The sequence below is a fragment of the Poeciliopsis prolifica genome, unplaced genomic scaffold (genome assembly GCF_027474105.1).
Source record: "Poeciliopsis prolifica strain line A6 unplaced genomic scaffold, Auburn_PproV2 SCAFFOLD066, whole genome shotgun sequence".
NCBI classification, from domain to species: domain Eukaryota; kingdom Metazoa; phylum Chordata; class Actinopteri; order Cyprinodontiformes; family Poeciliidae; genus Poeciliopsis; species Poeciliopsis prolifica.
In genome coordinates, this window is record NW_026562441.1 from 1,494,758 (window position 1) to 1,758,193 (window position 263,436).

General features: G+C 37.2%; 18 protein-coding genes, 7 long non-coding RNA genes, 4 other non-coding genes and 5 pseudogenes across 33 annotated transcripts; 21 read left to right on the forward strand and 13 right to left on the reverse strand.

The window, feature by feature from the left end:
* Positions 1-221: 221 nt before the first annotated feature.
* Positions 222-2,012, reverse strand: LOC129351408 (microfibril-associated glycoprotein 4-like; annotated as a pseudogene).
* A 443-nt stretch (positions 2,013-2,455) lies between these two features.
* LOC129351409 (uncharacterized) lies at positions 2,456-3,556 on the reverse strand. Its single transcript, XR_008604730.1, has 3 exons — positions 3,309-3,556; positions 3,154-3,234; positions 2,456-2,544 (listed from the first exon to the last, which is right to left on the reverse strand). It is a non-coding gene; the product is annotated as an uncharacterized LOC129351409 (long non-coding RNA).
* A 6,720-nt stretch (positions 3,557-10,276) lies between these two features.
* On the reverse strand, positions 10,277-15,178 carry LOC129351383 (microfibril-associated glycoprotein 4-like; annotated as a pseudogene).
* Positions 15,179-18,591: 3,413 nt separating this feature from the next.
* On the reverse strand, positions 18,592-21,224 carry LOC129351403 (type-2 ice-structuring protein-like). Its single transcript, XM_055020267.1, has 9 exons — positions 21,147-21,224; positions 20,942-21,030; positions 20,258-20,296; positions 19,942-19,986; positions 19,768-19,797; positions 19,574-19,677; positions 19,074-19,211; positions 18,907-18,991; positions 18,592-18,777 (listed from the first exon to the last, which is right to left on the reverse strand). Exons 2-9 carry the CDS (start codon positions 21,000-21,002, stop codon positions 18,701-18,703), a joined length of 579 nt encoding a protein of 192 aa, XP_054876242.1. The 5' UTR covers positions 21,003-21,030; positions 21,147-21,224; the 3' UTR covers positions 18,592-18,700.
* Positions 21,225-24,704: 3,480 nt separating this feature from the next.
* Positions 24,705-26,505, reverse strand: LOC129351265 (uncharacterized). Its single transcript, XR_008604717.1, has 4 exons — positions 26,470-26,505; positions 26,167-26,348; positions 25,134-25,172; positions 24,705-24,993 (listed from the first exon to the last, which is right to left on the reverse strand). It is a non-coding gene; the product is annotated as an uncharacterized LOC129351265 (long non-coding RNA).
* Positions 25,894-29,829, forward strand: LOC129351264 (uncharacterized). Its single transcript, XR_008604716.1, has 3 exons — positions 25,894-26,046; positions 26,155-26,486; positions 29,190-29,829. It is a non-coding gene; the product is annotated as an uncharacterized LOC129351264 (long non-coding RNA).
* A 2,581-nt stretch (positions 29,830-32,410) lies between these two features.
* LOC129351401 (uncharacterized) lies at positions 32,411-35,253 on the reverse strand. Of its 3 annotated transcripts, none has more exons than XR_008604727.1 (9): positions 35,122-35,253; positions 34,917-35,021; positions 34,232-34,270; positions 33,916-33,960; positions 33,740-33,769; positions 33,547-33,649; positions 33,047-33,184; positions 32,880-32,964; positions 32,411-32,750 (listed from the first exon to the last, which is right to left on the reverse strand). It is a non-coding gene; the product is annotated as an uncharacterized LOC129351401 (long non-coding RNA). The 3 variants fall into 3 exon arrangements; XR_008604728.1 differs by having other exon boundaries at positions 34,917-35,000; positions 35,122-35,248; XR_008604729.1 differs by having other exon boundaries at positions 34,917-35,005; positions 35,122-35,248.
* A 2,990-nt stretch (positions 35,254-38,243) lies between these two features.
* On the reverse strand, positions 38,244-40,993 carry LOC129351390 (type-2 ice-structuring protein-like). Its single transcript, XM_055020259.1, has 9 exons — positions 40,917-40,993; positions 40,712-40,800; positions 40,024-40,062; positions 39,707-39,751; positions 39,532-39,561; positions 39,338-39,441; positions 38,838-38,975; positions 38,671-38,755; positions 38,244-38,541 (listed from the first exon to the last, which is right to left on the reverse strand). The coding sequence occupies exons 2-9, from the start codon at positions 40,770-40,772 to the stop codon at positions 38,465-38,467; spliced, it is 579 nt and encodes a 192-aa protein (XP_054876234.1). The 5' UTR covers positions 40,773-40,800; positions 40,917-40,993; the 3' UTR covers positions 38,244-38,464.
* A 6,504-nt stretch (positions 40,994-47,497) lies between these two features.
* LOC129351263 (uncharacterized) lies at positions 47,498-49,515 on the forward strand. The gene is made up of 2 exons (XM_055020160.1): positions 47,498-48,597; positions 48,955-49,515. Exons 1-2 carry the CDS (start codon positions 47,965-47,967, stop codon positions 49,069-49,071), a joined length of 750 nt encoding a protein of 249 aa, XP_054876135.1. The 5' UTR covers positions 47,498-47,964; the 3' UTR covers positions 49,072-49,515.
* A 4,349-nt stretch (positions 49,516-53,864) lies between these two features.
* On the forward strand, positions 53,865-56,157 carry LOC129351418 (uncharacterized). The gene is made up of 3 exons (XR_008604731.1): positions 53,865-53,970; positions 54,079-54,409; positions 55,774-56,157. It is a non-coding gene; the product is annotated as an uncharacterized LOC129351418 (long non-coding RNA).
* Positions 56,158-59,312: 3,155 nt separating this feature from the next.
* LOC129351412 (type-2 ice-structuring protein-like) lies at positions 59,313-61,898 on the reverse strand. Its single transcript, XM_055020274.1, has 8 exons — positions 61,766-61,898; positions 61,083-61,121; positions 60,766-60,810; positions 60,590-60,619; positions 60,396-60,499; positions 59,897-60,034; positions 59,730-59,814; positions 59,313-59,602 (listed from the first exon to the last, which is right to left on the reverse strand). The coding sequence occupies exons 1-8, from the start codon at positions 61,824-61,826 to the stop codon at positions 59,526-59,528; spliced, it is 579 nt and encodes a 192-aa protein (XP_054876249.1). The 5' UTR covers positions 61,827-61,898; the 3' UTR covers positions 59,313-59,525.
* A 3,846-nt stretch (positions 61,899-65,744) lies between these two features.
* LOC129351423 (golgin subfamily A member 6-like protein 22) lies at positions 65,745-72,120 on the forward strand. Of its 2 annotated transcripts, none has more exons than XM_055020282.1 (14): positions 65,745-65,833; positions 66,898-66,946; positions 67,417-67,554; positions 67,678-67,727; positions 68,403-68,480; positions 68,861-68,941; positions 69,152-69,250; positions 69,361-69,432; positions 69,517-69,624; positions 69,862-69,966; positions 70,712-70,801; positions 71,222-71,317; positions 71,396-71,513; positions 71,589-72,120. In XM_055020282.1, exons 2-14 carry the CDS (start codon positions 66,904-66,906, stop codon positions 71,654-71,656), a joined length of 1,146 nt encoding a protein of 381 aa, XP_054876257.1. In that variant the 5' UTR covers positions 65,745-65,833; positions 66,898-66,903; the 3' UTR covers positions 71,657-72,120. The 2 variants fall into 2 exon arrangements, with proteins under 2 accessions (XP_054876257.1, XP_054876258.1); XM_055020283.1 differs by having other exon boundaries at positions 70,715-70,801.
* Positions 72,121-72,569: 449 nt separating this feature from the next.
* LOC129351343 (uncharacterized) lies at positions 72,570-78,069 on the reverse strand. Its single transcript, XM_055020219.1, has 10 exons — positions 78,001-78,069; positions 77,362-77,472; positions 77,141-77,233; positions 76,887-76,917; positions 74,852-75,096; positions 74,476-74,724; positions 73,825-73,935; positions 73,627-73,692; positions 73,342-73,451; positions 72,570-72,848 (listed from the first exon to the last, which is right to left on the reverse strand). Exons 1-10 carry the CDS (start codon positions 78,053-78,055, stop codon positions 72,570-72,572), a joined length of 1,350 nt encoding a protein of 449 aa, XP_054876194.1. The 5' UTR covers positions 78,056-78,069.
* An 11,730-nt stretch (positions 78,070-89,799) lies between these two features.
* Positions 89,800-90,753, forward strand: LOC129351433 (uncharacterized). Its single transcript, XR_008604733.1, has 4 exons — positions 89,800-89,873; positions 89,973-90,038; positions 90,182-90,256; positions 90,485-90,753. It is a non-coding gene; the product is annotated as an uncharacterized LOC129351433 (long non-coding RNA).
* A 984-nt stretch (positions 90,754-91,737) lies between these two features.
* LOC129351416 (uncharacterized) lies at positions 91,738-94,139 on the forward strand. The gene is made up of 6 exons (XM_055020278.1): positions 91,738-91,813; positions 92,009-92,088; positions 92,174-92,334; positions 92,494-92,611; positions 92,693-92,803; positions 93,613-94,139. The coding sequence occupies exons 2-6, from the start codon at positions 92,031-92,033 to the stop codon at positions 93,840-93,842; spliced, it is 678 nt and encodes a 225-aa protein (XP_054876253.1). The 5' UTR covers positions 91,738-91,813; positions 92,009-92,030; the 3' UTR covers positions 93,843-94,139.
* Positions 94,140-101,117: 6,978 nt separating this feature from the next.
* LOC129351426 (uncharacterized) lies at positions 101,118-103,615 on the forward strand. Its single transcript, XM_055020286.1, has 4 exons — positions 101,118-101,193; positions 101,565-101,720; positions 102,252-102,350; positions 102,619-103,615. The coding sequence occupies exons 2-4, from the start codon at positions 101,573-101,575 to the stop codon at positions 102,969-102,971; spliced, it is 600 nt and encodes a 199-aa protein (XP_054876261.1). The 5' UTR covers positions 101,118-101,193; positions 101,565-101,572; the 3' UTR covers positions 102,972-103,615.
* A 642-nt stretch (positions 103,616-104,257) lies between these two features.
* On the forward strand, positions 104,258-107,512 carry LOC129351394 (butyrophilin subfamily 2 member A2-like). Its single transcript, XM_055020261.1, has 6 exons — positions 104,258-104,483; positions 104,887-104,975; positions 105,358-105,699; positions 106,010-106,297; positions 106,377-106,496; positions 106,615-107,512. Exons 1-6 carry the CDS (start codon positions 104,470-104,472, stop codon positions 107,106-107,108), a joined length of 1,347 nt encoding a protein of 448 aa, XP_054876236.1. The 5' UTR covers positions 104,258-104,469; the 3' UTR covers positions 107,109-107,512.
* Positions 107,513-112,164: 4,652 nt separating this feature from the next.
* LOC129351344 (uncharacterized) lies at positions 112,165-139,388 on the forward strand. The gene is made up of 21 exons (XM_055020220.1): positions 112,165-112,254; positions 112,535-112,661; positions 114,219-114,302; positions 114,785-114,931; positions 115,205-115,330; positions 121,311-121,457; positions 121,988-122,071; positions 122,557-122,703; positions 123,020-123,145; positions 123,403-123,549; positions 124,178-124,509; positions 128,277-128,280; positions 129,452-129,604; positions 130,461-130,748; positions 134,555-134,653; positions 134,719-134,795; positions 136,350-136,566; positions 136,762-137,103; positions 137,877-138,164; positions 138,243-138,362; positions 138,542-139,388. The coding sequence occupies exons 2-21, from the start codon at positions 112,562-112,564 to the stop codon at positions 139,054-139,056; spliced, it is 3,543 nt and encodes a 1,180-aa protein (XP_054876195.1). The 5' UTR covers positions 112,165-112,254; positions 112,535-112,561; the 3' UTR covers positions 139,057-139,388.
* Positions 129,154-131,785, forward strand: LOC129351452 (butyrophilin subfamily 2 member A1-like). The gene is made up of 5 exons (XM_055020306.1): positions 129,154-129,237; positions 129,452-129,784; positions 130,461-130,748; positions 130,828-130,947; positions 131,127-131,785. The coding sequence occupies exons 1-5, from the start codon at positions 129,168-129,170 to the stop codon at positions 131,606-131,608; spliced, it is 1,293 nt and encodes a 430-aa protein (XP_054876281.1). The 5' UTR covers positions 129,154-129,167; the 3' UTR covers positions 131,609-131,785.
* A 4,979-nt stretch (positions 139,389-144,367) lies between the features above and the next one.
* Positions 144,368-147,822, reverse strand: LOC129351421 (L-amino-acid oxidase-like; annotated as a pseudogene).
* Positions 147,823-154,801: 6,979 nt separating this feature from the next.
* LOC129351402 (L-amino-acid oxidase-like) lies at positions 154,802-159,825 on the forward strand. The gene is given in 9 exon segments (XM_055020266.1): positions 154,802-154,916; positions 155,400-155,452; positions 155,829-156,064; positions 156,212-156,324; positions 156,549-156,750; positions 157,792-157,860; positions 158,233-158,369; positions 158,990-159,008; positions 159,010-159,825. Coding segments are annotated over 8 exon segments (1,587 nt in total). The 5' UTR covers positions 154,802-154,916; positions 155,400-155,421; the 3' UTR covers positions 159,790-159,825.
* Positions 159,826-162,554: 2,729 nt separating this feature from the next.
* LOC129351400 (L-amino-acid oxidase-like) lies at positions 162,555-166,426 on the forward strand (annotated as a pseudogene).
* Positions 166,427-206,523: 40,097 nt separating this feature from the next.
* Positions 206,524-218,043, reverse strand: LOC129351434 (tripartite motif-containing protein 2-like). 2 transcript variants are annotated; one of them, XM_055020294.1, is made up of 14 exons: positions 217,850-218,043; positions 212,182-212,726; positions 211,211-211,359; positions 210,231-210,411; positions 209,865-210,124; positions 209,656-209,794; positions 209,236-209,415; positions 208,931-209,126; positions 208,639-208,742; positions 208,374-208,541; positions 208,111-208,279; positions 207,815-207,885; positions 207,589-207,729; positions 206,524-207,505 (listed from the first exon to the last, which is right to left on the reverse strand). In XM_055020294.1, exons 2-14 carry the CDS (start codon positions 212,278-212,280, stop codon positions 207,353-207,355), a joined length of 2,010 nt encoding a protein of 669 aa, XP_054876269.1. In that variant the 5' UTR covers positions 212,281-212,726; positions 217,850-218,043; the 3' UTR covers positions 206,524-207,352. The 2 variants fall into 2 exon arrangements, with proteins under 2 accessions (XP_054876269.1, XP_054876268.1); XM_055020293.1 differs by having other exon boundaries at positions 209,230-209,415.
* An 834-nt stretch (positions 218,044-218,877) lies between these two features.
* Positions 218,878-221,994, forward strand: LOC129351391 (uncharacterized). The gene is made up of 7 exons (XR_008604726.1): positions 218,878-218,923; positions 219,543-219,589; positions 219,789-219,892; positions 220,653-220,722; positions 220,924-220,970; positions 221,658-221,719; positions 221,916-221,994. It is a non-coding gene; the product is annotated as an uncharacterized LOC129351391 (long non-coding RNA).
* LOC129351464 (small nucleolar RNA SNORD14) lies at positions 219,630-219,721 on the forward strand. The gene has a single exon (XR_008604739.1). It is a non-coding gene; the product is annotated as a small nucleolar RNA SNORD14 (small nucleolar RNA).
* LOC129351463 (small nucleolar RNA SNORD14) lies at positions 220,759-220,851 on the forward strand. Its single transcript, XR_008604738.1, has one exon. It is a non-coding gene; the product is annotated as a small nucleolar RNA SNORD14 (small nucleolar RNA).
* On the forward strand, positions 221,040-221,132 carry LOC129351462 (small nucleolar RNA SNORD14). The gene has a single exon (XR_008604737.1). It is a non-coding gene; the product is annotated as a small nucleolar RNA SNORD14 (small nucleolar RNA).
* On the forward strand, positions 221,753-221,845 carry LOC129351461 (small nucleolar RNA SNORD14). The gene has a single exon (XR_008604736.1). It is a non-coding gene; the product is annotated as a small nucleolar RNA SNORD14 (small nucleolar RNA).
* Positions 221,995-222,632: 638 nt separating the features above from the next.
* Positions 222,633-227,491, forward strand: LOC129351361 (RING finger protein 175-like). The gene is given in 10 exon segments (XM_055020237.1): positions 222,633-222,722; positions 223,054-223,091; positions 223,173-223,314; positions 224,035-224,123; positions 224,125-224,187; positions 224,747-224,854; positions 225,688-225,808; positions 226,084-226,217; positions 226,341-226,442; positions 226,730-227,491. Coding segments are annotated over 10 exon segments (939 nt in total). The 5' UTR covers positions 222,633-222,701; the 3' UTR covers positions 226,851-227,491.
* Positions 227,492-228,344: 853 nt separating this feature from the next.
* Positions 228,345-232,757, forward strand: LOC129351392 (serine protease FAM111A-like). Its single transcript, XM_055020260.1, is given in 6 exon segments — positions 228,345-228,536; positions 229,257-229,334; positions 229,465-229,518; positions 230,527-230,580; positions 230,667-231,177; positions 231,180-232,757. Coding segments are annotated over 5 exon segments (1,887 nt in total). The 5' UTR covers positions 228,345-228,536; positions 229,257-229,265; the 3' UTR covers positions 232,379-232,757.
* Positions 232,758-236,558: 3,801 nt separating this feature from the next.
* LOC129351261 (serine protease FAM111A-like) lies at positions 236,559-242,193 on the forward strand. The gene is made up of 6 exons (XM_055020158.1): positions 236,559-236,634; positions 238,050-238,146; positions 238,284-238,477; positions 238,586-238,645; positions 238,936-238,986; positions 239,091-242,193. Exons 3-6 carry the CDS (start codon positions 238,409-238,411, stop codon positions 240,996-240,998), a joined length of 2,088 nt encoding a protein of 695 aa, XP_054876133.1. The 5' UTR covers positions 236,559-236,634; positions 238,050-238,146; positions 238,284-238,408; the 3' UTR covers positions 240,999-242,193.
* A 1,650-nt stretch (positions 242,194-243,843) lies between these two features.
* LOC129351425 (serine protease FAM111A-like) lies at positions 243,844-248,146 on the forward strand. The gene is made up of 6 exons (XM_055020285.1): positions 243,844-243,946; positions 245,006-245,077; positions 245,161-245,232; positions 245,354-245,404; positions 246,531-246,582; positions 246,658-248,146. The coding sequence occupies exons 3-6, from the start codon at positions 245,161-245,163 to the stop codon at positions 247,821-247,823; spliced, it is 1,341 nt and encodes a 446-aa protein (XP_054876260.1). The 5' UTR covers positions 243,844-243,946; positions 245,006-245,077; the 3' UTR covers positions 247,824-248,146.
* A 1,283-nt stretch (positions 248,147-249,429) lies between these two features.
* LOC129351429 (toll-like receptor 2 type-2) lies at positions 249,430-255,210 on the reverse strand. The gene is made up of 12 exons (XM_055020289.1): positions 255,179-255,210; positions 253,849-254,110; positions 253,621-253,777; positions 253,232-253,381; positions 252,763-252,966; positions 252,547-252,669; positions 251,980-252,130; positions 251,566-251,730; positions 251,305-251,484; positions 251,095-251,235; positions 250,516-251,024; positions 249,430-249,823 (listed from the first exon to the last, which is right to left on the reverse strand). The coding sequence occupies exons 2-12, from the start codon at positions 254,105-254,107 to the stop codon at positions 249,430-249,432; spliced, it is 2,433 nt and encodes an 810-aa protein (XP_054876264.1). The 5' UTR covers positions 254,108-254,110; positions 255,179-255,210.
* Positions 255,211-255,664: 454 nt separating this feature from the next.
* Positions 255,665-262,480, reverse strand: LOC129351430 (toll-like receptor 2; annotated as a pseudogene).
* Between the last annotated feature and the right edge of the window lie 956 nt (positions 262,481-263,436).

Here is a 263,436-nt window from a genome sequence, read left to right on the forward strand (position 1 = left end):
GATATACTTTAATCCAATCAAGGTCTATTTCTCTTAATCCTGATTTGTCTAACTACAGTAAATTAGCTTTATTTAATTATTATTATTATTATTATTATTATTATTATTATTATTATTATTATTATTATTATACCAGGAGTGTATTGTAATACACTCCTGGTGTATTATTATACACCAGGAGTGTGTAATAATACACTCCTGGTGTATATTACACACCAGGATCCATGCTCAGTGCCTTGCTCTACATTTCCAGACTCACTGCACGACTTTCAGACCCAGCACAAGTTGAATTATTTATTTTAAAAAGACATAATTAGTGATGGGCATCATTCCATCCATCCATAAATTCATCCTGACTAGTAAAGTTAGAATGTGTTTTTTCTCATGACTCACCAGCGCCCCTTTTTTGTTGAAACCACTCACATGCAGAAGGTAACCATCAAGCTCATCATATATGTAAAATGAAGAGTAACGGCAAAGGCTTTTTTTCCATCAAAGTCCTCCATATCGACCATCAGCTCACAGTCTTTATACCATGTCAACTTATGGATGTTATCAAGACCTGCACAGACATGAAAACTATTAAAGTTGGATTTTTACTGAGATTTTTGCACACACATTACTGTCCAGATCACTGCATTAATGCACCGTGGCATGGAGTCGATCACTCTGTGGTGTTCAGGTGATATGAGAACCCACATGGCTCTGACCAACATCTGCAGCTCTTGTTGGGTCTTGACTGTCGCGTCTTCCTCTTCACAATAAGACAGATTTTCTACGACGTTTAGGTTCTTCTTCAAGATCAGCATCAGCATCAGTTCGACACAAGGAAAGCAACAGCTGAAATCTATGTTGCATATATCTGTGTGTGGTGGCTCTTCAAGCACTGACTCCATCTGCAGCCGACTCTACATTTCTAAATGGTTTTGTTTCATAATCCCCTCCAGGTGCAGTTATCCTGATTGCTTGTCCAATTTTTTCCACTACATCTTTTCTTCCGCCTCACTTCTCTATGAATGTGTGTGAAAACAGCTCTGTGCACAGCCAGCTTCTTTAGCTGTGATGTTTCTGTCTTGCCCTCTTGTGCAAGGGGTCATAGGTCATCTTTTGAACAACTGTCAGGTCAGCAGTCATTCCCATGATTGAATAACCTACAGACCTGGACTCAGCGACCATTTGGAAGCATTTACAGGTGTTTTGACTTAAACTGATTAGTGTGTAGCACCAGAGCTCTGCAATATTGAACTTTTTCACAATATTAAAATTTTCTGAAATACTGAATTTGTAGTTTTCATGAGTTGTCAGAAACAAATATCAACACTAAAAGAAGTAAACATTTGAAATATATCAAGCTGTATGAAATGAATTAATATGACATACAATGTTACTTTTTGAATTAATTACTGATTGAAATAAACTTTTCCATAATATTCACAGTTTTTGACCTGCACCTGCACACCATCACTTAGTAACACAATAGTAAAATAGAAAGTCGAGACAATAAACAGGTGTTGAAAAATGTGGCAATAACTATGTTATAAATATCGTAATAAATAAACCAACCATTCATTGACTAACTGTTTAGGTCGGTGTCTCACCCAGCCAGTACTCTCCAGCAGCGTTTCCAAAGCCTCTTGTACTCCGCCCAGGGTCTGTAGAAGTTTACAGAGCCATCCATCCTCCTCTGGAAAACCTGGAACAACAAAGGAATCTGATCAAGAAGTGAACAACGTTCTCACTGACACACTCAGGGTGAAAAGGAAGTGGCTTGTACCAACTCTGAATTGGTATCAATAATCAATATTTAACATGACAAAACTGATCAAATCTTATCTCAGGCAGGTGAAAATGGAAGGACAATAAAGACTCTTCTTTCAAAGAACTTGATGTTTGTTGGATGAAAACCCCCAAGAATCCTGAGATAAACCAAGTTGAAGTGTAAACAGAGAGAGTTCATGTAGAGATGGACTCACCGTCCAGCGTCCTCCCTCTGAGTCCATGTCGCAGTAAGCCTTCACACAAACACATTCATGACTTGATACAGTTTTTATTATGTAATGCAATGTCACACTTTATGTGGAAAAATAAATACTATCATTGCCTCACTAATAAGTGAACGTATAATTAAATAAAATTTCTTCTCCATGAATAACTGATTTGGTTATAGGAAGAAAAAACTGGAGCTTTTTCCAGTTTTCCAGTTTCCAGTGTTTTCAAGATACTAACCATCAAGAAAGTTCAGTTTCAAAGAGTCAGTTTATGTAATGTGTATGAAGATTAAGTAAAAACATCCTCAGCATTGTTAACAGATAAACCTCCAGTCTTGGTCCTGCACAGAACTTTAATCTGGATCTTCATTTTTATGAACAAACCAAACATAAAGTTCACCTTAACAGCAGATGAATATCCATGGATAGATGATGTAAACTCCACTGGGAAGTTTCTTGTTGTATTGTAGATGTCATTGCAATCACGTGGCAGTTGGTCCTCAGCCGCTTCACAGCTGATCAGCAGTGGAGCCAGGAGGAAGAGAAGTGATAACAGCTGGAAGACAGAACATGACACCTTCTGAACATCATCAGAGAAACTCTGATTAACGTTCATTTAGTCAGATTAAACCTGATCCCTGATCTTGTCCTGCATGTGGCCTGTAAGCTGTGCTGCCAGATTTTCAGTCAGAATTATGCTGAATTCTGCCTTAACAAAGGTTTCTGGTTGGTTTGATCCTCCATTTTTTAACAACTCATTTCATCAGTCCTGTTAACAAATGTTATTTCCAGAGCCAAAACTATGTACAGTGTTTACATGCATTGAGTGTTTGGATAAATTTAAACACTCAAATTTACTCAACATTTCAGTGACTGAACAAAATATCAAACATTTTAAATAATTAACAAACTCACTAGAAGTTGTTTAATTTTTACATTTTTTGACTACATAGTGAAATATCTTGTTGTTGTTTGTGTTCATATTCTAATCATTATTGATGTTTCATAATTTGTACATTTTACGTACAATGTCTCTGCGCTGATTTTTATTTTGGTCATTTGTTGTTAACAAGATTTTAAACATTAAAAATACCTTTCCTTGTTAAAATAAATAAAGATAGATGAATTATTTTTTATTTTTTTACAGTGCAAGTTACAGGCTTACCTTCATCTTTACTGTTGATCTGGATAAATTGATCAAACTTGATGAAAATCTGGAGTTTGACTTGCAGCACAATGAAATTCCCTGTTAATGTAAAACATAGAGAAACTTTAGTGGACAAACTCAGTTGTAAATGAATTCATGTGTTCATCTCTCACCTGCAGCTGGAATGAACTTGATTCCAAACTTCTGCTTCTCCTCTGTGTCTCCGACGTTCAGACTCCGTTATTTATACCTGCTGATGTGTCACCTCACCTTGATGATCAGGAATCTAAATCAAACATCACCTGATGAAAAACATGAGCTTGGTTTCTTCATTTTACATTTTACTTCTTTCTGAACTTTGGATAATGAGTCTCAATTGCACAAATAATGCAAAATAAAATGTAACATTAATATAACTGGAGATGCGGCTTGCATGGATTTTGCGGTTGAATTGATGGATGAGAGCCACCTCAAATTCATCTGTAGCAAAATTATTTCAATCATGTTTTGCAACCACTTACTGTTTTCTGAGAGTTTTAGTAGAAATTTCCAAAAATGTTCTCCTGCTCTTCCATCAACTTTGCTGAAATAATTTGCCCTTCTGGCTTAAAAAAGGACTTAATATTTGAGGGATTTTAAGAAAGTACATAAAATCTGAAATGGTCGATGATCTGAATGCAAAGGCTCTTCTTGATTGGTTTTTGTGAATATACAGTAAAATATGTTGTTAACTATAGTTCATTATAATAATATAATAATTCAATATATAACATAATTATGAAACCCAATTGTATTACATTATTACATAATGCAGTGTAACAAGCTCAAAGAAACATCAGAACATTCAGAGTCATTGAAGATCACCTTCAAAAACACAAACAGTCTCAACTCAATAAAAGTCGTTGAAGTTAGATCAAATCTTTTTACCAAAGCAGAATCAAAATTACCTTTTTTCCTTCACTTCAGCATCAGACAAGCTTCAGCTCTTCTGTCTGGAGGTCCTGGAAACAGCTGCTCTTATACACAGTCACTGACAGACCTGTCAATAATACACTAGTGACTCTATAATGTTTCAGTGAAATCAAAGCAAAGATGTGATTTTTACTTTATGACTTCAGCATCAGGGATTATTTTCACTGATGACATTTTTTGGAAAAAGGATTTAGCTTGTACTTCCTGTCCTTGTTAATTCATTTCCTGTTTTTGTGTTCTGAGTTGTGATGTTTTGAATCCTTTGTGATGTTTCAGTGAAAAGTCCCAGGATACATATTAATCTGACGAAATTAGGATTTTATTCCTAACAAGCCCAAGTTACAAATAGATCCATACAAAGCAGGAAGTAACAACAGGAACAAAATGTTATTTTTCAACTTTCTTGACAAAGTTAAAAAAATGCCCCGTTTTCATATTTCCTAGTGTGTGCTCACTAGCACACACACTATGCTAGTTTATGAATACAAGCCTGAAAATTCACATGTCCAAATTTTCCATTCACTTGGCTGCAGAGGGAAAAGCAATTTTCTCCTCTTTGCATAAATGAACAGGTTGATGTTGCCTCTTGTGTGTCGAGACCAAAAGAATCTAATTCTGTAAATGATCTTGAAAGATCTCTGTAGGATAGCCTGACATGTTTAGCTCTGTTACATTTTAACAAATATGTTAAGATGTAACATATTTGTTACAACTTAACATCTAATGTCAAAAAGTAACAGAGATGTTAAGATGTAACATCTTTGTTACATCTTAACTGAGATGTAACTGAATCATCAACATTGATTCAGTTGTTGCAATTGACTGCAGCCGTTTGTTGATGTAGAATAATTAAGATTGCCATAAAAACTCTCATCTTATATCAGGCATGTTGTGGGACCACATTGTCTCAGCTGTGCTGTGTTTCCTGTGAGCTCTGAGAAAACAGAACGTTAGCTTTGGTTCCTCTAGGCAGTGGCCTCAGTCTGCATTCCTCCAGGACCCGAGTCCTGCAAGTTTCAGATGTGTCCCTTGACCTAAAGACTTTAATTTAACTGTCTCACTGGCATGCAGTGAGGCTCTGCAGAGCTCTGTTGATGAGCTGCTATTGGAGCCAGGTGTGCTGAAGTATCTAAAAGTTGCAGGACACCAGGAAGACTTCCTGCCCCAACAATCAGGAATCAAAGGAAGGATTGGTGACCAGGACTGGTTAGTCAGGAGGTTCTTCTGTCATAGGGAAAAACACAAAAAGTGAATTTAATTGTTCAAAGAAACATAAATATCAAGACAATTTAGTTTAAATTGCTTTATTAAATTCGAACAAAGAAAATGTTTATTTGTTTAATTTATTTTGAGTGCGACACACTGAGTGCCTGCACCTTCGCCATGTTACTCTGGAGACAGAGTAGTCAGGTTGTTCATTAATACCTGCAGCTGATTATTGATACCTGAGTTTCCAAAGAATCTCAGGAAATGTTAACGCGAACAGGGTTATTCTACGGTCGCATGGAAGGAAAATCTTTGCACTTTTTATATTTAGGTCAATGAAAGAAAACAAGAAAACACAGGAAATGAGTAAAATAATAAACTACAGATCATATGGATTTGTTCTGGCATAAAACTGTCTTTAGATTCTGTTTAAATATTCAGAAATAAAATGATCAATGTGAAAAGAAAACGAATGAAATATAAATATGTATTATGCCATGTTTGAAGATTTTCAAGTGTTTCCTGAACTGCATATGCAGGTTGTGCTTTAATCTGTTGCTGTGGGCTGTAAATGTTTATGACTCCAGAGATGTTTTCAGGTCAATGTCATTAACCCTCGGGCGTTCCTAATTTTCTATTTATGCCCCTTCTCCTATACTTCATTTGTTTTCATTATGTCTCAGTGTTTTTTGTTGTGCTGAGGAGCTTGGTGTGAGGGGTTGGCAGCAGATTGAGAAGGCAGGTGCAGGTCAAATGCAAGTTCAATTTGTGCATCAATCCAGTTTCTTTAATGTGTGTGTGTGGGGGGTCGGAGGCAGGTGTGTGTGTATGTGTGCGTATGTATTGGAGAGAGTTTGTGTGTGGCTTTGAACTCTTTTTCTGGAGTTCAAATGGTTGTCAGAGCAGTCAGGTTGTTCATTAATACCTGCAGCTGATTATTGATACCTGAGTTTCAGAGAATCTCAGTAAATGTTAACATGAACAGGGTTATTCTGCGGTTCCATGGAAGGAAAATATTTATACTTATTATGTTTAGGTCCATGAAACAAAATGAGGAAAAGTTAGGAAATGAATAAAATAATAAGCTACAGCTCACATTGATGGTTTCTGGAATAAAGCTGGTCTTTAGATTCGGTTTAAATATTCATGCAAATCCAGATATAAAGCAATGTTTTAAAAAAAGATTCCTCAGAATAAATTAATATCAGAATGATCAATGTAAAAAGAAAATTGATGAAATATAAATGTGTAGTATGTCATCTATGAAGGTTTTCATGAGTTTCCTGAGCTGCATATGCAGGTTGTGCTTTAATATGTTGCTGTGGGCTGTAAATGTTTATGACTGCAGAGACGTTTTCAGGTCAAGGTCATGAACTAAGAAGCTCTGAGGATAAAATCTGTTTGTTTATCATTCAGGTTTATCATATTTCACTGAAGGTCATGCTGAACGGTTGAATTTTAATGGTGACATATATATGATCTACAGAAAAACAATCTGCAGAACATTTACACTTTTTGTTTTTTCTTACTAAAAACTTGTAAAAAGTTAAAAAGGTTCCCATCCAACAGCAGGAAAAGTGTATGTCTGATATTGACAGGTAGGTTTTAAAAACATTGAGACATTTTAATATTGCTAAGATGTGTCTGTTATTACTTATCACATGTTTGCGCAAAGATTTCTGCACATAAACTGCAGAAAATCAGACAAATTCAATCTTTAGAAACTGGGGAATGAAAAATGTTCAAGTGAAATCTGTTAGAGGTATTTTTTGTATGAAGCTTATGGCTTCACTCAATACATAACATTTAACTTAAGTCTTTAAAATGTAGTTTAAACTTTGCAGCTTTACATAATGAATTAATTGACGCAATTATAATTCAGCATTTGGTGTGATTTAATAATAAATAAGGAGGTGAAAACAAATGCACTGATTTTGACCACAAACAATGAGAGAAAAAAAGAAAGAAAGAAAGAAAGAAAGAAAGAAAGAAAGAAAGAAAGAAAGAAAGAAAGAAAGAAAGAAAGAAAGAAAGAAAGAAAGAAAGAAAGAAGGAAAAAAGGAAGAAAGATTGCTGTCATCCGTTTTATAACCACTAGTGTACTGTTTGATTTTCTGTCAGATGTTTGGAACATTTTTCTAATCTGCAGAATAATGGGACAGGATGTAGATGAAGTCTAATAAAAAGCTCTCACAATCTCAGAGAAATTCTGCAATGTTTTAGTAATATCAATCTAATTAAATGAAATATAATTTCATCAATCACTATTAAGTTAAGGATGAACTCATAAAGACTGAATTGATCACATAGTGAACATATTGAATGGAATGAGAGGAAGATATCTTTAAAACAGAATAACAACAATCACTGGGAAATTAATTAGTATAACTTGTATGTTATCTTAAAGAATTAATGCTTACACTAATACTAATCACATTGTAAGGCTACCTCTACCTTGAGTTTATTTAAAACCTTTTTGAATTAGCCTTTTCTTAATTTTTAACTTCTACTCGTTTACTGTTTAAAATTTACTTTCTCTATTTTTACTCCGCTTGATCGTTTACTAAAATTATTATTATTATTATTATTATTATTATTTTGTGACTATCTTCTTGCTGAATGTTGTTTTTTACTTTCTTGTACAAGCACTTTGAATAGTCTTTGGCTGAAAGGAGATGAATAAATAAAGTTGTCTTGCTTTGCCCAAATGGTTGCAGAACCTCAGTTGCCTCCTTGGCCTTTACCTCGCCTTCAGATGGAAGCACAGGAGAGGAAGCTAGTACATAAAGCAGAGTTGATTTCAAATTTCGAGTCCATAAATTGGGAACTGATGCTGAGTAAGAGGTCAAATTGAAACAGCATGACTTGAAGATTTGCGACTTTCACTAAGCAAGTCACCGCTTGGTGAATCTGCTCATTCAATTCTTTTTTCCAATGTCAGTTACGAGGTGTCAAGTTTCCTAGATAATGGTTGTAATATATATATCAGTCATATATATTCAATATATATGGTTGCAGGCTTTAAAACTGTTCCTATTGTTTTATCTTAAATATTCAGATATACAACATTTATGCTGCAAAAACTTTCCAGTTGCAATGAAAGTTGAAGAACATTTAAAGTTTATATTTGCACTGAAAGGTAAAAAATTCTTCCAGACCTTTGCAGCTTCATTGTGAAATATTACACAAAAAATGAACATAAACTGGAGATTTGGTTCAATTATATGTTTAAAAGGCTAATTATACCAATATATCCCATACTTTTTAATTGTTTATAAGACTGTTGAAAAAATGCAGGGTTTTCAATTAGTATTAATGCACTACATTAATGCACTACATGTTGCGTTTGCAAATCAAACCATAAAATAAATTGTATTGGCACATATAAGCTTGGAAAAAATACAAATTCGGGTTTGAGGCCCAGCTGGTTCATTCATATGGATCCATATGCAACTTCCCAAGTTATTAAAATGCATGAATAGCTTCTGAAAGAATGACCCATGCCCAGTTTTTAGAAAAATTGTCTAAGTTCATTTACTTATGAGTTTATTTGAAAGGTATGTTTTTATATTATTATTCTGTGTGTTGTTTACTTGACTCCTTTCTTTTGTGGTACAATATTAACTGTTTTTTCAGAAGTTTGCTTGGGGGTTGGAAATGTTTATACATGCTTGTGATACCAGCTGCTTTGATCATTAGCTGTCTGTGTTAACAGCTACCTGTTGTTATTATTATTATTATTATTATTATTATTATTATTATTATTATTATTATTATTGTTGTTGTTGTTGTTATTATTATAATAATACACAGGTAATAACACAGGTAGCTGTGCCAACAGCTACCTGCTAACACAGGTATAACGGTCAGCCTTGTGTCCAGGTAAGGGCATGTTCACAGAAGGTCCCAAAACACCTTGTGGTTAAGGTTATTGATCAATTGTTTGTGTGACTGTGTGAAAAAGCCCAACCTTTTTTCTTGTAAACATAATAAAAGGCAGTTGAGAGCCGGTGGAGGAGACACAACACGGTGTTTGACGGTGGTAGAAAAGTAATTTGTGTCTTTGGTTGGGAACCAAAATAGACCCAACACCAGTTTCTTGATAATCAGAAACTTAAAAGTCATTTAACAAAATTACTTTTTTCTTTTCAGATTAACACCTGGAGTTTCCATTAACATTCAAACTACTCATTTCATTACTTTGGATATAGTAGTCCACCAATAAATATCAATTTTAAGTTGAAGCACAATGCATTTGTTGGAGCTCTGCAGCATTTTCTGCTTTTAATTTCTATAATTTGCAAAAGTAAAAATAGAATTTGAATATTATTACAGGCATTTCCCCAAACATCTGCACTATGTATCAGAAAAGGAACAATCAGTGAATTGTATAATATCCTCTACGCCTGAGCATTCAGTGAGTCTTTCACTTCATATAATAACAAAACTTTCTTCAACCTGATCAAATCAATCAACACATCTCCAGAGTCTAAAAATCATGTAATTTGTTTTTTCAACACATTGACGCACATCATATGGTCATTATAAATGGTCAAACTATAAATATTTTATTGTTCTCCTGATATTATTAGATCAAGTTCTTGTGCTTTTTTTTTACATTTTATTGCAAGAAAAAACAAATTGATGACTTTCTGCTGTTCTTGTTTCGCTTCCTGATTGTTTTCTGATAAAAATCAAATTACACTCCATTTCTTTGTCTTAGCTAACACCAGATATACTTTATTTTCTCTGGGAGTGACATAAACAGATCATTAAATAGACATAGATGTTGACATTGACACAGTTGAGCATAAAATTTAGAATTATGGAAGACCTGGTTGTTTTTCAATTAATTGCATTTAACCAAGAGGTTTGATTCTAAAAATGTTTCCATTTGGCCCAATTTGTGTTTTAAAACTGGCTTATTTTAATTCTTACATATAAAAAAATACAGACACACAAATATTGCTGCTGGCATCTTATTTATTATCAGAGATGAATTGATTACAGGTAGCAAACTCTCACCAATGATTTAATCAACTGGATTATATTTATTAGTAATCAAGTGAACTTTTGACTCATGTTTGAAGCTAAAAGTTGATGGTTGATTATAAGAAAAAGCAACTCATTATTTTTTGCTGGATGTTTGACCTGCAGATTTAAATGAGAGGACGGATCTTCATGCTGATGCTCTTCAGGGAGTAATTAACTCCCTTCCATGTACCCCATTCCACTCCAATAGCATAGAGTGTGTTGTCAGCCCCCCAGCGATAAACCCCGTTAGGGTTTGTATAGTGACACTTATTGTACCAGAAAGCACCGAGATATTTTATGGCACAGTTGCCGCTCAACTCATCCTGGTCTTTGTCAAAAGTGGTAAATTTCTGATGGTGGTGATAGGAAAGGCTGTCTCCTGCAGAAATAATAATAGGATACAAAAACTATATGAATAAAACAGACATTCAGTTGAAAGCTTAAATAGTGAAAAAAAAATATAAATTCTGCGTGATCCAACATCAATAAAATTGTAATTTCAATATTTAACAAAAATGCTGACTTTGTGAAAAGTTGATAATGTTTTGTGAAATAAATTATGAGTTATGTTAATTTCTTACTGGGATATTATCAATGAGATCAATTAAATTTACTTTGTGCTGTTAACTACCAACATCAATCTTCCTGCTTCAGAACCATAAGAACAAACTCTGGATTTAGATATAACTGACACAACACATTTAATCCAATCAAGGTCTATTTCTCTTAATCCTGATTTGTCTAACTACAGTAAATTAGCTTTATTAATTATCATTATTATTATTATTATTATTATTATTATTATTATATTATTATTATTATTATTATTATTATTATTATTATTATTATTATTATATACACCAGGAGTGTATAATAATATCTTATAATACCAGGAGTGTATAATAATACACTCGTGGTGTATTATTATACACGAGGAGTGTGTAATAATACACTCCTGGTGTATATTACACACCAGGATCCATGCTCAGTGCCTTGCTCTACATTTCCAGACTCACTGCACGACTTTCAGACCCAGCACAAGTTGAATTATTTATTTTAAAAAGACATAATTAGTGATGGGCCTCATTCCATCCATCCATAAATTCATCCTGACTAGTAAAGTTAGAATGTGTTTTTTCTCATGACTCACCAGCTCCCCCTTTTTTGTTGAAACCACTCACATGCAGAAGGTAACCATCAAGCTCATCATCGATGTAAAATGAAGAGTAACGGGCAAAGGCTTTTTTTCCATCAAAGTCCTCCATATCGACCATCAGCTCACAGTCTTGAAACCTGTCAACTTATGGATGTTATCAAGACCTGCACAGACATGAAAACTATTAAAGTTGGATTTTTACTGAGATTTTTGCACACACATTACTGTCCAGATCACTGCATTAATGCACCGTGGCATGGAGTCGATCACTCTGTGGTGTTGCTCAGGTGATATGAGAACCCACATGGCTCTGACCAACATCTGCAGCTCTTGTTGGGTCTTGACTGTCGCGTCTTCCTCTTCACAATAAGACAGATTTTCTACGACGTTTAGGTTCTTCTTCAAGATCAGCATCAGCATCAGTTCGACACAAGGAAAGCAACAGCTGAAATCTATGTTGCATATATCTGTGTGTGGTGGCTCTTCAAGCACTGACTCCATCTGCAGCCGACTCTACATTTCTAAATGGTTTTGTTTCATAATCCCCTCCAGGTGCAGTTATCCTGATTGCTTGTCCAATTCTTTTCCACTACATCTTTTCTTCCGCCTCACTTCTCTATGAATGTGTGTGAAAACAGCTCTGTGCACAGCCAGCTTCTTTAGCTGTGATGTTTCTGTCTTGCCCTCTTGTGCAAGGGGTCAAAGGTCATCTTTTGAACAACTGTCAGGTCAGCAGTCATTCCCATGATTGAATAACCTACAGACCTGGACTCAGCGACCATTTGGAAGCATTTGCAGGTGTTTTGACTTAAACTGATTAGTGTGTAGCACCAGAGCTCTGCAATATTGAACTTTTTCACAATATTCAAATTTTCTGAAATACTGAATTTGTAGTTTTCATGAGTTGTCAGAAACAAATATCACTAAAAGAAGTAAACATTTAAATATATCAAGCTGTATGAAATGAATTAATATGACATACAAATGTTACTTTTTGAATTAATTACTGATTGAAATAAACTTTTCCATAATATTCACAGTTTTTGACCTGCACCTGCACACCATCACTTAGTAACACAATAGTAAAATAGAAAGTCGAGACAATAAACAGGTGTTGAAAAATGTGGCTATAACTATGTTATAAATATCTTAAGTAAATAAACCAACCATACATTGACTAACTGTTTAGGTCGGTGTCTCACCCAGCCAGTACTCTCCAGCAGCGTTTCCAAAGCCTCCCTTGTACTCCACCCAGGGTCTGTAGAAGTTTACAGAGCCATCCATCCTCCTCTGGAAAACCTGGAACAACAAAGGAATCTGATCAAGAAGTGAACAACGTTCTCACTGACACACTCAGGGTGAAAAGGAAGTGGGTTGTACCAACTCTGAATTGGTATCAATAATCAATATTTAACATGACAAAACTGATCAAATCTTATCTCAGGCAGGTGAAAATGGAAGGACAAAAAAGACTCTTCTTTCAACAGAACTTGATGTTTGTTGGATGAAAACCCCCAAGAATCCTGAGATAAACCAAGTTGAAGTGTAAACAGAGAGAGTTCATGTAGATATGGACTCACCGTCCAGCGTCCTCCCTCTGAGTCCATGTCGCAGTAAGCCTTCACACAAACACATTCATGACTTGATACAGTTTTTATTATGTAATGCAATGTCACACTTTATGTGGAAAAATAAATACTATCATTGCCTCACTAATAAGTGAACGTATAATTAAATAAAATTTCTTCTCCATGAATAACTGATTTGGTTATAGGAAGAAAAAACTGGAGCTTGAACTGAAACAAGATACTAAACATCAAGAAAGTTCAGTTTCAAATAGTTTATGTAATGTGTATGAAGATTAAGTAAAAACATCCTCAGCATTGTTAACAGATAAACCTCCAGTCTTGGTCCTGCACAGAACTTTAATCTGGATCTTCATTTTTATGAACAAACCAAACATAAAGTTCACCTTAACAGCATATGAATATCCACTTGGATAGATGATGTAAACTCCACTGGGAAGTTTCTTGTTAGTATTGTAGATGTCATTGCAATCACGTGGCAGTTGGTCCTCAGCCGCTTCACAGCTGATCAGCAGTGGAGCCAGGAGGAAGAGAAGTGATAACAGCTGGAAGACAGAACATGACACCTTCTGAACATCATCAGAGAAACTCTGATTAATGTTCATTTAGTCAGATTAAACCTGATCCCTGATCTTGTCCTGCATGTGGCCTGTAAGCTGTGCTGCCAGATTTTCAGTCAGAATTATGCTGAATTCTGCCTTAACAAAGGTTTCTGGTTGGTTTGATCCTCCATTTTTTAACAACTCATTTCATCAGTCCTGTTAACAAATGTTATTTCCAGAGCCAAAACTATGTACAGTGTTTACATGCATTGAGTGTTTGGATAAATTTAAACACTCAAATTTACTCAACATTTCAGTGACTGAACAAAATATCAAACATTTTAAATAATTAACAAACTCACTAGAAGTTGTTTAATTTTTAAATTTTTTGACTACATAGTGAAATATCTTGTTGTTGTTTGTGTTCATATTCTAATCATTATTGATGTTTCATAATTTGTACATTTTGTACAATGTCTCTGCGCTGATTTTTATTTTGGTCATTTGTTGTTAACAAGATTTTAAACATTAAAAATACCTTTCCTTGTTAAAATAAATAAAAATAGATGAATTATTTTTTATTTTTTTACAGTGCAAGTTACAGGCTTACCTTCATCTTTACTGTTGATCTGGATAAATTGATCAAACTTGATGAAAATCTGGAGTTTGACTTGCAGCACAATGAAATTCCCTGTTAATGTAAAACATAGAGAAACTTTAGTGGACAAACTCAGTTGTAAATGAATTCATGTGTTCATCTCTCACCTGCAGCTGGAATGAACTTGATTCCAAACTTCTGCTTCTCCTCTGTGTCTCCGACGTTCAGACTCCGTTATTTATACCTGCTGATGTGTCACCTCACCTTGATGATCAGGAATCTAAATCAAACATCACCTGATGAAAAACATGAGCTTGGTTTCTTCATTTTACATTTTACTTCTTTCTGAACTTTGGATAATGAGTCTCAATTGCACAAATAATGCAAAATAAAATGTAACATTAATATAACTGGAGATGCGGCTTGCATGGATTTTGCGGTTGAATTGATGGATGAGAGCCACCTCAAATTCATCTGTAGCAAAATTATTTCAATCATGTTTTGCAACCATTTACTGTTTTCTGAGAGTTTTAGTAGAAATTTCCAAAAATGTTCTCCTGCTCTTCCATCACTTTGTTGAAATAATTTGCCCTTCTGGCTTAAAAAAGGACTTAATATTTGAGGGATTTTAAGAAAGTACATAAAATCTGAAATGGTCGATGATCTGAATGCAAAGGCTCTTCTTGATTAGTTTTTGTGAATATACAGTGAAATGTGTTGTTTATAGTTCATTATAATAATATAATAATTCAATATATAACATAATTATGAAACCCAATTGTATTACATTATTACATAATGCAGTGTAACAAGCTCAAAGAAACATCAGAACATTCAGAGTCATTGAAGATCACCTTCAAAAACACAAACAGTCTCAACTCAATAAAAAGTTAGATCAAATCTTTTTACCAAAGCAGAATCAAAATTACCTTTTTTCCTTCACTTCAGCATCAGACAAGCTTCAGCTCTTCTGTCTGGAGGTCCTGGAAACAGCTGCTCTTATACACAGTCACTGACAGACCTGTCAATAATACACTAGTGACTCTATAATGTTTCAGTGAAATCAAAGCAAAGATGTGATTTTTACTTTATGACTTCAGCATCAGGGATTATTTTCACTGATGACATTTTTTGGAAAAAGGATTTAGCTTGTACTTCCTGTCCTTGTTAATTCATTTCCTGTTTTTGTGTTCTGAGTTGTGATTTTTGAATCCTTTGTGATGTTTCAGTGAAAAGTCCCAGGATACATATTAATCTGACGAAATTAGGATTTTATTCCTAACAAGCCCAAGTTACAAATAGATCCATACAAAGCAGGAAGTAACAACAGGAACAAAATGTTATTTTTCAACTTTCTTGACAAAGTTAAAAAATGCCACTTTTTCAACTTTGTAGTTTATGAATACAAGCCTGAAAATTCACATCAGTGGCGGAGCCAGAGGGTGGCCGGGTGGCACTTGCCTCCCCCAACAGAGCCCTGGCCACCCCTACTGCCACCCCACTGGAAATGGTCATTTTAAAATATAATACTTATGAGATCGGCAAAGATTTGCCAGGAAAACTGTAATTTCCGACTGTCCCTGAAGGCAGCTCGATGCCCGATGCTGTTCATTGGTTAAACTGACATGTGGTTCCTGCTTGATCCAAAACACATCCGTGGCTTTAGAGTTACACCTTCAGGAGTTTTGCAGGTATTTACAACATTTTACCGCTCAGCAGTAACCGCTGTTACCTTCCTAATGAGAGGCGGCACTTTTCATACATTTCTAAAAAGAATAAAAATGGTTGTGCACCGCTGCGTAGTGCCTCGTTTATTATATTAGCCTTGCTAGTGCTGGTAGGTCGTGTTTTAGACAGATTCTTTTAACATAATGTTTAGTGCAAATGCTGCCCTGTAATGTTTTATATCTCCCAGCTCTTGCTTGAAATTCGCCGATAGAGCCGCAGCGCTGACCACCATCTGTCGGTGGGGATGAATTAGAATCACGTTGCAACATGGATTATAACCGGTTGTTTCTCTTAATGAACTGAACAGAGAGATTACATATTTTTGCTTGAGGAAAAAATTTTAAAGAATATGTGAAACACCATTAAGTTTTATAATGACTGAAATGTAAGTCAGCTATGTCATATGAAAGCTTGAATTATAACCTCACTACTTATATTAATTAATTTTGAACGAAAGGAAACAGATATTTTTTTTCTTTCGTTCCATGGAACGGTCCATTTGTATATGGACCCCTCTGACCCCTAAAGCCTTGCTCACTCTTTGGCCACCCCTTGAAAAAAAGTCTAGCTCCGCCACTGATTCACATGTCCAAATTTTCCATTCATTGGCTGCAGAGGGACAAACAATTTTCTCCTCTTTGCATAAATGAACAGGTTGATGTTGCCTCTTGTGTGTCGAGACCAAAAGAATCTAATTCTGTAAATAATCTTGAAAGATCTCTGTAGGATAGCCTGACATGTTTAGCTCTGTTACATTTAACAAATATGTTAAGATTTAACATATTTGTTGCAACTTAACATCTCTGTCAAAAAGTAACAGAGATGTTAAGATGTAACATATTTGTTACATCTTGACTGAGATGTAACTGAATCACCAACTTTGATTCAGTTGTTGCAATTGACTGCAGCCGTGTGTTGATGTAGAATAATTAAGATTGCCATAAAAACTCTCATCTTATATCAGGCATGTTGTGGGACCACATGTCTCAGCTGTGCTGTGTTTCCTGTGAGCTCTGAGAAACAGAACGTTAGCTTTGGTTCCTCTAGGCAGTGGCCTCAGTCTGCATTCCTCCAGTCCTGCAAATGTTAACATGAACAGGGTTATTCTGCGGTTGCATGGAATAAAAATCCTTGTAGTTATTATGTTTAGGTCAATGAAAGAAAATGAGGAAAAGTTAGGAAATGAATAAAATAATAAGCTACAGCTCACATTGATGGTTTCTGGAATAAAGCTGGTCTTTAGATTCGGTTTAAATATTCATGCAAATCCAGATATAAAGTAATGTTATAAAAAATATTCCTCAGAATAAATTAATATCATTGATCAATGTAAAAAAGAAAAGTGATTAAATATAAATGTGTAGTATGTCATCTATGAAGGTTTTCATGAGTTTCCTCATCTTATATCTGCATATGCAGGTTGTGCTTTAATATGTTGCTGTGGGCTGTAAATGTTTATGACTGCAGAGACGTTTTCAGGTCAAGGTCATGAACTAAGAAGCTCTGAGATAAAGCTGTTTGCTTATCATTCAGGTTTATCATATTTCACTGGAGGTCATGCTGAACGGTTGAATTTTAATGGTGACATATATATGATCTACAGAAAAACAATCTGCAGAACATTTACACTTTTTGTTTTTTCTTACTAAAAACTTGTAAAAGTTAAAAGGTTCCCAAGAAAGAAAGAAGAAGGTGAATCAGGTCCAGTGTAACTGAGCTGTCAGTCTGTTTGCTCTGAAAACATCTCCACCTTTGAATTTCAGGAAAACTAAATATTGGTTTAATGTGCAGCGTGTGAAGTTATGTTTGTTCTCTTTCACAACCTGCAGTTTGTTGATACAATATTTTTCAAGCTTATGAACTGATAACATTTGTCAGTTGCATGTGACAACAGGAAAAAAACCACTATTGTCACCTTTTTCTTGTCCAAGGAAAACTGTTTATACAGAGAGGCGTAAAGCAGGATTGTCCTCATATTTAACAGAAAGATTTCCGATGTGAATATTGTTTCTGGATTCTTGTGTACATTGATACAGTTCTTTGATAAAAATGCTCAAAGTTTGATTACACAGCTGAGCATGAAAAGTCAAAAACCTAAAATAATTTTGAGGACACATAAATCCAAATCCAACTTCGGCCCCCCACTGGGTTTCTCTGTCGGGAGAAACGTGGAGTGTGGTGACCTCAGATGGCATCAGAGAGACTAACACTGCACAAACAGAAAGGAGCGGGTCAAAGGTCACAGACACTCCTCACAGAGAGATAGGAGTGAGGTGTTTAATTAGAGATAGAGTTGTTTTAATAAGGCAAACTTTAGGAAGATGTCAAAATGTGACGACAGTAATCGCTCTGACACGTACTAAAGTTACCATCTGCAAGAATAAAATCTAATTTAAAGGCATGTTAGATGTTTTTTTAAACATGTAAATTTAAGCAGTACAGATTATGTAACTGTATTCAATGAAACAGAAACTCTAAGAAAATGGAAGGGAGAAAAATGTGTTGCTTTAATACACACACACACACACACACACACACACACTTTTTTTTATCATTGCTAAAGATTTTATTTGGAAAGTTGTCAGAAGGGACAGGTTGCTTTCTCCTGCATTACAAGCAGCAGGTGTCTGTGCCTTTGGTCAGTTTTGTTATATTAAAGCAACAGAGCAGAAACATTTTAGGAAATGTAGGAAATGAGAGGCTGGTGTCCATGCTAACTTGTATGGACACCATGCAAGTTCATCTAGTAGAGGAGGATTGCACAGACAGACGGGAGCTCAGCGTCACATTTGGTGGCATCCAGGCATCCAGAGCCATGATCTGCAAACAGGACAAACACAATATTCAGTTCTGTGATCCACAGTACAAACCACTTATATGCATATTTTGTTAATGAGAATATGTATGAGTTCAAAGTGAAATGAAAAAAGTTTAAGTTTGATTTCCCACCAAAAGAGATCTGCAGACAGTCGTTCTCATGGTGTGAACTTTGCTCATTGCAAAACTTAGCAAAGGCAGGGAAAGAGGGATCGACCTACAGGACAAAAATCAAACCAACTCAACTTCAGATTGAAGACAAAACCTGGTTTTGAACTGTGTAAGGATGATTTATCTACCTGGGATGTTCTGCTGCCTCCAACCCACACTTGTCCGCCATGATGCCCAGCTCTTTCCATCTCATTGTAAATCTCATCAGCTTGAATGTCACTAGACACAGCAGCAAGTGAACCGTCACCTTTGGATGCACAGTTTTTCTAAAGACAAGACAGAAATTACACACAGTTGAAAACCAAATGGAGAACAATATCACTGTTGTGTCTAAACTTGCTATAGAATCAGCAGGTGAGTCTTCAGTGAGTGGCAGGACAGAAATGTTCAGCCCGGGAAACGGCCCGTATTCCTTTAAAGCTCTATCAAGTCCAAATGACCCAAATGCTAAATAATCAAAAGTTGCTTTGCATTGGGACTGTGAACTGTAAAAACACAAAGGTGCTAAACTATGAACATGAATTTAGCAGCATGAATAGAGAAGCTTGAACAGTTAATTGGAGCCAATATTCAATTAATAATATAATATTTTTTACCATTTTGATGTGAAATGTCTTTTCTCGGTTACCTTTGCCTCATTCCAGGTCAGATTCTGGGGAACAAAGAGGAGGCACTGCGTGCTGTGCATCGACCATCCATCAGGGCAAGAGAAGTCCCAGTGAGAGTCTCCATCTTTAAATAGTTACAGGTATATTAGATTTATTAATGCTGACAAGTTAGAGAATATGATTCTGAATACGTTAAAAATGGGGGGAAACTGACCAGTTCCTTCCATCCAGTCATGACCGTAATCTAAAGAAAAACACTTTATTTATATTCACATTTACAATTTAAAGTTTATAAATGTATTTATGATTATATTCATCTTCTTTCTTTGTCAAATGACATGATGCAAACAGAATGATGTAAATAAAACTAATAATAAAAAAGACTTACCTTGGGTTGGTGGATGATGAGGATAGAAATCATCGAATGGAGCGTCTGCAGACAGAGCATCGTTCAGAAGAGTCTTCAATTAAATAACTTTACTTTTACATTCATGTTATATTTCAAAGACAATATAACATTGTCTATCAAATGCTATATTTAATTCACTCCTGATTCTTTAAGCATCAAAACAACTTTATGAAAAGTGAGGTTTACACACACAGTATCGATTCTACAGAGCTTGCTGTGAAACATCGTCATGTTTCCCTTATTGACAGGAAACACAAAGAATAGTTGATGAAAGAAAAAACTGAAGAACATTTACCTCCTGTTGGACCAGCATCATCGTCTGTGACTGGAATGGCTGCCGACAGGTTGAAAATATATGAATAAATGAAATAATCATAAATCAAAAATGCAAATATTGTTTAAATCAGTAAATTTTATGAGACTTTTCAACTTTATTTTCCACAATTATACATGAATCCAGAGACACTTTTCATGCCATTCTTTTCAAAACATGTTTTTGTTCCTAAGTAATGGGGCTCTCTTATGTTGCACCTGTTTTAAAATTTCTATTTAATCCAGTTCATTTAGAACAAATTATATTGTTCAGGTTTAGGAAACTGCAGGTTTACAAACAGTCAAAAACAGTTTTGTGAGACACAAAATGAGGTTTGCACACAAACGGGCTCCATGCACAAGAGCTGGCAGCAGACAGAGCTTATTGTGAAATTTTAACCCAGGATAGATAACTAAGGTCAAGTGAAGGTCATGGCAATAAAATGCAGAGACGCAGACACAAAACAAATGCAAAATAAATAAAGATTTCCAGAACTGCAGCTGCAAAAGATCTGATAGCCGACCAGGCTCTCTGTAATTGCAACCATTTTATTCTCAAAAGAAAATGTAATTAATGTTTTTAGGTTTTCTACAGAGTAGTTACTCTATATTTCAAAAAAATAAAAGAAACAAAATACCAGCACATACTGCTGCAGTAAATACTCACCGACTGCCTGGACTAAAGTCAACACGGTGAATCCAAACCAAGACAAACTCAGGATCTTCATGATGGAGACGACTGGGATGCAACCTGCGCTGATAAATTTATTTTCTACAGACAGAAAACTAATGCATAATGAATTGCAACACAAACATCATGTGAAAATGACAAGACAACCATCATCATCATCAAAGTTGTGTTGAAGAATTACCTTCTCGTCTCTATGTGGTGAGTTTCAGCCTGCAGCTTCAGTGTTGTTCTGAACAGACTGACGCCTCCCGGCCTTAATAAGCGAACAGGATCAGACACCCAGACTCAAACAACAAACACTTCTTGTTTCCAGGAATCAGAGCACCGAACAAACACACCCTTCATAAATATCAAGTTGCATTCATATATTTACTCAGCACACAACATGAGGTCAGAGGTCAGATAAAACAAACTGTGAGGTCAAAAAATGTCAAATAAAAGGGCACAGTTCAATCCCACATAGCAAATATTTAATCTTATCAACATGTTTTGGTGGATTTTGAGTAATATGTCTGAAATTGAGCCAGAGTGGCAACTTGGTAGAGAATCTGTGGAGGGAGATGAAGATTAGGGTGATGGAACAGAGGCCTTCCAACCTCTGAGCTCATTTATCAAATGATCTTCTGCTCTGTCACTAGTCTGCACTTCAACCCGTGCACCACCAGGTGTCGCTGTTGGACCCGGACTCGACGTGTCTAATGTCTAAAAAGGTTTAGTCAGATTACGGCCAATATGCGTTAAATATATCAATCTAATTAAATAAAACAAATTCAAACAATATAAGGATGAACTCTCTTGTCATGGTTCCTAAATTAAATATTTAATGTAAATAAATATGACATTAAATATTTATTTCTTAGATATTTTTCATCTCAGAAAAATAGCTTCTGGTATTTTATTCTTTATTTTGTTTTTATATATTTTATGCTCTTATTTTGCTTTGACTGACTGATTTCTTTGCTGCTCGAGTGGGGCAATATTTCTAAATCCTCTGATCAATAATCCAGTTTTTTCATTCAGAAATTTTTATAATGGTTGTTTTATTGAGAGCTATTTCATTCAAAATTGAGTAAAAAAATACTGTTATTAACTATTAATAAATGATACATCAAATAAATAAATTTACCCATGAAATAAAAACAGAGTAATTGTAAAAGTATTGATTTGTTCATTGTTTTTTTATTTCACGATAATGTTTTGCCTTGTGACACTTATATTTTTTAAACATCTTTAATACATTTTATTTAGATTTTATTCATGTTCTGTCAGGTCAAAATTCAGCAATCAGAAAATATGTTTTTTTTTATTAATTATTGAAACGACTGTGAAAATGTTTGTTTCAAATATATGAACATTTGTTTTTAATCTAAGGAATGAGAAAACTGTAAAAAAAATGATGCAAATATGAGCAAAAATAATTCCAGCTGCCTCCTTTATTTAAATAAAATTATGATCTGACCCAAAACTTTAATACTCACCAATTTCCACATGGTGGCGCCAGTAAACCATACTTTTTCTGACACAATAATGAGTTTCAGGAACTGATAGATAAGTGTAAAAGATTATGTTTTTTAATAATATTTCTCAAAGTTTGATGTAAAAACAGAGAATCTGAGAGGATTTCCTGTCTGTGGATGTGAGACTTTAATCAGGAAACTAAAGAAGGTCACTTGAGAAATGTTGAAATCAGGTGGTGTTACGTTTCACAAATTGGGAAAAAAAGAGATAATTCCTAATTTAACAGTGAAAGAGTTAAGGTCAGAGGTAAGTGGACCAGTTAGGTCCAGTTAGGTTGGTAAAAACTTTTTCGACAGCTGAATGTAATGCACGGGCCGCCGCACGCCATCCGCAGCCCCCTCGTCCGCAGCCCCCTCGTCAGAGGAGGTGAAAACAGATGCACTGAATATGACCACAAACAATGAGAGAAAGGATGAAAGACAGAAAGAACAAAACAAAGAATGAAAGAAAGAAACATTTTAACAGATATGTTAAGATTTAACATCTTTGTTGCAACTTAACATCTCTGTCAAAAAGTAACAGAGATGTTAAAATGTAACATCTTTGTTACATCTTGACTGAGATGTAATTGAATCACCAACTTTGATTCAGTTGTTGCAATTGACTGCAGCCGTGTGTTGATGTAGAATAATTAAGATTGCCATAAAAACTCTCATCTTATATCAGGCATGTTGTGGGACCACATTGTCTCAGCTGTGCTGTGTTTCCTGTGAGCTCTGAGAAAACAGAACGTTAGCTTTGGTTCCTCTAGGCAGTGGCCTCAGTCTGCATTCCTCCAGTCCTGCAAATGTTAACATGAACAGGGTTATTCTGCGGTTGCATGGAATATAAATCCTTGTAGTTATTATGTTTAGGTCAATGAAAGAAAATAAGGAAAAGTTAGGAAATGAATAAAATAAGCTATAGCTCACACATTGATGGTTTCTGGAATAAAGCTGGTCTTTAGATTCGGTTTAAATATTCATGCAAATCCAGATATAAAGTAATGTTATAAAAAATATTCCTCAGAATAAATCAATATCAGATTGATCAATGTAAAAAAGAAAATTGATGAAATATAAATGTGTAGTATGTCATCTATGAAGGTTTTCATGAGTTTCCTCATCTTATATCTGCATATGCAGGTTGTGCTTTAATATGTTGCTGTGGCTGTAAATGTTTATGACTGCAGAGACGTTTCAGGTCAAGGTCATGAACTAAGAAGCTCTGAGGATAAAAGCTGTTTGCTTATCATTCAGGTTTATCATATTTCACTGGAGGTTATGCTGAACGGTTGAATTTTAATGGTGCCATATATATGATCTACAAAAAACAATCTGCAGAACATTTACACTTTTTGTTTTTTCTTACTAAAAACTTGTAAAAGTTAAAAAGGTTCCCAAGAAAGAAAGAAAGAAGGTGAATCAGGTCCAGTGTAACTGAGCTGTCAGTCTGTTTGCTCTGAAAACATCTCCACCTTTGAATTTCAGGAAAACTAAATATTGGTTTAATGTGCAGCGTGTGAAGTTATGTTTGTTCTCTTTCACAACCTGCAGTTTGTTGATACAATATTTTTCAAGCTTATGAACTGATAACATTTTTGTCAGTTGCATGTGACAACAGGAAAAAAACCACTATTGTCACCTTTTCTTGTCCAAGGAAAACTGTTTATACAGAGAGGCGTAAAGCAGGATTGTCCTCATATTTAACAGAAAGATTTCCGATGTGAATATTGTGTTTCTGGATTCTTGTGTACATTGATACAGTTCTTTGATAAAAATGCTCAAAGTTTGATTACACAGCTGAGCATGAAAAGTCAAAAACCTAAAATAATTTTGAGGACACATAAATCCAAATCCAACTTTGGCCCCCCACTGGGTTTCTCTGTCGGGAGAAAACGTGGAGCTGTGGTGACCTCAGATGGCATCAGAGAGACTAACGCTGCACAAACAGAAAGGGGCGGGTCAAAGGTCACAGACACTCCTCACAGAGAGATAGGAGTGAGGTGTTTAATTAGAGATAGAGTTGTTTTAATAAGGCAAACTTTAGGAAGATGTCAAAATGTGACGACAGTAATCGCTCTGACACGTACTAAAGTTACCATCTGCAAGAATAAATCTAATTTAAAGGCATGTTAGATGTTTTTTTAAACATGTAAATTTAAGCAGTACAGATTATGTAACTGTATTCAATGAAACAGAAACTCTAAGAAAATGGAAGGGAGAAAAATGTGTTGCTTAATATACACACACACACACACTTTTTTTTATCATTGCTAAAGATTTTATTTGGAAAGTTGTCAGAAGGGACAGGTTGCTTTCTCCTGCATTACAAGCAGCAGGTGTCTGTGCCTTTGGTCAGTTTTTGTTATATTAAAGCAACAGAGCAGAAACATTTTAGGAAATGTAGGAAATGAGAGGCTGGTGTCCATGCTAACTTGTATGGACACCATGCAAGTTCATCTAGTAGAGGAGGATTGCACAGACAGACGGGAGCTCAGCGTCACATTTGGTGGCATCCAGAGCCATGATCTGCAAACAGGACAAACACAATATTCAGTTCTGTGATCCACAGTACAAACCACTTTTCTGCATATTTGGTTAATGAGAATATGTGTTAGTTCAATGTGAAATGAATAAAATAATAAGTCAAAAAACTGAAGAACATTTACCTGCTGTTGGACCAGCATCATCGTCCGTGACTGGAATGGCTGCCGACAGGTTGAAAATATATGAATAAATGAAAAAATCATAAATCAAAAATGCAAATATTGTTTAAATCAGTAAATTTTATGAGACTTTTCAACTTTATTTTCCACAATTATACATGAATCCAGAGACACTTTTCATGCCATTTCTTTTCAAAACATGTTTTTGTTCCTAAGTAATGGGGCTCTCTTATGTTGCACCTGTTTTAAAATTTCTATTTAATCCAATTCATTTAGAACAAATTATATTGTTCAGGTTTAGGAAACTGCAGGTTTACAAACAGTCAAAAACAGTTTCGTGAGACACAAAATGAGGTTTGCACACAAACGGGCTCCATGCACAAGAGCTGGCAGCAGACAGAGCTTATTGTGAAATTTTAACCCAGGATAGATAACTAAGGTCAAGTGAAGGTCATGGCAATAAAATGCAGAGACGCAGGCACAAAACAAGTGCAAAATAAATAAAGATTTTCCAGAACTGCAGCTGCAAAGATATCTGATAGCCGACCAGGCTCTCTGTAATTGCAACCATTTTATTCTCAAAAGAAAATGTAATTAATGTTTTTAGGTTTTCTACAGAGTAGTTACTCTATATTTCAAAGAAATAAAGAAACAAAATACCAGCACATACTGCTGCAGTAAATATTCACCGACTGCATGGACTAAAGTCAATGTGATGTTATGTCAGTTGACATTCTACAAGTTATAAGATTTAAGCGTTCAATGTCGCCATCTAGTGGTGAAATTTATGTACATCACTTTAAGAGTCGAGCGTTAATGATGTCATTAGAAAGCAGACAGGTCAGAACAACGCAACGCATGGGTTTTCGCAGTAACACGGCTACTGTTATACAATTGGTCCTAGAAAGCACTGTCGGTACGTATAAGATTTATGTTAATATTTGTTGTGGCGACCGAGTGTACTTGTGAGTGCTGTATTGGCCGCTGCTGTGTATTATTCAAAGTTTGTATATTTATTTCATAGTTTTACACCTACTCCAACCGGCTTCATTAAAGACTCAACGCAAGCGCTCCAGTCTGTGTGATTCCTTTGGAGAGGAGTTTAGCTGAGTGTCGACTCCGGCAAGGCGTTGGAGGTTGAGGACATGACGGTCAACACGGTGAATCCAAACCAAGACAAACTCAGAATCTTCATGATGGAGACGACTGGGATGCAACCTGCGCTGATAAATTTATTTTCTACAGACAGAAAACTAATGCATAATGAATTGCAACACAAACATCATGTGAAAATGACAAGACAACCATTATCATCATCAAAGTTGTGTTGAAGAATTACCTTCTCGTCTCTGTGTGGTGAGTTTCTACGGAAGAGGATTAGGGCCACTGGAAAAAAAAAAAAAATGTCCGAAATTTTTTTTTTTCAGTGGTTCAGAAAAGGTTAAAAAAGAAGAAAAAATTTTTCTGTGGCCCAGAAAAAAAAAAAAAATTGTGCCGCAGAAAAAAAAAAACAGTGAGAGAAAAAAACAAAAAAATTGTGGGCCAGAAAAAAAAAAAATCAGTGACAGAAAAATAAAAAATTGTGGGCCAGAAAAAAAAAAAAAAAAAATTGTGGGCCAGAAAAAACAAACAATAACAAAAAAAAAGTCAGAATTCGGACTGATGGGCGCCAGCAGCAGCCACACAGACGCAGGTTGAGTTACGCCGGACAGCCAATGTTCTGGAGAAAATGTCTGATTTAAGCGACTTTTTACGTGCCAGAAGAGTACCAGAAGCGTCCATTGCACTAATGGAAGAACAAAAGGTGAGAAATCAAATGGGATAGTTCAGTGTCTAAAGCCGAACGGTTATAGCTAGCTGTTAGCATGTTTGTTAGCTTACGCGGTTAAAGGAATAAGCTGATTTACAATGTTAGATCACACGGATGAATAAAGGATATAACAGCTGTTAATTGCTGGAATTGTCTATAAAGTGTTTGGTATGTTTATTTTATTGTTCTTCTGTTTAAATGTTTTACAATTAAACTAAGGTTAGCTGTATATGTCAGCCACCTATATAAGATGTCTGCTGTGTTAAACTGCAACTTTTAGTTCAGTAGAGGACAGAAACTATAGTACAAAGTGACAGACGTCTATATATGCATATATTTAAAAGGAAAATATCATACAACTACCGATATATTATATTTACCAACATCAACTAATGCGCCTATCTGTGCTATTTTATTTATGTATATTATATGTTTGTGTTACGACGTTGGAAAAAGTGACATTATGAGATTCACTAAATCATTTGTCATGTGTCAGCTCAGGACTGAAATTGCATGTCAATCCCTGAACTAAACTATCAGCACATATATCGCTCGGGTGCAGAAACGATAGGCTTCATTTGACTAAATCAAAGTTAATGTGATATTTAACTTTTGTAATAAAAAGAAGTTGTTAATATTTCCTTGTGTGTTTTTATGCCTGATACTTTTTATCTTAAGTAGACTGTATATTTATGAATCTGTGTTTATATGAGCATATAAACACAGCTAATCAATCCAGTCCTTCCTCTTTTTCAGTAAAATAGAGGACTGAACATTTACTGCTGCTATTATTGTAATTCTCCCCAAACAATAAATGGCTTTAAGCAGGAAAGTAAGGATACAATCTTAAAGGTAACTTTGACGTTGATTTGCAGACTAAGTAATTGTCCTTTCTCATCTTTTTCTGTGCAGATTGACTGTGATGCCGCAGCAAAGCTGAAAAATCACGGCGATGGATTTGCTGTTTTAAACTTCTACTAAATCAACAAACTGTCCAAGAGGAAAAAAGGCCTTCTGTTTAAGACTGTTCCCTTCTTAAAGTGAAAGAAGCTCGAAAATGTCAGATTTGGATGATATCATTAGGCTTTACTTCAGACTCTCTTTAAATAACAAAGAAATCCTTCAAATTTTAGCGCACAGTCATCATACTATATTAAGTAATCGTACTCTAAAAAGAATTTGCAGAAGACTTGGGCTGTTTCGAAGAAAGAATTAGTCCGACCTTGAAGAAGTGCTAGCCTTTGTCCAACAACAAATAATGACTAATGGACAAATGCAAGGTTATCAGTGGCTACATCTTCGTGCGATTCAACATGGATTTGTGGTGTCACAAGACACTGTGAGACAATTAATCAAATTGTTTGACCCAGAAGGTGTGGAACTGAGACGAGCACGACGGTTGAGAAGACGTCAGTACAATTGCAGAGGACCAAATGCGCTCTGGCATATGGATGGCTACGATAAACTAAAACCTTATGGCATTGCTATCAGTGGCTGTATAGATGGTTTTAGCCGACATGTTTTATGGATGGAGGCTTATACCACGAACAATGACCCAAAACTGATTGCAAGTTATTTTTTGAAAACCGTTTCATGTGTCAAAGGATGTCCTGAGAGGATACGTGCCGACAGAGGCACAGAAAACATTTGTGTTGAACAAATGCAGATATTTCTGAGGCGAAACCACACAGACAGTTTTGCAGGGGACAAAAGTTTCCTTTACAGAAGAAGTACATCCAACCAGCGCATTGAAGGATGGTGGTCCACCCTCCGTAAACAGAGCGCACAGTTTTGGATGAACTTATTTCAAACCTTTCTGGATGATGGTCACTTCACAGGAGATTTTTTGGATAAAAGCCTTATCCAATTCTGCTTTCTTAATCTTATTCAGGTAAAAGTGTATACTGGTACACTGTAATGTTTTTTTTTCAAAAAAGGTATTAAAAGCATATCTTCTGGTATGTTTACTAAAAATAAAAATGGTTTAAATTTCTTGGGAATGTGTTCTCCTAAACTCCTTTGGTGTAGTTTTAAAAATAAGTTTTATCCATAAATTACTAAGTTTTACCATACGTTGGGGAATCATTTTATGTGCAGAATAAAATGTTTTGGAATTGCAATTTTGTTCTTGCTGCTTGGTTTTGATTAGAGGTCACTTTCTATGTATGCTGATTAATATATGCCTCATCTTTAGCAAAAGCTACAGTTACATTTTTAGTTTTAAACATTTATGGTTTGTTTTTATGCAGGATGACCTTGATGATGATGTGAACACATGGAACTCACAAAATCCGGGCAAGTGGGGGTGCAGTATCGGGCCGACCTGTGGTGATGTACTCAATTCCAGAGCTGCACAGGGGCTCTGATGGAGGATTTTTCCAGTGGCCCTAATCCTCTTCCGTAGAGTTTCAGCCTGCAGCTTCAGTGTTGTTCTGAACAGACTGACGCCTCCCGGCCCTAATAAGCGAACAGGATCAGACACCCAGACTCAAACAACAAACACTTCTTGTTTCCAGGAATCAGAGCACCGAACAAACAACACCCTTCATAAATATCAAGTTGCATTCATATATTTACTCAGCACACAACATGAGGTCAGAGGTCAGATAAAACAAACTGTGAGCTCAAAAAATGTCAAATAAAAGGGCACAGTTCAATCCCACATAGCAAATATTTAATCTTATCAACATGTTTTGGTGGATTTTGAGTAATATGTCTGAAATTGAGCCAGAGTGGCAACTTGGTAGAGAATCTGTGGAGGGAGATGAAGATTAGGGTGATGGAACAGAGGCCTTCCAACCTCTGAGCTCATTTATCAAATGATCTTCTGCTCTGTCACTAGTCTGCACTTCAACCCGTGCACCACCAGGTGTCGCTGTTGGACCCGGACGCGACGTGTCTAATTCTAAAAAGGTTTAGTCAGATTACGGCCAATATGCGTTAAATATATCAATCTAATTAAATAAAAAACAAATTCAAACAATATAAGGATGAACTCTCTTGTCATGGTTCCTAAATTAAATATTTAATGTAAATAAATATGACATTAAATATTTATTTCTTAGATATTTTTCATCTCAGAAAAATAGCTTCTGGTATTTTATTCTTTATTTTGTTTTTATATATTTTATGCTCTTATTTTGCTTTGACTGACTGATTTCTTTGCTGCTCGATGTGGGGCAATATTTCTAAATCCTCTGATCAATAATCCAGTTTTTTCATTCAGAAATTTTTATAATGGTTGTTTTATTGAGAGCTATTTCATTCAAAATTGAGTAAATAAATACTGTTATTAACTATTAATAAATGATACATCAAATAAATAAATTTACCCATGAAATAAAAACAGAATAATTGTAAAAGTATTGATTTGTTCATTGTTTTTTTTATTTCACGATAATATTTTGCCTTGTGACACTTATATTTTTTAAACATCTTTTATACATTTTATTTAGATTTTTATTCATGTTCTGTCAGGTCAAAATTCAGATCAGAAAATATGTTTTTTTTTATTAATTATTGAAACGACTGTGAAAATGTTTGTTTCAAATATATGAACATTTGTTTTTAATCTAAGGAATGAGAGAAAACTGTAAAAAAAATGATGCAAATATGAGCAAAAATAATTCCAGCTGCCTCCTTTATTTAAATAAAATTATGATCTGACCCAAAACTTTAATACTCACCAATTTCCACATGGTGGCGCCAGTAAACCATACTTTTTCTGACACAATAATGAGTTTCAGGAACTGATAGATAAGTGTAAAAGATTATGTTTTTTAATAATATTTCTCAAAGTTTGATGTAAAACAGAGAATCTGAGAGGATTTCCTGTCTGTGGATGTGAGACTTTAATCAGGAAACTAAAGAAGGTCTTCACTTGAGAAATGTTGAAATCAGGTGGTGTTACGTTTCACAAATTGGGAAAAAAAAGAGATAATTCCTAATTTAACAGTGAAAGAGTTAAGGTCAGAGGTAAGTGGACCAGTTAGGTCCAGTTAGGTTGGTAAAAACTTTTTCGACAGCTGAATGTAATGCACGGGCCGCCGCACGCCATCCGCAACCCCCTCGTCCGCAGCCCCTCGTCAGAGGAGGTGAAAACAGATGCACTGAATATGACCACAAACAATGAGAGAAAGGATGAAAGACAGAAAGAACAAAACAAAGAATGAAAGAAAGAAACATTTTAACAGATATGTTAAGATTTAACATCTTTGTTGCAACTTAACATCTCTGTCAAAAAGTAACAGAGATGTTAAGATGTAACATATTTGTTACATCTTGACTGAGATGTAATTGAATCACCAACTTTGATTCAGTTGTTGCAATTGACTGCAGCCGTGTGTTGATGTAGAATAATTAAGATTGCCATAAAAACTCTCATCTTATATCAGGCATGTTGTGGGACCACATTGTCTCAGCTGTGCTGTGTTTCCTGTGAGCTCTGAGAAAACAGAACGTTAGCTTTGGTTCCTCTAGGCAGTGGCCTCAGTCTGCATTCCTCCAGTCCTGCAAATGTTAACATGAACAGGGTTATTCTGCGGTTGCATGGAATAAAAATCCTTGTAGTTATTATGTTTAGGTCAATGAAAGAAAATAAGGAAAAGTTAGGAAATGAATAAAATAATAAGCTACAGCTCACATTGATGGTTTCTGGAATAAAGCTGGTCTTTAGATTCGGTTTAAATATTCATGCAAATCCAGATATAAAGTAATGTTATAAAAAATATTCCTCAGAATAAATTAATATCAGATTGATCAATGTAAAAAAAAAATTGATGAAATATAAATGTGTAGTATGTCATCTATGAAGGTTTTCATGAGTTTCCTCATCTTATATCTGCATATGCAGGTTGTGCTTTAATATGTTGCTGTGGGCTGTAAATGTTTATGACTGCAGAGACGTTTTCAGGTCAAGGTCATGAACTAAGAAGCTCTGAGGATAAAAGCTGTTTGCTTATCATTCAGGTTTATCATATTTCACTGGAGGTCATGCTGAACGGTTGAATTTTAATGGTGCCATATATATGATCTACAGAAAAACAATCTGCAGAACATTTACACTTTTTGTTTTTTCTTACTAAAAACTTGTAAAAAGTTAAAAGGTTCCCAAGAAAGAAAGAAAGAAGGTGAATCAGGTCCAGTGTAACTGAGCTGTCAGTCTGTTTGCTCTGAAAACATCTCCACCTTTGAATTTCAGGAAAACTAAATATTGGTTTAATGTGCAGCGTGTGAAGTTATGTTTGTTCTCTTTCACAACCTTTAATTAGAGATAGAGTTGTTTTAATAAGGCAAACTTTAGGAAGATGTCAAAATGTGACGACAGTAATCGCTCTGACACGTACTAAAGTTACCATCTGCAAGAATAAAATCTAATTTAAAGGCATGTTAGATGTTTTTTTAAACATGTAAATTTAAGCAGTACAGATTATGTAACTGTATTCAATGAAACAGAAACTCTAAGAAAATGGAAGGGAGAAAAATGTGTTGCTTTAATACACACACACACACACACACACACACACACACACTTTTTTTTATCATTGCTAAAGATTTTATTTGGAAAGTTGTCAGAAGGGACAGGTTGCTTTCTCCTGCATTACAAGCAGCAGGTGTCTGTGCCTTTGGTCAGTTTTTGTTATATTAAAGCAACAGAGCAGAAACATTTTAGGAAATGTAGGAAATGAGAGGCTGGTGTCCATGCTAACTTGTATGGACACCATGCAAGTTCATCTAGTAGAGGAGGATTGCACAGACAGACGGGAGCTCAGCGTCACATTTGGTGGCATCCAGGCATCCAGAGCCATGATCTGCAAACAGGACAAACACAATATTCAGTTCTGTGATCCACAGTACAAACCACTTATATGCATATTTTGTTAATGAGAATATGTATGAGTTCAAAGTGAAATGAAAAAAGTTTAAGTTTGATTTCCCACCAAAAGAGATCTGCAGACAGTCGTTCTCATGGTGTGAACTTTGCTCATTGCAAAACTTAGCAAAGGCAGGGAAAGAGGGATCGACCTACAGGACAAAAATCAAACCAACTCAACTTCAGATTGAAGACAAAACCTGGTTTTGAACTGTGTAAGGATGATTTATCTACCTGGGATGTTCTGCTGCCTCCAACCCACACTTGTCCGCCATGATGCCCAGCTCTTTCCATCTCATTGTAAATCTCATCAGCTTGAATGTCACTAGACACAGCAGCAAGTGAACCGTCACCTTTGGATGCACAGTTTTTCTAAAGACAAGACAGAAATTACACACAGTTGAAAACCAAATGGAGAACAATATCACTGTTGTGTCTAAACTTGCTATAGAATCAGCAGGTGAGTCTTCAGTGAGTGGCAGGACAGAAATGTTCAGCCCGGGAAACGGCCCGTATTCCTTTAAAGCTCTATCAAGTCCAAATGACCCAAATGCTAAATAATCAAAAGTTGCTTTGCATTGGGACTGTGAACTGTAAAAACACAAAGGTGCTAAACTATGAACATGAATTTAGCAGCATGAATAGAGAAGCTTGAACAGTTAATTGGAGCCAATATTCAATTAATAATATAATATTTTTTACCATTTTGATGTGAAATGTCTTTTCTCGGTTACCTTTGCCTCATTCCAGGTCAGATTCTGGGAACAAAGAGGAGGCACTGCGTGCTGTGCATCGACCATCCATCAGGGCAAGAGAAGTCCCAGTGAGAGTCTCCATCTTTAAATAGTTACAGGTATATTAGATTTATTAATGCTGACAAGTTAGAGAATATGATTCTGAATACGTTAACAATGGGGGGAAACTGACCAGTTCCTTCCATCCAGTCATGACCGTAATCTAAAGAAAAACACTTTATTTATATTCACATTTACAATTTAAAGTTTTATAAATGTATTTATGATTATATTCATCTTCTTTCTTTGTCAAAATGACATGATGCAAACAGAATAATGTAAATAAAACTAATAATAAAAAAGACTTACCTTGGGTTGGTGGATGATGAGGATAGAAATCATCGAATGGAGCGTCTGCAGACAGAGCATCGTTCAGAAGAGTCTTCAATTAAATAACTTTACTTTTACATTCATGTTATATTTCAAAGACAATATAACATTGTCTATCAAATGCTATATTTAATTCACTCCTGATTCTTTAAGCAATCAAAACAACTTTATGAAAAGTGAGGTTTACACACACAGTATCGATTCTACAGAGCTTATTGTGAAACATCGTCATGTTTCCCTTATTGACAGGAAACACAAAGAATAGTTGATGAAAGAAAAACTGAAGAACATTTACCTCCTGTTGGACCAGCATCATCGTCTGTGACTGGAATGGCTGCCGACAGGTTGAAAATATATGAATAAATGAAAAATCATAAATCAAAAATGCAAATATTGTTTAAATCAGTAAATTTTATGAGACTTTTCAACTTTATTTTCCACAATTATACATGAATCCAGAGACACTTTTCATGCCATTTCTTTTCAAAACATGTTTTTGTTCCTAAGTAATGGGGCTCTCTTATGTTGCACCTGTTTTAAAATTTCTATTTAATCCAGTTCATTTAGAACAAATTATATTGTTCAGGTTTAGGAAACTGCAGGTTTACAAACAGTCAAAAACAGTTTTGTGAGACACAAAATGAGGTTTGCACACAAACGGGCTCCATGCACAAGAGCTGGCAGCAGACAGAGCTTATTGTGAAATTTTAACCCAGGATAGATAACTAAGGTCAAGTGAAGGTCATGGCAATAAAATGCAGAGACGCAGACACAAAACAAGTGCAAAATAATAAAGATTTTCCAGAACTGCAGCTGCAAAGATATCTGACAGCCGACCAGGCTCTCTGTAATTGCAACCATTTTATTCTCAAAAGAAAATGTAATTAATGTTTTTAGGTTTTCTACAGAGTAGTTACTCTATATTTCAAAAAAATAAAAGAAACAAAATACCAGCACATACTGCTGCAGTAAATACTCACCGACTGCCTGGACTAAAGTCAACACGGTGAATCCAAACCAAGACAAACTCAGGATCTTCATGATGGAGACGACTGGGATGCAACCTGCGCTGATAAATTTATTTTCTACAGACAGAAAACTAATGCATAATGAATTGCAACACAAACATCATGTGAAAATGACAAGACAACCATCATCATCATCAAAGTTGTGTTGAAGAATTACCTTCTCGTCTCTATGTGGTGAGTTTCAGCCTGCAGCTTCAGTGTTGTTCTGAACAGACTGACGCCTCCCGGCCCTAATAAGCGAACAGGATCAGACACCCAGACTCAAACAACAAACACTTCTTGTTTCCAGGAATCAGAGCACCGAACAAACAACACCCTTCATAAATATCAAGTTGCATTCATATATTTACTCAGCACACAACATGAGGTCAGAGGTCAGATAAAACAAACTGTGAGGTCAAAAAATGTCAAATAAAAGGGCACAGTTCAATCCCACATAGCAAATATTTAATCTTATCAACATGTTTGGTGGATTTTGAGTAATATGTCTGAAATTGAGCCAGAGTGGCAACTTGGTAGAGAATCTGTGGAGGGAGATGAAGATTAGGGTGATGGAACAGAGGCCTTCCAACCTCTGAGCTCATTTATCAAATGATCTTCTGCTCTGTCACTAGTCTGCACTTCAACCCGTGCACCACCAGGTGTCGCTGTTGGACCCGGACTCGACGTGTCTAATGTCTAAAAATGTTTAGTCAGATTACGGCCAATATGCGTTAAATATATCAATCTAATTAAATAAAACAAATTCAAACAATATAAGGATGAACTCTCTTGTCATGGTTCCTAAATTAAATATTTAATGTAAATAAATATGACATTAAATATTTATTTCTTAGATATTTTTCATCTCGGAAAAATAGCTTCTGGTATTTTATTCTTTATTTTGTTTTATATATTTTATGCTCTTATTTTGCTTTGACTGACTGATTTCTTTGCTGCTCGATGTGGGGCAATATTTCTAAATCCTCTGATCAATAATCCAGTTTTTTCATTCAGAAATTTTTATAATGGTTGTTTTATTGAGAGCTATTTCATTCAAAATTGAGTAAATAAATACTGTTATTAACTATTAATAATGATACATCAAATAAATAAATTTACCCATGAAATAAAAACAGAGTAATTGTAAAAGTATTGATTTGTTCATTGTTTTTTTATTTCACGATAATATTTTGCCTTGTGACACTTATATTTTTTAAACATCTTTTATACATTTTATTTAGATTTTTATTCATGTTCTGTCAGGTCAAAATTCAGCAATCAGAAAATATGTTTTTTTTTATTAATTATTGAAACGACTGTGAAAATGTTTGTTTCAAATATATGAACATTTGTTTTTAATCTAAGGAATGAGAGAAAACTGTAAAAAAAATGATGCAAATATGAGCAAAAATAATTCCAGCTGCCTCCTTTATTTAAATAAAATTATGATCTGACCCAAAACTTTAATACTCACCAATTTCCACATGGTGGCGCCAGTAAACCATACTTTTTCTGACACAATAATGAGTTTCAGGAACTGATAGATAAGTGTAAAAGATTATGTTTTTTAATAATATTTCTCAAAGTTTGATGTAAAAACAGAGAATCTGAGAGGATTTCCTGTCTGTGGATGTGAGACTTTAATCAGGAAACTAAAGAAGGTCTTCACTTGAGAAATGTTGAAATCAGGTGGTGTTACGTTTCACAAATTGGGAAAAAAAAGAGATAATTCCTAATTTAACAGTGAAAGAGTTAAGGTCAGAGGTAAGTGGACCAGTTAGGTCCAGTTAGGTTGGTAAAAACTTTTTCGACAGCTGAATGTAATGCACGGGCCGCCGCACGCCATCCGCAGCCCCCTCGTCCGCAGCCCCCTCGTCAGAGGAGGTGAAAACAGATGCACTGAATATGACCACAAACAATGAGAGAAAGGATGAAAGACAGAAAGAACAAAACAAAGAATGAAAGAAAGAAACATTTTAACAGATATGTTAAGATTTAACATCTTTGTTGCAACTTAACATCTCTGTCAAAAAGTAACAGAGATGTTAAGATGTAACATATTTGTTACATCTTGACTGAGATGTAATTGAATCACCAACTTTGATTCAGTTGTTGCAATTGACTGCAGCCGTGTGTTGATGTAGAATAATTAAGATTGCCATAAAAACTCTCATCTTATATCAGGCATGTTGTGGGACCACATTGTCTCAGCTGTGCTGTGTTTCCTGTGAGCTCTGAGAAAACAGAACGTTAGCTTTGGTTCCTCTAGGCAGTGGCCTCAGTCTGCATTCCTCCAGTCCTGCAAATGTTAACATGAACAGGGTTATTCTGCGGTTGCATGGAATAAAAATCCTTGTAGTTATTATGTTTAGGTCAATGAAAGAAAATAAGGAAAAGTTAGGAAATGAATAAAATAATAAGCTACAGCTCACATTGATGGTTTCTGGAATAAAGCTGGTCTTTAGATTCGGTTTAAATATTCATGCAAATCCAGATATAAAGTAATGTTATAAAAAATATTCCTCAGAATAAATTAATATCAGATTGATCAATGTAAAAAAGAAAATTGATGAAATATAAATGTGTAGTATGTCATCTATGAAGGTTTTCATGAGTTTCCTCATCTTATATCTGCATATGCAGGTTGTGCTTTAATATGTTGCTGTGGGCTGTAAATGTTTATGACTGCAGAGACGTTTTCAGGTCAAGGTCATGAACTAAGAAGCTCTGAGGATAAAAGCTGTTTGCTTATCATTCAGGTTTATCATATTTCACTGGAGGTCATGCTGAACGGTTGAATTTTAATGGTGCCATATATGATCTACAGAAAAACAATCTGCAGAACATTTACACTTTTTGTTTTTTCTTACTAAAAACTTGTAAAAAGTTAAAAGGTTCCCAAGAAAGAAAGAAAGAAGGTGAATCAGGTCCAGTGTAACTGAGCTGTCAGTCTGTTTGCTCTGAAAACATCTCCACCTTTGAATTTCAGGAAAACTAAATATTGGTTTAATGTGCAGCGTGTGAAGTTATGTTTGTTCTCTTTCACAACCTTTAATTAGAGATAGAGTTGTTTTAATAAGGCAAACTTTAGGAAGATGTCAAAATGTGACGACAGTAATCGCTCTGACACGTACTAAAGTTACCATCTGCAAGAATAAAATCTAATTTAAAGGCATGTTAGATGTTTTTTTAAACATGTAAATTTAAGCAGTACAGATTATGTAACTGTATTCAATGAAACAGAAACTCTAAGAAAATGGAAGGGAGAAAAATGTGTTGCTTTAATACACACACACACACACACACACACACACACTTTTTTTTATCATTGCTAAAGATTTTATTTGGAAAGTTGTCAGAAGGGACAGGTTGCTTTCTCCTGCATTACAAGCAGCAGGTGTCTGTGCCTTTGGTCAGTTTTTGTTATATTAAAGCAACAGAGCAGAAACATTTTAGGAAATGTAGGAAATGAGAGGCTGGTGTCCATGCTAACTTGTATGGACACCATGCAAGTTCATCTAGTAGAGGAGGATTGCACAGACAGACGGGAGCTCAGCGTCACATTTGGTGGCATCCAGGCATCCAGAGCCATGATCTGCAAACAGGACAAACACAATATTCAGTTCTGTGATCCACAGTACAAACCACTTATATGCATATTTTGTTAATGAGAATATGTATGAGTTCAAAGTGAAATGAAAAAAGTTTAAGTTTGATTTCCCACCAAAAGAGATCTGCAGACAGTCGTTCTCATGGTGTGAACTTTGCTCATTGCAAAACTTAGCAAAGGCAGGGAAAGAGGGATCGACCTACAGGACAAAAATCAAACCAACTCAACTTCAGATTGAAGACAAAACCTGGTTTTGAACTGTGTAAGGATGATTTATCTACCTGGGATGTTCTGCTGCCTCCAACCCACACTTGTCCGCCATGATGCCCAGCTCTTTCCATCTCATTGTAAATCTCATCAGCTTGAATGTCACTAGACACAGCAGCAAGTGAACCGTCACCTTTGGATGCACAGTTTTTCTAAAGACAAGACAGAAATTACACACAGTTGAAAACCAAATGGAGAACAATATCACTGTTGTGTCTAAACTTGCTATAGAATCAGCAGGTGAGTCTTCAGTGAGTGGCAGGACAGAAATGTTCAGCCCGGGAAACGGCCCGTATTCCTTTAAAGCTCTATCAAGTCCAAATGACCCAAATGCTAAATAATCAAAAGTTGCTTTGCATTGGGACTGTGAACTGTAAAAACACAAAGGTGCTAAACTATGAACATGAATTTAGCAGCATGAATAGAGAAGCTTGAACAGTTAATTGGAGCCAATATTCAATTAATAATATAATATTTTTTACCATTTTGATGTGAAATGTCTTTTCTCGGTTACCTTTGCCTCATTCCAGGTCAGATTCTGGGGAACAAAGAGGAGGCACTGCGTGCTGTGCATCGACCATCCATCAGGGCAAGAGAAGTCCCAGTGAGAGTCTCCATCTTTAAATAGTTACAGGTATATTAGATTTATTAATGCTGACAAGTTAGAGAATATGATTCTGAATACGTTAACAATGGGGGGAAACTGACCAGTTCCTTCCATCCAGTCATGACCGTAATCTAAAGAAAAACACTTTATTTATATTCACATTTACAATTTAAAGTTTTATAAATGTATTTATGATTATATTCATCTTCTTTCTTTGTCAAAATGACATGATGCAAACAGAATAATGTAAATAAAACTAATAATAAAAAGACTTACCTTGGGTTGGTGGATGATGAGGATAGAAATCATCGAATGGAGCGTCTGCAGACAGAGCATCGTTCAGAAGAGTCTTCAATTAAATAACTTTACTTTTACATTCATGTTATATTTCAAAGACAATATAACATTGTCTATCAAATGCTATATTTAATTCACTCCTGATTCTTTAAGCAATCAAAACAACTTTATGAAAAGTGAGGTTTACACACACAGTATCGATTCTACAGAGCTTATTGTGAAACATCGTCATGTTTCCCTTATTGACAGGAAACACAAAGAATAGTTGATGAAAGAAAAAACTGAAGAACATTTACCTCCTGTTGGACCAGCATCATCGTCTGTGACTGGAATGGCTGCCGACAGGTTGAAAATATATGAATAAATGAAAATAATCATAAATCAAAAATGCAAATATTGTTTAAATCAGTAAATTTTATGAGACTTTTCAACTTTATTTTCCACAATTATACATGAATCCAGAGACACTTTTCATGCCATTTCTTTTCAAAACATGTTTTTGTTCCTAAGTAATGGGGCTCTCTTATGTTGCACCTGTTTTAAAATTTCTATTTAATCCAGTTCATTTAGAACAAATTATATTGTTCAGGTTTAGGAAACTGCAGGTTTACAAACAGTCAAAAACAGTTTTGTGAGACACAAAATGAGGTTTGCACACAAACGGGCTCCATGCACAAGAGCTGGCAGCAGACAGAGCTTATTGTGAAATTTTAACCCAGGATAGATAACTAAGGTCAAGTGAAGGTCATGGCAATAAAATGCAGAGACGCAGACACAAAACAAGTGCAAAATAAATAAAGATTTTCCAGAACTGCAGCTGCAAAGATATCTGACAGCCGACCAGGCTCTCTGTAATTGCAACCATTTTATTCTCAAAAGAAAATGTAATTAATGTTTTTAGGTTTTCTACAGAGTAGTTACTCTATATTTCAAAAAAATAAAAGAAACAAAATACCAGCACATACTGCTGCAGTAAATACTCACCGACTGCCTGGACTAAAGTCAACACGGTGAATCCAAACCAAGACAAACTCAGGATCTTCATGATGGAGACGACTGGGATGCAACCTGCGCTGATAAATTTATTTTCTACAGACAGAAAACTAATGCATAATGAATTGCAACACAAACATCATGTGAAAATGACAAGACAACCATCATCATCATCAAAGTTGTGTTGAAGAATTACCTTCTCGTCTCTATGTGGTGAGTTTCAGCCTGCAGCTTCAGTGTTGTTCTGAACAGACTGACGCCTCCCGGCCTTAATAAGCGAACAGGATCAGACACCCAGACTCAAACAACAAACACTTCTTGTTTCCAGGAATCAGAGCACCGAACAAACAACACCCTTCATAAATATCAAGTTGCATTCATATATTTACTCAGCACACAACATGAGGTCAGAGGTCAGATAAAACAAACTGTGAGGTCAAAAAATGTCAAATAAAAGGGCACAGTTCAATCCCACATAGCAAATATTTAATCTTATCAACATGTTTTGGTGGATTTTGAGTAATATGTCTGAAATTGAGCCAGAGTGGCAACTTGGTAGAGAATCTGTGGAGGGAGATGAAGATTAGGGTGATGGAACAGAGGCCTTCCAACCTCTGAGCTCATTTATCAAATGATCTTCTGCTCTGTCACTAGTCTGCACTTCAACCCGTGCACCACCAGGTGTCGCTGTTGGACCCGGACTCGACGTGTCTAATGTCTAAAAAGGTTTAGTCAGATTACGGCCAATATGCGTTAAAGATATCAATCTAATTAAATAAAACAAATTCAAACAATATAAGGATGAACTCTCTTGTCATGGTTCCTAAATTAAATATTTAATGTAAATAAATATGACATTAAATATTTATTTCTTAGATATTTTTCATCTCAGAAAAATAGCTTCTGGTATTTTATTCTTTATTTTGTTTTTATATATTTTATGCTCTTATTTTGCTTTGACTGACTGATTTCTTTGCTGCTCGATGTGGGGCAATATTTCTAAATCCTCTGATCAATAATCCAGTTTTTTCATTCAGAAATTTTTATAATGGTTGTTTTATTGAGAGCTATTTCATTCAAAATTGAGTAAATAAATACTGTTATTAACTATTAATAAATGATACATCAAATAAATAAATTTACCCATGAAATAAAAACAGAGTAATTGTAAAAGTATTGATTTGTTCATTGTTTTTTTATTTCACGATAATGTTTTGCCTTGTGACACTTATATTTTTTAAACATCTTTAATACATTTATTTAGATTTTTATTCATGTTCTGTCAGGTCAAAATTCAGCAATCAGAAAATATGTTTTTTTTTATTAATTATTGAAACGACTGTGAAAATGTTTGTTTCAAATATATGAACATTTGTTTTTAATCTAAGGAATGAGAGAAAACTGTAAAAAAAAATGATGCAAATATGAGCAAAAATAATTCCAGCTGCCTCCTTTATTTAAATAAAATTATGATCTGACCCAAAACTTTAATACTCACCAATTTCCACATGGTGGCGCCAGTAAACCATACTTTTTCTGACACAATAATGAGTTTCAGGAACTGATAGATAAGTGTAAAAGATTATGTTTTTTAATAATATTTCTCAAAGTTTGATGTAAAAACAGAGAATCTGAGAGGATTTCCTGTCTGTGGATGTGAGACTTTAATCAGGAAACTAAAGAAGGTCTTCACTTGAGAAATGTTGAAATCAGGTGGTGTTACGTTTCACAAATTGGGGAAAAAAAGAGATAATTCCTAATTTAACAGTGAAAGAGTTAAGGTCAGAGGTAAGTGGACCAGTTAGGTCCAGTTAGGTTGGTAAAAACTTTTTCGACAGCTGAATGTAATGCACGGGCCGCCGCACGCCATCCGCAGCCCCCTCGTCAGAGGAGGTGAAAACAGATGCACTGAATATGACCACAAACAATGAGAGAAAGGATGAAAGACAGAAAGAACAAAACAAAGAATGAAAGAAAGAAACATTTTAACAGATATGTTAAGATTTAACATCTTTGTTGCAACTTAACATCTCTGTCAAAAAGTAACAGAGATGTTAAAATGTAACATCTTTGTTACATCTTGACTGAGATGTAATTGAATCACCAACTTTGATTCAGTTGTTGCAATTGACTGCAGCCGTGTGTTGATGTAGAATAATTAAGATTGCCATAAAAACTCTCATCTTATATCAGGCATGTTGTGGGACCACATTGTCTCAGCTGTGCTGTGTTTCCTGTGAGCTCTGAGAAAACAGAACGTTAGCTTTGGTTCCTCTAGGCAGTGGCCTCAGTCTGCATTCCTCCAGTCCTGCAAATGTTAACATGAACAGGGTTATTCTGCGGTTGCATGGAATAAAATCCTTGTAGTTATTATGTTTAGGTCAATGAAAGAAAATAAGGAAAAGTTAGGAAATGAATAAAATAATAAGCTACAGCTCACATTGATGGTTTCTGGAATAAAGCTGGACTTTAGATTCGGTTTAAATATTCATGCAAATCCAGATATAAAGTAATGTTATAAAAAATATTCCTCAGAATAAATTAATATCAGATTGATCAATGTAAAAAAGAAAATTGATGAAATATAAATGTGTAGTATGTCATCTATGAAGGTTTTCATGAGTTTCCTCATCTTATATCTGCATATGCAGGTTGTGCTTTAATATGTTGCTGTGGGCTGTAAATGTTTATGACTGCAGAGACGTTTTCAGGTCAAGGTCATGAACTAAGAAGCTCTGAGGATAAAAGCTGTTTGCTTATCATTCAGGTTTATCATATTTCACTGGAGGTCATGCTGAACGGTTGAATTTTAATGGTGACATATATATGATCTACAGAAAAACAATCTGCAGAACATTTACACTTTTTGTTTTTTCTTACTAAAAACTTGTAAAAAGTTAAAAAGGTTCCCAAGAAAGAAAGAAAGAAGGTGAATCAGGTCCAGTGTAACTGAGCTGTCAGTCTGTTTGCTCTGAAAACATCTCCACCTTTGAATTTCAGGAAAACTAAATATTGGTTTAATGTGCAGCGTGTGAAGTTATGTTTGTTCTCTTTCACAACCTGCAGTTTGTTGATACAATATTTTTCAAGCTTATGAACTGATAACATTTTTGTCAGTTGCATGTGACAACAGGAAAAAAACCCACTATTGTCACCTTTTCTTGTCCAAGGAAAACTGTTTATACAGAGAGGCGTAAAGCAGGATTGTCCTCATATTTAACAGAAAGATTTCCGATGTGAATATTGTGTTTCTGGATTCTTGTGTACATTGATACAGTTCTTTGATAAAAATGCTCAAAGTTTGATTACACAGCTGAGCATGAAAAGTCAAAAACCTAAATAATTTTGAGGACACATAAATCCAAATCCAACTTTGGCCCCCCACTGGGTTTCTCTGTCCGGAGAAACGTGGAGCTGTGGTGACCTCAGATGGCATCAGAGAGACTAACGCTGCACAAACAGAAAGGGGCGGTCAAAGGTCACAGACACTCCTCACAGAGAGATAGGAGTGAGGTGTTTAATTAGAGATAGAGTTGTTTTAATAAGGCAAACTTTAGGAAGATGTCAAAATGTGACGACAGTAATCGCTCTGACACGTACTAAAGTTACCATCTGCAAGAATAAAATCTAATTTAAAGGCATGTTAGATGTTTTTTTAAACATGTAAATTTAAGCAGTTCAGATTATGTAACTGTATTCAATGAAAGAAACTCTAAGAAAATGGAAGGGAGAAAAATGTGTTGCTTTAATATACACACACACACACACACTTTTTTTTTATCATTGCTAAAGATTTTATTTGGAAAGTTGTCAGAAGGGACAGGTTGCTTTCTCCTGCATTACAAGCAGCAGGTGTCTGTGCCTTTGGTCAGTTTTTGTTATATTAAAGCAACAGAGCAGAAACATTTTAGGAAATGTAGGAAATGAGAGGCTGGTGTCCATGCTAACTTGTATGGACACCATGCAAGTTCATCTAGTAGAGGAGGATTGCACAGACAGACGGGAGCTCAGCGTCACATTTGGTGGCATCCAGGCATCCAGAGCCATGATCTGCAAACAGGACAAACACAATATTCAGTTCTGTGATCCACAGTACAAACCACTTTTCTGCATATTTGGTTAATGAGAATATGTGTTAGTTCAATGTGAAATGAATAAAATAATAAGTCAAAAACTGAAGAACATTTACCTCCTGTTGGACCAGCATCATCGTCTGTGACTGGAATGGCTGCCGACAGGTTGAAAATATATGAATAAATGAAAATAATCATAAATCAAAAATGCAAATATTGTTTAAATCAGTAAATTTTATGAGACTTTTCAACTTTATTTTCCACAATTATACATGAATCCAGAGACACTTTTCATGCCATTTCTTTTCAAAACATGTTTTTGTTCCTAAGTAATGGGGCTCTCTTATGTTGCACCTGTTTTAAAATTTCTATTTAATCCAATTCATTTAGAACAAATTATATTGTTCAGGTTTAGGAAACTGCAGGTTTACAAACAGTCAAAAACAGTTTCGTGAGACACAAAATGAGGTTTGCACACAAACGGGCTCCATGCACAAGAGCTGGCAGCAGACAGAGCTTATTGTGAAATTTTAACCCAGGATAGATAACTAAGGTCAAGTGAAGGTCATGGCAATAAAATGCAGAGACGCAGGCACAAAACAAGTGCAAAATAAATAAAGATTTTCCAGAACTGCAGCTGCAAAGATATCTGACAGCCGACCAGGCAATCTGTAATTGCAACCATTTTATTCTCAAAAGAAAATGTAATTAATGTTTTTAGGTTTTCTACAGAGTAGTTACTCTATATTTCAAAGAAATAAAAGAAACAAAATACCAGCACATACTGCTGCAGTAAATATTCACCGACTGCATGGACTAAAGTCAATGTGATGTTATGTCAGTTGACATTCTACAAGTTATAAGATTTAAGCGTTCAATGTCGCCATCTAGTGGTGAAATTTATGTACATCACTTTAAGAGTCGAGCGTTAATGATGTCATTAGAAAGCAGACAGGTCAGAACAACGCAACGCATGGGTTTTCGCAGTAACACGGCTACTGTTATACAATTGGTCCTAGAAAGCACTGTCGGTACGTATAAGATTTATGTTAATATTCGTTGTGGCGACCTAGTGTACTTGTGAGTGCTGTATTGGCCGCTGCTGTGTATTATTCAAAGTTTGTATATTTATTTCATAGTTTTACACCTACTCCAACCGGCTTCATTAAAGACTCAACGCAAGCGCTCCAGTCTGTGTGATTCCTTTGGAGAGGAGTTTAGCTGAGTGTCGACTCCGGCAAGGCGTTGGAGGTTGAGGACATGACGGTCAACACGGTGAATCCAAACCAAGACAAACTCAGAATCTTCATGATGGAGACGACTGGGATGCAACCTGCGCTGATAAATTTATTTTCTACAGACAGAAAACTAATGCATAATGAATTGCAACACAAACATCATGTGAAAATGACAAGACAACCATCATCATCATCAAAGTTGTGTTGAAGAATTACCTTCTCGTCTCTGTGTGGTGAGTTTCTACGGAAGAGGATTAGGGCCACTGGAAAAAAAAAAAAAAATGTCCGAATTTTTTTTTTTTCAGTGGTTCAGAAAAGGTTAAAAAAGAAGAAAAAAATTTTTTGTGGCCCAGAAAAAAAAAAAAATTGTGCCGCAGAAAAAAAAATCAGTGAGAGAAAAAAACAAAAAATTGTGGCCAGAAAAAAAAAAAATCAGTGACAGAAAATAAAAAAAATTTGTGGGCCAGAAAAAAAAAAAAATTGTGGGCCAGAAAAAAACAAACAATAACAAAAGAAAAAGTCAGAATTCGGACTGATGGGCGCCAGCAGCAGCCACACAGACGCAGGTTGAGTTACGCCGGACAGCCAATGTTCTGGAGAAAATGTCTGATTTAAGCGACTTTTTACGTGCCAGAAGAGTACCAGAAGCGTCCATTGCACTAATGGAAGAACAAAAGGTGAGAAATCAAATGGGATAGTTCAGTGTCTAAAGCCGAACGGTTATAGCTAGCTGTTAGCATGTTTGTTAGCTTACGCGGTTAAAGGAATAAGCTGATTTACAATGTTAGATCACACGGATGAATAAAGGATATAACAGCTGTTAATTGCTGGAATTGTCTATAAAGTGTTTGGTATGTTTATTTTATTGTTCTTCTGTTTAAATGTTTTACAATTAAACTAAGGTTAGCTGTATATGTCAGCCACCTAAATAAGATGTCTGCTGTGTTAAACTGCAACTTTTAGTTCAGTAGAGGACAGAAACTATAGTACAAAGTGACAAACGTTTATATATGCATACATTTAAAAGGAAAATATCATACAACTACCGATATATTTACCAACACCAACTAATGCGCCTATCTGTGCTATTTTATTTATGTATATTATATGTTTGTGTTACGACGTTGGAAAAAGTGACATTATGAGATTCACTAAATCATTTGTCATGTGTCAGCTCAGGACTGAAATTGCATGTCAATCCCTGAACTAAACTATCAGCACATATATCGCTCGGGTGCAGAAACGATAGGCTTCATTTGACTAAATCAAAGTTAATGTGATATTTAACTTTTGTAATAAAAAGAAGTTGTTAATATTTCCTTGTGTGTTTTTATGCCTGATACTTTTTATCTTAAGTAGACTGTATATTTATGAATCTGTGTTTATATGAGCATATAAACACAGCTAATCAATCCAGTCCTTCCTCTTTTTCAGTAAAAGAGGACTGAACATTTACTGCTGCTATTATTGTAATTCTCCCCAAACAATAAATGGCTTTAAGCAGGAAAGTAAGGATACAATCTTAAAGGTAACTTTGACGTTGATTTGCAGACTAAGTAATTGTCCTTTCTCATCTTTTTCTGTGCAGATTGACTGTGATGCCGCAGCAAAGCTGAAAAATCACGGCGATGGATTTGCTGTTTTAAACTTCTACTAAATCAACAAACTGTCCAAGAGGAAAAAAGGCCTTCTGTTTAAGACTGTTCCTTCTTAAAGTGAAAGAAGCTCGAAAATGTCAGATTTGGATGATATCATTAGGCTTTACTTCAGACTCTCTTTAAATAACAAAGAAATCCTTCAAATTTTAGCGCACAGTCATCATACTATATTAAGTAATCGTACTCTAAAAAGAATTTGCAGAAGACTTGGGCTGTTTCGAAGAAAGAATTAGTCCGACCTTGAAGAAGTGCTAGCCTTTGTCCAACAACAAATAATGACTAATGGACAAATGCAAGGTTATCAGTGGCTACATCTTCGTGCGATTCAACATGGATTTGTGGTGTCACAAGACACTGTGAGACAATTAATCAAATTGTTTGACCCAGAAGGTGTGGAACTGAGACGAGCACGACGGTTGAGAAGACGTCAGTACAATTGCAGAGGACCAAATGCGCTCTGGCATATGGATGGCTACGATAAACTAAAACCTTATGGCATTGCTATCAGTGGCTGTATAGATGGTTTTAGCCGACATGTTTTATGGATGGAGGCTTATACCACGAACAATGACCCAAAACTGATTGCAAGTTATTTTTTGAAAACCGTTTCATGTGTCAAAGGATGTCCTGAGAGGATACGTGCCGACAGAGGCACAGAAAACATTTGTGTTGAACAAATGCAGATATTTCTGAGGCGAAACCACACAGACAGTTTTGCAGGGGACAAAAGTTTCCTTTACAGAAGAAGTACATCCAACCAGCGCATTGAAGGATGGTGGTCCACCCTCCGTAAACAGAGCGCACAGTTTTGGATGAACTTATTTCAAACCTTTCTGGATGATGGTCACTTCACAGGAGATTTTTTGGATAAAAGCCTTATCCAATTCTGCTTTCTTAATCTTATTCAGGTAAAAGTGTATACTGGTACACTGTAATGTTTTTTTTTCAAAAAAGGTATTAAAAGCATATCTTCTGGTATGTTTACTAAAAATAAAAATGGTTTAAATTTCTTGGGAATGTGTTCTCCTAAACTCCTTTGGTGTAGTTTTAAAAATAAGTTTTATCCATAAATTACTAAGTTTTACCATACGTTGGGGAATCATTTTATGTGCAGATAAAATGTTTTGGAATTGCAATTTTGTTCTTGCTGCTTGGTTTTGATTAGAGGTCACTTTCTATGTATGCTGATTAATATATGCCTCATCTTTAGCAAAAGCTACAGTTACATTTTTAGTTTTAAACATTTATGGTTTGTTTTTATGCAGGATGACCTTGATGATGATGTGAACACATGGAACTCACAAAATTCGGGCAAGTGGGGGTGCAGTATCGGGCCGACCTGTGGTGATGTACTCATTTCCAGAGCTGCACAGGGGCTCTGATGGAGGATTTTTCCAGTGGCCCTAATCCTCTTCCGTAGAGTTTCAGCCTGCAGCTTCAGTGTTGTTCTGAACAGACTGACGCCTCCCGGCCCTAATAAGCGAACAGGATCAGACACCCAGACTCAAACAACAAACACTTCTTGTTTCCAGGAATCAGAGCACCGAACAAACAACACCCTTCATAAATATCAAGTTGCATTCATATATTTACTCAGCACACAACATGAGGTCAGAGGTCAGATAAAACAAACTGTGAGCTCAAAAAATGTCAAATAAAAGGGCACAGTTCAATCCCACATAGCAAATATTTAATCTTATCAACATGTTTTGGTGGATTTTGAGTAATATGTCTGAAATTGAGCCAGAGTGGCAACTTGGTAGAGAATCTGTGGAGGGAGATGAAGATTAGGGTGATGGAACAGAGGCCTTCCAACCTCTGAGCTCATTTATCAAATGATCTTCTGCTCTGTCACTAGTCTGCACTTCAACCCGTGCACCATCAGGTGTCGCTGTTGGACCGGACTCGACGTGTCTAATGTCTAAAAAGGTTTAGTCAGATTACGGCCAATATGCGTTAAAGATATCAATCTAATTAAATAAAACAAATTCAAACAATATAAGGATGAACTCTCTTGTCATGGTTCCTAAATTAAATATTTAATGTAAATGAATATGACATTAAATATTTATTTCTTAGATATTTTTCATCTCAGAAAAATAGCTTCTGGTATTTTATTCTTTATTTTGTTTTTATATATTTTATGCTCTTATTTTGCTTTGACTGACTGATTTCTTTGCTGCTCGATGTGGGGCAATATTTCTAAATCCTCTGATCAATAATCCAGTTTTTTCATTCAGAAATTTTTATAATGGTTGTTTTATTGAGAGCTATTTCATTCAAAATTGAGTAAATAAATACTGTTATTAACAATTAATAAATGATACATCAAATAAATAAATTTACCCATGAAATAAAAACAGAATAATTGTAAAAGTATTGATTTGTTCATTGTTTTTTTATTTCACGATAATGTTTTACCTTGTGACACTTATATTTTTTAAACATCTTTAATACATTTTATTTAGATTTTTATTCATGTTCTGTCAGGTCAAAATTCAGCAATCAGAAAATATGTTTTTTTTATTGAAACGACTGTGAAAATGTTTGTTTCAAATATATGAACATTTGTTTTTAATCTAAGGAATGAGAGAAAACTGTAAAAAAAAATGATGCAAATATGAGCAAAAATAATTCCAGCTGCCTCCTTTATTTAAATAAAATTATGATCTGACCCAAAACTTTAATACTCATCAATTTCCACATGGTGGCGCCAGTAAACCATACTTTTTCTGACACAATAATGAGTTTCAGGAACTGATAGATAAGTGTAAAAGATTATATTTTTTAATAATATTTCTCAAAGTTTGATGTGAAAACAGAGAATCTGAGAGGATTTCCTGTCTGTGGATGTGAGACTTTAATCAGGAAACTAAAGAAGGTCTTCACTTGAGAAATGTTGAAATCAGGTGGTGTTACGTTTCACAAATTGGGGAAAAAAAGAGATAATTCCTAATTTAACAGTGAAAGAGTTAAGGTCAGAGGTAAGTGGACCAGTTAGGTCCAGTTAGGTTGGTAAAAACTTTTTCGACAGCTGAATGTAATGCACGGGCCGCCGCACGCCATCCGCAGCCCCCTCGTCAGAGGAGGTGAAAACAGATGCACTGAATATGACCACAAACAATGAGAGAAAGGATGAAAGACAGAAAGAACAAAACAAAGAATGAAAAGAAAGAAACATTTTAACAGATATGTTAAGATTTAACATCTTTGTTGCAACTTAACATCTCTGTCAAAAAGTAACAGAGATGTTAAGATGTAACATATTTGTTACATCTTGACTGAGATGTAATTGAATCACCAACTTTGATTCAGTTGTTGCAATTGACTGCAGCCGTGTGTTGATGTAGAATAATTAAGATTGCCATAAAAACTCTCATCTTATATCAGGCATGTTGTGGACCACATTGTCTCAGCTGTGCTGTGTTTCCTGTGAGCTCTGAGAAAACAGAACGTTAGCTTTGGTTCCTCTAGGCAGTGGCCTCAGTCTGCATTCCTCCAGTCCTGCAAATGTTAACATGAACAGGTTATTCTGCGGTTGCATGGAATAAAAATCCTTGTAGTTATTATGTTTAGGTCAATGAAAGAAAATGAGGAAAAGTTAGGAAATGAATAAAATAATAAGCTACAGCTCACATTGATGGTTTCTGGAATAAAGCTGGTCTTTAGATTCGGTTTAAATATCATGCAAATCCAGATATAAAGTAATGTTATAAAAAATATTCCTCAGAATAAATCAATATCAGATTGATCAATGTAAAAAGAAAAGTGATTAAATATAAATGTGTAGTATGTCATCTATGAAGGTTTTCATGAGTTTCCTCATCTTATATCTGCATATGCAGGTTGTGCTTTAATATGTTGCTGTGGGCTGTAAATGTTTATGACTGCAGAGACGTTTTCAGGTCAAGGTCATGAACTAAGAAGCTCTGAGGATAAAAGCTGTTTGCTTATCATTCAGCTTTATCATATTTCACTGGAGGTTATGCTGAACGGTTGAATTTTAATGGTGACATATATATGATCTACAAAAAACAATCTGCAGAACATTTACACTTTTTGTTTTTTCTTACTAAAAACTTGTAAAAAGTTAAAAGGTTCCCAAGAAAGAAAGAAAGAAGGTGAATCAGGTCCAGTGTAACTGAGCTGTCAGTCTGTTTGCTCTGAAAACATCTCCACCTTTGAATTTCAGGAAAACTAAATATTGGTTTAATGTGCAGCGTGTGAAGTTATGTTTGTTCTCTTTCACAACCTGCAGTTTGTTGATACAATATTTTTCAAGCTTATGAACTGATAACATTTTTGTCAGTTGCATGTGACAACAGGAAAAAAACCCACTATTGTCACCTTTTCTTGTCCAAGGAAAACTGTTTATACAGAGAGGCGTAAGCAGGATTGTCCTCATATTTAACAGAAAGATTTCCGATGTGAATATTGTGTTTCTGGATTCTTGTGTACATTGATACAGTTCTTTGATAAAAATGCTCAAAGTTTAATTACACAGCTGAGCATGAAAAGTCAAAAACCTAAAATAATTTTGAGGACACATAAATCCAAATCCAACTTCGGCCCCCCACTGGGTTTCTCTGTCGGGAGAAACGTGGAGCTGTGGTGACCTCAGATGGCATCAGAGAGACTAACTCTGCACAAACAGAAAGGGGCGGTCAAAGGTCACAGACACTCCTCACAGAGAGATAGGAGTGAGGTGTTTAATTAGAGATAGAGTTGTTTTAATAAGGCAAACTTTAGGAAGATGTCAAAATGTGACGACAGTAATCGCTCTGACACGTACTAAAGTTACCATCTGCAAGAATAAAATCTAATTTAAAGGCATGTTAGATGTTTTTTTAAACATGTAAATTTAAGCAGTTCAGATTATGTAACTGTATTCAATGAAACAGAAACTCTAAGAAAATGGAAGGGAGAAAAATGTGTTGCTTTAATATACACACACACACACACTTTTTTTTTATCATTGCTAAAGATTTTATTTGGAAAGTTGTCAGAAGGGACAGGTTGCTTTCTCCTGCATTACAAGCAGCAGGTGTCTGTGCCTTTGGTCAGTTTTTGTTATATTAAAGCAACAGAGCAGAAACATTTTAGGAAATGTAGGAAATGAGAGGCTGGTGTCCATGCTAACTTGTATGGACACCATGCAAGTTCATCTAGTAGAGAGGATTGCACAGACAGACGGGAGCTCAGCGTCACATTTGGTGGCATCCAGGCATCCAGAGCCATGATCTGCAAACAGGACAAACACAATATTCAGTTCTGTGATCCACAGTACAAACCACTTTTCTGCATATTGGTTAATGAGAATATGTGTTAGTTCAATGTGAAATGAATAAATAATAAGTCAAAAACTGAAGAACATTTACCTGCTGTTGGACCAGCATCATCGTCTGTGACTGGAATGGCTGCCGACAGGTTGAAAATATATGAATAAATGAAAATAATCATAAATCAAAAATGCAAATATTGTTTAAATCAGTAAATTTTATGAGACTTTTCAACTTTATTTTCCACAATTACATGAATCCAGAGACACTTTCATGCCATTTCTTTTCAAAACATTTTTTGTTCCTAAGTAATGGGGCTCTCTTATGTTGCACCTGTTTTAAAATTTCTATTTAATCCAATTCATTTAGAACAAATTATTGTTCAGGTTTAGGAAACTGCAGGTTTACAAACAGTCAAAAACAGTTTCGTGAGACACAAAATGAGGTTTGCACACAAACGGGCTCCATGCACAAGAGCTGGCAGCAGACAGAGCTTTTGTGAAATTTTAACCAGGATAGATAACTAAGGTCAAGTGAAGGTCATGGCAATAAAATGCAGAGACGCAGGCACAAAACAAGTGCAAAATAAATAAAGATTTTCCAGAACTGCAGCTGCAAAGATATCTGACAGCCGACCAGGCAATCTGTAATTGCAACATTTTATTCTCAAAAGAAAATGTAATTAATGTTTTAGGTTTTCTACAGAGTAGTTACTATATTTCAAAGAAATAAAAGAAACAAAATACCAGCACATACTGCTGCAGTAAATATTCACCGACTGCATGGACTAAAGTCAATGTGATGTTATGTCAGTTGACATTCTACAAGTTATAAGATTTAAGCGTTCAATGTCGCCATCTAGTGGTGAAATTTATGTACATCACTTTAAGAGTCGAGCGTTAATGATGTCATTAGAAAGCAGACAGGTCAGAACAACGCAACGCATGGGTTTTCGCAGTAACACGGCTACTGTTATACAATTGGTCCTAGAAAGCACTGTCGGTACGTATAAGATTTATGTTAATATTCGTTGTGGCGACCTAGTGTACTTGTGAGTGCTGTATTGGCCGCTGCTGTGTATTATTCAAAGTTTGTATATTTATTTCATAGTTTTACACCTACTCCAACCGGCTTCATTAAAGACTCAACGCAAGCGCTCCAGTCTGTGTGATTCCTTTGGAGAGGAGTTTAGCTGAGTGTCGACTCCGGCAAGGCGTTGGAGGTTGAGGACATGACGGTCAACACGGTGAATCCAAACCAAGACAACTCAGAATCTTCATGATGGAGACGACTGGGATGCAACCTGCGCTGATAAATTTATTTTCTACAGACAGAAAACTAATGCATAATGAATTGCAACACAAACATCATGTGAAAATGACAAGACAACCATCATCATCATCAAAGTTGTGTTGAAGAATTACCTTCTCGTCTCTGTGTGGTGAGTTTCTACGGAAGAGGATTAGGGCCACTGGAAAAAAAAAAAAAAAAAGTCCGAAAATTTTTTTTTCAGTGGTCAGAAAAGGTTTAAAAAAGAAGAAATTTTTTTTTTGCGGCCAGAAAAAAAAAAAAAAAAAAAATTGTGCGCAGAAAAAAAAAATCAGTGAGAGAAAAAAACAAAAAATTGTGGGCCAGAAAAAAAAAAAAATCAGTGACAGAAAAATAAAAAAAATTTGTGGGCCAGAAAAAAAAAAAAAATTGTGGGCCAGAAAAAAACAAACAATAACAAAAAAAAAGTCAGAATTCGGACTGATGGGCGCCAGCAGCAGCCACACAGACGCAGGTTGAGTTACGGCGGACAGCCAATGTTCTGGAGAAAATGTCTGATTTAAGCGACTTTTACGTGCCAGAAGAGTACCAGAAGCGTCCATTGCACTAATGGAAGAACAAAAGGTGAGAAATCAAATGGGATAGTTCAGTGTCTAAAGCCGAACGGTTATAGCTAGCTGTTAGCATGTTTGTTAGCTTACGCGGTTAAAGGAATAAGCTGATTACAATGTTAGATCACACGGATGAATAAAGGATATAACAGCTGTTAATTGCTGGAATTGTCTATAAAGTGTTTGGTATGTTTATTTTATTGTTCTTCTGTTTAAATGTTTTACAATTAAACTAAGGTTAGCTGTATATGTCAGCCACCTAAATAAGATGTCTGCTGTGTTAAACTGCAACTTTTAGTTCAGTAGAGGACAGAAACTATAGTACAAAGTGACAAACGTTTATATATGCATACATTTAAAAGGAAAATATCATACAACTACCGATATATTTACCAACACCAACTAATGCGCCTATCTGTGCTATTTTATTTATGTATATTATATGTTTGTGTTACGACGTTGGAAAAAGTGACATTATGAGATTCACTAAATCATTTGTCATGTGTCAGCTCAGACTGAAATTGCATGTCAATCCCTGAACTAAAACTATCAGCACATATATCGCTTGGGTGCAGAAACGATAGGCTTCATTTGACTAAATCAAAGTTAATGTGATATTTAACTTTTGTAATAAAAAGAAGTTGTTAATATTTCCTTGTGTGTTTTTATGCCTGATACTTTTTATCTTAAGTAGACTGTATATTTATGAATCTGTGTTTATATGAGCATATAAACACAGCTAATCAATCCAGTCCTTCCTCTTTTTCAGTAAAATAGAGGACTGAACATTTACTGCTGCTATTATTGTAATTCTCCCCAAACAATAAATGGCTTTAAGCAGGAAAGTAAGGATACAATCTTAAAGGTAACTTTGACGTTGATTTGCAGACTAAGTAATTGTCCTTTCTCATCTTTTTCTGTGCAGATTGACTGTGATGCCGCAGCAAAGCTGAAAAATCACGGCGATGGATTTGCTGTTTTAAACTTCTACTAAATCAACAAACTGTCCAAGAGGAAAAAAGGCCTTCTGTTTAAGACTGTTCCCTTCTTAAAGTGAAAGAAGCTCGAAAATGTCAGATTTGGATGATATCATTAGGCTTTACTTCAGACTCTCTTTAAATAACAAAGAAATCCTTCAAATTTTAGCGCACAGTCATCATACTATATTAAGTAATCGTACTCTAAAAAGAATTTGCAGAAGACTTGGGCTGTTTCGAAGAAAGAATTAGTCCGACCTTGAAGAAGTGCTAGCCTTTGTCCAACAACAAATAATGACTAATGGACAAATGCAAGGTTATCAGTGGCTACATCTTCGTGCGATTCAACATGGATTGTGGTGTCACAAGACACTGTGAGACAATTAATCAAATTGTTTGACCCAGAAGGTGTGGAACTGAGACGAGCACGACGGTTGAGAAGACGTCAGTACAATTGCAGAGGACCAAATGCGCTCTGGCATATGGATGGCTACGATAAACTAAAACCTTATGGCATTGCTATCAGTGGCTGTATAGATGGTTTTAGCCGACATGTTTTATGGATGGAGGCTTATACCACGAACAATGACCCAAAACTGATTGCAAGATTTTTTGAAAACCGTTTCATGTGTCAAAGGATGTCTGAGAGGATACGTGCCGACAGAGGCACAGAAAACATTTGTGTTGAACAAATGCAGATATTTCTGAGGCGAAACCACAGACAGTTTTGCAGGGACAAAAGTTTCCTTTACAGAAGAAGTACATCCAACCAGCGCATTGAAGGATGGTGGTCCACCCTCCGTAAACAGAGCGCACAGTTTTGGATGAACTTATTTCAAACCTTTCTGGATGATGGTCACTTCACAGGAGATTTTTTGGATAAAAGCCTTATCCAATTCTGCTTCTTAATCTTATTCAGGTAAAAGTGTATACTGGTACACTGCAATGTTTTTTTTCAAAAAGGTATTAAAAGCATATCTTATGTTTACTAAAAATAAAAATGGTTTAAATTACTGGGAATGTGTTCTCCTAAACTCCTTTGGTAGTTTTAAAAATAAGTTTTATCCATAAATTACTAAGTTTTACCATACGTTGGGAATCATTTATGTGCAGAATAAAATGTTTTGGAATTGCAATTTTGTTCTTGCTGCTTGGTTTGATTAGAGGTCACTTTCTATGTATGCTGATATATCTCATCATTAGCAAAAGCTACAGACATTTTTAGTTTAAAACATTTATGGTTTGTTTTTATGCAGGATGACCTTGATGATGATGTGAACACATGGAACTCACAAAATCCGGGCAAGGGGGTGCAGTATCGGGCCGACCTGTGGTGATGTACTCAATTCCAGAGCTGCACAGGGGCTCTGATGAGGATTTTTCCAGTGGCCCTAATCCTCTTCCGTAGAGTTTCAGCCTGCAGCTTCAGTGTTGTTCTGAACAGACTGACGCCTCCCGGCCCTAATAAGCGAACAGGATCAGACACCCAGACTCAAAAACAAAACACTTCTTGTTTCCAGGAATCAGAGCACTGAACAAAACACCCTTCAATAAATATCAAGTTGCATTCATATATTTACTCAGCACACAACATGAGGTCAGAGGTCAGATAAAACAAACTGTGAGCTCAAAAAATGTCAAATAAAAGGGCACAGTTCAATCCCACTAGCAAATATTTAATCTTATCAACATGTTTTGGTGGATTTTGAGAAATATGTCTGAAATTGAGCCAGAGTGGCAACTTGGTAGAGAATCTGTGGAGGGAGATGAAGATTAGGGTGATGGAACAGAGGCCTTCCAACCTCTGAGCTCATTTATCAAATGATCTTCTGCTCACTAGTCACTACTTCAACCCGTGCACCCACCAGGTGTCGCTGTTGGACCCGGACGCGACGTGTCTAATGTCTAAAAAGGTTTAGTCAGATTACGGCCAATATGCGTTAAAGATATCTAATTAAATAAAACAATTCAAACAATATAAGGATGAACTCTCTTGTCATGGTTCCTAAATTAAATATTTAATGTAAATAAATATGACATTAAATATTTATTTCTTAGATATTTTTCATCTCAGAAAAATAGCTTCTGGTATTTTATTCTTTATTTTGTTTTTATATATTTTATGCTCTTATTTTGCTTTGACTGACTGATCTCTTTGCTGCTCGATGTGGGGCAATATTTCTAAATCCTCTGATCAATAATCCAGTTTTTTCATTCAGAAATTTTTATAATGGTTGTTTTATTGAGAGCTATTTCATTCAAAATTGAGTAAATAAATACTGTTATTAACTATTAATAAATGATACATCAAAATAAATAAATTTACCCATGAAATAAAAACAGAGTAATTGTAAAAGTATTGATTTGTTCATTTTTTTTTATTTCACGATAATGTTTTGCCTTGTGACACTTATATTTTTTAAACATCTTTTATACATTTTATTTAGATTTTTATTCATGTTCTGTCAGGTCAAAATTCAGCAATCAGAAAATATGTTTTTTTTATTAATTATTGAAACGACTGTGAAAATGTGTGTTTCAAATATATGAACATTTGTTTTTAATCTAAGGAATGAGAGAAAACTGTAAAAAAAATGATGCAAATATGAGCAAAAATAATTCCAGCTGCCTCCTTTATTTAAATAAAATTATGATCTGACCCAAAACTTTAATACTCACCAATTTCCACATGGTGGCGCCAGTAAACCTTTGAATTTCAGGAAAACTAAATATTGGTTAATGTGCAGCGTGTGAAGTTATGTTTGTTCTCTTTCACAACCTGCAGTTTGTTGATACAATATTTTTCAAGCTTATGAACTGATAACATTTTTGTCAGTTGCATGTGACAACAGGAAAAAAACCCCCCACTATTGTCACCTTTTCTTGTCCAAGGAAAACTGTTTATACAGAGAGGCGTAAAGCAGGATTGTCCTCATATTTAATAGAAAGATTTCCGATGTGAATATTGTGTTTCTGGATTCTTGTGTACATTGATACAGTTCTTTGATAAAAATGCTCAAAGTTTGATTACACAGCTGAGCATGAAAAGTCAAAAACCTAAAATAATTTTGAGGACACATAAATCCAAATCCAACTTCGGCCCCCCACTGGGTTTCTCTGTCGGGAGAAACGTGGAGCTGTGGTGACCTCAGATGGCATCAGAGAGACTAACACTGCACAAACAGAAAGGAGCGGGTCAAAGGTCACAGACACTCCTCACAGAGAGATAGGAGTGAGGTGTTTAATTAGAGATAGAGTTGTTTTAATAAGGCAAACTTTAGGAAGATGTCAAAATGTGACGACAGTAATCGCTCTGACACGTACTAAAGTTACCATCTGCAAGAATAAAATCTAATTTAAAGGCATGTTAGATTTTTTTAAACATGTAAATTTAAGCAGTACAGATTATGTAACTGTATTCAATGAAACAGAAACTCTAAAAAATGGAAGGGAGAAAAATGTGTTGCTTTAATACACACACACACACACACACACATTTCTTTTTTTATCATTGCTAAAGATTTTATTTGGAAAGTTGTCAGAAGGGACAGGTTGCTTTCTCCTGCATTACAAGCAGCAGGTGTCTGTGCCTTTGGTCAGTTTTTGTTATATTAAAGCAACAGAGCAGAAACATTTTAGGAAATGTAGGAAATGAGAGGCTGGTGTCCATGCTAATTGTATGGACACCATGCAAGTTCATCTAGTAGAGGAGGATTGCACAGACAGACGGGAGCTCAGCGTCACATTTGGTGGCATCCAGGCATCCAGAGCCATGATCTGCAAACAGGACAAACACAATATTCAGTTCTGTGATCCACAGTACAAACCACTTTTCTGCATATTTGGTTAATGAGAATATGTGTTAGTTCAATGTGAAATGAAATGTTTAAGTTTGATTTCCCACCAAAAGAGATCTGCAGACAGTCGTTCTCATGGTGTGAACTTTGCTCATTGCAAAACTTAGCAAAGGCAGGGAAAGAGGGATCGACCTACAGGACAAAAATCAAACCAACTCAACTTCAGATTGAAGACAAAACCTGGTTTTGAACTGTGTAAGGATGATTTATCTACCTGGGATGTTCTGCTGCCTCCAACCCACACTTGTCCGCCATGATGCCCAGCTCTTTCCATCTCATTGTAAATCTCATCAGCTTGAATGTCACTAGACACAGCAGCAAGTGAACCGTCACCTTTGGATGCACAGTTTTTCTAAAGACAAGACAGAAATTACACACAGTTGAAAACCAAATGGAGAACAATATCACTGTTGTGTCTAAACTTGCTATAGAATCAGCAGGTGAGTCTTCAGTGAGTGGCAGGACAGAAATGTTCAGCCCGGGAAACGGCCCGTATTCCTTTAAAGCTCTATCAAGTCCAAATGACCCAAATGCTAAATAATCAAAAGTTGCTTTGCATTGGGACTGTGAACTGTAAAAACACAAAGGTGCTAAACTATGAACATGAATTTAGCAGCATGAATAGAGAAGCTTGAACAGTTAATTGGAGCCAATATTCAATTAATAATATAATATTTTTACCATTTTGATGTGAAATGTCTTTTCTCGGTTACCTTTGCCTCATTCCAGGTCAGATTCTGGGGAACAAAGAGGAGGCACTGCGTGCTGTGCATCGACCATCCATCAGGGCAAGAGAAGTCCCAGTGAGAGTCTCCATCTTTAAATAGTTACAGGTATATTAGATTTATTAATGCTGACAAGTTAGAGAATATGATTCTGAATACGTTAAAAATGGGGGGAAACTGACCAGTTCCTTCCATCCAGTCATGACCGTAATCTAAAGAAAAACACTTTATTTATATTCACATTTACAATTTAAAGTTTTATAAATGTATTTATGATTATATTCATCTTCTTTCTTTGTCAAAATGACATGATGCAAACAGAATAATGTAAATAAAACTAATAATAAAAAAGACTTACCTTGGGTTGGTGGATGATGAGGATAGAAATCATCGAATGGAGCGTCTGCAGACAGAGCATCGTTCAGAAGAGTCTTCAATTAAATAACTTTACTTTTACATTCATGTTATATTTCAAAGACAATATAACATTGTCTATCAAATGCTATATTTAATTCACTCCTGATTCTTTAAGCAATCAAAACAACTTTATGAAAAGTGAGGTTTACACACACAGTATCGATTCTACAGAGCTTGTTGTGAAACATCGTCATGTTTCCCTTATTGACAGGAAACACAAAGAATAGTTGATGAAAGAAAAAACTGAAGAACATTTACCTCCTGTTGGACCAGCATCATCGTCTGTGACTGGAATGGCTGCCGACAGGTTGAAAAATATGAATAAATGAAAATAATCATAAATCAAAATGCAAATATTGTTTAAATCAGTAAATTTATGAGACTTTTCAACTTTATTTTCCACAATTATACATGAATCCAGAGACACTTTTCATGCCATTTCTTTTCAAAACATGTTTTTGTTCCTAAGTAATGGGGCTCTCTTATGTTGCACCTGTTTTAAAATTTCTATTTAATCCAATTCATTTAGAAAATTATATTGTTCAGGTTTAGGAAACTGCAGGTTTACAAACAGTCAAAAACAGTTTTGTGAGACACAAAATTGAGGTTTGCACACAAACGGGCTCCATGCACAAGAGCTGGCAGCAGACAGAGCTTATTGTGAAATTTTAACCCAGGATAGATAACTAAGGTCAAGTGAAGGTCATGGCAATAAAATGCAGAGACGCAGACACAAAACAAGTGCAAAATAAATAAAGATTTTCCAGAACTGCAGCTGCAAAGATATCTGACAGCCGACCAGGCTCTCTGTAATTGCAACCATTTATTCTCAAAAGAAAATGTAATTAATGTTTTTAGGTTTTCTACAGAGTAGTCACTCTATATTTCAAAGAAATAAAAGAAACAAAATACCAGCACATACTGCTGCAGTAAATACTCACCGACTGCCTGGACTAAAGTCAACACGGTGAATCCAAACCAAGACAAACTCAGGATCTTCATGATGGAGACGACTGGGATGCAACCTGCGCTGATAAATTTATTTTCTACAGACAGAAAACTAATGCATAATGAATTGCAACACAAACATCATGTGAAAATGACAAGACAACCATCATCATCATCAAAGTTGTGTTGAAGAATTACCTTCTCGTCTCTGTGTGGTGAGTTTCAGCCTGCAGCTTCAGTGTTGTTCTGAACAGACTGACGCCTCCCGGCCCTAATAAGCGAACAGGATCAGACACCCAGACTCAAACAACAAACACTGAGCAGATCCTGTCTGCATTGTGATTCAATGGAACTTTCACTGGAAAGAGCTTCTTGTTTCCCAGGAATCAGAGCACCGAACAAACAACACCCTTCATAAATATCAAGTTGCATTCATATATTTACTCAGCACACAACATGAGGTCAGATAAAACAAACTGTGAGCTCAAAAAATGTCAAATAAAAGGGCACAGTTCAATCCCACATAGCAAATATTTAATCTTAACATGTTTTGGTGGATTTTGAGTAATATGTCTGAAATTGAGCCAGAGTGGCAACTTGGTAGAGAATCTGTGGAGGGAGATGAAGATTAGGGTGATGGAACAGAGGCCTTCCAACCTCTGAGCTCATTTATCAAATGATCTTCTGCTCTGTCACTAGTCTGCACTTCAACCCGTGCACCACCAGGTGTCGCTGTTGGACCCGGACTCGACGTGTCTAATGTCTAAAAATGTTTAGTCAGATTACGGCCAATATGCGTTAAAGATATCAATCTAATTAAATAAAACAAATTCAAACAATATAAGGATGAACTCTCTTGTCATGGTTCCTAAATTAAATATTTAATGTAAATGAATATGACATTAAATATTTATTTCTTAGATATTTTTCATCTCAGAAAAATAGCTTCTGGTATTTTATTCTTTATTTTGTTTTTATATATTTTATGCTCTTATTTTGCTTTGACTGACTGATTTCTTTGCTGCTCGATGTGGGGCAATATTTCTAAATCCTCTGATCAATAATCCAGTTTTTTCATTCAGAAATTTTTATAATGGTTGTTTTATTGAGAGCTATTTCATTCAAAATTGAGTAAATAAATACTGTTATTAACAATTAATAAATGATACATCAAATAAATAAATTTACCCATGAAATAAAAACAGAATAATTGTAAAAGTATTGATTTGTTCATTGTTTTTTTATTTCACGATAATGTTTTACCTTGTGACACTTATTTTTTAAACATCTTTAATACATTTTATTTAGATTTTTATTCATGTTCTGTCAGGTCAAAGTTCAGCAATCAGAAAATATGTTTTTTTTTATTTATTATTGAAACAACTGTGAAAATGTTTGTTTCAAATATATGAACATTTGGTTTTAATCTAAGGAATGAGAGAAAACTGTAAAAAAAAAAAATGATGCAAATATGAGCAAAAATAATTCCAGCTGCCTCCTTTATTTAAATAAAATTATGATCTGACCCAAAACTTTAATACTCACCAATTTCCACATGGTGGCGCCAGTAAACCATACTTTTTCTGACACAATAATGAGTTTCAGGAACTGATAGATGAGTGTAAAAGATTATTTTTTTAATAATATTTCTCAAAGTTTGATGTGAAAACAGAGAATCTGAGAGGATTTCCTGTCTGTGGATGTGAGACTTTAATCAGGAAACTAAAGAAGGTCTTCACTTGAGAAATGTTGAAATCAGGTGGTGTTACGTTTCACAAATTGGGAAAAAAAAGAGATAATTCCTAATTTAACAGTGAAAGAGTTAAGGTCAGAGGTAAGTGGACCAGTTAGGTCCAGTTAGGTTGATAAAAACTTTTTCGACAGCTGAATGTAATGCACGGGCCGCACGCCATCCGCAACCCCCTCGTCCTCTGGTCGTGCCCAAGGAGATGAGAAAGCTTTCACTTGACTGTCTTAAAATCCCATCTAACCCAAAGAAAACCTGATGAAGTCTAAGCTGACTAATTTTATTCCTAACAGTAAAATTAATTAAATAAGTAGATAACTTTATAAATGAAGTAGCAATATGGAATAAAACTGAAAACAGAAATTACTGAATGAATCTATCTAATAATTGAGAAATAAGCTAAGGTAAGGTTCATGTTCAAACTAAAAAGATATGAAGTAAAGTTATGTCAATTAAAATAACAAAGACTCCAATTGTGAAACTACAATCCTGAAAGTTGCAAAAAAGCAATCATCCTACAATCTGAGGAAACTTAGGTGTGCTCTCCAAGGTGGTTAGCATTAGGGAAGGACTTGTGGAAAGGTCATGAAAGGTCAAAGTGGCAATGGTTAGGTTTAGCCAAGAAGCCAGTGAGGGTGTAGGAAATGTAGGACGAGGTTAGTCAAAGTAAATCTTCTAGAATTTTATCCTAAACTGGATTGAAGCTAAGTTGGAGTAGAAAACGAAGTGGAGGGATGACCTGAAAGTTTGTTTTTCTCAATATTCTTCCTGGTTTATGGGTTCAAGAAATCCAACAAGACACCAATCAAAAACTGGAGTGAAATCAAGCAGTAGTGGAACATTAAGTGGAAGGACGAACTAAAAGTCTGAATTTCTATTATTCTCTCTTTTCGGGTTGAAGTAGCTCCACAAGATATAGACCATCAGCTGGAATGAATCTAAGTTGGAGTGAAAAATGACAGTCTGGTTTACTCACTATTCCTCCTTTCAGGGTGGGATCAGTCATATGAGAGATCCCCATAAGGAAATTGGATGAAGCGTTAGGTAGAAGACTATCTTAACGTTTGATAGAACATAAAGACGGTCGAGAAAAGACAGAGCGCAGGGGAAACCGTCTGTACGTACTGCGAATGCCCCCGCCGGACCGGGCTGCTCAGGGTTCGGGTTGGGGTTAGGGTTGGGGTTAGGGTTGGGGTTAGGGTTGGGGTTAGGGTTGGGGTTAGGGTTGGGGTTAGGGTTAGGCCTGATGGAGCCCATCATGATTTCTGCTGTTCTCAGACCACAGACCTTGTTTTTCCTGTTGTAGAGATGATGTCATGCTTGTTCTATGGAGTCAAGATAAGTTTTCATTTCTTTCTGTTGACATTCTCCAGAAGAGTAAAAATGAAAGACAGCAGGATGGGATTACCTGTTTGTTTCACTGAAACAAGAAACTGATTTAATCTGTAGATGATGGAATGAAGTGGGAGGAGTTTTAAAGAGAAAATGCTGAAAGATGCCTCACATTATTTCCTCTGAACTGCACGTCTGTCTTCAGTCCAGCTGGTCAGACCCGTTCCACACAGACATGACAGCTGATGGGTTTCACAGCATTTCTGCAGGCTGCGGTTAATACAGAAAATGATAGCAATAGTAATTAAAACCTGACTACAGAGTCAATGAACAAACATGATATATTGCTGCTGGCTTCAAACTTAAGCATTAATTTTAGATATAGAAAAAGTCTTTTTTCTTCTGAAAATGGAAGTTTGAGTTTAAAAGAAGCATCTGGTATAAAGATTTACACACAAAAAAAACTCTTAAAAACCACATACAAAAAAAAGACTAACAATAACAACACGAATAGACATAAAAATTTAATTTGCAAGACTATTGGGGAAAATGCTGAGCATTTAGAAATGGGAATATCTGACTTTTATTTCGTTCTATGCACAGGTAACATTCATAAAGTGTCAGGAAGTGATGTAACTGCCTGCTTCCTGTCTTACTTTGATCTTTTTAATGCTTGTGCCATTACATTTATTAGATTAATTAGCTTAATAATGTGTTTTATCATCTTTGCCGGGTGTGATCCGAAGTAAAGACATTTCCTCATAGCAGAGACGGGAGCAACAACTGTCCAACCAGTTTCTCTGATGTCTGAGGTTCATCCATATGATGTCGAAGCAAAACAACTTCCTTCAGCAGAATCTGCTTCAGTTCTGAGGAAACCGGGCCGCTGTTGCCAGGAGGAACATTGTTTTCTTTTCATCTGCTGTATAAAAGCTGGAGAGTCAAAGTCTCAACCCGGAGATGAATCATTCACACGCCGGAGGTGAGTTGTGTTATTTTCAATAACCGCATGGTGATAATACTGAAAACAAAAAAATCAAAATTAATGTTCACAAAAATACATTTGCTGAAGAAACTAATCAGTGCTGATATCTTGTTTTTGAAACTAATGTTGGATTCTTTAGTTGATGTTTCATAGTATCTGAGTTTCTACCTGCAGGTCGTCCAGAGAATAAAGAGCAAAGATAAAGAAAAACAGAAAAAAACAATTTTTATTTTCTTTAAGACTAATAAATGGGTTGATATCTCTGACCTCATATGAACTGTTCGGTTCATTTGGTTCATAATATTTATTCTATTTTTCAGAAAAAATGTGTTGGTTTTAAAGAGGAATGAATCTAATATAATTTAATTTACTTTGGTAAGAACTGGACTGTTTCAGACACGTTTGAGAACAAATGTAATCTGTGTAATTGCTTATTTATTTCACTTGTTGATTTTATTATTTAGTCAGTGTATTGGAATATTAATTTAGTGACTTTACAGCCTCCACCAGCATATTTACAGATTTTAGCTAATTGCTAAATCTGACATCACAACAAACACCAAAAAATAATAATAATACAAGCAGATTAGAAAATGGTGTTTTTTTAAAGCTACTTTCTAAAGTCACCTTATCAAATTATTTATTTTTAAATAACAGTATATGGTAATATTCATATGTGAAACAACGTGCATTACTTTCATCAAAAGAAGTGATTCTAATATCACAAAGTTTCAAGTATCAGGTTGAATTTCATTTTATAAATAACATTTTGTTTTTCCCAAGAAAATAAGTTTTTGAAAATGAGAATTTAAATGTGTGTTAACATTCCTGACCTTATAATTTAATGATCTGTAAACATCACAGCAGCAATTTTTTTCAGATGTTAAATCATAGATATTAGAAATCGAGATATAACAAGCATCAAGTTGAAATTTCCTGAAACTCAGTTAAAAAATAAACCAAATCAAATACTTAAGGTTCTGCACCAGCCATTACTTTATCTTGTGAAGCCTGCAGCATTTATGAAGATAATAAAAATTGTCTCTTTTCTTTGTTCACAGATAAATATGAGTTTAAAAGTTGTCATCCAAATCCTACCTGAGTGGACAGGTAAATGTCTGCAGTTGTGGTCTGTCAGGTTCAGTTTGAGCTAAACATTCATTTTTACCTGTTTATTTAAAGTTTCATTCATGATTACGTCCCAAAACCTTTTCGACCTGGTTCACATTTCTACTGATTAGTTTACACTCTTTCTTTTAACTCAAAAACGTTTAACTTCTCAAATTCTGAATTTTTTACTTTAAAAAAATTCTCCATCTTTTGCAACTATGCAGAACTCAAAAGTTCCTCCTGCTGGTGCAACTCAGTATTTGTGCACAATTTCTCCTCCAGCTTCCTTTCCTGGCACCATTAGCATCAATAAAGCTATTTATGTCAAGGCTAAAGCAGCTAATGTTCATTTTTACGCAAATTATTTCTGAGAATATGATGATGATTTTAAGTTAAATGTCATCATCTCACCTGAAACATGAAGAGTGATTTGCTAACTTTAGTTTTTTCTCTGTTTTTCTCGTTTCTAGATTATTTTGTGGAGGAAATTCTTCCCGTTCTCCAGAGTTTGTTTCCCTACGTGAGAGCAGCTGCTCTGAATGTGACCTTTCTCGCACTCGTCTTTGTGGCATATAAATGGAAACAAAACCCAAACAGCAGTTCCTCCGGTAACTGCAAGATGCTGTAGGAAAACATAATAAATGTGATGTTTCTGTCCAAACAGGAGGACAATGATGCACAATCCAGGCAGTTCTGGCTAAATGCACTGACATGAAATGTGTTTTTGACAGAAGTTGATGGATCCTCCACTGTGGGAGGTGAAGAGGCAGAGAGGACTCCTGTAAGTGGAAACAGCTTGTATATCAGAAAATGTCCTAAAGCAATTATTTTAGAAGAAATTCAACTTTGATCTGCAGAAACATGAACGTCTGGATCAGCCTGTAACTGTTCTGTTGTTGTTTGCTTTTTATTGCTAAATATAAACTCAGCAAGATGAAAAAAACAAATCAATTAACACAGAATGTACAGGGAATCAGACCATATTAATAAAATAATAATAAAGGAGTATAATTAAGAGAATGAAGTTGCAATATTATGGCTTTATTCTTTATTCTGATCATTTTTATTTTAATTTTCTCTGCATCTTCAATTACTAACTTGAAATAATCTTGCATTAAGACAGTTTGTTTGATAATCACAATGTTAAAATGCTTGTGCAAATTGCAGATTTAGCTGAATAAAGTGGAAATTGAGCCCTCAATAAAAACAAACAAACAATAAAAACAGTTTATAAAGCGAAGGACCTTCTGCAGAACGGCTGGTTTACTTTTACCCACCATCACCAAATGCAACTGGAGTCCATTTGGTTGCATTTTTAAGCTACAGTTGAATGGAGTGCAGATGAATTGAAGCTGCTGTCTTTTTTTTAATGATTCATTTTCTAACCAGCAGATCAATGAACTGAACTGTCTAAAGCTGTCAGTTTTAAACTTCTCTTCTCTGATTTTTGCCGAAGGTAAAAACGGCGAATCAGAGAAGCCAGAACTTCCTCAATCAACTGAAGAGCATCGTCACGAAGACATGGATAAACAAAGTAAACACACTAAAACACATCACTGCTGTAGTTCCCTCTGTGACATTCACACTGTTTGAATTACAAACAATAGAGAAGAATAGCCAGCTTTTTGGCTTTAACTCATTTTAATCAATCAAACTTTACACATTTTTAGTCACTTAAAAGCACATTTCTTGTCGTTTCATATCAAAATGGTTTGGTTTTTGATAAACAAAAAAAACAAAACAGGATTGTTTCATTAAATGCTGCAAAACCTGCAGCCAGAAATAACTTTGTGAAAATTGGTTGTGGATTATTTAAGTAGGAGGGTCAATAAGTTTTGGATGTCAAACAAAAGCTAAGCTTTCTTCTGTATTTCCATGAGTGATATAATAAATTTTCTCTTTTCGTGTTGTCAGCTGGAAGAACGTTTGAAACAAAGTTACATCCTTGAAAAGCAGCTGGAGAATGAGCTGGAAACGGCCAGAAGAGACCTGGAGGTAAGAGAGAAGATTCTGTCCCGAGTTTCCTCCATTTCATGATGAAGCAATGATGTGAAACAGTTTAACCAAAGAGCCAAAACAAAATCAATCTTAAAAGGGACATTTATCTTTTTAAAGTAGCAGAAGTATAGTTTGTTTGGTTTGGATATATGTTTTTGTGCGAACACAGCCTAACAACTCAACATCTTCTCTTTCTGTTTGCCTCAGTTGACTGACAGGAACGTTTGGCAGAAAGATGAGGAAGTGAATGAGATCACTCAGAAACTGAAGGAAATGACTGAGGACTACGACAAGCAGCAGAGCTTGGTTGGTACTTTTCCTTCTGTTGTTCTTTGTCTAAATGGCTCTTAAAATGCCCCATACAGCATGAAATTAAGCTTTAATTATAAGGATCCAACATCCTGTTTCCGGTGCAGCTACAAGAATCCAAGCGTGAAGCCGAGTTGGAGGAAAAGCCGACTGAAGCTGAGAAAGAAGACGTGAAGCAGGTAAAAGTCACATTGTTCACTTCACTGATTCTGATCAGTGCAAAGACTGACAGAAAGTGAACATCTGTTGTTTCCGTTCTGCAGTCAGAGGCTGAAGTCCTGCAGCAGCTGAAGACTGAACAGATGAAGAGAGAGGAGGCTGAAAAACACCTGCAGGAGCTGAAAGCAGAGCTGGACACCAAAACACAAAAGGTTTATCTGTTTTCACCAAACTCAAGGATATTTTGTGAGTGTTTGAAAACTTCAGTCTGTGTTTCCAATTGGTGGAGAAAAAGAAATCTATGTTAGGAGTCCCGGTTAAAGGCATCGAGTTGTTGCAGACAAGCAAAGTTTGTAATCTAGAGATTCAGCTGCTAATGGGAGGAATTTGTGAACGTCTAAGTTGGATGTTTTCTGAAAGTATCTTACCTCCATTTTTTGTTCTCTTAGCTGGAGAGCTTTTCAAAAAAGGTTGAAATTCTCCATGAGACGATGAAGAAGACAGAAGAATCCCAGCAGGTGTTGATGAAGGAGCTGGAAAACCATAAAGACCAGGTGCAACCTCTATTTATAGCTTCTAGAATAAACATTCATAATCTCTACGTGCCTGAAACTCAAAATGAAAATGATCTTTATCAGAGCTGCATGAGTCCAGTTTCAGATTTATTGATAAAGTGTTAAAGTGTTTTATTTCCACAGTGAAGGTAAAAAACTTTTTGCTACATCATGTTTCAGTTATAAGAGCATATTTATATGGCACCAAATTCACAATAAAACTTGTCACTTCCATCGACTGGTCTAAACAGTCAACATGAGTTTGATATTCACATAATGTCTTACATGATGTAACACAGCAGGTTGGATGGAGTCATTATTCTAGATGAGCAACAGCAGGCAATAATTAGTTTTGCTGCAAAGCCTGATATTGAGCATGCATGTGGCGAGAGTGGAGAGGAAAAAACTCTCATTGACCTCCTGCAGAAGAAAAGACAAAAGTTAATTGCTGCAGTTTCTCCTGTCTAGGAGAGAAACATATTTAAAGAGAACAGTTCAGAGTCAGTGTTTAAGTCTAAAGAATAAAAGAGATAAAGTTTTATTAAAATGAGAAACAGAGTCAAGATTCATGGGCAGGAAACTTCAGCCAGGCACAGGGAACAAAACTAAAATAAATAACTCTTTTCCTGGTTTATAATTATATAAAAATGTTGCTTTTGAGGTATCAATTTGTGAAATTCTATTAGGAAAAGTTATTTTTGTGCTGAAATCCTGATTCAACATCCATTTCTTTGTCTGATCGCAGCAGAAAACACAGAATCCTGAACAATCTGCAGCCGTTGAGGAGCCAGAACTGGAGAACTTGACGTCAGAGATCACGGAGCTCCGCAAAGAGGCAAAACATGTTTACGTCTTTATATTCTGTTGACAATACATGTTTCATATTTAATTCAATCTCCACTAAGATCCTAACAAATTATGAGCTTCAGCATTTCATCACATTTAACGTTGTTTTTATTTCAAAGGCACATTTTCTCCCAAAGAAATATATGAGCCAAAAAGTATTTATTCACCAGCTAATCAAGAAATGCCTGGTAATTGTTGCCTTAAAGAAGGAATAATACTTTTTTCATAAAGTTTTTATCTCACTCAGCATGACATGTCCAGTGTGGCCGCTAGAGGGAGCTATTCTTATTACCATTGTCAATGACTCAAAAAACTGATTTATTCTGATAAGTGATATTGAAAAGAGATTCTGTGACTTGCATTAATATTTTTCCATTCTTGTTTTGTGTTTTTATGTTTTGCTGTGCAGCTGCGAGACGCTCAGGCCCAGTCTGAGGTTCTGACCGAACAGAACCAGCAGCTGCAGGCTCAGCTGGATGAGCTGAAGGAGACATACAAACACGAGGTCAGACATGAATCCTGCACACACCTGGGCTTTATGCTTTCATCAGGATCATCAGTGAAATGTCTCACTTCATTACAGTTTGAAAAAATAATCGCGGAGGAGCAGAAGTGGACGGAGGAGCTTCAAAGAGACGTGAAGGTTCTGAGGAACGAATATGTGAACCAGATCTGTTCCTGCATTAGGACAATTCTCTCAGGTTTGTTCAACCTTTACACTAGATTGAGTTGTAAATGACCAAGTCAGTGAATCAACATCATTTTTCCTTCTGCAGAATCTAAAACCTCTGAGGAAGTTTCAGCACCGGCAGAGGAAGAAGAAATCCATGAAGAAGATTCATAAAACTACATATTTATTTTAGATGAACTGAACTTCACCAGTTAGCTAATGACAACCCTGAAACTGCTATTTATAATGATATATTGAGTTTCTTTGGTTGTATACATTTAAGCCAAACAAAGTTATCAGAAACAGACTAAATGTAATTATTTTGCACAATATTTGGTTTCTTATGTTATCTGAAAGACACAAAACTTGTTTGGATTACTTTACTTAAGCTTAATTGAAAATGTTTTGTTGTGTTTCATGCCACAACGAGATTAATTTATTTTCAAATAAAAATGTATTCCAGCTTCATCTGACATTTGAAACAATGCAATGCAGAATTTAACAAGCAACCAATCAAAGACCTGCATTTATTTTCCTCAGTGTTGACTGGCTGAACCTGCAAAGGCAGAAATAAAGAGCCTGCAAAGATGGTCTCCACTGCACTTATTTACAAGTATTACAGTAAATTTGTTGTGCAAACTAATAGATGGTTATGCAAGATTTTAGAGTGGTGCTAGAATGCTCTTGGATTTTCACGGCTGTGGTCCTGAAGCTTCGCTAACGGTGAGTCTGCGGCATTTTCTGTTTATCAGTGCAGAACATCAAACTGTTTGTTTCTTCCAACCTCGAAAGAAAGACGATTCTACAGAACATCCTGTTGGTCTGAGCAACCACAGAACCAGTCACATCAGAAGTGATGAACAGAAGAGAAAACATTTCACTCTTTTTTTAATCTTTAATGTATTCACATCTTTCTGCAGCACAAAGTGTTAGCTTTACATATGCAATTAGAATGGGTTAATCAGGAAATAAATAAGATAATGACGGCTGTGTTTGCAGAATAATGTCATGGCCGGAACACCTTGGTGGTTCCTCAACAGCCTGAGTCACTAAAAAAAATGAAGCACTTATGATGACAACAGGAAGTTCAGTGTTTCCAGACTGCTGACTCAGCGTCCTGCATCAGATCATCACAGGTGAGAAACAACTCTGCAAAAAAAAACAATGTGGTGACCACTGGTGACCACTGGTGACCACTGGTGTCCACTGGTGACCACTGGTGTCCACTGGTGACCACTGGTGTCCACTGGTGACCACTGGTGACCACTGGTGACCACTGGTGTCCTCTGGTGACCACTGGTGTCCACTGGTGACCACTGATGTCCACTGGTGACCTCTGGTGACCACTGGTGACCTCTGGTGACCACTGGGGACCACTGGTTCTGATTCAATATTTCCTACCTGGCAGCTATTACTGCATGAATACAGACATTAACGAGTCAATAATTAAGGAAACTTTCAGGTCAGCTAAGCAGCACAAAGAACTAGATAGAAGATGGATTATGACCATAGCGGATTGTGCTGTGAATTCATATTTATGTTGATATAGTTGTGTTATTTAGCCCAGAACAGAAACTCAGTTTCACAATAAAAACATACAATATTTACAACTTTTCAATAAAAATATTGATCTCTAGATTAAGGATGTTATTGATTCAGTTGACAGTTTCTTGTACATATAAACAAACATGGTAGTTATTCCACCAAAAGTGTCCAAACTTGAAACAAACGGCTAATAACTTTAAACTTTTGTATTAATTATAGTCGTTGGCAGGTGAGAGAGTCGCACTTTTATTATGTAAAGATGAAAATATTTGCTGTTTCTTCCTGTATTCTCTGTAGGCTTTATAAGTCCAAACTCTGGCCGGTTTCAGGGCCGGTTTCAGGGCCGGTTTCAGGGCCGGTCCGTGGGCCGGTCTGTACACGACCACAGTGACCAGTGCAGAGTGGCGCCCCCTCTGGAGATCATCTGAAACAACACTCATTTTTAACATTTTGTTTCATTTTCTTGTGTAAATGTAGCTTTGACTTTAGATCGACTCAAAAACATCTTATTTTCTTTAAACTATTTGGGTTTTGAATAAAAATCTGAAAGAGCAAAACAAAAACAAAGTCCCTCACATTCTGAGTGTGTTCAAGTTTACCTGTTGCTCTCTGTGTTTGTCTGTTGATTTCTCCACTATAAATCACAACAGAAGAGTCATAATTGTCTGTATAACAGAACAAATTAGATTTTAACCATATTTAGTTCCAGCTTGAAATGTAATGAGTAATTTAATGATGTTGCATCCAGCCTGACATTGATAATATTCATGTTTCAGTAAAAGTAAGTCGTGTCTGACCGGGATGGTTTCTCCATAGACAGAGCAACATCACTAGAAATAATGAAACTCCAGTGACCATCACAAGAAGTGCAATGTTTCCAGGTAGTGACGGCGGCGATTCAGGAAATCCTGCGTAAGAGCAGACAACCACAGGTTAGCAATAAAGTAGAACAGCAAAGTTTCTGCGACAACAGTCAACACTTTCAGTGAGAAATAACAGTGAGTGACAACAATAACTGGGCAATTTGAAGCATGGAGAATTAACTTGCTTTAAGCTGCCTGCCATTGTTCATTGACCAGCGTTATGTGTTACTCATTATAGAGCAAAAATAAACTGAAATTCAACAATCTGGACCAAAGTGGAACGATTTTATATACAGAAACTTAAATTCTTTAAATCTGATGATCGGGAGCTGCAGACTTTAACTCTCTGCACTGGAAACATCTGGATGACAGATGTTAATATCTCCTTCACTGACCTGCTGAAGCATCTTAAGGTCAAACTGGAAGAACCATTTATTATCTAGAATCAGTTCAAAGGTAGAAAGTTCATGTCAACCTTTTCATGTTTCTTCCTGGTTGGGTATAATATTATCATCCTCAACATTTTCTTCTTAATATGTTGCTGTGGTCAATAGATTATTTCCATTCCTCAGCTCAGTCACTAACCTCTGACAGTCAGAAAACTGTCTGGTGATTCTCCAACTCCAGATACGTGGCACTTGTAGAGTCCTTGGTCGGATTTAGAAACCCTCTGTAGAGTTATGCTTCCTCTCACGCTTTCCCCAATGAGAAGCTCGTCTTTATAAAACGCAGATGAAATATTTCCAGATAATGTTCCCCTCGTTCTACATCGCAGAACCACATCGTCTCCTTCCATCACTGGAAGAGCTGGGATCTCCAGGAGGATCTCACCGTCTAAATAAAAAAAACTCTCATTTGTGGATTCCTCTACAAGAATCGGAGGTGAAACATTTCTTCTCCCAAACTGATCCAAATATTTATCAACAACAAGACAATAAAGAGTGTTTAGTTAATATTTTACCAGTAACAGTGATGTTGATGGTGTTGCTGATCTTCCCAGCCTCTGATTCACACCAGTACACTCCAGAGTCCATTTCATAAAGCTCAGTTAAAAGGCATGCAGAGTCGTTCCTTCCAGCAGTGTATGCAGGACAAAGTGAATTGATTTGTTTGGACGTGTTCCTTTTTATTGTCCATGCAGCAGCGTCTTCCTGCAGGTCGCAGCTCAGGCTGAAGGCGGCAGATTCGTACCGGAAGAACTGCGATCTGTTGGGAAGGACCTGAAAGAAACTGCAAAAAGAAACAGCCTGTGAATGAAGGGCTGGGAAGAAATTCCCTCAACAACTAATATGTAACTAGAATTTACTTCTATGCACCACAAGTCAAGATCCTTTTCACAAAAACTGTTTAACTTACCAAAAATAGTGCAGAGTGTTGTGACCTCCATGCTGACTGAACGGTGGTCTGAGTACTGACTGCACCAATGTTGTCACTGCAACCACAACTTCCTGTTTCAGTGTTAGCAATATGTAGCCCCACTTCTCCCATCACATGGTCACATCTACTCAGTCTGAAAGCAAAAGCTGAATTAAGTCAACCTGCTCTGATGGACCACATCAAAACTCTGAAGTCTGTATTATATCTGTGCTGTGAGCTTTAAACATGGTCCACAGAGATGCTGTCGTTCTCAGGACCACTGGGGCGCAGAAAGGCTGCGTCAAGCTGCAGGCCTTTCTGCTCAATTCTGATGTTTTGTGACGTCAGATTATTATTATTATCTCTTTTTTTTGCGTCGTTCATGTTTCCAAATATGTACGACTTGATGCATCTCCTGAATGGACCAAAAGATGAGACTAGTTTGTTTGGAGTTGTATTTATTATAATAAACATTTTCTGCTTGCTTCTGCATCTGAGAGTCACATTAAGCTACGAGAGCCGCAGCACAAACCAATCACCTTTTACAGACTTTATTTTGAAAATAAGGTCAATTTGACTGGAGGAGCTGATATATTACAGCCGTCCTGAATATGAAAACATTATAGAAAAGGTTTATCACAATTAAATATGAATTTTGATGCATGTGCCATATAAAATTTTTTCAAATGGATTTCAGCTACAATTTTCAACAGTATTAGTACATAATTTATTGAGATAAATACTATTTAAAATTATATTTTTAATAGAAATATATACATGGAAATATAAATGACAATAAATATAAACCAAATTAATGAAGAAATATACTATTTATGAACAATTACAAGAAGATGATCAAATATTTACAGAAACAAAGCAAGCATCGTTCATAAGTATAATATTTTTATATCATACATTTATTTAACCACTAAATGTCATTCAACATAATTGTCTCAACTAAATAAATCTCTCAAAGATTACAGTTCACCAAAACACATTTAGTTCTTGCAGTGAAGAATATTTAACAGCCCAACTGACCTAACAAACAAATAACACAGGAGAATATAATGGCTGCTCAAATGCCAACTAGAGAAGAAACAAAACAACAAAAATAATGATAAAAGGATCTTAAACAAAGTCCAAAACCACTTAAACAAAGGTGAAGTCCAACAAGCTTTTCCTGCATTCAGATATTTTAAGCCTCTTTTGTTTGGATGAGCTTCCAGGATGCATTGGATTAGTGATATGTTCCAATAAAAAGAGAAGTATTGAGTTCAAATACATGTTAGGTAAATGTGTCTGAATGAATGAAAAACTAAATATTACATCTAGGAACCATATCCAGACATGGCATCAGGTCATGACCCAGAAACACCAGGAGCTTCATCATCCAACACAGTCTCTCTAAAATCTGAAAACATTTGAACAAAACAATGTGGGCAGTCCATAATGCTGTGACACAAGATATGTACATTAAAATACTCCCTAAGTTTTATTTTGGCTGGCTGGGTGCAGCAGACCGGCTCCCTGGAGAAACTCAAAGCGTCGCGTCACAATCCAGCATCGCGTCACAATCCAGCGGCGCACAGTTGACTGCTTCTGCTATTTCAAGGCATAATTGACAGCAGCTACAAAAACACTGAAAAAATGTTGCCCAAGAATTACTGAGACCTGAAAAATAAACGAACATGCATTATCAAAAAATAATGTTCTTTCAAAAACATTCATCTTTCTTAAAGTTTCTTTTCTAAAACATTTATTCTGGTCTTTAAATGAGGTTTAGCTTGAATTCAGTATTAACTTGCTATGTTGTCCCTTTTTTCCTCTATTGGATATAGTTAATATTTTACCAGTAAAAAATACATGTATGTTGTTTTTTGGATTTCAGACATACCTGCCATAACAGCACAAGAAACGGTGACTATGAGCGCAGCAACAACGACGCCGACAACGATGCCGATCAGTTGCCCACGAGAAATGTTTGATCCTGAGAAAAGAGGAAAAATTCACATAAACACAAAACTGAATTTGTTATGCATTCAACTTAAGTGTAGCACAGAACACGTGTAGCGTGATTATTATAACATCATCTGGAACAAAAACCGTGAGCATCACCTGTTGTGGTGTTACGGGAAGTCAGCATGGCGTCTGACTGCGTTTCATTTTCTTGTCTTTGAGCGTCTTTATAATGTTGGCTGAAATATTCTTGAGCTGGTGCAGATTGAACTGGAGCAGAAAAAATGATTTTTTTACATGCAGACTTTAGCTTAGCTTATGCATCAGATTGTTTTATCAATGAAGAAAAGGAAGCTGTAAGTATGGGAACGTTTCTTTTGTTGTACAATTTTGAAACACAGTTTGGTGATTGTCCTGAGAATTATAGAAATCCATGTTCTCTGTGATGATGAGTGATGGAAATGCAGACAGGATGTGCAGCAGCAGAAACCAGAGTTTCTGTCTGGGATCCAGACAGGAACGTTGCCTCTTGTTGGGCGGCTCGCCTCACTTCCTCTGTCTGAGGTTCCCCATCAAAACGTTTCATGCCTGCTCGTTTTTGCTACGATTATTGTTAAAAGTCTCTAAAACTTGTTCTTATCTGAAATTATCTGGAAACTAAAACTACAAGCCCATTTTAGTCAGTGGTTGTTTAGAACTGGGTCTATTATTGTTGCTCAGAGATTTGCTCACTCTGACATAAGTGAAAGCTAAACTATTATCTTTAAACTCAACTGTTTTAGAATCATAAAGATTTACCTGTTGAGGCTGCAAGACCAAGAAATGCAACAAAGATTCCCACTGAGGTTTCCATTGCAATCGGATCAAATTCAGTGAAAGGAGCAAAAGCTGCTTCTTTTTGCTCTTCTGTCAGATTTAAATAAACCAGCGTTTTCTTTTTCTTTCAGTTTCTATCAGGGATGAGTCGTTGCAATTGGCAGTTGAGGATACAGATAGAAAGACAGATAAGGTTTAACTCAACCCACAATGTTTGTTTTAGTTTGCTAAATTTCTCATTGATATTCTTTCTTTTTCTCTTTTTTCTCTTTCTTTTTCTCTTTTGCTCTGCTAAAATCATCAATCAGCCCAATTTTGTTGATTAAAATGTCATACAGCCATTAACAATATAATTATGATGCTTGTATAATATATATTTTGTTTGTATAATATAAATATAACATGATTCCACTCAAAAATATATTTACCTCTGTAACAGTAAAACTGGAACATTCTTTCCAACTTTGACTTTAAAAAGTGATAACAGTTTATTTTCAGTTTATGTTTTGATAAATTGGCCGCACACATTATTTTGACCCGGCTGTTGCGGGTTCGACTCCGACTCACATATGATGCATCTTGAAGTAACTGAATAAGACATTTTTATTACATAAGAAATTTCAGTTTTAAAACTTTATCAGTTTGCTTATTATCTAAGTTGCGTTCTGGGATACCTGCACAGCGAATGAGAAAGAGGATAAGAGAAACTCCCAGTGAAGCTGCACTGAGAGCAAATTTGAGGTCAGACCTCGGAAAAACACAGGATGAAAGAAACATTATTTAATAAACCACAAGAAAAATTAATATTGGTTTGTATATCACACACATTTGGTGACTTTATAATAAACTTGGTACAATATGACTTCTCATTTCATGTGTGATTTGTCTTAACTTCCACTGACCAAAGTTAGTTTCTTCGTCAAAATTAAAAGGAAAAACCTTCTGCAATCTTTGCTAGAATTTGTCGACTTTATTTGTTTCTTATCTGAAACTCATAGGTTTTCTAATAAAGGCGAACAAAAGTTCACTTTTCAGTTTCTGTCAGTGTTTTAGTTTCACTGTTACAGTTCAAAGTTCCTGATTCTTTTTGAAAACTTAACAGTTTCTTCCTCAAGAGAGAAATTAAAAGCATTGAATAAGAATAGAGATGCAAGACTCTGATTTGTCACAATCAGATGGGAATCTATCATATAGGTTTTGTCACTAGGTTCTCTGTTTCTGCTTAAAGTTAATAAGTATCATGTGAATTTGACAGGTTTTCATAACAAATACATTTGCACTAACATTTGGTCACTGTTGTATGTGAACTAACCAGTTTGTATTAAAAGTTGTGTATCTTTCTTTCCCTCAGTCAATAGATTTCCTAAATAATCTGTTTTCACACGCCGGGAGATTTTCCCTTCACACAATTTTTAATTGATACTTTTTCTCAGTGTTCAGTCTGTTGGCTATTTACATACATATACATACTGTTGATTTTTCATTTACTTCCTCTTAAGATAATATATTTTTGTGCAAACATCCTTGACCAATACAGCCAAACAAAGATCTTTGTCGCTCATGTGGGCAGGAAGGAGGAGAATCCTGCAGAAACTTTCGTTTTCTCAGTCCAGCGTCTTTCATCCCATCTAGTGGCCGTTAGTGAGTACTGCAGCACAGGGGCCTCCAGCATTATACAATGTTTGAGGCTAATTAGCCTCAACATTAGCCACATGTGGCTAATGTGGAGCTCATGACAAATTTTTATATTCAATAGGATTTTTCCCCCTTTAAATCATAACACTATAGCATCAACTTTAAATACAACAAAAACAATAAAAACTGATAATTCATCTCTGATTTAATTCACAGAAAATAATCTGTTGTTTCCACGGCCACTAATAAGGCAAGATGTTGCCAAAAAATGGAGTTGCATTTCTGTAGTAAGGGGAGTTTTTGGATGTTATAACAAAGATGGACATTTAGGATAATATGTGATAAAATATTGTCAGCATATGACTTTTTGACATTGAAAATGTCTCTGACAAGCTTCACTCATCAAAAAGACACTTGTGTTCAAAGTTGTGTAAGAAATTATTTCACTAAAACTGAATTTTACTGTTGCCAAGTCACAACAAACATCACCTCAAAACTATTTCAGGCAGAAAATGTAACTGATTCTATATAAGACGACACAACAAAATTAAGTTGAATTTTTGTGTCAACTGGCAGAAATCATTTATTTAAGGAACCACAAATTGCATTAAACTGGAGGTTCTGCTGTCAGGCTGTCAACTTACAGCCCAGTGTCATATATTCTGGTCTTTTGAAACACACCTAAAGTCCTTCTCAGGTAAGTCTGGAGAGAGGAGCCTGCAGTGGTTCAATGATGGATCATTAAAGGTCAAGAAGTGTCAGTAAATCCCACTTTAGACACATGTAAGCTAAGAATACCTGAGCTGCTTTAATGCACAGACCATCACTGTGATGCACACACTGATTTTTGAAAATATTCCTTTGCTCTTATGAAAACACAAACAGATGCATAAAAACTACAACAGAATAAAAATACACAATGACTACACATGAACAGATGACATGAACTCCACATTTCATTTGATCTATAATGATATTCGTACTGTTAAAGTTTTCAGTGTCATATTTATCATCACTTTGTCAATTTCAACCAGTTAGTGACTGAAGCTTTCAGCTTTGCTTAACGGGACAGAAACAGACTTTGCTGACGTATCATGACTAATTTAACTCTCTCTTTTCAGGGCGATGGACGAATAGACCGACTCCTGCTCTGATGAACGCTGGGCAGCGGTCGCTCTGGAAACCTTTGACCCTGATGGACGAAAAAAATAACAATCATTTGAAAACCACAGTCAGTTTAAGTTTCAATTTTTCTGCAGCTGTTAGCACCAGTTATTTCAGACTCCATGCAGTTAAAGCTGTCAGTGTGTTTTTAGGAGATGTTTTTGTGAAGGCGTGGATGCAGAATTAGATCAGTGTTTTATTTCCGTGTGATTTCTATTGTTGTGTAAAGGAGCGAGCTGAGGGGCCCCTCGCTGCGCCCGGTGGTTTCACTACGTGTTTCTTAACTGACAGATACGTCTGCCTGTCTGAAAATAGTTGGAGTGTAAAACTGAGCTAATGTCACGGAGTCTGCGCCACAGAGGACAGATGAGTCATCATGGTAATAATACCTTTCTTCTTTATCTCAACGGCGGCGTACGTGACATCATCCGGTTTATTTGTAGAGTCACCTGGTGAAAAACATCAAGCACTAAAAATGACTTCTGCTGTTTTCAACAATAATGTGTGACAGAAACAAACATCTACCTTTCCTCTTCCCAGGCTTGTTCACCAAAGCATATGTTGAATCATTTGGATCTGAGACAATTTCATTTCTCAAGGCTGCAAAAATGAAACAGAAAAAAAAATGTAATCCACTGCAGATGATTGGTCTGTCTGGATGTTGGTCATTTGAGAGTCGACAGCAACTTTTACATTCGTTTCTGTGAAAGTTCTGGTAAATGACCAGAAATGTTCTGATAAATGACCAGTAAAGTTCTGGTAATTTATCAGAACTTTAAAGTTCTGACCAGTTTACTGGTCAGAACTTTAACTGACCAGTAAAGTTCTGGTCAGTTAAATGACTGAATCACTTCCTCAGTTCAGTTCTCAGAGTCGCATTAATGATCCGTTTACTGGAGTCTGGTGAAGCGAAGCCAGAGTTGGGAATTTACACAGTTACATTAATTGAGTAACTTTTTTAGAAATGTATTTTTACTAAACTGTACTTTATTTTACTTGAGTCGTATCTTTTCACTTACTTGAGGAAAATTTATTGATTTTCTTCCCACTGAATGAAAAAACAAACATGTTTCAACTCAAAATTCACCAGACACAGAAACACACCTGCAGTTTTTGTTAAAGTTTATATTGAAAGAAACTGATTTTGAAAATATTTATTTTGCCTGATTTTTTAATTTTCTTGGTAACTTGCATGAATTACCATAATTTTGGTCCTTAATATACCAAAATTCCCACTTACTCTAACATTTTATTCAGTATGATTATGTAATTTTAAATATTTAATTAGATTTAATCAGTTAAAACTTGAGTAGACTTTTTACTAAATACCTTTTTTTACTTAAGTAAGTTTTTAGATGTCTATATTTTAAAGTATTGCTACTTTTATCTGAGCAAAGTTTTGTTTACTCTGCCTCGCTCTGGGTGAATTTAATATTTATATATATCAGATTTGGTTTGATTTGATGATACCTGCTGTACAGTTGTTGTTTTATTAATATTGTTAGAAAAAAAGAAAAATATTTACCTAAATTATGCAAAAAGTTGTTTAGGTGCTTGCAGAGACTTTTGACCAAATATGTATATATTTGAGTCTGTAGATATAATTTCAGATATAATTTTCAAAATATAATTAGAATTTTCCACTAAAAAGCCCTAAAAGAATCAGGTTGAATTTTTGACATCTCCCGGTTTAGGGTTAGGGTTTTTTCCTCAACTAAAACAAAGATAAATGATCAAACTCATGTTGCACATGTTGCAGAGAGAACATTTAAAGGAGTTAACGGTACCTCTGTGTTTCTTGTAGAGAATCAGTCCAATGACCCAGAAGAGCAGAGCAAAAACCACGGACAACAAAATGATGATGATAATCAGCATGTTAGTCAAAGGCTGCGTCTTTTCATTAGATCCTGAAAATGAGACGTAAAACTCAGTGGACAGTGAGAGACATGCAGACACCCAAACGTTTCAGTTTCCATGCTCTGCAGGTTTGCACAAGGCTGAACTTTGAAACCTATTTTTCTGCTCTAAACTTTTCAAAGATTCTCTGAGAAAATAAATCTGCATCTGAGCTTAGACTTTATAAACCTTTTGCTTTTAGACCAAATCTCCTCAATTCGTATCCTAAAGATTAATAGAATATTTTCTTCTATTTGAAGAATTATTTTAACTTTGGTATCAAACGTACCTCCTATTGGACTGACAACAGCCAGCCAGCTTTCAGCAGACTCTCCTGAGTTGGAAATGGTGCATTTATAGAGTCCTTCGTCTGACTTGGTGACCTTGTTGAAGGTCAGATCGGTTTCATAGTGAGTTCCAATATGGACGCCATCTTTGTAGAAATCACTGAAGTGTGTTTTTTCTGAATCCTTCATAATGCACTGAAGAGTCACAGCAGATCCTTCCTTCACAGGTTGAGCAGAAACATTCAGGATGACGGATCCGCCTGAGCGACAGGAGAAGAAGTTTCAAATGTTACGCGACGATTTCTGCTGGATTTATAACAAATTCAAAATCTACATGTTTATTTTCAGTAGATATGAAAAGTTACAACATTTTAAAATGCCTGGTTTGCATGACATAAAAAACAAATATGACTCTTGTACATCCATATTTACTTATTTTATATTTTTTCAGTTTTATCAGATTTTACTTAGTTTATTATTCACTTATAAAGATTCAAGGGGGGAAATATTCTGAAAGGATTTATCTTGATATAATTTTGTTCTGTAAATTAACCTTAGAATTTTACATTTGCATATTTTCTAAAAGACATTATTTTAGTTAATTTAAAGAAAAACTTTTTAATACGTCATTGTGAGTTCAGACCTGTAACAGAGATGTTGAGAGCCCGGCTCTTTTCCCCTTCATGGTTTTCACACCAGTATTCTCCGCTGTGTCTCTCAAAAGCGAACTGAATGCTGCAGGATGCAGCTGCGACGCTGCAGGCGCCAGAATGATCTGCTGAACTCATTTTGTGAAGTTTTCTCCTCACTTTCTCGTCTTCCTCACAGCTTACAAAGACAGACTCGTACTCAAAGAACTGAAGTCTGTCTGGAGAGACAACAGGAAAAGCTGCAAAGATAAAAAACAGAAATGAATTGATCAACTTCAATATAAATCCATGGAAAATAACAATGAAAACTTATTTTTATTAACTTGTGATAATTTTAGATTGCTGCTGGATTTGTTTGTAAACAGATTAAAAATAATTAGAATTAAATCTAATAAAAAAAAAAAACAATTCTAACTAAATAAATGCATGTAACAAAATAGTTTCCGACTCACCAGGTTTCTGATCCGTGAAACTCAGATCAGTTTGTATCAACAGAAAGACAAAAACGTTCATGACTGTAGAAACATGAGGAGAAGCTTTAGATTAAAAACTCAAAGTATAGATAATATGTAGACTGTATCTGTACTCACAGATCTGTGAGCAGAGAGCTGTGACCTCCATGACTGATGCTTGATGCTGACTGAACGTGTCTCACATGTGAACCCAGATCATGTGCAGCAGAACTTCCTCTTCCTGTTTGGATTGTTACTCAGTGCAGCAAAGCAGCAGGTAGAAATAATGACATATTAATGTACAATTAACTTTAATTTAATATTTAATTAATACACACAGATACTCAGGTTCTGTTATGGTTCTGCAAAAGAACTTAATATTTGTGTGAACAAACTATGAACAGTTTATTACATGGTCGTCTACAGTCTTCCTGTCTGTTTATAACCTCAGTCTTCATCTTGTAACAGCTTGGATTATTTTATTTTTTTACACAGTGCTCTAACTGTATGAAAGTCTGTTAATTGGACTCTCAAAGATTCTTTATTTAGAACTTATGCAACAGTTAACTGGACCTTTACTAATTATCTGACTACGAGAAGCCGGTGTTTTTTCGCCCCTACTGGCTGAACATGAAATATTGATCCTACTAAATATTAGCAGTATATTTACTGTCGCTGGCTTCTTATGGTGCAGTTTTTCTGCCATCTAGTGGTCATCAGCCAACATTGCATCACCGCAGGCCTGTTAATTTATATTCACTGCTGCAGCAAAACTCTTTTGTGTCATTTAATCTGTGGCTGATTCTAATAGAGATTAAATATCATCCAGAAAGCAACAGATGATTCATTCGCAGGCTGGATGCAGCAAGCGGGCCTTGACTTATGTGATGTATGAACTTTCTCTCTATATATATATTGTATTCTAATGTTTTTCAAAACCAGTAAGCATAATGGTTTCATTTAAAACCTTCTGCAAACTTGAATCGCTGATTTTCTGAAAGCTTTTATCTTTCAATTAACCAGTATGGAGATTGAACCCGCAACCTTGGCATCATTAGCACCACGTTCTGACCAGGTGAGCTAACTGTCCACACATCATGCTGAGTTCACATTAATTTAAGAAAAACTCAGTTTATGATCTGAAGACTTTAGGAACGTTTTTCAGAATCAACATGTACATTTTTCAGTTGTTTTTTATTTTATTTTGAAATGTTGATTTTATTTTTGAGCCATTTTTATTTTGAAGTGTTTATTGTGTGAAAGACTTTAGATTTCATTTGGTCAGTATGGGGATTGAACCCATGACCTCGTCATGTTGCCCATTAGCACAAAATCAGAGATTTTTGTAGCCATGACAACAGCATTGGAAGAAAAACATAATTTATTGTTGGTTTGAGTTTGTAAAAATTTACTGAATAATTTCTCCTGAAGTACAAATATGAATTTCAGTGTGTGGATGCAGCATTTGGTGTTTGGACAGCAGGTGGCGCTAGTTTAACACCATTAGATTGGATTAGCTCAGCTGTTTTTCATTCATTCTCTGACTGCAGACAGCAGACTGACCTCAGTCTGACTCAGAATGAATACATGAACCGCTGGAGATATTAATATTTCTATAAAGTGACGATCATCACAGTGAGTTTATTTATAAAGCAGTCGCTGCTCTTCTGAAAACCAGACAGATGTGACAACAAAGGAAACAAGAACATCATAAAACTAGAAAATACAACAAGCAAAAGTCTGAAAGAGAAAGAGGATGAGTCCTAAAAACATTTTTTAAATTTCTATAAGCAACATAAATGTATATTAAATTGTTCTGTTTATTCTTGCTTTGTTGTTTTTGTCCATTTGAACTTGAGATAAAAATGTCAGTGACTCTTCTAGCATGAACTCAAAAAGCCAAACAGTCAATAAAAAAAGTCATTTAAGTTTTCAGGGCGACTGAAGCGTAGTAGACTGACTCCTGCTCTGGTGAACGTCTGTCGGTGGCAGCTGAGGTAACCTTTGACCCTGATGAACAAAAAACAGAAAATTTACTAGAAAACTGCAACCAGTTGAAGATTTTAGTGAAGCTTTCTTTTCTAAAGTTTAGCAGCTTTTGGCATCAATTATTTCTGATCCTATTGAGTCGAAGCTTTTTGTTTTTGTTGTTAGTATTTGTGCAGAAATGATGCAGCAGTTGGAGACAGTTTTCTGTTTAATGTCAGGTTGAATCTATGCTTGTCTGTTTGCTACATGTGGAGCTGCAGCCTGTGGTTTGATGGTGAGATAAAATTACTCCCATCGATACATCTGTCTGAAAATAATCCTTCTCAGAGTTAGCGTGTAAAACTGAACTACTGTCACGGTTTCTGCGCCACAGGCAATACAAATACCTTTCTTTTATCTCTATGGCAGCGTACGTGATATTGTCTGGTTTGTTCGCAGCGTCTGCATCTGTTCAAAAAAAAAAAAAAAAAAGACAATGAACGTCATGTCTTTTATAAACCTAAACAAAAAACACTCACCTTTCCTCGTCCCGGGTTTCTTAACAAAGGCATAAGTTGTAGCCTTCGGATCTGAGACAATTTCATTTTTTGAGTCTGCAATTAAAGAAAGAGAGAAAAAAAACTTTATAATTTAGAAAAATGATTATATTGTCAGTTTTAAGAAAGGTTAATAATGAAACTGATAGTCTGTCCTCTGTAATTAAAATGCAGAGAATCGAGGAGGTGAGTTAGCGGACCTGAGCGTTTCCTGTAGAGAATCAGTCCAACCACACAGAGCAACACAGTGAAAATGGTGGACAACAAAATGATGATTATAAGCGGGAGATTTTTCACGAGGTTCGTCTTTTTGTTAGATCCTGAAAGGTAGATTTAAGATATCATGTCAGTGAATTCAGACACATTTAGGCTTTAAAATCAGATGCACATAAACTGAAGACGTGTTGGATGCCTGTGATTTTTATAACTTGATTCATTTAGTGAACAAAAACACAGTTCACTGCTTTAGCTGCCATAAATATACCGTCTTCTTCTTCTTGTTGTTCTGTTGAAGTGACAGCCAGCCAGCTTTCAGCAGACTCTCCGGCTCGGGAAATGGTGCATTTATAAAATCCTTCGTCTGACTTGGAGACGTTTCTGAGGGTCATGTCGGTTTCATAGTGGGTGGTGAGATGGACGCCATCTTTGTAAAAATCACTTATGTGTGTCTTCTTTGTGTTCTGTGAAACAACGGAGAGTCACATCAGATCCTTCCTTTGCGGCCGAGCAGAAATATTCAGGATCACTGGACCGACTGGTGGAAGAGAAAAGTTTCAACATGTTGCTGTTTCTGTGCCAAAATATATTTTTATATAGTTTAAAAATGTTCATGAAAGATCACTCAACCTTTTTAAATTACTAGGTTTTCATGCCTGCAACTTGTAAAACTTAATAGTAAAATTACATTTATAGAGAAAAGCAACAATTATTTTAAAAGGAATTACTGCATTAATATGGACGTCATCACAGAACATCACATCAGGCAAGTAGTGACTTTGAAATGCCTGAGATCTTCATGAAGCATCAAGCAAACAACCCAAAATTAATTAAGGAACATTTTCACCAGAATAAAATAAAAATAGTAAATAAGACCAGATCTGAGTATATCTGACCAAGGCACCACAAAAAGACAAATTTAAAGAGTTTTTGCAAAACAATGGCTTGTTTTGTAATTTAAAACATTCAATTGAATAAAAACAAACAGGAGGATTATTAGTGTATCGGTTTAAAACCTGTGCAAACACATTTTTACTCGTCTTCATTCTGATCTGAGCTGCAATGTGCAGGTTAAAGGTCACATGAAAGGTAGAAACATCTTTTGTTCACATAAACAAACTCTTTGCATTTTAACAAAGCTTTTCTCATTAGGTAAAAAAACACCAGAACAAGATTTTTGGAAATTTTAGAAGCTTCTTGAGACCAGTGAACATTCAGACCTGTAATAGAGATGTTGAGAGCCCGGCTCTTTTCCCCTTCATGGTTTTCACACCAGTATTCTCCGCTGTGTCTCTCAAAAGTGAACTGAATGCTGCAGGATGCAGCTGCGACGCTGCAGGCGCCAGAATGATCTGCTGAACTCATTTTGTGAAGTTTTCTCCTCACTTTCTTGTCTTCCTCACAGCTTACAAAGACAGACTCATACTCAAAGAACTGAAGTCTGTCTGGAGAGACAACAGGAAAAGCTGAAAAGATAAAATACAGAAATAAATTGATCAACTTTAATATAAATCCATGGAAAATAACAATGAAAACTTATTTTTATTAACTTGTGATAATTTTAGATTGCTGCTGGATTTGTTTGTAAACAAATTAAAAATAACTAGAATTAAATCTGATAAAATAAAAATACTTTTCACAAAATAAATGCATGAAACAAAATAGTTTCCGACTCACCAGGTTTCTGATCCGTGAAACTCAGATCAGTTTGTATCAACAGAAAGACAAAAACGTTCATGACTGTAGAAACATGAGAAGAAGCTTTAGATTAAAAACTCAATATATAGACTGTATCTGTACTCACAGATCTGTGAGCAGAGAGCTGTGACCTCCATGACTGATGCTTGATGCTGACTGAACGTGTCTCACATGTGAACCCTGATCATGTGCAGCAGAACTTCCTCTTCCTGTTTGGATTGTTACTCAGTGCAGCAAAGCAGCAGGTAGAAATAATGGCATATTAATGTACAATTAACTTTAATTTAATATTTAATTAATACACACAGATACTCAGGTTCTATAGATTTAAATATTATCTGCTCTTCAAGCTTCACTTTGTCGTTTTCCATGTTGCTACACACAATGTTCATAACGGGATTCAATTATTGTTTCTTTTTTCTGTGACTGAACTTTGATTCTTTGTTTGTGATCATTGAACAGTTGTGATCATTGAACAGTTCTTGATCATAATGGCTGCAGGTTTCAGCAGCTCCACACTGCCCCCTGCTGTCTGTACACCTGGAACAGGAGAACTGGTTTATCAAAGCTTTTATTGCCAGCAGGAAGTTTCAGGTCAAAAGAAACGTCGAAGGTGATAATAAATGTTTGGTTAATATACTATCATTTTTAAAAAAGTGTTGGAAAGCAGTAACAGGGCTAATAAATGATACATTAAAGAACATTGACATCATGTATGAAACACTGAACAGAACAAAGTGACTTTTTTATCTTATCTTTATCTTGTAGCAGGACTTTGACTGGATTACGTCGCACATTGAAACCGACTTCATCCTGAACGCAGCTGGTATGTTCTCCCAATGTTCGATTTTCTTTTGGAAATTAACTCAAAAGGCATTAATATTGTTTAAATTATTAATTACTAAGGTAATTATCGTTGTTATCACTGGTTAATCTTTCCCTTTCCTTTCGCTTTAGATTGTGATGTGATCTCTCTATGTTTCCACAGAATAGTTTCTCATCACCATGTCTTATTATTTTAGATTCAACTTTTTCTGAGGTTTAGTTTTTATTATTTTTGCAATAAATTAATACACATTAGATTAAAACTGTTTCTGCTTGTTTAAGATTGTAACTATTAAGATTTTGACCAGTTATTTTGTATTTATTCTCTCAGTTTTTGATAAAAATATTGATTTTAGTTTGATATTTGCCCTTGGTTTGATTTCTCTTCAGGAACAATGGCCGCTCAGACGGAGAGGACTGGATTCATTTCAGCTTTCTGGCCTTGGAATAAAGTTACTGCAGTTTATAATAATCTGGTTCTTTCTGTCTTCCAGTGGAAAAGTAGGGGTAAGTTATCACAACTTATCATCTGTATTTCTCACAGCTAACCATTAAAAAACAGTGACTTGTTTTATACTGTGATTTTCTCTTTTCTGACTGTAACAGCTGAAAAGTTCTTGTTGTTCATAAAAACGACTCCTGGTCGAGTTTTCCATCGATGTAAATCCAAAGGTGAGTTATGACTACTAACAACATGTACATGACTTTCCATCCATTTCATTGACCTTTAAGATTATTGCTCTATAAGTTAAATATTGAAACTGTGTCTTGTTTCACGTCGTTTCCTTTAACCCAGTTGTTTCTTCTCTCTGTAGCTACAGAAGTCGTAAGTTTCTGGTTTGACGTGATGATGACTCCAGTTCACGTTGTTCTTCGACTGATAGAGAAATGTACGTTATGGTGATGAAGTTTGTCTGTATATTCTCCATTCAGACACTGGAAATGAAAACAAAGTGTGAAACAGACTGTCAGAGGCTCCTGTTACTGCCTGATAGCACTTTGCTTTTTCAGATCTTTAGCATGGTTATATTTGAGTTCTTTGATTTTCTCTTTGTGGTTAGTCTAGGAATTGCAAACTGCTTCATTATGTTAATATATTTTTTCCTTTTCACTTCCAGTTATGATGAAAAATCCCCTGAAGGAGGTGAAACAGGAACTGGAGAAGCAGAAACATCAACTGATGGCAGAATTAAATCAAATTGAGGCTGAAAGGAAGAACAACAGAAAATATCTTCAGTCTGTAGAGGAATTAATGTCCCAGAGAAACGATTCTGATCATGAGATGTTGTTAATGAACAAAGAAAAGCTTTTACAGTCTCAGTGGAAACTGGATGAACAGAAGAAACTATGTGAAAAACAAATATTAAACATAGAAAAGAGCCTGGAACCCATATGAGATCATGAACACAAATCAAAACAGTGATGGAAATTAAAATAATGTGGTTTCTCAGTAAGTTTTCAGTTTTTATCATAATATTTTGAAATCTGTAATTTATAGAAAAGAGTAAGAATTTTATTCTAACAGCTGTCTTTTTTTTTAAGTCAGATTTTTAATTATAGTTGTCACATTTTTAAAATGACTCTAATCTGAATCCAACATACTGTGTATAAAGGACCACATTGTTTTTTTCTAATGCATAAATATATTTTTACAATCATTCATCAACTCTAAGTCAAGTCAGCAACAGTTCTCTACATGGATTTGGGAATAAAATGCTCCTTATGTTCATGTTTTTCTGTTGGAACTTAATTTTTATTTTTTCTCTGCAAAACCAAAAAGTCTGACCTCCTTCCTTCTGTCAATTCAGATTCATTTAACAGCTATTTTTTCAAAACTTTTTCCTCTATTCGTACTATTTAGTAAAAACATTGGTCGGTGTGATCAGGCTGGAAAATATAATAAAAATGATCAAAACTGTATTTTTGGTTGACTTTTTGTTCTTGTCTTTTGTCCTTTTTTAATTGAATGACCTAAAAATCAATATATTAGTAAATCTCCTGGGACTCACAGATTATTGAAACTTTATCCCCAGATCATCTGACCTTAAAAAGTTCAAAACTAGAATAAAAATCTGACAGCAGGAACTGTTGAGTCCATCATAATCCATATTTTTCATTATAAAATCAAATGTTGGAAAACAGGAAGCAGCATCAAAACAGCTAAACAATCATGCCTAATATAAACATATTAATATATTTCAGTGTAATTTATGTGAAAAGTACAAATTTATTGCAAGTTAAAATCCAATATCTGGAAAAAGAAATGTGCACTGCATGCATTCCTGTAGGTCTGAGCTACATTATGTATTTCATTACATAACTGAAAGCTACACAAGCCACTCATACATCCAGTTTATTACACATGATGGGAGTAAAGTCCAGATGGCAGCACTTTGATCAGCTGGGTGAGGTTATCGGCTCAAAGCTTCAATAACGACGTAACAGAGGTGAGTGTTGCAGGCTTTTATGAGTTATGTTGCTTGGTAAAATATTGTAGTTTATTACAGTATTTTCACGGAACATGATATTTCTTGTCAACATTCAGTCATTCTATAACTATATAATTGTTTTAACTTTAGCTGTTTTCCTGATATGAAGTGTTTGACCATCAGATCGATTTCTGTGCTTTAACTATGCCGCAGGTTTCTGGCTCCTGTAATTATCATGGCTTATAAAATGGTTTCGTTTGTCGCGTCTGTTTTGGCTTTTTCCTCTTGGACCTGTAAGTGATTCTTCCTTATGATCCAGCAGCTTTCTGTCTGTTTTGCTTTTTAATGCTGTCGTGTTTTTGTCCTTTTCAATATTAGATTATTTTCCAGGTGATAAACCAGCACATCCAGGGATGGTTCATTTTCCACTGGAAATGCAGTCAATGAAAAAGGTGGAAGAACAGGGAAGGAAATTAAAAGAGCAGCAGATGAATGTAGTTTTAAAACAGAAAGAAGACTTTAAAACAGAACCTGTAATAGTAAGTTATCAGTATCAACCCATTTATTGATGTAGTTATCGATGCATTTATGGTAAAGTCAGTTTCAGTTTCATTTTGACTACGTTTGTTACAGGATGTGACACTGATAACTCAGGGTGTGACAAACACTTTGGAAAACTAAAGAGTTTATTCTTTCAGGACGTGACTCCGATTCATCGCTCAGAAGAACTGTTCTTCACGTCTGCAGTCTCCACTTTGAGTGGATCTCTCTCTCTGGACACAGTGGTCACCATTCTTCTGATGCACATGTGTGGAGGTAATCTGTGCCTCTCCACTGAAAGCAGCTGTTTTTCTAGATCACTGTCAGTAATCAAATGCTGTTGTGTTGTAACTGCAGCTGATCTGGTGGCAGCCATGTCTGCAGGGATTCTCCATCTCTTCTCCTTCAGTGTCTTCATGGACTTGGTGTTTGGGATGATCACTCTTAATTACATCAACAAGATCAAGAGTAAGTCTCTGTTATTTGTCAATTTTTGTTAATAGTCAAAGTAACTACAAACTCAGTAGTAGGAAGAGCAAAACATACATTTTTGTGATGTAAATAAACATTTTTTGTCTTGGTTTTACCATTTGTCTTCTAAGTGAGTAATTTCATAAATGCTGGTCCAGAAATGAGTTTGGAATGGGACGAACTGAGACAGAATGTAAGAATCCATCTGGAGAGAATTGGTCTGAAAGTTGCTTTTGTAAAGAAAACTACTTCAGCTGGATGAGTGGGAGACGCTGCTGTTGACATGGATGAGCATCAGAGCAACAATTCAAACATAAAATAGTAAGAGCAGAAATCCATCCAGCTGCTCAACTTCCAGAACCAGAGAAACTGTAGTAAAGACAAGCAATATGTCACCCAAAAATGTTAGAAAAGAACAAATGAGAGCTGACATGTCTGAGCTGCTGCAACAGCTATATACTCCTTTTATAATGAACCGTCAAGCTTTAAATGTTTTCTGAACTCTCAAGCATTTCAGCTGACACATTAATTAAACTGGTTTGTTCATCCAGAAAGCTTTAAATCATTGATTTAAAATAATTAATCTTCATGTCTCTTATTTTTTCTGTTTATATTCTCTTGTTAAAATTAAATTGACACCTTAATGAACCTAAATGCATTTTGAAAAGCTCAGGTTCATGTAAAGCTGTAAATGTGTTGGATTGTCTTAAAAATCAAACGTCAGAAGATCGAATAAAGATTTTTTTCCAGACAGATCTTTGCAGGGTTTTTGTTTTGCTAATTTCTTGTTTATGTTTTAACTTCAGGTGAGAGAGAAGAATTACGGAAAACAAACTGTGAGCTTCAGAGGAAGCTCCAGCTGACGGAGCAGGACTGCAGAGATGAAGCTGCAACGCTGCAGGAAGTGAAGAACAAACTGAAGACCTGGATGCATCACATCAGAGTCACAGCGAAGGACATGGAGGCTGAGACTGAAGAAACCAAGCAGAAGCTTCTGGCCCGGGAGAAAAAAGCAAAAACTTTCAGCCAATCTTAGTATCTGCTGGTAGAGAATGGAAATATAATGCAGGTGGAAACTGGACAAGCCTGAGAAAAGATGATAGAAACATTAAAAATGAGAGTTTCTTATATACAGAGGGAGGATAATTGATTGAAATAATCAACACAGAACAGATTCATATTTTTATTGTAAAAGTTACAGAATGAAAAACCATAAAGGTTTAAAAATGAGGTTTAAGTTCAGATAGAAAATGTAAATAAATGCTAATTTATGAACCTGGTTACTGACTGATGGTCTATAGTTCTGTATTTATTTTTTTCTTTTTGATGACTGAAGGTAAATTTTGCAGCTATTTTGTTGACTTTTTTTTTTTTACCAGTATTATAGGAGTAATGCAATAATACTTATGAACATTGTGTCATATTTAGTGTTATTAGATGGTATTTATGGTTTTCACCTGCATTTTTACATCAATTATAAATGTATCAAGAGTTTAACAACAAAAAAAACTTGATTTCTGTTTCCGACCAGAAATCTAAACAAAACAATATAATCAGTAATTGTTTTCTATTAGCAGACATTTTGTATTGAAATTTGGTCTCAACAGTAACAACATGGGAGTCATTAAAATGTGACATCACCTCGTTACATTATTTATACATATTTTATTATTTATTGACTCATTGTTGCACTGACAGACCTTTAATCCAACATTAATAAAATCAATAATCAATAATCAAATGTTTATTGGTTGTATTCTGTTTTCACTTTCTCTCTGTAAATGACAAAGATAACCCTCTGAAGTTCATCTAATCATCATCTAAAGTTGATTTCAGCTGATTTTGTTCCTCAAATAAAAGCTTTTCAATGTGAATCAGGTGTTAAAACAGTAGGGGGCAGTGTGGAGCAGCCCAGATGTGCACTGATTATGATGCACCTGTTTTATTCCACACTAGTTCAGGTCAAGGTCAATCAAATGACGAGAAGTGACAGAAAGGTTTAATCAATTATTTTTAGATCTGTGCTTGTTTATTATTCCAGCAGATGGCGCTATGGTAACAGCTGCTTCAGTATTAAAGTAGCAACTCTAATCATCAGGTTACTCAACAAGCAAGGAATAAAATAAGTATAAAAACATATTTTGTAAAAGATTAATTTTGCCCACATCCAGTAAAACTTAGATTGTCACAAGCAGGTAGATCACATCATTTATTCATCAAAATTATTTATTTAAACAAATAAAAAAAATGTTTTACAATGTCATGTTCAAAACACAAATAAAAAGATTTGATACGTGATTAATAAACTGAAGTTTCCACCAACTTTTACAAAGTGGACAATCATCATGCAGCTGTTTAAAGTTACAGACTGAAGCTGCTAATCACACTGTTGACCACCAGATGTCACTAAAGAAAAGCTTCGAGTGATGAATTCATCAGGAAACATCACGTGGTTTTCACCTGAGAGGGCAGATGTGTGTGTGTGTGTGTGTGTGTGTGTGTGTGTGTGTGTGTGGGGGGGGGGGGGGGGTGGGGGGGGGGTGGTGTGTGTGTGTGTGGTGTGTGTGTGTGTGTGTGTGTGTGTGTGTGTGTGTGTGTGTGTGTGTGTGTGTGTATGAGATCTTTGCCTCCTTTAATTCAGACAGTTAGAGAAATGGCAGCTTAATAAAATGACGTCAGTCTCGGTTTCAGAGTAAACTTTGTTCTCGCTCACATTGAAAAATAGTTTCACAGTAATTGAAATCTTTAAATCTTTTCTTTCTGTAAACATTCAGCTTTCTGCCATAGTTAAAAGTAACAAAACAAAAGGTGCATCTTTACAGCAATAGTTTAAAATGAATCCTAATAGTTTAAACTGGCAGCTTTCTCACACATAAAGGATCAAACTGATGTCAGCATTTAGCTGGAAATGACAGAGCAGTGAATGAGAAACTCTGAGAGAAAAAGGAGAAGTCCTAAAAATGAGCCCTGAGGTTCACCTTTCCAGATTGGCTTCATATGATCTGAGAACAGATTCATAATGCAAAAAGAAAATCTATTATGACAGTAGTCTGCCTAATTTTCACACTTAGACATTTTTTTAAAAATTCAAATATTGCTATATATATATAAATCTTGTATATTCTGCAGTAATTCTGTTAAAATTGTGCTTTTGCCAATATTGTCTTAATTAATTGTAATATCTGGCGGATCTCATGACTGTGGGCTCATGTCTTGAAACCACAACAATGAAAATCTCCATCATCACAGGAAGTGGAACAAGAATGAAATAGTGGAAAACTTTTTAAAAAAAGAACTGAAACAGATTTTCATCTGGTGAACGATTCTTTGCAGGTCAGTATAAGAGTAAAACATCCTGCATCTCAAAATCCTGCCTTGCATTCGTGGAAACAAAAGAGTTTCACTTCAATTTAGTGGAACCACTTCTTTATGAAGAAGAAAAACCATAGAAGAAGAAAAAAAAAAACACCTGCTGAAACCTTGAGTTATATACTTGTTGTAATTAAACTTTTCTTTGAATTGACATGAAAATCAAAACTCTAAACTTTCCCACTTCTTATCAAACTTGATGACATAATAAACTGATTTTCTGTCTTTTTTAAATGAGATTGAAAAAAACGTGTTCAGCAGATCTTAAAAGAAGCTTCAATTGAGAGAAATACAAACTTTGGATGTTCCACTGAATCCTGCATGAGGTTGTATTGGGAAACCAACATTTAGAAATGACTGTCTTCATTATTGTCAGTCATTATTTCTGGAGCTAATTATTATTTTAAAAAGACACAGATTATTTACTAACAACAGAATAGATTGGTTCCTATTCTGGTGAATATTGTCTGATGGGAGCTGTACGAACTTCCTGCCCTGAAAAGAAAGGAAAGTAAATTAATGAGAAAAGTTTTGGTTTGTAAATATTTGTGACTTAAGATTTTTGTTGTGTAACTTGGTGCAATTTAATCAGAAAATATGCATAAGTTAAGTTATGTCACATTGAGCTGCAGAAACATCTTTATTTTTCTGGTATGTTTCCTTTCAGTTGTTTTGGTTTAGATGAGGAACCTGAAGGGCTGATCGTTTCAACCTGGGCTTTTATTTTGTAGCTTTAACTGACAAGTTAAATTTACTTTCTCTGTGCTTTAGCTCACACATCAGAAAATGAACATGAGCTGCTGTGCTAAATCGAGCAGAGTGCCTGAGTGACGTCACGGTGGTTCACCACAGAGCTGGTTAAAAAAGACGTTACGATAGAAAGTACCTGTCAGCCTGATATCGATGCACGAATACGTGACTTGATGGTCTGTTCTGGTTTCTCCACCTGCGAATTTAAAGACGCAGGAACTGAAACTGTGACAGAGATGTGAGCAACTGCAAACGGAAAAAAATAGAAATAAAAATAAAAATACTGACCGTTTGTCCTCCTTGGTTTGTTGACTACAGCATAAGTAGCTCTGGTTGGATCTGTGACGGTCTCAGGCTTCAAGGCTGCAGAGGAATGTAGAAGAAAGAAAAGCTAAAAGCTTACAGCATTTCTCTGTGCTGCTGGAAGAGTTCAGTTCTAGGAACAGAAACCATCAAGATCCAAACCTCAGGTTCAGAGGAGAAACAGGTCAAACTGGTATCAAATGTTTTTCTTTGCACAGAGCTGCTTCATGAGATCAGAGTCATTTTATAACCAGGGTTGGTTTTGCATCATTGTCATGTTGAATAAAACTCATCATCATGGCTGAATGTGAATTTTTCACTAGATCTTTTTCTTCAGCCAATCAGACGGGGTAATAAACTCAATGTGTAAAAACTCAGAATACATATTTCATTCAGCAGTACCTTTATGTCGCTTGAAGAAAATCAGTCCAACCACCAGGAAGAATAAAGAAGCCAGGCTGCACAACAAGATGGTGACCACCGGCGCCTGATGCTGCACAGGCTCCGTCTCCACATCAGGCTCCGTCTCCACATCAGAATCTAACAAACATGCAGTAATTACACCATAATGCAACAGCGAAAAGTTATAAAGGTGTTTAAAATACTTCAGTTTGTAGAGTACACTGGCATAGTGACACACACTGTATGTGTAAACATTTATATGTCAGCCTATAAACTACAGGCTGAAATCCATCAGAAGATCAATGTCTTCCAGGAATCAACCAGATTTGAGCAGCTGCTCGATTCTCTTCCTGATTTCTGTTGACCTTCCTCTTCATGTCAAACAAGAAAGTTTCAAATGGGACCTTAAAATTCATCCACTTCTTAAAATTAACTCAAAATATGTTATTTAACCGATCAGAATATTGTGGAGGGAAACTCCAAAGGTTTAACACAAGTTACACATTTTAAAACACATACATGCTACATGCTACATGCTAACCCTGTATGCAAACTTCTGAATTTAAAAAAGTTTTCTGTCACTTATGTCTTTTTATTAAATGTCCGTAAATATCTGGTTTCAACAGTATGTTTGGTTATTTGTTTCATATTTATATTTATATATATCTATAAATGTAAACAGATTCTATTTGGTGTGTTAAAATAAACAAATGCTCCAAAGAACAAAAATAAACCCATCATAAACCAGTAACATCTACTTACCGTTTCCTGGTTTGATGACAGACAGCCAGCTTTCTGCAGATTCTCCAACTCCAGAAATGCTGCATTTGTAAAATCCTTCATCAGACTTGGAGACGCCCTGAAGTGTCAGATCATTCCTCTTATCATAGGTGGTTTCAAAGCTCTGGCCGTCTTTGAAGAAGTCACATGTTTGCGGTTTCTCATCATTTTTGTTTTTACAATGAAGAATCACATCAGATCCTTCCTTCACAGGTTGGGCCGTAAATTTGAGGATCACTGGACCATCTGAGAAATATGAAGAGGACAGTAAAATGTTCTGTCATCTATTTGAAGAAACTCCAATGTATTTATTAGAATATGTTTAAAATACAACATTTCCTTTTAACCATTGTAAGTAAACCTTCAATAGAGATGTTGAGAGCAAGGCTTCGTTCGCCCTCATCATTTTCACACCAGTATTCTCCAGTGTATTTTTCAAAGGTTGGATCGATTGTGCAGGACGGAGCTGGGATGCTGCAGACATTCGACTCATTTGCTGGACTCAACTTTTGAAGCTTTTTCATGACGTGTTTGTCCCTGGGACAGTGCACAGAGACAGAGCGGTACTCAAAGAACTGAAGTTGATCAGGAATGATAATAGGAAAACCTGTGATGGAAGAGGAAGAAGGAAATGAATGATTTACAACATAAAAGCAGCAAATATCTTAAAAAACAAAGCAGCTTGTGAGAGTTAACTTAGTTTATTGATTTGATTGATTTGTAGCCATTTGAAACAAACAACTGTAAAATAAAAGCATTTTAAAACAGTTTGCAGCTCACCAGAGAAGCTCTGAGCAGACGTTGTGGACAGCAGAGCGAAAACGTTCATCCCTGCAGAGACAAAACAAACTGATGAACCCAAACTTACAATGCACCAGCATAAAAAGTCACAAAAACACTTACAGATTTGGATGCAGAGAGCTGTGACCTCCATGATGCTCGATGCTGAATGACGAGACTCTCACATTCACACCGAGTCAACATGCAGCTCACAACTTCCTCTTCCTGTCTGGATGGTCACTGATGCTGACAGAGGAAGATAGAAAAGTTCAGCAGGGACTGAAATATCACTGACTTGCCTTCTGTTTTATGATAATCCAGATACATGTAGCCGGAGTTTTGCATTTTCCTGTCATGAAATCCATGTTGTTAATGAAGTGAAGTGAGAGGATCTCTCTGAAAACAGCTCCATGCTGCCCTCTAGTGCTTTTCTTGAGAAGCATCAGTGTGACGTGAAACATCTAGATGTCCAAAACTAATGGAGCTATAACAGTTCCAATTGTTGCTCCAGTATAAAAACAGAAAGACTGAATATAATTTTACTGATTGTTCTCTGGTTATCTTTCTTTGACCTTGACCTGTGGCTGACCCCGGACTGCTTTTGGACCACACAAAATTTCATGGTGGATGCAATAATCTCAGTTTTCACTGAACATCCCTGAAGCCCTGAAGGATTTGGTGAATCCTCTGTTCCTGCTAAATCTCCATTTTGTTTCCCCTTGCTATCATTCAGTGATGACACTCATCTCTGCAGACCCACCAGTGCAACCAGATCTAAATAGGAACATTTTAATACCATCTTATTGTGATTTCTAATAAATATTTTTGAAACTTCTCCCTTTTCTTGGGTGTGTTCTGGTTTCAGCTCTTAAACTTAAATGTTGTTTTGAAAGTAAGGATTTGATGGGACACACCTCACATGTGAATAAGATTTTCAATAAGTTGATCAAATGTATGGTTATATGACATATATTCATAATTTACATTCATAGTTCTTGCACCCATCTATCAGCCAATCAGAGGAGACGGCTGCGTCTTGCTCAGGTGTTGGAGCGATGAATCTCTGATCTACTCGGGAGCGGATATGTCTGCGGCATTTTGGGTAAATTGTAGTTGTTGATTTTACAGAAGAGCTTTTGGGTTCAACATGTTGGAAAGACACAACGTTTTATGAACTGTGTTGCTTTGAGCAAACTGCATATTGTCCAAAAACACCAAAAGCACCAAAAACAAACCTGGTGTTGTTTTCTTTGTAGTTTCTGCCGGCGGCCTCTGGCTGTTGATCACATGATGCAAAGTTTTGCAGTTTTGCGATTTACACCTGTTTAAAATGGAAAACCTCATCCTAGCTCAAAATTTTTTTAAAATGAGTTTTTTTTTAAATTGTCATATTTCAATTAGGCAAATTTATGTTTGTAATTTTAATTTGTGCAGTTTTATAATTAATGGAAATGCAGCTAATGACCCACAGGAACCAACAGATGGATGCAGAGATGGACTTTATGGTGCAGGAGAGACACAGGACATCAACCAGGGACAGGAAGGCAGAGGACATTTTGCACCAGAGTAAGAAGGTCATTCAGGACAGATGACCCGCCAAAGCCACTGCTTTACAATCAGAATAATAGTTGTAGTTTTAGAGAACAGATCAAAAGTTTAATTGCTGTTATAAACTTTATCCTAGTCAGGCTCAGATAAGGTGATTCTGAACTTTGGATTCAACAAGAAAGCATTTCTTTGTTCTTTGTTTTACCTGCAGGACTAAAAAATCACTTTAGATGCATGAAAAAAGTAATGTATAATCTTGCAGTTCATAATTATTTTCAGAACAAAAATAATAACCTGCAGTCCAAGTTTGGACTGCAGATTTACAGCATCAAAAAAGAAAAAAATGTGTGATATTGGCACATTTTGACCCTTGAAGTAAAAGCGATTCATTCATAGCAGAACTTTGACCCTTCAGTGTTCAGTCTGAGGTGAACCATCAAACACGCATCCTCCCGGTGAGTTTATCTAACGTAAAATGTTCTTTTCAAACATTATTCAGACGCTTATTTAGTCTGTTTGCAAAATAATTTACTTTGACTTTATGAAAAATGTTATGTATTTAAATAAAAACATTTTTTTATTTGCTAGATTATGGGAATAATGTGTTGCATTTATATGAACGTAAAGTGGTTTCTTTCTGCAAATGTTTAAGATATATTTTTAAGTTTTATGCAGTTACAGAATAACGGTAGATATTCCAGTTTTTCCAAAAGCTCTTGAACTCAAACCAACGTCAGTATAAATTGACTTGACTAGTGCTCATCAGGAAACAATAGATTCTTTGAGCAGGTTTTGATGATGCAGTTTGTGATTTTTTGTTTTTCAGGTAATAATATGACAGTCCAAATGTCTTTCAGTTGGGCTGCAGCCTCACGTTTCCTGGATTCTTCCTGGTTTATTTCTATCAAATCAAAACATTGTGCTGTGATCTGCTTTTCTGGACTGGCTGTTTCTGCTGCTGCTCTCTACTGGAGAAAGAGATGTAAGTTATTGTCATTTATTAGTAATAACGGCAAATACTGTTAACAACAAAGTGTGAAAGAGTAGGATGTTATTTAAGTCTCTGAGACCTAACTATGAGTTTCAAATCCAGTTGATACATTATGAGACATTTATTAAAAAAAAAACTTATTTGTAGCAGAATAAATATTTATAGTGATAATAATTACATATTTTATTTAAAAGCTGCTTCCAGGGCATTTCACAAAATTAAAAATAATATGTTTTAAATAAAATAGAAAAAACTTGCAATTCCAGCCGAATTCAGAGGCAGAAAAGAAAATCATTGCTCATCAGCATCTGAACATCGAGAAGTTATTGAAGAATAAAGAAAATCAAATACTACAGGAGAAAATCCCTCAGCAGCTTTTATCGGATTAAACTGTAGCGTATTGTTGTGCAAAATGCAGTTTAATGCTGAAGCAGAGGAAAAGCAAACGGCTGCTGGATGTATGAATGATTTAATAACTTGTTTATGTGGTATTAAAATATGTAACAACCTTTTTGCCAACAGGTGAGAATGCTGAGAAGAAAAATGATCAATTACAACATGACAATAAGCAGTTAAATACAGAAAATATTGATCTGAAGGAGCAACTGAAGGAAATACAAGGTGAAGTCAAATAACAACTTGCACATTAAAAGGATTATGTTTACAACATTTAGATGTTTCTGGAGTTAAAGTTAGAAACAATTAAAAATCTGAACTTATGAAAAATATGTTGTAGTTATATTGTTATCTTGTTACATTTTAGCCTAACTTAATTTAATTTACATTTCATCATTAACTATAAAGTTTAATAGTGAAGGAGAGATCAAAGAAAAAATAAATCATATTATTGTATGTTTTGTATCACAGTTTGCATGTTTTTTGCCAACAGGTGAAAATGCTGAGCTAAAGAAGAAAAATGATAAACTACAAACTACAATGAATAACGTGAAAGGAGAACTGGAGAACCAGAAACATCAACATGTAGAAAAACTTAAAGAAGTTGAGAATGAAAGGAGGAAAAATAAAAAAGAGCTTCAGTCAGAGGAAACTAAAATTACAGATGAAGGAAATACTGAGGACAAAGAGTCGTTTTTAAGGAGGAAGGAGGATCTCCTGACGTCTCAGTGGAAACTGGATGAGAACAAGAAACTTTGTGAAAGGCAGATATTAAACACAGAGAAAGTCCTGGAACCGATAGAGATGCTGCTGTCAACCCAAACAGGTACAAAGGAGGATGTTTAAAACAGCATCTAAAGAAGATCATAATGTAACTATAATAAACTACAATAAACTATTTAATTTACTATGATTGTTATTTTACTTTCTGGGTTTTACTGGAATTAAAATTGTTTTTGAAAAAATCATGAATCCAGTTCAGACAAGATAAACAAATAAGATTTAATGAACTTTAATTAAGTGTTGATTTATAACAAATAAAATCAACAATTCAAAATAAAAAAAAAATGGCTGGAAAATATATCTTTACGCATATTGATTTTGAAAAACATTAGAATATTAAAACTCATCAATTCTTGATTTTGGTAAAAATAAGTAATTTTTTTAATTTGATAAAAACTCATCATTATGTAGGATAGTTTAGCTCAGCTGGTCAGAGGTGGAGGAGTGTTGTTGTTGTTGTTGTTGTTGTTGTTGTTGTTGTTGTTGTTAGCAGCTGCTGAATGTAACTAAAGAAGTTACTTTTAATGTAACTTAGTTACTTTCCAAATCAAATAATCAGTAATCTAAGTTACTTTTTCAAGGAGTAATCAGTAATCTGATTAATGTTTCTTTTTCAGTGTAACTATGCCATCATTGTTGTTTGTTTTTAGATTTGATGTGTTTTTTATTTTTGCTCTATTATTTTCATTATTCATCATTTAGGTCTGTCAGTGTCAGTTGATTTATTTGGTTTATGTTTCTTAGCTAGTTCTTGAAATTAACTGTCATGTTTTTTTATGTTCTTTGTAATAAAAACATAAACAAACAAACATACTCCATGTTGGGAATTGTGTGTATTTTTTTAAAGTAGATGAAGAAAATGTGCATCAGAAAATGTCAAAAAGGTGTTTGCTTTACTAAAAACTGAGTAACAGTTTTAAGTTATTAGAAATAATATAATTAGAAAGATAAAAATATATTGTGTGTAATTTCTTGTATTTTTAAATGAAATGTGATTTAGTGTGATAAGGTGTGGTAAGGTGTGGTAAGGTGTGGTGGGTCAGACTTTAGTCTTTCCTCTTGAAGAGATTAAACATTAACTACAGAATTATGAGCTGCTACAAAATGTCGGCATTAATTTCAGCTTTTTTTCCAAACTTAAACTTGAAAACATTTCTTACTGTGTAGAGAATGAAAACATTACATTAATATATTTTTAATACCATCATGTCCACATTGCTGTTAAAGTTTCAGTAAATGTGATAAATATACATAAAGTTCCGTTTTTCATGTTCAGATGTTGTGATTAAATATTAACCAGGTTTTGCTCTGTTCACAGTAATAAAACAATATCCAGGCTATGAATCCTGCTGTGAATCTGCACTATATTCTCCGGAGGATTTGGTTTCACATCGCTAGAGATAATTATGAGTGTTAGCATGGTTTCTATTTGACTTAAAAAATATTTAAAACATTTTGTATTAGTTCATTGAGCATCAACTAATGTATGAGAATAATCTTTATTGAAACATCGTCATTCTGAGGACTTTGACCACAAAACGCAGCGAAAAGAGGAACTAGAATGTCACTAAAAAGGTATTTTCATTCATTTTATTCTCTCATTTCTTATTGTTTCCCATAACTTCCTATTTGTTTACATACACTGTTAATAGTACAATGTGAAGCTTGTTTTTATGATAATAGAAAAATGTACGTTTCTGGAGCTGGCAATAAAATCACGGCAGCTTGAAGGACAAACTTTTGCTTCAGCAAGTCGAAGCAAAACGTCAACATGTTCAAGTCTGATAGTCATGCAGACATTTTCTGTGTAGAATAAAATTTCTCAAAGAAATTGTGGCAGTACATTTAACTCATATGCAGCTTTGTAAAGTTTTTAAATTTAGTCAAATCCATGAAAAACAATAAATCAATAAACAGATTGTCATTGTTTGTTAGTAAATATATTTCCAAGCTTTAAGTTTCTGTCTGTGTGTTTCAGTTTTCGAGTCTCCAGGATGATTCACAACCGAGATGGATTCATTTCTGGTCTCTTTATCAGCATATTTATCTTGATTCACCTCAGTGAAGGTAACATCTTTACAGGAATGAAGTTTCAGGTCTCAGACATGAACTTGGGGACAAATTTAGTTTCATAAAGAAAAACTTCAGACTTTATTTAGACATGCAAGTCTAATTAAGCTTGGTGTGTAAGTTTCAGCTCTGACAAGTGATGAGTTTCTGCAGAACACAGATAAAAAACAATCAAACTTTATCTTAAACACAATGCAGCTGGTATTGATATTTTGTTAGTAATGTAGCAGATTTTTCATGTAGAAACTTGTATTTTTTCTCAGGCTTGTAGGCTCAGACAAAATAAGGTTTCAAATATACAGAATATGCAGAAAAAGTATTTGTTTTTGAGAATTTGTCACCAGTATCATCCTGAAATCGTAAATGTTGTGATTCTCAGGTCAGTCGCAGGAGCCGGTTTTGCCTCTGACAATCAGAGCGATGCCGGGGGACGACGTCGTCCTGCCGCATCGTGTGGACCCTCCTCTGGACCCGACTCAGTTCACAGTGGAGTGGGGCAGGCCAGACCTAAAACCCAGATTTGTGCATGTTTGGCACAACCAGAAGGAATATTTAGCCGACCAAAACAAACTGTTCAAGGGAAGAACGTCGCTGTTCAATGACAAACTGAAGGACGGAAACTTTTCTCTGAAGCTGTCTGATGTGAGACACTCTGACAACGGAAGATACAGATGTTACATCCCAAAAGAGAAAACAGAATATTTTATCAATCTTATTGTTGGTGAGTGAACCAAACAATAAACAGCCAGTCCTACATTTATCTTACCAGGACTGGTTACAGTCTTATTAAAACCAAACTGGTTCACATTGAGACACATGAAGTAGAAAGAAATTATGCTAGAAGTAAATGACAAATGAAGAAGAAGAAGAACGCTATTCAGTCAAATGAATGTACAACGTGGCACAAAACAAACAGTAAAAGCATTTAACTATCAATCAATATTAAGATCAAAATGCTGAATTTGATGTGACTCTAAAACCTTGCAGGACATATTTTTACTGCATAATCTTCCCTGTCCTGTGATCACCAGGCTCCGTCTCCTCACCTGCTGTCAGTTTATCTGGACTGGATGTGAGCAGCAGTGGAGTGATGCTGGACTGCAGCGCTGCAGGCTGGTATCCAGAACCTGAGCTGCTCTGGCTGGACGCAGACGGAAACATCATGTCTGCTGGACCTGCAGAGAAAAGCTCCGATCCTGATGGCGTTTACACCGTTAGCAGCAGAGTGACTGTAGAGAAGAGAAACTACAACAACTTTACCTGCAGAGTCCAGCAGAGAGACATCAACCAGAGCAGAGAGACACACATTCATGTTCCAGGTAGAAAATAAAACATTTAACCATTAATAGTCCAGTTATTTCAGTAACAGTTCTGTTTCTGTGTTTGGTCACGTTTCAGATGATTTCTTCATTTATGAGTCCAGCTGCTCCGTTTCTATCAGCTTCAATGTCATTTTGGTCATCATGTTGGTTCTTGGAGTCGCTTTTATGATTTGGATGAAGAAACAAAACAAAAAGAGTGAGTATGATTTATATATGTGGAGAAACCTAAAACTTTTACAATCTTAAAGGAAAACTGTTTTTATTCTTTGTGTAGGATCTGCACTAACAATCTGTATCACATCTTGTTTCTACAGAAAACAAGAAGTTAAAGAAAGTCGCACAGAAAGTCAGTGAAGATCAACAGAACCTCATCACAGCAGCAAAACTAGAGGAGGAGATAAAAAAGAGCAACAAGGAACAGAAAGTCATTGATCAGCAGATTGAAGCATTAATGAAGATGTCAGAGGAACTAAAGGAGCAGAAAAAACAACTTGATGATCAAACATTGGAGGCAACAAAAACGATGGAGGAGGATGAGAAGAAGTTTAAGGTTATTGATGATGAAATAAACCAGACAGGAAACATGATGGAAAAAAAAGCAAAAGGATATTTAGAGCTGAAGACAATTATAATGGAGAGCAAAGAGAAAATGATGAAGATAAAGCAAAACCATCAAGAAGTTGGATTTATGACAGATAAACTAATAAAGAAAACAAACGATGAAATTAAGAAACTGACGGAGAGAAAACAGGAGATAGAAAATCATAAAAATGAAATAAAAAAACAACTTGGTCAAAAAGTGACATAAGAGTAAATCTGATGTCATGAGAGAAATAAATGAACTTTTCATTTGTTCTGCAACATTTTGATGAAAGAAACATTTCATCAAGTTCAAACTCAGCAGATTTACTGCAAACATTGAGACTTTCTGTCACTAAAGTTTAGATGTGGATTCAGTGAAAAAACTGCAGCAAACTGAGAGGACAAAATACTAACAGCACCAAAAATATGACAATTTATGACAATCAACTTTATGAACTTTGTATTTACTAAATTAAATGAAAAAACTCATGAAATGTATCTCAAAATAAATCAATGACAATTGTGTAATTTGATTTATACTGAATAAACTCACTGCTGGAAGGTTGTTTAAATAATGTTGATTTTTTTCAATGTATCTTCTTAGTTATAAATAAATCATATTTTGTTTTCCACTGAGTGGTTGTCCTCTCATTGATGAGAAACTCAGAAATAAAACATGTAAAATGTTGCAGTTATTACACATAAAAATAAACAAAACATTCTGAAATTTTTATCATTTTTTAAATAAACCTAACATCACATCCTGAGATTTTTTAAAATTAATATTTAAATTTGAATGTTTTTTACCATGAATAACATCATAAAGCCTCCTCAGACTTTTCTGTTTTACTTCATCAGTTTCACATCAATGTAGAATAATTTTAGCTTTTCTTTCAGTTTAGTAAAAATGATAAGCTGTCAATTGGAGGTTAATATTGAATGTTGTTTTCTAAAGTCATGCAGAAAGAGGAAAACAGTTATGGAGGTTAAACCTGACAGGTTTTATGATGATATGAACATTTCTAGTTATAAATAAGTCAGTTCTTGAAACTCTGGTGTTGCTGTTAACAACCAGCTGTAATAAATCAGCAGCTGCTTCTTCACTTTGATCAGCTCAGATAAAATCAAATTTAACTGAAATAAACTCCTGATTGGTCTTAAATTACCAGTAATTAATAAAAATATTCATAAAAATGTCTGTTAAAGATTCTGAAGTCAAACTGTGTATTTTATTGCTGATAATAGAGAAACTTTACTAATTAGTTGCTAAACCATTTATTTAAAATGTTGTTTACTAGCTTTTCAAAGTCATAGATTTTAATTTCAGTTTTATCTTAATATTAAAAGCTAATTTGACTTTTTTATTTGATATGCAAGTAGATTCAGAAACCGGTTTAATCTAATTTGAATCAAAGTGTTTTTCTCAGCAGGTTCAGAGTGAACCAATGAAAACATTTGATCCTCTGGTTTAATGACAGGAAATAAAGCAACACTGCAGATATAAAAGGTGTGGTGTCCACCTTTGTAAAGCAGGACAGTTAAACCATTTCTTTATTACAGGACTTTGGCCTCGATAGGAACTAAGAGGATTTGGCTTCACGCTGAACACAACCGGTAAGATTTACTAACGTTTAATGTCTTAATTTGACTCAAAAGTTTGTCTCATTAACTATTAAAGTTAGGAATCCACTTTGTCTAGTTAGATTTTTTTTTAGAAACCATATATTTGTATATAATCATGTCAAGTTTTATTAAGATGAAATCAAAATAATGTTTCCTTCATATAGTACAGCTTGTTCTGTTTTATTAGAAAAAGTAACTAAATAATCTACTTTAGTTTCATAAAAGTTAAAATGTTGAGGATTAATCTTGTTTTTACTTTTCTGTTAAACAAAATACTTGGAGATTAACAGAAGAGTATGTATAAAGTTTTGCTTTAAACAGCCGTGTGTGTGGGGGGGGGGGAGGGGGAGAGGGTGTGCGTGTGTGTGTGTGTGTGTGTGTGTGTGTGTGTGTGTGTGTGTGTGTGTGTGTGTGTGTGTGCGTGTGTGTGTGTGTGTGTGTGTAGGTGTGTGTGTGTGTGTGTGTGTGTGTGTGTGTGTGTGTGTGTGTGTGTGTGTGTGTGTGTGTGTGTGTGTGTGTGTGTGTGTGTGTGTGTGTGTGTGTGTGTGTGTGTGTGTGTAGGTGTGTGTGGGTTTAGGTTAAGAATTTTTATGGTCTATTCACTGACGTGAATAAAACCAACAGTTTTATTTAGATTGAGGCGCCGGACGCCGTTTTCTAGTCTCAGTCTGAGGAACTGGAAATTTAACTGTTTGAAACTTTACTGGTCAAATTAGTTATTATGTTGCTGTAGTGAGAAAATTAAACTTTTATAATGTATTATTATGAATAAAATACATCTCATGTATATGTTACACAATGTTACTATAGTGCAAAATAATGGTAAATAAACCATAAACTGTCGTGGACACGCCTTGGTTCGTCACAGAGCACAGAGGTTAAAGTTCAAATCAGAGCACTTTGATCCACTGCTTCATGTTGGAGTTTATTCAACAACTTTCCTTTGCAGAGCAGGTATGAATGTCTCTTAATTTGCTATGCAGTTCTTATTTATATATTTATTATTTAAATTACAGGATTTTACAATGAAATTGAAAATTTTCTAACAGTAAGTTTTTGTCAAATGCAGTGATTCTCATAAATATTTAAAAACTTAAGAAATATACATTTTACAGACGATTATCAGATTTCAGACACATTTTAGAAACTTTAAATACTTTTATTGTTTTGAAGTTGTAACAGTTTTTACCATCGCAGGTCTCCTGATCGTCATGTTTTATAAAACTATTTATGTTGCTGCGTCTGTCCTGGCTGTGACCACATTCACATGTAAGTCTTATATATGGATATAAATATATACATAAATGTAAATAAATGTTGAAATGATCTCAGTATGGATTGTATTGGATTTTTACTCTGATTAGTTTTAGATTTCAGATTTTTTTTTTTTCATTGTTTTTCTTAGACTTAGACTTTTATCCAAAAGATGTTTTGGTAAAAAACTATAAACTCAGCCGAATGTCACCATCACAACAGGAGGTTTTGGAAAAGGTGACACAAGAACCAGAACCTGAGAAGGTATGTAAATATAACACTTTCAAATCTCTTGTTTGAAATTTGTTTGAAATTTGAATGGAGTTTTTCCTTTTTTATCTGAATATATGACCTAAATTGAAAAAGATGAACTCATCTCATCTTATCCAGTTATATTCTTCAGTGAATATTTCTCCCTCCTTGTTCTCATCGTTCTCCTCATTCACATTATTTCTCAGGTAAACCAGGAAGAGCTCAGCCTTATGTCACCATCAGCAGAGGATCAGCAGGAGGTTCTGGACAAGATGAAGCAAGAACCTGAACCTGAACCAGAAACTGAACCAGAACCTGAACCAGAAACTGAACCAGAAACTGAACCTGAACCTGAACCTGAACCAGAAACTGAACCTGAACCAGAAACTGAACCTGAACCTGAACCTGAACCTGAAACTGAACCAGAACCTGATGTGGTATATAAAGATAACATTTTCAAATCTCTCAACTCATTTGAAATTTGAACTGAATTTTTTGTTTTTTAAAAGGTTCAGGTTATGCACCAAGTTGAAGAAGATGAAATAAATCCCAACATATTTAGTTGTGTTGTTAATTGCACCTGTCCCTCCTCCTGTTGTCATCCTTCTCCTCATCCACTCATATGTAAGTGACCTTTGCCCTCAGGGTGAATAATCTGCTTAACCTTTAATCAGAGAGGATTTCTTGTTCTTAATGAAATTAGACTTAATTTATTCTGGGCATTTTTTAAAGTAAATAACATTGTGTTGTTATTTTAGTTTGCATAGTGGCATTTTCTTCCTCTGTCACCATTGGGATCATCCTTATTTTTAAAGGTAAGTTAAGTCCCAATATTCATATTTACCTTAACAGTATTTTGTCATTGATTCATATTTATCAAAATAAGTGAAATAATTTGTTTTATTATTAGATTGTTTTTATCTAAATGTTATTTTGAATATTATGTAGAAACTAATCAGTTAAAAATCAACTGTCTCTATAATTTCTCTTGGTCCAAAATAATTTCCAAAACTTTTCACCTCTCCTTTAACTCAACACATAGCTTGAAGCAAAATATGATCAATGGTTTCGTCTGTATTCAGCCCCTTTACTACAATCCCCCAAAATAAAGTAAACTTTTCATTACCTTCAGATTGGCTATAAATATGCAGGTGAGGCAGAAGGAACTGATAGGGGGCAGTACTGAGCCCCATGGGGTATAAAGGGCAACAGGTTTCCTTCTTCTATGAATTGAAAAGATAAAATAGACAATCAATTCAGCATGACTCTGATCAATGTACAGACAGGAAAACTATTGATATGTATTTGTTCTACAATCAGGATTTAGTTGAAGAGCTGCAGACAGAAATATGGAATAAATAAATGTCAAACCTGCTATTCCAGAAATGCAGTAGCAGGTGATCTGGTGACAACACTTAATGTTTTCAGTTACACAGAAAACCCAAATTAAATCACACATTACTCTATAAACTCCATCTCAATGGAAAACATGATGGTGGGAAAAACAAGCAGTAGGTTTGCATTTTCAGAAACAAATGAGCTGCTCAGGGTTTATAATGGATGGAGCAAAACATCCAAACATACAACCAGGTATGTGTCACAACGGCCTAGTCAAAGCTCAAACATAAACTTAGTGCTCACAGATCCTTTTCATTGACTCTCCATTGGACCATGAAACCTAAATAGTTAAATAGTTACAACAATTTATCAGTCCAAACATGATAAAATAACTAATGCTGAGATTTGATGATGATTTTCAGACTGAAGGTTTGAACATGATCTGATTCTCTCCATATCACAGTTTTCACATCTAAAACCAGATCCAGACTGATTCACATTATTAATACACTTTAATATTTCTATTTTGTGAAAACTCAGCAACATTCAGGTTTAGAGCTTCTTTGACATTTTAAACAAATAATAAAGTGACTAAGATAAAAACTTAAGCCTAGAGCCAAACCTGCAACCACAAATCTTTTAAATGAATTATATTTGGTAAATTCTCCTCCACAGTAACATATCTTCATTTACACTCGGTTTTAATTATAATTTGAACATTTGATTATAAGATATTGTTTCTGCTAAACTGAAGTTTGTATGTTTTGTTTCCCAAACAGACAAAATCAATAAACTGACCGAACAAATGAAAGAACAAGAAGAGAAAGAGAATCAGTTAAAGACCAGAGTTGGTGAACGAGAAGATGAACTGAAAACAAGCAAAGAAGAACTGGAAAAGGCAAAAGGTAAACTCAGACAAAAAGTTTAAATATTTAGTTATGGATGAATTAGTTACAAAATACAGAATCTGAGATTGTAACAGTTTATTGATGATTCAGCGAAAGAACAAAATTTGTTCTGCCTCATTTTTAGACTGGATGAATAATAATAATAATTATAATAATAATAATATTAGTGATATCATCATCATCATCATCATCATCATCACCATGAACAAATGACTGTAGATATTCTTGTAATCAAAGAATTGAGGTTGGAAGTTTGTATCTTTTGTTTCCCAAACAGACGAGATCAATAAACTGACCGAAACAAATGAAAGAACAAGAACAGAGAGAGAATCAGTTAAAGACCAGAGTTGGTGAACGAGAAGATGAACTGAAAACATGCAAAGAAGAACTGGAAAAGGCAAAAGGTAAACTCAGACAAAATGTTTAAATATTTAGTTATGGATGAATTAGTTACAAAATACAGAATCTGGGATTGTACCAGTTTATTAATGATTTGCAGGTTTTCCTCAGTGTATCATAAGCCTGGCGGGCCACCAGGTGGGGCTTTACCTTTTCCCGCCAGGCTTATTTTATTTAAGATTTTTTAAATGTTTGCATTTCTAACACTTTATAGTTGATGTTCAAGTGTTTATCTTCTAATCTTTCAATAAAACATAATTATCAAGTGATATTTCTAATTTCTTGTCAACATTAAATATTTTCATCAGGAATAAAAATATTGAGGTAATTCAGTTTGATTTGACCAAATGTAAAAGGATTAGAGGAAAATAACAAAGTTGTGGTGGAGTTTAGGGTTTAAATTTATATTTCATTATAAATTTTCACTCCTCCAAACTCAGGTTATGGTTATTTTCTGAACATTAGATAACAATATTTTATTTCTGTTTTATTTTTACGTTTGTATCTTTTGTTTCCAACACAGTAAAGAATTTTAGCCTGACAGAGAAAATAGAAGAACAAGAAAAGAAAGAGAAAGATTTCATCTCCAGACTGAGAAATGAAAGAGGTAAACTCAAAGGAAACAAAATCAAACTGGAAATCTGAGATAAACATTAAAATATTGGACACAGAGCTCCATGAAATCAGAATATTTTAGGTTGCAAACTAATTTGTGACAGACATTGAACTGATGTCCAGGACATTTAATGGACAATAAAATAGAAAATGATGAATATTATGTAGAATTTAGGTTTTCCTCCAGACTAACTTGTCTTTATTTACATTCTGGTTTAATAATATTTTGAACATTAATTATAAAATATTGCTTCTGCTAAACGTAATTCATGTTTGTTTCCCAAACAGACGAGATCAATAAACTGACCGAACAAATGAAAGAAAAAGAACAGAAAGAGAATCAGTTAAAGTTCACACTTGGTGAAAGAGAGAAAGAAATCAATAAGTGGAAAAAGGAACATGCAGAATGCAAAGAAGAACTGGAAAAGGCAAAAGGTAACCTTAGACAAAAAGTTTAAATATTTAGTTATGGATGAATTAGTTACAAAATACAGAATCTGGGATTGTAACAGTTTATTAATGATTTGCAGGTTTTCCTCAGTGTATCATAAGCCTGGCGGGCCACCAGGTGGGGCTTTACCTTTTCCCCCGCCAGGCTTATTTTATTTAAGATTTTTTAAATGTTTGCATTTCTAACACTTTATAGTTGATGTTCAGGTGTTTATCTTCTAATCTTTCTGTAAAACATAATTATCAAGTGATATTTTCTAATTTCTTGTCAATGTTAAATATTTTCATCAGGAATAAAAATACTGATGTCATTCAGTTTGATTTGACCAAATGTAAAAGGATTAGAGGAAAAGAACAAAGTTGTGGTGGAGTTTAGGGTTTAAATTTATATTTCACTTCAAACTTTCACTCCTCCAAACTCAGGTTATGGTTATTTTCTGAACATTGATGACAATTTCTGTTGTATTTTTGCATTTGTATCTTTGTTTCCAACACAGAAAACAATTTTAGCCTGACAGAGAAAATAGAAGAACAAGAAAAGAAAGAGAAAGATTTCATCTCCACACTGAGAAATGAAAGAGGTAAACTCAAAGGAAACAAAATAAAACTGGAAATCTGAGATAAACATTAAAATATTGGACACAGAGCTCCATGAAATCAGAATATTTTGAATGTTTATTAGAGAACCTTTCAACCAATATAGAGGACATTTAATGCACAATGAAAGAATTTAGGCTAAGAAAGAAAATCATCAGAAAACAGCAACTGAACAAAAACAAACGACTGCAGTTTGAAGATATTCAGATTATCAGAGTTACGAACAGAAGAGACAATTTAACTTGATGTTACTCAGAACAAAAGTATTAAATTGAGAATAAAACAAATCAATGATAAAAGAGATCAGTTATAACATTGATTGGGTCTAAATATAGATTTATTTTACTATTTCATTTTCCTCCAAGTTAACACGTCTTTATTGACACTCTGTTTTCATACTTTGAACATTAATTATAAAATATTGCTTCTGCTAAACGTAATTCATTATGTTTTGTTTCCCAAACAGACGAGATCAATAAACTGATCGAACAAATAAAACAACAAGAACAGAAAGAGAATCAGTTAAAGTTCACACTTGGTGAAATAGAAAAGAAAATCAATAAGTGGAAAAAGAAACTTAAAAAATGCAAAGTAGAACTGGAAAAGGAAAAAGGTAAACTCAGACAAAAAGTTTAAATATTTAGTTATGGATGTATGAGTTACAAAATACAGAATCTGAGATTGTAACAGTTTATTGATGATTCAGCAAAAGAACAAAACTTGTTGTGCCTCATTTTAGACTGGATGACTAATAATAATAATAATAATAATAATAATAATTGTAATATTATTATCATTATCATCATCACCATGAACAAATGACTGTAGATATTCTTGTAATCAAAGAATTGAGGTTGGAAGTTTGTATGTTTTGTTTCCCAAACAGACGAGATCAATAAACTGACCGAACAAATGAAAGAACAAGAACAGAGAGAGAATCAGTTAAAGACCAGAGTTGGTGAACGAGAAGATGAACTGAAAACATGCAAAGAAGAACTGGAAAAGGCAAAAGGTAAACTCAGACAAAATGTTTAAATATTGTAAGGAAGGTCGCACCGCGAGATTTGTTGTTTTAAGTCTGTTTATTCTGTTCTTGACAGCTGGGGTTGCCTTAGCAACCAGTTCTAACAGCTGATCCGTTATGTTTTGACTGTTGTTGGATATGGCGCTCACCGCTGCTGCCCGGACATCGCTGAACGCTGTCCGTGCCAGAGCTAGAGGCCAGAAGCCGCACAGTTCATTGTGGCAACAGCTCAGTTTTTGTTGTAATTCCTCCGTGTGCTGAAGGATAAAGTTTCTGCAAGACACCCTTCGTTTTTTGTCGTGTATCTTCAAGTACCGACACGCCTCCTTAACAACGGAAATCAAAAAGCACGACAACTGGTGTCAGAAGTGGGATCATCTACAAGACTTTTGTGAGTGAATCCAATCGTAAAGAAAATATCCAAGCCATCCTGAACTAATTACAACTTAAAGACAAGCTACAACTAGAGCAGGAAAAGAAATCAATAGAAAACAATAGCGACCTGAACTAATTACAACTTAAAGACAAGCTACAACTAGAGCAGGAAAAGAAATCGCGCTGAGACAGTAATAAACTGCAGTCAAATGGAACCACAACCTCAGATTACCAACTACAAGGCAGACAGGTTGGCTGCACTAAGAAGAAGGGTGAGAGCCTGCAAATTCTACTGACCCTAAATGGCATCCCAACGCAGGCCGTAGATACTGGAGCTCAGACAACTGTAATATCAGAGGAGCTTTATCAGAAAATCCTGAATGGTAATTCTGCACCCGCAGACCTTCACCATACCTACCTACTAAATGCAGGAGTCGGAGATGGCATGAAAGCTAAAACATGGACTCACATTGACCTTCCAGATTGGGTCCAAATCCATAGACTGGGAAGTACATGTAGCCCCTATAAGAGACTCTGTCCTCCTCGGATTGGATCTGATGAAGGCCCATGATGTTGTCATTTATACCAAGGCAAAGTGTTCATTGGGGATGAAGTGATCCCCTCAAAACTTGTGCGAGAGGATGGATCAGACTCCTGTGTGGCTAGAGTAACTCTGGAAAGAACCTCAATCATCCCAGCCAAATCTGAATGTGTTGTGTGGGGTGAAGTGGAGGACCCACAGCCAGGGGTTACAGCATTATTGGAACCCTTGAACATTGCAAACAATGTATCCTCTGGAAGTGTTGTCACCATGAAGCCAAAGGTACCAATCAGAGTGTGCAATTTTTCAACCAAGAGAGTGGCTCTACAGAGAGGAGTGTGTCTTGGACTCTTAGTTGAAGTTTATCCTCTGCCCCATTTGCACCAAAACCAGATGCAATGCCTGCACCATCACTGGTGGTTGGGAGAGTAGCAACAATCTCTGACATTCCTGAGCACCTTCAAAGTTTGGTGGCTACCATAAGTGAGACCCTCAGTGAGGAACAGCAACAGCGATTCATTCAGCTACTCCTCAAATACCAATCCATCTTTGCTAAAAGTGACTCTGACCATGGCTACTTGTCTGCTGTTACACACAAAATTGACACTGGGTCTGCCAGACCTGTGCGTCAACCTGTGAGAAGAACCCCTCTTGGATTTCAGGGCGAGGAGGAAGCAATCTAAAAAAAATGCTGGCGGAGGGCATAATCACTCCTCAGCATCTGAGTGGGCTTCTCCAGTGGTCCTAGTTCGAAAAAAGGATGGAGGAGTAAGATGGTGCGTAGATTACCGCTGTCTGAACAAACCTAACAATCAAGGATGCTTATCCATTACCCCAGATTGAAGAATGTTGATGTTGTGGGTGGAGCCATCATGTTCTTACTCTTGACCTTCAATCCGGCTATTGGCAGATTGCAGTGGCGATAGTAAAGATCGAGAAAAGACAGCATTTATCACCAAATGGGGCCTTTATGAATACACTCGAATGCCATTGGACTATGTAACGCTCCAAGTACATTTCAGAGAGCATTGGACTCGTTCTCGGGGGCCTTCAGTGGGAAACTCTTCTCTACCTGGATGATGTCATTGTCATCGGAAATGGAGTAGATCAAAGTTTAGATCGGCTCGAGCAGGTTTTTCAGAGGTTCCAAAGCTATGGATTAAAACTAAAACCATCAAAATGTCACCTGCTGCAAGAAGAAGTTCTCTTCTTGGGTCATGTTGTGAGTGGCAAAGGAATCAGTCCAAATCCAGCCCTCATAAAGAATGTTCAGCAGTGGAACTCCCCGATAACTTACAGGAGCTACAAACCTTTTGGACTGTGTAACTATTACCGGAAGTTTGTTCCCAATTTTGCAGAGCTGGCAAGCCCTCCATACTCTGCTCAAAAAAGGGACAGTGTTTCTATGGACTGATGAGCAGCAGTCTGCATTTATGAGGCTCAAAGAGAGACTGACCACTGCACCAGTGTTGGGGTATCCCCAAGCTGAAGGGAAGTTCATTCTGGATACGGATGCCTCAAACAAGTGTTGGTGCAGTTGTCACAAGTACAATGGGGAGAGGAACGAGTTCTGAGCTATGCTAGTAGCCGCCTTTCACCGGCCCAGCAGAGGTATTGTGTCACTCGTCGTGAATTACTTGCTGTTGTTCGTTTCACACGGCAATTTCGGCATTACCTACTAGGTAGAAAGTTTCTACTTAGGAACCATGGCAGTCTGACCTGGCTTTTTAGGTTCAAATGTCCTGAAGGACAACTAGCCCGTTGGCTTGAAGAATTAAGCCAGTATGACTTTCAGATTGAACATCGAGCTGGCAAACAACATGGTAATGCAGATGCCATGTCAAGGATGCCAGGAGAAAAGGTGGATAATTGTGATGTTACCAGGCAGGGATTAACCTGTCAGACCTGCCATGTAAAGGGTGCAGGTACTGCCAAAAAATTCACATCCAGTGGGCCAAGTTTGAAGATGACGTGGATGATGTTGTGCCTTTAGCCGTAAGGTGCATCCAGCCCAGAAGCAGCACCATTAATGAATCGCACACATTAGGGGATCAGACATGTGTCCCTACCAGAGGGCCGGAAGTCAATTGGCTTGAATCCCTTAGTCCTGAGCAACTGTCAACACTCCAGAAAGCAGATCCTGTTCTCGCTGTTCTTCACAAATGGAAAGAAACAGGGACACTCCCTACAAAGATGAAGTGGCGCTGGAGAGCCCTGCAGTGAGGAAGTTCTGGCTCTGTTGGCCTCAAGTCACACTGAGGCAAGGAGTGCTCTATTACTCCTGGGAGAGAATTGGAGATCAGCGTCCAAACTTGCTGTTATTTGTTCCCTCGTCCATGCAGAAGGAAGTCTTGGAATCATGCCATAACCCTATACTCTGGCCATCTAGGAGAAGCCAAAACCCTGGAGCGTGTGCGTCAGAGCTACCATTGGTTTGGCATGGGTGGAGATGTTCACCTGTTTGTCAAGAGATGCCCACATTGTAGTGCATGCAAGGTCACAGGTCCGGCAAAGAGAGCAAAACTGCAAAGCTACCAAGTTGGAGCACCACTGGACCGCCTACATCTTGATATCTTGGGCCATTCCCCATGTTCAGCACTGGGAACAAAATACATTCTTGTTATTATTGACCAGTTCACAAGATGGGTTGAAGCTTTTTCTGTTCCTGATCAAAGTGCTGAAACAACTGCAAGGAAGCTAGTCTACGACTTCATTGCCAGGTTTGGAGCTCCACTCGAGCTACACACAGATCAAGGTCGTAATTTTGATAGCTGTCTGTTTCAGAATGTCTGCAAGCTCCTGCAAATCACTAAGACCAGAACTACCCCTTACCACCCTCCTCCAATGGACAAGTAGAACGTTTCAACAGGACCTTATTACAGATGCTTCGATGTTATGTGAATCAGGACCAAAAGAACTGGGACGAACAACTGCCACTACTCACAGCAGCTTATCGCAGCTCACGACACACAGTGACAGGGTTCACACCCAATAGGCTTATGCTTGGCAGGGAAGTCCACCAACCACAAGACATCCAGTCTGGCACTGCAAAACTCAAGGTTGATGCACTACAAGCTGGAGATTTCCTCTACAACCTGGAAGAAAGCTTAAAAGAAGCACAAGACCTGGCAAGAGTCCATCTTCGTACTGCACAAGAGCGGCAGAAAAGGGTGCATGACCTGCGGGCCAAAGAACACTTCTACAGTGTAGGAGACCTGGTGTTTGTCAAAGATGATGCAAAGAAGAAAGGGTTAAGCCCTAAACTTCAGAAACAATGGAAAGGCCCATTAATTATTGCAGCTTGCCGTGGTCCTGTGCTGTATGAAATACAGGGCCCCAAACGCAGCACAGTGATGCACCATGATCGGCTCAAGCCATATGACAGTGATGTGATACCAGTCTGGGTTTTACGCCAAAGAAACAGGCTGCTGCAAAATTGCCAAGACCAAGAATTCCAACCAAAAGAAGAGGATGTCCCCCTGGTTCCTCTGCTACCGCTGTCAGATGATCAGGATGAAGACCTCCATCCCAAGGACCCAGGATGCCATCCAGATGGACGACTGGGGGATTCACACGCGTCTGAAAAGACTGTTAAAACAGCCAGTGGTCGTTTAGTCAAAAGACCACAGAGATTTAGGCACTAGTTAATTTAGAGAGTTAATTGAATGTTACAATTAGATAATTTAAATAACTTAGTTCTGTTTTCTTGCCCTTATGGCACACATGTTTCAGTAGTTAAGTTCTTATAACTACTACTTTTTTCTAAATTTTGGCTGTATAAGCTGTACTGAAGGGACTCAGTATTCCTAAAGGGGGGATATTGTAAGGAAGGTCGCACCGCGAGATTTGTTGTTTTAAGTCTGTTTATTCTGTTCTTGACAGCTGGGGTTGCCTTAGCAACCAGTTCTAACAGCTGATCCGTTATGTTTTGACTGTTGTTGGATATGGCGCTCACCGCTCGCTGCCCGGACATCGCTGAACGCTGTCCGTGCCAGAGCTAGAGGCCAGAAGCCACACAGTTCATTGTGGCAACAGCTCAGTTTTTGTTGTAATTCCTCCGTGTGCTGAAGGATAAAGTTTCTGCAAGAGACTCTTCGTTTTTTGTCGTGTATCTTCAAGTGCCGACACGCCTCCTTAACAAAGGAAATCAAAAAGCACGACAATATTTAGTTATGGATGAATGAGTTACAAAATACAGAATCTGGGATTGTAACAGTTTATTAATGATTTGCAGGTTTTCCTCAGTGTATCATAAGCCTGGCAGGCCACCAGGTGGGGCTTTACCTTTTCCCCCGCCAGGCTTATTTTATTTAAGATTTTTTAAATGTTTGCATTTCTAACACTTTATAGTTGATGTTCAGGTGTTTATCTTCTAATCTTTCTGTAAAACATAATTATCAAGTGATATTTTCTAATTTCTTGTCAACATTAAATATTTTCATCAGGAATAAAAATACTGATGTAATTCAGTTTGATTTGACCAAATGTAAAAGGATTAGAGGAAAATAACAAAGTTGTGGTGGAGTTTAGGGTTTAAATTTATATTTCATTATAAATTTTCACTCCTCGAAACTCAGGTTATGATAAATTTCTGAACATTTGATAACAATATTTTATTTAAATTGTATTTTTACGTTTGTATCTTTTGTTTCCAACACAGAAAACAATTTTACCATTTTAGCCTGACAGAGAAAATAGAAGAACAAGAAAAGAAAGAGAAAGATTTCATCTCCAGACTGAGAAATGAAAGAGTTAAACTCAAAGGAAACAAAATCAAACTGGAAATCTGAGATGAACATTAAAATATTGGACACAGAGCTCCATGAAATCAGAATATTTTAGGTTGGAAACTAATTTGTGACAGACATTGAACTGATGTCCAGGACATTTAATGGACAATAAAATAGAAAATGATGAATATTATGTAGAATTTAGGTTTTCCTCCAGACTAACATGTCTTTATTTACACTCAGTTTTAATAATATTTTGAACATTAATTATAAAATATTGCTTCTGCTAAACGTAATTCATTATGTTTTGTTTCCCAAACAGACGAGATCAATAAACTGACCGAACAAATGAAACAACAAGAACAGAAAGAGAATCAGTTAAAGTTCACACTTGGTGAAATAGAAAAGAAAATCAATAAGTGGAAAAAGGATCTTGAAGAATGGAAAGATGAACTGGAAAAGGAAAAAGGTAAACTCAGACAAAAAGTTTAAATATTGAGTTATGGATGAATTAGTTACAAAATACAGAATCTGGGATTTTAACAGTTTATTAATGATTTGCAGGTTTTTCTCAGTGTATCATAAGCCTGGCGGGCCACCAGGTGGGGCTTTACCTTTCCCCCTGCAAGGCTTATTATTGATTATTTTATTTAAGATTTTTTAAATGTTTGCATTGCTAACACTTTATAGTTGATGTTCAAGTGTTTATCTTCTAATCTTTCAATAAAACATAATTATCATGTGATATTTTCTAATTTCTTGTCAATGTTAAATATTTTAATCCAGAATAAAATCAGTTTGATTTGACCAAAAATCAGTTTGATTTGACCAAATGTATAAGGAAGGATTATACATTCTTCCTTATACATTTAGAGAACAGTATAAGGAATTCTTTCTTATACTCCTCCAATCTCAGCATATGATTATTTTCTGAAACTTAGATCACAATATTTTATTTAAATTGTATTTTTGCATTTGTATCTTTTGTTTCCAACACAGTAAAGAATTTTAGCCTGACAGAGAAAATAGAAGAACAAGAAAAGAAAGAGAAAGATTTCATCTCCACACTGAGAAATGAAAGAGGTAAACTCAAAGGAAACAAAATAAAACTGGAAATCTGAGATAAACATTAAAATATTGGACACAGAGCTCCATGAAATCAGTTACATTTTGAATGTTTATTAGAGAACCTTTCAACCAATATAGAGGACATTTAATGCACAATGAAAGAATTTAGGCTAAGAAAGAAAATCATCAGAAAACAGCAACTGAACAAAAACAAACGACTGGAGTTTGAAGATATTCAGATTATCAGAGTTACGAACAGAAGAGACAATTTAACTTGATGTTACTCAGAACAAAAGTATTAAATTGAGAATAAAACAAATCAATGATAAAAGAGATCAGTTATAACATTTGTTTGGGTCTAAATATAGATTTTATTTTACAATTTCATTTTCCTCCAAGCTAACACGTCTTTATTGACACTCTGTTTTCATACTTTGAACATTAATTATAAAATATTGCTTCTGCTAAACGTAATTCATTATGTTTTGTTTCCCAAACAGACGAGATCAATAAACTGACCGAACAAATGAAACAACAAGAACAGAAAGAGAATCAGTTAAAGTTCACACTTGGTGAAAGAGAGAAAGAAATCAATAAGTGGAAAAAGGAACATGAAGAATGCAAAGAAGAACTGGAAAAGGCAAAAGGTAACCTCAGAGAAAAAGTTTAAATATTTAGTTATGGATGTATGAGTTACAAAATACAGAATCTGAGATTGTAACAGTTTATTGATGATTCAGCGAAAGGACAAAATTTGTTCTGCCTCATTTTTAGACTGGATGAATAATAATAATAATAATAATAATAATAATAATAATAATTATAATAATAATAATATTAGTAATATCATCATCATCATCATCATCATCATCATCATCATCATCACCATGAACAAATGACTGTAGATATTCTTGTAATCAAAGAATTGAGGTTGGAAGTTTGTATGTTTTGTTTCCCAAACAGACAAAATCAATAAACTGACCGAACAAATGAAAGAACAAGAAGAGAAAGAGAATCAGTTAAAGACCAGAGTTGGTGAACGAGAAGATGAACTGAAAACAAGCAAAGAAGAACTGGAAAAGGCAAAAGGTAACCTTAGACAAAAAGTTTAAATATTTAGTTATGGATGAATTAGTTACAAAATACAGAATCTGGGATTGTAACAGTTTATTGATGATTCAGCGAAAGGACAAAATTTGTTCTGCCTCATTTTTAGACTGGATGAATAATAATAATAATAATAATAATAATAATAATAATAATAATCACCATGAACAAATGACTGTATATATTCTAGTAATCAAAAAATTGAGGTTGGAAGTTTGTATGTTTTGTTTCCCAAACAGACGAGATCAATAAACTGATCGAACAAATGAAAGAACAAGAACAGAGAGAGAATCAGTTAAAGTTCACACTTTGTGAAATATACAAGGAAATCAATAAGTGGAAAAAGGATCTTGAAGAATGCAAAGAAGAACTGGAAAAGGAAAAAGGTAAAGTATTATAAGCCTGGCGGGCCACCAGGTGGGGCTTTACCTGTTCCCCCGCCAGGCTTATTATTGATTATTTTATTTAAGATTTTTAATGTTTGCTTTTCTAACACTTTATAGTTGATGTTCATGTGTTTATCTTCTAATCTTTCAATAACATAATTATGAAGTGATATTTTCCATTTTCTTGTCAACGTTAAATATTTTCATCCTGAATAAAAATATTGATGTAATTCAGTTTGATTTGACCAAATGTATAAAGATTGGAGGAAAAGAACAAAGTCGAGGTGGAGTTTAGTGTTTAAATTTATATTTCATTATAAATTTTCATTTTCTTCTAATCTCAGGTTTAAATATTTAATGTTACAGATAATTTACTCACAAAAGACAGATTCTGTGATTGTAATATTTTTTTTGATGATTCAGCAGAACTACATTTGATTTTCCTCATTTTTTATAAAATAGTCAGAGAAGAATAATTCAGACTAGACAAATCGTAAAATAACTCATCTTACGTTTTCAAAAAACTTTAGGTGAACGCTAAATCTTCAGAAAACTGACTGCAGTATGTAGATATCCTGATCATATTCTGAGTGTCTTTTAGATTTTATATCTTTATTTCCTTCAACAGAGGAGAACCAGAAGCTGCAGAACAAAGTCAAGACTGAACTGGAGAAGCAGAAAGATCAGCTGCTGCAAAAACTCAAAGACGTTGAGACTAAGAGGAAGGAAAACAAAGAGGAAGTTCAGAGAGTGGATAAAAAAATAACTGAGAGGAAAAACTCTGATGATGATGATGATGATGATGATGATGTTTTATTAGGAGAAAAAGAAAAACTGTTAAAGTCCCAGTGGAAACTGGATGAGGAGAAGAAACTTTATGAAAGACAGATACTGACCATAGAGAAAGCTTTGGAACCTATAGAGATACATATGATGAGAACAATGGAGAAAAACAAGAATGTTTAGAAAATATCAAGAAAATGTGTCTAAAACAGAACAAAGCACTAAAAAACTATTGTGAAGTGACTGATCAGCAAGATTTATTGAAACTTGATTATTATTGGTTCTGCTTCTCTTTAGTGTTTCAGCAACATTTTAAATCTTCTCTCAGACCCACTGTCTGCTTCAAAAAGGCTTTTATTATTTTACAATTTATGATCTGATTCTAATGAAATGAAAACAGCAACAACCAGAATATTTAACCAGGAACCAAAACTATTCAAGATGAAATGAACTGAAGCAACATAGACAATAAAACAACTGCATGAAGACTGAATCAATAATATTATTTTGTTAAAAATGTCAAATGTAAATAAAGGTTTTAACATCAAATGTATAATTGTAAAGCTCATATCACCAGCTCAGGTTATTGATCATGTCAGATGCTTATTAAGCTGTTTAGTAATTTGTTTGCATATTTTTAAAGACGTTTTTTAACGTTAAAAATAATTTTCAGTGTTTGTGATGATCTTTCTTTAGAATACATGTCATATTTTATGTGATTTAATTTGATTTCCACAGAAATTTGGTTCTTGCATTTAATGAATGAAAATATTTTTTTTTTTTGAATGATAGAACAAATTGCAGGACTAAAATAGTTGGGAATTCAGAAAAATATTGTAAATATGAAATTGATTAAAGAGGCAGAAGATGCACCACCAGTGTCATGTTTTACTTATCTAAGGAATATTAAAAAGTAAAATTTATCAAAAAATAACTTTTTCTATAAAGTTTTGAACATTTTCAAATAAATCTCCTCTCTTCCAACTGTTAGTAAAAAAACTTTTTTTTTTTTCTTCAATGCCACACACACACACCCCACACACACACACACACACACACACACGCACACACGCACACACACACACACACACACACACACACACACACACACACACACACACACACACACCCTAGCAAAGGAGACAAATACTAATTTTGTAAACTCAAAATGAATATGTTAGTGTGCACAGATACACAACCACATATACATACATAAGGGCTTTTTTTTTATCATTTAAATCATTTATATATTTTTGTGTTTTTATGATGTGAAGCACTTTGAACTGTGTTGTTGCTGAAATGTTCTGTACTAATAAACTTGATTTATTTTCAGGTCACAAGACTGAAAGCATTTAGTTTATTGCAGGACTTTGATCCTGTTGCTCATTCGTCTTCGTTGAGCTGAACTGAAGCGGCTTCGTCGTGAACTCAAAAGGTTTGCTTTTAGAATATTTAAACAATTAGGTAATGCCTAAATTTATTTTGTTTTTCTACTTTATGTCAGTTAATCAGAGCAAAGCTTCATGTGATCCATTTGTTTATTTTTTTGTGTGTGAAATCTTTTTTTTTTGAACATAGATATTGTTTTCTGTTGTAAAACTTTCTGTTTGTTTTTTTCGCATCTGGAACATAACACCTGTTTTTCGTATGATAATATTTCTACTTCCTGGTTTTCTCCTCTCCAGAATCAGATCATCCTGCTACATTTTGTTGCATTTCCTATTTCCTGCTGTCTCCAGTTGTTCTGCTGATGAGTTTCTTTATTTCTCTGTAATTATGCAGGATTCTGCCTCCTCCTGCTTTTTGGATTCTGCAACATAAAAAAATAACATTAAAACTGCAACACACATTAAAACTTGTCTAAACTTCAGCTTTTTAGTTTTTAGGTTGATTTTACATTCTGAATAAGTTTTTAATACAGAGATGTAACTATGAATATATGTTTATATAACATGTTAAAAAGAAACTTATTTACTGTTCATCAGTTTAAGTTCTACTCTTGAAATGGACTCTCTGCAATGGGCCCTGATCGGCGGCGCTGTTGGACTGGTTATTGGGGTTTTATTGTCCTTTGTCTTCAAGTACATCCATGTATGTAAGTTACAGTTACTGAGAATCTGCCAAATATTTTGCAGTAAACATGAATTCTTTTTGCTACGACTATATGCAAAATATTTTAAATTATTTAAATTTTAAACAGTATAGATTTTCAAAGTATTGCATTATGTGATGATGTTATTTTTTCCATGGTAGGTAAGAAGTCGAGGCATCAAGATGTTGAGCAAGGATGTGATGAGGAAGAGCCGCTTCTTCCCACCATCAGCAACTCGAGCAGAAGAAATAAACAAGATACTGAAATTGAGACTGAAAATGAGACTGAAAATGAGACAACCAGTAAGTGAGCAGAGATGATGATAAATAAATGTTATTCATGTGTTATTAAGCTATTCCCTTTACATGCAGGGATCGAGTCAAAGCAGTCCACACACCAACGTGGAGGGGGAAGACAGGATGAGAGAGAATTACTTCTTTCCACCCTGAATAAAGTAAAAACTGAACTGGAGAACCAGAAACATCATCTGGTAGAACAACTCAGAAAAGTCGAGTCTGACAGGAAGAAAAACAAAGAAGAAGTTCAGTCAGTAGAAACCAAATTAACAAACGTGAAAAGTTCTGATGACATGGAGTCATTGTTAAAGGAAAAAGAAAAACTGCTACAGACCCAGTGGAAATTAGATGAGACAAAGAAAAGTATTGAAAGACAGTTACTGAACATAGAGAAAGCTCTGGAACCCATAGAGATGAGAACAGAAACGTGAAATGAGATGCAGATGACAGGAAGAAACTGAACCAGAAAGAGTTGAGTGAAAATTCAATTTAGTTTTACAGATCAGAAAACCAGCAGGTGTCCAGTAGCTGAAAGGTAAAGTCTGAACCTGCTGACTGTTTTCTATGGAACCATTGGAGAGGAAAAAGCCTCTCCTATTGGTCTGTATGTTACCACAGCATACAGTGTTGAGGTAACATATAGTGTTACCAGACTGTATGTTGAGGTAACATACAGCGACTGGGACGGTGTTCACAGATGTATTTACAGATTCACACATGCATAACATGCAGAACTACAACAACTCCTCCCTGGATGAGCAAAGTGTCTGGACTGCAGACCTGGAGCCTCTAACATTTTGTGTCTTTATGTTGTCAACATTGTATATGAAGAGTTTCTCTGTAACTCGATACAGTTTCTGGTAGGGACAGTGCAAGACATGATTTTCTGACCTTCATGTTATTATTTTTTCTCTAATGAAAGTGCACCTGTATCCTCGTGTCTCATGTTGTTTTTGTTCTTTTGATAGGCTCTACTGAAACATGTTATTCTGTACAAACACTGATTCTGATTCTGATCCCTAACCCTAACCCTAACCTAACCCTAACCCTGTTATAATTTTATTTCACAAACTTGTGTTAAAAAGATCTTTGATTTATTACCAAAATAAAATGATCAAAAATGTGGTTATTGACTCTTTTCTTCCTTTAACATTCACAGATATTAATTTTGGGAAATTCATCTCTATGTTGCAACACCTGGAGTCAGAAGTTTACATACCCTCTTATTGCTTCTGGGCATCTCACTAATTTATTCAAACTCTTGTTTTTGGGTTAAAGTGATGAAATTCAATTTATTTTAGATGAATAAATTTGAATATCTAGAAAAAGATTTTCTATCATTTCAGAAACAAATTTATTTGGGCCTCTGTTAAAAGTTCCTGTTAAAAGTCTTTAACCAAACAGAAAACCTTTTATGTTTATGATAAATCTCTGCAAACGTTACAACCAATAAAACTGAACTTGCCTTATTTTATTACAGTTGTTCCTGGACTTTGACCCAGAATCTCTGTTCCTGTTATTCTGAACCTGGTTTGATCATAAGTGTGTCTCTGCAGAGCGGTTTGTACCGAAAGCTTCTAACTTTCTGTTGCTCAATTTATCTCTTTAAGTTATTAATCTAGTCTGAAATATTTTATAATTGTTCAGGTTATTGAAAGTCATGGTTAGTCAAATTGATCGTTAGCTTATGAGTTTCTTTTGAAATATAACAATGAGAAAACTAAAATATTTTTAATGCTTTAAACAATTAAATGTAAAAGATTTAACAAGTATGACTTTAAATTTAAATGTTTGTCTTTGGATCTTGTAACTTGACGGTTCAGGTTCTGATGATGATGATTGTTTATCTGCTGCAGATTTATCTTCATCAAAATGTAGATCCAGCGTGTTACGTTTTCTCTCCTGTATAAAATGACATTTTTGGGGGGGTTTTTTTAGCCCTGCCACAATTATTTTGTTGGTGTTAAAATATTACTGATAATTTTCTAATGTTTTAACTATTCATTGAAACTTGAAGGAGCATTTTATATTTAGAAAAAAGTAAAGACTTTATGTTTTGTGTTGAGTACCTTTGGGAGCTTTTGTATGTTGGTAAGGATTTCTTTACTGCTAATAAACATTTATTTAATCTCTTCCTTTAAAGTGGAAGTTTGCATGTACCTCTATGTCTTAATTTGAAGAGTTGTTTTCTTATTCACTGTTCAAAAACATGGACATTTAGAAATAAAATGCTAGTTCTAGTTGAAATCAATCATGACTAGGGGTCAGGGTTAGGGTCAGGGTTAGGGTTGACTGCTAAAGAACATGTGCGATGTAAAACAATATCTCTTTATATAGTCGCCATGTCATTTTTTTAAAAATATTAAGACCATTTAACACTAAACTAATTGAAAACCATATGCTCTGTGCTTTCATATTAAATTTACAGGTTGGATCATAACCAAAAGATGTTTTCTTTGAATCATCTCTCCGTCTTTGCTGTGATTGGCTTCCTGCTCCTCCTGTTCACCTGCAAAGGTAAAATCTGCACAAATTTACTGGAATATGTTTAGATTTAGTTTAAAGTATTATGCTAGTGATACTAACTGCAACCACTAGAGAGCAGCAAAGTGCCTCCAAAACAAGCCTTGAGACATTGGGAACATGAACCAACACAAGGTGATTTTTGTTCTGCTGGTTTGAGGACAACTTGACACTAGATGTGAAATTTCTCATCTTGTGTCATTTTCAGGTGAGTCACAGCAGACGGATTCGGTCACAGTAACGGCCGGTGAGGTCGCGGTTCTGCCGCTTTTCCTGAATCCTCCTAAAGATGCGACTAAGATGACAGTGGAGTGGGGAAGACCCGACCTGAAACCCAGATTTGTGTTTGTGAATCTCGATGGTGAAGAATATGCAGACGAACAAAACGAAGCCTACAGGGGAAGATCGTCAATGTTTCCTGAAAATCTGAAAAATGGAGACATTTCACTGAAACTCTCTGATGTCAGAATATCTGACAATGGAAAATACAGATGCTACTTACCGAAAGAGAAGAAAGAATATTTTGTTGAGCTTGTTGTTGGTAAGAAAAGAAAATAACTTACAACATACAATTAAGAAGCATTTCTTCATGTTAAACTTTACCAAAGGAATAATCACAAAGACATTTTAACTAAAAAACTAACATCAGTCTTGTCAAAGTTTTTACATCATGTTCCAAAATCAGCAAGTTGAAAGAATTTTTATAGACAAGTTTAATTATCTGATTTTGAATAAAACTCACTGGAAATGTGTTCCTATAAACTTAAAGTAAAAACAATTTAACATTTTAACTCAGATTGTGTATTATAATCTGTAATGTTTGAAAGATCTGTGCTGTGTGCAGCTGTAAGGTTATCAATACCAAGTTTATTTAAAATTATTGATTCAAGACATAATTATTGAAAAGTATTTTAACATAATTAAAACATTTTGAAGTTTAAAACAGTTAAAATAGTCGGATTGTTACATTTAAAAGCAACATGGGATGAAATAATAGAGTAAATTTAACATTAAATAAAAAAAATCTCCTTCAATGTAACTTTCTGGACAAACTGTTAATAAATATTTCACACTTAAAAAAGAAAAACATGCATTTAAAATATGGAGTTTATTCTGCCTCTTCAGTTTAAATGTACTTTTTATCTACCAGCTGATTATGACAGTATAACTGCTAAACGATGCGATTCTTCAGTTCTTCCCTGTCCTGTGATCACCAGGCTCCGTCTCCTCACCTGCGGTCAGTTTATCTGGACTGGATGTGAGCAGCAGTGGAGTGATGCTGGACTGCAGCGCTGCAGGCTGGTATCCAGAACCTGAGCTGCTCTGGCTGGACGCAGACGGAAACATCATGTCTGCTGGACCTGCAGAGAAAAGCTCCGATCCTGATGGCGTTTACACCGTTAGCAGCAGAGTGACTGTAGAGAAGAGAAACTACAACAACTTTACCTGCAGAGTCCAGCAGAGAGACATCAACCAGAGCAGAGAGACACACATTCATGTTCCAGGTAGAAAATAAAACATTTGAACCACTAATACTGCAGATATTGTTGTTTTTACATGAAACTCTTCATGACTCTGTTTCAGATGGTTTCTTCGTGTCTCAGCCTGACTGCAGTGTTTTTGACATTTTTGCTGTGATTCTGGGAATCATAATTATTATTGGAGCTGCTGGTTTTACCTGGAAATGGAGACAAACTGAAAACTGTGAGTTAATTATTAATGTGTTTTATTGTTAATGAGATGCCATATTTAACCATGTATTTATTGAAAACAGACCCAGAATAAATGAATTTCTCTGAACCACATGTTTTACTAATCAGAAACTCAACTGATAGAAAACTGATAGAAAACCTGAATCTTATGATTTTTTCTTGTTTCTGCAGTAAAGAAGAAACTGAAATGGGAAATGAATGAGGAGAAAAAAGAAAAAGAGAAAAAGCTTGAGGAGGAGATAAAATACAGAAATGAGGATCAGAAAATTATTGATCAGCTGATTGAATTATTAATGATGATGTCAGAGGATCTGAAGAATCAGAGAAAAACAATCAATGATCAAAGAGAGAAGACAGTGAGAATGACTGATGAGGATGAGAAGAAATTTAACACAGTTATTGATGAAGAGAGAAACCAGACGGGGAACAAGATGAAGTATAAAGCAGAAGGATATTTAAAACTGAAGGAAATGATGACAGAGATCCTGGATAAACTGGAAAAGAGCAAGAAAGATCATCAACAAGTGGAACTGATGACAGAGAAACTAATAGATAAAACATTTAAAGATGTTGATAAGCTGAAGGAGAGGAAACAGGAAATAGAGAAAAATGTACAGGAAATAAAAAAACAACTTGAAGAAATGAAAACATGAATGTGATTTAACTGCAGAGACAGAAACTGATCAACTTCAGTTGATTTCTGTCAGAAAATACGTCGAGTTTCAATTCAGCAGATTTGCTGATTTTTAATTAAAGTTTTTTTCTGAGTAGAAATATAAGATGAAAATATTTTCTCAGATACAAAGTTTTCTTCTCATGATGTTTAGAAACCTTTGGAATTAAATTAGAACATATTATAAAAAATTCAAAGCTTGTGATGTTTGTTGTTTTTTCTGTTTTCTGTACGCTAAGCTTCTTGTTCAGTTTCAGGACAAAGTGAGAGATTATATAATTAATTTAGTTTAACTGACCTCTAATGTATCTATATGTTGACCAGTAAAGATTTCCACTGTAGAAGCTAATAAAGCATTAATTAATGTACAAGATGTAAAAATAGCTACCATTTCCTTTTTTTTACTAATATGAATTATGTTTTTACGAGCTTTTTGTATTTCTTTTATCTTTCATGTATTTACCAATGTCTTTTTTTAAAGTGACATTTATTAAGTTCATCAGGAACATTAAGATCAATCAAACCAAAATAAAAGGCTTAAAATTTCTCATATTGAATTTTTCTCATCTACAAATAAATAACTGCAAAAACATGTAATTCATCCAAAATCTCTTAATATTGTCAGATATATTTAGAATATTCAAACTAACTGATGGTCATAATGACAATCATGTTAAAATAAAGAAAAACATGTTATAATCTCAGTGAATAAAATATAAACTCCTACAGTTTGATGTTTTATTTGACCTGAACACTTTGTGAAAACAACAACAACAACAACAATAAACAACAATATGGCTGCAGAGACAAAATCTCATCCAGTTCATTACTGGTTAAAAATAACAGGTCCAAATGTTAATGGACAATACTGAACATAAAACCAAAATGTTTTCATGCACAATATGAAATACAAGTGAGAAAATGTGATAATAAATTTGCAGCTGACTGTTTATATTTCAGTTACACCTTTAAAGGTCAAAGATTAAAAATGTATTTAATATCCAAACATGAGTTAAAGAAAACCTGGTCAAGTTATGAAAAATATAATAGACTGTATGTAAAATAAAGAATTTTACTGAGAATAAATTTTTTAATAAATTTAATCAATTTTTATTCTAAATGAAATGGAGTTGCCAAAAAAAAAAGAAACTATTTAAATTTATGAACATTTTTAGCAAAGATTCCTGACGGGTTATGATCATATTTTGCTCTCAGAAGTAAAAGCTGTCGGTTCATTTCCTGTTTGTGTGATGCGTTTCCTCCTCTGACAGAACTGGACCGGTGGCGATTCTGGTCCATTCTGGTTCTGATGGGAAACAAAACAACCAGTCAAAATTCATTTGCTCTCACTGAGTCTCACTCTACAGTTTTCTCTGTGTGGAGGATTCATGTTGCTGACTGAAGTTTCATATTGACTTATTTAGTCTCTCTGCAGTTTTTAAATAAATAATGTTCATATTGTCGAGGTGAACCTGATGCAGAAGCTGCTGCAGCTGCAGCGTGTATTTCTGATCATAATGATGAATAAAATAAACAGCAGGTTGTTCTGCTGAAGCCTGTGGTTTTAGTTTGAGGTTTTAAACTGAGACGTTAAAAATTCTCCCCTCTGCGCTTCACAGATATCTGAAGATAGTTTAGTAAACGGCTTTTAAAATTAAACACAAAACCAAATTACCACAACCTGAACTAAATGTTTAAATTTATACTATTTAAAACTCCAAATTCATTTGTAGTTTGAGTGTATCAAGTTATTGAATGAAATTATGCAGAAGAAAAATAAAACTTCTTAAGAGATCAGCATAATTAGACATGCTGTCAATAAGTAACTAAAGATTTTATCACCTTTTCGCAGCTTGTAGAGAATCAGTACAGTGACCAGAGACAACAGGGTGAACAACACGACTCTAGCTGCCGACTCCAGACTGAAGGTTTTGTTCTGCTCACTCTGAACAGGAGTTTCTGCAGTTGGTCCTGAAAAGTTGATTTTATATAAGTTAATATATAAATATAAAGGGTAGAGACAAACAGGACAAGTCAACCAACCTGAGAGTGTTTCCTGAACGGCCAGCCAGCTGTCAGGAGATTCTCCGGCTCCAGAGATGCTGCACCTGTAGTTCCCTTCATCGGCCTTGGAGACGTTTCTGAGGGTCATGTTGCTGCTGTAGCAGGTCATGACATGGAGGCCATCTTTATAGAAATCTCTGATGTGATGCTGCTCAGTTTTCAGGTGGATACATCGGAGTGTCACGTCTGATCCTTCTGCTACTGGTTGGACCGGAACCTCCAGGATCACCAGACCAGCTGAGAAACAAATATCATTTATTTAGAAAAGATAAAAACATGCATCAGTCGGATCATGACATGTGGATGTTGGACTTTGCAGGCATGAGGGTAATACAGGTTTCTCCTGTTTTTGTACCAATCTGTTACCCTGAGTGACATGCACCCATTAAACACACTTATTTCTACACACACACTCTCTCACACACACACCCACACACGCACACACACACACACACACACACACACACACACACACACACACACACACACACGCACACACACACACACACACGCACACACACACACACACGCACACACACACACAAATACCCCAGCTCTTTGACACAAGTCATGTACACAATTATTACTTATACATCAATGTGATTTGTCCATTTTGATCCTGAATGCAGTTTTGATTAACAAAGTCAATCAAACTTTTATGACAACAATCTGTTCAGATGCAAATTATTTATTTGTAATGCCAAAAAATTATATAAAAATAATTTAACATATATAAGAGCATGTAAGACAGATTTTGAAGTAGCTCTACGCTCTGCATTAATTTCCCGTTATTAGTTTAGTATGAATAGATTTCATGTTCTTCTTCATTCCAGTTTTCTTCTGGATTATTTACCTGTGATAGAGACGCTGAGCGCCCGGCTCTTCTCCCCCAGGCCGTTTTCACACCAGTACTCCCCGCTGTGTTTCTCCAGAGCCGGTTTAACGGTGCAGGACGGAGCTGGTGAGCTGCAGGGCTCTGAAGAGTTTGCTGGTCTGGATTTGTTAAACTCCCTCATTACTCTCCAGACGTCAGCATCATCCATCAGCTCACACTGAACAGTGAACGACTCGTACTCAAAGAACTGAAGCCTCCTTGGAAAAATGTACGGAAAAGCTCCATCTGAGTGGAAACAAAACAGAGAAAAGAAAGATAATGCTCAACACCAACTATTATAAAAACAGCTGAACTGATCAGATTCATTTCCAATCTATTTGATCAATAAGTAAAACTAAACACAGCTTAAATTGAACTTTTTGTAATAATATTTGTGATGCTCACCAGCTCTTTCAGCCTGTTCAGTTTGTTCAGACAGCAGAACAAACATGTTCATCACTGCAAACACATTAAATTAAATGAATATCTGACATCAGCTCAGATAGCAGCTGCTTATTTATCATCATACTTACAGAAGCAGAGACATGTGACCTCCATGATGCTCACCGTTACTGGAGTGAAGTTCTTCACACCGACGCATTGTGATCACGCTGGCCAGGACTTCCTCTTCCTGTCTGCTTTATTTCTGGGCTTCATAAACTGCAGGTTGAAGAAGTATTTCTAGAAATAACTGACTCTGTGCTGCACCTTTTAAAACACTGCGAGTTCTGCAGACTGTCAGTGAAATGCAACAGAAATCGACTCCGTTGCTCCACAGACGTTTGCATGAAATGATTGACTGTTTTCCTCTCTGCAGTCAGATTCAGTCAGTGAACAGTTAATGCACAACCCTGCAAAATGTTTACTTATATAACATTCAGAACATAAAATACTCAAACATTTTGTCTCTGGTGGTTTTTGAGAAGAATCAACACTATTGATCGACGTTCACATCTGTCTGAGGTTTTATGAATACGTTTCCAGCATGTAATGTGGAGAGCAGCTGCTGCTGCAGCAGCAGCAGCAGCTGCAGCTGCAGCAGCAGAGACAGGAAGTTGAACCAGTCATGGTGGAGATAAAGGCCTGCAGCAGAGGAAGACCAGAGTCTGATACTGGAGTAAATACCAATGGCTGTCACTAACCAGCAACATGCATCACATTAGTGACATCATTAAAATGAGCAATTAACATAAAATATGGAGTTTTATTCAAATACCTTTATAATCCTGTTGGCCTCTTTAGGAGAGACTTTCAGGAAACTTGTTTCTAATCAATTCACCAACATATCCAGCATCAGATCAGATGATTCACAGTTTGGCCCATCTCAGCCCAGGGAGCGCTGCAGAGCAGTTTGGAAGAAGATTAAATTACATCAACAGAAAAGCTACAAAGACATAAAAGGATCAAATTTCAAATCACAAATTATTTACTTTGAGCAGAATTTAAGTCTGTTTGTGTAAAATAACATGAAACTTTCTGTTCTGCAGATTTACGATACAAATAATGAAAAAATGTATAAAGCAGACAGATGTTGACTACAGAGGTCGTATTTTTGCTCAGAGCCCAAGTGGCTACCAGCAGTTCTGACCTTTGACCTTCACAGCTTTAAACTGCGACAGATTAATCTTCTAAATGAAAACTATAAAAATGAAAGAGGACATCAGATGTGGACAAACTGTATTCTGTAGTTCATTGATTGTTCCCTTCCGGATCCGACTGCTCCATCAGAACTGGGCCACGCCTCATTTTACTGCCGTTGATCTGAGACCTTTGCCCTCTGCAGTTCATAAAGAACAAAGGAGACGACGCATTCAGGAAGGTGATCTTTCTTTTCTCCAGTGTAAATTCTTCTACTTTACTTCTTAATGCGTTAACTTTGTTTCCTTCTGTCTTCAGGATGATTCTCGCGCCTCAGAGTTTATCTCTAAAACCTTCGATCAAAGCGTTTGTGTTTGCTGAGCTCATGATTTGCTTCCTGCTCCTGGGATTCACCTGCACAGGTAACTGAGAAACACCAGAGACATTCCTGCCTGTCGACACAAAGATAGTTACTGTTCGCTGCTAAATGAAGAGCTGAGTTGATTCATGAATTGTAAAGAAATGAGACGCTTTGGAATAAAAATCTCAGAGAAGTTATAAAGCTTTACATCTTCCAGTAAAGTCTAATAGTTTGTGTTTTTGTGTTTTCCTTGCAGGTGAGTCTCTGGAGGCGACGCGGCCTCGGCTGGTTGCAGCCATGGAAGGTGATGATGTGGTTTTGCCGTGTCACCTGGGCGTCACTGTGGACCCCGATGAGCTGGTGGTGGAGTGGGGGAGAATGGACCTGAACCCCAGATTTGTGTTCATGTGGTTTGAAGGGAGTGAAAATATCAATGAAAAAAACGCGGCGTACAAGGGAAGAACGTCTGTGTTCACAGACAGACTGAAAGACGGAGACGTTTCGTTGAGACTGACGGCGGTGAAACACTCTGACAACGGGAGATTCAGATGCTACAACCCAAAAGAGATCCAACAATATTATGTTGACCTGATTGTTGGTAAGAAAACACAAATCAGTAAATACAAAAATCAATTTTATTTCTTCTTTCTTTGCTTGGTAATGTGGCAAATAATGTGCTGATCATTTATAGCGTCTGTTTTTAAAGTAAAAGTAGCACAACTTCAAAATATTTTTAAAAAGTAAAGATTAGAAATTACTGAAATACTGAGTGACTGATAATAAATCTGATTTATTTCTACATGATGTAATCAAACTAAATATAAAGTTACAAACTTTGATGTATTAAAAACTAAAACAAAAGGAATGCAAGAAAACAGATTCAGGAAAAAGAAACTTTTTAAAGTATTTTTTTTTAACAATTAAGCTTAAAATAAACATTTTTTTTACAGTAGTTAGTGTATATATGTTAGAATAGTAAACATATTTAATATGTTTTGAGAATTATTGATCTCCAAATAACTAACTCTGTTAAAATCCTGTTAATGATTTATTTACACATGTAAAATGTGTTATAGTTTATATTCTGCCTCCTGCTGGCCAAATGTGGTACCTGCAGTATTTTTCCTTTTATTTCTAAATGGTGAAATACAACTCTGTACTAAATATAGAGTTGTATTTGCTAAAATTACTGAAAGAAATTCTTTAACACACAACCATCTGTAAGGAGACAAGAGTTTACAAAGTTTGAAGTATAATTGGTCTATTTCTCCTAGATTTGGATTCAGTTTAGGTTAAATTGGTTTTCATGCCTATGAACCATCATCCTGCAAGGCATAAATTTAATAATCTTCTCTGTCCTGTGATCACCAGGCTCCGTTTCCTCACCTGCGGTCAGTTTATCTGGACTGGATGTGAGCAGCAGTGGAGTGATGCTGGACTGCAGTGCTGCAGGCTGGTATCCAGAACCTGAGCTGCTCTGGCTGGACGCAGACGGAAACATCATGTCTGCTGGACCTGCAGAGAAAAGCTCCGATCCTGATGGCGTTTACACCGTTAGCAGCAGAGTGACTGTAGAGAAGAGAAACTACAACAACTTTACCTGCAGAGTCCAGCAGAGAGACATCAACCAGAGCAGAGAGACACACATTCATGTTCCAGGTAGAAAATAAAACATTTAACCATTAATAGTCCAGTTATTGTTGTTTTTACATGAAACTCTTCATGACTCTGTTTCAGATGGTTTCTTCGTTTCTCAGCCTGACTGCAGTGTTTCTATCGGCTCCATTGTGATTCTGGTTTTCACACTTTTTATTGGAGCTGCTGGTTTTATATGGAAATGGAGACAAACTGAAAACTGTGAGTTAATTATTAATGTGTTTTATTGTTAATGAGATGCCATATTTAACCATGTATTTATTGAAAACAGACAGAGAATAAATGAATTTCTCTGAACCACATGTTTTACTAATCAGAAACTCAACTGATAGAAAACTGATAGAAAACCTGAATCTTATAATTTTTTCTTGTTTCTGCAGCAAAGAAGAAACTGAAAGGGGAAATGAGTGATGAGAAAAAGCAGCTCATGAAAAAAGAAAAAGATAAATTGTCTGAGAAGAAATCAAAGCTTGAGGAGGAGATAAAATACAGAAATGAGGATCAGAGAATTATTGATCAGCTGATTGAATTATTAATGATGATGTCAGAGGATCTGAAGAATCAGAGAAAAACAATCAATGATCAAAGAGAGAAGACAGAGAAAATGATTGATGAGGATGAGAAGAAGTTTAACAAAGTTATTGATGAAGAGAGAAACCAGACGGGGAACAAGATGGAGTATAAAGCAGAAGGATATTTAAAACTGAAGGAAATGATGACAGAGATCCTGGATAAACTGGATAAGAGCAAGAAAGATCATCAACAAGTGGAACTGATGACAGAGAAACTAATTGATAAAACATCTAAAGATGTTGATAAGCTGAAGGAGATGAAACAGAAAATAGAGAAAAATGTACAGGAAATAAAAAAACAACTTGAAGAAATGAAGACATGAATGTGATGAAAACATGAATGTGATTTAACTGCAGAGACAGAAACAGATCAACTTCAGTTGATTTTACACGATGTGAGGAAATAAAATGATCAGGTTTCAGTTATTAGACTCAGGAAATGTTTTCATGATTCAGGGCAAAAAAACATTTTGTAGAAATAAAGCAGCAGAAATGTTTGCTACACTCTGCATGGAGAAAAGTTTAACTCAGTCATTTGATTTTTACATGTATTAATTTTTAAATGGATGTGAATCAATAAATTAACTGCAAATATTAACATTGTAACTGTAATGTAAATATCTGAATTCAGTCTGTTTTTCATGCTATCAGTATCTTCAGGACATGTTTATTTTCTGCTTTAATGCTTAAAACTAAAAGTTTTGTATTTATTTATCTTTACTTTAAATCTGTTTGTTTCCCTTAATGAGCATCAAAACATGAATCCCAGTAATAAAGAGACTTTCTATTTTTTTACAGTAAATGTTTTTATCTGTGTTTATGAATATTTTACAGTACGTCTAAAAACAGGTTTCTCTGTTTTTAAAGTGATTTATTAATAAATAAAACATTGAATGATTTTAAAGCTGTGATCTAACAACTTCCAAGAAGAACTTGACTTAAGAAAAGGGAATTTAGTCACTATGAATATTAACAGTTTATTTAGATAATTTGGTGCAGAACAGTTTGAAATATCTGTGAGGAAAACAATAAATGTGTAAAAATGGAATTAAATGATTTATGAACCTAAACATGTGTCTGTTTTGTCAGAAGATGCATCAGAGCAGATCAATCTTTTAACAGCAGAAAAATCAAAACCTGAAATATTTAAATGAAAAGTTTTTTCAGTTTTCAAACAATAAAATCTGTAAAAATGGGTTAAAGAAACAGACAGGCTGCATTAAACACACTAATATCAGCTCAACAAATCTAGAGAAGGATCTTTTTAAATGAATGAACAGATACTGAGATAAATAATGTTTCTTTTTTAGTGCAGGAAAAACAAACACTGAGTTGATGTTAGCAGAGTGTAAAAATATTTCACTTTTTTACTCTATTGTCTCTGTGGTGAAATGTTTTTGACTATAAATTGTATCTGTGAGTTTAATCAATGTTTGTTGAATTAATCCCAGTTTCAGAGTCGACTGTCTTCATGGATCAGATCCAGTCTGCCGTCCTCTCTGCCTCTGATGAGACACAAATGAAGGTCAAATTATCTTCATATCTGTTTCCTCTCATTCAGCCTCTAAACATGAAAATAAAACCCATCAGCTGCTGCTGCTTCGTTTCTGTCCTATTTCTAGACATGATGATCTCAGTTACCTAAATAAACAATAATGACCAACTTACTGTGGTTTCAACCTGAGAAGGTAAAAATATTTTCCTCTAAACTTCAGACACACATCTAATTATAAAACTGAGCAAAATGTTAAAGCAAATGAAACCGATCAGTTTATGTTGTTCAATAGATACTGACTCAATATTTTATCCAGAGAATCAATAAATGGCAAGAAAAAAAAAACAGTCCAGCTGTTTGTCATAAAGATGTTTTATGATGCAATAAGTTTCTGTAAAACCATCAAAATGTTTCACTTTCTGAAAGTTCATCTTTCTCCAGACAGACATTAATAATTTACCTCTGAGACAAAATGAATAATTTTTATAACAATTGTTACAAATGTTATAACAGTTAATATTCAGTAAAGCCTGTTTTAATTCCTTTATAATCTCCTGTTTGCTTTTCAGACACAAAGTAATTTAATCCTGAAGATTAGATTAAAACAAAAAGTTATGCTTATAAAATAAAATGTCTTCATTCTATTTGGAGAAACTTTCAGATATTCAAATATTAACTGCATCTTCATCAAATTTAGCTAAGTTGGCCTAAAATGATTTTTTTTTAAATCAAACTGAAAGCATCAAACAGTTTAATCATAAAATATAACAGGAGCAAAGCAACAATTTTCAGATAAGGAATTTATTTATGAATGAATTTATGATCCGTCTGATTCAGTTTTGATCATAACTAATCTGTGATATTAATCAGCCAAATATTTGACATTTATTTGACAACATAAAGCAGAATAAAATTAAATTAATTCCTCTAACATATCTTAGATAATAGATCTAAGATATTATCAGAAACTGATTTTGATGTGTGAATCAAACTGTGACATGTGAAGCTACAGAGCATTACAATGTGAAGCTCTGTAGACAAGGAGATCATTTAGATGGAACAATAAAAGGAGATTGGTTTGATAAACTAAAACATCTTCAATGTGCAAAAAAGGAGATAGAAGGAAACAAACACTTTGTCTTAGAAATGATCTATAATCAGAATATTTGTTATATTCACACACATCATATAGTTTATATCAGTTCAGTAACATAATGGGGTTGAAAGAAAAGCTGTGAAGTTCTTTACAGCAGCTTTTTAAATTACAATCTAATGAATAACATTGTGATTACATGGATAAATGATTAAATATGAAGCATCTTACTGGCACGTTGTTTGGTCTTGTAGTGAATCAGAGCGATCGCTGCAGACGCCAAGACCACAAGCAGAACCTTCACTGTAGTCTGAAGAATGAAGATTTTACTCCGTTTGGACCGGATCACATGACTCTTAACAGGGTCATTTACAGGGTCATTTACAGGGTCATTCACAGGGTCAGAGCCTGAAAAAACATTTCAAATGTTAGCAGACAAACAGATACAGACAGACTGACCTTCACTGGGGACTCATTAAAACGTGACACCAACCTGAGAGTGTTTCCTGAACGGCCAGCCAGCTGTCAGGAGATTCTCCGGCTCCAGAGATGCTGCACCTGTAGTTCCCTTCATCGGCCTTGGAGACGTTTCTGAGGGTCATGTTGCTGCGGTAGCAGGTCATGACATGGAGGCCATCTTTATAGAAATCGCTAAAGTGATGCTGCTCAGTTTCCTGGTGGAGACATCGGAGTGTCACGTCTGATCCTTCTGCTACTGGTTGGACTGGAACCTCCAGGATCACCAGACCAGCTGAGAAACACATGAATATTCACTGAGATGATCCATTAAAATGTACTACACTAGAATTTAATGTACTTTATTTTTAGCCTAATTGTTGCAGACGAAGGTTAAAGTGTTTTTTAAAAAAATACCACAATGTGTTCTTTTCCTATTTATTCTATTTTCTAGAAATTAATTTCAAGCCATACCTGTAATAGAAATATTAACAGAATTGGTCATTTGTCCTTGGTTATTTTCACACCAGTACTCTCCGCTGGACACTTCGATGGCCGGATCCAGCCTGCAGGAAGGTTCTGCTGAGCTGCAGGGGTCCAAAGCATCAGTTGTTCTTTCTCTGTTGAATTTCCTCATGACTCTCCATCCATCGACTCCATCTAAACTCTCACACCGTACAGTTACAGTCTCATACTCAAAGAACTGAAGTCTTTCTGGGGAAATATGAGGAAATCCTGAATCAGAACAGAAGAGAAAGAGAAAAGGATCGTTGAGAGGAAACAAATCAACATTTATAAATGATTAATTGGTTCCAGGTCTTCATAGATTTATCTGCAGATCATAGAACAATTAAAAAGATCAAATTAATTTCATCTTTAGGGATTAAAATCAGTGTTGCATACATATTGGAACAGTGATCAGTTTGATACTCACCAGTTTTCTGAGCCGCACAGTTCAGTTCGGTTTGTGACATCAGCAGGAGAAACGAGTTGATCCCTGAAAAGAGACAAACATCCAGGATCAGATCGGACCGGCAGCTCGGTCGCAGGAACCTTTCGGTACTTACAGAGAGATGAAACCTCCATGGCTGACGCCTGACGCTGACTGAACCGTTTGACTCCGACGCCCGGGTCATATGGGTCAGAACTTCCTGTTCCTGTGGCTGAACGAAGCTGCAGGTTAAAGTTGATGTTCCAGAAATAAATGCAGAGACGCAAACTGACACCGACCTGAACAGACACACTGAACTGATGGAGGTTTGATGCACCTGATGATTATTTTAGATGATCTATTTTCTATCCAGTCTGACTGAAAGCTTTTACAGCTCAGACATGCAAACAGTGTCTCACTATTTAGCTGTTGCACAATCAATTTTCAAACATAAAATATGTGAGATTTAGTGAATTTTGACTGTAAACTTTGGAGAGAAAATATTTCCCTCTGATTATTGAACACTGAGCTGTGGAAAGTTTGCGCAGCACAAAATGTTTGCAAATCTCTGAAGATCTGCTGCTGCTAATGCTGCAGCTGCTTCCTCCTCCTGAAGTGATGAAAAGCCTTGAACCGCCGCCATGTCTTCATCACTAGTATGCTTTCTAACTGCAACACAAGACGCAGTGCAAGAGAGACAATCACATCAATGAGCAATAAAAATAAGCTAAGCATGTTGTTAGTTGGTGTCCATCCACAGCCTGAAGAGCCTATAGCAGCTTCTCTAGCAGCTAATGCTCCTTTTTTACTCTCCAGGATGTAAAGAATCCAAATTGTAGCTTCTAGAGGAGATCTCTAGAATCATTCTACAGGTTGAGGAGATGTAGTATAAAAAATAACATTAGAAAGGAGTCACCCACTTCTGTAAAGGTAAGCGGCAACTTCTTCTCAGGCCAGGGATCAAAACGATCTATAAAGCGTTAACAGGTCGTTGTTCTCTGTAAAAGCTACTAAAATGCAGCAGGTTTTTGCATCAACAGTTTAATGTGGAAAGAGAAATGTTTGAGGGGTTTTGCTTAGAAACTGATTACAATGAAAAGTAAAACTGCTCTTAAAGAACAAAAGTCAGAACCACACCTTTCATTTTAGGGCCTTTTTCTGATACTTTGCCCCTTGGAGTTGGCAGAAGAAAGGAGCCTCTGCAGGGTGAGGAGATACGTCTGTTTTCTCTAATGTCTTTTCTTTACTACAAGTCTTTACAAGACTTGTTTTATTTTTCAATTCATGCATTAAAGGTGAAATTTGCAGCTCATGAAAAGTCAAATAAGCTTGTAGTGAATGTGGTTGTTTACGGTGGCTGGAAGAGGTTTCTGTCCCTCTTTCAATAATGAACGAATAAAAAATATGTTAAAAGAAGCATTTTGCACAAAATGACATACTACGAATAAAACTTTCTTTATTTCCATATTTTTAAAGAAAGAAAGGAAAAATCCATTTTGCACTTACAGAAAAAACTAAACCAAACATATCAATCAAAGCACATAACACACATTAACCAATACATGCATTTTGCATATTTATGTAATGGAGAAAAGTTAATAAAACTAACAGTTTTATTAACTTTTATTAACAATAAAGACTAATAAACATCCGTTCAGCTCAGAGTTCGTCTCGGCCCTCGGTTTTCCCAGATCCGGCCTCTGCGCTAATATTCGCCGCGGCTCTGATTGCAGATTTCATGGACGCCTCTATCCAGCCATGAGGGAAGGCCGCGTGTTCGCCTGCAAAATGAACCCTGCCTTCGCTCCTGAACAGCTCGCTGGCGTACTCCAGGTGCTGGTAGGGAGTGAAGAGCGCGAAGGCCCCCAGGCTGTACGGATCCTGGCTCCACTTCTTCACCAGGATGCCGGTACAATTCGCGGACGTGCTGACCGTGCAGCTCAGACAGATCTCTGAGGAGAATCTCCTTCAGCTGCTCATCACTGGCGCCCAGGAACAGCAGGGAGTCATCAGACCAGGTGTAGGAGGCCAGGATGACCCCGATGGTCTGATTCTTTGGGAAGCTGTGGCTCTGGTAGTAAATGAATCTGGAGGGTCGGTCTGTGACGCTCTTTCCCCCTCTGATCCCGTCTTTCTCCCAGAACTTCTCGCTGAACGTCAGCGTGATCCTGGTGGCGCTGTCGTAGTGGACCGTCCTCAGCGCCACCATCTTTTGCACAGACAGAGGGGGAAGGAAGTCCATGAAGAGAGCAGCCTTGGCTGTGGTTGTGACCAGGACGGCGTCAGCAGAGACGGACGTGAGACCAGACTGACTATTCTGGTACTGAACAATGACGCCGTTCTCTGATTGGCTGATTCGCTGAACCGTAGAGTTCAGCTTAATGACTTGATTGAGAGAGAAAGCGAGGGCCTTGGGGAGGCTCAGTGCCATCAGTCCTCTCAAAGTACCTTCATATGCAGAAAACAAGCTGCTGTTATTAAATGCACTCGTGTTTCATCAGTAATATTAACAGTTCATCTCTGATCCAACAGACAGAACTGCAGGTTAAATCCTGGTTCCTCTGCATTTAAAAGCTGGTTCATCTGTTTTCACCTGACGGTGTTGTTGACGTCTGATTGGTCGTAGAGCATCTCACTCAGGGCGGTGAACATCAGGCTCTGCTCATTCAGGAGATCTCCAATCATTCTGACGGCTCCGTCGCTCAGACCTCCGACCTCTTTCAGATATTCCTTTTGGACAAACATGTTTCCAACTGCAGCTTCTATTTCCTTGGAGGCAAATCAGCCTTTGCCTTTAGTTTAATCTTATTCAAATGAGGCAATTTGCTTTCATTTGGATGAAGGTCCAAATGAATCAAAGCAAAATGCTCAAAGACTAAAGCTGTTGGCATAATGCAGAAATGAGTGACAGAAAAATGTGTTAATGTGGCCAAAAGCAGTTTGTCAATCATTGTCCTGCAAGTTTTAAGGGCTTAATGCAGATTAATCATTTTAATTTTAAAAGACACATAAAACATGCAGGTTTATTCACTGAGGATCAAGAATCTGAAGAAACTTTCCTGGTTTTAGTCACACATTACAAAAGAACTGTCTAAATAACTGATGCTGTTACAGGTTGATGTGAAAAACATGTTTTTGTTTGTAATTTATTCCCTACATCACATCACAACAAGAGTTATTCATACTAATAAGCAACACTGCATGTTGCTTTCTGCAAATGATTAAAACACGTTGCAGTTTACCTTCACAGAGTAATGGTCATATGTTTGCAGTGCGTTTACAGCCATGTTCTTCAACTTCCGTTCTAACCTACAAACAACAAATTAAACACTTATTTAACAGAATAAACAAAAAGATCAGCAGCAAACTTTGGTCAAATGTTCTTAAGGTTCAACAGAATGGCAAAAAGTTCATTTTGGAGAAATCCAGAAGCAACATCCAGACTGGAAACTGAAGGTTGTTTCCGTTTCTCATTGTGTCTCAGGAGCTGCTGAGATAAAACTGAGAGGAATAAAATCCTTTAGAAAGTAACAATCTTATTTCTTTTCCCGCTCACCGCAGTCAGAGCCTGCTGCAGCAGCTGCTCGGCCGACTTCCCCGTCTCGTTCTCAAACACGTCGTACTGCAGAACGTCGGGGTTTTCTTTCACCTCATAGTTCCTTTTCTTCACCCCGTTAACCAGGTAGAACGTGTTGTTGTCATCCCTGATGAAATCCCTGAGCTCCACCTGCAGCTTTTTAGCAAGTTTAAGGACAATGCTGTGGAGAAAAATCAGCCACTTAAAATCAGTGGCTCGTGTTCAGATGAAAAACTAACTGATGAAACTCTGGGATCCTCATGGCTCCGATCTCTGCATGCCGCCCTCCTCATGGTTCCTGTACGTTTCCACTCGTCCACCAATACGCTTGTCAGCTTCTATGATGGTGACCTTTTTTTATTGAAAGTTACACAAATAAAATTGCAACATTGTTTGCTTGATGCAGATATTGGGTGTAAAAGCAAACAAATATCACTTCTGCAAAAACATTTCAAAGTCTCCCCCTTTGAAAGTACCAGATTTTAGTTTCTGTTCCTTATTTTTTAATCCAAAACTTGTCAGGTTTTATTTTCAATTCTGATGTTTCTGACTTTCAAATTTCACTGATTGTCTTTACACCAAAATCTCTCATTGATTTCATCTTAACCACAAAGTTCGTCCACCAGAAAGTGGGAGTTGTTTTTTTTTTCTTTTACATTGAATTTGTCTAAAATATCTGAGTTGCACCTCATGTCCTGCGTCCTGCAGGAGTTTCCCTGCTGTCAGTCCAGCCATCCCAGCTCCAACAATAACAACACGGTGACGTTTCTGGATCTTCAGCAGGCCGTGTTCTGCTATGGACATCAGTTCACCGTAGTCGTTGTCCTGCAAACAGTCGGCCAGCTGCTGTTTCAGGCTCACAGCAGAGGAGGAGGTTCGGTGCTGAGTCAGCAGCAGCAGCATCGAGCCAAAGACAACTGGTGACAAAATACGGAGGAAAGAGGCAATTAAAACTTAACATGATTAGATAATACATCATCAAGTACAAGTAATAAAACCTATTTCCTTTTCTGGAATAAAAAATAAAATCAGATCCAAATAGAAACTTGATTTGTGGAGTTTGAATTGTCTTTCCAGAGATTCACAAAACACATTTTAGTTTTTTATATCTCTAAATTCATGACACCTGGAAAATCAAAACAAAATAAAAGAAAATAACCAAATAAAATACTCACATAGAGGTGATTTTACAAGTGATGGATCCATTTTTAACAACTTCCTGTCTTCTCTGAAACAATACAAATATAAAACTTGTCAGTTAAATTGTTTTGAGTTATTTTCTGGTTCATTTTAATGTTTAAAATGTGATTAATATTATCTGCACCACATCATATGTTAATTTATTTTCCATTTACAGCTGATTCATCTCACCTGAACATTTTCATTGCATGCAGTAAAACAGACATAACATTTTATATGTAAGGTTTTTATTTTGCTTATTTTATCATTTTTAATTCATCTGATAAAACAATAATTTTTCAACATAATAATCTTGTCTAACTATAATCTATAAATCGGTTCTTACCAGTGAGTTGAGTTCTTCTCCCTGCATCACCTGCGGCGCCGCCGTTTCCTTTATATGATAATAAGTTGCTTGTTCATCTTGTTTATTGAATCAAAGACGTTTCGTTCCTGGGAATCTCTGTTGGCTTTTTTCTGAGAAAACTAAGAACCGTTACCACAGGAAGATTCCCTGGAAAAATATTTGTGTTTATTGAGTTTAGCATTTTCATAATAAATTATGTAACAATAAAAAAATGTTATATTTTTGACAGCTATTTTTACTCTTGCATAACTAAATGTTTATTTCCACGTTGCCATGTTCTGGACTTGAACTAGAAAACCTGCCAACGTTCAGTCATTTCCACAGAAACGTTTGAACTCTGTGGATGTGGATTTACCCACTGAGATCCACCAGACCTGGAACAAAGAGTAGGAAAAATTAAAATGAATTTTAACAGCTACTGACTCCACTGGTGAAGATGTGCATTTATCTGTAGCTGTAGAAAATAATAAGTTAACATTTCTGTCAGAATCTCAGGTTGTTGTTTTTTGTTTGTTTGTTTGTTTGTTTTTTCTGGATTTATAGTTGCATTTATTTATTGTCTTTGTTTTGATTATATCAGCCGTATTTGTGTTTGGATTCTACTGTTCTTAGTTATTTTAGTTGGATTATGCTTATTATTTAATTCCAGTATTTAGGAATTAAATAATATTGAAGTTTTATTGAAGTTAAAAGGATTTTTAGTTTCCTCCTTCTTGCTCCCCTATGTGTCTCTTTCTCATTTTCTCTGCACTGTAAAAAAATGTATCTTATTTACAACAGTTATAGTTGTCAAATTTTATATTTATACTTTGGTGAAATTCTGGCAGCAACAGCTGATGGTATTTTATCTTGAATTAGAAACTCCTTTTTACAGTGTGAGTTGCTCTCTGCTCTCCCCTCACATTAATGTTCTAAAAAAATCATCACAGATGGTCAGAGCTAATAATGCTGAGGTTATGAGTTAAACTCCCATTCTGGCCTATTTAAATCTAAAGTTCAATTAATTTTATTGTGTTAAGATCATGTAAGGGACTTTAAAACTGCTGTTATGTCTCCATCTTCCTGGCTTTAGTGAGAACAGGAGCAGCAGCTTATGGATCAGCTGCAGCTGGAGGATCGATTTGTTGGACAGGCCTGTGAAGACGCTGTTATCCAAGCAAAAACTTAGTATTTATTTTCAGAAAATAAAAAAAGGTCAAAATAACAAAAAAAAAGTGCAGTGCTTTCAGACCTTGAATAATGCAAAGAAAACAAATTTATATTCAGTTAGAAACAACAAAATTAATGTTTTAACTCAGGAAAAGTCAGAAATCAGTATTTGGTGGAATAACCAGGAGGTTTTCAATGGGGTTCAGAGCAGAGGGCTCTTCATTTTTCCAGACCTGTATGTAGTTATTAACGGTTTTAGTTGGACAAAACTATTTAATTTATTATGTGAGTGTATGTAAATAAGCAGAGACGTAAATAACCAAGAGAATAGCTTCTCTTGGTTCCTTGCTGGGGGCTGAGGCCCCTAAAGGTCAGATACTAGAATCGCCCCTGGTAATGCTGCCACTTTATTCCCATAATAAAACAACAGATTTAATAGTTGATGTCAAGTTAGATCAAACTGTGTAGTGACAGTTTGAGCCAAACAGAAAGTCCTGACACAGAGGAAGTTTCATCAAAAGAACAACAAAGCCGCCGCATTTCACACACACACACACACACACACACACACACACACACACCCCCACACACACACACACACACACACACACACACACGCACGCACACACACACACACCCACACACACAAAATAAGAGAACCAAAAATATTTACCAGACATAAGTGATATCAGCTTTATAGTTAGGGAAGGTGGGAAAAACAGTGAAATATAATAAATATATGAAATAATTAGATCAGCATTTGATTTCGTTCTTCTCTTGCCTGAATGACGGTTTTATGCATCAGCCCTCGCAAAAACTCCTTGTTACCTTGTTAACACACTAATTTTGCATTTTTATCACTTGTAAGTTCCAATCATCAAAATAATTATTTTCTAATTTCTGCCCTGAACAGCAGTCAGTGATCAGAGTGAGAGAGTAATTTAAACTGGTTTTACAGTTTGTATTGTATTGAAACAGCTCAGCCCTCTAGGCGATGCTGCCTGATTATTTCACAATCTTTAACGTCTTTAACGTTTCCTTTAGTTCCTCTGAAAAGCAGCTGAAACTGCAGCATATCAGGTTACAAAGAAAAGACAGAAAACATTAAAAGAACAGTTTTTAAAACATCAAAGTTGCTTTTTATTCATCACTGTTAGTGGAAAAAATGTAATTATTTCAGTACTATTCTTCAAATCAACTTTTTGTTTCAGAAATTTGTTTTTAGAGACATGCAAAAGAGAAAAACATGGAAACTACAAGCAGATTTAAACTCAGAACCTTTTTCTGCAAGGAAACAAGGAGCCTCATGTACTTTTACTAGAAATTATTTATTTTAAAAAGAGAGAAACGTGAAACTGATTTGGTAAAAAGGATAACTGAGTTGTCCTTTTTAATCTTTCATCTTTCTTGTTGCTTGGTATATGCAGTTGTCTACATATACAAACTGTCATTCAGAAAATCCACAGTAGAAGTTAAACTGATACAGAAAGTAAAAATATCAATGCAGAGGCTGGACAGATCCTGAATAATGAAGACACAGTGTGCTCTGACTTCAGTCACACTAATGTTTATAGCAGAACAATAAGGAATAATTCAAGGATTGTGGTCAAATTTCTGTGAAAACTTTCTACTTTAAAGGATAAATTAGTGTAACTGCAAAGCCCTCAGGCTGCACAAGCTGCTCCAGAAGTAAATAAGTGTCGGCATGAAACTTCTGAAGAAATCTATGTTTTCATCTAGGAGAACAACACAATGTACCAAGTAAGTTGCTCACAAAAAGCAGCAACATTTCCACTGAATATTGAGAAGTTGTTGGATCACTTCTTGTTTTCCCGCCTCAAGTCTTTAGAAAAGGAGATGAATTCAGGAAACAGATTCTGGCTTCCAGTTGGTCAGGATTTTCTCTTTAACATTAGCATGAGCATAGAGTATATAGGTCAGTTTTATATAATTAGTAGTCGTTGTAAAACCTTCAGTCTGTTTAAAAATCCATTCGTTTCTGTTAATTCTTCCCTTTTTATTTAGATAATTTTATGATTTAGTTCTGGTTTCAGTATTTAAGTTTCCCATAATGCCCTGCATGATCCCTCATCCTGTCTTGTGCATTATTGCCAGTTTTTAATGAATAACAAACAATTAAATAAAAAAAAAAATACCAATAAAGGCTGATTTAACAAATAGCAAATTCTGCAATATCCACACTTGATTTGGTTCCATCAACCATAAATCATGACTGCTTTATTTTGTTTCTGTTTTTCATCACTCCAAGGAATCAAAGATATAAACTGTAATTTCTGCAGCCAGTAAGTGTTTTTCTCATGTTTCTCCACTAGATGGCAGCACCCTCAGGTCTGTGTTTAACATGCAGCCTTGAAACAATGGAGAAAGAAACCAGTTAACTAAAACCAGCAGAATTTAATCAACTGAACATACAGTTCAACCCAGTTTATTCATACCAGATAATATTCAAAATGACATTAAATGTTATTAAGAAGAAGTTATTAAGATTTTAAATCAGATTTTGATTTCTCTCTCATAGCTGTGGATGAATGTTGATCACATTATCAAATGAGTTTCTGATTCTGGTGGCATCACTCTTCTTCTACACTGGAGTACGCTGCAGACCAGTACATCAGGAATGACCTTTGACCCTGTACAGGTCGTGGGAAGCTGCTCTCAGTTGCTTTTTACGTGCTGCTGCTGCTGACATCTTGATTTCACCTCTGACGGCTGATACTGGATGTTTCTGTTCGACATTCGGTCCTGAAACTTCCAGCTCTGCAGTTCTGAGGTCCCTGCGGTCCAACATGGAGGACCTGGTTTGTCTTTGTCTCTTTTTTTCTGATACTCTGGTGGTAAAGTTGGTGCCCAGATGTGAAACTGATGTTTCTGTAACTGGTTCATTTCCTGTTTTGCTGCGATGCGACTCGTGCAGCGCCGTCGTTCCCACGCCAGTTTAGCTGTGGTGGGTTTTTCTTCACACATTTAAAGATTCTGAGCAGAAACTCAACACAGTTTAGAGAAAGTTTATTGTTGCACTAAACAACAAACATACTTTATTATATTTACATCTGAAACAAAGTAAATATCAATGCAGTTTATCAATTATCTTTTTCTGCAGGATCCTGCAGAGAAATTCGCCCATTTAGAAAGAGAAAAGCCTCCAACCTGCTAACTGCTCTGTAAGTAAAAGTTCTGAATGAAAATGATTTTACTTTAGTTGAATAAGTTGCTTTTAATCAACCTCGTTCTGTGACTGATGGTTTTCTGCTTAAAGTCTAAACAAGGTTTCACTCTGTAATGTTTCAAACTGTAAATGTTCCAGTTTGACAATGTAAAAGTTTTTACTTCACCAAAACAAACTTTTAAAATTAAAACTAGGTGTACAGTATTTATATCACTCACCTTAAACTGTCATTTTATATTTCTAGTGTCACTTTGACAGTAAGTGAAACTGATTCTCTGTTCATTGTTCAGGAACTGGTTTATGACTGTTATGTAATCTAAAGTTGCGGGTTTGAGTCCAGCTTTCTCTAAACCTGGATGGAGAACTTAATCCCTGCTGAGTTGTTTTTAAAATCAGAAATGCTTCTGGCTTTAAAGCTTTAATGAAACATGAACCTGTGTTTGTTTGAGTTCCAGCTCTCTGGATTATTTGTGTGTTAATGTGTTAATGTGGCCGTTTGTTTGCTAATTTCTCATCTGGATAACTAAACACATTTCTAATTTAAACCTACATTTTCAGGACTGCGGCTCATAATCCATGTTTTGGAAGGAATGTGGAAGAACGGTGGTTTCCTCAGTTGATCAGTTGCTGGCAGAAGGTGAACCGGAGCAGATGATGATGGAGGTCTGGTGATGATGGAGGTCTGGTGATAATGGAGGTCAGGTGATGATGGAGGTCAGGTGATGATGGAGGTCTGGTGATGATGGAGGTCTGGTGATGATGGAGGCCTGGTGATGATGGAGGTCTGGTGATGATGGAGGTCTGGTGATGATGGAGGTCTGGTGATGATGGAGGTCTGGTGATGATGGAGGTCTGGTGATGATGGAGGTCTGGTGATGATGGAGGCCTGGTGATGATGGAGGTCTGGTGATGATGGAGGTCTAATGTCCCATAACACAGACAAAAAGCTGCTGGAAAGGTAAATAAAGCCGGTTGAGGCTCAGGTGTTCAGAAACAGGTGAGCAGCATGAGGCAGACAGGAGAGGATCAAAGTGGATAAACAAATGTTGATGATCTGATGGCGCCTGAACGTCTCTCTCAGTGAAACATCAGAAAAATATGCAGAGGAAAGGAGACAGAGAGGAGGGATGAATCGTTACACTGAGTTTTAACAGCTTGATCATCATCACAGTAAGTTTTCACTTTAATTTAATCTGCTTTTAAAAACGGCTTGTTTGAAATATGAACCTGTTTGTTCATCATGCAGCTTCAGTCCAGTTTACGTCTGAAGCTGTTGGATCAAATAAACCAGGAAATAAAAGACACTGAGAGAAAAAGTTTGTTTTGAGAACTTTTATCAGTTTAATCTTCTTTTTTTATCTTCGTTGCAGTTCTGGCTCGTAAAATGTTTTTATGGTTTCATTTTATGGCACTGACTGCAACACATTATTTATATTTATGAAACCATCATAAACAGTTTGGTTCTCTGAAGTTCTGTGTATTTTTTAGAAAACATTTAATTCTGGTAATTCTGACTAAATTAAAACAAGAAACAAATTTAACTTCAGAGAGGAAAAAATGTGTTTGTCTTTTTATTCAGTGTTTGTAAATATCTGGTTTTAGCTGCATGAACATTTTCTTTAAGCCAGCAACAAAGTTAAACATTCAAAAAGCTGCCATGACCTCTGACCTGATCAATGAAACTGATTGATTTTGACCAGTTATTGAGCATTTTAAGTCTCAGATGTTTCAACCACAGCAGAGACGGCAGCCAAACTTTCAGCTTCGCCAGTGAGTCTAATTTTAACTCTGGCGGAAGTTGGATGTTGTAAACCAGAGTTTTACTCCCAGAGCAGCTGACTTTGCTCTCACAGATCTTGAGTCATTGATCCATGAGGTCCAACTTCTGCTTTCTACTGTTTCTACTTTACATTTCAACAAACTGAAAGTGTCTCTAACAAAAACCAGGCAGCAAATTAAATCCCTGATTATGAAATTCAACTGTTTGAGAGCAGAAAATGTAATTTATTTATATGGTATAATAACATTAATGTCTGTGTTTTTGTAATTTTGAGTCATTTGAAGTTTGGAGCAGGTAGAATCAATGCAACTGAAAATCAATTGGAAATCAATTGAAAATCAATTAAATCAACTATTACATTAAATCGTCAGCATTGATTCAATCCCAAAGCGGATTTTAAGATAATTAAACAATCAGTCTACAAATTGAATTTGTGCTTTCGCTTCCCCCTGACCCTTGCTGACCCCGGTCATGGTTTCATTATTTGCACTGGGAATACTGGAAATCAGTGTTGGCCATCAGCTTATCTCTCCAGTCCAAGCTTCCTTCAGTTTATCTAAGCTGAGCTTATTCAGAAAAAATGTACTTTAGATGAGCCAAATGATAGCATCTCCTTGAACAAAAAGTGAAACTATGTCCGTTAATAAGCAGGTTGGTGAAAGAACATCATCACTTCCTTGTCATGTGACTCGGCATGAATTCAGGAAACAGTGAAACAAGAAAAGACTTTTGTTTTCTGGTCTGAGGCCCCGAAATTTATTCATCATTTTCAGGTCATTTGTTTTGTGATTTAATGGATGGTGGATGAGACGGTTCTATAAACTGAACCTCCTGGCATAATGACTGCATGACTCATTCATTCATGCAGTCTGACTTGTTCAGCAATAAAAACTGTCTAAAAGCGAAAGCTTCTCTGCTGCTTCTCCAGCGCAGCTGAACGTCTCAGACTGGAGTCCAAACCTCTGAAAGGTACAGAAATATCACATGTTTCCATATTTTCATTTACTTCAGTGAATATTTCCTGTTAATGTTGATATTTTATAGGGTTTTGGTTTTAAAGTGTTTGTCTTTTGACAGCAAGTCCAGAATTTAAAGAGTTTAGTTTGAATAAAGTTTTATTTTACCTGAGCTTTTTGTCGTGTCGTCACAAAAAGTAACAATGTTATTAATTTTGCAATTTAAACTTAAAATGTGCAGCATATATTTAAAGATAAAATGCAAGATAATATTGTGTAGGTTTTCAAGTTTACAGCATGAAGCAGATAAAATGCAGGTTTTTCACACAGCAGGTTGTTTCAGTTTATAATTTCTACAGATAATGTGACGTAAAAATCACAGCAAATAGCATTTAATCATAGAGATGATGAATCCGAGATATAACATTTTGTTACATTAAAAGATGAGATGAAAACATTTATGATTTTATTTCCATTTTATTATCGGCACCAACAGAGACAAGAAACTAAAATCTGAGATGAGTCGGCATGACGGAAAATCCAAAATATGTAAGTATTTTCACATGAAATTGATAAGCAGGAGTTTAAAGTTTGTATGAATGAAGCAAAGTGATGAATGAAGACGTACAGATCAGCAATATGACCGTTCTTTCATTTCCTGTCTGCAGGGAAAACCTCCAGTTCTGCTTTATGACTGCGAGGTTAACATGATTATATTCTGGATTTTTTATTCTTACTCAACAGCCACTAAAATCATGTGACCAAATTTAAAAGAGCTAAACTCTTGTCCTGCTTTGACCTTTAGAAAATAAGAGAAGTTTTTAATTTGTAGCATAGAAATGAATTTGTACGTTAAACTTCAGTTCATTTAAAAAGTGGTTGCAGTAAATCAGGTCAGTTTGACTGATTCTCTTAGTTTCTCCAGTTGCCACCAGTTTGCTGCAGCTGCTGCTGCTGCTGACTGTGTGCTGCAGCCACATCACTGCTGCTAGTCTGAAGGAGCATCTGGCCGAATGCTTGGAGGACAAAGACTACGACGTTCTGCTGCAGACGCTGAGAAATGGCCTTCCACGCATTAACACCTCTAATCATGTGGTTGTTGTTGGGGCTGGCATGGCTGGACTGACCGCAGCGAAACTGCTGCAAGATGCTGGACACGAGGTTCGTTGTATTTGCTTTCTATTAATTTATTTTGTATTCCACAGAGCCACATAGATATTAGTTTATTCATCTGTCATTCATATTTATACATAGCACTTATTGTGTGACATTGAGAAAACTCGTAAAGCTCCCGTTCATTTGAACAAGGTGACCGTAGTGGAGGCCAGCGGCCGCGTTGGTGGACGAGTGGAAACCCACAGGAATGAGAAGGAGGGCTGGTACGCTGAACTGGGAGCCATGAGAATCCCCAGTTTTCACCAGTGAGTTTCCCACACAAATCTAAACTTTCTAAATCATCGAACTGACGATGGATGTGAACAGAGAAAGCCGACTGATGTGCTGCACACATAGAAATATAAAAAGCTTTGTGGAAACATTCAGTAGATCAAAGCAGGAGAAGCAAAGAACAGGAAAACCATCTTCCTTTTCAAACTGGTTTTATTGGAGGTTTTAACTCCGTCTCCACCAACTGCTTTGCCAACAGCATCGTCCTCTGGTTTGTGGAGCAGCTGGGCCTGAAGTTGAGCAAATTCACGATGGACGACAACAACACGTATTACTATGTCAACGGCGTGAAGAAAAGAACGTACGCAGTGAAAGAAAACCCCGACATCCTCCAGTTTGCAGTGCGAGACGACGAAAAGGGGCGTTCAGCTGATCAGCTGCTGCAAGCGGCTCTGCAAAACGTACGTGGAAAAAATCACAACCGTTTTCACTGGGAGCTGCAGTTTGGAATGAGTGTTGATGTTTATTTTATTTTATTTTAATAAGCATCATGACAGGAGCTACATTTATGAAACAGACACCAGTATCTGAGGTGTGTTGCAAAAACTTGATGTTTCTATGAAATTGGTGGAAAGCAAACAAACAAACATGGATGAAAAAATACAGAAACAATCCAGGTCAGGTGAAAATCTCCTGGAATCTAGTTAAAGTTTTTATCGAAACCAGACTGGAAATCTGAGACCAGGATTATAATTTGGCACCAAAGAACATTGATTATCACCACCACAGTGAAACATGGTAGTGGCAGCAGGATGATGTGGGATTCAGGTGTAGATTGATGTGGATCAGATTTAAAATGTGACAGATTTGAAATGAGTGAATTATGATGATCAGACGCTTAGATACTGTGAGGGAAAAGATATCTTTAATATCTTGTATTTAATATTTTTTCTATGCAGCTTCATTAGTGCAGATGTTTTCATGACCTACTAGCTTTCACTAAACTAGTGATAGTTTTATTTGTTGTTGCCCCTCCATACCTGCAGCCCCCAGCCAGGCAGCAGGGCAGCAGGGCGGTGGAGGGTTGGAGCTACATTCCTGCCAACGTAAAGCAAGATAATGACATCATGTTGTGACACGCAACACAAATAATGACTTCAGTCACGCAGCAAGTTCATGGCTCATAAAAAGTCAATTCCTCCGAACAGAGCTGATGTTTTAATGCCCTCTGGGTTTGGTTTGATGGTGTCAAAACTAAAAACTTCAGGAAGTAAAAATTTGTGTAAATTTCCACTGGAGAAAAATACACTACAATCTATGTTGATCTACCTGAATCAGCTAATATGTGGTGGAGCAAATTTCCATCTTCCTGTAATTTGTATTTCTTTAAAAAACCCAGAAAGAACTAAAACATGAATGGTTGCAGCGACAGCAACCATAAAACCTCCGGGTTGTTTCGCTTCATGAATCTGGTGAAGGTTTTCTTTCTTTCTTTCTCGTAGGTCAGAGATGAAGTGGAAACTCACGGCTGCAAAGCGGCGCTGAAAAAGTACGATCATTACTCTGTGAAGGTAAAACACAGCGACGCTTCAACACATCAACACAAAATGATTTATTACTTTAAACTGGTAAAGAAACAACACAAACAGCTGGTGCATTTCTGGCTTTTAATAGAACATTTTCTGGTTTATTCAGGTTTATGGGTCCAAATATAATATGAAGTTTATTTTAATGCTCATTAAGAGAAATAAACAAAAATCTGGACAGAAAGGAGGGTTTAAACCCAGCAAAGAGTCACAGACACTCAGTTCAAATCCAACGTTTTCTGATTTAAGGAACATTTATTTCTGCATGACGCTGTGGTTTTCATTTTACTGTCTGGCTCTGCATGTTTGGAAATGAGAAACAATGTCCATCAACGTCTCTTCCTTTGTTTTGGACAGGAATATTTGAAGGAAGAAGGGAATCTGAGCCTGGAGGCCATCAGGATGATCGGGGAACTTCTTAACGAACAGAGCATGATGTACACGGCTCTGACCGAGATGATCTACGACCAGACGGACATCAGCGACGACGTTACGTAAGACCAGACCGCCGACGTCACCCAGAATGCTGTTCACTGTTTCATTGTGAACAGTTAATGGTTTCACCTTCAGAAGCTTCCAGATCAAATCATTCTGACTTAGTCATAAACACAAAGTGTATCTAAAATATTCAGTTTTTGTTCCGCATGATATTTTTTACAACCTGGCTTCATATAAAAGCTTCAGAATATAATATATAGAATATAATTTTCTATCTGAATAGTGCGTCCGGTTGAGCCACACAGTCTCTCTGTTGGACAACGAAGCTGCAGCAAAACAAAAAGATTCACAGCTGGAGATTCTTGACTTGCCTGAACTTGTGTGAAGTTCAGCCTGCAGAAACAGAACCAACATAATGTATGGCTCTCACCAAAGCTGCGTTCACAGTTAAAATAACAACTTTTCTAAAAACACAAAGCAGAAAACATCTCGACTTTTGCTTCATTAAGACAAAGAAATAATCTGCAAGAAAAGTTTTTAATCTGCAGGCCTTTTAGTTGATTTGTGTAGAAGGTTTAAACTTGTCCTGGTTTGAGTTTAACTTTTGATCCATAAGATTCTTGGTGCTGATCCGATGTTTCCTTCTTGTTTCCTTCTCGTTTCCTTCTTGTTGCAGGTACTATGAGGTGGTTGGAGGGGTCGGACCTCCTGCCCAGAGCTTTTCTCTCGGTGCTTCATGGTCCGATTCTCCTGAACTCCAAGGTTCAGCGGATCAGCCGGTCGATCAGAGGCGTGACCGTCTCCTACCAGGCGGACGGGGAGTCGTCTCTGCGCCGCATCGACGCCGACGCCGTCCTGGTGACGACCACCACCAGAGCGGCTCTCTACATGGACTTCGACCCGCCGCTGTCTGTCCAGAAGATGGACGCTCTGAGGTCGGTCCATTACGACAGCTCCACCAAGATCCTGACCTTCAGCCAAAGGTTCTGGGAGAAAGACGGCATCAGAGGGGGAAAGAGCATCACCGACCGGCCCACACGTTTCATCTACTACCCCAGCCACGGCTTCCCAGGAAACGACTCCATCGGCGTCCTCCTGGCCTCCTACACCTGGTCCGACGACTCCCTCCTCTTCCTCGGCGCCAGCGATGAAGAGCTGAAGGAGCTGGCTCTCAGAGACCTGGCCCTGCTGCACGGCGACCGGGTCCGGTCCCTCTGCACCGACGTTCTGGTGAAGAAGTGGAGTCAGGACCCGTTCAGCCACGGCGCCTTCGCCCTCTTCACGCCCTACCAGCACCTGGAGTACGCCGCCGAGCTGTTCAGGAGCGAAGGCAGAGTTCACTTCGCCGGAGAGCACACGGCCTTCTCGCACGCCTGGATCGAGACGGCCATGAAGTCCGCCATCAGGGCCGCCGCCAACATCAACGCAGAGGCCATCTTGTTTTCAGACAGATGCAGAGGGAGAGAGGAGCTCTGAGAGCCGTTTCTGCAAATCAAGAACCAGATTCTGTTCATTCATGAAAAACATTTGGAAACTTGATTTATTTGGGTTTTTGTCTCGTTGCATTTATTGGTGATTTAACAGGGAAAGTAAAACTGTATAAAGGTTACAAGCTAAAATAATAGAAAACAGAAGTCTCACTTTAACCTCAGATTTCTGTGATTAAAGTCAAAATTATAAGAAAAATGATAAATTCTGAGAAAAACGACAGGATTGTTTTTTTTCCAGTGGTTCTGATCACCTTCTGTAAAACTCTGCAAAGAAAATAAAGTTCTTATTTTTAAACTAAATTAATTCATTCTGCATGTCTTTTCTTCTCCAATGTTGGCATTAAAAACCTGAGACTTTGCAGATTAATCTCATTTATTAATGCTTGTAGAGGTTTTGTTCTGCTTTTGTTATTTGCTTTTTGCAGTTTTGAAACATTTTGTTTGCTTTCTGAAGCCTGCAGCTCGTGTTCGGGAGGCTCGGTTTTCCCTCTGGTCTGAGTTTACTTTAGACTGACCTGTTTGGACATTTTGTCATTTTATTTGACCTTAGCCAATCTTGAATTTGTTAGCCCTTTTTTGTTTGTTTTAATTGGGTTAAGTTGAGTGTCTTGGTTCTTTTTGTAATAAATAATTCTATTTATATCTCTTATTTTCCTCTGGACATTTTTATCTCTACACCTTGGAGACGTAACACACACACATTTCACCTGCAGTGTGTTCAGTTTTTCACCTGTTCAATCGATCCACCACAGAGTGAAGCACAAGAGTCCAATTTAATAAATATGTTCACACAATGCAAATAAAACATAATGGATGCCGTCAACCATGATGGTTTAGGATCCAAGTCAAGCTTAGCTAACAGGAGGAAATTCAAGAACAACAATATAAATGAGACATTAAACAAGAAGAGCAACAAAACAAAAGCAAACATAAAGACCAAGCAGCAGCTCTGGAGTTTCCAACGGATGTGAGGAAATATGTTGGACAAACTGGACCTGCTTCATTTTCAGGAATGTTCCTCAGAAAACAGGTTGGTGCAGAAAGAGCGAGGAAGAAAGCAAACAACTGTTAACTGAGTTAAGTTTTTATATTTAATACATATAAATGACGGGACAAATGAAACATTGGTTTTATTTTAAGTTAAACGTTGAACTCACTCCAGAATCCCTGAACCCAACTTCCTGATCCAGAAGAAAGTAAAACTTTGACTTAATGTCTGAATCCAGAAAGTATATTGAAACTGTTTTCTAAGTTACTGATGAAGAACCGATTGCTCTGCAGAAATGATCCTGACTGAATCAGAAGCAGCTGGTCTGAGGTGGAGATGGACTGATGGAGGTGAGGCTGCGTCGCAGCGGCACCAACAGGCCCTCTGACCAACACCAGCACAATCTGTACAACTCACCTGCAAAACAGCATGATTTGGGATTAGCTTATGACTTTAATGTAAAGCTCTTCATTTGACCTCAAAGTGGTGAAGTTTCTCTTTCAGACGTTCTTTGGAAACATTATTCGATTCCTCACACAAACGTAAAACATTTTGTTTCTAATTTCTCCTTTCTTTGGTGTTTTAAATGGGACTTTGATGATTGGGAAACCCCAAAACATTAAAGTTTACTCAACCGTCAAGTGATTTTCTGAAATCGAAAGACTTTTTCTTACTTCTCCTTTTCGCTCCCTGCAGACAACATTGTGACACGATTACAGCAGAAAGAAGGTTAAAAATTAATTTCCTTGTTTGTGTTTTCATTCATCACCAGGCAGATTTCACTGCTGTCAGCTGATTGAATGATGTGCTTTAGAAACAAACCACAGCAGACGTGAAATTATACAGTAACTCACCTCCAACTCTTTTTTCTGTTGAAGCCCTTATTAGTTATTAAAATATGAGGATTAGACAATTAGGGCGGTTGGCACATGCAATAAAACCTTTAGTGCATTGAAAAAAGTTTTACAGTTGATCATAAGACTTGTGGTTAACTGACTTGATCAAAAGTGAAACCAAACATCTGTGTTTCACTTTAAAGGAAGGCGTTGCTTCTGGGAGGGTTTGCAAGGTGAGGCAGGTATAGAAAAGACACGGCGTCTCCATCTCCCTCTGCAGATGAGCTCCGGTTCTGGTGAGTTTCTAATTTATCCTCTTAAAACTGGAATGAGAAGATGAATAACCAACACCAAACTCATCTTAGGAGTCTTTTTTTATTTATTTATTCTCTTAAAATGTAACTAAACATGACCAAAAAATGCTATATTTATATTTATGCCTTTGAGTTTGTACTGCTTTAAGTTGAAAGGTGTTTTCTATTTTCCTCATTTTTCTCAATGTTTGCTACAGGAAAGATGGAAACTCATGTGCTGGTTTGGGCCTTATGTGAGTATTTCATTAACTTTCTGAAAGTTGAGAATTAAATTGCAGAATTGTTGTTTTCTGTACATGAATATTTTAGACGCGGTCAAAAAATGTGAGTATTATTGAAAAGTTCATTTCTGTTGTAGCTCTGTTTTAGAAACATCGTTTGAAATTTACAGATTGATGATTTATGGAAATATGACTGAATAATCTGGTTGCTTTCTGACATAATAATAATAAAAAATGCATTAAATGCAATTTGAGATTTTGCTTAAATCTTTAAATGAACAGCAGCTTTAAAATGCCTGGACACGTCCCTTTCCATCAGTGTCTGGAGACGACATTTTAAAATAAAACTTTTGTGTGTCTGCAGTCCCCGTTGCTGCTGCTCTGCAGCGGGACTGAGGCCAGAACCGCCGCTACGCTCACCGTCCATGAAGAGCTGGCCCAGTGCCTGAACGACACCGACTACAACCACCTGATGGACATCATGAGACACGGCCTCCCCGCCATCCAAACGCCTCATCATGTGGTCATCGTCGGAGCCGGCATGGCCGGACTGACGGCCGCCAAGCTGCTGCAGGAAGCAGGACATCAGGTCAGACACGTCGATCCAAAGCAGAAGCTTTCAGTCGTTCCTGTTGGATGAAACAACATCCAGCAGATAAAAAATATCTCATGTTTGTCGTTGTGTTTTTGCACGTAGCGTAAACCTCATCTTATCTTCATCATGAAGATAGTTTAAGATGCTTAACTGGCCCTGAGTCTGATTATTGGGACTACAGTTAAGAAACAGCATCCAGCTGCCTTCTCATTTGGTGTTTTGGGTTTTTGTCTGGATTATGTTTCATTTATATCCTACTGATCCAAGAAAGTCAAACTTCTTTAGGAGACTTGAAGAAACCAAAACTCTGATTTTTAAAGCTCTAAAATCTCTCATTTGCCTGAAATGATCAGCCTAAAATAATCATTTCTATGTTTTATATGAAGAAGATTCTGGACTGAGAAGATTGTAACTGGAATAATAAGAATACAATAAAAAGCTTTTTCCTGGTTTAGTTTTTGTAGATTCACATATTTGCTGATTTTACAAAACTTTGATTTTAAAATGCACTGATTCAGCAATAAACTACATTTCTGTCATGATTAATTTCACTGTGTTATCTGTTCCTATAATAATCAATACTCAGTAGATAAGTATTGGCTACTCAGTGACGTTGATGTGTTTGGAACAAGGTGACCATCGTGGAGGCCAGCGGTCGGGTCGGAGGTCGAGTTCAGACCCACAGGAATGAAAACGAAGGCTGGTACGCCGACCTGGGAGCCATGAGGATCCCCAGTTATCACTAGTGAGTCCAGATTACTAATCTAATTAAAATCATATCTCAAGACCTGAACTCCAAAAGAAGAGAAGACGAGTTGTTTCATCGGAGCAACTTGACTAAAACTAAAACATGAAACTGAATCCACATTTTATTAGTACAACATGTGAAACTAAGTAATTCAGACAACATTTCTCTCAACAGCATCGTCCGATCATTAATCAAAGAATTTGGTCTGAAGATGAATAAATTTCGCATGGTTGACATGAACACCTTCTACGACATTCGTGGCATCCATAAGAGAACCTACTCTGTGATGCAAAACCCAGACGGTCTGAAATACGACCTGCCAGAACCAGAACGCCACAAATCACCGCTGCAGCTGCTGGAGATGGCTCTGCGAAAGGTAAGGATAAAAAGACGTACAGAAACATACAGAAAGCAATCCTTCCCTCATTACTTCACAATGTTTGGTTTCTGCAGGTCAAAGAAGAGGTCAAGGCTCACGGCTGTAAAGCGATGCTGAAGAAATACGACCATTATTCTGTGAAGGTAAAGCGCTGCTGACATCACAACCCGAGACTGAACCGTGTTCAGAAACTCAATGAAGCAACACAGACACGATTCAGGAAAGTTTCCTCTGCAAATCGCAAAGAAAGTCAATAAAAATGTAAAAAACGAGGCACCAGGTCTCAGTGGTGAAGCGAATGCAACACAACTTCCTCTAAAATAAAAAGCAGAAAACTGGAGATGAAGAACAAAAAGTTTCTCCACCAGAAATGATGAATATTTAGACATTCAGGTTTTTGAGGCTTAATGAAGATTTTGACATTAAAACAGAGCAAAGTGAAAAACTGTGTTAGTAAATCCTCACCATACAAAACATCTGGGCTGCATTATCAACTCACTTATTAGTAAATTTGCTTCACCTGAACTTTATAACCCTGCAAAAAAATGAAACTGTTGATAAGTAGCAACGTTTGATTTTATAGGAGAAATTAGACACAAAAACATTTAGTTTTATTCACCTAGGAAATAAAACTTAATGCTGGAAATAAAAAACTTAGATTATACTTTGAATTTTAATCTAAAATGTATGTGATAGAACAGAAACAGGAAATGTGATTGTAATTCTTGTAATAAACACTAGAGGTCCTCAGCTCTCCGCTTTGACTGATTTTATTTTACTTCACACCTTCAGAGTTTCTGAAAACTTGTTATTTTTAACGAGTTTAATGTGCAGTTTGATGGCTGATCTGATTACAAGATTTATAAAATCACAAAAATAACCAAATCAGGCCTTTTGGAAAAGCATTTAACCAACTATGATTTGGGAATTGGAACATTTAGATCAGGAAGTGGAGAAGCAAACCAGGGGAGGTCAAAGATCAGCTTTTGTAAAAAGTGATGAAATCAACAAGTGATGAAGAAACCCAGCATTTGAAGCAGATTGTTTCTGTTTTTGCAGGAGTATTTGCTGACTGAAGGCGGTCTGAGCGCAGAGGCGGTGAGGATGATCGGGGATTTGCTGAATGAGAACAGCCTCATGCATCTGGCTCTGACTGAGATGATCTACATCGAGAACGACGTCAGCGACGCCACGACGTGAGAAAAGCTCATTTCTAACCCATTCTGCAACTTACATTTTATCTTTTGTACACCAGTGCAGCCATCTGGGAGGAGCTTTATGTCTCCAGTCACCAGAATTTTATCTGTGGGATTGACGCCAAACTATAGTAAAAATAAACTAGATATTAAAATGATAGAAATAATTTTGTGTTTGCCTCATTTACTGGTTTCTGATTCATTAGTGTCAATTTTTCATTGCTTTTCTTGCATGTTGTGTTTTTGTTTTTCACAAGTTGATGATTTTATATTTTCAGTTATAAGATTGTTTGATATTTGCCAAGTTTATGTTTCATATTTAAGTCAAACGCTGTAAATCTGCTGTTTCATCCCTGCAGTTTTTCCATCCTAACTATAAAATGATACAAAAAGACAAAATAGAAATGCAGGGAGAAAAATGAACACATTTCTAAAGACTTTTGTTGTTTTCTTGCCTACATCCATAAATCCAAGCAGTAAATGTGATAAACTCCTTGCAAAGCGAGATGAACTGATTTTGTTTTGTGTGAAGGTACGATGAGATCAGCGGAGGGACGGATCTTCTGGCCAAAGCGTTCCTGACCGTCCTGGACGTTCCCATCCTGCTGGACTCCCGGGTCCGGCGGATCCACCGCTCGCATCGGGGTGTGACTGTTTCCTACCAGAGGGAAAACGATCCGTCTTTAGAAAGCCTGACGGCCGACGCTGTGCTGGTAACGACGACGGCCAAAGCCGCCCTCTTCATCGACTTCGATCCGCCTCTGTCCACCAGGAAGATGGAGGCCTTGCGCGCCGTTCACTATGAAAGCTCCACCAAAATCATCCTCACGTTTAAGGAAAAGTTTTGGAAGGACGACCGCATCTTCGGAGGGAAGAGCATCACAGACGGACCCACTCGCTACATCTACTACCCAGCCACAGTTTTCCAGGGAACGACAGCATCGGCGTCCTCCTGGCCTCCTACACCTGGGGCGACGACTCGCGCCTCTTCCAGGGGGCCAGTGATGAGGAGCTGAAGGAGCTGGCCCTCAGGGACCTGGAGCGCATCCACGGGAGGAACCTCAGCCATCTCTGCACGGGCGTGTTGGTGAAGAAGTGGGAACTGGATCCGTACAGCCTGGGAGCGTTCGCTCTGTACGCTCCGTACCAAACACATCGAGTATTCTGCAGAGCTCTTCAGGCATGAGGGACGCATCCACTTTGCAGGAGAACACATGGCTTTTCCTCATGCTTGGATCGAAACGTCCATGAAAGCTGCGATCAGGGCAGCTGAGAACATTAACAAAGCCACACACAAAGATTCCTGCAAAACTGAGCTGTGAGACATCGAGTCAGAGACAAAGTGATGCAGGTTGTTCAACCCTCTTGGAACCATCAGGTTCTTCACATTCAACAAAACTGATGTCAGATGTGTGCAGTTTCACCACAGCTGATTTACACAAAATGTGTTTAATTTCATAAATGTGGTTGACCTTGGTTGACCTCTGGAAACAGTTTTTAATCTTTAAAATGACACAAAACTTCTTTCTTTTTTTTTTTTTTTTTTTTTGTTGCTGCACAAACATTTGACAGCAGTTTTGTTTAATTTGAAGAAATCACTATTTCAAGTTATTTTTTGTGTCTAGCTGGTCAAGTTATGCATTTTATATTATTAAACATAAATGGTAATGTGAAATGTATTTTATACGGGGAAAAAGCTGCCATTATTCTGTCCAAATGTTCTCTAGTTAATATGTATTTGCTCTGCAGGTTAGAATGTTGTTTCTTCCTGATGTGGCAGATTAAATTAAATCCATACATGGTTTTTATTCTACAACAACATTATGACTTAAATATTCTTTTGAATATTCAAAATAAATGATACAAAGAATAAATGACCACTGAGATTTCTAAATCTGAAAAATATAAGACACAAAATCTACATCATATTTTCCTGAATTAAAATGCAAACAGCAGAAAATGTCCAAGAGAATCAGGGAAGAGAAACAAATTAAACTGTTTCGTTTTAATAAAACATGTTTTTATCTCTACAACACAAAGTCCAGAGGATCAGAAAACTGAGAAATAATATGTAGAAATGTTTCTAATATTAATACATTATTATTTATTTATCATCAGAAAAACTAAAGCAAGACAAGCTGAGCCAATTTATGAGCAGAAATACAGATTTAGAAAGATTAAAAGAACTGCAAGCATCTTGATTTAAATACATTCAGTAATAGTTATATTTGGTACCAAAAATTAAATTATTCCTCACAAACATAATTCATTATAATTATTTTAAGGTTCACATATTTAACCGACTACAACATAAAACTTCACTAATTATTCACACTGTTTATTTCACTAAATTATGATTATTTTCTGCTAATCTGACAGAAACACATTTAATATCAGATTATTAGGATATAAAACAAAGTATGTTTGATTCCTATTTTTAAAACTGTACTTTTATTCTGAAAAGTGAATTTTGCTGAATATAATTAATTCAGATCAGTGGCTAAAATGTCGTATCAGAGAAAGATCCCCGATCGTCTTTTAAATAGTTATTAAAAATAATTTCACTGGCATGAATGTACTCATTTAGATCATGACCCAACATTTCAATTGGACATAAATAAAAGTTTAGATTATTTTACTTTAAAGTGATTCAGAAATGATAAAAACCGGATCGTTCTTCTGCTGCTGCTGCTGCTGCTGCTGCTGCTGCTGCTGCTGCTGCTGCTGCTGCTGCTGCTGCTGCTGCTGCTGCTGCTGCTGCTGCTGCTGTGCTGCTGCTGCTGCTGCTGCTGCTGCTGCTGCTGCTGCTGCTGCTGCTGCTGCTGCTGCTGCTGCTGCTGCTGCTGCTGCTGCTGCTGCTGCTGCTGCTGCTGCTGCTGCTGCTGCTGCTGCTGCTGCTGCTGCTGCTGCTGCTGCTGCTGCTGCTGCTGCTGCTGTGAACATAAAGTCACAACCAGCTGCACGTCCTTTGAAATTATGAGTTAAATGGAGCATTCAGACATTTAGAAAAAGATGCCGTCTGTGTTCTCGACACAAAAAGCAGAAAATGTCTCCTGTTCCTATTTCCCTGAGTTATTTCTCTTTATAAATATTTCTAATTCAGGGATAAATTAGTTCTGGATTCTGTGTGAATCACTTGGATTCTGAAACATAGTTTGTATTAATTTCATGAGACCTCAGGAAAAAAGTCACAGAGAAAAAGTTTGAGTTATGTGTTTTTCTTCAAAGGATCCTTTCAGCAAATGCTTTGCCAAGTTAGTTACTAACTAGCAGGTTGGGACTAAAGTTTCTTTGCTTTGCGCAGAAACAGCAGAGGCAAAGCTAAGTTGCATGGAAATACCAAACCACTGTGAAGACGTTAGAATCAGACATACATTTTGTTCCGTGAGCAGATTTAAGCTTTTCACAGTAAGAACAACAATGCTGGCCAAAATACAGAAGAAGTGACCCGAGAATCGCCGTGATGGTCTGGAAAGCTTTCATCTTTGCTTTGTCTGCCTTCTGCTTCTGCCTGCCAGTTTTACGGTCCTGGATCAACCAGAACATAAAGAACAGAGACGCTGCAGAAAGAAATGCTTATTATTGACACAGCAAACAAGCAGAAATATGCAACTTCACTTCATATCTGGGGGTAAAAGCGGGTCATCAGCCCGGCCCATCCGAAGCAGACCAGCCAAGCACAGGCGATGCTGAAGTTCCTGATCCTGATCCCATCGGACTGAGAGAGCCCCCTGTAGGTGACGGGATGAACAACGGCCAGGTAGCGGTCCAAGCATGTCAAGATGTGAAGAACAATTTCTCCAGGAAAAGCCACGTTGGCTGCATAAACCCCCACATTCAAAACGTTAGCGATGTGAGCGTAGTGGCCACAGAGGTAAGAAACGGCTCCTAATCCAAAAACGAGCTGCAGGGCGGCAGCGTTGAAGGTCAGCAGATCAGAGTGGCTGGTTTTAGTGGAGCGCCGCCAGCGCCGGAAACCCAAGCAGAGGACGACGATGGAGACCGGAACAACGCACAGAAACCGGAAGACCATGAAGGCAGTGGAGAAGGACTCTGTGCTTTCATCAGAATCACAGCGGTACATCAGGTTGAAGTATCCGCTCGACACGTTGCTGGACATTTTGCTTTTCAAGTCTTGGAGCTTAAAACAGAAAAAGTATGAGAGATGGTAATGAATCCACGGAGATTTAGAGCTGAAGACATCGTCTGATTTTTTTTTACTTTGAACATCAGTAAATTTATGGAGGGAGATGAGATTAGGGTGATGGCAGTGAGTCCCTCCAACCCTGAAGATTTGTAGCTCATCAGAAAACATGCAAAAAAAGCAACTGTAAGAAATGTTGTCAAAAAAACATTTTGTAATAATAGTGAGAAGGATATAAATATTTGACGTGCTAATATTTAAATAAAACGATATTTTCTAAACTTGCTCCTCCTTCTGTATTATTTAAGCAAATTACACAGAATCTATTTTTCTCATTACATGAAAAGGAAAATAATTGATGATGTGATGAAGAACTGAACAAAGGCAGCTTGGTACAAAGTCACTGGACTCTGTTTACTGATTTATCTCCATCTCCTTAAGTTTTTAGTAAATATTTATTTGCTGTATTTCTTCTGTGATCTATAAAATACTTTTTACATTTCAACTAATGAAACAAAATGAGACTTTCTAATTATTTTAATTACACACACTGGAGTTAAAGGTTATTTCAGCACAGTTCACGTTATAAATGATGTAAACCAATGATTGTGCTGCTGTTGAAATGTGGAACCAGCTGACGACACCAAATAAAACCCACACAGTCTAACCTGCATTGTATTTAAAGATGAATGAAATGTAACAGGGAACAACATTCAGGAACCCACCTGGCGTCTCCTGATGCTGCAGATGGACGGCTTCTCACCGGCTTCCACACAAAGACTGAAATGGTTTTGCATGAAAACAAAACCTGCCGTCAAAAAGACATTCATCATAATGCAAACAACAAACTTTGTTTCACCTCATTGCAGATCACATTCATGTCCAACACGATTCAGATCAGTCATAAACAGGATTCTAAAATACATTCATCTATTTGCATGAGGGTCAAGAGATCCTGATTTATTTTTCAGTAAAATTGAATCATTTTCATTGGAAATTAATCATGTCTTAAATGTTGAAATTTGCAATGCAAACAAACAGATGACAAAGAAATCCTACTAAATGCCTCCTTTACAGACAGCAGAGTGAATCATTTCAGCCGCTAATATCAACTATTATAGATGGAAATGAGCCAAGATAGTAGAAAGTTTATTTCTTATAGTTATTGTTGTGACTTTTTCCCTTTAAACCTGAAACCAGCCTTAATTTGAATTATTTGCTGTCATTTTAATCTTTTCTGTTTGGATTATTTTGTCATTATTCAGATCCATTTGTTGCCATGTTAGATTTTATTATCATTTTGATAAGAAATGTACAATAAGGAAAAAACCACAGGCTGTGTGTGTGTGTGGGGGGGGGGGTGGGGGGGGGGGGTGGGGGGGGGGGTGGGGGGGGGTGGGGGGTGGTGTGTGTGTGTGTGTGTCAAGACTCATGCAAAAATCTAATTTGCCTGCAGAATAGAGTTTAGCCAGGCAATTATTTTTGCAATATGCAAAGTCAGAGTTTGTCACCTTGACAGAGTAAAACACACAAAAACTAGAACTATTTTGTTTTTACTAAATATCAGAGACCAGATGCAGGAGATGATCTATGAGGGGAAACAGCTGAGAAAGTGAGTGCAGCTTAATTACAGATTATTATTGCAGAGTTCTTTACCTCTTTTGTTTGTATGATGACTTTATCTGATAGTTTTCTCCAGATAATTTCTTCTTAATCACAAGATCAGAAATAATCAGACAATCAAAGGAGGAAAATGTTTGGTTTCAAAACTCAGAATGGATATGATGAAAACAATATTATTTTCTCTCCTTAATAATCATTAATCTAGTTTAATTATTCTCTTTTTTCCACAGCAGTGGACCAGCAGAGTCGCTGCTAAAATATTTTTCTAAATGATGTAAAAAGCTTCTCGTTTCCATTCTGATCATCAGAGACAGAACGAAGTTATTCATCGTTTTCTCTTCATTACTCAAATTTTCCATCACAGAAATAATAAATATATTGAAATGTGTGGTGGAGGCTGCAAAGTGCATGTTGCAAAATGTTGTTTCTCCGACAGAAAAACACAAGTATTGATCATTTGTAATGCGATTATTGTTGATTGTAAAATATTTGTAAGCATTCTGGTGTTTTGGTTTCTTTTCCTTCATTGAATTAGAAGAAGGCGTTGGTCAGCAGCAAGCATTTTAGTTTGTGCTACAGATAATTAAGGTTTTGTTTTGTTTCTAGAACTTTTATGGAGTCAGAAAATTATCCTAGATGAGCAAAAACACCAAACTGCCATATCAAGCTGAATATAGTTTACAGAATTATTTAGTTTCCACCATTTTTCATGATACTTTGAATATTTAAGAGTTTTATTGTGACTGAGTTGTGAGGTCATTTCTTTCTAAGCTGTTTTTGTTTCACAGTGAAGTTAAATTCTGACCCGCTCTGTGATTTTTCTGCGTTTTGTTCTCAGGTTGGTGGAAATGTCTGCAAACAGCTCAAACTCTTCTGCAGGCCTCAGATCTTGCGTCGCCTCCAGAGGTGAGTTGCTGATCTTCACAAGCTTCACCGTCACCAACATCCTCTTCATCCCGCTCTTCCTCCTCGTCCTATTCCTGGGCTGGCGGCGGTGGAGGAAGCGGCGCTCCCTTGCCACGGCGACCCACACCAGCCACTCGGACGTCTTCACCTACAACGTGATCCTGCTGGAGCTGCTCAGCACCGCGGCGTGTTGCCTCTACTGCTCCGGCGCCCTGCTGGGGAGCAGAGGTCATCTGGCGGCGGCGCAGGCCGTCTTCTCCTTCACGTCGCCTGGCCAGTCTCTGTTTCACGTCCTCACCTGCGTGGAGCGTTACGTGGCCGTGGTCCATCCCATCACGTACCGGAGCCTGAGGCGTTCTGGAGCGGTCCGGATCAGGAACATCAGCTCCGGATGCGTCTGGCTGCTTTGCTCTGCAGCGTTGATCCAGAACCAGCAGCTCCGTGGTTCCACGCCCTCCATCATACAAATGTGCATCTTGGTGACCTTCCTGGCTCTGGTCTCTTTCTGCAGCGTCTCGGTTCTTTACGTTCTGATTCATACCGGGCCGAGAAAGGGAACCAAGGACCAATCGGCTGTTGACCAGACAAAGCGAAGGCTTTCCACACCATCATGGCCATCATGGCCGCGCTGTGGCTGAGGTTTCTGGGGGTTCTGTTCACCAGCTTCTTGACTGATCCCAAACATGCATACAGTCGGTGTCAGGTCCAGTCCTCTGCAGCCTGGTTGACGGTACCAGGAAGTCTGGTGTTGCCTTTACTGTTTCTGCATCGAGCAGGAAAACTGGCCGTCTGCAAGCAGCTCTGAGTCTGAATGAGACTTTGACTGAATTATCTTTTAGTTTTCACTAAGTTAGAAATATTTCTCCTCTGTGTGATTGTCTTCCCTTAAGACAATCACACTTTATTTTGATAATTTGCTGTGAAAATATTAGAAAAAACAAATTGATGTTTTCTTTACATCAAATTATAATTTAATCTTTTAAAGTACATATCTGTAAAAAAAGTATTTAATCTTATTTGAAATTGAGATTGTTGTAAAGTCACTTTTTCCTGTTTGTAAATAAATAAACTCCCTTCCTGTACGGTGTCCCTCAGGGTCCAGTTCAAGGTCTCATTTCAGTGTTTTAACATCGTTCATTTGCAGGTCAAACTCAGTTCACAGCCATAAAAAATGATGTAATATAATTTATAATCCAGCTGCATTTACATGTCTCATGTTTTCCCTGTCGTTTGAATAACCATCCGTCAATGTCTGCAAGTCATTTAGCACCAATATGGTCTTGAAACAACATTTATATTTCAGGAAAGATGAAAAATATTAGTTTAAAAAAACATTTATATACTGTTGAATTCATTTCATGTTTTTTAGCCAGATTTTGCTCTTTTGGTGCCATAAGGCAGAAGATTGGTCAAAACAAGGTCAACTTTTGCAGAATAAATTCTGCTAGATGTTGATTTTCACATTACTTGATGTTTACGCTGCTCTGCATCAACATGGGGAGGAAAATGTTGACAGACAATCTGTAGATTGTGTTCTGAATAAGTCATGTTTTTGTGATGCAACATGCCAACAAATCAAGTGACGTGAAGTCAGTGTGTTCACACAGGCAGAGGGCGGCGGCGGCGACATGCCCGTTCACTCACCTGGAGCTCACCTTGAGCTCACCTGGAACACAACGGCATCCACAAGGTGAGCGCTCCAAAAATGTTTTGGTCATTTTATGTATTTTATAAACACAAAAAGGGAATTAGTGAGAGTCACATTAACTCTGCCTGATACATTTTTGTGAATGTAAATTGTACAAAACTAGCACGACTGACCAAAAACCTCAGACAGACGATAGTTAATAGTGTTAGATGTTCCAGAGTTCATTCTCATTTCCGTGTCTTTTCTCATTCTCTTCAACAGAAAACTCAGGAAGCATGTCGGTGAACTCGTCGGCCTCCAGCCACAACCTGCTGGTCATCAGTGCTCCAGCACAGAAGCAGCGGTTTCTGGTCAGCACTGCTTTTGTTTCAACAAAGGTCATCCTCATCCTCCCTCTCTGCACCTTCGTCCTCTACCTGGGGTATCGGCGTCGGCGCCAGCACCGCTCGTTCTCCACGCCAAGCCACTCTGACCTCTTCGCTTACCACCTGGCTGCCATGGAGCTCATCTGGGTCTTTGGGCTTGTTTGCTACCTTTCAGGAGAAAAGATTAAAAACTTTGCTCTGACGAAAGCAGGGCTGTGTGCTGCTATCTTCACTATATGGGGAGAGATAAGCTTTCACATCCTCACCTGTATAGAGTGGTACCTTGCTGTCGTTCACCCCGTCACCTGTGGGTTGAGGAGCGCGAATGGACTCAGGGTCAGAAACATCAGCATTTCATGTGTTTGGCTGCTTTGCTTTGCAGCGATGTCCATTTGTGGAACTGTAGACGATCACAACGCCACGTTTGCTTTCTTCGGCTTTTTGCCTGTTTCCACTCTTGTCACGTCTTTCTGCAGCGTCCGTCCTTTGGGTTCTGATCCGTCCAGGTCCCGGCGATGGAGGTCGAGAAAAGAGGCAGGTTGACCAATCAAAGCAGAGAGCTTTCCAAACCATCCTGGCCGTATCCAGCGTGCAGTGGCTCTGGTTCTCTTCATTCTTCTTGCCAATGCCTTTCAAATGTCTCCTGATAGATAAAAGCTTCACTGTATTTCTATATAATTGTGAGCTGGTTTAATTTACCCAGCAGTTTGGTTTACCTCTGCTGTTCCTCCACAGAGCAGGAAAGTCGTCGTGTTGTTTTTCTGGCCAAAAATGACTAGAAAACGTCCAAAACGTGGGTCCATTCCACAAACAGGTAGATTAGTCACAAACATATAAATATGTATTTAGTTCAATGAGTCAAATGTACAAACTCCAGTCACTTTGGGATATTTTTCATCAGTTCGGCTCAAACTCTAAAGACGCCTTAAACATGTTTGTAGAACTTTCTCATTTATTTTGAAGTCTTGAAATAACTTGATCTTATGTTTAATGAAAAACATGCTTTCATTGTTTTTGGTGAATTATTTGATGACAGCAGCTGACATAATTAACATTGTTCATAAATGTTTTCCATTGATTTTATTTGGTTGTGAATTCAGTGTGTGGAGAATATTTTTGCATTTACTAATATTATTAGTTTAGATGTTTAGAGAAAAGGATAAATCACATTAACATTATCTTTCTTTTGTTTCTTAATTTTCATATTGAATGTGTTTATATTTCTAATATTGCTGTAACTTTGCAACAGGGACTTAAACTGCTTCTTTAACAAACTCTAAAAATAAAATCTTACTTTATTTTCAAAATTGTTTGACAATCCATTTTATTTTTAACATCGTTTATCATCTTATATGAAGCAAATGTTATAATCTAAATGTTATTAGAGAGGGTCTAATAACACAAACCCGACTGTTTGTGTTATTATCTCTAGAAGAGGCAACAATATGGAAAGAAAAATTTATCCTTTTTGTCAGAAAAGAAAAGCAAAGACACCAAAATTGGTTTAGAGGATTTTATTTGCTGTTTGTTACTTTCCAAAGTTAAACATCATGAATAGATAAGTTGTTCTGGTCTTGAATAAAACATGGTTAGATGTAGAAAACATTCACAAATAATCACAAAAATAATAGTGCATGTAAAATAATAAAAGCTGTAGTTATCATTCATTTATGTACTATTTTAAATAGAAGTTGTTTTTTTGCACAAGACACAAAAAAACTCATGGTTTTAGTGAAGAGTTTCCCCACTAAACCAATTTTTCCTCAAAACAGTGATCAAATGTAGAATGATAAAGTTAATAATTATAGATTATGACTGAGATAATCTCCAGGCGACTGGAATGGGATTAAAACTAAATAACACAAGACTAAAACTAAATTATTTGATAATTGGTACATTTTAATTTTTAGGTTGTTTTTTGAGCTCTGATTTAAACAAATGTTACCGTAATTTTAACTATTAGTATGATAAATACTACTGTAACATTTTGCTGATTATTCAATATAACTGTCATGCAGAGTCGTGTGACCTCAGCCGGACTCCGATGTGTGTTTGCATCCTAGTTTCCCTTCTCTGTGCAGAAACAGAAGCGGTAAAACCAAAGAGCTGGGCAGGTTGAAAACCGTTTGTGAAGCTCGAATCACACACTGAAGGCTGTCAGCCTTCTGCAGTGAGGAGCTCAGCATCAGGCAAGCCAGATTTCCTGCAAACTTTAAAAGCAGCACCCCATAATGATGAGAATGGTGTTGAAAGCCTTTCTCTTCACGGGGTCAACCTGAGCTCTGTCCACGCCTGCCGCCCCGGGCGCCGGCCGGATCAGGACGCACAGAACGGACACGCTGCAGAAACAAACTGTGACGACACAGAGCACCGACGCACAGGCTGGCAAGATGTTCATCTGAGGATTTTTGATCAGAGCTTCGACTGACAAACATGTTTGCAGTGGAGAGCAGCAGAATCACCGCGGTGCAAACGTTTCTCACTCGGAGTCCAGCTCTCTGCCTGAGCCTCACGTAGGTGATGGGAAAAACAACGGCCTGGTAGCGATCCAGGCAGATCATGACGGGAAAAAAACATCTGTGCGTTCCAAGAAAACGAAAAATCACAATACCCCAAAACATCAACTGCATGTGGTGGAGAAAAGTGCTGAAGATGTGCAGGGCGGCTCCAAGTATCCCAACCAGCTCCGCGGCGGCCATGATGTAGGTGTAGAGGTCAGAGTGGCTCATGACTGAAGCTGGGGAACGTTTCCTTTTCTGGTAACCCCAGCAGAGAACTGAGGTGGACAGTGGGAGCAGGAGGATGACATGGAGAAAGGTGTAGCCAAAGTAAACGTACACGGCAGTGACGGAGTTGAAGCATTTTCAAAATACATAAAGCTGGGAGAGTCGAGCAAAGGAGGGAAGGAGCCATTGGCAGACGAGGAGTCAGTCATGTTCCCACAGCTGGAAGAAGCACGGAAAAAAACACGACGAGAAACAGAAAGTAATCAGGCTTTTTACCAGTAAGACTGAATTAAAATAAGCTTCAGTCTAAATTGAGATTGAACATAAAATTATTGCATCAGTGATAAATGAAAAAAATGCTAAAATTAGAGTGAAAGATGCATAAAAACAGAAAAGATGCTGCTGGTGGTTGTAAAACTTGAAGCATATCAGTTGATTTGAAAGAAATTCTTCAAATTTAATTGAGATACTTCTAAAAACCTTTAATTATAGTGCATGTTACTGGTGTATTACACCTTTATTATTTACAATAAAGCAATAAATAAAACCACCTGCATTAATTTTAATACATCACTAAAGATTTCATTTATAAATCTGCACATTTTCAATGCGGAGCTTTGAAAATATTAGATACAAAAGTAACATTTAAACATTTAATGTTCCAAAAATCAGTGAAGTAAGAAAAGTAAAATCTCAGGTTGGGTCTGTTGGTTTAATCCAACTCACCGTTCAAAACGTCGCTCCATGATCCAACCACGGCTGCCTTCAACGTCTCTGTGCTGGTTTTGGACTTGTATACAAAATATTGTTGAGGAATAGAAAAAAAAAAAAATGTCACCCGGGTCATATTTCTGCAAAGTCATCGATAAGGAGAACCATCAATAACGTGATCAACAAATTGGTGACACAGTGACAGGATGTCACTTCCTGCTGCGTCCGCAATGAAACCAAGAGCAGAAAAAAGTGAGTTTTTTATTTATTTAACATTTAACAGCATGTTTTTGTACAACAGGGTGAAACCAAATGTGAGTTTAAAGATGGAGAAGCTTAAATTCACAAAAAAAAGAACAAAGAAAATTAATAAAAATCAATAAATAAATAACCACAGGAAGATTTTTATTATAATTTTAATTGTTTCCAATCTCATTTTAATACTTTTATAAAACATCTTACAAGTATTGTCAACAGAGGTTCTTTCAGTTTTAATGTACGTTTCTCAGATAATTTGTTGTATAATAAAGTCAAGTTCAGAGTTCATCCAGAGAAATGAATTAAAATGATCATTTGTCATGAGCACAGAAATGATGAAACACATCAATTACATTTGACATGTAGTTTGAATCCCAGTTTCTGTCCTCCCTCTGAATCATTGCAGCTGATTTGAATCCTGTCAGAGTCACAGAATCGTTACAGAATCGTTTCTTTGTCCGAGTTGCTTCTGAAACAAAGAAATTGGGAATATATTGGTGAGTTTTATTGTTTTATTTTCTTCTGATTTCATTTTACATCAGATTTGACCTTTTACATCAGCGATACTGGAATAAGTCAGGAACCAGCAGCCTGGTTGGTTAATAGCCTGATAAACATTATATGGACTCAATGCATAATATCTACATGTCTGAGAAACATCTGGGTTTAAAACTTTGTTTGATTTCAATGATGCATAAAGACAATCCAGTTACAAACAACCTTCATGAAGAAATTCACACAGGAAAAAGTTTTTTCTACACATCAGAGGAGAAAGTCAGCAGGTCAGAGTAGAAAAAGGCACAAAAACTAAGTAAAAGTGAATGTTTTTGTTTAACTTATGGGTTAATTATTTTCTACTATTATCATACTGTCTTGTGTTTTGTTGAGAAGCTGCTGCTTGATGATCTGATGAGTTTTATAAGAATGAAGTGAGTCGGCTGCTATTGCTGACGTGTTTCTGCTGCTCTTCCCTCCACATCCTTTCTTTCCAGGTTAAATATGTCAGTGAACGCCACCGCCGCGGCGGGTGACCTGGGTGACCTGCTGTGGATCCGCTGCCACAGCCTCAGCGTCGCCGTGCGCTCAATCAGGGCCGTCCTCCTCCTGCCTCTCTCCTGCTTCATCCTGTTTCTGGGTCTGCAGAAGCGGCGCCAGCAGCGCGCCTTGCACGCCGCGGCCCACGCCGACGTCTTCACCTTCCACCTGGCTGTCATGGAGCTGCTCTGGGTGTTTGGGTTCTTCTGTCGGATTTGTGCCGAACACTTGAGCATCTTGGAAATAAAAACCGTGGGGTTCTGGGCGGCTTCTTTCACTTTCTACGGAGAGATGCTGTTTCACATCCTGACCTGTGCAGAGCGCTACGCTGCAGCTGTTCACCCTGTGGTTTACCTGAAGGTCAAAGGCAGCGGCGGGGTCAGGATCAGGAACATCAGCATCGCCTCTGTTTGGCTGCTGTGTCTGATTCTGATCGGTCTGAGCGAAGCGTTGACCATCAGAACCAGAACCGTCCCATTGTACTGCCTGCTGGTCGTCACCCTGACAGTGACGTCTTCCTGCAGCGCCTTTGTCCTCTGCGCTCTGGTCCATCCGGGTCCTGGGAGCGGCGGCGCCGGGAGGGATCGGCCGGACCGATCAAAGCAGAGAGCTTTCCGCACCATAGCAGCCATTTCTGGCATGCAGTGGTTTTGGTTCGTTGGTCTCCTTGTTTCCACTGCTTTGACCAAAACGTCTGTGCTGAGTTCAAGTGATGCTTGTTTTATCGAAGCAAGTTTTGGGTTTTGCAACTTGCCCAGTAACCTGGTGATGCCTCTGCTGTTTCTGCTCAGGGCTGGAAAACCGTCATGTTTCTGAAGACAAATGAGAATTTAAATGGATAAAACACAAAATCTGCTGCCTCTGCTGGAGGAAAACACTGACTTGATAGATTCACAGTTAGGATATTATTATTGCATTATTTCTACAGATCTGAGTAAATCTACAGAATTTCCATATGTTATAAAAAACCTGGTTTTGCTGCATGTTTTCTATATAGTGGGAAGTTTATACAGCACTTATGATACATTATGCACAATCAAACAGATTATTCTTTGCTGTACAGATTCATTGCTGAGCATAAACATCATCCTTTCTTCTCAGCTCATCTTCATTTTGTCTAATTTGATAAACTGCCATCATAATTTCACAAACCATTTTGGGCAAAGATGTGCAAAACGTTTCTCAGAGAGCAATTTGAATTTACTTTGGAAAAATGTCTCACACTTTCACCAGCATTGAGGATGAAGTCTTTGTGTTCATGTTGTTTTTTTGCAGATTTATTATCCTGCTGTCTGAATGCTGCAGATTAAATCATGATGTTTCACTCTGGGCTGTTTTTTCACTGTTACTGTATAAAAATTGCAATTCAATGCAAACTTTTCTGACTATTTTACGCCTTTCCTGCACGTTTTCTCTTTATCTCATGTTTTTGCTTTTCTTGAATGTCATTTTGAGAACAAGTATTTAGTTAGCACTACTTTACTGAAGATCTCATTACTAGTTTGGTTGCATTTGGCAGGAAAAGCATTGAAAGTGGTTCTGTGTCTTTTTAAAACTTCCCTCCTGACAAAACTGATGCATAAATTTCTCTGAATTATTAAAAATGTTGTTTTTTTTTTCTGCTTCAAAAAAGCAACACAGTGACACAAATTTTTCTTGCCTCCTTTTTGTAAAAGACACAGTTGAGATATGCTGGGAAAAGAATAAAATTCTTTCTTTAAAAAGAAAAATGTGCATCAACTCTTCATCTAAAAAGGTTTCAGATCATAAATTTATTTTTTATAAGTTAATTTTAGACAAATTGAGAAAGAAACAAAATCTGCCAGTCTTCTTGTGAGTCATTAGTTCATGTCCAATATCAATGCAAAGTTGCAGGTTAATTTATCTGATATAAATGAGAGTTTAGATCCACATCTGGAACCAAACGTGACCTGAAATTTGATGCAAATCAAACCAGAACGATTTGCCTGCTGGACGTCCAGTTCAGGCTCCTTCAGCACATTTTAATAAATCATATTAATTACTGAGAATAAATGATAAAAAGTTGCTATAAATATATCAGTCCTGATCTGAGTGGATCTTTAGATCTGATTTGATTGATATAAATCAGATTGATTAATATAGAAAGGTAAATAATTCTCATAGTTTGTGGCTCTAAGAATGAAACAACTTGAATCATTGATGCAGTAAAATAACTCAGTAAAATAAATCTGCTGTTAATTATCCTTAAAATGCAAAAAGCTTCAGACGCTGCAGTGTTTAATGTTTTATTGCGTTGGGCAGTAAAGGTTTTCCTTGGGGTTTTGAAGGCTCAGCCTCCATGAAACAAATGATTGAAAGTGAGCGTCATTCATCAAAGCTCTGCTGTTATAAATATGAACATGATCCCATGAACCTGACAGAACAAAAGCTCTCCTCCGCGCTGAGCTGCGATTGGACACTTTATAGATTGCAGATTAGAAAAGATCATTGAAAAGGTGAGTGATGTTGAACAGTAATATTTAACCTGCATGCTGCATTTATCATGCAGGTTACTTTTCTATTCACTAAGAAAATTTTAGGAAATTATTTTTCTGAATCACTTTTGCTTTATAAAGTTGATGCAAACCTGTAAGTATAATGAAGTTGTGTACAGCAGATGGACACGTATTCTTTAAAATACGTATCCAGATGATGAGTCAGAGGACTGAAAAGTTCTCAAATTGTTTCAGAAACTATTTGTGGAAAACGATAAATAAGTGGAAATATGTTGCTGGTTAAATGGGATGTTAAAAAGACATTCATTTTTAAAGGTCAGGAAATTTATTTGGATTAAGTTAAAGTGCAGAAGATCATGAGTTTAATAAGAGTGAGTCGGTTTGTATTAACATTAAGATCAGTGGAGTCTGAAATAAAAGTTTACATTTGATCAACAATGATATTAAAATCATGGGAGAATCATGAGAAACGTTCTGATGGTGAACCAGGTCAGGCAAACCAAAGGATTGGACCTGAAACCTGACTGGAAAATGTCTCCTATGTTTCCGTGTCTTTTTCTCAGCCCTCTTTCTCTTCGGCTCCACAGTTTGTCCAACATGTCTGCAAACTCCTCATCCGTCTCTCAGGAGGTCTCCCATCCCTGCTCCCAGTCACAGGAAGCTCTGTTCATCTCAGGTGGGATGATTGCAGTGAAAGCTTTGCTCGTCCTCCTCCTGTCCACCTTCGTCCTCTACCTGGGCTATCAGCAGCGGCAGCTCAGCCACTCCAGAAAAGCAGCAACACACTCTGACCTCTTCACTTACCATCTGGCAGCTCTGGAGCTTTTCTGGTGCCCTGGTTTCATCTTGTATGTTTTTGGACATCACAGTAATAACGCAGTAATAATAGTTGCAGCATACTGTTGTTTTTCCGCCACCTTCTTTGGTGAGGTGCTGTTCCTCTTCCTGACCTGTGCAGAATAGTATCTGGCTGTTGTTCATCCCATCACCTATCAGGGTTTCAGAAACGCCCATGGAGTCCGGATCAGGAACATCAGCATCGGTTCTGTTTGGTTGATCAGCTTAGTACTGATGAGTTTACATGCAGAGAATCGAGGTAAAAGTCTCCTGATTGCAGTCCTTAGTGTTTCCATCGTCGCTCTGGGATTCATAACCTTTTGCAGCGTCTCTGTTCTCTGTGTCCTGGTTTCTCCACAGACTGGGAAAAACGATGGTAAGAGAAGAAGGATCAGCCAATCGAAGCTGAGAGCTTTCCACACCGTCACAGCCATATCGTGTGTGCTGTGGCTGTGGTTCGGGGGCCTTTGCGTTTCATATTCTTTAAGTGTCTCCTCTCTGTTTATGGAAGATTATGGCTGCATAATGATCGCTGCCATTGGCTGGTTGGACCTGCCCACCTGTTTAGTTTCACCTGTGCTCCATCTACACAAGACAAAAGCAACTTTCTGCAACTGAGGATGCAGACGATGTTTGGTTTAAGCTAAACACAAAGTCCATCTGGTTCTGCAGGTTCTGGTGCTGCTCAGTAATCATTCTTTGCAAATATTCTTACAATGCAAATTTATTAAACTATAACTACAAATTTGTATAAAGCTCTGTCATAAATGGTACCGTTTTTCTTCTTTTATTTATGTTTTATTTGCTATAACAACCTGTTGTTAATATTATTTTTTATTTTAAGCATGAAAATAAACCTAATTTCTCCACATACAGTCTTGCGTTGCTGAATCTGATTACACATCAGTCTTTTCCTAAAGTTTATTTAATACTGTCAGATGTAATGGATTTTGAAATAAACAGCCTGGTTTATGTAAACATGTCTGAGTGGTGCATCTTTTTCCTTTGACCCCACAAAAGCTCTGGTCTGCAGATATTAGTAAATATGACACATTAGCAGCTGGATGTGTCATGCACTGCTGAGATGCAAAAACATGTCTCTTTGTTAATAAATCATCATTAAAGCAAACGGATGTATGTCGCTTACATGAAGAGTTTTCTGTTGATTTGCATCCATGTCAGAGACGCTGACTCGTTGTGATCCCGACTGCATGATGACTTCACGTTGGGACTGAGACGCAGCCGATCGCCCAGTTCACAAACCTGAAAAACAAAGAGAAAAAGGAAAACATCTGAGTTCGGTAGGATTAGGTTTCAGATTAAGTTTCTCCTAATCTGAAACTTTTTCATCATAATTAATGAAATATTGACTTAAAACAAACTCCTATTTCTTGTTGAAAAGTCTCTTGTTAGTTAGTTTTGTCTTAATAAAATATTAATTGGTAAGATTTTGTGTTTTTGTAGAGCTAAATGTTTACCAAATTCTCATGTCAGATTATTTCATCATCTTCTTCTCATTGCATCCCGAGCTTCATGGCTGGGATTCTGTTTCTGGGATTGTTTGTTTTATACCAAAAAAATCTCTTTGACCTCATAACTTTTTCCCTCTTCTAATCTGGATTAGCAAACTTCAGACAGGTCTGACTAGAGCAGAGGAACTTTAAATACTGCAGGATTTTAATCCATGATGGCATAATGAGTCACTAATTAATGCAAGATGAGCAAACAGGCTTGTGAGAACCAGAACTTCTCTGGTTCTGGTTGTCGTAGGTGATAACATTTTTATTTCATGCAAATTAACACAAATTCAAATTTTATTTAGATTTTAAGAGTATGAACGGTAAAAATGACAGACTTCACCTTTTTCTGAAAGTGGAAAACTTGAGAAAATACCTATTTTTCCTACTGTATTATTATTCTTTTGCTTGCATGAGTTTTGTGCAATTCTACAACCACCGTTTGGTTTGAATCTTAATTTTTAAACTGATTTTAAACCACAGTAACTTTGCATAAAGTTAATATTAAATGTCATTCTTTTTTCTTTACTCTTTTACCTCTGCTCTGCATGTGTCTCTTTTATTTTTCTCATAAAGGGAATATGTCGAACAACTCTTCACATACAACCAGCTACGTCCAGTCGGGCGAATGCACCATCATCTATGTTTCAGTGTTTGCAGTCAGGGTCATACTCCTCCTTCCTCTCTCCACCTTCATCCTCTTCCTCGGGCTCCGCAGCTGGCGCCAGCATCGCTCCGTCCAAACAGCGAGCCACTTTGACGTCTTCGCCTTCCACCTGGCTGGCATGGAGTTCCTCTGGGTCGTCGGGTTCCTCTGTCACAATACTTCTATTTATCTTAACCACTTAGTGACAGAGTTGGTAACATTGGGGATAATTCTTCTTGCTTTCTATGGAGAGATCCTGTTTCACACGCTCACCTGTGTAGAGCGATACGTCGCCGTTCTGCATCCCGTCGCCTACCTGAAGATGAAAACCAACCGAGGAGTGAGAATCAGAAATATCAGCATTGGTTGTGTTTGGCTAACATGTTTGTTTGCAATCATCTTGAACTTTGGTGTCCCATACAAATATGTTAATGTCCCACTGTTCTGCATTTTGGCCTTCTCGCTAATGGTCACATCGTTTTGCACCATCTCTGTGCTCTGTGTTCTGACTCATCAGCATCATGGGGAAACGGGTGGGAAAAAGAAGCAGATGGACCAATCAAAGCACAGAGCTTTCTACACCATTACTATCATATCAAGCGTACAGTGGTTATGGTTTATTGGGCTACTTTTTTCCAAACTTCTAATTTATTTTAATAGTCTAAGTCCTGAGGAAACCTGTGTGGGAGAATATAGTGTGATCTTTTTCAATCTGCCAAGTTGCCTGGTGATGCCTCTGCTGTACCTGAACAGAGCAGGAAAACTTCCCAGTAGATGCTCTGCAGAGTGAAAGACAACAAGAAGCAGGTTTGCTTGGGATTATGATCGCATGAAAGCATGGTCAAGTTATCTTCCTTCAAAGTTTTACACAAGCTCCTCAGCTTTTCAGTGTGAATGTCACTGTTTACCAAAGTTTGCTTTGTTCATATGCTGACGATTCAGTTGTATATCTATATGAATGCACATAATTACCAAAACAAGAAATTGCAGCTTCAATGGTGAAATCGACTGGTTACGCAATCTGTCTTTACATCTAATAAAAAGCTAAATTCTCCTTCCAGATTCCTCTTCTGTTTGGGATATTTTTTTTGTTTTCTACTGTTTTGTGTAGGATCTGTGGGACCTTCAGTTTATCTTTAAAACTATTTAACTAGCCTTAAACATCCATACATTTCTACGACGTGGCACTGAGCTGCAGTCCTTACATCCACACAGATTAGTGGGCAGCTGGAAGTTTATTTTCTTGCACAAAGGCACTTTGACATATGATGGAGGAGCTAGAATCAAACTCACAACCTTCAGATTGCAAGAAAACACATCTTTTCTGCAGAGCCACCGTGTAGTTGTTACTTATCTTTCCTTCCTGTGTCACAAGCTGATATTCTAACATAAATGGGGGCTTGTCCGGGATCATTTTCAAAAAGCACCTTGATTTTAGGTAGTTCTTTTTTTGCTATGACTTCTGGATATGTCTGATAATATTGTGTGAAGAGCCTCTTTAAGGCCCTGTGTGAGAACTATCAATGGTGTAATTTACTGCAGATTTGTACAAAAAAATAATTGAGCTTAAAATCCTTGTAATATACCTGATCATCAATTTTCCTCTTTTTCTCAGACTTCTGCCTATTTTTATGTAACATTTAAGATTAATCTCCAAATAAATACTATTTACCTCCTAATTACTTCAGCTGCATTTCATACTTTCTTAAAATGATGCCAGTTCAGAACATTTTGAACATTCACACCATAAACTGATAAAATGTTTGTAGCTCATATGTGGTTCCGCTATATATCAACATTTCCCTCGTAACATGACAAAAAGATAAATATGGTTGTTGTAAAGTCACAGATGGTTGACTAGATAAATGACTTTTTTGCATATTTTATTTGAATAAATAATGACAGGTTATTTTAATTCTGATTAATATAATGGACACTTAGATTGAATTATTGTTGCTGTTATGGAGATATGGAAATTATATTCAATGCAAAACACTTTGGTTATTTTTTATGATTCAGACAGACGCATTTTAAGAAGTGACATGTTTGATGGAGCAACCTAAATAAACAAATATGAAGACCATATGTAATCTTGACAGATTATGTAATTTGCATTATGTACTCAGACCAGTTGTGAGCAATAAGCATCGCAGTCCCTCTGATAAAGGAGCATAAATTCAGGACTCGGAGTGAGCAGAGAGACTCTGACTGCCACCTGGAAACAACAATAATTCACCAAGGTTTGTGTTCTTTTCGATTTTTTCTTTCAATTTCTATTGTGTTAGTTAAAACTATGAATCATTTTCATACATTAAACTTTCTTGTACAAAAGTTGTACAAATGTTTTTGTACAACTTCTTCAAAATGTCAACCTTCTCTAAAAAAAAAGTTGACAAGTCATGATTGCCTGCATGTGCAAACATTTAATGATCGAATCCAATGAATTCACTGTAACTGTAGTCAAGGTGTTTGCTGACTAAAGTGATGCATTTATGTTTTTAACATAAGGGATGTTTTTTTTTCAGTTTAGAGGATAATTAATGAGCTTCTGTACATTTTGACTTAACTGTTTAAAATTTGTGAAAGTCTGCAGTGATTAGACTAAATGATGTTGAAACTCCAACTGGAATCTGCAAATGACTCTTCATAATGATTAAAAATCAAGTTATGACTTTAAATATAGATATGAAATCAACACCACCTGGGTTCTGTGTTTGTTAAAATGTGAAAGCTTCTCTCTCCTTTTATCAGAAACTCTGTGCTTTTGATTTTACATTTTCCTCCAATATCAACATCCTGCAGAATAAAATGCATCCATAAGATTTTTCCAAACTGCTTCTTTTGTTGTTTCTTTGAAACCTAAACATAGAAATCAAATGTCAGCTTTTACAGCAGATATTCAAAGGTTGATATTTGGCTCTAGTGTTTTTCATAAGCAATATTCTGGTGTTTTTCTCTGTCATGTTCTCCTTTTGTTTGCAGATCAGCATGATGAACACATCAGAAAACTTTCTATTATTCCACCACTGTGGCAACATCTTCATTGCCATCTCCTGGATGAGAGTCATCCTGCTCCTTCCTCTTTCCATCTTCATTCTTTATCTCGGTCTCCAAAAATGGCGCCAGCATCGCTCCTTTAACACAGCCAGCCATTTTGACGTCTTCACCTACCACCTGGCTGCCCTGGAGTTATTTTGGGTCCTTGGATACTTCCTTCAAATTTGTTCTACTTACTATAAACTCACAACCTTCACATTTGTAACCGCATTTTTTACTATGATTGGTTTTTATGGAGAACCTTTATTTCACACCCTGACCTGTGCAGACCGCTACATCGCCGTGGTTCATCCCATCCTCTACCTCAGGATGAGGAAGGCCAGCGGGGTGAGGATCAGAACCATCAGCGTCGGCTGTGTCTGGCTCCTGTCCCTAGGAATCACAAGCCTCAATCTAATTAGATCACTTGCAATTAAAACCACTTTATTGTTATGTCTTTTGTGTTTTGCCACAATAGTTTCATCTTTCTGCAGTTTGTCAGTCCTCTGTGCTCTGACTCATCCAGGACCGGGAGAAAAAGGATCGGCTGACCAATCAAAGCAAAGAGCTTTCCACACCATCACAGCCATATCAGGCATCCAGTGGTTGTGGTTTTTAGGCTTAGTGGGTACAGCTGCTTTCTCACCGTCTCTTCTGTTAGCTTCTCCTGTTGCCTGCATTGTGGCAGTGAGCTTGGGCTTTGGTAATCTTCCGAGCTGCTTGGTGTTGCCTCTGTTGTATCTTCACAAAGAAGGAAAACTGTCTCCCCACTAATGCACAAAAAAGTACAAGAGTTGAAATATCCTGTTGAAATATGTAGCTGCATATGCATGTGTGTGAGGTGAGAGTTGAGAGGTTCTCCATTTAAAAACATTAACAGGTTTACCAGGATTTTGAAGCTAAAGTTTAGTTATTTTACAAAACTGCATCGCTGCAGTTAAAAATGCTGCTTTGTAATCTCAAGTGTGAACTAATAATGACTTTAACTCCTCATGTATTGGCCTCATGTGGCACTGCTGTGTAATAAAATATCACTTCTGTTATATTGTGTGACATTCTCTGTAAGCTAATAAATGTATGTAAACTACCTGAGACGGAGGAAAACGTGTCTTTTGTTCCACGTTGTTTTTACAGCAGTGATGACGTCACATCTGGTCCAACAGCAGTTCAACCTGGTGCCACATAAAACAAAAGACGATGTAGATTCTCTACAACTAATCCAACAAATTCATCCAAATCAAACTGAATTATTGATCCAGCTGCTTAAATGTCTGTTCCCTGCAATGTTGAGGCCTGCAGGCTCCTTCTGTTATGAGAGCACACCTTCCTGATTGGCTGCCTGGAGGCTGCAGGAGAGCAGCCACCCCATTGGACGAGCAGAGCATGTCAAGCCAATCAGATATTGATGAGCCTCACCTGTTCAGCTGTGAAGAACTTTGTTCTACTGACCCATGTTGTTCTGCTTGGCGGTTTTGAATTGATCTTGGTTGTTTCTACTCAGTTTTGAAGCTTGTGTTTGGGAGGCTTGATGTTCCCTTTGGGGTTTTTGAAGCTTACCTCAAACTTTGTAAACTAAGTTGCATTTAACATTCTTCAGTTGGTTGAAGCTTTTTTTGTTAAACTCTATTGTGTTTTGGTTTTGTGAAACCTTTTTGTAATAATTTTTCATATCACTTGTTTCCTCGGGACACATCTATGTTGACCCCGTTGACCTTTGGGATGTATCAATGTCTAAATCAACTTTCATGTGTGGCCTAATTATAAATGTCTCTTTTTGCAAATAGCAAATCTGTTTTTGTCACAGTCTTCTTGTTCCTGAACCTCGTCTGTCTCTAATCTACTGTGTTCTGGATTTTCTTCCCTAAGATCTTCCTGCTCCTGACCCTGGACTCTTCATCACTATGAAACCTGGGATGGAGGATGTTTGTCTCCTCCTGAGGCCTCGGTTCTCTGCTCCTCCTTCCCCATCCCTGGTAAAACCTTTTTTTTTTTTTTCATCTGTGTTGCTGTGCTCCAGACCCACCAGTGCAACCACACCAAGGCAATCACATGGTTTCTGCTAAAACTTTAAATCACTTGTTCTGCCTCATTTCCTTAAACGTTAAACTTTGCAAATGGGTAACTCGACAGACTATGAAAATGTCTTTCTAGTTAGCCACCCATTATGTACATGTTTGAAAAGCTGCTTACTTTGAATAAATGCATCATTTTTATGATCATCGCAGTAACTGAGGTCAAAATCATCACAGCACATTGGATATAAGGACAGACACTGAGTTTGGATGAATGGGAAAAACTTAATCAGTAACAACGTAAGTTTGTTTTATAAAAATACTTTTTGAAATTTAAGTTGTAATTTGCTTTATTTTCTTGCTAGATGTTCTTATTTTGCCATTCATTCCTTTTTAATGATTAAATTTGTTGAGTTATTGAGCTTAAGTTGTTCAGCTTTGTAAAAGTAAATTATTGTGAATTTACAAGTAAGATAAATATGCAAACTTAAAAAAAAATCTTTAAGTTTATGAAATAATTGTAACTTAAAGTCCTGATTAAAATGAAGCGCATTTTGACACTGAAGACTTTTCATACCAGAAATAAAGATGCCAAAAACTGTGGCGTTGTTCTCTTAAGATGAGGTTGAATTTATATTATTATTACAAATTTGATCATTTTTTTAAGTATAGAACTGACAGATGTCACTCCTTTTAGTTTCACTGTTCAGATAAAAGCTTAGGAATCTTTTTAATACATGAAATTAATTTCTAATCTACTGATATTTTGTCCTTGGTGGAAAACAAATGTTTTGAACGCAAACACAACAATGTCATCACTCAGCATGTAGGGCCGTGTTTCTTTGGGTAAATTTAGTAACTCAACAATTTTATTTTTCAAAGTCAAATATATATCAGGTAGCTTGAAAAATGTCGATTAAAAAGGCATAGAAACACGTGGAGATGATCCTGATCCACCAAATATTTAAGGAATCAGTTCAGACAAGAACTGAATAGAAAGTTAATTTAATCTCAGACATTAAAAAGTCGCCTTAATATGCAGTTAACAAAATGTGACGACTTTAGAGATTTGTTCTGGTTTCAAACAGAAGGTTTGTTCATCGCAGCATCATTGCTGGTCAGTTCAATCATTTATTTATGTCTAAGTTTTGCTCTTGTGTTTCTGTCTCCTCAGGTTTACAGTAGCATGTTGCTTAACTCCACCTCCAGCGTCGATGATAATCTAACACAGTATTGCTCCACTTTAAATACTATTTTCATCTCCATTGCCATGATGGCAACTAAATCTTTCCTCATCCTCCCTCTCTGCCTGTTCATCCTCTACTTGGGTTTCCAACGATGGCGCCAGCAGCGCTCCTTCAAAACAGCAAGTCACTCTGACATCTTCACCTACAATCTGTGTCTGATTGAACTATTTTGGGCTCCTGGATGCCTGCTCTACCTTTGTGGGATGCAGAGGAAGAATCTGGCAATGATGATTTTAGGAATTTGTGGTTTTTCATTGACTTTCACCGGAGAAATTCTGTTTCATGTCCTGACTTGTGTGGAACGGTACATGGCTGTTGTTCACCCCGTCACCTACCGGACGTCCAGGAACGCCCGCGGCTTCAGAATAAGAAAAATCACCATCAGCTGCGTCTGGATGCTCTGCTTTGGACTCTTAATCCTTCTTATAGACGTAAAAGGCACTTTCAAAACCTCAGCAGTAATGTGTCTTCTGGCTGTTGCCATCATGATCATAAGTTTCTGCAGCGTCTCTGTTCTCTGCATCCTGATGCATCCAGGACCAGGAGAGGCTGGTGGAGACAAACTCAGGGTGACCCAGTCAAAGCAGAGAGCTTTCTACACCATCACAGCCATACTGGGAGTGCTGGTGTTGTGGATTATTGGGGTAATTGTTTCAAATGCACTGAGAAATTCCTCCCTGCTGAGCAGAGATGAAACCTGTGTTATCCTGGCGATTGCAAACTGGTTCAATCTTCCCATCAGCCTGATGGCTCCTCTGCTCTTCCTGACCAGATCAGGAAAACGGTTCTGCTGCCGAAACACAGAAATCAGAAACGTATGAATGACTTCATGTCAAATTAACATCCATCCAAGGTTGTCTGACTAATTCCAGACGACCTTTAAAAACGATTGTTGGGTTAAAAATCTCTGATCATTTTGGGCGTTTTGCTGTCGGATGATCTGTGATTCCAAAGAAATGTCTTTATTCTATAAATTTCACTTTGCTGAATCTTTTTGTGCTGGTTTAATATTTCGCATGCGAATCTCTGGGAGATTTATTGATCTTAGCACTGATCCACTCCCAGCCAATTCTTGGTGCATTTCACCATCTAGTTTGTTTTGCTGCCTGTTAAATTTGCTTGTCAATCAAAAAGACTTTTTTACCTTTAAATAATTTTTAGCTTATTTTCTGGCTTAGATTTGTGGAAGTGTTTTTGTGTGTGTGTTGGTAGTTATAGACTGGGGTTCTGTCCTAATGGCTGCTGGATGCAGGAAGGACAAGCAGATACAGTCCATGGATGATAACTCTGATGTCAAAACAGTAGATTTGCTGTATGACTGTTTTAAAAAACTGGATTAAAAAAAATTTCCTTTTAGTAAAAAGGTGTTGCTACTGAGAAACTAAAATTTCTGTATGTCAGAAATTGCTTGGTAGCCGATTGTGAAATAAAATGTTTTATGTGACATTTTCTGTAAGCTATAAATGCTGTCATTTATTGTTTTGACTTCCTGATCATGTCACAAATGTTCAAACACAACCTGCACCAGTTCAGAATAAAATGTTGATTCTCAAACTAATTCATCTAAACTCTGAACTGAATCATTGATTCAACTCTTTAAAATGTCTAAATCAAAGTTCCCATCTTCAGGTTTAGCACTGGTTGACATTTTAAAATGAACTTTCATGTGTGATCTATTAATGTTTTACTATGCAAATCACTAACTAGATTGATAGATTATGAACTTACCAAACCCATTAGGTTTATGCAAAGTTACTTAGTTTGATTAAATGCATCATTTTTCATTATGCTTTACATCATGTTTAATAAAACAGGCACTTCTGACAATGATAAAGGAAGGAGCCTCAGCAGCACTGAGGTCAAAACCATCGCAGCATTTTGGAGATTAGCAGCACAAACCGGGTTTGGATAGAAAAGAGCAGCAGCAGCAGCAGCAGCAAGGTACGTTTTCATACTTTTAGAAAGGAAAATGGATGTAACCTGATTCATGTTCTGTTTGATTGGTTTGAAATCAATGAGCTTCACTTGTTCAGTCAGATTTAATGATCCTGTTTGTCAGATGTGGAGTTTATAAGCTATTAAATGAACAACTCTGCATTTATAAGCAAGATACAAACACAAACTTTCCACAGATTCACAAAGTCATGATGAAAATGAAGCTTCTCTAGATAATCCAGATTTCCAGTTTATATATTCTGTACAGGTTTTCAGTTTTTTCATCTTTTTTCAAAATGTTTCATTGTTTTAGGTTTCATCTTTTTTGTTTAGTGATTTTTTATTCTCAAAGCTGAATTTAATAACCAACAATCACATTTTTTATAATGGAGAAGAACGAAGTCAAGTCTTTTAGTTTTACAGTTCAGGTAAATATGTCTTTCTAAATTATTAATACTTTCATAGAAGCCATATCCATCAGAAACATTACATTTAATTGACTAAAATGATTTAAGAATCACTTTTGATAAAAGCTACAAAATACGGCAGATGTTATTGCTGCCATGGATGATACAACAATTAGGTTTTTTAAACATAGTTTTATTGCTTTGTTTGAAAGATTAATTTATTGAACATTTCTTGTTTCATTTATTGTTAAAAGGGCAAATAGTTTTATGATAGTTTTGCATCTTGAACATTTCTTGATACAGAAAGAAGAAAATACAACTTTACAGACAAAAGAGTGAAATGGAAACAAAGCAAACATCATGAACTGCTTGTTGTAGGTGAGGACAGAAGCGGTGAACCCAGGTTGTTCACTGATGATGATTAACGGTGAAACAAATAAAATCCAGGCAGCACAGGGAGCAAAGAGCAACAGCTCTGACACTGGCAACACAAAAAAGACCTAATAACAATAAATGGGGCGCAGGTGGGATTAAATACACAGGGAGACAATCAGGGGATTTAAGGGACAGGAGTAAACAACCGAGAGGAAGACGGGACAAATCAGGAAAACTAAAACCTTACAGCTAAAGCAGAAATTATAACGATGATCTGATTAAATGCAACGAATGGAAAAAAATAAGAGTTATAACTAAACAGACACCAATCAACTCATGTAAATTAGTCCCCAAAGTTTATTCTTCAGAAAAGTAAAGTACACATTAGATAATATGTGTCTAAGTTTTGCTCTTGTGTTTCTGTCTCCTCAGGTTTACAGGCAGCATGTTGCTTAACTCCACCTCCAGCGTCGATGATCATTTCATAAACCACTGCTCTGATTTTAGTCAAAAATTTATCTTCATTGCTATGATGGCAACTAAATCTTTCCTCATCCTCCCTCTCTGCCTGTTCATCCTCTACTTGGGTTTCCAACGATGGCGCCAGCAGCGTTCCTTCAAAACAGCAAGTCACTCTGACATCTTCACCTACAATCTGTGTCTGATTGAACTATTTTGGGCTCCTGGATGCCTGCTCTTCCTTTGTGGGATGCAGAGGAAGAATCTGGCAATGCTGATTTTAGGAATTTGTGGTTTTTCATTGACTTTCATTGGAGAAATTCTGTTTCATGTCCTGACTTGTGTGGAACGGTACATGGCTGTTGTTCACCCCGTCACCTACCGGACGTCCAGGAACGCCCGCGGCTTCAGAATAAGAAAAATCACCATCAGCTGCGTCTGGATGCTCTGCTTTGGACTCTTAATCCTACATGTTGACATATCAGGTGTTTACATCACCTCAGCAGTAATATGTGTTATGGGTTTTGCCATCATGATCATAAGTTTCTGCAGCGTCTCTGTTCTCTGCATCCTGATGCATCCAGGACCAGGAGAGGCTGGTGGAGAAAAACTCAGGGTGACCCAGTCAAAGCAGAGAGCTTTCTACACCATCACAGCCATACTGGGAGTGCTGGTGTTGTGGATTATTGCAGTGATTGCTTTGAATACACTGAAAAATTCCTCCCTGCTGAGCAGAGATTCAATCTGTGTTATCCTAGCGAGTATAGATTGGTTTAATCTTCCATCAGCCTGATGGCTCCTCTGCTCTACCTCAACAAATCACGAAAACGGTTCTGTTGCTGGTAGAACATGTCCAGTCAAGTCCAATCAGGTGTCCTTGTATGGTACCTTTCAGAAACAAGTGCTATTCTCTGTAGTATATCCCAGCTTTATTGTCTCAGTAAGTGTGCTCAGTTTAGCTATTTTTTAAATTGCTGAATTAACATGTTTTGTGTAAACAAATGTCAATATATTCCCTTCATTACCACCAGTCTGTTGTCATCTGTTATTCGGGGTGGATGTCGAAACATTTGTTGATAAACTCCTCACTGAACTTCGGTTTGCTGAACTTCATATTCGTGGTGCAGAGAACAGCTACAAAAACAGAAAAACAACTAATTAATGGAACAAATGAAAACATATTTTGTCAAATACCAAGATCAAATATCATCATAACAGTAACATCGTAAATAAAGCCAATGAGCCACAATTTCCTACAATTTTAAGAATTTGCTCAGAATCTTCTTTCTTATCCTGTGATGTACTAATGGGAATGTCTCGCCACCTAGTGGTTAGATGTGGGTATTGCAAGTCTTTGTTCAAATTAATTTCTATCTGGTTAGGTTTTAATTCTTCATGAAATCAAACTACTTTTAATTAATCACCATATTCTGGGATAAATTTTACCTTTTGCTTCAATAGCCTTCCTAGGTTTGTATTTATTATCTAACTTCAGTTTTAGTTTAGTTTTAAATGCAGTGACTGTGTTTGTGAACACATCTGATTATTTTAATAAACTACTTGTCATTATGTTCAGATCACTTGAATTTCATAAAACCTAACAAGAATCTCATGGAAACGTGATAATAAAGTTTCATCGATCTCACAGTTTGAAGGAGAAATGGTGAAAATACCGTTTCATTAAAGGTGCTGGTGCATGCACCTTTAATGGCAATATCTATTTATACACTTAAGGTGTTTTAAACAATGCAAAGCAGGAGCCTGTACTCAGAGGTTTAAATTATGTTTGACATTTTAGGCACACCTACCAGGAAACCCTGACTGGTCATGTGTGTGAAAACCAGCGACTGCTGCAGCAAGAACTTCAGTAACAAACTGGAGACAAACAATGAACATCGACTCTGGATCCGTCCAAATCTAATTACATCAACTGATAATCAAGAAGGTGAGTTTTGCTTAAATGACACATTTTCATTTTGTAGAAATTAAACAATGCATTGTCAAATATTATCAAGCATATTTTGGCTTTTTGTAAATTACATTTTTGTCCAGTTTTTAAAAACAAGTTAGGAAACTTATAAATAAAGAAAACCCTGATTAGAAAAATGAAATTATTTAATAAAATTTGACTTTACTTCAATACTTTTAAAGTTTGTCTAATTTTAAATACATTTATAAAACTATGAAACTTTTGTTTTCTTACTTTGAATCAGCTGATGTAGCGTTAGCAGGTAAAAAGGATTACACTCTGTTAGTGTTTATATAAATATTTTGCCTTTGTACCGTCACTTTAACGGATTGCAGGCTTTTTTCTGCCTGTTTGCAGCAGATATGTTCAACTCCACGAACACGATCAGTGACGTCCAGCTCTCCACCTGTTATTTCCTGGTTTTGGGGAACCGGGTGATAAAGGTCGTCTCCTCCTTCCTCTCTGCTCCTCCGTTCTCTACCTGGGCGTCCGGCGATGGCGGCAGCGCTCTCTTTCCGGAGCCACTCCGACTTGTTCACGTTCCACCTCGCTGCCATGGAGCTCTTCTGGATCTTTGGGTTCTTCTGCCTCCTTTGTGACCAGTGTCCCGTATTCACATCTTTAGGAAACGGTGCACTCAGCTTGCTTTCTATGGAGAGATCTTCTTCCATGTTCTGACATGCGTGGAACGGTACACGGCTGTCGTTCACCCCATCATCTACCTTCAACTAAAAAGTGTTCGTGGATTCAGGATCAAAGTTGTTAGCATTGGTGGTGTGTGGCTGCTGAGCTTTGGACTCGTGTTCATAAATTTAGCTGTTCACTCTGAGTATAACTCTGTGCCTCTGCTGTGCATTTTGATCATCTCCATTCTTTCCACGTCTTTCTGTAGCTTCTATGCTCTTTGTGCTCTGATTCGTCCAAAGCCTGGCCTTGAAAACCGCGACCAAATCGACCCATCGAAGCGCAGAGCTTTTCACACCATCATTTGTTTGTGGACCATAATGTGTTTGTGGTTTGTTCTCCTTCTGCTTCGGGTTGTTAAGGGAAAATCACGTCTGTTTACTTCCACCGCCCAATGTTTAGCAGATATGGCTCTGAATGGCTTTAATCTGTGCAGCAGTTTGGTTTTACCACTGTTGTTTCTCCATAAGGAAGGAAAACTAGGATGCAACTTTAATAACACACAGTAAGATGTGGTGACGGTCTTTACAGATTACAGATGTTTTTTCTTTGGTCTTTTTGTCACACAAATAAATGTTTAATTAGCTGATTTATATGAGCAAAGAAATACAGTTTTTTGTTTGATTTTATATATTTACAGATCAAACTGTGAAGATAAAATATCAGCTTTTATAGATCACACATCTGTATCAGCACAGTGAAAGTTTATTGACTATGTATTCAAAGTTCTCTTAATAAAAGGTAGAAACAGTGAATCAATCGTTCAGAGAATCATTGATCATTTGCATAAATCACACTCTGCAGAAACTTTCCATCAGCTTATATTTAAATAAGATGCAGTCTGATTCATGTCTGGTTTCACATCTGTGACCTTTAATGATAACAGTTCAAACAAAGTTCAGGATGACAAAAATAATTTATAACTATCCTGTTAAATGTTCTGTTTCCAGTCAAAAAGTCAAAGTTAGGCAAAGTTTGCATAGTTTTACTATCTAAGTGAAAAATGAGTAGCAGTGTGATTCATGACTAAAATAATATAGTTTGGAGAAAATATATTTATTTATTTGTAAAATAAATAAGTATTTATTTAGGTTACATAAAAAAAATCATTATTTGATTTGCATCATGCAAAATATTTCATGTTTTGCACAGAGACACAGCAGCAGAAACACAGAAACGTTTGAAGACAGGAAATGACACGTCTGACTCGGTAGGTTCATCCGATATAAAACGTTAATGTTGTATTTAATACATCCTGCTCGGTGTTTTTGCTCTTTGCTGATGCTCTTTTTCAGACCCATTAATCGTCAGAGGTACTGAAGGCAGCTAAACTGTGAACCGATCACCATTATCACACAATTTCTTACGACTGCAAGATCCTTCAGCTCATTTTCAAATGTTCATCGTCTCCCAGTGAAAAATGATCATCTTAAAAAACAAACATAGAGAAATATTTAGGACTTTTGAAAACTCTCAAAAGTAATATTGTGACCTGAACTCTGTTATATATAAAAGTTTAGAGTTTTGTGAGAATCTTGGATGCCTGAATATAAACCCAGTCAGAGTCGCATTAAAACAGCATAACAACTGGGATGAAAATGCAAAGTTTCCCATCATCAGCGCAGCAATGAAGGAGCATACAGTCTTTCATAAATGGCAGCATATTAAGATTAAAAACATAAATACGGAGACATCATGTCTCTGGTACATAAACATTCTCCTTTACGTTGATAAATTGAGGATTTTATTTCCTGACAGTTTGGATTTTTAACATGGCCTGTTTCAAACTGATGCATTCATTGAGTTTTAGACATTTTCTCATCATTTATTTGTGTTTTTATTTCCTATCAGTCCGTCAGTATATGATTCCAGCATGTCAGTTAATTCCTCATCCATCTCTAGAGACTCTGAGGTTTTCCAGTGCCCTGTCTCATAGCTCACCATCTTCATCATGAACGGCGTTACTGGACTGAAACTCCTCCTCCCACTTCCTCTTTCCTCCTACATGTTTACGTCGCTCATCAAAGATGGCGGCAGCAGCGTTCCTTTCGAACAGTGAGCCACTCTGACCTCTTCACCTTCCACCTGGCCTTCATGGAGCTCATCGGGGTCCCTGGGAGCCTCTTATCTCTTGGTGGCGTAAACTCTCATCACTCCATGACCACAATCGTTGGAACGTCCACCAGCTACATAACCTACTACGGAGAGTTGTTCTTCAGCCTCCTGACGTGTGTCGAGCGATACCTGGCTGTAGTTCATCCCCTCACGTATCGTGGACTAAAAAATACTCGTGGGATCAGGATCAGAAACGTCGCCATTGGATGCATTTGGTTGCTTTGCTTTGGGATGACGACCAAAGAAGCTGGACGTTTAAAGGCTCAACCTCTCGACTTCTGCTTTACTGCTGTCTCCATGTCGGTCATCTTTCTGTAGCGTCTCTGTTCTTGTGTTTTGTTTCGTCCAGGACCAAAAGTAGGGGGACAGAGGAAGGACGGGGTGGACCAGTCCAGGCTGAGGGCTTTCTACACCATCACAGCCATATCCGTCGTTGTGTGGTTGTGGTTTGTAGTGGTCCTGATAGCTGCAGCTTTGCAACAGTCCACTTTCCTGGATGACACTGTTAGATGTTTGGTCATGGTGGGAATGGGCTGGCTCAACCTGCCCTGCAGTTTGGTGATTCCTCTCCTTTATTTACACAAATACAAGAAACTGTTCTGCTGCAGAGCCCAGTAGCATCCACCTACTGGAAACATGTAAAAACATTTACTTACATATCTTTCACTCAGCTTCATTCTAATCTTCAAGTGAGCCTGGTTCATATTTTATTCGGTTCTAATTGCCGGGATATTGAAACCAGGGCTGGAAAATCAGAGTAGATTCCCCAGCAGAAATTCATTTCAGTGCCTCCAAATCCGAGGCCACGGACTCTTGCCAGAAGAGGCAGAGTGCCTTCTCCGGGTCGGGTCAATATATTTAAGATATTTGTTTGTGTGTTGAACTTATTGAAGTGAAGAAACTGAAATATCCCTGATAATGCAATGCTCTCAATGTTACTGCAGGTTATTATTCTGTCACGTCTTTATTTCCAGCCACTAGTGTCTGTGGTTTCTTTGTTTTAAATATTTGTTCCTTATTTGCTGAATCAAATTCAACATTTCCTACATTCTTTGTTGTGTTTCAGTATTTATTGATGCACTGGGTTTAAATTTCAATGGTTTTTCTTTGCATAAACTAAAACTTAAAGTATGGAAGTGCTTTCATAAATAACTTTATGGTATCTGGAGCATAATAAACTATAGTTTTTTTGTGGTAATAGTGAAAATGGTGAGTTCTGGAAGAAGAAAGTTGGTTTTGGGAGGGTGAGATTCGCCTACAGGCTGAAGATGATGGAAACGGTTCGGTTGGGTTGCTGGTGGCTCTGCAACTTAACAAGGCAGAAAACAAAGGACTGCTTTTTCTACTGAATAGAGACAATAGATTTGTCTGAAAAGACAAAGGACCTGTGATTTCACGTTTTCCTTTTCATTATTTTGGTTTGCTGGTGGTACCTTTCCTCTGTTTTGGAGCTTGTAAACTGGATGACATCAGATCCAGTTTAGGATGAAGATCCTTTCTGTCTCTCCCTCTTCCTCCCGCTCCTCTCCAGCCAGTTATGATTTTTTAAATAAATCCCATTCTAAGTTATTCCATGTGTTGCTTCCCTTTTGTTTGTTATGGTTCTAGAGCCGGACCATAACACTGTGATTTTACATTTTCTTCTTTGATTATTTAGGTTTGCTGTGTGTCTATATGTACAATAAGATGTTGAGGATAACTTTAATAAATCTGTGTGGTGAGTCTGTTTGTTGTCACTGTTTTCAAGTCAAAATCAGCTGAGGAACAGAAAAACTCATCACACAGACCTGACGCTCATTCTAAATCATGGATGCATCTGAAAACCAATAATCAAATCAACTGGGGACAATGTAAAGTGCATCGACTGGCGTAATTTTGAGTTACAGTAAAGTGACTGGTTGGTGTTTTTGTTGTGTCGTCTTCACAACAGTGTTCCTGAATGCAGCACACAGAGAAAATGAGCATCATGTTCAAACTGAACTGACAGGTCACCATCATGTCACTGCCTGTGCAAACGGTTGATGAATAATGCAAAACCAAAGTAATAAGTGGTTTTCCATACTTGAAGTCACTTACAGTGATGCAAATGTAAAATAATTATCTGTATTTCCATAATGTTTTTATTGTGTGTTTCAGCTGAATAGACAACATAAAAATGAAAGAATGACCCACATTTATTATATGTTTATTTATGCATTTGATATACAGAATGTTCTTTTTATTAATAAGTTAGCTTCGTCTCTCAAATCTCTGCAGAGGAAACAAATGTCCAAAATCCGATCAACTCCAGCTGCAAGTCCTGAACAGATAATCAAAATAATTTAATATTAATAAAATAACTTGAATAAACTGTGAAACTACTTAGCAGAAACAACCGATGTCAAGAGTTTGAGATAACTGCCAATGAGTGTTTAAGATCTCCACTGATGAACTTGACCCAATAAGTTTTAAGTTAAGGGCAGCTTCTGAAACAGATTCAGGCCCAAAACTTTTACTTTCAGGTTGTTTTTCCACCTGACAAGCTGGAAGACTCGGTTTGATCGGGGACTGAAATTACAACATTTGTTACATTTTCAGCTGCTCACTTTCACACGGCACTGTCGAATGATCCAAACTTATTGATCGACCTGTTCCCCTCCTCGCCTGTGGGGGCGCCGCACCAAAAACTTTGAAGTAAACACTGAATGCAACTTCTTCATCTTGAAATCTAAAAATGTGGAGTGGCGTCAGATTTAAATGGTGTAGGAATTCTCTTTTGTCTTTGGTGAAAGATGAACCGTTTCTCCCTTTTGCACTAAACTCGTGTTTACCCAGAATGCCATGCTGCAGTCTCTGACCACTTTAATCCACATATGCATTCAAACGACACCAGGGTTCACTTTAACCGGATCGAGATCATTGTCTTCAGTTGGACCAAAAGTGGTTTGTTTGGTTCGTATCTACTTCACATCCAGACTTTCAAGGCAAGAAAACCGGAGTTTGATTAATGCTGACTAAACAAGGCTGGTGTCAATGCATCGTCAAATCATTCAGAGAACCAAAGTGAGATTGAAATTACGGGTTTGATGTTATTTTTGCAGAGCTGAATTTCACACATTTTTAATGTTTTGTCCCTTTCAAGAGTCGGTTCTGTCAGGAGCAATGATTCATGTTCTGCTCCACCCCGCTGTCCAGGGAGCAAACCATGCTGTCTGATTTATGTCCATAAAACTAATCAGATAAAATTAGCTGTTGGGGATTTGAAGTGATAGATTACTAAATAAATCCTTTATTTGTTTTGCGTCATGCAAAGCTCTGACTGTGAAACATAAGCATCATTTCCAGCCTAACAGAACCAGAAGCGCTGCTGCTGTCTGGGAGAAAAGCTCAGGCATTAACGAAGATCCAGAAAGAACTGAATACCCCCAACTAGGTGAGAGTTGAACTTGGGCATTTTCATTTAAAACCTGCTAATTAATACTTTTCTTTGACTTCAGAATGATGTCACTTGTTTGGGTTTGCCAGTTAACCGTATTACCTGTAAGGTTGTGTTTTGTGATAAAGATGTTTTGCTTTCTCTGTCCTGATTTTTCTCATCAGGTCTGATCAGATAAAAGTGGCAGACATGTTGGCTAACACCTCCTGGGATACCAACGTCTACAGCTGCACTGTCTATCAGCTCCATCTTCTCTCTACAGGCAACCATCTGATTAAAATCCTCCTCCTCCTTCCTCTGTCCTCCTTCGTCCTCCATCATGGTCACCAGAAATGGCGGCAGAAGCGTTCGCTGAACGCAGCGAGCCACTCTGACATCTTCAGCTACCACCTGGCTGCCATGGAGCTCATCTGGGTCTTTGGGTGTTTCTTCTTTATTCCTGGCTTATATTCAAATCACACACTGATCTTGACAGTAGGAATGCATCTTTGTCACACACCATTCTATGGTGAGTTGATCTTTAACCTGCTAACGTGTAGATCGATACTTGGCCGTAGTTCACCCCCTCACCTACCGTAGACTAAAAACCTGTAGCGGGATCAGAATCAGAAACATTAGCATCGGATGCGCCTGGCTGCTCTGCTTTGGATTGACAACCATGCGTACAAGTTTACTATCACACCATTCAGCCATTATTGTTTTCTGTTCCTTTGCTGTCTCCATCCCGGTCATAACGTTCTGCAGCGTCTCCGTTCTCTGCATTCTGATTCGTCCAGGACCAAGAGAAAGGGGCGGGGACAGAGACAGAATGGACCATTCAAGGCGCAGAGATTTCTGGTCCATCACAGTCATCTCCGGTGTGGTGTGGCTCTGGTTTGTCGGCCTCCTGGCTTGTCACTCTTTGAAAAGCTCCGCTCTGGTGAGCCGGAGGGTTGAGTGTTTGGTGATGGCAGGCATCAACTGGCTTGGTCTGCCTTGCTCTGCAGTGTCACTTCTCCTTTACCTACACAAAGCCAGGAGGTTATTATAGCAGGTCTCACTTCATGTTTAAGGGCCAGAACTGTTTGAGATCATCTCAAAAAGACAGAAAACTTGTCCTGTTCGGGTTCATTCATTACATTGGAATACTTTATTCCAAATGCAATAATATTTGAATAAAGTATTCAACATTTGTCTCTTTGGTGAGTTTTTCTGTCAACCTGAAGTCACTGACAGGAAGTGAGAAAACATTTGACCTTTTAGTAAACTGAGATAATTGATGACTATGAAAATGAGAAATTATTCCTCCTCTCCTTTGTTCCAGATCCATTTATGTTGTGCTGTTTATGAAACATGCAAAGCAGAACAATAGGTCTGTCTCAGATATGTTTTGCGTTTGCATGCTGTAGCTTTTGAATATGCAAATGGAAAATAAATCTTGTGTATTGATATCTGATATTAACAAATATAACATCACCTTTCATAGACCGATACGTTTGTTTACATTTGCATTGTTGTGATTATATTGTTCATTTGTGGGTTTTTACCTTGACTTTTCTCGGTGATATTAGAGGATCTGTTTTGGACCTTTGACTACAGGAGAGTTGTTTTTCTGGAGGTCCAATGAAAATCTGAATGAGAGGCTGCGAAGATCACATTTCTGTTGGCAAATGATCAAGAGCAAGAACATGTGTTTGAAGAACCATTGGATGAACTCCTTAGTAAATATCCATATATACATGAATATGGACTGAAGAGATGCATAAATATCTAACACTGATATTTGTTGTTCAAGTTCTGAATCTCTTTTCATCTTAATGTTATATGTATGTGAAACATTTGGTATTCAAAGAAAAGAAGAAAATAGTAAAAAGAAAAAAAAAATAAACATTTCCCTTGAAATTATTTGTTCTTTATAAAATAAACCAAAACAAGAGGCGCCAAGAGGAACCAATGTTTTATTTCAGTGTGTGTGAATATCCAGAGATGGGCCTTAAACATGAACAGACATGACAGACACAGTAAGAGCAAGCAATAACAGTACATGAAGCTGGTTACAGTCCAGGCTTTCATTGTGAAATTAAACAATCACTTTTATGATGTTATCAAACGTAAACGGACCTGATTCATTTTATAGGACATTTCAAATCAAGAGGTGAAAGAAATTCTAAACTTTCATTATTTACACATAATGAGGCTAAATATCCAGCAAACAAGGTTTAAATTAGGAAACAGCCTAATTTTAACTCCACTGGCAAGAAAAAAACTCATTCCAGCTCAATGAGAGACAAAAAACCTCTCAGACGTAGCAGCACTTTGTTAGCTGACAATCAGAAAATCCAGTCATACAAACTGACAATCAGCACAAATAGAAAAAGAAACAACAGATTGATGAGAACTATAGTTTGAATCTATTTATTCTGATAAACATGCAACTGTTGGATGGCTACAGTAGATCTAGTGAGTGAACTGAAGAGCCGCGAGCGAGTTAGCATTCAGTCTAGCTAGTTAGCATTTAAAACAGACTGAACGAGTTAAAAGCTTGACAACATGGATTCTATCCAGTGAGCTGTAGTAAGTGTTAACCCATAGTTAACTAGCTAGTACTAGATAGCTACCTAGTTTTAACTAGCTGGTTTGCCATGTTAATTAGCTACTTTTAACCAAATAGCTAAAGCTAGCATGGTAGAAGCTAGTTTTAGCTATCTAGTTAACCATGAGGTGCAATGGTCATTGTTTTCAAACTGGCTAACTTTTGCGTTATTCCTTTAAGATGTGACAATTTTATTTTAAAAATTAAATAAATATAAATAGATAAGACTACACAATTATTCCAACCAATGAAAGGCAATCGCATTTTGATTCAGACAACTTGATGAAATGTATAAAAACAATGCGGGCACTTAAGAAGGTCAAAGCACATGGTGGAAACAAACAATCAAACTGCAAGATAAACAAACAATCAAACTGCAAGATAAAAAAAACAATCAAACTGCAAGATAAACAAACAAACTGCAAGATAAACAAAACAAACTGCAAGATAAACAAAACAAACTGCAAGATAAACAAACAATCAAACTGCAAGATAAACAACAATCAAACTGCAAGATAGAGAAGCAATTAAATAGCAAATAATGAATGAAAGTCATTTGTCAGTGGGATCGTCAAGCCTGGATATGATTTAAAGAATAACTTCCTAATTTTGATTTATGAAGATATTGTGTAAACCACTGAAAGGTATGCCAATGTTTAAATGTTTTATCTGAGTGCTGACATATTTTAAATGGCAGCTGACTGGTTTTTGACTTGTTGTAAAAGCCTTGGAAGATATTCACTGAGTCTTCAGCACCTGTATTGTTTTTCTCTGTGCTAATGAGACAGTGTCTCAAGAGACATTAAAAATTAAGACCATTGAGAGGAACTGACCTCTACAATCTGCAGTAAAATTGGATGGGCATTTAAAAAATCAATGTAGGAAGTGTGAATATATTGATAATTTATCATGATTGTTGACTGATACAGTGTTCAGCCAGTATATTAAGGTATACAAGAAAAATATGTTTATTATGCAATTTTGCAAAAATAGTGACTCAATGAATTGGTCAGTAGTTTTAGGAGTTTGGATATGTTGCTAGATGACGACTGTCAGCAAAATATAATTTCCTGTCAGTAGTCAACCTTTTCAGGACATTATCTACAATCTCACAGAAAGGAAAACAAAACCCAATAAACTGCTGTAGTTTTTGCATGCATAACACAAGTATTGATGGTGTTGTCTCCTTTAAATCCCTTTAAAATCTTCACTTTGGAAAACATTGTTTTTGAAATGTCACTGCTTTAAACCATTAGACCAAGTTTTGGGCTATGCTCAGGACATTCTGCAGCGTACTGTCCCTGAATGGTCCACATTTGGTGCATCCTAAATATTTCAACAGAAGGCAGCATGACTTCTAAAAGCCTGAATGGAAGCACACGGCGATAACAAGAGCATGCTTCTCCAACACTGAGGTATTGTTTCAACATGAAATGATGTGTGAAATACTACAGGTTGACATCAAAACTCTAAGATAGAACTCTAAACGCGCTCTAGAACCGTGGACATTAACAAAAACCCAAATCTGAACATTCTAGAAGCCCCGCCTTCTCTTCACAGCAGAGACATACGTCAGTGATTTGAAATGTTGATTTTACCCGGAAATGTTAGAAATGTTCTCAGAAATATATAAGATAGATTTATAGAGATTTTCATTCCTCTGTGTGACACACAACCGCACACAGAGACGATGCTGTGGGTCAAAGTCCCATTCCACCAGTCAGACAGTCAGACAAGCAGCTGTTTATAATGATGAATCTATTGTTGAAGATTTTTAAAGGATTCAATCTAATGGGAGAAATAAACATTCCATAATCAAAACAATCCATATGTACAAACAATGTTCAACAAGTTAAAAGTGGTCCAAGGCAGAGGAATCAATCCAAATCTATCGAATGCCTCCAACCACAGAGTCATCACTTTGAACATGGAGGTTATAATATTGACATTGGTCTGCAGTTTGCCGACTATTAGGACCATTGTATATGATAAAATAAAGAAATGTGGCCACGGAGAATAAAAACTCTTATAGACTGGACCCTCCTATTCAAACTTCAGTTTTTATGGATTTTGTTTTTGATGCTGCTGTTGCAAAGCCGCCAATCAATGCCGCCATTCATTTCCGTTAGCACTAACAGGCTGTACCTTGAAGACCGTGAATATTAGCATTAGCGGTTTCCACTTTGCCCATTAATGCATATTAAGGTATATTTGGAGATTGAACTATGACAATAAGTAATCATAAGAGTTTTTAGAGAGGGTCTAAAGTCGGATGAGGTCCCTAACCCTTGGTAAATGTCTGAGGTTTTCCATTTAAATTCTGAATTTTAATTTTAATTTAACCTTTTACCGCTCTTCCATCATGTTTCTAGTAAATATGGAAATTTAACTGCTCTGTGGCCATATTAATATGTTTTAATCTACAGTGACCCTAATACTCTCATAATGCTTTAGTTTAGAGAAATTGAGTGGAGTCGAGAATTTCCACTGAAAGCTTGATCAGTTAAAGCTGATTGTTTTGCCTAAAGACCATCTGAGCAGTTGACATGAAGCCTTTGAACAATAAACTGAGAAAAGTCAAAGCTCTGGACCCCTTTTACCTCACCAGACATTATTTTGTCTTTTACATACAATACATCAAGGCAGAACATTGTCAAACTATCATTAATTCAAATCATTTCCACCAAATTACCTCAACATCTGCATTTATGCCACTGACGTTTCGTCAATCCAACATTCACAACATAGATTTAATATGCAAGGTTTCCTTTTTGAACCATTAATTTTCCACTTGTGTTCAATACTTGGCTGATCAATCTTTTTCCGCTATAGGTGAAGGCAGACATCTTTTATTAAAAACAGAAATCCATTGCTGCAAAGTACTGCAGAGATACGTTTCTGGAGGGCAACATGTCACCTTTATGTTCCACTCTGGGTTCATTCCTCCAGACGTCACTGAGGTTAGACGTCTCCTCTGAAGTTCAGGTCACGTAAGGACAGCGGCCGAACGTTTTCCTTGGCATTTCTTTCCTTCAGTTAATCCATCAGGACAAGTTCATGCAATGGATAGATGGAGTTAAACATTGTGAGCTTCAGCTTTCCTCTCACCACTGCCCTCCTTGTTCTCCTCTCCTACTTCTTCACTAGTCTTTATCATTGTAGGTAGCGGTAGACCTTGAAGCAATGGTTACCAGAGTCGGCGACCACCACATGGCCGTCCGAGGTCAGTGCCAGGCCTTGCGGGCCGTACAGTGGGTCTGCTGATGTGTTTATGTAGGACAGGAAGGAGCCACTGCCATCAAAAACCTGAGAAAGTCCAGTGAAAATGAGAAATATAACTGGGGTTTGTTGCTAAAATGCAGCATAAATGCCATAAATCAGTGCTTTACTTGGATTCTGCTGTTGCCCCAATCAGCTACAATGATGTTCCCATTTACATCCACAGCTACACCAGTGGGAGCGTTGAACTGGCCGTTTCCTTCCCCATTTGAGCCGAACTTCAACACCAGCTCTCCCTCAGTGGTAAAAACCTGACAGCACAAAGATATCAGATTATGTTCAGTGATTGATTGGACTCTATTAAAAGCAAGAGGGTGAATGTAATTGGTTGCGTACCTTGACAGAGTGGTTATGGAAGTCTGTCACGATGATCTCATTATTCTTGTTCACTGCTGCAAAGTGTGGACCTTCAAGACGAGAACAAGGAAGCAATCAGATGTTTTATCAAAATGTCTTCCCTTTATTAAAGGATTAGCCAAAAGATTAAAAGCTTCAAGTGAAGGCTGCTCACCAGCACTGTCGTACAAGGTGTGTAGAACTGAACAATTAAAGTAAACTTCACACATACTAAGTTTTAGAGGAGTCTAACAGATTTTAATGTACTCAGCAGTTCAATGGAGAATCCAGCTTACCTGCAAACTGCTTGTCACCATTTCCCCGACTCCCAAACTTAGCAATTAGCTTGCCGGTTAGCTGGAAGATGAAGACTGTACACGCCTTGTTGTCGACTACAATCACATGACCATTTTGGTCCACAGACACGCCTTTTGGCCCCATGAGTCTCCCTGAGCCCAGTTTCGCCTTGGATACAGCAGATGTACCAGTTAAGTCCAAAAACTGCCTAACCAGCCATGATGGGAAAGAAATGTCAGTACTGAGGAACTGAACAGCTTACCTTGAACTTGCCCTCGCACGTGAAGATGCTAACCCATTTGTTATCATAGTCAGCAATGATGATGTCACCGCTCGGGTGCACCGCGACCCCGGTTGGCCGCTGCAGCTGGCCAGGAGATCGCCCACGCACCCCAAAACGACTCTTAAACTCACCCTCGTTGGAGAAAATCTGATGATCAAATCAATTTCTGAGTATGCAACCCGAAACTTAGGTTTCATTCAATTTACCTTTGTGAGATGTCAAGACTGGATGAACTGAAGTATACCTGGACACACTGATTGTTGCTGTCAGCTATCAGAATCCTACCGCTAGAAGAGGCAGCCACTCCTTGAAGGTTGGTGAACTCACCCTTATTTCTACCCTTAGTTCCTGTAAAAGAGAAGAACATATTAAAGACAAAGATGTTGTCCATTGCCATGCTAATTATATTTAGTCATCGCCTCCTGAGTCTGTGAACCACGCATCGCCAACTTATTTAGCTCCTTTGAGCACGTCTATCATTCAGGTTGGTGGCCCAGATGTTATGTTCAAGAGGAAATTGTTTCAGGTTTTCTCACCGATCTTGAAGATGAGGTCGTCCTCGATGGGATTCTGAGTTTTTCGTCGTGGGGTTCCCAGAGCGCTGCTGGCCCTCTTGGAACCTTTCTTCTTCTGACCCGGGGACTTTCCTCGTCTCTTTGTCCCGTCAGAGGAGCCTGTGGACGGGGTGGCATTGGCTGCTGAGTTGGTTGCTGTGGTGGTGGATGGAGACACCTAGAAATCCCACAGAGAAGTATTCATACTTTACCAAAGTTACAAAATTTCTATAAACCACTGATCCTACATCGTAAAGGTCCACATGGGTTAGCCGACCCACCTCGACCTCGACCTCGGTCGCCTTGGTGACGGTCAGTTTGAAGGGGCTTCCTTTGATGTGCTGGTCGTACAGACGGAGGGCCAGAGAGAAGTTGCCCTCCTTGGGCACCGTGTAGACGAACTCATATGTTCCGTTCTTGTGGTCCAGGATCTCACCGTCAACAATGCTGCCGTCGGGGGTGAATACCTGCATCAGCACACGTTTTATTGAATTTTCTGAATGAATGAATTAATGAATCAAGAAATGCAGTTAATTTGTAGATTGATTTATGCCTTTGCAGTTGCTATCATTATGTGACACCAGCAAACAAGGAGTTTTATTATTTATTAGTTCAAATAATTCAGTATTTCACTCAGTCTCTTTAAATCCAGTAGAGATGTGCTGAGATTTTTCCTCTGATTCTGTTTATATTTCTCTGAAACAAACCTCAGCTGATAAGATGGCATTTCCACTCTTGCAGGCTCCCCCTGACTTGTCTCTTGTTACTATAGTAACTGAAGCAGGATGTCCCACAATGCACTGCTCCAAGCCGGTGCCCATGGCTTCACTCTGACTTGCCACAGCGCTGAGGAAGAAAATAAGGGTTAGATACAGAAGAATCAGCGTTTTGTTGTATTTTCTGTTTGTTTCGTCACCTGGTTGTAACTATGGTCCCCAGGTTGTGAATGGACTTCCTCAGCCCGTCTGTCTCCATCACCAGGTCCAGCTGGTCGTTCTCCTCTGGCTGGCATGGCATTCTCAGAATAGCCATCTCCTTGAGCCTCTCCTCCAGCTCATGCTCCACCTCCAGCGTGGCCACGCTCGCCTCCTCAGCCAGAGCTTCCTCCGTCCGGGTGCAGGTGGACGTGATGTCCCCGTCTCCACGTGTGAGGTTGTCTATCTGGGCTTGGAGGACCTAAAGACAGATAGATCATTCTTCAATACTTCCAAGTTTCTCTTCCTGCAAAGTCAGAGCACAGTCCAAATGACTGGCAAATGCACTCTGTTTTATCTGTCTGCACCTTTTGTTTGAGCCCATATGTGACTTCGAGCTCCATGAGAAGGACGCTCTTCCGAACGTCCAGCTGCTTGTGCAGGTCCTCGAAGCTGGACTGGATGTCCTCTTCGATGGAAGCTCTCTGGTTGTTCAGCTGCTGCAGAATCTCCGTAACGAAGGACAGAGCATCTGAAATCTGGGGCAGTCTGCAGAGGAGGAGGGAAAAGGATCATTTCATACTTATCAGCCAATACTTAAATCTTGTGCCCTTCATGTTGTGTTTCCCCACACGGCCACCAGATGTCAGTGTTTTCCCGTTTACAAATGCTGTGTCTTTAGTCCAAAACCATGCTGTGTTCCAGTTTCATGGGAAGTGGGAACTTTGACATCTGATTCAAGCTAAAAGAGTTCTAATTAAGAACTTGGAATTTCAGTATTGCGATGTTCTCAACATTGTTTGCAATAACTCTTACAAACATCATTTTAATCTTTCATTTCCATCAGCAAACATCTCTTTTCATTAGTTCAGCTCAGAGTTGCAGACGATACATTTAACAGTGATTTTAGACTCACTTTTACATGTGTGTCTAGTAAAATAAACATGTTTCCACCACATCTTGATGTGTGGAGCAGCGATACTGAAGAGCAAAGTCAGCCTCACAAGTCATAACTGGGGGAAGTTGGGGTTGCTCCAATTTCCCAGTTTGTAGGGCGTTCCAGTTGATTTTTTTGACTGGAAAATCAGAATTTAGCATCTATGAGTACAACTGGAATGCAGCATCAGTCCTGCAGGGCCAGAATGCTGCATGTTTTAGTTCTCTCTCTGGTGATAGTTACCAACACCAGAGGCGTGCTAACAACCAGGGAGAGAGCTAAAACATGCAAGATGCCACCTACTGGTCACCCCTACACTTGCTGTACTTCATTTATGTTCTCTCCTTTTCATATTTTAAACTATTAGCATATAAATGTCCGTGTGTGGTCTTTGGGGTTCTCTGCTGGTACCTGCTCTGGACCGCCCCGAGTCTCTCCTGCAGCCGGCTCCGGTGCTGCTCCAGGGCCTGGCTGAGCGCCACCGTGGGGTGATCCTCATGGGCCGGTAAGCAGTCCTCACACAGGGCACACTCACAGGCCGAGCAGTACAGGTCAGCCACCTGCAGGCGGACATGGAGATGAATTAACTATCATAATCCCATCAAATTTCTGCTTTTTAGATTATTTTTCAGACTCAAGCTCAAATAGATCATAACTATAGGGAGGCCTGATTTAAAGGGAGTTTTTATGTAAAGTTGCTTTTTTTGTGTTGAAAAGAGCAGGAGCTTCTTAAAGAGACAAAGGTTCAATTTCAAGGCAAAATAAGAAAAATTAAGTCATGTTTGGTATACAAATTGCATTTTTATAATAACTGAATGGACTATAGTTATTTGATTGTGCTATAAAAAGGCAACATAAAAAATACATAGAACTGCCCCTTTAAGAGTCAAGGTGAGAGTTTGAATCATCCTAATCAGGTTGCTCACCTTTAATGGAGAGAAATTTAGTCACAAAAGTCATAGTTTGACTTTATTGGACTTAGTGTAACAATAAACAAAGTTATATACAAATAAAATAAATTTAAAACAAACACAGTGAAGTATTTTTATACGTTCAGAGTGGGTAGAAGAGTGAACTGCTTGTTTTTCACCCACCCTTCTTACATCTGTAGCATCATCCATAAATTACTATTTATATTCATTTGGTGCCATTAGGATTAATACTTGCATTCATTTAATATAATTGTTCACTTTATATCTATTTAACATATTTTACATATTAAGTATACATTTTATTAAGCTCTGATGTAAATACAGCTGTATTTAAATATTCTGTTTAATGTTCTTATTCACTTCCTGTTCTAATTTTTTACATTTTGTCATTTTATTGTCCTGTTTGGTTCATGTGTTAGTAATGTGATGTGAACTCGGAGGCGTTCTGACCTTCCCTGCATGCTGCAGGCAGCTGTTCTTGCTGGGCGCGGCCTCCAGGACGGTGCACTCCTCACTGCTGCTATCTGGGGAGTGTTGGTGGGCCTCCATCTGCGCGCGGCAGCCTGCTGGGGGGGAACCTCCAAACACACCCCTCCTTCCTCACCGCAGCCAGGGGAAGACGCTTTACGATCAAGCAGAGGGTTTGTTGCTTTGGTTTCTAACAGGTTCTTTCTCCCGACTCTGTTTGTTTTTCACTCCATTGGACATTCAGGAAAAATGAGAAAAACACTCCAGTAGAAACTGTTGGCACATTCTGAATATAAAAAAGATCTGCACTGATCTTAGATTTGATGGGTTTTAGTCAATAATCCACATTAACGTTATTCTTCTGTAGATCTGAGAGTCTTCTGTCCCACATTCCAGATGGTTATTTATCCATTGAAACACCAAAAAGAAGAAGGTGAGAGGCAGATAGTTTCCCTTCAGGAGTAATTTAACTGTATTCAGTTGAACTGATTTTATTTGGAGAGCACTGAGGATGAATCCACTGATTCCTGCAGGAGAAAAATAGAAAAGAATGTTAGGAGTTAAAGATTAAGATGGAAAGAAGTCATTCAAATCTTGACCACATGCTTTCATTTGCACAACTTATAAAATCAGTGACACCAGCAGGTTGTCACTGATGATAAGGAATAATTCAGTCCTTTGTGTTCTGATCTGTTATCATGCCAGCAGACACAGGGTAAACAATGCAACACAAAATTAGTTTTATATTTTATTCAGTTCTGCAGATAATCTCCAGTCCCACTATCACCACAATGTCTCCTCTGCAGGCCGCAGCAGGGGGCAGCTGTGAGGTTTCCATTGAATAAGGATGAAGGTTGAGCTGCTTTCTGTAGTTCTGCAAACCACCACCAGGTGGCAGTGTACTAATGCCTGAGTCTCTGCTCTCTTGATTCATTAATATTTTTGACTTGATCATTTAAATCTGAAGAACTGAAATCCTTCAATATCCTCCTTTACAGAAGTTTTCCACCTTTTACTCATCATCTGTTGCCGGGTAAAATAGTTATGATTATGATTAGTAATCTATCACCAGGATGGACCAAACAAGGATCACAACTTCAGATACAATAAACTATATAATATTTTCACAGTTATTTAAGGTGATAAATAAAGTGAAGGTTTAATCACACAGGCACAAAGTAGAGGAAAAAGGCCAAAATGGAAACTTTAGGTTATAAAATCCGCGGTTTAAGTTGGCAAAGGGAGAAACTGATGTGAAGTTGAATAAAAGCAACGACACTTCATTGTTGTTTCCAGACATCAAATTGTTTTTAATCTGATGTCTGTTTGCAAACGTTTCCCTATAAAAAGCTTGTTTGCAGTGTTCTGGGTTCTCTCCAAGTCTTCTGTTTTCTTTCCTCTGTCCAAAAACACGACGGCGATTCTGTGAGACGAACACCAGCAGGTGTGGATGATGGATGGCTGGCTTGCTCTCACTATCTGTGGGATTTATTGATTTCAATCGGCTTCAATCACGGTTTCTCTTCTTCTGAATTAGTTCCACTAAACTGTTCGCTCCACAGATCAGGGAAAGCCTCTGCCATGCTACCATCCTCAGAACAACCTTGTAAAGTCAAAACCTAATGAAGAGCTTTTAATGTAGGTCACCAAACAGACGTCAAAGTGATGGAGAAAGGTGGGGGTTTCCCTGGTAACAGACTGCACAGAGCGAGTGGGGGTGCGGTGACACCAACCAACGAGAAGAAATAGAAGAAAAATGTGAAGCAGCGACGGGTTCTTTAATCCCCAGGACCCTATATTTATCCTCCAGCATGTGAATGGGTTCACACTGACGATGCAGAGCATTCTGGGTCGCCGGCTCCCTCTGCATCAGCGATGCACACGTTGTGATGATGATGGCGGCGGTTAGGTGTGAACAAGAAATCTGTCTGGTCCTCAGTCAGGAGGAGATCAAATCTCTAATGGGAAAATATGTCTCAAATATGAATCTCAGCAGCAGGAAACTGCAGGTAACAACTTTCACTAACCAGGTTTGATTCCTAAGATCTGACTGTTGATCGTTTTTCTGCCAGCCAAGCAATTTCTGTTCCAGTGTTTTTAAAAACACGAGGCCCAATGTTCTGGTGAATAATTCAGAGAGGGGAGGGGTTGCAGTGGTTTTCCTTGTAATCCAGTTCAAAGGCCTCCGTCCCCTGAGATGTTCTGATCAGCCTCCTGCAGACAAACCCACTCCTAACGTCTGCAACACACACACACACGCACACACACACACACACACACACACACACACACACACACACACACACACACACACACACACACACACGCACGCACGCACGCACACACACACACACACACACACACACACACACACACACACACACACACACACACACACACACACACACACACACACACACACATCGTACCGCAGAAGGATTCCTCTGAAGTCTTCAGGATGCACACCCCCACATCTCCATTCACTGATGCTCTGATGTTACAATGCAGCAAAGGATTCTGGGACGCTCTCTCGCAGTGGGTTGTGTGTCTGGTGACGGTCTGTGGCTGTTACGGTTCTGCAGACAATTCAAGCCCTTCTTGTTTTGGATGTTTGAGAGGAGCTGATTGTTTAATGCTCCAGAAAATGTTTCAGCATTTTTATGAAATGATTTAAAGTTTTGAAGAATCTGAGTGAACCGTAACCTTTTGTGCTTCAATGTCATGACTATAGGGATGGATTCTGCATGCTTTGGTTGCAACAAGTTCTCCTTTAAGCTAGTGTTGAATTCTTCTTTGCTGCACAGACTGGCTCATTTTCTTCCTGCAGCTGTCATATATCTATCCAGTCATCTGGTGTCTCTAGATGGGTACGCCTATAAATATGATTGTCATTGCTTTGACTAAAAGCAATTAGACACACCATTTAAAGGATGGGAAACCTACTGGACCGAAGCTGAGGACGCTCAACAAAAGGATCACCAAACAAACCAACCAACGTGGCAACAGGACAATAGTTGTCTAATCTGAGGAGAGGCCTCAGAGCAGCTGACTCTCACTGATAAAACTCATGAAAACACAATCAGATGGAGGTTTTCAGGTCTGCAACACACACACACATAAAGCTCACATCTGCAGAGGCAGCACTCTACAACCAGCCTGTCGTAAGAGCTTTTGTTTATTAGTGACACAGAAAAAGATAAGATGGATTTCAAGTGTCCACACAAGCATAAAAGCATAATCCTCTGTTCTGCAACCAGACATGATTCCAGATGCTCTTAGCGTACAACAGTGAAGCAGAACAATCATTAAATACTCTAATTTATTTATTAAGGCTATTTATTAAGACATCTATTCACATAAATACAAAATTAGACAGGGAAATTTATAACTCTTAGTACTAAATTGTGGCTGTTTTATTCTAAATGAGAGTTTAAAAGGTTTAACTCAGAATGAGACGCTTTGAGCCTCTTTATCATGGCGACATTATCTCCTACAAGAAGCATAAAAACTCAGAATTTGAGAAGTTTGGTACCAAACGTCACATCTGAAGTCTTGGATTTAGAGCTGATGTCAGATTTAAGTCGAACAAATCAGTTCCACAAGTTTGTGTTTCAGGTCAGCGTTTGATTTCAAAAGCTAAACATGAAGTCCATCCACGTCCGATGGACGATGTGCGTTTCATTCGTTACATTAAACCAGGCTCTGACATTTCCGTTAAATTGTTTCACCTTCATACTGGCTTGATTATCACATAAATCTCACCGAATCAGCAACAGGCTGATGGACGAGACCTTTTCCCGTGAGGAAAGGTCATTTCTGTTCAATTAAATGTCAGGAATTGATTGAGTAAATTTCTGGAATGAGATAAAAGGGGACTGAAACAGAGCCCTGAGGGACCCCTCATAACAAGTAAAAAGGAAAATACTTTCTCCTTCTGATATGGGGTTAATCTCTGAGTTCAGGGTTTTTGCTGCGATTCAGTTCATTCACGACTGAATGAGCTTCGTCTGTCGAACCAGAACTCAGTTAATTGAAAAACTGCTTAAATCCGTCTGGATCAGCAGACGAGGCTCCATCACCTGATTGCAAAGCTCAATAAAAACTAATTTCAGGGAAACCTGCTGGTAGCAAGTCCATAAATCAACAAACCGGTGCCAATCAGACAAAGAAAACACAACACACACACACACACACACACACACACACACACACACAAAAACACACACCACACACACACACACACACTGGGTTCATCTGATCCGTCTCCTCTGACGTTCCCACGGGAATGTTCTTGTCCACTTTCTGTTTTTCTGTGTTGTAATCACTCATTCATCACGTTCTGGTCCCACACATACTCTCCCTCTCCTCCCTTTCTGGGTGAAATCAATAAGAAGCTTCATTTTCTACTGTAAGTGTTGAAGTGTCCCAGCGTCTCTGTAGTGTTTTTAGAATATCAGTGTGTGGGATTCAGAAAGAGGTTAATAATTTTACTCTGTGGCAATAAAAATGGTCTCTCATGTTGGCTGAACTAATGTGTTTTGTTTTTTATTGATAATCTTTTGTAGCTGATGGTAAAAATCTGGAAGAAATGCAGTGAAATAATCTGACACTTCAAAATGAAAGCCAATCTGTAACATTCATTTTATAAATCCACATGATAAAAAGAAAATAATTAACAATATTGCAGTTTTTTATACAGATGTCTGTTTTTAAAGTTGCTTTGTATTATTTGTTGCCATTTTTGTATCTTTTAGCAATATTTTCATTGCTGTGTTTCAAGTGTTTTGTCTCTTTCTAGTCGATTTGATTCTATTTCTACTACAAGTTTTCTTTTTACTTGTTTGCTTGTTCTTATCTTCTTATAACAACTTTTGATTCAGAGTTTTTGGTCCAACTATTCTGTCATTTTAACATTTATGCATCAAATGCCTTTTAGAAATCAATCCGAGTCTATTTATGAAGCTCTTGTTCGGCTTTATGGACTTTATTTTGAATTGATTTGTCTTTTCTTCTGCATCTCTTCCTAAATCCAATTATTGTTGAATTTATGATACGTTATATTTTCCTCTTTAAGTTAATATTTGCATATTTTTAGTGATATTTTCAGCCGTGTTTTTCTATTTGCACTTGTTTTGCATCCATTTTCTCTCACTCAACTGGATTTTCCAGCTTTAAGCATCTTTTTTTTTTTACTGATCAGTTGATCGGTTGCATCTGATCACTGATCCATTTGAATTCTGCAGGAACTGCATGGTCCTATAAACAGAATATGTCGCTCAGTTTCACTTCAGAGAAGTGACGTACCTTCTGTTTCTGTTAGCAGACAGGATGCTAGCATGTGCATGCAGGCCTGACAGCACACACACACACACACACCAAACACACACGCACACACACACACACACACACACTCACAGATAACTGATTATTTATCCACAGATAGCTGGTCACTGCATTCAGTCGGTCCATCCTCATTTCCTCCATCCCAGATCCCATCATGCAGTCCTTTCTGCATCATCCCCCTCTCTGAGGCATGCTACAGCTGCTGCTGTCACCATCAAACATTCCTCCACCCATCGATCACTCATCCACCCCTCCACCTTTCCATCCATCCATCCTTCTGTCCCCAGGAAATGCATCCAGCTCTCACCCTGTTTTCCAGGCCATCAGTGGGAGCGTCTGCTTTCCAGCCTGCAGCCATCGCGTCATGAAACTGTCTTGTTTGCTGCCTCTTCTCTCCTCTCCTCCTAGTCTGTGTGTGTATGTGTGTGTAAGAGGGGGAGGATATCATCGTCACAGCAACACCAGCAGCTTGCAGCAGCAACAACCACCAGCGAGGAAGAGGACGAGGAGGGTGAGGAGGAGGATGGGTGGAGGATGAGGGGACACAAATAATATGCACTTTGAGCATCCAATCAGGAGCTAGATGGAGGGAAAAGGAGAGAGGGGATTGGTCCATATGTCCACATACTCTCTTTCTCAATGACACTCTATTCATTTTAGTGTCTCTTGACCTGCAATAGTCACAAGATTTCTCTCTCTTTTTGTGCAGATATAGATGGTATGCTATGTATAGCAAGAACATTATATAATATATTATGATTTTAAAAAACAGAGAACAGTAGTTTTAAAGTACTACTACTGATAAAACAAAAAATAAAATCTGAGAAACCCAAGCAGGGAAGGATAAAAATACAATAGGCCTAATTACTTTCAAGAATTAAAATTTTAAAAGAAAACAGATTTTCAGATTGATTAAAAACATAAACACTCTGGTGTTCAATAGCTGCTGGAAATATTTTTAGATAATGAAAAATACTTCAGTGTGTGAAAATGCATTTAACAGACATAAAAATCAGCTTTTTTAAAAAAAAATCATTATCAATCCAATTTTCACTCAGACTTGAGTTCATAAAACACAAGGAAAGCTATTTAGAAAAACTAAAATATAAAAGCGGAAAATATATAAAGTATTTTGCTTACAATATGTATTTATATAAACATTTGATTTAACCTGACTTGAATAAATATCTAGAACTTTCCTCAGTATTTTTGTTCTTTATTTAAAAAAGAAGAAGAAAAAAGAAATAAATCTAAACTGCAATAAATTTTCTTTTTTCCAGTTCACCTCCCGTCCGGCAGGCGGCGCCCGTGCACCGTGACGTATTTAAGCAGAGACGGAACTTCGCTTCGGTCATTTTGCCACAGTGGGCGAGAGGAGCAGGTAACTTCGTCTTTACTGCTGAGTTTTGTGTTTGTCTCATAGATTAAAAGGTATAATTTAACATCAGTCTGTTTAGATGTGCTACGTTTAATCTTTATCTACTAACGAGAAGACGAGATGGTGACTTTATTTGGTGGATGGAGTTGGATTGTTTGTCGCTGATTTCTGTCGCAAACTTTCGCCTCCACGTTGTGACGCATCTCGAGCTCATTTCACGATACTTTCTGGGATTAAAGTGATGAATTTGCTTTTAATTCATTGCGTTTTACCGATAAAGTGACATAATTATTTTGTAAAGTTATTTATTTGTATTTTTTCCGTGTTTCTTTGGCTTCAGCCTGTATAATTATATAATATCTGTAGATTTAACATGTTTAGATTATTACAATAATAGTTTAATTTACTGAACATGTGTTGAAGAGTTAATTGTGTTCATTATGAAGTGCCTATTGTAGTAAAATGACATGATTTATTATTGCTTAAATGTTTTTGTGGCTACATTTAACATCATTTAAATAAAATGTAGCAAAACCTTATAAAATGTTTCCTGTGAGAAACCAGACTAAATGTTCCTCATCCATTTTGCTCAAATTTGGTTTATTTCTCCTCTTTTTTGCAGGGTTGATGCGTTTCTAGCGTTGAACCAGCAGCAGCAGCTCAGACCAGGTGAGTCTCCTCCAGGTGATCCTGGCTGCATTCACTTCCTGCGCTGTGATGACGATTTTCCTGCCATTCGTAGTTTCCACCAGAGGTCTTAATGACCGAAGATGGCAAAATCTTCCTTGGATGTCTGAGCGTTTACTGTTCTCACCAGTAACAGTAAACATTTGTTCTGGTTCCTTTCTGACTGCAACTGTTTCCACAGGGTTCTGCTGGTTGGACAGAAAATGGTCCTCCCAGCCACCGTAGAGGCTCGGTTGACCTTTACCGATATATTAAGGAGAAGAAGAAAGGCGAGAATCTCCTCAGGTAGAGTATTGATGATATAAGATCCGTTTGTTTATGGTTAAATCTGAAATATGGAGAGAAATTCTGCCTATAAAAACTAAGTTTTATAAAATAAATTAAATTTATTTTAAGGATAATCACATAAAAGTTTAATCAAACCTGAGTTTTCAGGTAAATTATATATCATAATAAACTGGCTGCATTCACTTCCTGCGCTGTGATGACGATTTTCCTGCCATTCGTAGTTTCCACCAGAGGTCTTAATGACCGAAGATGGCCAAATCTTCCTTGGATGTCTGAGCGACCCTAAACCATCATTATAACCTTATTGATTATTTATTTTCCATCTAGATAAAGGAAACCTTTAAGCATGGCCTCCTGAAAACCACTGAAAATGTAAAACAATTATAATTGTAATATGGATGTCAGTTGGAACAGTATTTGTTAAAACGGGGCTCTGACCTTCTGTCAAAGGCAAGTTTTGTGCAACCATGTGAGAAAGCAATAAATGCTGGTGACTTGGTGTGATTTTAGGGGGATGATTTAAAAAATTTTTCAAAGCAGAAACTTTCCTAGATCTTGAACTGGCATTAGAGTGGTCCCTGTTTTAAATTCTTATAAAATTAAAACCTCAAATTTGTTTGCCTAAATTATCATTAGTTGCTAGAAAATGGGTGTTTTAATGTGACAGTGCTGTTGGTTCTGAGTATTAGAATAATATTTTCAATCTAAACCTTCCTTGGATTACAGTTGAAAATGAATCGTATGAATCTGTTGACAGGCTGAATGTCTTCCTGGTGATTTTCTTGCCAAACGATGAAGCTGCTGGGTTTTCTCCGCTCATCTAACTGGTACGTTTGGTTCAGTTCATGTTCAACCTGTTCTGGTCGCTGTGATGACGATTTTCCTGCCATTCGTAGTTTCCACCAGAGGTCTTATATGACCGAAGATGGCCAAATCTTCCTTGGATGTCTGAGCGACCCTAAACTATAACCTTATTGATTATTTATTTTTCCATCCTTTGCTTTAAATCTTTTTGCTTCTTGTTTCAGGTAGAGGAGTTTCTGCAGGAAGGCCTTTCAGTATTGGAGGCATGCAGGTTGGTACCTGACGTCTTAATTCATTTTTTCGAGCCGTTTTGACGGGTGTCGTGATGGACCAGGTCTGTTCGCTATGATGACGTATATTCCATCCGTTCGCAGTTTCCACCAGAGGTTGAAAGACCAGAGATGGTTCATTCCTTCCTTGGATGTCTGAGCGAAAACAAATTAATCTGTTTGATCATTTAAGAGATTAGTTGGTCCTGAACTAAATCAGTGTATAGCTGATCTGTTGTGTAGTGAGGTCCAGTCCAACCTTTCTGCTGGCCTCTGATGTTCCTGCTCCGGTTTGTCAGTGAGATCTGATCGGTTCAGTCTAATTCAAACAGAATTTATTGGCAGTTAATATCAATTTTTTTAGAATTATGACCCATAAATGTCACTTTTGTCAAATACTTTTTTTAAATATTTTTTAGTGATCCTAAACCTCGTCTGTATAAAATTGAGTTGTCCTGATTCTGGTCCAACATGTCTGACTCGGACCGTTCCAGCAGCTGGTCTGCTCCTGCCAGAGGATCGCAGCGCGACATGCTGCTTTTCAGACTGACTCAGTTTAAAGGAGAGCAGAGTAGAAATGAATCGTTTTCTGATATATTGCTGAAAAGCAGCACAATGGAGGGCAGATTTCCACTTCTTGTTCCGTCTACAATATAATTAAAGCGCTAACCAGACGTTTCCTCTTCCAGGTGGTGAAACGTTGCAACCTGCTGGGTCGTCTCCAGTGGTTCCAGACCTCATGCAGCTGATGGTACGTTCAGGTTTATATTTACTTTATTTTGAGTCGCTGTGATGACGTATATTCCATCCATTCGCAGTTTCCTCCAGAGGTCTAAAGACCGAAGATGGTTCATACCTTCCTTGGATGTCTGAGCGACTTTACTTCTGCTTGCAACAATTTAATCAAATCCGTATTTTTCTTACGTTTTCCTCTCTTCTTCCCTCAGATGGACGGATTCGGTGAGGACGACTGCTGCTGGTCCCTTTGATTGTTTTGCAATTTATTAATAAAGTCTGAAAGTTAAACTGATGAAAGTGTTTTGTTTCTGCTGTCATTCATCTGGATTTAACTTTAACATGAAACAAAGGCCTGAAAAATGTTTTGATTATTTTTTAATGGAACTAAATGACAATATTTTTTTTTTATATGTAAATTTTTTAGATTTCAACCAACTGGGCTATTAAGGTTTTGGCTGATGGCTTGTTACACTTTCTAAAGATTTATTTTCTGGATGAGTGACATTTATAGATCTGTATGCAAAATAAAAATATAACTTCTGCTAGAAATACTTTTCTTTCATGACCGGTGTGATAGTTAATCGGGTCAGACTAAGATTTGTTTTATATTCCAAGAATAAAGTAAACATGAAAATAGTCATACAGGCAGAATGAAGACTCTATATTAACAGGCACAAGTCATAAAGTCACCAGAAGTTTATTTAATGATGGAGAAAAAAGCTGCTGCTTGCCTCGTTTTATTATAAAACTTCATCAAACATTGATGCTTTTAATCATTAAAAAAATACTTTTTCAGATGCCCTAATCTTCCGTATGGAAAGCTTTACTAGTGTAAAATCTGGTTTAAAATTTATATTCAACTTGCTTCTTTAGGAATAGTATTTTAAAAATGCGAAGTTGTGCGTATTGTCCCTCACGGCGTCGCGTACACTCGGCTCGGAGCCGCTAACGCCGCCGGCCGGCTGGTCTTCGCCAGGAGCGGACAGGGTGAGGCCATGGCGGGGGTTCAACCTCAGGTCAGTGGTTTACTGTTAAAATAGGAATATTTTATTCTGGTCTGACTGCGAACTGTTCCGTGTTTTACGTGAAGAAGCGGAAATGAGCGCGGATAACTGCTGCCAAGCTAACAGGCTAACTAGCCGTTAACTGCCGGTGTTTTGACGTGGCATTACAGAGATGTTATTACTCACGTTTCAACCACGTTTATGTCATCTACCTGCTGCTAAATGACGTTTCTCCGGGTTGTATCGGCTGTTTACCTGAGCGGATGAGTCGTGTTGACCTACATTTAAATGTCCAGAGAGTTCAAACCTCCCAGCTGCTGCTATTTGTGTCCCATCATCTCAGGACGACCTGCTGAAGATGACCCACCGGGAGAACTGGAGGTGAGTGCAGGCGGCTCCCGTCATCATGCTGAGGGACAGGCATCATCAGCCGTGACTCCAGCTTCCTCCTCCTCTCTGCAGGGTGCAGCATGAGCGGCTGCACGTCAAGCACCGGGGTCATGAGGCCATGCATGCGGAGATGGTGCTGATCCTCATCGCCACGCTGGTGGTGGCGCAGATCGTCCTGGTGCAGTGGAAGCAGAGGCATCACCGCTCCTACAACGTGAGCAAGATCTGCTTCCTCTGAGCCAGACAAATCCAGCTGCTCTCCATGAAAACGCAAACACACCTGGTGGTTTTTCTGACAAACTTTTCCACGTTTCGTCTCCTCAAAACCACACGCTTCAATTTATTTTATTACCTGACATACCAGCATGAAGTAGTTAATAAATGTAAGGTGCAAGAAAATTGAAAACTTGAAATATCCTTTTTTTTTTGCAACAAAAATCAGAAAAGTGTGGCATGTCTGTATATTCAGCCCCTGAGTCAATATTTACTATTTTTATATGCTATGAGTGGAATTTAGTTTAATGTTTGCTAAATAGCTCATGTCTGCTTCCACTGCTGAGGAAAAGTATGGTGTCAGCATCATGCTGCCACTACCATGTTTCACCATGGGTATGGTGTACTCAGGGTGAGGAAGCTGCTCTGTTCATCAGGAAGAAATCTTTACAGGTTTGTTTTACAAACCTGTAAAGTCGACCCAGATGGGGCCTCTGACCTCAAGGTCTGTTATTATGTAATCTGTAAACTCCTTTCAATAAAACCAAAGGTCAGTAAGGAACAACTGGTGGCTTCTTAACAAAATCCACTTTTAAAAAATCAAAATTTTCCATTTAAACATCCTAAAAGCCAGATTAATATAAAAACTCGGTGGTTTTAGCTAAAGTTTTGCCAGATTTGGGATTTGGAGTGAAGTTGTGATGTGCTCTGTTTCTTCCAGCTGGTGACTCTGGTCCAGATGTGGGTGGTCCCACTTTACTTCACCATCAAGCTGTACTGGTGGAGGTTCCTGTCCATGTGGGGGATGTTCCGTCATCACCAGCTACATCATCTTCAGAGCCACCCGCAAGCCTCTGTCCTGCAGGACCCCCAGGTAGGAGGCCGACTCGGAGAACGAGAGCTAAAAACTACTAATGATAAAATAAACGAGTCCTACAGATTTAACAATAAGAGGAGAACCTGGTCGACTACAATAGATCAGAAATAAATAAATGATGATTGTCATGGAGTTTCTGCAGTATTTTGGCTGCTGCAGCTTCCATACTTGAAAGCAAGGCTCTTGGTGCCTGGTTGAACATGAGAGCTAAACACAAAAAGACAGAAACATGAACTTCAATGGAGATGTCTGGCACAGACGGAAGAAATAAAGTTTCTGCTTGGAAGTGTAATCATGGCAACAAAGTGTTATTTTTACAACCAGGAGCAGCTGATTAGCATCTTAAATGCTCACATAATACCTGAACTCTGACCCCAAATCTCAGAGGAGATGAAAAGGATGCAGGGAGGAAGTTTAAACCATGTCTTCCAGGTTCCTGTGTGAGGCTTTTGAAACGTAAAATTCTCAGTTTTATTTGTGAAACCTGAATAAACATGGATCTCTGTGTTGACGTGTTGAATTGTTTTTATTCGCCGTGTTTGTGTTTCCTGTCCAGGATGGTCTACAAGTGGTTCCTGTTGATCTACAAGCTGAGCTACGCTGTGGGCGTCCTGGGCTACCTGGCCATCATGTTCACCATGTTCGGCTTCAACGTCTTCTTCAGGTCAGTCAGCTCAGTCACAACCAAGCAAAAACACAAGTCATGTGGATTCTCAACAGGTGTTGAGTTGTTTTAATTAGTTTTTAAGTGTAAATGACTGATGAAAATAAACATGTCACCTTATATTTTCTACAGGACAGAATAATAATGGTTTATTAATGTAATAGTTTTCAAAAGTTAAATTGACATGATTGCTCTTTGATTTGCAACACATTGATTTTACCATTTTATTCACTGTTATTTTGAGTTTTGTCTCACTAAATATCATTCAAAGATGAAAAAAGGCCAACCTGTGGTCTTCTACTGGTTTTAAAATGTCAAGCAAAGCACTAAAGATTATAGTTTTTGTTCAGTTGTTTCAAACAAAATAAGATTTGTTGTGCTCATAAACCGTACCATAAAGAATCTGCATTCAGTGTTGCACTTTCTAGCCTTTATTTAAGAAGTTTCTCACTTTGAATTAGAGGTGATCAAAGTTTGTCCTGATGTAGAAAATCTCTGTAGCAACATTACAAGCTCTGAACACCAGAAGCAAATGTCTCCCAGCTTTCCCTTTACTTTTGATGCATGTAGATAAAAACATCTTTCAACCATTCAACCAGTATAAGGTTAATGTTTTACAGTAATGTGCACAGTGTTCTAAAACTACATAAAAATCTTGAAATTTGAGTGAATTGAAAGCAAAGAAACTTACTTTGTCTTTTTTTATTTTGCAAATGCATCAGCTGCAGTTTGAGGTACAATAAAAAGAAAAACTGATTAATTCAATAAAGTGCAGTAATTTTTACCTTTATTTTAAAACATTTCGTCTTTCTCCTGTTTGTTTGCCTGTGCAGGATCAAGGCGGAGGACTCCATGGACGTGGGTGTCATCATGCTGTTTTACGGTCTCTACTACGGTGTCATGGGCCGCGACTTTGCAGAGATCTGCTCTGACTACATGGCTTCTACGATCGGGGTAAAGGAAGCCGCTCTGCCTTCAGCAGAGACCATTTCACTGCAACCCAACATGGTTTTAATGCACAAAACCGTCCAGTCTGAGTAAATATTTACTCTAAGTGCAAAAAATTCTGCAGAAAATAACAAAAAATTACCTCAAGCTTGCAGAATCAGCACATTTTATATATCTATAAATGTTTAGAGAAAAATGTAAGTAGCCCCATATCATGTTCTGGTTATTACTTTGATGGTCTTATTTGTAGAATACTGAAACACCCATCTGTGTGCCTTCAGTACTACAACAAGGGCGGCATGCCCAGCAGGAGCCTGAGTGGAGACATCTGTGCCGTGTGCGGTCAGAGGATCCTGGTGGAGGTGGAGGAGGAGGGATTTATAGAGGACACCTTCCAGCTCTCCTGTGGTCACATGTATCCTGCTGCTCTCGTTTCTTCCTGCTTCAGGCTTTTCTCTTAGCAGGAACGTGACTCCAGGTCAGGAAACGCTCCTTTTCTCCATGTGGAGCCTGTCAGCCTTAACTCAGACTCTGCCAGATTCCATGAGTTTTGCATCCGGGGCTGGTGCATTGTGGGTAAGAAGCAGACGTGTCCGTACTGCAACGAGAAGGTGGACCTGAAGAGGATGATGAACAACCCGTATCCTTGAAAGTTGTGCTCCACAAGTTTCCTTCAACAATATTTTATTTTTTAAAAGTCACATAAAGTAAGAATAATAAATACAAACATATGTTTGTCACTTGCATTAGGAGCTACACAAAAGTTTACACCATATTGAGTTTAAAAGCTTGATATCCTGAAGATAAATCATTTTCGGTCTGTTCTTACTTAATAAAAACTGAGGAATCCTGAAATAATTGATTTTTAATCCTGATGTAGTGGAGCCGGTATTCTGTGCTGTTCTCCTTAATTCCTCCTGCTTCCAGCTGGGAGAAAACCCACGTTTTGTACGGCCAGTTGCTCGACTGGCTGCGGTACTTAGTCGCCTGGCAACCCATCATCATCGGCATCGTTCATGGGATAAACTTCTCTCTGGGCCTGGAGTAGAGCCCTGAGGAACACCGCTACAGGATTATCTGCAGTCAGCGCCAAAAAGGACTGCTTCAGGCCGCTGTTCTGAACTCTTGCTGAATTTCCTGCTGGATTAATTCTTCTGGGCTGAAACGTTGCTGCAAAATCAAGTTTCCTTTGCTCGCACAAAGGAAACTCCAGGCACAGATCCAGTATTCTTAAACTGCTTCTTGCAAACAGGTTTTGTTTAAATTAAACATTAATTCATCTTGTATTATCTCGGTTTAATTGGGTTTTATTTGCACTCTTTGCTGCTGGATTGTTTGACTCCAGTTATGAGTTTCTGCTTTATTTATCTAAAGCTCTCTGCACAGTGTTTACATCAGGACTTCTCTGTCCAAACGGTTCTGGTTACTCCTAAAAGCTTTTTATGTTTTCAGGTCTGCTTGTTTTAAATGTTTCATTTGGAGCTCATGTTTTATTTAACTATTGTCCATTTAAGTTAATTTCACAGGTAAATTATTGGTTTATTGTCCTAAACCATCAACACAGAGAATGAGTACTCTGAAAAATACAAAAGTTTGATTTTAAAGTGTCAAAAATGTCCGTGTTGTCAAATGAAATATTTATTTGCCAAAACATCTGAATTTGTATTTAATAAATAATTCTGAAATATTTTCAAAGTGTATGTCATATGAAATGCATGCAGTTTAGTCCAACAATCTTATGACTCTTATCAAAAAACACAGCGCCCCCTTGGGGACATGGGGATTTTTTTTTCTTTTGCATCCCCTGGCAGTACTGTACAGTCAGTTATGCGGCATAATTCAATACTTTCTTATGGTGGCCGCAGTACTTTCTGCTTTAATATAAGGTTATGTGAGGTTTTTTCATCAATCTTAATGTCTCTTTGTGAAATATCTGAAGTTTGAGATTTTTCCTTTTAGGATAGAAAGGCACAAAAAACTTATGATATAAACAGAAACGTTCCGTAAGTAGGAAATAAATAAAAATACATTCTAATTTATTATCAGAAATAATCAGTCATTCGTAGTTTAAAGAGCAGCTTTCATGTGAAACTCCATATTAACCTTAACAGACATAAGCATGCAGTAAATAAATCGATTTTTGATCAGTTTTGCACCAAAGACCCTACAAAAAAAGCGAAACTACTCTTGCGAGGTTTTGTGGACTGAAATGAAACCATTCCAGGTTGAGTTCAAACAAAATCAGAAACAGGAAATTTACAACAACTTGGATTCGCACCTCTAGTTTGACGGTACGGAGAAAATTAACTTTGCTGAACATACACGAAACTAGCAAACGTAAAAAACAACATGTAAACCGATTATATAAAATTTTGATTTAAAATGGATGTTTGTTCTTTTTAGTTTCAGAATTCCCAGTCGTAGTTGAATGCACCATGCAAAACGTAGTCGTCGATGATTGGCTCTGGACACATGGCGCCATTTTCTAAATCCCCTCTCAGTAGCTGACATTGGATCAGTGGCAGGTGAGAGGGTAGAGAGAGGATCCACGGCGGGACTGAACACCCACTGGTGGGTTAATGTCTGCCGGTTAACAACCATAAATCCTCTCGGACCTCTCTTCCACTGCTGTCGGTATCATTCCTTCCGTTGTTTACGCCATTTTTCTCACTTTTTACTGTACATCTAAAGTCAACATCTAAAGCCAACAACAGTTTCCAGGCAGAAAAGCTTCGTAAGTAATGTTCAAATATTTAACAACATGGGACAAAAAAACAAGTTATGTTAAATTTAAAACGGGAAAATGATGTAATTTCTAAATGTATAATTTCTGTTGATGTAATGAATTGCTTATACACTCAGTGGTGTGAAGTTATGACAACCAGACAGCATGAAGTTGGCTTCTGACCTGCAGCTTCCCTTGGAGCTGCAGCAGCAGCAGCTAATGTTTCTGCACAACATTAACTAACATTAATATTAGGATTTTTAGTTCAAACCCCCCTGCAAAATGCAACTTTACATGCATGAGTCATTCACTCTAATAGGGGGGGAATTAAAATCAGTTTCAGTGTTTTTTATGGCAGGTTGGACTCCTTACTAAGTTACAGCGGCGCCCTTATTGGGGCTTGACAGCTAATGAGGAATTAATCTCCCGCTCTTACTGGGAGCTTAAACCCTCCCAGTATGACTCCTGATGTGAGTCATGGGAGCTGTGAGTCACATCAGGGCTTTTTTTCCCACTTGTTTTTTTTTTTTTTCAATTAATACAGTTTTAAAAAAGACACTAATTTTATTTGGACATTTGAAAGAATAAGTTTTCCCTTTTTGTATTTTCCTAATGGAGCCGCTGACTTAATTTGGATTAAACAAAAGTGCAAATAGTTAATATTCATTCTCATTGTGTGACTAGTTGTTCAGGTTGTTTTTAACAATTCTGTCTTTGTCGTTTTCACAGCTCATCAAAATGGCTCCCAAAAAACGAAAGACTTCAGAAAAAATGCCAGACATCAGAAGCTACTTTGGGAAGGAAAATGTCAGTAAGACGCTGGTTTAACAAAGCAATTTTTTTATTTATTCGGTGCCTAATATTTATGACCTTGACTTTGGGAGTTGTACGTTGAAAAGGATTCTGCTGTTGTTACACATTTGCCTTCTTTTAACAGGATGTTCCTGGCAGTTCCTTCAAAACACCAACAAAAAGTGGTGGAAAGTCCCAGGTGAGCTGCAAGTTCATAAACAATCAGTATAATATGCCTCCTTCTAACTTAGTAAACTGAACTTGGCTGAATTGTATTATTAGAAAGTATGTAGACAAATTTCAATCTGTCTGTAATTTGCTTCTTTTCTCTTGTCTCAGAAACTGGTCTGAGATATTTGTTGAGAATATAAACAAAGTGAATTGAGGTAAATTGTGATAATATCTATAATATCTCCCTCCACACTTCAAAGTCTTTTAGTTCCTTCCTTTGTTGTTGCAATGGGGCAATCGTGACCAAATCATAAATTAAAAACTGCAGTGGTTGATCTGTATTTCTGCAGCAGGAGTTCAGTCCCAGTGATCTTAATATGGCGGTTCCTCAAAGTGTCCACTATGAACATCCTGTGTCATGTCCGCTTATTGTCTTAAGGACAAAAGGACCGTTAAGCTTTGCCTGCTTACGGCTGCTGCAAACAGCATTTCTACACACATCCTGTATGTAGAAATGCAAGCACATATTTACAAAAGTTAACTCCTTCTTGGCAATCTTTATGAAGATGTTTTTAATACTGTTGCGTAATCTGACAGTGATTATTGAAAACATTATAAAATACGTTGCTGTACCCAGTTATTGTTGCCTTTAAAACTTTGTAAAACTCGGTTTTGCCAAAAGCACAGCACCGTTTCCAGGTTGTGCTTCTCATCTGGTTGTTGACCATGTGACTCCTATGATGTGGATAAAACATTTCTATTGCAGTTAGAAATGTACCACCAAATTTGGTGAAATTTGATGCAGCTGAAAAAAAAAACACCTCAATCTTGTTTTCAAAATGTCAAATTGCGCAATGGAAACGACTATTCATCTGTTTTTCCCTTGTCTTTTTATTTGAGTCAGTGACAGATGGACATCTACAAAATCACTAAACTGATCAATTGTAAAAACTGAAGCAGAAATAAAAATGCTGAATAAGACTGATTTAGGGAGATTGAAATAATTCCAATTCCCTTTGCTTTACTTTTTCCCTAGACTCTGACACAAACACCAATGAGAGTGAAGAAGGAGAATGGAAGTGATTCTCTGGTTAGTTTCTATCATCTGCAAAAACAGTCAATTGTTAAACCTAATTTCTGTAATCACAGTTAAATTTCCCCACTGATTTCTTGCAGGCAACACATTCCCATCGTTTCATAGTAAAACTCACTCCAACAGAACTTAAAGAGTACACCATCAGCTGCGATCAACCGCGTACAATCCTGGAATCAATTAGATCCGGTCTTGGCACAACTGAGAAGATAATGAAGTATGCAGATGAGAGCATCATCATTCAGTTGGGTAAACAGGACAAGGAATTTGTGGTTCCGACACATTTCCCTTGTTCTTGTATTGGTGATGGGGAGACAGTGATTTTACATCACTATATATCAGAAAAGATTGAGAAAGTTCAGGAGCAGCATGACAAAACCATACATCCAAAAGACAATTATTCTGTCTTCTACATTGATACCGTTGGGGGTCTGAAAACCAAAACAAAGGAGTTTTTCAGAAACACAATCATTAAACAGTTCAAGTTTCTCTGTGTTTATGGGGAAAAGGGGATGACGGTTGAAGAGGCTCTGAAGCAAGATGGCCGATTCCTTGACAATCTTGGAGAATTCAAGTTGTCTGATAACAAAAACCCAACCGCCTCACTGTGCACACACAGAAGGTTGATGGCCTCCACCGTAAGAAGTTCAAGATACGTCTTCCACTGAATAAACGGGAAAGTGTTGGAAACCCAACAATCTCCATCCTAAATGTTGCTCGTGTCAGTGGGAGGAGTGTTAAAAAAGCAATGGAAGAGCCAGTTAACAGCGGCTGCTCCACTGAAGAGATTTATGAACTTCTGCGTCAGCAGTTTCCAGAGCTGAAAGAATGGATGGAGAGCAGGTTCCCTGGTGATTCTTATGAGAAAGCTCTGAACCTCGGGACTGAGAAGTTTGGAAAGATTCAACAGTCTTTCAGTGAAGTTCATAGACTTGAGAAGTTGATCAGAATGGGCAAATCTGTCTGTAAAGTCATTGTTACTAATGCTTCACAGGGAACAGGCTTTGTGCTGTTTGACAAGTTTATCCTGACCAGTGCACACCTGTTTAAAGACTGTGTCCAAGGAAAGAAACTGCTGGATCACGTAGAAGTCTATGCTCTGTTTAACTATGACGAACCTGAGCCAGAGACAAATTACTTTCACTTCTCTGCTGAGAAAACATTTGTTGACATTGACTTTGAGCTGGATTTTGCTGTCCTTCAGCTGAAACCAGATGGCACAAAACCCAACTCCAAATCCAAACCAGACAATGTAAAAGTACCACCAGGGCTGCTGAACAGATTTGGTCCACTTCCTGGAAGTGGAGAGGCCTGTCTTATTGGACACCCTGCAGGAAGTGTGAAGAAAATAGATCCTACATGCATCATTGAGCCAGAAAAGAGAAAAGAGGCTGTCATGGATCATTTGGCTAAATACAAAGACCAAAGGGTCATTGTCAAAAAAGTAAATGAACTGAAGAACCAAGGCATTGATGATATAATGATGGGTGGAGAAAAAGCAGAAAAGGTGGCTGCTTACAACACTTTCATGTATCATGGAGCTTCTGGCTCTCCAGTGTTTGATGCTCATGGCCAGATTTTTGGGATTCACACTGGAGGATATGGTCTTGGCGACCATGTTATTGAGTACGCCCATCTTCTGCTCAGTATATTTGAGAAGTTTGTGATTAATCTGAAGGAAAGTGGAAATGATCAGATGTTGGAGAAGGTTAAGGAGGCAGTGACTGAGAAGGACTACCTTAAGAAGATCCTCCAGGTTGAGCCAATGGAGGTGGATCAGGCCAAATACACTTAGAACGTTTCTGACCTACATCTTTAACTTTCTCAAGATTCAAAAATTTAATCAGACTAACATGTCAGTTCATATTTGCTAGACCTGCTAAATTCCTACATTCACAGAAGATGGTGATGAGACAACCAGTCCATTTCAGAGACAAAAAACAACCATTTACACATCACCATCTTGGACATGCAGATGTGACTCTTATCCAAAGCTGCATTATCAGAAAGATGAAAGTGTGTGGACAGACCATCCAACTCCAGACCATCCAACTCCAGACCATCCAACTCCAGACCATCCAACTCCAGACCATCCAACTCCAAACCATCCAACTCTACACCATCCAACTCTACACCATCCAACTCTACACCATCCAACTCTACACCATCCAACTCCAAACCATCCAACTCTACACCATCCAACTCTACACCATCCAACTCTACACCATCCAACTCCAAACCATCCAACTCCAAACCATCCAACTCCAAACCATCCAACTCCACACCATCCAACTCCAAACCATCCAACTCCACACCATCCAACTCCACACCATCCAACTCTACACCATCCAACTCTACACCATCCAACTCCACACCATCCAACTCTACACCATCCAACTCTACACCATCCAACTCTACACCATCCAACTCCAAACCATCCAACTCCAAACCATCCAACTCCACACCATCCAACTCCAAACCATCCAACTCCACACCATCCAACTCCAAACCATCCAACTCCACACCATCCAACTCTACACCATCCAACTCTACACCATCCAACTCCACACCATCCAACTCTACACCATCCAACTCTACACCATCCAACTCCAGACCATCCAACTCTACACCATCCAACTCTACACCATCCAACTCCAGACCATCCAACTCCAAACCATCCAACTCCAAACCATCCAATTCCAGACCATCCAACTCCAGACCATCCAACTCCAGACCATCCAACTCCACACCATCCAACTCCACACCATCCAACTCCACACCATCCAACTTCAGGACCTGAATTCTGAACAAGTTATTAGGCATATTCTCTTACCTTCTGGTCTTCTAACAGATTTTTCAGAAGAAGCAACAAATCAGTTAAATTTTATGCTCCTCCATCAATAAATTAATTGTCTTCATCCTTCTATCCCTGCAACATCTCAGAGGTTCCTCTGCACCGGTAATTGGGCGAGAGGCGGGTCTCTGACCAGATCAGAGACTCTTGTCCTCGTATTTCTTGCCTTGATGCACAACAGGTTGTTGGGTCTCTCTACCAGGGGCAAATGAAATTGGTTTATTTGCCCCTGAACAAAAAGAAAATTAACTCAGTAAACATAAATTCATGTTCTGCAAACCTTTTGTCATGCTGCTGCTGCCCAATAGTTTCCCATTTTCAATATCAATAAAGTACATTGTCTTCTGTTTTCCTTTAACTGCTGAATACCAAAGATTAAATCTGGATCTGATGTTTTGCTGAAAATTGAATGATTAATTTTTCATGGTAATTTGATCAACATATTGCTATTGCTAGGCTTTATTGTTTAATCATCTCATGTTTACATTGACTATATTCATTCCTTAGTTGTAATCATTGCATTGAACACAAGCAGCTGAAATTGCTCATGAATCTGCATGTTTGTGTTTTAAATCTCTCAGATTATGTTCTCAGGGGTATAAATTACTTTTTTTATTCCAAAATAGGTTGGCTTTTTCTTCAGTGATTGAATGAAATGTAATCAGTTTTCATATATCTTCATTACTGTTTCAGAAATCATGTATTTCTGATTGTACTGCTAAGATGATATCACTACATTATGGACGTCTTTGTTTTTCCGTATTCACATCATTTTAAACTTTTATAACCTGTTGATTTTTATTTCCATTGTTCATTATTTTTGGATTGCATTGTACTGTTTGTCATTTAAAGGAAAAGCATTTTCTCTTTTTCAACAAATAAATCTGAAACCTGTCAGTTTATCGACGGCTTCTGATCAAATGTCTCCTTTTTTAGTATAGATGTTAAAGTTTCACGTTTGGGTTGAAATACTTTGTGTTCACAATAAACAGTAATATGAACCATTCACTTTAATTTTAAGCTGCTGTAAATCCTACAGCAGCAAAAATAATCAGTAATGAAAATATCACCAATATTATTTTTTAGTCCAACATAAATTTTAACAAAATTATAATTAAAATTATAATAAACACTCATTCAGTTTATTCATATTGAGTAAATGCCCTTATTTTGTAAAAGTCTAATGTCTACAAAGTGCTGCAGTAAAGGAGGAAAATATTGTGATTAGATTTAATCATCCAATGATGCAGAATATCAATTGTCTAAACTCACAGGAGGATTCGTGTTACTATCGTCTTACTGTTGGTTCCATAGGATAATGAAGGGATGCAGAGTTTTTGTTTTAAAATATAATAATCACTTTGTGCACCACAATAAAGAAAACACTTAAAGTTCATAAAATAATATGAGCTGCAGACTCATGATGAGATTTTTAGTCTATACCTTATATTGATAAAACAAACATTAGTTTGGATTTTCCCATTATTGAAACATTTTCCTTCATCTTGTTATGAGGCGGCAACATGTCTGACAAACTACATGAACTAAAGAACAAACTGTAGAGTCCAGAGTCCTCCCAAAAGAAAACTATTTTGGTTTCTTCATACAGAAACAAACAACTTTAAATGTGATACTAAACCAAATCATTTAGATTTTTCTGTGTTTACAGGAAAAAAACAGAATATATGCTCATTGTGAACAGCTTGAGTTGTTCAAAACCTGTTCAGTGTACACCTGTTTGGGTCCAAGGAAAGAACCAAATGGATCAAATAAAAAAGAAAGAAAAATACTTCTACCTGGCCCTGTTCAGCACCAGGGCTGCTGAACGAATTTGGTCCACTTCCTGGAAGTGGAGAGGCCTGTCTTATTGGACACCCTGCAGGAAGTGTGAAGAAAATAGATCCTACATGCATCAATGAGCCAGAAAAGAGAGAACAGGCTGTCATGGATCATTTGGCTAAATACAAAGACCAAAGGGTCATTGTCAAAAAAGTAAATGAACTGAAGGACCAAGGCATTGATGATATAATGATGGGTGGAGAAAAAGCAGAAAAGGTGGCTGCTTACAACACTTTCATGTATCATGGAGCTTCTGGCTCTCCAGTGTTTGATGCTCATGGCCAGATTTTTGGGATTCACACTGGAGGATATGGTCTTGGCGACCATGTTATTGAGTACGCCCATCTTCTGCTCAGTATATTTGAGAAGTTTGTGATTAATCTGAAGGAAAGTGGAAATGATCAGATGTTGGAGGAGACTGTGGAGATGATAACTGAGAATGATGACCTTAAGAAGATCCTCCAGGTTGAGTGGTATCTCAACCTCATAGTATCTCAACCTGTAGTATTGGCCCAACTAAATACAACTAAATACTGCAGAGTTCATGTTAAAATGATTTTGAGATATATGTAACTTCCTCAAGATTGAGAAATTGAATGATTTTAATTTATGTTATGCTTTTAGAACAGTGGACATGTGTTCATGCTCTTTCCCAGCACCCTCTTTTCTTTACTAATTAATTGAAGCTAAATTTCTAACCCTTGTTTTAATAATAAACTATCATGATGATAACTTGTGTAACAACATACTGAGTCTCAATAATTATGTTTTTGTTGGTAAGTCTGTCAAAATAACACATTTTGCTGGATAAATTGTTCCAGTAATTGTTGTCATAACTGATAATATTGTTGTTTTGAGACCATTTCAAGTAATAATTCAAGCTCACATCTCAAACATCAAGAAACTTTAATTTTGCAGAAAACTCAACACTGAAACTGTAAAATATTTTAAATATCAAAAATAAAAAACAGCCAAAAATAATAAATACAATAAAAGCCACACAAAACCATAAATGAAATGGTTTATGAAGTCTCTGTAAATAAAATATTACTTTAACAAGTGTTAATGACCATCATGTAAATTATCAAACACATTTTAATTATATTACGCTCTTAATCGCTTATTATTATGTGACGGTTATGTGTAGGTGAGTTTCTTGAATATTACTAACAGCTTTTTCAGGCACAGTTAGTGCAGTGACCACATCCTGTGCTGGTTCTGTCTTGTTCTCAGCACTGGAACATGTGCCAATAAAGACTGACATTTGCAACTTTGGCTGGTTGAGGAGGGGCAGAAAAGTGTGTAAAGAGGTTTCATTCACTTCCTGGAACATGCAGAGCTGATAGAGAGAAGCTGAGGTAAGACATGTTTCTTATCATTCATAGAAAAGTTTTTATTTCTTCTCTTGTGATCAGAATAGAGCTTACTATTGAATGTATGTCTTTAGAAGAGATGGCCTGAAAAAGTATGTAAAAATGTTAAAAATCAATTGTACTGAGTTGTAAAATAAATATTTATTCTGGTACATTTTGGTTTTCTTTTCAACTTTTTGTGCCTGACATTAATCTGTCAGCTGCTTCCTGTATTTTATGATTTTTTATGAAATCAAAAAAAAAGGAAAAGCTAGCAACAACCTTCACATAAAAACTAGTTTTGAGTGTCAGTAGGTTATTATTTGGTACAGACATATATTTTTATCTGTTACTCAAGGCTGTATAAGAACATAAACCCTTTTTTTTATCTCAATTAAAAATTTGAGATTAAAAAATTATTTATTTTAATCTCTTCCCGTCTATGAGAACATTGGCAGGAACTGCACGTATTTACAGGAACTGGGTGTGTGCTGAATAAAGCCAGCCAGGTGGGAACATTTTTATGTTTTTATGTTCCCACCTGCCTGAGTTTAACTGAAGATTCATTAGATTTTCAGTTATTCATTTTGAATGTGGAATATTTTTTGTTAGCTCATTATTTTCAAGATTGTTGTTAATGATCTATCTTTTTTAAATTAACATTTATTTATTTGATATATTACTATATATCAAAAAAATTTTTTTTATTAGATTTCCCAAATGAAATGGACCATTGGTTGAAACTCTGAGAAAGATCTCAGCTGAAGCCAGAGATCAATATGCCAGCTCTCAAATGAAGATCTATGCTTTCATGGCATACTTCTATGGAGTTAAGTTTGTTTCACAATTGGCAGAGGCACATTTATGAAACTATTGGCAGTGGCACATTTATGAAACTATTGGCAGTGGCACAGTTGGTAGCACTGTTGCCTTGCAGCAAGTGGGTCATAGGTTTGACTCCTAGCCCAGGGTCTTTCTGCATGATGGGTTCTCACCAGGTACTCCGGCTTCCTTCCACAGTCCAAAAACTATCAGGTTAATTGGTCTCTCTAAATTCTCCCAAGGTGTGTGTGTATGCTTGTTTGTCCTGTCAGTCTGACAGTTTTTGGACTGTGGGAGGAAACTGGAGTACCTGGTGAGAACCCACCATGCAGAAAGACCCCAGGCCGGGAATTGAACCCAGGACCTTCTAGTTGCAGGGCAACTACACCACTGTGCAGCCTCACTTTCACAAATCATGACTGTAAATCTTTTGGAGTTTTCTACAATATGTCATAATGAACGAATAAATAATGCACTGTTAGGCTGTAGGTGCTGTTTTAACTTCATAAAATATGAAAGTAAAAACTTCAATCCTACATAATTATTTTACTTTCCACACGTTGAATAAAATAAACAGTTTATATCTCCTGTGTCTGCAGTGATTCAAGGTTCCAGGTGTCTCCATTGCCCCTGAGGTCTTTCATTTTACAGCCTTTAGTAAAACATCAGGGTGAAACAGTCACAACCTTCACTCAGGTAAGCTAGAAGTTTAATCAAACAACTAGAAGAATCTCTACAGAGACAAATCTGGCTTATTAAACCTGACCTGCTTTTTAGTACAAATGAAACAGATAAATTTTCTTTTTTAAATTAATATTTGATGTGTGTTGCAGAGAGTTTTGACTTCTTGTTCACTATAAGCTGAAGGTGAGTAATTTTCCCTCATGTTGGTGATAGAATAGCTCATATTATAGTTAACAGACTCTATTAAAACTTTTTCACTGTGTTGGCGGAAACAATGGCTCCAAAGAAGCAAAAAGTGGCTGAAAACCAGCAAGATATAAAAAGGTTTTTACTAAAGCCAAATGTAAGACCTGAGTTGATGACAATCTTCTTTTCTCACTGATTAGTGATCATTATAGTTATGTAAGATGTTAAATAACTGCATGGAGGTTTCTTTCCATCTGCTTTACAGGATGTTCCTGGTAGTTCCAGCAGCACACCCAGAAAAAGACCAGAAGTTTCAGAGAATGAGGTGAGCTTCTGGTTCATGATGGAACTGTCTAAACTGTATAATTATAAAACATAATTAATGAAGTTTGGTCTGGATGTTCAGGTGCTGCCTTCAGTCACAGAATTTCATCAGTCTTGTTTGTTCTGTTTAACTGTGATGTGTCATAGTATATGACAGAAAAGTAGAGATTTATTAAGAACATTTCATAGAACTACATTTTTCACATATTTAAAGAATTGAGCGTATTTATTTGAAATAAATGTCTATAATGTATCAGGACCATGCAGTTTATTGTTTTTTCTTCTTTACAGATGAATCCAATAAGTGTGAAGAAAGAAAGAATAGAAGATGGAACTGCAGAGGTTTGAGTTTTTGTAATTTGCTTCATGGCATTTGAATCATTTCTCTACATTAATCTATTGTTATTATTCAGTTTTCTGACTTTGATTGTTTACTTTATTTACAGCTGGATGGCCATAATCATAAATTCAAAGTCAAATTTGGTTCAAATGGTGCAGAATACATGGTTTACTGTAAGAAACAAGGTACTGTTCTTCAGACAATAAAGTCAGAGCAACCCAAAGAATATAACAAATATATAATGAGAACACAGAAAAAAATATCGGATGAAAACATCATCATTAGTTCGGGTAAAGGGAATAATTCTCACATTGTTGCAACACATTTTCCTTGTTCTTGTGTGAAGGACGAAGAGTGTCTCACAATAACTACATCAGCTAAAGTTGTTGAGAAACAGCCAGAAGAGGCCAGACCTCTACTAACGGGAAATTATTTTGTTTTCTTCATTGATAAAGAAGTAGGAGAAAACACCAAAACAAAGAAACATCTCATTTTTAGATGTAACAGAATTCCTCAGAAATTTAGGTATTTCTGTGTTTATGGGACAAAAGAGATGACAGTGGAAGATGCTTTAAGGTGGGATGGTCGCTTTGTTGATGGTCTCACACACTTCAAGTTGTCTGATAATGAGAGTGGAGACTTTACAAACTCTACAGAAATAGTTGACAACCTACATGAGAGGAAATTCCAGATATGTCTTCCAAGGAAGAGAAAAACAAAAGCAACAAATCCATCACAAGTAGTTAAAGAGCAAAACTCGACACAAAAGACCAGCCATGATCTGCAGCAGGAAAATGGTTCTGCATCAACTAAAGAACTGAAGACGAAAGAAACTGTAACAGTTCTAGAGCATGCAAAACAAAAGGGTGTCAGTATAAAGGCAGCAATAGAAGAATTACAGATTCAAATTGACCTTAATGAGATCAATGAGGTTCTGCGGAACCAAATCCCAAAACTGAAGGAATTGATGGAGAGCAGATTTCCTGATCGTTCCTTTGAGGAAACCCTGAAACTGAAAAAGGAGAACTTTGGAAAGATCCAGGACTCCTTTAGTGAAGTTCACACTGTGAGAAATCTGCTGAAGCTCAGCGAGTCCATTTGTCTTTTGATCGTAGAGGAGAAGAATAATTCAGATTTAACTGACTTAAAGAAAGCTGTGCAGGGCACGGGCTTTGTTCTGTTTGACAACTTTGTTCTAACCAATGCCCACTTGTTTAAACCTTGGGAGAAAATAAATGACTTGGGGAACTATGTGAATATTACTGCAGAGTTTAACTTTGAAAATAAAGATAAACCAGGGATGAAATATCAGGCTACTCTAGTTGGTGGAACTCCTGATTTAGATTTTGCTCTGTTAGAGCTCGACCAAATCCCTGATCTAAACGAGCTAAAGGAAAAACATCCAGGTCTCCTGAAGAAATTTGGTCCAGTACCTGAACCTGTTTATGATAGTGGGGCTTGTATTATTGGTCATCCAGCAGGACAAGTGAAGAAAATGGACATCACATGTATCATCAGGAAAGAGCAGAGGGATCAGGCTGTCGAGCAGAATGTAGCGTCCCTTCAACATGTTAGTCTTTGCTCAACTAAGTATAACATCAAAAGAGATCCCGTTGCAGATAACTGTGTGACCTACAACTCCTTCATGTATCACGGCTCCTCTGGCTCCCCAGTGTTTGATGCTTTTGGACGGGTGTTTGGTTTGCACTCTGGTGGATTTTTCTATGATGAGATAATTCCTGGTCACAGTGTTTTGGAGTTTTGCTACCCGCTGCTTGATATATTCAAAAAGCTTCTGGTTGCGCTCCTGAAAGCTGGTAGGATGGATTTGTTGTGGAGAATTCAGGTGGAAGCAAAAGGGAATCCTTACCTTGAGGAGATCCTTGAATCTGTTGGACTGATGAGAATTCAGACTCCATGTGTGGAGAATCAGGGGAGAACAGATGGAACAGGAGATGAAACAGGAAATGAAACAGGAGAACAGTTTGTTGAGGAGGAAATGGAGATAGGTTAGTTTTCAATTTAGATGTCAAGACAAATAACATCACATGACATATTGAATACAGTGATAAACAAACATTTAACAGCTTTGCTGAATTTCCTTTACAAATGTTGGTTCTGCTTTTTTAAATCTTATAAATCAGGGTTGTAAAACAAATTTTCGCTTTGGGTCAAAGGTCATGAATGCTCTTAAAGGACCGGTTGTGCCTGAATGTATTGATAAAACCTGTTCAACTGTTAAATATCAATAAATTCTTACAATTAAATATCATCAAACAGATTTTCAGTCCCTCCAGGATTTTGTGATAAACTTTATGATATTTTGTAATAAAAAAGTGTTTTACTAATTTGGAAATATTTGCAACATTTGCACTTATTTTTCATGGTAAATGTGATTTCTTGTATGGATCATGGATTATAATTTGACATCAGTTCAGACTGTTTAGTACAAGTCAGAAAGTTTTTGACAATTTTTGATAAAAATCTGCAACAAACTCCCAATTATTCATGAGCACAAACAATATTTGTTGAATTTGCATGAATGTTCATCATAATTCTCAAGAAACTGGACTGATTGATATAATTTGGCAGTAAACATAAAAACTGCATTTAGTGAATCTGGAGGGCCACATAAAAAGCTACCGTGTGCCAGATTTGGCCCCCGGGCCTTGAGTTTGACACATGTTCTGAAATAATAGTTTGATTGAATTTAGTCTGAATGTTGGGTCTTTTCTGGAACTGGATTATTTTTATTATTCAAGTAAAAATGTGTTGCAACAAATATTTTCTTTGGTCTGATTATTCTGATCCATTTAAATAAATGTTTTGTTTGTGTTTAATAATAACCCAGAGATAATAATAACCTAGCATCCAGATTAAAGTGTGATGTATAAAGTTACTTCCTGTTGTGTGAAGCAACAGGAAACAATCAGATGAGATTCCTCATATAGGAAACTTTTCTTAAATGTTAAGGTATGTTTAACTGACTCTAAGTGCCTAATGATTATTAAATTGTATGTATGTCATTTGACTATCATGGTAATAATGTTTCTATTGAATTACTTTGACTGTTCCTTCAACTTGTAGTTAATAATCAGGTTTCATAGCTGTACTTTAAATGAACACGTATTGGTTTCTGTAATGTTTCATTGCTGATGTTTCTGTCATGTGTTACTGCAAAAGCAAAATAAATAACATAATAACTTCCACTTTTCAAAATAAATAGTAGATTATTTAATTTGCACAGCAAACATTCATTGTTCCAGGTTTTCTGAAGATCTTCCAGAGGTTTTCTTTGGACTTTCACTGATCCAGAACCAGAACATCTTTAGAGGAACAATCGTTAGTTAAACCTGTGAATCACACAAATAATCTCATAAATATCTCATATAATATAATCCAGTGTTGTCTCAGAACAGATCAGATTATTTCTACCCTTCTTCACTGCTGAGTCTAAGTCATTCTGCCCTCTGGTGGAGGACCTGAGTACTGCAGCAGGTTAAAAATGAGTTTTCCCTAAATCATTTTTACTGTTTTTGGAGCTGATGCAGTTCAAATGAAAGTGAAAACCCAGAAACAGAGACACGCAGTTAGTAACTAACTTACTAAATCATTTAATGTTTCAGAGAGGACCTTTAGGAGAAATATAATTGGGATATTGTAGATATTTATATAGATTTTCTACGGCGACACGTTGATTGTTTTTAATATATTTTCTGAAAAAGAACAGCAAAATATCTAGGATTTGATTTTAGCTTCAATTAGTAAATGTTGTATTTTAATTTACATTCTGCTTCAGAATGCAGAAAATCACAACAAGATGTTATTGATAACAATAAGTAATAAAATATACTATAGTGAATTTAAACTGTGTTATTTCAATCATTTCTATTTCTATTAGAAAAGTTTGAAAATGAACTGGGAAATGTTTGAAAAGACTTGATATCAATATTGTCTGAAGTTCAGCTTTAGGTAACAGATTTGCTCCTTTTCTTGGTAAATTGTTAGTTTAGTTGTTAATTCTGAAATTTCTTTCCAAACAGAACCAAATAAACATGCTAACTAGAAGGAAAAGGTGCTGGAAGCTTCATGTGTGTTCAGGTTTTAAAATACAGAAGGTAACAGGTGCAGCAGGTCACAGAGCCACCAATAAAACAGCTGATCAGACTGATTGATATGAGAAGTTTAAGCTGCTTTTTTCTGTCATTTAATCTAGATTTCATATCAAATGTCCAGATAAGAGTAATAATATCCTCCAGTTATTAAAATCCAGCAGAACAGCAGAAAAATACCAGAACCTGAAGAAACACTTGAGATTTTTCATTCCAACACTTTTATCTAGTCAGATGTTTGACTCAACAGCGCCATCCAGTGGACAAAGCTGCACACGGCAAGAGAAGAGTTAAACTGCAGGTGAACAGCAAAACTGCTGGAAGAGAAGATAAAGTTAAAGTTATATAATTATTCTATTTAAAAAATATATAATTTATTATTTATCAACAGTAACGTTTTAAAAAACGAAATAAACAATGAATACAAATATTTTGCTTTCGTTGGAAGTAATAATAGTAATAATAATAGTAAACATTTAAAGAGTTGGAAGAAAAACAATCATAAAGTTCTTAAGACTTAAAGCTGCGTTTCATGAACAAAGTGATGTTTTTGCTGGTGATATTTTAAGAAGAAAAATGAAATGCAGGAATTCAGAGCTGTGACGTTTAATCCTAATCTGGCTGAAGAGGGAAACTGTTAATTCCCAGATGCACCTGAATGTAGCACGTTTGGCGCCTTTTCCTCAACCTTCAGATGTGTTGACAGAGGAAGAGGAAGAGGAAGAGGAAGAGCAACACGCACCGGGTTTCTGCTGCACAACTGAAGGCATTTAAACTGTTTATTTAAACTGTTTGATCCTCCTTTCATCTCATTTAAAGGCGCCGCTGATCTTTTCTCTTCAACTTTTAGGTTTGTCTGGTTTTTACTTCATTTCTTGACTTTTTAGTGCATGATGCAACTCTGCAGAACAATCTCAGTAAATACATGTTTATTACAGAATAGCATGGAGCTGAGTTATATCTGCATAAGAGATGATTACATGTAAGACAAACTCATATTGTGTATAATTAGTTTGGAGAAAACAGTTTGCTGCTTTTAACAGGAAGAGCTTAGAAGTTCTTTAGTATTTATGAATATTGTAACATCTGTTGCATATTTGCAACAAATTTCATTTCTTTAATATTCACCTGTGTGAAATTTTGAAAAAGGTGAAATAAAGTCAAATGTCAAGATGATGGGAAATCCCCGGTGGGCCTTACATCAGCGGCACATATCCATCCATCCATCCATCCATCCATCCATCCATCCATCCATCCATCCATCCATCCATCCATCCATCCATCCATCCATCCATCCATCCATCCATCCATCCATCCATCCATCCATCCATCCATCCATCCAACCATCCATCCATCCATCTTCCACTTCTGCAAGGTCAGGTTGCAGGGGTCGCAGCCTAACCTCTACGTCCTGTTAGGAAATGAAAATGGCGTCCCACGGTTGGTTTGTGTGGACAGATAAAGAAGTTGAGCTCCTTTTAAATAGCCTGTTAGCATAGCAAGAGGAGGGACAGCTGGTTTAAAACTGCTGACTTCCAGGCTCTTTCTCCTTTGCAGCTCATCATGTTGGAGCTGTGAAAACAAACAAAAAGCATCTGAACAACAAAACAACTTCTCTATAGCAGCCATCTTTCCTCCACTGCATAGAAAAACTGTCACAATGGTAACATATGTGACATCAGTGTTGCATTATTCGTTGCAGACTCAGGATGCACCGATTTATCAGCCAGCTGGTTAATTGGTGCTAATTTTCTTCATTTTGGGACATCCTATCCTGATGCTCTTCTGATTTGGCTAATGCTGCTTGCACTGTTGAGAACAGACTCAGAATAAAAAGAAGTTTTATCTTAACACTGCAGCAGATCTGATAAAACACACTCTGACCTGAATGTTGATCTTTTTGTTTTAGTTGCAAAGCATCTCAACTTCTCAGCTGCAGGATTTAAAACCACAAGAGCTGCTTGCTCACAAGGAGAACACGGTGAGTCCCTGTCCACTAAAAGCTTTGATTGAAGTTACTTATATGTCAGTTCTTGAACTCAAGTTTTACTTTTGTGTTGACAGATGAAGACATCAGCCAAAAGAAAGCGAACAATAAACAAAACGGACAACAAGAGCGACTGTGACAAAGAAAATGTGAGTAAGACTTTGGTTGTTCTGTCATCATTTCTTAACATTTATAACATAAATGTAAAGGATTAATGAGCAGCTGCACATGTTGGTTATTATTATTTTAATATTTTGTTCTGCTCATCAGGTCGGTCCAGATGAAGTCTCCAGTCCACTTAAGAAAAAGCGAAGCATCCAGGTGAGCTGCAGGTTCAGAAGATGCTGAAGGTCTTTCTGCCTCCATTTAGACCAGCAGCTGTCAGCTGTTCTGCTGCGCTTGCTCATAAAAACCATAATTACAATTTATTAGCTTCATATGGGGAATAATTTCCCTCTGACCAATGAAATATTACAGAGATTTGTTGTTTATTTGTTGCATTTATGCAACGAGCCTCAGAGGAGATCCGCAGGCCCTTAAATCTTTGTGTCTGTGATTTTATGTAACTTTTTTCTATTTCTATATTTTTCATTGCCACCAATACATCAGTGCTTCACACTCATAATTTATTTTCTCCAGGAAATATGGCTCGGCATTTATTTCCTCACATCGTATTTTATTTCTTTTCCCTTTAAAAGTTAAATCCTCTCTCTATATGGACGTCCAACCACCACTCTGTGTTCATAAAGCATTTTATATTAGAGCTGCATGATATGGTTTCATTATAATATCAGGTGAGATCAAATCAATTTACTCTTGTTTGATTTCTGAGACATTCGTCAGAAATGATCTTTCACGTCAACTCCTTCAGGACAGAGTCGGAGTCAGAGTCCATATCAGGTTCTGCTGTAACATCCCGTTTTTGTCTTTAGGACATATTTTTCATTCCTGTGGTCGGGGCGTGTTCAACAACTCATTTACTGTTTATAGGCTCTTAGCAGATGTTGGAAAGTGCTGAAAAGTTCTGCTGCTGTCCAGTTGGTTTGTAGAGCTTGTTTCCTTAGAAAAATAAAATAATCAACAATATTCTACATTTATTTATGTCTGAAAACCAACACAAACCACCCAAGTTCATGTAAGAACCACAGACTCGTGACCAATGTTTTGACTCATGAGGGGCGACGGCTCCTTCTTTCTCTTTTTTGAGAAAAAGGAGAAGCTGCATGAAGATGTGTAGCAAAACGCTTGTTTACTGAATTCTTGGATGAATGACAAAATGTTAACACCACTTACCACTGTAACACAAACTCACACATTTAAGTTCAAATATAAAACTTGCATGATTTGTTTCACTTAAAAATAGAAGTTCATAAACACAACAGACTGAGGCTCAAATGTTTTAAAATGTACTTGGTGCCAAGAATCTAAGACCTGCAATGTGTTGCAGCATCAAACAGACTCCTCTGGGAATCAGCGACACCGATGGCTGCAGGTGTCCGGTGAGTAGAAAGGGAAGGAAGGTTCAACATGTCGCCTGGAAATCATGAAATGAGAACTCTAACTGTGCTTTTCAGCTGGACAATCCTGGAACACATCCAGTGAACCCGGTGTTAAGAAGACGGAGAGGATGACGGAAGAAAAGGTCTTGAAACGAGACCTGAATGCACAGCGGTCTGATAAAAGCCCAGAGTCCATTTCTCCACCCAGAAACAGGGTCGACATGTATTTTTCAACCAAATATAAAGCACATTCTCCAACAAATAAACCAGAACAGAACGACGTAGAGAGTGAAAGTGAAAAAATTGGACTGAAGGCAGATGAGCCGCCAGGCCATTGTAAACTAGAAGCACCAAATCCGAGTTATAAAGAGTTTCTAAGTCTGATGAAAGAAATAGAGGTATCTGTTTGCAAAATTTCTGTGCATGATGTTTCCCAGGGAACATGCTTTGTGGTGTGTGACAACATCATCTTGACAAACGCACATCTGTTCAGAGATTGTATGGTTGAGGGAAAGTTGCTGGATGGCATAAAAGTTTCTCTTGCTTTTGAACTAGAAACTGTGAACCTGTCGTACACTGTGGAGAAAATATTTCTTGACATTCAGAAAGAGCCGGATTACGCCTTTTTAAAGCTCATACCTGAAGACCCAACAGCAGAGAAAGTAAAGTTTCCACCAGGACTCCTTAAGAGACTCGGTCCGGTGCCGAAGAGCGGTAAAGTCTGGATTATTGGTTTCCCTGCAGGGAGAGAGAAAACCACCAGATGCACAATTATTGTCGAGGAAGGAAGCAGGGAGGATGCTGTAAAAGATCATTTAGCTCAATACAACGGCTTGTGTTTCACCCAGAACTCAGTCAAACAGATTATCATAGATCAAGGCATTGGTGACATAATGAAAAATGGAATAATAGAAAAAGAGGTCGTAACCTACCGATGTCCCATGCGTAGTGGAACATCTGGTTCTCCAGTTATTGATGAACACGGCCTCGTTATTGGGCTGCACACTGGAGGGTATGATTATGGGTTTCCACGGTTTAAAATCGGTGTCATTGAGTTTGCCTGGTCTTGCTCCACAATATTTAAAATGTTTGTGAGCAATCTAAGGGAAAGAGGAGAAAAGGAGCTGTTGGAAAGAATTAGGCAGGAAGTATTGGATAATGATTACGCTACCAGGTTGCTGTTCGGTCCTGAGTCGGAGCATGCCCCATTGATAATGGTGAAGAAAGGTTTTGTTGTATGAGATCTCAGATTAAACTTCACAATATTTCTTGTCGAGGTGAACAGTGGCCAGTTGCAGCCTTCATGGCATCGTCTAAAGAAGCTGGAAAGAAGCTGCTGCAACTTAAATCTTTTAGTTTGGCAGCATTTTGAGATTTCCTGATCAATAGATTGCAGCAGAGACACACAAACGATATGTAAAGACTAGAAGTTGCTTGGATGCTGAAAGAGGCAGAAAGCTTTTCTTACAACTGATGGATAGATCTCAAAGATAGATTTTAGACAATCTATATCATACTCCCAGTTCAAAATCTCTTATTTAAACCCATCAGGCCACGCTTTGTATTTTTTAACAGTTTTATTTGGGTTTAAAATAACCAATAAAGCTGTTAATAAAACTTAACCACATGTGGTTGGGTCAGAGAGCAGAAGCGAATCTGTTCATCAGGTGCATTGATTAACTGGGCCTGATTTCCGTAACATTGGTCGATTGATGATTGGTTGATTGGTGATCGGTCGATACTTACATGTGAAGGTGATCTTAATTGATCTAATCCAACTCTGAAAAGGTCTAAAAATCTGCCACTGTCCTCGTTTGCTCTGCCATGACTGAGGACCAATTCTTACCAATCGTGTCTGAAAGAGTCACCAGTGACTTTTTATTGACATTGACCAAACTTGGAATCAAAAGGTTAGGTGATTTTTGGGGTTTTTTTTTTGTTTTTTTATTTGTGGTTGACAATAAGCCAGAAAACTGCAATCAGTGTGTCCCTAATAATGATGCTTTTCTTCAGTTTCACAGGAAAAAAAATCTACAGTTAGAATGTAAAACATTGAATGTGATGAAGGTTTTATAAATATATGTTAATTATCTAAAGCCAAACTCAGAGCTGCCTTTATAAACGGTTCAGATGATCCAGGAGTAACATCCAAGAATCATTCATGTCTGCAGGAGCAATATTTGGTTTGATTGTTGATTATTAGTAAAGAGAGGAACATATCAGATCAATAAAATGATCAGTTTTCTGTACTTTGAGTTGTTTTTTCATCTTCAGTCAACAGAGTTGCTTCCTGCTCCAAACATGGAGGCTGTTTTATGTGCAGGACTGGAGAAACTTATTCATGACATTAAAATGTTTCACTGCCATGTTTATTTATACTTTCAGTTTGTTTTATTTGATTTTATTTGGTTTTATTTATGGTGTTTTTATTGTTTTATTCAGCGTTTCTTCAGTTTCTATTGTTAAACTCTGATTGTTTTTTGAAAAACATTTCAAACATTCACTGCTTTGATGTCAGTTTCTGTTGAGTTCCTATAAAATGATTCACTGTTTACCTGCTGAACACCTTCAGATCCAATCAGCAGCAGACGATCAAATTCTTCATATCTTCATGTTTCAAATATATAGAAGTTCATTTCCGTACTATTTATTCAACTTAGACTTGTCAGATTCAGGTAAATTAGTGTTTTGATCCATTTTGGCCACAGATAAATCTTAAGGGATTTATATCTCTAGTCCAGTGAAAACAGACCAACATGCAGGGATCCATCTGGTCTTTATTAGGTACATTATCAACTGTCTGACAGTAGCTGTAAGTTCTTGTCTTTCTTCGTTTGGTTTTATCTGTTAGTTCTGCTCATTGTCTCCGGTCAGAGCGATGCGGAGACTCCTCCAGAACTCCGGCCTCCTCTCCTCCTCTTCAGGCCACTCCAGGTAGGTGGTGGAGCTCATGAGTTTGCGCAGTTTGCAGAACCGTTTGGGGACGTCGTCCTTGGACAGCGGCTCCAGCAGAATCAAAATGGCGGCGTCTCCGCCGGCCTCAAACAGCCAGAAGTGGGAGAAGTCCAGTTCATAGCGGCACCAGTCGGACTGGACGAAGTTCTCGGAGAGGACGAAGATAGTACGACGACTGCGTTCTATGGCGCTCATGATGTTGTCCATGATCCAGTGACCAGGAAGGAAGTCTCGCTTGTGGAGGCAGAGAGTCAACGGGGATGTTGGAGTCTCAGAGTCTGAGTCCCTGTAACCAGAGACGAATCCAAGTCATCTTATGTCTTTTATTAGAAATACAATTTCAATAACAAGTCCAGGGACCAGGGAAGCATCTAAAACCTGTGAATATATGCTAGGAGACCCTTTGTTTAGCATTTTGAACTTCATGAGAGCCAAGCAGCTCACCAAGGAAAACTTGGAACGATATTTGTTGCAGCTTCTGAGTCTAACGGGATTTTAAGAAGTTTCAACAGAATGCAAACATGATGCCTTTGTGGAATATGGTCTAAAAATAGAGAAACAACTACCAACCAATTCTGATCCCTTTAGCAGGTTTACCTCAGGACAGACCGCAGGATGCTAAAGGAAGCTTCCAAGAGCCCTAAAATACTAACTTGGGATCTACAGACGGTTAATTGTAAAGTCCAAGCCTTTACAATTAGAAAGAAACTTTTACATCGTGAGCAAGAAGGAAACTTGTGCTTGTTTAGATCAATTTCAGTATATAATTTAATTATCTGACAAAAAACAATGTTTACAAGGTGGCTTCATACATCCTATTGCTTCAGTATCACAGCAGTATGACATGTTCACTGACAGACTTGTTATTTTTCAGTGAAGGCGTCTGAACCATTAAAATAAATCAAAATTTACATGAACCCATTCAGTTGAGATATGATACAAGAGCCAAAGCAACGTGGAAACAGAAAGACGTTTTACCTGGGCTCCTCCAGCTCAGGTACCAGGAACTCTTCCACCCAGCTGGCATCTTGTTCACTGTAGGAAACAAACGCATCAAAGGACAGCAATGGATCCGATCCCTCCGTGTTTCTGTTTCGCCGCCGTCGTTGGGAACGTTTCTTGGCCTTCAGCCAAGCCCAGGTCATCTTCAGGAACCAGAACGCGTGGCATCGCCGGAGCAGGCCGGCCACCAGAATCCCCAGAACCAGTGCGACCCCACAGCTGACCGACACACACAGAACTGGCTGGCACTGGATGATGGAGAGGCTGACCTGACTCACTGCCTCCCCCTGCAGGTAGAGAGGCGAGTCACAGACATAGGTCTGATGGTTGTCCGTTATTTTCACATCTCCGCTTCCTGTCAGCTGTGAGCGGAGGAATGCGACGAATTCACAGGAGCAAACGAACTTGTTGTGTCCCGCCTGGAGGTTCTCCAGTCGTCTATATGACTGAAGGTCTGAAAGGCTGAAGGCGTTCAGGGTGTTTGACTGAAATGTACGAAACCAAAATGGATCAGCATGGAGAGCACAGAGACTCAAACTGATGATGGGATTTTACCTGAATCATGAGTGTTTGCAGATTGGGGAATGCGCCCCCTGCTGGTAACCTCAGAAACTTGTTCCCACAAAGGTGGAGCTCTCTCAGAATTGGCAAAGTCAACGCAAATTCTTTGAGATCATTGTAGCTTAAATCCAACACCTTTAAAGAAGCAAGAAGGAGATAAATAGAAAGCATCTTTTCAGTGGGAAGGTTTTCTGGTCTCTGTACCTCCAGAGATTTTGGAAGACAGGGCGTGACGATGGTCAGCTTCGCCCGGGAGATGTTCAGGTACCCCAGGGTGGACGGCCAGGAGCAACTGGGGGGCATGGAGCTGTAGCCGGTTCTGCTGACATCCAGCTGGCTGAGCTTGGTGAGCTTGGTGACCAGACGGCTCAACGTGGACAAAGACTGCAAGAAGCAGACAAACGTTCAGAGGTTGGCGCTCTGAGCAGTTTTACACAAATTTGACCTCAGGTTTAACATCGACACCTTCAGAAGGTTTCCGCTCATGTTTAAAACTCTGAGCTCCGGGAGAGTTTTGTCGCCGTCACACAGCATGTAAGACAGAGTCAGGTCGGTCAGCAGATTATCGGACACATCCAAGTACAACGTGTTCACCATCATCTGGGTTAAGTAACAGGATAACAGGAACAACTGGAATAAAATGAGAGCAGAGCTGTGAGGAAAACATTTCTTAATTTTAAACATTTATTTTAATGTGATTTTGGATAAAACCACACAAAAATACAGAACTCTTCTCACAATGACAGAAAATCATGAATTTAAAATAAAATGCTGTTTGGTTAACATGAATGATAAGATGAAAAATGATGAAACTATGATTTAAGAATGAAAAGCATCACAGCCTGATTCACATTACCACCATTGAAGTGTGATTTTTACCTTTGCGTTAATAATGGAGAGCTTCTTCTGGTACTGCAACAGATACTGCAGCTCTGAAACCATGGCGAACTTCAAAATGTCTAAAATTGTGACGTCACTGGCAAAGAACTCGTCCATGCTGCTCAGATCGGTCCGGTTCGCCGTTACCCACCTGACGCAGAGTCGGGAAAGGCTTTAGCCACATCAGATGACAAATACTCAGGTTTGGAAGAACAGTGAAGGTCAGAATTATTCATACATTATTAATCTGATTGGAATTAGTATTGATTTGAAATGTGACCCAGTAAGAGACTTGAATCCCAGCTTTGGTTCTCTGACTGTCTCACACAGTCCAAAAACATGACTGTCAGGTTAACTGGTGTCCCTAAGTCACCATTAGTTCTCCGTATGTTGATGATTGTTTGTTCTTTGTCTGTGTTTCCATGTCAGACTCTTGCTCTGCTGAAGGGAGACTCCATGAACTCTACAAACTTTCAAGGATGACTGAGTACAGACAATGGATGGATGGATAAAGTTTGGACTAAAACATCTGGGCGGTGATGAACAGCTGGCCTGTTGGTTTCCTACCTGCCCTCGCCTGTCAGAGTTAAACCCTCAATGGAGAGGGATCTGAGCGGGACGCCGTCGATCAGAGCCAGCATAGAGACGCATGCTTCATCGGACAGCGACACATTGCGGAGAGACAGAAATCTGGAGAGAAGAACCAAAGGAGAATTAACGTTTCATAAACATTTTGCTCCATTTAAGTGTTTCTACCTGCAAAAAGGGAGGTTATTATCAAACCTGATCAGGTTGATTGAATCTTTCAAAGGCTGGACAGACACATATTGAGCCAGATGGAGATCTGACAGAGTGAGCCGAGTTTCAGGGTAGGACACGTCGTTGAGCACAGCTGCAGCCAACGCAGGGTTTGTTAAAAACGGGCCGTGAAGACTTAGGGTGACACGACCCAGAGGCCAAATGTCCCCAAAAGTACCAGCATCATACCTGCAGAGAGACAGAGTCAAAGCAAGAGGAAAGACAGAGGACCGATCAACACGGGTTTGGACTTTGGTTTTTATTTACCTCCATGAATAAACTGCTTGGCATTTATTTATTAATTTATTGTTTTTTAGCTGGAATTTGCCACACAGCTGGAGAGGACATGTAAAAACAGGGTAAAGTCCAGTGAAAAGCAAAGATCACCAGAACCTTTGGAGAACTTTAAAAGACTCTGAGAACGTCTCGGTGCTGGAAAGGGAAACCTGGTTACCTGTCCAGATTGTTGGCTTGAACTGTTAGCTCTTCCAGGTGGGTGACTCCTGATAGGTCTTCTCTCTTTAGCTCCTTCAGATCTGGACCGCCAAACATCAACCTCCTCAGTCTGGAAAGTCCAAGAAACAATGAAGGGGAGCCGAGAAAGCTGTAGGAGACCGAGAAGGACAAGAATGGCGATGAGTGTTTACCTGGTCTCTGTTTTCCTACAGGCCAACAACCCTAAACGTTTATCCTGAGCTACCATGGGATGGTTTGATTCAATCATATTCATGTGGTCAAATGGCCCATTCAAAGTCAAGCCCTTCATCCATCTGAGAACCCGTGGTAAGGCTTTAGGTTCTTCACAAGATGCCTCTGCCTCAAAGCGTAAGCTGCCCTCCTCACCTGTACGGATTGTTGATCAGGTTGAGATGCTTCAGCAGCTCCAGCTGGTTGAACCACTGGGGGTTGAGAAACGTCAGCTGGTTGTCAGACAGATCCAGTTCCTCCAGGCTCCACAGAGAGTCGAACGCTGACGGATGGATCTCAGCTATCTGGTTACCTGCAGGACAGAAACGTCTGCATTCAGAAACGCTCTGCTGCTCATTTCAGTGTGAATCCCTTGATTTTTACCCTGGAGATCCAGAAGCCTCAGTATTGAGTGTCCCGTCAGGTCGTCTTGGGCCACCATGGTGATGTTGTTGAAGGAGAGGTCAAGGCTCAGAGCTTGGTCTGTGACCACAGGAACATGGGTGAACCCCCTGAAGGAGCAGCTACAGGCGTGATGGAGGTCGCAGCGCCTGCAGGTCGGCCTCCCGTCGCCTCTGTTCGCCGCCTGATCCCGGATCAGCCACAGGAGGAGGAACGGCGCCAGAATCCTCAGATGCTTCATCCCCTGCAGAGACAGTCGGCTGTTCCAGTCGGTGAAACGCAGAGACAGGAAAATGAGTCAGATTTTTCCCATCCTGCAGCTCGTTTTACATGACTGCGGCGCAGAAGTGAAAGTCTGGCAGGAGGTGTGAGGAAATCATTTCATGAGGAAATCAAGTCTTTTTGGTTCCACAGTGGATTATTAACAGCATCCTATAAACACGTAGCAGTTAAAGAGGGAAGTTCTCTTGACGTTATTATGGGAATTCATAAAAACAGAGAAAGCAGATGTTGCACTTTGTGGTTAAAGCGCATTTGTCTGAAAAAATGAGTAAAATCTGTGCAGAAGATTCCAGGAGGGAAAACAAATGAAGTGGTGCAAATGAGCAGCTGGTAACATCAAATGACTTTAAAGAGTTTCTAAGCTAAAAGACACAAAACAAAGAGACAGAAAAAAGTAAAGAGGAAAACAGAAAACTTGTGTTTGACAGAGTGAGCAGCTGCTGGTCGAGTTAAAATGTCTGCAGCTGCTGGTCGAGTTGAAACGTCTGCAGCTGCTGGTCGAGTTAAAACGTCTGCAGATGTTTGAGAGCAAACAGTTTTGGGCTGCGATGCCTTTTCACAGGTTCCAGCTGAGGGTCGACTCCATGAAGCGCAGAGATGAGTCGGTTATTCAAATGAAACTAAACCTACCAGCATTCTTCAGGACGTCTTTATGGTGGGAATTGTGTTGAGTTTCTAATGTATTTGTGTATTAAAAATGACTAAAAAGGGAATACAATGATTTTTTTTAAACACATGTGTAATTGAGTTTCAGTACTTTGAGCAATATTAAATATTGTCTTTTCTAACTTTCTTTCTGTGTTTCATTTTCTCATCTGAACAATAATAACTGATAATAACCTCTAGAGGAAAAGCAACAAGATTAACAGGCTGTGTTGGAGAAACTTTTATCATTTATCTACTGTAAAATCTCTTTTTCAATAAGAGTAAAAGATTACAAAAAACAGCATAAAACATTAAACTTTGATGGATAAAAGTATTTTTAAACAGCAAAACATGCTTTCATCAGGACTCAGTGGATGTTTCTTACCTTAGTATCTGGAGAGATGAGATGAAATGGATGGCAGAAAATCAGAGTCGGAGAATAAAAAGGGTTTTTCTCCATCACAAAGAGGAACTAAAGTTCAAGTGTAAAACAGGAAGTGAGCCAGCAGAGCAGTTTCGTAGTAAGCAGTCAGGGGTCGACAGACAGACAGGTGGACGTGTGCGAACAACCACAAAACATGGATCACTTCACAAAACCAACAGAGATGTTTCAGTGTAAGTTCAGGAATAATTAGACAAGAAAGTGTTAATTTTAATGTTTTGTTCTTTCCATATCAGGACCAATTATTCCTGCTCTTAATAAGGATGCAATCTGTTTTCAATCTGCTGATGCTGTGGATTTAATAACACAAAACGACATGGAAATATAGTTTTATCTTTTTTATTCTTTGCAGATTTTTGTCCTCTACAAATAATTATAAAAAATAAAAAATGTAAGAACATAAATGCAAAACCAAATTTTGAATGCAAAGCCACAATTTATAATTGTTCATTATGAATAAAAAGCATTTGTCATCAAGTCAAGTTGCTCTTTAGAGGATATTATTGGCAGAATAGTTTCAGCATTGTTCTTTTGTACGTTTTTTTATTTTTCAATATGCCCAATGCATCTTTTAATTGTGTTATTAATCTTATTCAAGGCATTATTTATAGTATGTTTTCCAGTTTCTATGGTTCAGTGATTCACCTTGGATCATAGTTTAACATTAATTACATCATTTATTCCCACTAAAACTGAGTGTAGATGTCTTTCTTAGTAGTTCAAACACCAAATGTCCCTCAGCATATATAAATACGCACAGTGAAAGTCATGTTAGCTACTGCACAAGCTAAAATCCAACATCTTATTTATTTCCACTCTTGGGGGTTCAGCCAATAGGAACCAAGGAAAATAAAATCCACTTGTGGTTTGGTTGCTTTGCAAACACCAGCCAGCAGAATGCCCAACAGCGTTGCACATTTCACTTTCCCAAAAATACACAAATGGTTAAGTTTTTCATGAATATTTTGGTTAAGTTACACGAGAAAGTCCTCAGTGCATCTGATATTTTTCCTTCCCCTCGATGTTCAAGCTCTATTTGTCAGTCATTGTCTCCGGTCAGAGCGATGCAGAGACTCCTCCAGAACTCCGGCCTCCTCTCCTCCTCTTCAGGCCACTCCAGGTAGGTGGTGGAGCTCATGAGTTTGCGCAGTTTGCAGAACCGTTTGGGGACGTCGTCCTTGGACAGCGGCTCCAGCAGAATCAAAATGGCGGCGTCTCCGCCGGCCTCAAACAGCCAGAAGTGGGAGAAGTCCAGTTCATAGCGGCACCAGTCGGACTGGACGAAGTTCTCGGAGAGGACGAAGATAGTACGACGACTGCGTTCGATGGCGCTCATGATGTTGTCCATGATCGGTTGTCCAGGAAGGAAGTCTCGCTTGTGGAGGCACAAGGACAACGGCCCAGAGGAGCTGGTACCACTGGAACCAGCCTCACTGGTGAAAAAACAAACAGGAAACCAGATTATGGATCCACTTTCTACTTTATTTTAAGTACATGAAAGTCAGACTGAAGCCAAACTGACAGCGAATGGTCACATATTACCCACTGCATTGGACCAGAACCAAGCAGGAGAAATTAAGTGTTTTGGTCGCATAGTATGTAAATCCTCAAGACCTCAGACAATTGATCCATTGATTAATTGTAACAAGAAGGAGTAGACAACATGGGGTTGAGGACAAAATGACCAGATTTTAGTCAATCATGAGAATGAGAACTGATTTCAACAGTTCGACTGGATCATGCAGAGCTGGACAAAAGCAGCTTGATCCAAAAACTTACATTTTGTTAGAGGAATATATAAATATGTATGTTTGACTGAATGTTTTTCTTACATAAATGCATAGTTGATGGGCTAAAATCCTTGTTGAAGTATAATATGAGCTAAAAGTTAAAAATACTCACCTTGGCTCCTCCAGCTCAGGTATCAGGAAGTTTTCTACCCAGCCAGCATCCCTCTCACTGTAGGAGACAAAAGCATCAAAGGCCAGCAGCGCTTCTGAGTCTGCAGCTCTTCTTTGTCTTCGGGAACTTCGCTTTGCCTTGAGCCAGTCCAGGTCATCTTCAGGTACCAGAAGACGGAGTCGCCACAGCAGAGCACAAAGCAGCAACCCAACTAACAGGGCCACGCCGCAGCTCACAGAGACAAACAGAACCCGGTGGCAAACCTCCACCGAGCGGACCTGACTCACTAACGCTCCCTTCAGGTGGAGAGGGGAGTCGCAGACATAGCCGTCCTTTCTGTCTGTTAGCTTGACATTTCCTTTTGTTTAGTTGTGACTGGAGAAAGTTAACAAAGTCGCAGGTGCAGATGAACTTGTTGTAACCAGCCTGGAGGTTCTCAAGCCGCCGGAAAGACTGAAGCTCTGGGAGGCCGAACATGTTCAGGGTGTTAAACTGAAAAGAGAAAGGCGTCACAGACTGGAGAATGCAGAGTTGACTTTATTGGGAAATACGGGATTCTTTCATACCTGCATTGTAAGCGTTTGTAGGTTTGGAAAGGATTGTCCAGCGGGTAAACCTAGGAACTTGTTCCCAGAGAGGTACAGTTCCCTCAGTAAAGGCAAGTCCAGGGAGAAACCTGTGAGATCGTTGTAGCTCAGATCCAGCACCTGTCAATAACGTTCACAGTCAGTTACGCATAATTTGGTTATAACTGCTTTGCATTTGCTGGCTTTGCTTCTGTATGGTTCAGTATCTTTACCTCTAGCGATCTTGGTAGACAGGAAGTGGTGGGTGGTTAGCTTAGCTCTGGAGATGTTGAGGTATTTCAGAGGGGAGGGCCAGGAGCAAACCGAGGGCATTGAGCTGTAGAGAGTTCTGCTGACGTCCAAGTGGGTCAGCTTCAGGAGGTTGGCCACCAGATGGCTAATCAGTGACAAAGACTGGACAGAAGTGGACAAAGCTTGAAACCAAGACATTCTGGTTCCTGGTAAGTTACACAGATTTGACTTCAACTATAAAGACACCTTCAGAGGGTTTCCACTTATGTTTAAAACTCTGAGTTCTTTCAGCGTTGGCGCTCCATGACAAAGCGATTCTGCCATGGTCAGGTCGGTTAGCAGATTGTCAGACAGATCCAGGTACTGCAGGTTCTCCAGCAGCTTGGACGTATCGCAGGGCATCACAAACACCTGAAGACAAAAGCAACTTTTAAAAGGAATCCAAATCATTTCTAATTAAATACAAAACTTAGTTTTGTTCAGACTTTGGTCAGAGCCTGGAAACTTTGGTTGTTATCAGCACATATTTACCCCGCAGTTTATGACGGACACCTTCCTGGGGTAATTCAGAAGAAAACCCAGCTGGAGGAATGAAACGAACTTGTAGACGTCTACCACCACAGCATTTCGGAGGAAGAACTCGTCGATGCTTTTGTAATCAGTTTTATTGGCTTTCTCCCACCTGCCACAGACAAACAGTGAAAGTTACACAGTCAGCTGATCACAAAACGTCAGTAACTGTAAGCAAGGAAAAATGCCAAATCATATCTATTCAAAACTAAGGGAAAAAATCAATGCAATGGACAAAACAGAAGGTCCTTTCTGACACATTCATGTTCTCTGGTGGAGCCTCTACATCAGAACAGTACCGATAAGACGGAGTTACAAACTTCAACAGATGAGATGCATCTGTTGCTGCAGGTTCTTCACCAGCCTTTCTAAATCTGAACTGTTGAAAATGTCATCCTGCGTTAGGACCAGCAGGTGTCACTGTCGCTCTTTTAGTACAATACACCAACACTACCAGTGTTTATGGCAGTGAGTTTTACAAGTTTTATCAGGTTTTTAAGTGTATTCCTCCTTATTTAAGTTTAGTTAAAACTGGGCTTCACTTCGCTCTGTTGGCTGATTATTGGAGATGTGTCAGTAATTTTACAGAGATTTGTTCAACATGGTCGAATTATTACTTTTGTTTTAAAAAAATCCTCTAATCATAAATATAGATGTTGGTTTTGTAGCAAATTCCTTGAAGACCTAAAGATTTTATTAGCTTAGAACAACTTGATTTCTAAGCATAAACCTTATAGATCAGTAGAGGAAATGATTTTCATCCATCGGGTGTTTGAACATCTGCAGGTTTTGGTTTCCTACCTCCCTATGCCCGTCAACGTGACGTCTTCCACGTGAAAATAGGAGAGCGGGGCTCCATTCATCACCATCAGGAAGTCGACAAGCGAGGCATCGGTCACAGAAAAGTTACGGAAAGAAAGAGATCTGAAGCACAACAACAAGAAAAATCAATGAGAGCATGTTTTACTGCAGGAACAATTTGTAATGATAATCCAACCTGATCCTCTTTTTGGCTGACTCTCTGAAGGACTGGACAGACTGAATCCCAGTCACATCGATGTCCTGCAGAACGATCGGAGTCTCAGGGTACGACACATCTGCAAGCACAGCTGCAGCCAAGGTCACGTTGGTGAGAAACGGACCATGGAGGCTTAAGGTAACACGACCCAGAGGCCAAATGTCTCCTAAAGTGCCAGAGTCATAACTGCAGAGAACGGAAAAAAGAAAGGAAAAGCCAAATATTAACTGGGAGTTAGAGGTCACTGCATCATGTGGGACGAATGTGGGAACACCTGGCCAGGTTGTTCGCGTGGACAGTGAGGTCCTCCAGCTCTGTGACTCCAAACAAATCTGTTCTCTGTAGTTCCTTCAGGTCTGGACCTCCAAACTTCAGCCGCCTCAGTCTGACGAGTCCAAAGAACATCGAAGGGGAACCAAGACGGCTGGAGGAGACCAGACAAGTTTCAGCTCCGTTTATGATACATCTAGTATGATTTCCAACTGAATCTAAAGACATGCTTTAGGTGAGGAACAATCTGTGCATGAATAAATCCGGAGGCATTCAAACATGTAAAAACTAATCCATATTAAACAAACAAGGCTTTTCTCTTGTCCCACCCCAAATTAAATATGGGAACAACGTGTCATGATTGGACAGTGGAGGACATCGTCCCAGTCCTTCCACTGAGAGAATAAACTTTAAAATATTTCTGTTAGTTTATAAATCACTGGACGGTTTAGCACCACAATACATTAAAGATCTGCTGCTGTTGTATCAACCCTCCAGTCTTCTGGTTCTGTTCTGCTCAGCGTCCTCAGAACCAGAACCAGACATGGAGGCCATGCTTCTCTAGTCTGGAGCAAACCTCCAGAAAACTGCAAAACTACTCAAACTCTAAGTTTCTTTAAATCAAGGCTAAAAACTCATTTCTGGAGTTACGTTTGCGGGGCGCTGAGCTCCTTACCTGTACGGATTGTTGAGCAGGTTCAGACGCTCCAGAATCGTCACATTTTTGAGCCAGTTGGGGTTGAGAAACGTCAGCTGGTTGTCAGACAGGTCCAGTTCCTCCAGACTCCACAGAGAGTCGAACGCTGACGGATGGATCTCAGCTAACCGGTTACCTGCAGGCAGAGGAGGGCAGAGTACCAGGAAACTGTCCTCAGGTAAGAGTAACACTACTTTCACTTATTCAAGTCAAAGTCAAAGGTAGCTGTCCAAAATTACTCAAGTAATAGAAAAACAATACAGAAATGAGTTGGTAGGAAGTCTCCTCAAGCACTGAGGAACTGAACAAGTAAAAGCAAAAAGTACAGACAGTAAAAATACTCCGTTACTCAAGGAAATGAATGTGAATAGTTATTACCAAATGTTTCCTGCAGGACAGAAATGTCTGAATTTCACTGGGATGCAGCAAAACAGTGGTTACCATGGAGATCCAGAGCCCTCAGCCGGGAGTGTCCCGTCAGGTCCGTTTGGGTCACCATGGTGATGTTGTTGAAGGACAGGTCCAGGCTCAGCGCCTGGTCTGGTATCATGGGAACGCTGGTGAATCCGCTGTAGGAGCAGTTGCAGCAGAGATGGAGGTCGCAGCGCCTGCAGGTCGGCCTCCCGTCGCCGCCGTTGACCTTCTGACCCCGGATCAGAGGCACCCACAGGAGGAGCAGGACCAGGGAGCCCGGAGTCCGGCGTCTCATGCTGCAGAGTGGAAGAGCGGATCTGTTGAGCGAGACGCAGAAGTGAAACACACGTTGGGGAAGTGATTTGTTAAAACAGGAAAAGACTGTTGTTTTTTTTTATTTTATTATCTCACGAAGGCTTCATGCATCTGTCCAGAAGAAACCGCAAATATCTGAACCAGGTTTCACTTGGGCTGCTTCCCTGACACTCAGCTCAGGGTTAACATGAGACATTTTCAGTGAAACAGTATATTTACCACATAACTTCAATATCTGAAAAAGCCTTCAATAAAATATTAGAAACTCAAAATGACCTAAAATTCAGTAATTAAACTATAGAAAATTGATCAGATTTAAGCTTCACAAAACGATGCTTTCTCAATGATCAGCTGAGGAAGATGTTTCTCTGGTTCCAGTTTTCTGATTCTGTTCACATGCAGATTTTCTTCAGCTATAAAAGAAATAATTACAAATATTTCTGAATATTATAACAAAAAGCAAAGATGTGATTCAAAAACTAAATTGTAATAATAAAAGAAATTTCCCATGAATGTTTGCATTAACACTCAGGTGATATGAACTCCTCTGTTCTGACCTTTCACACACTTTCAGCTACTTCCACCGATGTGAGTTTCTGCTGATCCTCTAATAGTTTTTTTCTCCATGTATGATTCTTGTTCCAGTTTATTTTCTCTCATTTGATCTGCTCAGCATCAGCATTGATTCTTTTTTGAATCAAATGTGCTCCAGATATGACCCACAGCTGATCTTGGACCAAAGTGAAGCTTTTGCCACTGCAGGTTCTGGTGTTTAAAGCAGATAAACCTAAAAGTTTTCATGCTTTGAACCCTTTACAATCTCTGCCAATATTTCTGCCATACTTATTTTAATCTATAAAATCCAAAATTATGCACAGAAGTTTTCATTTAAACTCCAAAGAAAATCAACAAACTTCAAATAAAAAAAATCTTCATAAAAAGGAACTAAAGCAAACTAAACATTTACTAAAAACAAGGGCAGTTTAGTCGTGAAGTAACCGGTTCATGTTTGATGCTTTACTGACTTTCACCTGGGTCAGAAATCAATCCGCTGATTTTTAATCTCTTACCACATTTAATAGCTTCTCTTTTCTTTTGTTCTCTATTTGAAACAGCTGAATGATCTCAGATGCAATCACAAAGTGGGAAGCGCTGCTGCTGAGATCCAAAGTTTTGATACATGACGAGAACACGCCTTACCTCGTTTGCTCCTGAGCAGCGTCTTCTGAAGGAGCAAATATTAAAAATGTCCAAAAATGAAAGTGACAAAATTATGTTTTCAACAAGAGGAAGTTAAACTCTTGACTGACATCTGGAAGCAAGACTAAAAAGGGGTAGTAAGCAGTTAATTTGTGGAGGAAACATCCTCCAGTGTAAGCAAACGTAAAACAAGTCGGACCAAATCACTTCAAAATACAAAAAAAAACCTATTTTTCTAAAATTAAGTGTGAAAGCAAAGTAAAGCAGCCAAAGGTCGTAAACTGTGTGGGTTCCTGTAACATCATATGTAAATGTCAAGAGGCACTGGACCATAACCCTAATGTCTGCTTTTATAGCCCAACTGACAGGATTATTACTTTTTTTTTCAAGCTTATAAAGTCAAGATTATTTATTCATATCCTGCTTCTCAGCAAAAGAGAGAAGTGGAATATTCTCCCATTTCAAAATGCTTTACATGGTAAAAATATAAAACAGTGAACAAACAACAACAAAAGACAAACAACAGTGGCAAAATGAGGAGAAGTGATGGAAAGTTGTAATCCAGATCAGAATTAATTAATACTCCAATTATTATTTCAAAGTGAACTCTAATCAAATAGGTTTAAAGTAAGTCACAGTTTCAGCTGTTGCAGATTCCAGGAAGTTTGTTCCAGATCAGTGGAGCCTAGAAACTGAATGTTTTTGTAATTGACTTTATGTATCTTTGAATGTTCAGAGCAGATTCTCAGTTTTAGTTTGAAAGTTCAAGTTGAAACAATTTCTCTTTTCCACAACATCTCTCACTTCATTCTAAATTTGATCAGTTCTGCTTCTTGTTCTAGTTCCTGCAAAAGCTATTTATTATTAATGACATTGAAATCTGTCGAGATGCATCAGTAAGTTTGTGTTCTCACAATGACAATAACGGGGCTGTTTTGGATCAGATTCAAACGACTTTAGAGATTTTATTCCACATTTCTACGAAGTCTGGGAGAAA

Bases quoted from the DNA above. Each gene is read 5' to 3' on its own strand.
- LOC129351403 (XM_055020267.1), bottom strand. From the start codon at position 21,002: ATGAAGATCCTGAGTTTGTCTTGGTTTGGATTCACCGTGTTGACTTTA. The intron at 20,297-20,941 runs GTGAGTATTTAC...ACCTGTCGGCAG, and splicing joins GACTTTAGTCCAGGCAGTCG to CCATTCCAGTCACAGACGAT. The intron at 19,798-19,941 runs GTAAGTCTTTTT...GTTTTTCTTTAG, and splicing joins TCATCATCCACCAACCCAAG to ATTACGGTCATGACTGGATG.
- LOC129351390 (XM_055020259.1), bottom strand. From the start codon at position 40,772: ATGAAGATCCTGAGTTTGTCTTGGTTTGGATTCACCGTGTTGACTTTA. The intron at 40,063-40,711 runs GTGAGTATTTAC...ACCTGTCGGCAG, and splicing joins GACTTTAGTCCAGGCAGTCG to CCATTCCAGTCACAGACGAT. The intron at 38,756-38,837 runs GTAGATAAATCA...TTTGTCCTGTAG, and splicing joins GAGGCAGCAGAACATCCCAG to GTCGATCCCTCTTTCCCTGC.
- LOC129351263 (XM_055020160.1), top strand. From the start codon at position 47,965: ATGACTAATGGACAAATGCAAGGTTATCAGTGGCTACATCTTCGTGCG. The intron at 48,598-48,954 runs GTAAAAGTGTAT...GTTTTTATGCAG, and splicing joins GCTTTCTTAATCTTATTCAG to GATGACCTTGATGATGATGT.
- LOC129351412 (XM_055020274.1), bottom strand. From the start codon at position 61,826: ATGAAGATCCTGAGTTTGTCTTGGTTTGGATTCACCGTGTTGACTTTA. The intron at 61,122-61,765 runs GTGAGTATTTAC...ACCTGTCGGCAG, and splicing joins GACTTTAGTCCAGGCAGTCG to CCATTCCAGTCACAGACGAT. The intron at 60,500-60,589 runs GTCAGTTTCCCC...AACTATTTAAAG, and splicing joins TGACTGGATGGAAGGAACTG to ATGGAGACTCTCACTGGGAC.
- LOC129351423 (XM_055020282.1), top strand. From the start codon at position 66,904: ATGAGTTTAAAAGTTGTCATCCAAATCCTACCTGAGTGGACAG. The intron at 67,555-67,677 runs GTAACTGCAAGA...TGTTTTTGACAG, and splicing joins CCCAAACAGCAGTTCCTCCG to AAGTTGATGGATCCTCCACT. The intron at 69,967-70,711 runs GTGCAACCTCTA...GTCTGATCGCAG, and splicing joins TGGAAAACCATAAAGACCAG to CAGAAAACACAGAATCCTGA.
- LOC129351343 (XM_055020219.1), bottom strand. From the start codon at position 78,055: ATGGAAACCTCAGTGGGAATCTTTGTTGCATTTCTTGGTCTTGCAGCC. The intron at 75,097-76,886 runs GTGTTTTTGTAG...CCTTCCCAACAG, and splicing joins TCTTGGGCAACATTTTTTCA to ATCGCAGTTCTTCCGGTACG. The intron at 72,849-73,341 runs GTTTGGACTTAT...AGTGGTCCCCAG, and splicing joins CGGCCCTGAAACCGGCCAGA to TGGTCACCAGAGGTCACCAG.
- LOC129351416 (XM_055020278.1), top strand. From the start codon at position 92,031: ATGGCTTATAAAATGGTTTCGTTTGTCGCGTCTGTTTTGGCTTTTTCC. The intron at 92,335-92,493 runs GTAAGTTATCAG...TTATTCTTTCAG, and splicing joins TTAAAACAGAACCTGTAATA to GACGTGACTCCGATTCATCG. The intron at 92,804-93,612 runs GTAAGTCTCTGT...TTTTAACTTCAG, and splicing joins TTACATCAACAAGATCAAGA to GTGAGAGAGAAGAATTACGG.
- LOC129351426 (XM_055020286.1), top strand. From the start codon at position 101,573: ATGACAGTCCAAATGTCTTTCAGTTGGGCTGCAGCCTCACGTTTCCTG. The intron at 101,721-102,251 runs GTAAGTTATTGT...TTTTGCCAACAG, and splicing joins TCTCTACTGGAGAAAGAGAT to GTGAGAATGCTGAGAAGAAA. The intron at 102,351-102,618 runs GTGAAGTCAAAT...TTTTGCCAACAG, and splicing joins GCAACTGAAGGAAATACAAG to GTGAAAATGCTGAGCTAAAG.
- LOC129351394 (XM_055020261.1), top strand. The intron at 104,976-105,357 runs GTAACATCTTTA...TGTGATTCTCAG, and splicing joins CTTGATTCACCTCAGTGAAG to GTCAGTCGCAGGAGCCGGTT. The intron at 105,700-106,009 runs GTGAGTGAACCA...TGTGATCACCAG, and splicing joins TTTTATCAATCTTATTGTTG to GCTCCGTCTCCTCACCTGCT.
- LOC129351344 (XM_055020220.1), top strand. From the start codon at position 112,562: ATGAAAGAACAAGAACAGAGAGAGAATCAGTTAAAGACCAGAGTTGGT. The intron at 122,072-122,556 runs GTAAACTCAAAG...TTTCCCAAACAG, and splicing joins CACACTGAGAAATGAAAGAG to ACGAGATCAATAAACTGACC. The intron at 123,550-124,177 runs GTAAAGTATTAT...TTCCTTCAACAG, and splicing joins AGAACTGGAAAAGGAAAAAG to AGGAGAACCAGAAGCTGCAG.
- LOC129351452 (XM_055020306.1), top strand. From the start codon at position 129,168: ATGTTTTCTTTGAATCATCTCTCCGTCTTTGCTGTGATTGGCTTCCTG. The intron at 129,238-129,451 runs GTAAAATCTGCA...TGTCATTTTCAG, and splicing joins CCTCCTGTTCACCTGCAAAG to GTGAGTCACAGCAGACGGAT. The intron at 130,948-131,126 runs GTGAGTTAATTA...TTGTTTCTGCAG, and splicing joins ATGGAGACAAACTGAAAACT to TAAAGAAGAAACTGAAATGG.
- LOC129351434 (XM_055020293.1), bottom strand. From the start codon at position 212,280: ATGGAGGCCCACCAACACTCCCCAGATAGCAGCAGTGAGGAGTGCACC. The intron at 210,412-211,210 runs GTACCAGCAGAG...CCTCCTCTGCAG, and splicing joins CTCGGGGCGGTCCAGAGCAG to ACTGCCCCAGATTTCAGATG. The intron at 207,506-207,588 runs GTAAAGCACTGA...GGACTTTCTCAG, and splicing joins GGGGCAACAGCAGAATCCAA to GTTTTTGATGGCAGTGGCTC.
- LOC129351261 (XM_055020158.1), top strand. From the start codon at position 238,409: ATGGCTCCAAAGAAGCAAAAAGTGGCTGAAAACCAGCAAGATATAAAA. The intron at 238,478-238,585 runs GTAAGACCTGAG...TCTGCTTTACAG, and splicing joins GGTTTTTACTAAAGCCAAAT to GATGTTCCTGGTAGTTCCAG. The intron at 238,646-238,935 runs GTGAGCTTCTGG...TCTTCTTTACAG, and splicing joins CAGAAGTTTCAGAGAATGAG to ATGAATCCAATAAGTGTGAA.
- LOC129351425 (XM_055020285.1), top strand. From the start codon at position 245,161: ATGAAGACATCAGCCAAAAGAAAGCGAACAATAAACAAAACGGACAAC. The intron at 245,233-245,353 runs GTGAGTAAGACT...TCTGCTCATCAG, and splicing joins GCGACTGTGACAAAGAAAAT to GTCGGTCCAGATGAAGTCTC. The intron at 246,583-246,657 runs GTGAGTAGAAAG...TGTGCTTTTCAG, and splicing joins CCGATGGCTGCAGGTGTCCG to CTGGACAATCCTGGAACACA.
- LOC129351429 (XM_055020289.1), bottom strand. From the start codon at position 254,107: ATGAAGCATCTGAGGATTCTGGCGCCGTTCCTCCTCCTGTGGCTGATC. The intron at 251,485-251,565 runs GTGTCGATGTTA...TGCTTCTTGCAG, and splicing joins TGAGCGGAAACCTTCTGAAG to TCTTTGTCCACGTTGAGCCG. The intron at 249,824-250,515 runs GTAAAACGTCTT...CTCTGGTTACAG, and splicing joins CCTGAGCTGGAGGAGCCCAG to GGACTCAGACTCTGAGACTC.